The 285,109-nt window shown below is 42.1% G+C and overlaps 9 protein-coding genes across 23 annotated transcripts; 6 read left to right on the top strand and 3 right to left on the bottom strand.

Moving 5' to 3' along the window:
* The first annotated feature begins 25,343 nt into the window (after positions 1-25,343).
* Positions 25,344-35,735, top strand: STX16 (syntaxin 16). Of its 2 annotated transcripts, none has more exons than XM_090152109.1 (8): positions 25,344-25,600; positions 28,794-28,901; positions 30,056-30,196; positions 30,700-30,862; positions 31,801-31,892; positions 32,119-32,262; positions 32,777-32,857; positions 33,721-35,735. In XM_090152109.1, exons 1-8 carry the CDS (start codon positions 25,520-25,522, stop codon positions 33,823-33,825), a joined length of 915 nt encoding a protein of 304 aa, XP_090008235.1. In that variant the 5' UTR covers positions 25,344-25,519; the 3' UTR covers positions 33,826-35,735. The 2 variants fall into 2 exon arrangements, with proteins under 2 accessions (XP_090008235.1, XP_031443538.2); XM_031587678.2 differs by lacking the exon at positions 25,344-25,600 and adding an exon at positions 27,698-27,943.
* A 2,348-nt stretch (positions 35,736-38,083) lies between these two features.
* On the top strand, positions 38,084-51,779 carry NPEPL1 (aminopeptidase like 1). Its single transcript, XM_031587698.2, has 12 exons — positions 38,084-38,275; positions 39,328-39,513; positions 40,638-40,808; positions 43,036-43,125; positions 43,777-43,858; positions 44,054-44,196; positions 44,713-44,790; positions 47,055-47,155; positions 47,527-47,650; positions 49,140-49,316; positions 49,972-50,082; positions 50,867-51,779. Exons 1-12 carry the CDS (start codon positions 38,126-38,128, stop codon positions 51,023-51,025), a joined length of 1,572 nt encoding a protein of 523 aa, XP_031443558.2. The 5' UTR covers positions 38,084-38,125; the 3' UTR covers positions 51,026-51,779.
* A 16,464-nt stretch (positions 51,780-68,243) lies between these two features.
* On the top strand, positions 68,244-199,950 carry GNAS (GNAS complex locus). Of its 4 annotated transcripts, none has more exons than XM_031587715.2 (12): positions 68,244-68,560; positions 119,087-119,159; positions 151,927-151,981; positions 152,063-152,182; positions 165,485-165,582; positions 190,882-190,936; positions 193,853-193,926; positions 194,306-194,364; positions 195,459-195,579; positions 196,082-196,212; positions 197,264-197,331; positions 198,193-199,950. In XM_031587715.2, exons 1-12 carry the CDS (start codon positions 68,311-68,313, stop codon positions 198,337-198,339), a joined length of 1,251 nt encoding a protein of 416 aa, XP_031443575.2. In that variant the 5' UTR covers positions 68,244-68,310; the 3' UTR covers positions 198,340-199,950. The 4 variants fall into 4 exon arrangements, with proteins under 4 accessions (XP_031443575.2, XP_090008324.1, XP_090008325.1 ...); XM_090152198.1 differs by lacking the exon at positions 68,244-68,560 and adding an exon at positions 114,607-115,734; XM_090152199.1 differs by lacking the exon at positions 68,244-68,560 and adding an exon at positions 115,765-115,953.
* Positions 199,951-206,242: 6,292 nt separating this feature from the next.
* NELFCD (negative elongation factor complex member C/D) lies at positions 206,243-215,685 on the top strand. The gene is made up of 15 exons (XM_031587725.2): positions 206,243-206,389; positions 206,654-206,769; positions 206,882-206,991; positions 207,551-207,660; positions 207,963-208,070; positions 209,064-209,216; positions 210,443-210,573; positions 211,008-211,173; positions 211,819-211,953; positions 212,319-212,458; positions 213,100-213,214; positions 213,483-213,578; positions 213,812-213,952; positions 214,282-214,411; positions 214,775-215,685. Exons 1-15 carry the CDS (start codon positions 206,324-206,326, stop codon positions 214,807-214,809), a joined length of 1,752 nt encoding a protein of 583 aa, XP_031443585.1. The 5' UTR covers positions 206,243-206,323; the 3' UTR covers positions 214,810-215,685.
* A 1,619-nt stretch (positions 215,686-217,304) lies between these two features.
* Positions 217,305-222,263, bottom strand: CTSZ (cathepsin Z). The gene is made up of 6 exons (XM_031591497.2): positions 222,054-222,263; positions 221,473-221,636; positions 219,959-220,138; positions 219,202-219,352; positions 218,748-218,910; positions 217,305-218,211 (listed from the first exon to the last, which is right to left on the bottom strand). The coding sequence occupies exons 1-6, from the start codon at positions 222,188-222,190 to the stop codon at positions 218,098-218,100; spliced, it is 909 nt and encodes a 302-aa protein (XP_031447357.2). The 5' UTR covers positions 222,191-222,263; the 3' UTR covers positions 217,305-218,097.
* Positions 222,264-222,318: 55 nt separating this feature from the next.
* Positions 222,319-229,606, top strand: TUBB1 (tubulin beta 1 class VI). 2 transcript variants are annotated; one of them, XM_031587745.2, is made up of 4 exons: positions 222,319-222,724; positions 226,916-227,024; positions 227,196-227,306; positions 227,427-229,606. In XM_031587745.2, exons 3-4 carry the CDS (start codon positions 227,246-227,248, stop codon positions 228,488-228,490), a joined length of 1,125 nt encoding a protein of 374 aa, XP_031443605.1. In that variant the 5' UTR covers positions 222,319-222,724; positions 226,916-227,024; positions 227,196-227,245; the 3' UTR covers positions 228,491-229,606. The 2 variants fall into 2 exon arrangements, with proteins under 2 accessions (XP_031443605.1, XP_031443598.1); XM_031587738.2 differs by lacking the exon at positions 222,319-222,724 and adding an exon at positions 223,555-225,289.
* Positions 229,607-230,269: 663 nt separating this feature from the next.
* ATP5F1E (ATP synthase F1 subunit epsilon) lies at positions 230,270-231,568 on the bottom strand. Its single transcript, XM_031587770.2, has 3 exons — positions 231,537-231,568; positions 231,316-231,453; positions 230,270-230,407 (listed from the first exon to the last, which is right to left on the bottom strand). The coding sequence occupies exons 1-2, from the start codon at positions 231,566-231,568 to the stop codon at positions 231,330-231,332; spliced, it is 156 nt and encodes a 51-aa protein (XP_031443630.1). The 3' UTR covers positions 230,270-230,407; positions 231,316-231,329.
* Positions 231,569-231,584: 16 nt separating this feature from the next.
* Positions 231,585-280,822, top strand: ZNF831 (zinc finger protein 831). 10 transcript variants are annotated; one of them, XM_090152425.1, is made up of 12 exons: positions 233,306-234,574; positions 235,023-235,127; positions 235,609-235,697; positions 236,800-236,876; positions 255,770-256,032; positions 258,090-258,159; positions 265,023-265,072; positions 269,084-273,341; positions 274,180-274,322; positions 275,951-276,120; positions 276,836-276,987; positions 278,088-280,822. In XM_090152425.1, exons 8-12 carry the CDS (start codon positions 269,115-269,117, stop codon positions 278,934-278,936), a joined length of 5,541 nt encoding a protein of 1,846 aa, XP_090008551.1. In that variant the 5' UTR covers positions 233,306-234,574; positions 235,023-235,127; positions 235,609-235,697; positions 236,800-236,876; positions 255,770-256,032; positions 258,090-258,159; positions 265,023-265,072; positions 269,084-269,114; the 3' UTR covers positions 278,937-280,822. The 10 variants fall into 10 exon arrangements, 5 of the variants coding, with proteins under 5 accessions (XP_090008551.1, XP_090008555.1, XP_090008552.1 ...); XR_016472037.1 differs by lacking the exons at positions 233,306-234,574; positions 265,023-265,072; positions 269,084-273,341; ... (2 more) ...; positions 276,836-276,987; positions 278,088-280,822 and adding exons at positions 231,585-232,058; positions 264,933-264,947; XM_090152426.1 differs by lacking the exons at positions 233,306-234,574; positions 235,023-235,127; positions 235,609-235,697; ... (2 more) ...; positions 258,090-258,159; positions 265,023-265,072 and adding exons at positions 261,380-261,663; positions 267,843-267,932.
* Positions 241,698-245,517, bottom strand: PRELID3B (PRELI domain containing 3B). The gene is made up of 6 exons (XM_031587758.2): positions 245,359-245,517; positions 244,580-244,748; positions 244,138-244,227; positions 243,404-243,474; positions 242,530-242,632; positions 241,698-241,921 (listed from the first exon to the last, which is right to left on the bottom strand). Exons 1-6 carry the CDS (start codon positions 245,388-245,390, stop codon positions 241,802-241,804), a joined length of 585 nt encoding a protein of 194 aa, XP_031443618.1. The 5' UTR covers positions 245,391-245,517; the 3' UTR covers positions 241,698-241,801.
* Positions 280,823-285,109: the final 4,287 nt, after the last annotated feature.

The following is a 285,109-nucleotide window of genomic DNA, read 5'->3' as shown; positions in this document are numbered from 1 at the left end:
TCCAAGGCATTTATGAAAATGCTTATGATGAAAGTAGTTTCCCAGCAAGATCTGTTAATGTGAGTAACAGATCACCAATCAAAGAAGAGCTGTGCAAAGAGAGATGTGCTCTGGCTTGTGTGTCACCAGGCAGCGCACGCAAATGGCAATGAGCAAATTCAGAGTCCAGGGCTGAACAGGTGGCTTCAGAGAAACACGGGTAAAAGCTTTTCTAAACAAAAAATAAATAGAAAGCACAGACAGGCTACCGCATTTAATATTTTCCATATGCAGCTGCAGAATCACAAAATCCAGAGATTAATAAGGGGGAAATTATTCCATGTCAACACCAGTGAAAGTTTTAGAGCTCAAAATACTCTTGAGTCTGAGTTCAGCCATGAGGATATTCCCTCAGTGAAGAGCCATGATTCTCAGGTAATAAAATAATGGGAAGAATAATGCCTTGCACTTACACAGTCCTGCACGGGAAGTGGCAAATAAGGACAGTGGCTGCATCTGTGTAGGAATAAACCCCAGGCCAGGCTCAAAGCCAGCTCTGCTGTTCTTCTGTTGCTGCAGCAGCCTGAGCCAGCTCTGGGGTGAGCCGCCTGGCACGTCACAAAGGGGAGAACTTGGTGTGCTCTCTACACTTTTCAGCACTCCTACAGCATATGTGGGGCCCAGAGCTCTTTCTGCAAAACTCTGTGCTTCCTTCTGCCCCATCTGCCTGTGGGATGGTGCTGTGCAATTGATGCTGGCCAGACAAGATTGGCAGAGGTCTTTTCTAGAAGGTGACAGCATCATCTGCATCCCAGGGCAGATGGGATTTCTCTTTGTCTCAGGCTGAATTTAATCCGCATGCAACAAAATGAATGTAAGGTTTGGGGAATCAGGAGACATCCCAACCTTCAAGACTAGCCCAGGACAAACAGACAAATTCTGTGGTAGCCACAGGGACCCCTTCTATCTATATTTATAGGCAGGCCTCTACTCTGGACAGGTTCTGTCATTCAGCAGTGCAAAGGAAGGGAGCAGTTGACATGAGGGGCTGCACATCACTATTCCCAAACACATCATGCTGGCAGTAAGCTCTGCTGGGACACACTGAGAAGAAGTGGTGGTCAGAGGGAGGCTCTACTGGCCACATCTTTCTTCTAGCTGAGTAGTGACACCCCTGAGGTGGCTCAGTCACGCTACAGGTCAAACAGTGATAAAGGCAATCAAGGATAGCTGCTTAGTGCTTCCCCTCCTCTCTACACTGTGCTGAGCAAACGTTTGGACTGATAGAGAATGTTTGATCTAAGAAGGAGAAGTGTCTTTTTTTTGTTTGTGGCATTTTTTTCTTTCAAGTCCCATTAATGAGATTTCACATGCCTTTAGATGGTGTTTCATTATGATTTTTAAATGTTTGATACCGTTGTTAATCACTATATATGCATGGATCTGATATGATTAATTCCTATCTTTGCTTCAGTCAATTTTATTAATTTTAGTTAGCATAAAATTAGATTTTAAAAAGTCATCATTAAATTTCTGAAACAGTCCTCAGAGAGTCACACTGTGAATGCAACCAGCTTCGAGCCCTTTTATCCCTTTATAAGGAGTGCTGTAAGGTCTTTTGTTTTATTCATGAAATGTCACGTTGTCTAATATCGCAGCACTCCATCACGTAACACATTCAGTTCTGTAGTAGTAAATCCCTTTATGTTTCTACATTGTATTCCAATTTGCTATATTAACGCTGTAAGTAACATACTGTGACAACTGAAACTTTCAGAAGAACATACAGGTTCCATTCCAGACACCCACTGTCATTTCCAGTAATGGGTATCCAGTCTGAATGTATGTTTCTAACAGACTGTAACAGTATGACTGTTAAAGTACCAGCGGTACTTGTGAAACCACAAATACGCAGGTAATCTTCTGTGAACAGTAAAACAATCCAAGAACTTTGACTTTTCCTCTTCAGATCTTAATTTCTTGCTATTCTCTAAAAAGGCATAACCATAACAACAATAATCTTAACGATATAATAATAAGCCCATGTCAGAGTAGCTGTTAAATGTCTTCCAGTCATACAGTGCGGCACGACTGGATTTCTGAACGTGGCAGAACAACTCATCGTGCCAGCATTGTCTGGAAAGACCCAAGAATTTGATGACTAAGCCATATCATCAACAGGCAACTTTGGGTTGCCTCAAAGATCTCAGAGGTCCTCACTTCTGGCAGCACACAGCTGCCACCAGGTCCACAGGGCTTCACTTACACTGCCATGAGCCACTTCCATCAATTTCCTTTGGGCATTGATGTTTCCAGCACTTAATGATCTGTTTAGGTGTGCTGGGGCAGATGGCAGTATGGTATGCAGGGCTTGCAGTTCTCAGCTGCATTGCAGTAGTGTAAGGCCATGAGGGTGCCCAAGGTAAATGATCAGAGGTTACGTCCCAGCGATCAGCGTTTACACATTTCTTTTGCATCAGAATGGTGTTCCTAGCAAGCCAGCACTCACAGATGAAGAACAACCACCTCCACAGAACCCAGCTTAGCCCTTAGCTTCGCCATGCTGTACATTTGGCTTGTTTCCCTGAAGCTGGGCTGAAAGAGTTTCCAGCATGACTTACGACTGCCTTGAGGCTGGCACAGCAGAGCCCTGCTGCAACCAGCTGTTGGCCTGGCTGCTGACTGTGGCAGTGCCCATTTGTGACAGTGGGGATAGGCAGAGCCATCCAGGCCAGCACTGCTCCACTCTGCCTGCACAGGAGAGGACAGTTCTCAGTGGCTCTGCCTCAGTTGCTTTCTGCTGCCTCAGCAGAGAAAGAAACCTACTAGCTGGACCAAAGTCCAAGGATTTAGCCTATAAATCTCAGGGCTTTGATTAATTCCTTTCCTTTTTCTTCTTCTTCTTCTTTTTTTTTTTTTTTTTTTTCCTTTGCAGATGTTAACATTTTCCAAGCAGTTATATGCTATGTTGGTGAAGTGCAAAGAAAATAGAAACCACGTCTGAAATTATACGAAGGATAAAGTAGAATAGCATGCATTAGAGTAGTGCAGCAGCCAAGATTAGATAAGGGGCATATGCCCGGTGCTGGATCTGAGAAATGAGCAGGAATGCAAATGACATTTTTAGCATGTGTTTCTGACATTGCGTCTCTTTGACTCAGAGGGGAAATATGTTGTGTTTTAATACTGACATTTTATTCCCCGATCCATCAAGTGAAAACGTATTGGAAGAGGCAGGATAATGCCATTTTACCAACTGTACAATTTTCTTCTTGCTGGCAATAGATTTATTTTGTCTTCTCCATCAAAACTGATAGCATCCAGTACACACCCACCTACCTCTCACTGCTTCTATCATCTGACATCTCTGTATAAACAGACAATGATTTGAGAAATGAAATCACTTTGCATTATAGTGGATGCTAAGCTTTGAGGCTGTTCCTTGGGACAGGTATAGCACAGAAATACACCAGGCATCTGAAACCTGCTTCTTTTCTTTTTAAAACTTAACAACTCAGGAATACAATGATAACGGTGATGATGGAATGACATATTAAATGTGCTTAAGTTATTTGCTCAGAAAAGTTTCATTGTGAGGTGCTAAATATAGTTTGAGAACTTGTTCATCAGAGGTTTTTCTTGTTGTTTGTAAGCTGGAATGTGTCAGTACAGCTCAGAGAAAGGTGGAGTCCATACCGAGACCTGGGATTCCCAGCCCCAATTGCATTTGAATGAGCCATTTCACTGTAAATGTTATGGACCTGTCAGTCAAACTCAGCACATCAGCAGTGTCCTGAGAACATGGCAACTGTGTGAAAAGCTTCATTTCTACTCTTGAAGGGCTCTTTAGGACTGGAGGAGGCACGCTGTAGGTGCCAGCTCCATTCCTTTGAGTCACCCCACGGAGGAGCCCATCCATCTGTGGGAGTATGCAAGATAGACTGTCTATTTTAGGGACTCGTGTTAAAGCTCAGCAGAGAATCCTCCTATGCTTGCAGACATTTCTTGTTCAAACAACAGCTGAACCACTTGTCAATTTCTGCAATTGTTTCTGCATCGTTTCCAGACATACCACATACAGCCTCAGTTGTTTTGAAAATTCAAATGAGATGTGCAGATAAACCCATACAGATAGACATCTATTCCAGCTGTGCAATGACAGAATAACACTCTGTCAACCCTGTGGCACCATTCTTAGCCCTTTCCACTCTTTAAATACTCATTTTCACAGCTGCATTATTCATTCTGCAAGAGAAGAAATGACTGCCATGGCACAAGGAGTTCTTTAACCTTACCTGTGTGGTGCTCATCTGATGCTTTTCTGATAGCAAAATCCTTGGACTGGAGCACATGAGCTCCTCTATCTTCCCAGCAAAGGGAATCACAACACATTTTTATGAGGCTGCATGCTCCCACATACTGAGGGAAATCATGGTTCTGCTCTCGTGTGTGTCTTATAAAAGAAATTCTTTTATCAAATGAATTCCACAAATTATAGCCTAAAGCATACGAAAGATCCAGATCCCAACTCAGATTTCAATGCAAACACACTGTGTTCAAAGATCTTGGAACTAAAGATGATTATACCCTACTGCAGTGATCACTGCTTCTCTAAAAATACATCAAGCTGGTTAGAATCTTTTCACTGAAAAAATTTCCAAAGCAAAAATGAAAGTTGGATCAAATACAGCATTAGGAAAAAGTTGTTTTTTAATTATTGAAAAAATATATCAAACGTAGTTCAGATTTTTGTATTAAACATATTTTCAATTGAAGCAGAATTAACATTTACGTTTTGTTACCTTTAGAAATCTCTCAGCAAAAAGTTCAAGTGAAAAAAATGTAAGCAAAAAATGAAGCTTCTAAATTCATGACAATAGGATTCACTCCTACTTATCAAAGCACAAGTTTTAGACACCAGCCTAGCCAATACAGGCCCCAAATAATGCCACTTCTATGTTATACTGCATACAATCATTGCTGAACTGACTGGTGACACACACACTTAAAGCCTGCACACATGAGTTACATAAATGACTGCCATCACAAGCAGTGCATGTGTATTACAAATTAGGTGGATTAACCTCGAATCCACTTGTAAGCACAAAATTACTGGGATACATTTTGAAGATAATTTCAGGTTTTCATTATTTCTATGGTATTAATCCCTCTCTGCTTCTTTCATTATTACCAAATTAAGTTAAAGCAGACTCAGCTGGTAACTAATATAAATAATTTATTTCAATTCTGAGATTAATTGGTATATGACCTGAATTTTTCTAGCTCAATTTTCTTCAGGTAGAAGACACACAGAATTTCAATGTCCATTTCAGAATCCCTTTAAAAATTGAACACCAGAGATCACATTTTCCAAACCTGCCAGGCCTGCCTCTTCTAATTAATGATGGGGTGCACCAAAACAAAGATTGCTGTCTATTTTACAAAGTGTTTCTCGAAGCTTGGCTTGTATGACTGCCATTGGTTTCCACAGCTGTTGCCACAAAAACTCCAAACCATCATAAAAATCTAGATATCTGTACAACAGAATAAAGGCAGGAGCTGCAAATAACACACTGAGAAATGAACATGCCTAAGCAGGCATGCCACCACCGCTATGTACCAACGACTGCTCCTGCAGCCTGAGCTCCATCCAAGAGAAATGGCAGTTGCACGTTCCTGTGCCATTTAATCCTCAGCTTGGAGCTCAGCAGCGGAATTAGCAACAGTGCCTTTTGAATCTATTTAGCAGAGCTGAGTGCAGTGAGTCATTTTGCAGGAGAAGTCAAAAGCTGATCAGCTGAGAACAGCTTTTGATCACATTCCCTTCTGTGAACTTCTACTGGCCATGTTCCACCTGCACATCTTGGTGTCCCTGCAGGGTAGTGACCAATGGAAGCTGGTAACATCTACAAGAACAACATGCCATTGCAGATTCATTTGCTTGTGAATCTATTTGTAAATGAGTTTTGTTTAAAAATGTCCAGCTGCTGAAACTTGGCAAGAGGGCTGCTCCACAACACCAGCAGTAACTCAGCTGTCACCCTGGATACAGAGCTTTTACACAGTGTGACATTTCCACTGATGGATGATGTACCCAACCATGATGTCTATGAAATAAATGCATATGAGTGAGTAAGCACATATCATTCCCAAACAAAAATAATGCCTAGAGGACAAGAAGTCAACAAACACGTTAGGGAAGTGAAAGGTCACCAAGGAGGAGTGTTTTTTCATTAACTCTTTAAGTACTGATAAGCTTAAAAATGTAGTCACATTGTCAGTGTATGGAGAGCTAAAGGTCTTCCACAGCCTTCTTCCTTTCCACCCATAGCAGCATCTAACACCAGTGTAAGCCAGGATTTCTGATACTGCAAAATGGAATATCTCAGAAAACACTGCCCACAGTGGTCAAGATCTGAAAGATTCTTGCCTATGGGTTTCAGCATCAGTTTCTGTCACTGAGCCATCATACATAGCAGGGATGTAGCAGTGTTACACCTCTGTTAGTACATGCACAATTTGATTCAGCTAGTGTCTACTGGCTTTATGGAAATAACCCACAAAAGGCAAGTATACGCTCTACTGGCAAAGCCTTGCTCAGTGCATGCATAGCACCACTCGTGACCCTGACCTTCCCACTCATTCCTCCAAGTCCCTTAGAGTTTGTTCTACCTACACAGCACAGCTGCCCATGTGCTATCTGCTAAGCCTTCATTTGGAAGCTACTGCTGGGGAACTCTGATGTCCTTTTTAATTGGGTTACAAGGAAAAGTTTCATATATAGCCAGTGCCCATGTATTCAGCTTCAATGCCCCAGGGCCTCAAATGGTGAATTATTTCTTTTTCTTCACAGATGCCTATCTTTCTCACAGTGTTTCTTCCTGAAGATCATGTAATGAAGCCTGGCTTTCCTAAATTCCAAATCACAGCAGATCTCCTTTCCTTTCTGTTTATTCTGCATGCTATTTCAATGGTTTCTGAGGGAGTGGCAAGTTCTCTCCTTTCTCTCTGCCTTCCTCTTCCTCGTCCTGCTCGGAGAGGCAGGAAGGGAGCAGCAGGACGACAGCAAGGTGAGCACAGAGCTCCTTAAGGATAGGAGCAGTGCTTTCTGCAGTGTGCTAAGCCCCAGAAAGCTCTCTCCAGCCATCGGGTGGTCCAGGATCCAAAATCTGAGACTCACTGAAAGGGAGAAACAGGCTTTCTCTGTTCTAGTCCAACACCATTTGGTATTTTCTCTTACAGGCTGTTCTCTCCACCTCACTGCACAGAGAAAACACCCCAGAGTATCCTGTTCAGAGCCACTTCCTTACCCTACATCCCAGTGGATGCAGCTTCTGAAAGGAAGCAGAGTCGGCAAGGATGGAGTGCTTTTGGGAATCATTCCCAGCATGTGGAGACTGCAGTCTGCAGCAAGCAAGGGCAGCTCCCTCAGCAAGTGGAAAATGGGCTTCACCTCCGTGCGGTCTCCCTGTGGTTTGCTTCCCTTGCGATATTATTTTTGAATAGCAGGCAGGAGCTTGGTGTCTCTTGCTCTGTTTAGTACATCCAATAACCAAACCTGGCCCACTTCTGGGTGGTCCTCGTGAAATACCAGAAAACCACACAAAGGCCATGTGATTTAATAGTCCTAAGAAACAGAGAAATTGCTTTGACAGATACCTCAAAATCAGTTCTTCAAGAAATGGGATGTTTCAACCAATGTCCATTCCACTTGTATTTTTTCCCCTATTTCATTTTCTCTTTCTTTGCCCTTAGTTCTTCATTCTGATAAACCAGCCTGGAAAATGTAGATGACTGATGTGATGTGTTGATGCCTGATTTGGTCTTAGGATGGGGAATGTTACACAAAAAGTCTTCCAGGTTAAAGAATTCAGATCCCAGTCGCTAGGCAGAGTGGATCACTTCAGGATCAAGAAGAAGGAGGGATACGAAGAGCCAGCCATGAAAGCACAGACGTAAGCATGATTTCCTTATAGTTTCCTGTGTACTTTGTGGCTAGAGCTAGCACTGATTCCAGCGCCTGCATGTTTGTGGGCAGCTTACCTGCCCTCTCTGCCAGCAAACTGCACAGGCATCAACAGCTGCAATCCCAACTCAGAGCCCAGCTCTCACTTCCCCAGCCCGGCTCACTGCTTTTCTGTCCCAGTTCCTGCATCTTCCTGTTCTCTAGATCTGCTTTTCAGATGTATCATCCATAGAAGCTGAGCTGGTGGAGTGAGCAACACTAAAGAGAGGGAAATAACCCACGTTCTTCTGGACCAAGCAGGACATGGAACCAGGAGAAGAGGCTGCTTGCAAGTCAACTCTGCTGCTCTGCTCCTCAGTCCCTGGCAGAAGCAGGGCACCAGCACGCTCATTCCCTAACCACGCTGAAATCAGAAGGAAAATAATTTTATCTCAATCCCCAACACAGTCCTTGCCAGCCTTTCGTGATGTGAACTTAACTAACATTTCTCCATTCAAAACTTTTTTCAATTCTATTGCAGATATACACAGTAATTTCTGGAGAGGATAGGAACCCAAGTCTCTTCAGAAGGAAAGAACAGACTGGCCAGAGACACTGTAATAAATTCCTGTTCTACTAGCAATCAAATTAATAACCATTTGGAGTTTAAAAGCTCTTCTTTCCTAAGGGTCTGATCCAAATCATGTTACATCAGATGGACTCTTCTTTGTCCCAGTTGCTTGTAATTGAGCATCTTTGCTCTTATTTGTCACTCCTCTGATGTAATTAATTGCTGTCAGATTAAAAATACTGGTTTGATTCACACTGACATTAATATTAATCATTCTTGTCTCTTTTCATAAACAAAGGCCCTAACTCAGTTTTTCACAGCAAACACAGCCAAAAACGCGATAAAGGAGAATTTCATGATCAGAAGTTGGCTGATACAGGAACAAAGCATGGCAACACAACCCAAACAGACGGTGTGATTGATTTCCCCCTCCTTCACTTCCAACTGCTGCAATTCATGTGAAATCTGTCTTGAGACAATGGGATCCCATGAAGGGACAGGAAGGAGGCAGTGCTGAAGGGGACTGGCATCCTCCTTTTCCTCCAGGCATGGATACACGTGTGGATGTTGCACTCCCTGGATGCCGTGCCATTTCCTTATGATATGGTAACCCACTTCCTAAGCTGCACTTGCAAAGGTGCTCGGTTTAAACAAGTGCACCCTGACCCTCCTGAAGCCTCCAACCCAGTGTGACCTGGCAGGTCGTGATCCTGCTGGCCTTCCTTTGCTATGTTACTTTCTCACAGAACTGCCTCTGCTCTTCCAGAAATTAAATAATGTGAAAAAGACTGCTCTCTTTGTGTTCAACTAATGAGGGAAGTGGACCAGGTGGGGACTCAGGAGATCTGAGTTCTGTTCCCCACGCTGCCACAGGCTTCCTGTGTGACTGTAGCTTCCCACACAGCCTTTCAACATTCACCCAAACAGAAAGGAGAAAAGAGAGCAAGCATGATTTCAAACAGCAAGCCCATGGTGCCAGAACACTGGTCATCAAAGGAGCTGGCCCCCAGCTGCTGGATGAGAGCATCAGTGACACCAGCAGGCTGCTGCCTGCGTGTGGCTATGTGTAATCGGGGTCACAGCCTGACCAGAGCTCGGTGTCACGCCGTCCCTACTTCCTTCCAGCTGGAAAACTCCACTGCAGTATTCCTTCAATGGTTTAGTGTCTGTTCCCTCACACTGCACAGGACAGAGCCTGTTGGGGCACGGGGAAGCCAAGGACAAGCAGCAACTGAGGGGGCATCACCATGAAGACAGAGAGAGGTTTGTGTAGCTGCAAAGGCAAAAGGTCAGATTCTTTATTTAAAAAGTCTGTAAACAATTTAAGTAGGCCACGAACGCAGGAGGTATGAGCGCAGCCATTAATATTTAGGGGAGTGGAGGAAGGAAGACAGAGAGATGAAAGCTGAACACCTTTTTGAACCTCAGCCAAAGCTTTATCAACCATATAACTAGGAGAACATATCCTGCACAGCGAGACACGTATTCACCCTGTTTCGTTACATTCTGTTCTGTCCTCAGTCATGATGGATCCTGCTGAGACTCATGTTTAACAGATCCTTCCTGGAGCGGCTCGAGCAACAACAAGAAAAAAAATATTGTGAAAGTCACACCCCATTGAAACTGCATCCTAAAGGGACCTGGCGAGTGCAGCAATTACCAGAATGCCTCTGAAAACCAGGGTCACACTTGGCTCAGAGAGGGCTGTGCATATTAAAATGTAAAAGGACTCTAAGCAGACACAAGAAAAGTGGAAATTAGGGAACAAAGTGTAGGCACAAGAGCTATTCATCATTCCTGATAAGGAGCCATTAGACTGCATTTCGATGGGAGCAGAACCCAGGGAAACCTGCCTTTCTAAGCTTACAAATGCGGTGTAATCCCCAACTGTTTCAGATAATGGAAAACCGCATTAACTCAGTAACGCTTTCCTCCTGGCTCTCCTATGCTGACGCTATTCCAAGCCTCTCTGCTACTTTATTTGCACCCTCTTGGGTCTCCAGATCCCAATTCCCATCCTCTGGAGCCAATGCAGAATGCCTCCATACACAAAATCAGAATCCAGCCCCTTGTTATTTCAGCCAGAACAAGATTTCTGGCTTGTTTTAGCCATTTGGATGGCCTTGACGTGCTTTGACTTGCCTGCATCAAAAATGTAAACAGCAGTGCTGAGTATAACAATTAACATTGTGTCTCTGCAGATGTTTGTTTCCCTTGAAGGAACTTGGAATTTGAGTGGGGAAAAGCAGGGTAGGCAGCGAAGTGAGGCTAATGCAGTCTGGGGCAAACTTCCCAAGTGCAGTTTTATAAACAGCTCAAGCTGCTCCCCTTCCTATCAGTGATGTCACTCCTAACCCTACAGTGGACTGCAGCATTGCTATCCATCATCTGCCAGCTGCTATTCTTTCTCTGCTGTGTAGCAGGAGGCACATGGTGCGTGAAGGCGGCTGGAGTCTTGAAGTGCTTCAGCTTCATGTGAATGGAAGCCAATAAGCTTCAGATTTCCTGGGTTTTTCATGCAAGTTATCTCACCCAAGTCTCCACATAATGCCATCCAACAGTTGTAGGTTATAATTTCCAAACAGTAAGATAACCTTCATTGTCAAGTAAAGGAAAAAATGCCATTAGCAGACAGAGAGGTGATTTAACTCAATCTAGCCATTTGCTCACAAGTCTGAATTTATGTCATCAGCTGTGATGAAATGAGTGTTTTCTTCGATAGATATGGACAACTAACACAGTGCAGAACTCAGCAATCTTCAAAGGGCTTTGAGTTCTAAATTCTCTGGCTAAAGTCAAACATTTGTCTTTCTTATCACTTGCACTCAAAGGATGTGTTTTTGCAGTACTACACAGGGTTCATTTGCCAGCAGAAGAGGCCAAAAGGTGAGGTCCGAGAGCTGAGTGCTGCTTCACTTACACGACAGTGACCCATCTGCTGCCCTGGAGTTCCTCTGGGTTTCCAGTGAAGGACTTGACAGCGGGCCATCACACCCTGCTAGCACAGTTCTTGTATCGCTATTGCAAGCACTCTGCAGATCTGGCACTTTCCAGCTGAGACATTTCAGAGAGCTCTAAGCTAAGGTAATCAAACAGCTCGCAAAGAGGCCACTGAACAATGAGTAGCAGCAGGATACTTACTCTGATTGTCCTGTCTAAAAATGTGTTAAGTTCAAGTAATACAAAATGCAGAGTTGTTCTGGGTCTGAACCTATTTTCTCTGCAAATTACACACCTTTGGAACAGGAGAGTGGTAGGCTTTGGGAACAAGATATGTTCTGTAACAGGTCATCTGCCTTTTCTCATTCTCTTCTCAAATGACAGCACGTTGGGTGCTCTTGTATTCTTCTTTAAACTGTTTCTGGGCCAACTCTGTGTGATTCTTTAGAGTGCTGCTCTCATCTCTCAACAGGCCATGAAAATCAAAGAAAATTGCAATTGCTTTGGAAGCAGATGTCTTGTGAAAAATCCTCTGCCTGTTTAGCAGCGTGGCAGATTCGTTCCTCTAGAAGTCAAAAGGTTTTAACTTAGTGGGGTCACACAGTCAGAAATTGTCTAATTGAATACTCACCTAAGGGTCTCTGCATAAGTCTGATGTGATTCTATAGAACAGAAAAGTACCTTCAGGCAGAATAGGAGGGTATCTCTCATCATTTGAAGATAGTGGTTTCACTGCTGTTAAGATTATGTACAGCAAATATTTCTGCATCAGTTTTCCATTCCTGCAGCCTCCCCTGGGGCTCACAGAGAAAGCACAAGAAGAATGATCGTGGACACCAAGCTGTTCCAGGCACAGGAAAGGCTGAAGGTGACTGACTGATTTGTGCAATGCACAACTACAAATCCTGAGCTAGTGGTGTGCCACTTTTCTACAGAGATAAACAAAACATGCTTCTGCTCTGTAATTTTCCACAATGCCCTGAACTGTGCAGGTGACAGCCTGGTCAACGGAACAGAGCCAGCTCTGTGTACACACACTGATGAGAATTTAATACACAATTGTGACAGATGAGGAGATTTTTCAAAGCTATCTGTGTACTGGAGCATTTGAAATGTTTCTTACCTGAGGCAACCTGATGATAATTACTCCTATTCTTCGCAGCTGCAAACACCTTCAGAATGAAGGCAAAGTTCCAGCTGAGCCTGATGTACAAACACCAGCTCCACCGCTAAGGAATGCAAAGAATTCAATGAACCTACTCATGCGTCTTGTTGAACAAAGATGAGTTATTTGTCATGTACACAGCTTTGGACAATTGTGCCATATTTTTTTCAATACCTGGCCAAAGACCCACCTAAGCCAGTAAGCTTCACCAGGTTAGCATGGTTAGGCCATACCAGTGTCTGGGCAGTCTGGACAATAAAAACAGCAACACATTTTGTGTCACAAGCTTTCCCTTGGTGGCTCACACGACTTGCGAGCTGGCTTGAAATGCATGGATCAGCTGAGAACACTCAAGCAAGGCTGACTAGAAGGATTCAGCCCAGAAGAAGCTGAAGAAAAACACCTCTCGCACAGCATGTTTAGCCATCAGCAACACTTATCAAGTGCATGATTTGAAAGAAAATTAAAAGTAGCTGTAATTCCAGTCTCTGCACTCCCTGTCTTCAAAGAGCTTCCAAAGGCAGCTTGAATTCTTTACCCTTTTGTTAGCATGCTCTGAGTGACATCAGACGCCATTTTTGGCACTGTCTGTTATCATCACATCCTGTAACAGCAGCCCACAGCCAGCCGCATGTTGGAGGCAGCAGTGGAAGGCAGCTGCAGCACGATCTGACACACACCAGGGGAGTTTGCACAGCTCCAGTCGCAGCTCCACTGCACAGCGGATGTCAGCCCTACACACTAACTATAGACTTGCTGAAACATTATCATACATGAAGGACTAATTAGGTGTGCTGGGCCATTAGCCATCTCTGAACATTTGACTGATGAAAAACATAATTAATGGCAGCTTTCATAAACAGAATCCAGAATGTAGAATTAAATTAAAAGGAAAACAGCTGTTGCTAATGGAAATAAGGACCATTTCTTGATTAAAATATCTGCCTGTCTTTTTGTGGGAGTTTTTCCAGAACGGTGGGATGGAGAAGCGTAAGGAGATCTGGGAGCAGAGAATCTACAAAGCTTCCTGCTGAACAAAACACGGCTTCTATAGCTAATGAGTCACAATGTTTTCTTTTTGGAGTTTTGGGTATGAAAAGGAGGTTTACAATTGCCTTGTTCATCTCACTGCCAGTCTGAATAGCATTATAAACCTTGGAGATCAACCCTGACATAAAAGAATCCAGTTCAGCTTTAACATGGGGTTGTATTTCATATTACATGAACCCATAGATCTAGGAGGGTCTTGATTTCAAAAGGCATTTGCTAGGGCCCTAAGTACCAGTACTGAGCTCTGAGTGCAGAACACAACACCTGCACAAATCTCACTTAGGCACATGTATTGATTCTGACACCAAGCTGCAGTAATGGATGCACAGCTGAGAGCATCTATCAGAGGAGATTTCCACCCTGAGAGAGCCACTACAGACTCAGTAGAGGTTTTCTGACATAAATGAAGGGGCTGAAGGATGTAAAAATGTCAGATTCAAGATTTTTCAGGTCATGAGACCGTTCCTTCATGCTGGGCTGACTCTGATTCTCCCTGACAATCAGTACAGCAGGACGAACCTACAGCGCAGAAGAGAACACTCAGATTTTAATATTTCTTAAGAACAGCAAGTCCTGTGACTGTGATTTGCTCTGTTCTGTGTCTGACTCCTAACCATGGGTGAGCTGTGAGATATGTGATATTTTTCATTTCATAAAAACTTGCTTTCCCCTTGTTCATCTATTTCCCTCCCTGGTGACCCCCTCCAGCCCCTCGCTGGCAGGACAGTACAAGAAGCTGAAATACTGAAACGTCCTTGGCTCTGTGCAGCACTGCTCAGCAACAGCTAAAACATGGGTGTGTTATCAGTGCTGCTTTTCTCCTAAAGCCAAAACATAGCATCATACCCAACACTATGAAGAAAGTCATAGCCTGCTGACAAGGAAATGCATGCTCCATGCCACCTGTGCCTTGAGGAAAGAAGGCGTATGAAAGGCTACGTTCAGGCTGTGTTATCAGATCCAAAGTGGAAACTAGAGAGGAAGGTCTGAAAGATGAGCCAGCCAGGAATGCCTGTTGCTTTCACCTTTGATCCATGTGGCACTTTGATGTGGTATTTCAACCCTTCAGACAAGGTAACTTCTCCAGATCTGCAGCTTACAGTGAGGCAATGGATTTAAATGAGGTGCACAGCTCTCACTGTGGCACTGCCAGCCAGCAGCAGAACCCAGCCCCAGCTCCCTTCCATCCCCAGGTTTTTCTCTGTCTGCAGAGTCTGGAAGGAAATTCCCTCAAGCAAACACAAAAGCACTTGATGTACATTTAATGGCATTTCAGGGAAAGGAAGCATGAAACCACACAAGTTATCCATCTCCATAAAACTGTTATATCAGTGGCCCAGAGTACAATTCCATAGCCTGAGGAGGTCTGATCTTCCTTGGGAGATATAAATGCATGACCTTATGTGCAGAATGGGTACTGTTTAAGAGCCTAGATAGAGAGAGAGCATTTGGGAAAGATCAGCATGAAATATTTATTTTTAATGATGTGCACACTGTTGCTCCTTTGAAGAAGGATAATATGTGCACCGAATGCTGCAGCAGATTCTTCAGGTGATCTGAAGGCCTTGATCAACTGGTGAGGTGCAGGTTCAAGATGTTATGCCTATCACGGATTCGCCAAAGGCTTTTCTTATTTCTTCTTGGGATTGTCTTACCTCCTTGTGCTATGGTTTACCCACCTGCAAAATGGAAACTTAGTTCACATCAGTAGGCATCATCTGGGCAATGGGCAGGGTTGGAGCCCTGGCTCTGAGCTCCCTCATGTTTGCCCCTCTCTACAGTAAACAGTAGTGCAGGGTTTATTGCTCTCCCATAAGATTATCCCTACCTCTTCCTACACTCTTTTTAGCCATTTACACCCAGCCTATCATTGTCAGTGTGGCAACAGGGAGAAGTTCAGGAAAAGCATCATTCTATTGAATCACAGCCTTCCCAAAGGGCTGCTGTCAACACATGCTGATTGGGAAGCAACATGGAAACACAGCCTTTCTTTTGGAGACTCAGGTGAAGGGGCCCTGCAGAGTGGAAAAGGTGGTGGCACCAGGGCTGATCCCTGATCATCCCCGGGAGCTTCTGTCACAGCTCGGCAGCTATTGCAGAAATCACAACTCACAGGCATGCGGCTGTGTTCATCACACTAAATTAAATCACCAGCACAAGGCAATACAGCCTGCTGGGAATTACAGAGGTCGAGGAACCGGCAGACATTTGTGCCTCCCTCCCTTTCTGCTATGAACACAGAGGCTTACACCTTCTCCACCCCAGAGAGATTTGGCAGTTTGTCCATCCGCATCCTAAACAGCTCACTCGAGGTCATGCAGGAGATATGTGCTGGAACAGATCGTCGTGCAGCTGCTGAGTTTGGCCAGGCGGACACTCTCCATGAAACCAACCATCCCCTCTGGGAAGGGGCTGGCCCTGAGCGTGAGCCACAGACCCCTCAGTGCCCCTTGAGGGCAGGCACCCATCAGGGCACCATGCGAGCAGCTGCCAACTGCCTTACTAGAGCACTATTGTGTTGCTGCCTTTGTAAAGCACCAATGAAAAATCTGTCAGAAAGAATAGAAAGAAAGATATCAGTCTAAACAAGTGCCCGTGAAGGAAACTGTGGAAAGGAAGCAGAGCTGGAGCTATTCTTACTTGCTGTCTCACGTGCAGGCTTTAATTGCACATTGTTCATTAATCCTCTCTTGGATTGCTCTTCAGAGCAAACAGATCTGTTTCAAAGCACTTGTGTTACATAAACAAGCAAAAACCCTCCTAGATGCATATGTGTACACTCAATGGAATATTGTAGATTTGTCTGAAAATCTTATTTCCCTGTTCAAGTCCTGTGCTAGAACAGGCAGAAATTAGTATTAAATATATGCTTTTGTTGGGCTTTTTTTTTAAACTGTTTTTATAAAATCTGTGTGGAAACCCAAAGAAAATTGCCTAATTCCTGGTAAGTTAGAAATAGAGATACTCACATATGTAGCATTGGGGAGGAAAGCATGCTTGCATAACTGCTCTGAGATACATGAGACATCATGCCAAGGTGTTGGTCACCACAGTCCCTGCAGGAGGAACATTATTCCATACACTCAGTAGTCATTTCAATGCTGTGCTACCCTATGTGCCTGTTCAACTGTTGGCTATGTGAAGGTTGGATATGTAATTATGGGTGTAAATTTATTAATGCTCACTGCACTGATATGATTTCACAGTTTCTTTATAGGCAGCATCATTCTAGCACTGGGGCCACGAAGTTGGGAAGAAACCATGAGCAGAGCTGCAGGAGAGGGCAAACCCTCATTGCCCTGGGTGTTGGACTTGGTAACACTGCTGTTGTCTGATTAATTAGAGAAAAGTCATCTGGAAACAGAAATGAAGCAAAGGTAGGCAGGTCCATACAGAAAGATTCCTGGGCCACACGTTCAGAAGAACACATGCCAGCTCCATCCTTGTTCAACAAGAAAGCAGGCAGGCCGTGGTCCTGGGGGAGGAAGAAGGGATGCAGGGCAGTCCCTGCTGTGGGGAGGCATTTCACACTGGGTCTGGAGCCAGACTGACTATTGGCCAAAGTCGACACTGATACAGCATTGCCAAGAGCAGCTCAGCATTCTTCACTTCCCTTGAGCTTCACCAGGGGCCGAGCTGGCCGTGCTGTGCTCAGCCCAGCTCTCCAGCTGTGATAGGGCCCAATGGCAGCAGACAGAACAGTCTCGAGGGCACTTGCCAACCTGACATGTTTGAGTTCAAGAACTGCAGATGATTCTGGCCTGCATGCTACATTTTCCCATTTCCCCAAACCCAAGCAAAGCAAGTCAAGCGTGCCTCACCACAGAGCCTGGGAGACCGCGGGCAGGAAAGGATCAAATTTTCCAGCTTTGCTTCAAGCGTGTCACCACATCAGCAGACAACTCCTGTGCCTAATGCCAGTGTATTGGGTGTCACCTCATATTTCACGTGATACAACGCAGCTCAGTGATGTCAGTCTCCTCTCCTGCCGGCTGACCGGTATTTATGGAGATAGCAGTTACCAGGAAGTCAGGATTTGGGGCACGCAAGGGCTGGTGGTGGCACAGAGCCCTCACTACTGGTGGGTGGGATTCCTTTATATCCTCCTGAACCCCTGCCAGGCCACTCAGCACATCTCCAGCCACAAGAAGTTTGCAGCTGTTTTGGTTCAAAGCACCAGAGGAGGGGAAGAGGTGGGGGAGACCCTATCAGCTCTTCCCAGAGAATGTAGTTCAGCTCCTCACACCTCATCTCTGGTCAGGAAACCGAGATGCGGATAGGCAAAGCTGCTGAGCCTTCTTAGACTGAATACCTCAAGAAAACACATGGAGCCAAATTACATCCTGTTAACTTCACCCAGACCACCATCATCCATAGCTAGGCTCCAGGGAAAGCAGGTCAGCAGTTGGACCATCACCTCAGTTCTGTAACTGATGTTAAGATGTCTCTAACACGCTTCCATCCACAGTGATGGGGAAAGACAGTGCTGTTAGCTGGGAAACAGAAGCACTAAGAATTACCCAGATTCAGGCACCCTAAATCCTACTGCAGTCTTTGCACTGTATTTCCTGGTGACTGAATCTTTCCAATAGGGAAGCACGAAGGGGGATGCATTAGCAAGATGATGGAATGGACACCCCCACGTTAGGAAAAGGAGGTGGCTGTGTCAGGATAACCATTGGCTGGACTGGCACAGGCTGCATCCAAACTCTTAGAACAACTCAGATATGGGTCTGTCTTTTCTCCACGGACACAACAACAACAACAGATGTTCCCAAAGCTAGAGAAGATGTGGCCACCTTTCTAAAACACAGCCAAGAGGCACTGGACTGCCTTTCCAGAGGTGTAATCAGGACAGCAGTGGACAGAGCCAGGCCATGCAGCCTGCAGATAACAAAGCCTCCCAACCCAGCCAGTGCATGGCAGCACCAAGGAGGGAGATCAAAATAGCCCCCAACCAAACTGACCACCGCTGTCACCATTCACAATGGCTGGACGATCCTTTCCCAGTAATGGGGGTGAGTGAGGAGCTCAGGGCACAGACAGTGCTCACTGCCTCTGCAGTTGGAGCCTGCAAGCAGCAGCTCAAGGCTCCTGGCCTAAAGCCAAACACTGGGAATTGCTGGGCAGGACATCACTGAGAGATAAGGGAGCTATCTGGGCTGAGTGAGTTATCCAAGGTCAGACATCCATGTCTTCAGAGGGATCAGGCAAGGATGGACTGGAGAAAAACTTACTTTCAAAGGAGCATCACACTGCCGTGCCTCAGTTTCTTCATTTATAGACTCAAAACATGCTTACTCATGAGGCTTCAATTCACGGAGTGGAAATTCACAGATTTGGAGGTAATGCATTCTAGAGACACAGACACACTAATTCTTTTATGTGAGCAACAGGAAGAGAAGAGAAACAAATTGAACCATTTTGTCATGGAGCTGCTGTTCTGCTGTTTCTCGCAATCCATTTGTTTTGATTTCAGATGTATGGCTTGCCCTTCTTTTTTACTACGATGCTATTTAAGTCAGAAAGGGGATTTCATCATCTCCCCATAGCCATTCTCAGCTGCAGTTCTGACCTCCCCCCTGACCTTGCTCCACTTGGTCAAATAAACCTCTTTTTTTTCTTCTTTTGCTTGGTCTAGTTTCCTTCCTTGCACTCTTACATCATCTTGGTACTTATCTCAAATTCTAGCATTTCCCAGTTTTAAGTACCTCTGAGAATAGCAATAAACACCATGTAAGGCAGTATCTTGGCATAATACGTCAGCTGCAGGCAGCAATCCGAGGTCAGAAACCAGCGTGGAAATCTAGGATTCCTTCATTAGAGGATATCCATTTGCTCGCCAAAGGTATTTACAGTTCCTGATTCTACAGGAAGATCCAGGCCAAAAAAAAAAGTGAAGACTGGTTAAGTAGGAAACTGCTCTTATGTACCCTCTGCTGCTCCCAAATGGCACTGAAATTAGTAGGGTCATTCCTTCCCCTCTTGTTTGAGAATGATTTATGGTTAAATGCTACCCATCACAAGCGGAGTCAGACTACTTCTGTGCAAGATAATACTCATTATACAGGCTTTCTGACTAGATTATTTTCTGATTATTTTTATATTTTAATGTGCAAAACCTATTCATGTCTTTATTAGCCTGACTTGTTTCCTACGTTTATGAAGAAGATCTTTCTTTGATAACTGTTGTTATTGCTGGAATGAAAGTCAGATCATGATCTACTGTAATATATCTTTCTGAATTGCCTTCTCTAATTTTATTAGTTGGGAAAAAAAAATTACCCAACTTAAAGAGATAAAAACTTCTGGAAGTGGAACATTGCCACTAATTAGGATAACAAGAACATAGGTATGAGTTGCTGGCAATGCTGGAGTCTAAGCTTCTTTTTCTAACACAAACACAGATGTTCTTTTCTGGAACAGTCTCCCTTTTTCTGAAATTCTGCTGCTCATTGACACTTACCTCCTTATCAGTGATTCCCTTGGGAAAACTGCTGACCAGGGCACAGTAGCTCCAGATTCAGGTCCTGGGTTTCCTACAAATAATCTGTGAAGCTTTGTGCAAGCCAGCATTGCCCTCTGACTTGGTGTTTCCATCTGTAAAATGGTAGTAGTGATAAATCCTGAGTTTTGTTGCCAGTTCTTACATTATAGCATGTCTGTAGGGGACCTGCTCATTGTATCCCTTTATGGCTTGGTTCCTCACCTCTAAAATATGAATAGTAATACTTCCCTTGCTACTTATTTTGATTGTAATTTATTTATGTATGCACATGTTTGAAGCACAATGGGCTTCTGCCACAACATGGAAACAATACATTTCCCTCTTCTCTTACTCCAGACATGGCACTGTTAGAATCTCAAAGCTGGAGTTGCAGTCTGGCTCAAGCAAACCACCTTCAGCACCTCTGCTTCTCCAGGCAAGCTGATACAGCAGTGAGTAAAGCCACTGACTTGCACTAATGCCCATGGGAAGCACTGGCAGAACGTATGTACCACCCAAATTGCTGTGGTCAATAGCAAACAGCTAGGGGACAGAAACCTCTCACCTCCGTGCTGCTGTCTCTATCTCTAACCACTGCTATATATCCAACCCCAAAACTTTTGCTCAGCTAAACCATTCTCCCAGTACACCTAGGAGTGCCACCTTGATTGAAAATGTTTGGATATATATCTTACAAGAAAGAGACAGTGATAAATTTTGTCATTTGGTACATCAGTTTAAACACATTATATTCACGTGACTCCTGGAGAGATGATTAGGATAATCAAAAATACAGATGCCTATAAAGAGTAATCCTTTATCTTTGTTACAGAGGTAGCCTGACACTGTAGTGACACAGAATATTTAATACAGTGCCCAACCAAGGAAAGGAATTTTGCACAATATTAGATGACAGAGTTGTTCCATTATATAAGTACCACAGGCATTATTGGCCTGTCACAAGACTGGGGTAGCAGCTTGTAGGCTGTAACTCTCACACCTGCCTTTGAACAAGGTTCCCTGTATTATTACATATGGGATATTGCTGCCTGCAAGCAGTAATTTTTGCTGCTGAATTTTGAAGACAAATTTCCTCCAAACAGACACAGCAATCTGACTACCCAGACTGAATCAGACCCCACCTGGACTGATTACTTTTAGTAGCAGGGGTTTAGTTCTGGTACCTCTGCAGAATCCTTTCTACCATTTTTGCATGTGCAGATGAGCAGCTGAACTCGAGGAAACATTTCAGTGTATGGCAAAGGACAGAACTCACTTAGAGACATAAATTTCCTTCCCCTTATAATTAAACATTCATTACTTAAGGTCTCTGAATGGCCCCCCTAGTTACTCTTTTTCAGATCCTCTCCAATTCCTTATATCCTTCTTTCTATTGTTAAATTTTCAAGTCAAGTTAGATCAATGTGAAAAGACAGTTTGTTCAACTGTACATTTCCAGGAGGAGTACAAAATGTGAACAGCCTGAATGTGGAGAAAATAGCAGTTCTCCTCTGTTGTATTTCTACTGGGTGCATTTAGATTATAGGACAGCAAAATAAAGAAATTATAGGAAACTATGTCTGATTTTCTTTAGGAAAGTTCAACTAGCAGGAGCTGGTAAGAAACCAAGGGACCGAAATTTAAAAATATCTCAAACAGTTCTTTCATCTCACTGCCTTGTAGCACCACCTACAGAGAGGCCGTCAGAATCACATCCTTTGCCAAAACTCAGGGACTCCCAACTCACCGGCAAAACAAATCTTGTTGCTGTGACACTCTAGAAACTGCGAGTTTGACAGCTTTGAAACCTGCAAATATTCTGCTACAGGATAGAGGCAATAATGTTGTCCATTTTGCCAGGAGTTCCTCAATTCCCGTGCAGAAAAAGCATCTCTAGCGATGACAGAGCTAACCCAGCTGCTTTGCCAATTTGTAATATAGAAACTTTCCTGTAGAAATTTTCTGGCAGCCAAGTGTCCCAGCTGTACAAGGATGGTGGGATTTGCCATGGCAAAATACATTTAATGGTCCATTAATCCTACCTTTGGCACAAGCCTATTGTTCAGGCTTCCAAGGACTGCAGTATTTCACCTCCTCCATGTATCTACTCAATTACACAAGATAAAATGTCGTGGGGGTTGACCTTCATCTGACCAATGAAGCACAGGGCCTGTTTGCCCTTGATTTAGTCTCAGTAGCTGAAGAGTGGGAATACAGAGATCCTTCTGCCGGGAACTGGATGGAGAGGAAGGAGTTTGTAATCATAGTTCAAAAGCTGCCTTTTGAAATATGGCTCTGATTATCTTCCCATTAAAAAGAAATGCTTAGTTATCCACTCCAAAATAGAACTTTGAAATCTGGAGTATTTCTGCCTTCCTTTGGAAGCTTGATCCAAATGCTACGGTAGCAAACAGAAAGTTCCCACCATTTTGGATTAGGCCCTGGATGTGGGAGGCAGTGGGTGCAGGAATGTGTGCATGCATGCAGCATTGCTATCTCATTGCTCATTAAGAACTGCAGAACAGAACAGGCATTAAAAAAGCAGTTCAGAGGTCAAAGAAAGAGGCAGCACTCCGGACAGCAGTAAATGTATGGCAGTGAATTCTAGCACTAAGAAGCAACAAACCGAAATATTAGTAATTTATGCTTGGAAAGATATATTTAGAGATAGGTGCTGTCTTAGGAAGAGAAAATACGATCAGTTTTATGAATGGTTTGAGTACAACTTTATAATGCAGTGGTTTGCCCTTGCCTTGAATGCAGGAAAGATGTAGAGTGACCTCAGTCCTCTGATGGTTAAATATCTTCTAATTTCTAGTCTACATTTATTCATCATCAGAGAGGTTAGACCTACCAGCTTTTCTCTGTCTAGAAAACTAATTATAGAGCCAATCAGGTTAGTCTGACACTACCCAGCTTCAGTAAATGCATCTCATATTTCAACTCTTTTCTATCTGTCATCATGTCTTGTATTATTCTTTCCTGCTAACTTTATCCCAAAGTCCTGTATGTTTGTGGGATCAGGCTTGAATCATTTTTCCCCTATTTAAATTCTGGAACAATTTTTCCTGCTCTCACATTGTGTTCCGCTGCTCCTGCAGTGATGCTGTTATGTAGCCAGATATATTCTTGACAGGCGAGTCCTGTTAGGTGTCTGGGTCAGAAATTATCGTCCCATTATGATCTTTATGTTTTGTTCCACTTGCATGAGATAATTCCTATCTCCATGCATTCATTTCCTCTGTGTACATTTCCACTATATATTATATATTCATCTGTGTCCTGCCTCTCCCTCTGTCATCACCTCTGTTTCTTCTCTACTTCAATTCCTGGTCTGTATGCCTGAAGAACATTTTGCTATTTGTTTTAATTTCCTTTGCGAGGTTTAACTCGGCTTTGCTTCTGGCAGATTTCCCTTTATGCCTACACTTCCTAGCTTCTAAGATGTAGTTTTCTTTGGTTAATCCTTTTTTTCCATTCCTTCCAGTCCCTTTGCTTTTTCCTAATGTACACTTTGAAGTGGTTATTCACTGAGTTAGCTCTGGACTGCTTCCTTACAGAGTTTTATCCCACTGTGTATCAGTCCCAAATGCTTTTTATATCTTTTGCTTCAGTTCACAGCCTGCCCAACATTCAAAGCTCAGAAAGCTGTCAGAAAACAACTAAAAGATGTAAATGGCCACTGTGACTCGACTTCCAGCCCATTAGGGGCAGAAGGCTTCCCATGGGGTTCACATTGCCATCCCTCCAAGTGAGAGATCCCAACCAGCTTTCTCTGTGTACGCATCTAGAACTAAGAGATCTCTGGGTGCATGTGAAATTCCACTCCACTTACAGCCACGGCAGCAATGCCAAGAGAGGGCTGGAGGATCGTTAACTGAAACTGTTCTCAGAATAAAAAATTGTTACAGTAGATTAAAAATTAGCATGAAGAAATGAAGCGTATACATGTATTTTTAAAGCCTCTGTAAGGCAGCCAAAGTGAAAACACATTTCACCAGACCACGAAAAATGAAATGCGTGTGGTGATCCTCATAAGGCTGGAGCTTATTTCCTTGCTAAGTTCCAAGTTTTGGGTCTCTCCCGCTGAGCAGAAGGTCTGCTTGAGAAAACTCCCCAGACTCCTTATGGCAGCAAAGAGATCCCTCCTACTGTTTCTCACTGCACAAGTCTGCCCAAGTGGCTCAATAAAATGGGGCAACATTTCCAGAAAATGGGGTTGTAATTACAGCCTCTGCTCCTTCCATATGTGGAAATAGTAATTCTTGTTTTATTTGGGTGAAAATTGAAGCTGTTGGTCACCATCCCTGGAGACGTTCAAATACTGCGGAGACGTGGAACTGAGGGACGTGGTCAGGGCATGGCGGGGTGTGCTGGTGGTTGAATGCAACGTCCTTTATGGACTTTTCCAACCTTAATGATTCTATGATTCCAACATGCAGCCGTGGAGCTGATAGCACTGAGGAGCAAAAAGCAGTGGGAAAAAAATTAAATAAAATAAATCATTTTGGTCAGCCTTGTCGGAAAGCGTTTTCAGAAAGTCAGACCCAAAGCTGTCCTTGAAAATGGGCTGTCCATCTGGGGGGATGTTCTGATTTTTGGATGGTCGGAGTTGACAGAAAGACTTGTGTAAGATGGGGTGTTTTGTAGTTGCTTTTTTAGTGGAAAATTAACTGAAAGCAAAGCAAATTTTGGGCAGTGGTGGGGATTCAGAGAAGAAAAATGAGAAAAGAGAAGCAGTGAAATCAAAATGGTCATTCTACAGTGTTTTATTTTGAACCCAAACCGTGCCTGCTTAGGGTACTTCACAGCAGTGAGAAACAAAAGCACAGAAGAAATTAACGGGGAAGAGTGCTGTTGGCGTTTCTATCAGCGCGGCCGTCGGGGCGGGGCAGGGCCGGGCAGGTTGGTGCCCTGAATCCGGCATGGGGCCCGCAGGCCGCCACGCCCGCCCTCGGTCACAGCAGCGGCAGCCACCACAGAGCTCCGCAGCCTCCCCACCGCCTCCTCAGGGCCGGGAGCCGCGGGTCGCTCCGCCCTGAGGGCCTTTGGCAGCCGCCCGCGCTGCTCGCGGCGCTCTCTGCCACCCCGCCCCCAGCCACGGGCCCGGCGGAGGGGCGGAACGTTGGTGCGCGGCTGCGGGCCCGGGCGGGGCGGCGGAAGGACGGAGCGATGCACCACGCGGAAGTGAGCCGGGCCGCGGCCGGGGCCGCCGACGGATCCGGGGGGATGCAGGGGGCCGGGGGCCGGCCGGCGCCGGGGGGCTCTGCCCGCGCTCTCTGAGCGGGCCTCTGCCCGCAGGCCCCGGGCTCAGCTAGGGCCCCGCGCCCGGCGGACTGGCGCTGAGCGGCCCCGGGGCGGGGGTCCCCCGGGCGGGCGGCCATGGCCACCCGGCGTCTAACCGACGCGTTCTTGTTGTTGCGGAACAACGCGGTGCAGAGCCGGCAGCTGCTGGCCGAGCAAGTGAGTAGTTACGGCTCCTCCAGCCCTCTGAATTCACGTAGCATGGCTGCTGCGGTGAGTCTCCTCCCTTCATCCTATGTACCTTGCTGCGCCGAGGGCTGCCCGCGGCCGCGCCGTGCCCGCTGCGCCGCGCCCCCCCGCCCGCCCTTCCCCGCGCGTAGGGCGAACAGAAGAGCTCCGTGCCGATCCCTGCGGGTCCCTCCGCGAGCGCTGCGCCCAAAGCGCCGTTGGCCTTCACGGGAGGTCACTGCCCACTGATTCTCTTATGCTTCCCCTGTAACAAAAGCTGAACTTATTCCGTAGAGAGGAACTCTTCTATTCGCCTCCGTGTGGGCGCTGTTAAATGCAGTGCTGTGGGTTATTCGGTGTGTCCGTAGTGTCTCCTCACTCCCGACACCTTTCCCCTCGATGTAAGGAAAGCTGTGAGGCCGTGTGTGTGGTGGCCGGGAGGTGCTGGTGCGATGCCTTCAAAAAGCCATCGCTCTGTGGCCCTTCCTGTGGTTTTTTGCATGTTTTGAACTGGTCATGATGCAGTGGGAGACTTAAACATGGAAGACTAGAATTTTCAGAATAACTCTTCCCCAAACAGGCATCTACCAAAGCAGTTTCCTGGGGGAAATTTGAATGGTGCTTAAAACTTTTGATTATAGCACTGATGCTGCTGGACAGCTCGGCTTTCCGAGGTCTTAAGCTGCTTCTTCAAATATATCATTTGTTTGGAACAGCTTCCAGTAAATATCTGCCAGCAGTCTCATCTCCTTGACTTGCTTTGCATTCATGCATTTTTGGTTAGGGGAAAAGCAATGCTTCGTGCATTCATTTCAGCTGATGAGTTGGCATTGAGCAGTCTTCGTTCACTGTCCATTTAATTACACCTGTATCTATACAAGGTGTGTATTGAATTTATTTACAGACCAGGCAGCGTCAATAACGATGAGTATTGCGGTGTTTAATTTGACACTGCATTTGATTCTTGTTAACAATTATTTTGCCAATATCAATAGCATCTTTGATCATTGGAGTTTTATAAATGTTAATAGAAAACGAGAGCTGCACTGCATGCAGGCTGCTGAGCAGTGGAACTGCAGTGAGCACAGTAAGCATTTGCATGAAATGTTTATTTCTCGTGTTTGTTAACATGAACCAAAGCATTTTGTGATGCTTGTTCCAATGCTCCCAAAGCCAAGTGGCTGGGGATTGGTCCTGGCTTGAGCAGCTGGTGGGGTTGATCAGTGGCTCAACTGTGCGCACTTCCAAGTTCCATAGTTGCTGCTTCCTGTAAACATGGTGAGCAGGGTGAAGATGTCAGTGTGAGCTCTTCACTTTCGTGTTTCTGAGGTGCTTATCACTATAGCTAATACCTAATTACTTTTTCTTTTGGGCGCTGTCCCCAGAGCAGGATTGCTGCACGCCAGCAGGGCCGTGTTGCAGTCTGTAGCTCATAGTGCTTGGACTGATCTTAGTTTGCACTCCAAGCTTCTCCTGAAGAAATACTTCATTATGAGGGCACTGTGTCAGAAGCAGCTTTCTGTCACACTGACAGTCAACCGCTCCTTAAGCAAAGCTAACTGAAGTAGCATCCCTAACTGTACAGCTGTACTTGAGAAGCTGAGTGCGGGGTAACAGAGATCATTAATTGAAGCTCGCTGCTTAAGCAAACCTCAAGTATGCTGTCCTTGTCTTAGATCTCACGTGCTAACACATCCCAGCAGCACAAGGAGTGATGATCTGCAGAGCTGCAGATGTGTTGCAGATGCCAACCAAGGGGTTTCACACACATATGTATACTGATGCTACCTGAAATTGAAGTGTTTGCACGTGGGAGCATATGCTGCACTTGCTTTTGCTTTTCGCCATTTGCTGTCTGTTTTATCCTGCAGTAACTGAGGTGCTTATCAATAAATGTCTTAGAAAGTTTGTATGGTTTGTAAACTTTGTTTGAAGAACTGTAATTCTCCAATTAGTAAAGCCTTTAACTCACCTATAGATGTTAAACACTGCAGTAAAATTGCTCTCACTGTCATGTTTGAATATATTTCAGTGTTTTCACTCAGAAATTTTTGCAAACCAGTTTTTAACCTGAAAAGCTTGTGTTCCAGGCAAAAGGCTGTCTCAAATATATCATGATGTTGTACTTGTTATTGAATAGTGTTGTTTTAAAAGTCCATTTGTTTTATTTGTTGTAAACAATTATGTATTTAAAACAATGATACCAAGCTACTAGTATTTTCCCAACTGACCATACCCTGTGTGTGTCCTCTGTCTTTTTTCCCTTTTACCTTTTGCTGTCTCTAACTGGACGGGGCTGATGGGATCCACAAATCACTTCAGGAGCTGGATGAGGTATTGTTTATCACATCTTATTTTGTCACACTGCATCAAGCACACATCACTGAGCAAAAATGTTCCTTTCTTTACAATGCTAGCTTATTCCATTTCATTCCTTAGGAGGAGATGTACTTGTGTACAGTCTGAGAAGGCTGCCAAAAGGAGACAGGCATTTTGTGAAATTACAGTACCACATTTATGTGTATATACATATCATCTAGTTTTACTTTTTGTATCCATGGGGGGATACAGTGAAGCTATTCACAATATTTTATGCTATGCATGAATTATATAAACTCTGGTCAGGAAACAATGTCGGAGATAAAGAACAGGCTTTCAGGAAACAATTGTTCAGGAAGGAGGAAGGATTGGTTTATAAAGGAGGTGGAGAGCCACAAAGATTTCTGGGCCTGATGGAAGAAAATAAGAAATGTGGAAGAATGGGCAGTGCAGTAATTAGATATGTTCTAAGTAGTATCATTTGTTGCCACTTTTTTCTGTCTGTAGTAGATGAAGTTATCTTACCTTTGGAATTACAAAGCTGGCTTCAACTGACAAACTGAAAAAACTGATACTGCCTCCCAGTTTCATTCATAACCTTTTAATACTTCAACCTACAAAATGGATTCTTATCCCCAAAATAGTCTCCAAGTACAGCATACCCTCTGCAACTGCTACAGTGCTGCTGTACAGTGGTGTGCCTGTCTTCAATAATTTATACCTGCATCACATGCAAACACATGCTTGAAGTTCCTTTTTATGGGAGAAGGCGGCACACAAGCACTTTTCCTCAAGAATTGACATCTAATTTGAGTAATGCTGATTTGCTATCTCCTTCTAAGAATATTTCTTTTATCTTCTGCAGCTTGCTGATGATCGTATGGCCCTGGTGTCAGGAATAAGTTTAGATCCCGAAGCAGCAATTGGTGTAACAAAACGCTTACCTCCCAAGTGGGTTGATGGAGCAGATGAAGTAAGTTGTATGCAAACCCAGCACTGAGTTTTTTTCATGTAGAAATGTATTCCTGTTGTTAGTTATGTTGCCAATGCCATAAGTTTTATGATAGAAGTAGTATTAGAAGATTTGTGTTTTTTCTAACTTCTGCCACCCCTGTTCAGAGAAAATATCAGGCAAGATGTCATTTATTTCCTTGAACAATGTATTGCAAGTGCAATGAAGGAGATTGTCTTGGAGCAGAAATTCCTGGAAATTGAACTGATATCATCGTTGAGAACCCCATGCTTATACTACACTTGAACCACTAGGATAGATAATGTATCACTGACCATTTTGACTTGAGGCTGCGGGAAGAGTCCTAAAACTCTCAGCACAGCAAAATTCTTCTCAGGTGGAGACTTTGAAGGGAGAGGACAAAAGATGGAATGCTTTCTATAGGCTTTGTTTGAACCCATTGAGGGATCCAGTTGAATAGCAGCTTACTACTTTGAAAGAAGAAGCTTTAGTGTCTTCTAGCAGAAACTCTCCCACTTGTGAGGTACAGATGAGCTGCAAATTCTTTAACTATTTGGACAAATGTGAGGGAATTGTTCTGGAGACATCCAATTAAAATCTTCTCCAGTATTTGGAGTGCGAAGTTCCTACTTTACTTATGGAAAGCCCATTTAAATTGTCCTCTCAGAACATGATTTCATTGGTTTTTGTGTGCAGAAAGGTGATCAGTTTTACTAGGACAGTAATCATTCTTACAGATCTATTTTCATGGCTAGTTTCAGAGCATGTCATTTAGCTTTACTAAGTTCAGTCTGTGGCATATTTGACAGAGTTTGAAGGTGTGACCTGAATTTTTATTTACATTTTCAGAAGTTGGCTAAACTTTTCTTACTATATTATATAGTGATAATATAGTATTGCAACTCAGTAAAGCTTATTTGAGAAGAGCAGTCTTGTTTTATCTTAATAAGTGGAGGTTTAAAAATGATGAATTCAGATAAGTTTTCAGTCAATAAGAAATGATCTTTTTGTGGGTTTTTGTTTTTTTCTGATGATCTTTGGTCTGTTTTTTGTTATGAGATTACTTTCTATATTTTTGCCTAGCATTTGTCAGAAGCTTTTCCTCTGAAACATTACTCACTTTCCTTTCCCTGCTGTTGTGTTTGCTGTTTTAGATTCAGTATGATATTGCCAGGGTGAAACAGAAGATGAAAGAATTAGCCAGTCTTCATGATAAACATCTGAACAGACCAACACTAGATGACAGCAGTGAAGAAGAACGTGCAATAGAAATAACAACCCAAGAGATCACACAGGTACAAAGTACTTTCAATTCTGAACCTACAGATCGATGTGTCTGTGACAGATATCATGGTGAGGCAGTGGTTTCCTTGGAGTAAAACATTTCTACTCCAAGTCAGTGAGCCAGAAGTCCTGGGCTCTTAGCTTGGTTCTGTGCTGACCATCTCAGTGAGCTCTGAGTGAGTGACTTAACACTCCCACCCCCGCAGTTTTTACTTACCTGTTTCCTTTTCTATCTTGGAATGGATGGGAGATTTAATTAAATCATGTTTACAGCTACCTCACAGAAACACACAAAGACATTTGATGGCTTTCAGTCCAAGCAGTTACAAGGAAGCAAATGTCTTTGATCAGAAGTACCTGTGTTACTGTGCTAGATTACTGTTAGATTTATGTTTCTCATCTGTATTCTGTATTTCTGTGTCCTTTTAAACATAGCACTGGGCAATAATAAATTCAATTGATATTTAAAGCGTGAGTTGCTGTATGTTTTTAACTAACTGAATTGTTTTCTCAGTTATTTCACAGATGTCAGAGAGCAGTCCAGGTCTTGCAGAGCAGGTCACGAACTTGTACAGAACAAGAAGCACGTGTTCTCAGGAATGTAGTGTCTTCCTTAGCGCAGTCCCTTCAGGAGCTATCCACCAACTTCAGGCATGCACAGTCTGACTATCTCAAACGTAAGCATCAAAGATACAGTAATGAATGCATGGGCTCTGTTTGTGGAGAGCACTAATTAAGGTGTGCTTATTTTCCTGTTTAGGGAAGTATAGAGAAGTTAAGTGATATTCCCAGGACCACAAAAGGTATAATAGAGTGGAGATCAGAATTCAGCAATTTCTGCTTCACAGCCTCTCTATTTCATATTGCTAAAGCAAAAATACCAGTTAGATTTATCAATGAAAGGAGTGCATTTCAGCCATTTACACTCAACACATTATTACTTCTCAAATTGTGATCTGCCCAGCTACTTCTGTTGTGCTGGTGGGGCAGCTGTTGTTTTTCAGAATGATACCTGCTTATTTAGTAGTTGATCAGTAGTTTGTGATAGATGAAACTTTAGAAGGATCTGTGATAAAGTTCCGCAACCTTAAACAGCTTGGAAATTGATTATTCTTATATTCAGTCTAATATTCAGTTGTTTTTTGGCAAAGTAATTTCAACTTCATACGTAATAACTGATCTTCAGATGTAGTACTGCAGTTTCTTCTTGTGATATAAATGGTAGAGGTGGAATGAGGGTCAGAAGGTTCTGTTCACACAGAATACAGAGTAATCGTACCTTAAGACTCTCAGCTTACTTAACTCTTTAACTTCATGGAACATAATGACTTAAAATCACTGTGTTAATCTGTCTTGTAAGCATGGTTGCATTTGTTACACTCTAAGCAGTAAGCTTATGTGACAGTTATGATTTAGACACTGTCATTTATCAGAGATTTTCTTATGCTTTCCTACCTATTGCTTCAGACCTCATTCTTTCTCTCTCATATGTGTCACGTTTCCTCCAAAAGCTGTTGGAACATACTCTCCTACCTACAGCTTTTGAAAGGTGATAGAAAATCTGAGTGACTTCAGTGTGAGTCCATTGTGCTCCAACATAGTTTGTCTTTCACAGGCATGAAGAGTAGAGAAGAAAGATCCAAACACTTCTTTGACACCTCAGTCCCACTGATGGATGATGGGGAGGATGATACACTTTATGACAGAGTAAGTTGTTAAATTCAATTTAAAGAAGCTTCTTAAGTTACCAAGTTATTTTAGTGACCCTAAAATTCTGTTTATATGTACAGTAAGATTTTTCTTGAGTAGTTTTCTACTCAAGGAACTTTCTACTAAGGAACCTTATGTTGTGAAATCTTACAATTGCTATAATTATTGCTAACGTTTTTACTCTAGAACACATAAACAGCAATTAAATCTTTTATTTCAACAGTGTTTTACAGATGACCAGCTAGCATTGGTGGAGCAAAACACATTGCTGGTGGAAGAGCGGGAACGAGAAATCCGTCAGATTGTACAGTCAATCTCTGATCTCAATGAAATATTTAGGGACCTGGGAGCAATGATAGTAGAACAGGTACATCAGCATCACAGTGTCAGTGATATGAGAGACTGCATGTAGCGTTAAGGTTTACAGACTCCTCATGTTGTATTACAGTGTTTTCATGTTGTAATATCATGTTTTTACTTTGCTAAACTAATTGGTTCAGGCTAAGGTATCCTCTGCTTGTAATCTGCAAGAAGATGAACTAATGAAAGAAAATAACCCTTCATGGGTATTAAACTAGAAAAAAAATGTAGAATTCCAGATTCCGTTGATTATTTCTCCCAGAAAGTTTAGGTTTAATATGTCAGCCAAAAGTACCTGACCTGGGTCATAGCAGTTACTAAAGGCTGTGAGATAAGGCTGTGAGATGAGATAGTGACAGAGCTGCCAGTTAGGCAATAAGCCAAGAAGGTCATTTCAAGATAGTCCAACTAGATCTTCTAATGAGCTGTTTACTGTAAACATTATTACTCTGTTGCTCATAACCACAGTCTTTTCTAAGTTTATTTAGGTTCAGTTTGATCCTTCTCTCTGTTTCATTTAGGGAACAGTTCTAGATAGAATTGACTACAATGTGGAACAATCGTGTATTAAAACTGAAGAGGGTTTAAAACAACTACACAAGGTAAGCTGGTAAAATATAGGCTGTTTGCATATCTAGTTATCTCAATGATAAAAAAAAAAAATGATTATTCAGAGACTATAAAAGAGAAGAATTAATATTTTTCCTTTTAAAAAATTCAGTGCTTATGAATTTCAAAAGAACTAAATGCAAGTTTTGTTTAGTTTAGTTTTTGTTAGAGTTTCATTTGGCTTTTGGATAGTTTTCTCTACATTTTTATTCCCTGGGAAAAAGAGGGGAGGGATGAGAAAAGGGGATTAGAGGAAAGAAGGAGTGAACCAAAACAAAATGAAAGCTTTCAGTTCTAATTGAAAGTAAAATGCACAGCTGAATCAGGTACAATAAAAATGCCTATTAAAAAATGAACTTTGTGTGAATTTTAGTGTCATGCAAATATGATACAGAAATGCTATTTCAGCACAATGAGTTAAAAATATCTTACCAACTTTTTCCATTTGGACTTCCACACACCCAGTGCCTTGATTTTTATTTCCACCATCCACATAGCTCAATTCCACTTCAGATCAATTGTTGTTCTATACAGCTCATGTCCTGTGCAGGCATCATGCCTTCTCAAGGACTGCAGAAAAGTCACAGTAAGGTTGCATAACCAACAGGAGGATGCATTCTTTTCTGTAGTGTTTCATATTTAATGTGGATAAATATGACTTCAGTCTGCGCTTTCTTTCACTGCAGTCTTTGGTGCAGGCTGGAGTTATTTTGTGGGAATTGCTTGCAATATTCAGTGTACGAAAAGCCAAGTTAGCAAAGAGAAATCGAGGTACATGTCTTCAGTATACTGAAGAGTCCGTACTTGCATCTTTGCACAGATTAAGGCATTAACTCTTTCTTTTCTGTTTCTACAGGCAGAGCAATATCAAAAGAAGAATCGGAAGATGCTTGTTATTCTAATTTTGTTTGTTATAGTAATTGTCCTCATTGTTGTTCTTATTGGTGTAAAGTCACACTAGGTTTCACTTAATTTTCTTATTTTTGGAGTTTACGTGAACTTTTTTCCCCAATGTGAATGGATGGACCTGCACTCAAGAAAGCTGCCTTTGAATGTATACGCCCTCGTGGTACAAAGTCTGTGCAATGCTTCTGTAGGATTCCTCAAAGTTCAAGTTTGGTGATTGGTGAGGTGTTGATAAAGAGTAGACGGAGAACATCAGGAAATTTGATGCTCTCAAATCATTTGGTTCCTTGTCCAGCGGTGTTTGGAAACACGTTGCTTAAATAACTACAGAACTGTAATTTATTAGTGAGTTCTGTAATTAGTTTGTTACAGTGAGAAAGAATATGTTGTCTTCTGTACTGCCACAGTTTTTAAGGCTTCAAATTTAAACCATGTTCCTGAGTCATAAGACTAGAGCTGAGGCACAAGGCACGAAAATGTCTGACTTCATTTCTTCAGACTCAAAAATTCAGAGGAAATGGAGATGAATAAGATAGCTTTTAACAGGCAGAGCCTAATTCCATCCCTGTGATCTTAATTTAGATATTGCATCATTACTAAGAATCAAAATAGTATATGATCCTGTAACTAACAAGATTTAATCACTGGTGTAATTTAACACATTTAACTAATTAAATTTTTTTTGAGCTTGAGCAATCATGAGAACATTTTTTTTTCTTTTTACCAGAAAGATCATGCATATTTATGTCCTTAAAAAAAAAAAGTACTGCCAGTACATCAAAGCGGTGATGAAGTTAAATCTGAAAAATATTTCCCTTTTGGCTTTCTACACAGTGTGACCTGCTGTGGGGGCTCTTGGCTCTTAGCTGTTTTCTAAGCTGTTTGTTTTACAGTGCTTCTGTCCACATGTGGTCTTATCTATGTAACTTTACTGCAATATGTATTAGATCCATTTTCCCATAGCTATTTTTTTCAAATGCCTGCCTAGGAAAGGGTGCGTTTTGGTTCTCCAACTGACCATGATGCCATGCAAGTGATGCGTCCTAGAAGGCCTTCAGTGGAAAATTACCTGTTTATTTTTTAAAAAAAATTCTTGCAATGGAAAACTTTGCTGTAGGCCATAAGAGATGAATTAGAGAAACATCTATGTAATAGAGGATTCATATTTCAATCCAGGTCTGAAGTAGTGTGCAATTGTAGAGGCCTTGCCTTAATATTTTTAATATGGCTCTTCTGTATGGACTTTTCCCCCAAAGACTGTAACTTAATTTCCTCCATTTCTGACTGATGCAATGCTCCCCATAAACTTGCAGAGGTGTTCTGCTCAAATGCCCTGAAGTGCAGTTTTGTAATATGTGCTATGATTTTAATGTTGCACCTGCTCTGAACTTGTGTTTACAATGTACTGAGGAGGTCCTAAGATGTGGGTTTAAACAGACTCGATGCAGGAACAGACCTGAAAGAAAAGACTACAAAAACATGTCAGCTGTGGCTTATTGCGGAGAGATTTGTACCACTGTGTTACCTCCAGACAAACGGGATGTTGAACTTCCAAAGCTGCCAGTTCAAGCCCTTGTTGAAATTCACACAGTAGATCAGTGAAAGTATGCTTTTAGTTGGGTGTGCAGTCCCCCTGTTCTGGTAATAGATCTTTTCAATGATCGTGAGTAAAACTACTGTCTCCCTAGTGTGCTGGCTACATCAGTTGGTGTGAAGCAGCATATTGCTATAATTTAATATACTGTATTTGCAACTTTCTAACATGAGAACGTGTTATTTATTCCTGTCTTGACTGGTGCTTTTGACATTTTATCACAGCTAAAGGATTCAAAGAAGTAATAAAACACTTCCAACCTAATTGGTCAGTTCCTTTTTCTTAAAATAGTGTAAGCTGAAGCAAATACTTGTGATGTTAATGTCTCCATATATTCTTCAGAATTAAATAAAAGCAGCAGTGACATGAAATATCTGATTTTTTTTTTTCTCACTTTCTGCAGCACAATTGCATTGTCAAATGATTTTCATCCCATGTAGCCCCCATTGAAATGCCAATAGCTTAGCTAAGGTAAATGACTACTTATTTGCAATCTAAATTCTGTTAAAGGAAATGCACTTTGTTAATATGCACTGCATCAGAGATTGAATTGCAATGTGAATTATCCTGTGTGACTTGAGTTAGTTTGACTTGAGGGTGAATTTATTAAAAAAAAATAAAATCTAGGCTTCTAAATCACTTCAGATGTCTAGTTTGCTGCAATTCAGTCTAAATTATTTGTAGCTAAACATAAACCCTTATGCAGTGCTTTGTAAGAATAATCTCTATGTGGAGTGGTATAGAATGGAAAGCATCAGTTCCTAAAGAAGCCACTGCACCTGAGAAGTAGCTTGGCTGTCTGCTACCTGCTCAGGTATTACAGGAGCAACAGCTGCCTGAACCTACTGACTGCTTCTGACCAGCCCTGTAACCATCTCTGCATGGTGCTGCACAGAGAGATGGCACATGGTTCTGCAGGTTGGGGCTTCTTCATGGTTGCTGGATTCTCTTCCCAGGTTTTACTGAACCTCTGATAGCTTACAGCTTACAAAATGCAATTGGAAACTGTGAGTCCAACAGAGCAATGTTGCTAGAGCATCTCCCAAGAATCCATGGCTCCCCACCTGGTGTGAATGACCTATAGAGCTGTTGGCTTGTACAGAATTGTTCCATTAAAATGCTTGCAAGCATAGAAAAATAAACTCCTTGTTAACAGAAGTTAATTCTGTTAATATTTGGAAATGACAGTATTACAAACACTGTAACAGTGAATTCTACTCCAAAACTGTAGAAACACTGAAAAGAAAATAGAACAATTGCTTTGTTTTTTTTTCCAAATAAGTTAGATAATATTCATTGAAACGGAATGCATAATGCTTTTACATACTAAGTATGGTGGAATATGCAAGGCTGCTTGAATGGTGTAATTCTATAAATACCTGCAATTTCTGGAGGATTAATAACTGCTGTGCCCAAGGAAGGCTGGTCTGTGGCTCACTGTTTGCAGCTGCTCTTAGTAGAAAGCAAGTCAAACTTCTTTACTATAGATAGAATGACAGGGAAAATCAGTTCTATTGCTTTGATTAGGACTCTGCTGCCCTTAATGAGGGCAGGTTTAGATGGCAACTGCCTACTGCTTTGTTCCTTCAAGGTACAACACATTTGGGGACAGAAGTGTATTATTAACCTTGCAGCAGGAGAATAACAGAATGTACTGCATGACAAAGGCTTTACTTGGTAGAATCCTTTCAATGTCTCAATCCTGAAATAATTGTTATTTTCTTTCGTATTTCCCACACTGTCCATATGAACTGAGACAATAACCCCAAACAGCTCATGTTCTTTGGCTCAGCAAAGAGGCTCGTAAAAGTTGGCTTATATATCTCTATATGAAGTGTTACTGAGTGCTGGAGTTTGAACTTGTTTATGGGCTTATCCCATCCACAATTGACCTCTGCAACTGATCTTGTTAGACCTTTAATTCAGGCTACTTTAAAATGTATTGGACAATAAAGTTTCCACAATGTCCCCTCGGGGCCCCAGTAAAACTAAGTCTTTTTTCCTTTTTTTTTTTTTTTTTTTTTGTTCTGGAACCCAGCCTAATACAGTCTTTCTTCTTAGACGTGCTTCCATTATTTGCATCTGCATTTACTTCTGCGGTGTCAATGAAGCACAGCCAGCCCCTTTGTGAAGCTCAGACTCTCCACACAGCTGCAGATCCTTGACTGGGATTCCCTGCCGACACAGCGCTAATGGGAGGCGCTCGTCAAGCACGACAACGTGAGGATGAATATCACATTGAACACATACACGTTCAGCATTAAAGCTGGAGCCTGGAAAGCGTTGCTTCCCTTATGTGACTCCTCATGCTACAGCTCTGAGTGCATTTTGGCTGCTTCCTCTGCTCTCGCTGTCTGCAGAAGCACGTTCCGTCTGACGTTTAGCTCTTCCATCGGGATCCGTCTCTAGTTTTACATCATTTACACCCCTGAGTGGGACGACTAAAGGGAAATAGAGCTTTCCAGCGCATCCCGGCGGTCCGGGAGCTCCGTGGCAGCAGCAGCACTGCCGCTGAGAGGCAGCGGGACAGCGACGCCCAGCAGCGCCCCTCACAGCGCGCCCGTTCCCGCCACGTTCCCGCCCACCGCTCGGCGCTGCCCCGCACACATCCGGGCCCTGCAGCGCCGCCCGCCCGCCTGCCGTGCCCGCTGCGACCGCCGGGGGGCCGCCGTGCCGCTCCGCCCCGCCCCGCCCCGCCCCTCGCAGCCGGCGCTGGAGGCGGGGCGGAGCCGTGCAGGCGGGCCGGGCCGCGGGCAGGAAGATGGCGAACGTGCAGCTGGAGTTCCAGGCGAACGCCGGCGAGGCGGACCCGCAGAGCCGCCCGCTGCTCGTCCTGGGCCAGCTCCACAACCTGCACCGCCTGCCCTGGGCCCAGCTGCGGGGCAAGCTGCAGCCGCGGGTCAGCGAGGAGGTGAGGCCGGAACGCCGGAGCCCCGCGGGCCGCGGTTCCTCCCGGGGCCGCGGATCACCCGGCCCGGCGCCGCGCGGCCTCGGGGTGGCACGGAGTCGGGTCCGGAGGGTTCGGAGCCGCCCGGGGCCGGGAGCGGCCGGGGAGGGAAGGGGCCTGCACGGGAAACCCGCCCTGGGCAGCGGGAAGGGCCGCGGCGTTACGTCTCGAGCTTCTGAGAAATCAGAAGCAAAAGGCGCGGTGTCCGCTGGAGCGGCAGGGCCGCCACGGGCCGCCGGAGCCCGCTGGGGGCCGGCAGTCGCGGGCGGAGCGCTGCGCCTCAAACCCGGCGCTCCGCTTCCCTTCAGACGCTCTGACGGCGGAAAGCGCTGCTCCGCGATGACAGCGCGGTGGCTGCAATTAACGCAATGATGAAACGCGCGTTATGTGGCAAGCTGGAGGCTGAGCTGCGAGGGCTGAGAGCTGCGTCGTCTGTTTCCCCCTCCCAGCCTTCAGCTCTTGCTCTGGAATTTGTGGACCTGTTTTGATGTAGAGGGTTTTGATGGATTGCGGTGAAACGAGGAATATTTTGCATCACAGCCTTTAGGATGCTCGATGCTTGGCGGTTTCATTTGTTGGGCTCCTGAGCGTTTTATGGCAATATTTAGCCTTCTTGTTGTTGTTGTTGTTGTTTTCAATTAAGTTTCTGTGTGAAAGAATGACTTGGGATTAGTAAATCAGTCCCTCTGTTTATTGCTAATGAGATGGCCTCAACTTAAGAGCCTCTGGAGCAGCCTTAGCACTTAGTGCTGCGTTTTTAAATTGTAGTTCATTTTGCTTAGAAGAGATCCATGTAACGGAAGGCACATACAGCTTTCTAATAAATAAAGGTCCACCATATTTCCCATCTCTTCGCTCTAGAGGCTTTTGCATTTAAAAGGGCTTGCCTAAAGTCTTTGTTTCCAACACCCGAAGTCCTACCATCCAAGATTGCCTAAATGGAGTCAGAATGAGACTGGAGTCAGAAAGAAAATTCTGTTACGGTTCTTGGTTTCAATTTCTTCTTTTCTCCTCAGCTCTGGCAGTCTGCGTTAGGCACCCTGAACCCAAACCCCACTGACAGCTGCCCGCTCTACCTGAACTACGCCACCGTGGCTGCGCTGCCATCCCGGGTCAGCCGGCACAACAGCCCGTCTGCAGCTCAGTTCATCACCCGCCTGGTTAGGAACTGCCTCCCAGGAGGTGTCAACAGATGCATTGTGGTAAGTGGCAGCTTGCGGGTGCTGCTGGTGACGTGACTGGTAAACTGTTTTGTCAGCTTCTCAGGATTTTAGCTGTATCCGAGGAGACTGGAGGTGGGCGAGTTTTATCTCTGTAATTATACCAGCATTTATAAATGGTTTTGCATTGGGACATAAACTAGACCTAAGTGTAATAGCTTCTGCGTGCTCACGCAGTTGAAAGGAATTAAAGTTGAAAACGTGTGGAATGTTTTCAACCAGTAATGTTCATGCAAAGGGAAGCAGTAGTAGATTTTTCCAAACTAGGATTTAAGACATTAGCACATGGTGTGTATTGTGCTTTAGAAAGTTAACATGAGCGCCGCAGCGAGTGCAGAGTGTCTGCATCACATAACCCATTTAAGGGGCTGAGGTTTAAAAGTCTCAATGCATGCTAATGCTTCAGCACAAGTCGTGTGCAGGAAAAGTTCTTGCACTGTTCTGGTCCAATGAATTTGTTATTTTTTTCTAATTTTTCCAGATCCAGAGTTCCAGCTTAATAGAGAAAGCTCATGTAGTCAGTGTCAGTAACAAATCTAATTTTAAACTCCATTTATTTTCAGGATTTATAACTCTGCCTATATTTTTCCCTTATGGTTAAATTCAGAGATACTTAACTAAAGCTGCTTTCCACTGGTAATCTCTGTAATGAACTTCAGAAAAACATTCTATGTTAGAAAGCTTTGGGTTAATATTAACTGCATTTTCATATAATCACTCACTTCGTTTCAAACGCACGCTGATAGTTCCCTTGTTTTTTTGTAGGCTGACTTGTGTTAATTAGACAAGTATAATTAAGACAGTCCAGATCCATTAGAAGGACTGCTAATTCTTGCACAGTCATGTCCAGTATTGTGATTGTTTTCCATCTGGGAAATGAACTGAACCAGTTATTTCAGTGTGCTGCTGTTTGCACTGCTGCCCATCCATGCAGGGTGTGACGTAAGAGCATGTCTCTGTTCATACATCAGTTCTTCTGCTTTTTGCCAGTAGTGCATTATCTTATGCTATAATACTAACCAACAAAGGTAATGAATCTTTTTAAATGCATTCTCCCAACGTCCCTGCTGTTACCTGACTTGTTTGTTTTCTGGCTGATGTTTCAGATGGTCTGTGAGCGGTCTGAAGTTTTTGCTTCTGCTTGTGCATTGGCCAGGGCTTTCCCGTTGTTCACACATCGCTCCAGCGCATCGAGACGCACAGAGAAGAAAACTGTAACAGTAGAATTTTTCTTGGTTGGACAAAACAACGGACCTATAGAAGTGGCAACGCTTAAAGTAAGCTTTTGTGTTGTGGGTTTTTCTCCCCATTATCAGGTTCTTTTCATTATTCTCTGAAGTTTTTATTTTCTTTTGATTAGCTGCATGCACAAGAAAGTGTGCCTCGGGCTATATATGGAATAGGTGTCTTACTTCAGATACAACATGATCTTAGATCAAAGTTACCTGTTCAGTTCAAAGCACATGTGAGTAGAAGTATTGAATATATTAATGTAGCAAGGGCTGAAGATGTTATTGCAAAACTTAGATTTCAGGGATGGAAAATACCAAACAAGTAGCACAAGGTTCTCTTTTCTCATGTTTCTCATAGAAGCAAATATTAAGTTTTTAACATGTAATACTACTTTACCTTCAGTATGTGGATATCCTTCTTTTATTTAGGCAAAATCTGTCTGAGGGCATCCATCACACTGACATAATTAAATGCTTTTTATTCTCGTGTATGGCTTCTGATATTTATGCACGATGTACTTCTTTGGATGAGTTTTTGTAGCAAAACCCCTAAGAAGTGGTTCAGCCTGGGAATAAGCTGTACATAGCACTTCGATATTTGCTTAAGCCATCTTTCAGTAGTAGATAATCAAAGATTGTTTCCCGAACACCTGACTGTTAAAGAGAGCAAACTCCGTATCAGGTAACCTATAATGTTCTAGGCCATTTGTCTTCAAGAAATAGGTGAAATAAACAAATAAAGTACCTGTTGTCCAAAAGTAATTCCTTCAGATGGGTAGCTTCCAAACCTCTTGGGCTATTCATAACTGAAATCCAAAATGATTTCTTCCTCCCATTCTTCCCTTGAAGTCAATGCCAAAACTACTACTGGCTTCTTCCATGCTAAGCTTTCACTCCTTAAATTCAGCCAGCACCAGACAGCTAATGTAGAGTGTGAAAGATGCATGTGATAGCATTTTTTTCCTCTCCCGTTTTAAACCTCTCCTAGGCGTGTTGCCATATTCTGCGCCTACTGCATTGTCCTTAGTATTATGTGGTAAGGACTGGAAGGGATTATCACAGTTTCATAGGATAATTGTTGAAGACTGCTGTTATTCAGGTTCTTCTGAGTCCCCAGGAAGCCAAACCCAGGCACAGCATATTTCTGAGTAAGCAGTAGTGATTTCCTCAGACCTGGCATTGGAGTTAAAGTGCCTCTTTTTATGGTGATGAATACGAGTGATGAATCAGCCCAAACCTAGCCTGGCTCCTGAGGAGGTTCTTATCCTTTAGGGGAACTAAAGCAATCAAAACTAGTAGTAGAGAATCAGGCACCACTTCAGAAAAAGCCGCAGTTTATAAGTGGGCTGGGGTATAGAATATACAGAGTCCTTAGGCCAGCCTGGCCAAGCCAAACTTCAGATTCCTCAGCACAAGCTAGCCAACATGTCAGATTCCTTTGAAATCTCTCTTGACTCACACTTCTACTGTGTGATCTTCAGTGTAGTGTGGCTACTGCAAAACTTGAAAAAAATTTCCTTCCATCTGGTCTTTTTTTCCTCAAGTTACTGATTCTCAGGAGCTAAAAGTTAAAAGCCTCTGGTGCCTTCATTGTCCTTTTTAACAGGAGGGTGCTCAGCCTCATGGTGCTCGCTGTGGGCTGTTTTGATTCAATCCACTCCTGCTTAGATATGTTTTCACTCAGTCTGGGTAAAGGGCAGTCAGTTAATACCACAGGAGGAAGGCAATGTGTGTATGCTTTGCACAGATATTTCACATTTCAAATTTCCTATGGATCCACCATATTGCCATATAGAATGTCTTACGATACTTAACCATTCTGTCTGCTATACATTAAATGTAGCATCCCATGTTGTACACTACTCTATGTAATCTCTTGGGCAGATTCTCCAGCCCAAGTGTCCTGCAAATTCATTCTGACTTTCTGAATTTGTTTCATCTTATCTTTCCTGCTCTCTGCCTTGCACTACATTCTTGATCTTGCTGTGGTAGTGGAGAGGATTACGAATTTTGCAGTATCAGTTCACTGCGGAAAGGAATGCCTAGAAATTTGCACAGAGGAGAAAATATCTTCTGCATAACACTTAGGAAAAGTAGCAATTAGTTTGGTTGACGTTAATTAGTATTGTACAGCTACCTGTAATCAGTTGCAGTCAGACATAGATTCCAGAGGAACCTAATATCCAGTGTAATCTGTGTAGAACTAGATAGAAAGTTATGTGGAAAGCAAGCTGAACCAAGGCCAGCTCTCAGGTGTTCTCACTTTTCATAGTGTCTGGCAAGTGCTGCAGAAGGAATCAGGCTGGCTGCTCGAATTGTGGACACCCCATGCAATGAGATGAATACAGATAACTTCCTTGAGGTGAGTAATACACATGATGAATAAGAGTTACTTACTGGAAGTCCTTATTACAGTAATCAAGAATGAGTGTTTCCAACCTTTTGTCAGTGGTAGAGGACATATGAAAGAACATGTCCTGGGATGTTTAAGCTATTTCTTTAGTCATTAATACTTGGTAGAACTTAACAAAGTGGGAAGGAGGTGCAGGGTAAAGCTTGGTGTAAGGAATCAGCAGTGAGAAGAGGCAAATTCTTCTTTCGGTCACAGTACTGGCTCCTTTGCTAATGATTTCTTAAACCCTGTGCTGACAAGTTTCTTCAGAGAGAAACTGAACAGAAGCTGACATGTTTACAAGTGAATTTATTGTAAAGATCTGTAAAGTTGTTGAGAGTGAAAATACTCCTGCCTTATTTCATAGTAGTCCAACAGAGTGAACAACTGGCATTTACCTCTGACCTGGTAGAGCTGAAGGATCAGATTTGCATTTCTTGCAGTAGTAAATAATCAGGGATGTCTCAGAGAAGTTAGGTGATAGGAAACCAGTGCCATTCCCAAAATAGTGAATGTTTGTATGTATATACTTGCAAAAATCACATAAAACCCATATGGGAGTGCATCTCTGCTGTGTCCTTCTGATCACTTACTGATGTCCTTTTTCTTTTAATGATGAAGGAAATAAAAAAAGTTGGCAAGGATCTTGGGATTACTCCTACCATTATTCGAGATGAGGAGCTGAAAGAGAGAGGCTTTGGAGGTATGTCTTGCTTAAAATCCATCTTTTTTTTTTTTTGTAGTGGTTAATTGTAATATCATGTCATCTTCATTGTAAAGTTTAATTTATGCATTTTTGAAAGAGCTTTATTGCTCACAATATTCCAACATACTTCACAGAAAATAGATTACTTTCCACAGTCTTACCCACAAGTGACTTAATTCTCTTGTTTTCCAGGTATCTATGGAGTAGGTAAGGCTGCTCTGCATCCTCCAGCCCTAGCAGTTCTCAGTCACACTCCAGATGGTGCTACGCAGACCATTGCATGGGTGGGGAAAGGTATTGTATATGACACTGGAGGACTCAGCATTAAGGGAAAGGTACATCAGTGCTTCTCTTGTTTTTGCTTACTATGTAATTTCCTAATGGAAATAATTTGATTAATGTTGATGGAAACCAAAGCATATTTGTTTGAGTAAATGCTTGATCTGCCATCATCCATGCAGACACAAACTGCCATATAGAATGTAGAGACATTTTGTTTGCCTTTAAGTATTGCTTATGCTAGTAGAAATTTAGGAACAAAGATGTTTCCTTTCTGATATTGGAGACAGATCCAAAGCCCATCTGAGTTGATCTCAGTGCCTATCTTATAATCAACTTTTCTGTTTTTTCTTTTTAAACAAACGAGCAGCAGAATTTTAGTGCTTTCACTGTTTTAAGGCAAGATCTACCAAAAAGTAGATATGAATGTGTGTTGTGTGTTAGTAATGGCTAAGCACTGTCAGGACCAGAGATAGAGAAGCAGCAGCAATACTGGCTTTATCAGGCAGTACGGCAAAACTGTTTTTTAATTTTTTTTTTGCTTTAAAAGTCTCTTATTTCTGTTTAAATAGACTACTATGCCAGGAATGAAGCGAGACTGTGGTGGAGCAGCTGCTATTTTGGGTGCCTTCAAAGCCACTGTAAAGCAAGTAAGTAAAATGTGTTAATTGATCTCATGTAGCCTACCAGTGCCAGGCTGACTTTTGGATGTACTTGCAGATTTGAAGGCCAGCCTGATCCTCAGGTTTTGACCTGCCTTTGCCATTAGAGTTCTTGGGCCACTCTACTCTTTCAGCTGTTTCACAAAAGTATTTCAAGTGTTTACTATGGATATTGAGAATGGTGAGAAATTGCTTGAGGGCTAACCTTATTCTAAGAGTCTTTTTTGAGCTTCAGGTCTGTTTTGAGGACTGAGTTGATTGTAGTTCCTTGAATTCAGTGCTGATCTTGTTTAAGCTGTGGGATTTGAGGCAGCTGTTGTCCCCTTAGCAATGAAGGGGACGTAAAGCTCTGCAGTATGAAGTCTATCTATGTTCCAAATCATTCTCCAGTTCTAATATTAACCTGCTAGGGAAATGACAGTCTCATCAGGAGCTGCTTGTTGGCTTGTTCCTGCGGTCTGAAAGTAGTCACAGAGTCAAGAAGAAGCCAAATGTTGAAATATGGAGAATTCTTAAGAAATATTATTCTTAAGAATTGTGCTTTAACAGAGTGAACTGGGGAAACAGAGTGGCTGCTGCCAATTTAGTTCTGTCCTCCCCACAAGTTCAGTCACTGAGTCTCGCTGACAGAGCAGTTCCTGCCTCCAGATAGTATCCAAAGTTCAAAGACCTTGTACTGTTGCAGATGAACACGCAGATCTGATGGAAGCTTTGTCCAGGAGATGATCATTGCCAAATTCCCATTTCTCAACAGTTTAACTCTGTGCCTTGGCATTAGCAGCATATTTGATGTGGGAGGAATTGTAAACTTCACAGTTATCTGCAGAGACTTAAAATTGAAACCACGTTTCTGAACAGCATTATAGGGAGCCACTACCTTCCCATAACAAAGTCCTGCAGAAAGTTGGATCATGCATTTGCGAGGGATGAACTTTGCAGTGCTTTGGGAGAGCCTGGGATATGTGTGGTGTGTTCTTTCAGTGATTCAGTCAATCCTCGTGTTAGAAGTATGTGTGTGTGTAATTATCTGCACTGACAAATTACATTCACAGTCATAGTAGGTGTGAATGTAAGTTATCAGTTACTTCATATGCAATTATTGTAACTATGTACTAACTGGTAGTAATACATTTGGACTAACTGAACCTGAAGAAATGGTCAGACCTCGTGAGAAATCTGTGCCATTGTATATAAAAACAAAAGAATGATATCACTGCTTAATATTACAATCCTGTGCAAGACTTGGTGAATTAACATCCCTGCAGAAAATGTATTCAGATAGGCAGCAAAAGTAATTTGTCCTTGTTACTGTGTCAAGGCTTTTTTTTTTCAATGCTTAAACTTCTGTTGAATAGAAAGCTGAGTGGGAAGAGGGGCAGAGGTTATTACCCGCCTTCTGAAAATATCAGCTGCCTGCATGCTGTTGGACAGTTCTACAATGTGATTTTTAAAGTCAGTGGATAGCAAACTGAAGCAATTGATGTATTTTTTTTTTCCTTCGAACGTGTTTGATCCATTGTGAGCTTTCCAACACAAAAGAGAAGATAAAAATATTCACTTAAATTTTTGTCATTCTTCTCATCTTCTGCATGTTTACACAGGGAGTCCTGCAGTTACAGAAGGGATGAATTTCAGTGAAATCTCATAGTGGGAGCAGCTTTCTTCTTTTTGACAGTAAATTAACCACATCTTCCACTTGGTGAATTATATCAAATTTTCCTTCTCCAAGAGATTCTTAATAGAGTTTTTTGTTGCATAGACCGTTTTGAAAGAGGAAAGCATCAGAGATGGAAGAGCATCTCTTCTGTTTTCTCATTGGCTGGAGTAGCAGCTGCAAAGTTCCTTTATGGCTTCTAGAGGCTGCCCATTATTTTGGAAAGGTTTTAATTGATGCATTTGCCCTTTGGACTTCAGAACATGATCTGACTCAGGAAGTCTAGATTTCTTCAGCTACAGAACTTTCATTCACAGTAAAGCTTAGTCTGGTTTTCCTAGGAATGTGATGTTTTTAAGGCTATTCCAGTTGAGAAGGAACTATGCTTTTATTCATTAATTGCTGCTTATCTACATTTCTGTTTATAGAATCTCCCCACACAGTGTAGTAATTGTACAAACAATCACCATTCATTTATCAGATTTCTCATGTAATTAGTGGCATTTCTGCCAAGAAATCATAATCTCACTTCGATTTCAGTCTGAATAAATGAATTTGGTGTTAATTAAAACTGATTCCTCTCCTATTGTTATTACAGGGTTTTAAAGACAATCTTCATGCTGTGTTTTGTTTGGCTGAGAATGCAGTTGGACCACGTGCAACAAGACCTGATGACATTCACGTTCTTTACTCTGGAAAGTAAGATTGTACCTATCTCCTTCCCAGAAACATCGAGAGGAAACGATCTTTGATTCTGTTTATTGCAGGACTGTACAGATTGTGAACATCATCGGCTTCCCTAAATATTGATAATAGGATTTCAGACAGCTATAGCAGTGAATTTTCTGCGTGCTTAGAGAGTCGTGGTGTGGAAGTGCACGTCAGAGTACTTATCATGACCTGAAGTTTGCTTAAAGTTTCCTTGCAATTGTGGAATAAACAGCAGTACAGACTTTCAGAGTCAAGTTTGAAAGCAGATTCAATGTACTTTTCTAACTCTGTATTAGTCAGGATAGATGAGTCTTGCAGGCTGAAGCAGTGTTGTATTAAATGTCTTCTCTTCTTCCTAGAACTGTGGAAATCAATAATACTGATGCAGAAGGTCGGCTGATACTGGCTGATGGAGTTGCTTATGCATGCAAAGATCTTGGAGCTGATATCATTCTTGATATGGCCACTCTTACTGGAGCTCAGGTACTGATTCAGACCAGCTAGTGAATAGGGGGTGTATACAGTCATTTGAGTTGGAAGGGACCTTTGAAGGCCATCTAGTCCAACTCTCCTACAACAAACTGGGTCATCTATAGCTTGATCAGGCACTCTGAGCCCTGTCCAGCCTCACCTTGAATGTCTCCAGAGGGGCATCATCCACTGTCTCTCTGGGAAATCTGTTCCTGTGCTTTACCACCTTTATTGGAGAAAAAAAAAAAAAAAGAAAGAAAAAATCATCTTTATCCTTATATCCAGTGTAACCTTTTTCTCTTTTAGCTTGAAACCATTTCCCCTTGTATTATCTCAACAAGCCCTGCCAAAGAACTTGTTCCATTCCTTCTTATGGCCCCATTAGACACTGAAAGGCCACTCAGGTCTTCCTAGAGCTTAACTGCTCCAGCTTTCTCAGCCTGCCCTCACAGGGGAGGTGTTCAGCTCTTGGGTCTTTTTTGTGGCCCTCCTCTGGATGCACTCCAGCAGGTTCATGTCTCTCTCATACTGATGGCTCCACATCTGGACATGGTGCTCCAGGTGAGGTCTTATCAGCACAGCTGAGGGGCAGGACCAGGTTGGGTGGAGTCCTGGGTGGCTTGATTTAGAGCGTGGCAACCTTGCCCATGGCAAGGGTTTGGAAACTGATAATCTGTAAGGTCCCTTCCAACCCATTCTATGATTCTACACACGTAAAGAAAAAATGCTATTATTTTAATGACATTAGCAGCTGATGCAAGTGATCCAGTACTCAATGCTTGCAATTCGGTAGCCTTACAGTTAGCAGAACTATTTCAGTAATCAGCAATTTTCTTGTCCATAAGTAGTAACTTTTGTAGTTTAATTTTCTAGGAAATGAATTAATCTTCATATAAGGAGGATAAATGGTAGCAAATTTTAGAAGTGTGAATGTTGCATGCATTGGAGCAAACATTAATCTTCAGAAAGCTTCCTGTCATTGTCCTGCTAAAATGCTGATGTGATGATGGCCTCTGGGTTTTGTAGAACTGAAAGGAAATGTAACCATGTAACCATTCTGATGAATGAGAATGCTACAGTCCGAATATTTGTGTGGTTGATACAGATTGCCAGGATATTGTGTGTGTGTGTGTGTTTTAGATGTTTGTAATCAATTGCTGATAAAGAATAAATAGGACAAATAACTGACAAATGATAAAGTTTGCTTCCTCAGTCACTCCTCAATGAATAAATACCTGGGACAGTGATTTGAATAGTCCAGGTAAATGCAGATTACTTTACATACGATAATGGATTTTGAGAAATTCTAAAAGATTCATCAGTAGCTACAATGTCTCTGTCTACATTTTTAACACTGCCTTCTTTTGTCAAGTACTTCTGAGATGTTTTATCTTGGTTCTGTTAGTGGGAAAGCAGCTGGAAAGAAGTAGTGCAGAATGGTTCTGTGCAGTACTGTAGCACTGATATGAATCATTCCTGATTTTGTCGTGTATCTCACTAGGGAATTGCTACAGGAAAGTACCATGCTGCTGTCCTTACCAATAATGAAGAGTGGGAAAAGGCTTGTGTTAAGGCTGGCAGGAACTGTGGAGACTTGGTCCATCCTCTTGTGTACTGCCCTGAGCTCCACTTCAGTGAATTTACCTCTGCTGTAGCTGATATGAAGAACTCTGTGGCAGTAAGATTTTTTTTTTTTCATTTCATTACATAAAAATGTGTTCCTGTATGTATTCTCACTGTGTTGACCTGTAACTGTATGAAAGTTCTTCCTGTGGGCTGTAATATTCTAGAAATGGAAGATATAAGGAACTCAAAGACCACTTAATTGGGGATTTTGGAGGCTAAATGCCACTACTGTGATATTTAGCATCACTGTAAACAGGGTAGCTTGCTGCAAAGTTATCTGTGGGCTGCTTGCCTTTTAAACATAACTCTAAGATGGATTCTGAATTCCTGGTTGGAGACCTTTTAAGTAAATTCAGGTATTTCTCAGATGGTACTTAACCATCAGAGACAGTTACTGGGAATGCAGAAGCCAGGAAATTGAGGATAATTTTCTGCAGCTGCTTTTGCAGCATTTGAGAGTTGCAGTATGTAATAAGTTCCAAGAATGCTGCAGAAAGGAGTTTGGACCAGGGAATAAAAGAGCAGGGCCAGGTTCCTACCAAGGATTAACTCGGCATTTATGGTATTCTTGACTAGCAAGACTGGGTTTTAAAGCCACTCATTAGCCATTGAATTAAAGTTGCACAACTGTCTTTTCTGTAGTTAAGAAGAGAATATTATTGTTCTCTTTTCTTGCAAGACCAACCGTATTCTTATTGCTCCTGCAGGACCGAGACAATACTCCAAGCTCCTGTGCTGGGCTCTTCATTGCTTCTCACATTGGCTTTGACTGGCCTGGAGTCTGGGTTCACATTGACATTGCTGCCCCTGTCCATGCGGTACGTGTGTGTCACTTGGTTTGTTTTGCCCTGCTTGCAAAGGAAGGGAGGTGCAGATGCTGTGGATTTTATGGCATCAGATACGAAGAACGGATTCTTCTCCATCTAATTCTTTTGGAAAGCTCTTCATCTCTGCTGGGAGCTTCTTTGTTTTGGTAGCTTCATCTGTTCATATTCTTTATTTAGATTTTAAAATATTCTAAAGATCATTTTAATCTGCTACATTAGATTTTGACAACTTGCCTGCCTTCTCTTTAAAGGAATAATCCTAGCCTTGTTTTCACCCATAGTGTTTTAAGGTGATTGACTAGAGCTAATTTTCCTGCTGACCTTCAGTAGGGAAAGCGTTTATTTGCTTGTGGGATTCCTCCTCTCTTGAATGGAATGTATGTACTTCTTTTTTCCTTGAAAAGCAAGGCAATTTACTCCTTACTCCCTCCATTTTTTTTTTTTCATAAACCCAACTTAATCAACTCCTGCTCCAAAATCTGTGTTCATGTTGGATAGAAACTTCTCTGCTCTGAGGAATGGTAGCGTAAGGCTGTCCTCCATTCAGCATGAGTTCTATTGCTGTGAATCAATGGATGTGTTGGTTTAATCCAACAGGGAAAGATTACAGTAGCAATAAGAATAAAGAAGAGTAAGTTGGGGAGGCTTGGCAGGGACACTGAGTGTTTGCAGTGGCCATGCTGTGTCACTGCTCCAGCTTGAGTGGGTTTGTAAATTAAAACTAGCCCAGACAACACAATCTGCAATATGAATTGTTCTTGTGGTTTTTTTCCAGGGTGAACGAGCTACTGGCTACGGTGTGGCTTTGTTGCTGTCCCTATTTGGAGGGGCATCTGAAGACCCTTTGCTAAACATGGTGTCCCCCCTAGGCTGCAATGGAGACTTTCCCCCTGATGATATGGAGAGGGATTCCAAAAGGCGGCGCCTGATTTGATGCGCCCGGCCCTCTGTGACGGGGTGCATGTGTTACCTCACTTTGCACTGATTCATTCTCAAGCAATGAAAATGTCACACATCAGAAATGGCCATTTTATTTTATTTTTTTTACTATCATGATAAGATTTATTACTTATTTCTGATAAAAAAAAAACAGCCTGATTTTTTTTTTTAAATTATTGGTGCGAACAGTTGCTGAACAATGTCAGTGGTGCAGACTTCAGACTCAGCTGGCTGTACCAGGAGGGCACGTCCTCCTCCGAGCACCTCACAAAACAGTTACTAAGTGCATTAATGCATGAGAAGCTCTCCCTATTCTGAAGCAGCAACCGCAATTTTTGCTTACAAAGCCTTCTGAATTACTTATTTTACATGAGGTTTTATCAGACGTTTCTGCAGGCTCTACTGCATCTCCAAACACAGGACAAGGAAAAACAACCTCTGGGCTTGGTATCTTCAGTGACAATTTAGCTTAGTAGCAAAGGAGATGTCATGAGAAAAGGCCTTTAGTTTTAATAAGGTGCTGTTTCCGCATGTTTAATGTTTTTCTGACCAGTAAAATCAGTGAGCTTTTCAGAACGTATCTCTACTTAAATCTTTCATGTTCAAATTACAGAATGTATTCATGTTAAATAAGGAAAAAAAAAAAAAAAAACAGGGGGATTGTGATTGAGTAAAATCGGTTTACAAAGCAGAGTGGCTTCCTGCCACTTAATAAATTTATTATTATTATTAAAGCAGCTTACATATCCCATGTGGTGTTTTGTAGTGTTATTTACATTTCTGAGAACATGGTGCTCCAGACATCTGTGTACGACTTCATTACTCTGTTTGGGTTCCCTTTCCTGGCAGTTATACATCTGAAAACAGGCTTTCACACAATAACAGCACATCTGATTCCGTGCAGTTCTGAAGAATTTCCACTTACTTCATTTGTTTGATTCAACGGCGATCAGGAATGAATACTATTAGTTTTTGTATAAGCTCATCACAGGGAGCTCAGAACAATGGTTTGGTTTGGCATCCAATGGAAATGATGCATCCCAGTTTGTATGGCAGCAGCACTGCAGTTTGTGCCTTAGGAATCCTGCTGGCCCCTGGGAGCTACTCTGTCCCCTGGGAATCCTTCTGTCCCCTAGGAGCCCTGCTGTGCAGCAGCTTCAGGCACTGAAGGGGCAACAACAGTTCTCACAAACAGCAATGTGGGGATTTATTTTCTCTTTCATGTTTTCTTTCAAACACTTCGCTGACACAAAACCCACAGAGAGAGTTCGGGGCAGTGTCTGCCCATATGAAAACAGACATTTTTCCATATCTTTTTATAGATTTGATAATATTTAACTCAACATGTACGAAAAAATGTATGGAGTACATAGAATTCACTATAAATGTCACCAAATGGGCCAATGGCTTTTTAACATCCCTGCCACAAGGCTGCATTTTAACCTATTTCCTGTCTGGATCCATTCCAGTGGCAATTCCAGGAGGGGAATATATTTAGTCTGTATTTACTCAGCCTGTTTAACTTTCTGTTAGTGTCTTTGGCTCATCCCGCGGCCGTGCTATTTTGGGATGATTTATACAATATTTACATTAAATTCTGCTAATATTTCCTTGCCTCTTGAAGTCGGATTACACTATTTACATCTCAGAGGCCTGAGCCGGAGGAATAAGCAGCTGTTTCAGTACCAGAGAGAACTGAGCAGAGGGGAAGCTGCCAGCAATGAGCCCGTGTGTCTGAGATCCTTATGGGGGGGTTATGTAGAATGGAAGTAGTCCTTTCCAAAGGAAAGAGAGGCAGCAAGGTTGGTGCAGAGGGGTCAGGCAATCGCATTCACTGAGTTCTCATTTCCTGTAAATAATTTCTGATGTGCTTTCCATAAATGGCAGTGTCCTGAGCTATACCATGGCAGGGCTGTACTGCTGCTCCTTTCTGGATGGAACAGCGCTGGCAGTCCTCACACTGCTGCAGGAGCTGCCACAGCCATACTTAGCAATGAGATAAAGAAGGGTCAATGCAACCACAGCTGTGTGTGATCATGGCCCAGGGCACAGCTGGGCCAGCTATGCTTGGTCTGATGGTCTGACAGACCCAAACCAATGCAGTTTGGAAGCTGACCTCCTTACTCTGGCAACCAAATCCTGAAAGATCATCTCTCCCATCATGGAGGTCCCCTGCATGAGCCCTGATCGTGATGGAATTAGGATGACTTCTCTTAAGGACCCATCCAGGGCTTTCTAATTCATCTCTATTTCCCACATCTTACCTCCACACTAAGGAGATCTGCTCCTGTCCTGTGTAGGACTCTTCTACTGTTTGCCCAGAAAAGGAAAATACTTTGGGAAAACCTCAATGCACAAGGTTTGCTTTTCTTGGGAAGTACCAACACCTCATTTTCATGGTCTTCTCTGGTGCCTTCCGTTTTCCTGGTATAATAATTAGATGCTGTGATACTCATCTGAGCTGTCACATTTCAATGGCTGGATGAAAAGGTAAGCAAAGAAAGAAAGAACAGCTGTAGATCACAGGAAATTCTGATCACATCCTTTGTAGAACAGCAGAAGTCAGCTAAAGGGAATAAAATGCACGTCTCATTCGAGCTGCTGAATATAGACTCCCTGCCTCCTTGGTTGCCCCAGGCCACCCAAAGTTCTCTTCATCCCTGGCTTCACAAGCCAGGCCTCAGCGAGGCTGCTGAGAGTATGATGGCTCCCAAGAATCAAATAATTTTTGTCTCCAGCCTATGGAATAAAATTAACTCTGTGGATCTGGGCTTGGGATAAGCGAAGTTAATGATAATGAAGTTGACCAATTGAAAGCATCAGAGCACAAACATCACACATGAGGCCGCATGGAAGAACCGTGTGATGCGTTGGGAGACTCAGAGGGCTCTAGGGGCTCAAACCAGTTCATAAATTCACCTTCAAACCAAAGTTTGGTTTCTGAGAAAAAACCGAAAAGGTCAATCTGCAGTTTATAACAAAACAAAGACAATATCCAGTGGCACTTGGTTCAGCTGCAAAAAGGCATCAGAGTTATAAAACAAAACAATGAAACCACTCGTATTCTCTCCTTATATAGGAGCGTTTACCTTTAGGAGTGGCCTGGGAGGAAGGAGATGAGCAGCTGGATGGGACTGAGGCACAGCCTGCCTTCCTCTCCAACTGCAGTGTTTGGCAGAACGAACGGTTCTTCTGCACTGATGGCACAATACAGTGTAATGGTCCAGGGAAATAGTCCAAACTGTGAAAATATTTGACAGCTGCTATTACCTAGAAAGGGAGAAAAAAGAAAGAGCCCTGATTAGCTGCAAGGCTCCAACTCTTGTAGTGTGAGCATTCCCAGAGGATCCTGCAGGTCTTCGTGTAGAGGGGGTGGTTCCAACAGATCTTCATGGTTTGAAACTCTGGAGGAAAAAGCACAGCCCTGAAAGACAGCAAAACTTGTGGTGGATAAATGTATTTTCCTTTTACTCAATTCAGTTCATGCTTTAAGTCAAGGAATCGTTACAGTTCATGAAGAAAAGCTTTTTAAGTCTTACAGCCTTCCTAACCCAGACAGGTCGTGATCTGGAGGGGCATTCATTGTACTTTAAAAGCATCTTGTTTGCAGAGTTGCTCACCTCAATACTCAGAAAACTTTTAGCAGTAGTAAGAAAAGTGAACCTGTGTATAAATAATAACTGTCATCCAGTGGGATTGCGTTGGCCTTGGAACAGATAACATAACCCAGAAGAAAAAAAAATGTGAAACTGAACAGAACCAAAGTGAGGGCTGGAGCAGAAGCTGTGGTCCTGACCACAAAACAGCAAAGCACCTCCTGCCTTGGCCACGAGCACAGCACGAAGCAGAGCCCAGCTCAAAGCACAGCGCTGGCACTGATGGAAGTCCCCTGGCCCTTCCTTCTCATTGCCATGAAATATCCAACAGTAAAAAAATCAGCAAATGAATCAATTTTATTTTCTAAGAAACAGGGCGTGGGGCTGCTCTGACATGTTTCTAACCCAGACAGTTAAATAAATCAGTCTGGGGGATGGCATAATGGAACCTCTGAAGAACTGCAGGTGTGAGGCTGTATCAGCTCATCGGCAGCCCCCACACCACGGCCTGAGCTGGTCGGGCACTGATAATCCCACCCCAGGATCCTAGGGCTGATTTTGAGGTACTGAAAAGATACAAATTAAACTGTCTCAATTGCACCTGCTTTGTAATCCCTCCTAAATTACAAGGGTGTGTTTAAATTTACATCAAACAAGGCTCTAAACTGCTGCCAAATTACTCTGTCAAACGTTCTTTTTTTTTTTTTTTTAAAGGCCATAAACACAATGCAGAGTGTGAACACGAGCATCAGTTCCTGCATGTGGTGCTGCTGATAACAGTGGCAGAGGCTGTGATCCCAGGGCAGGCACGCGCCTCTGGAAACTATTCAGAGCAGTTGTATTTTTTGTAAGCTTTTCGTTTGTTTGTTTGTTTGCAGTGCATATAAGTATGGTAACAGGTGGGTTACAGCTCCCTGCCTTCCTTTGCTCCCGTGCCAGGCTCCAAAAGCACCCATGCAGGAATGCAAGCAGCAGAGAGTTGGGATTTTGATACCCAAATGTGGTACATAAGAGCAGAACCACGCCATTTTTCCTCCCATCTGAACCACTAAAACAAATTAAAAGGAGATGGGGTTCAGGGATATGTATGGGATTGAGAGACGTGGTTATCCCCCAGCACCCAAAGGAACTGTGCCTGTGAGCCATGTGTGGCTGCTGGAAATTCTGGTGCAAGTGTTTAAATAGTAAGAAAACTCAGATTTGATTTGGAAATTACTTACATGAGAAATGTTCAGTTTTTATCCTGAAACATCAGGCTTTTGTTTTTTTCACAGCTACTCAAACACTTTTATTTTCTCTATTTTATTTTACAGCATTTTTAATTTCCCATCAAGCTAGCTCCAATGAATAAACCTGGATAGCAAACCTGGAAGTACTTTTTCCCAAAGACTAAAAGTAAAGCCAAGGAGACACTAATTATAGGTGTTGTGCTTAAAATACCACTCACTTGTATATTATGGGTATTCCCATTCACACATGTGGCTTTCTTCCCCATTCATCCATCACACTCCTCACACACAGCTGTGTCCCACCAGTGTGCTTCTCTCTGAACATCACTCCATGAGCAGTTCCATTATGTGAGCTCCTTCTTGTCCCCATCTAAGTGACTGCCAGGGCAGCAATGAGCACCCTATTTGTCTTCAGCAGGCTTAGCAATGGACAAGCTCACAAGCTTAACCCAAAGCCCACTGTGTACATATGAGAAGGGATGGGTCTTAAGTGCTTATTTTTTTTAACATTGCTTTGACATGTAAAATACAAGGTCTGTGAGAGTAACACAGATCTTCACATCTGTAGCCAGCAGTGTGTTAGTGTACACCTTTTAAAACTGCCCCCCTTCTATGAACACGTGGAAGCTTGCAAGCCAGGAAATAATAAAGAAGCAATTATTCATCTGAATATTTGTACTTCTTCTGATATTATTCTCTGTATTTTTACTGAGCACAGCTGACTTTGGCCTGCCCAGTATTTGGAAGCTCTCCATCCTGAGATCTGATATCCAAAACAGGAAGCAGCTTTGACAGGCATCAGCAATACTATAGGCAAACTCAAAACATTGTAAACGTTTGGCTTTGGACCAGCTTTGTATGCAGTGGTAAAACATTTGGTATTCTGCTCAAGATGTCTGCAAGGAAACATCTGTGAGATTCTGCCGCAGATAACACCAAGTGTTTGAGCCGTCTTTGTACATCCAGAAAGCTTCATTCACTCAGGCCTGGCTGTGCACTGGAAACGAGTGTCGTTGTTCCAGCATGGGAAGCCCAAGTGCTGCTTCTGTGTGCTCTGCCAAGAGGCAGTGACGCAGCAGCCAGGCTGACAAACAAGGACATGGGCAGCCCTGTGCCAGCCCTGCAGGTCATCGTCTGCACATCTCCATCCAACACTCCTCATCCCCTTCTTCCGGGGCAACGCTGGTACTTTGTCTTCTCTTCATCTGCAAGGAGGCAGGTGGTGAGCTGATGGTTGGGCTAGATGATCTCAGTGGTCTTTTCCAACCTTAATGATTCTGTGAGACATCTTCAGGGAAGAACTCTAATCAGCTCTGTTTCTCACAAGGCTTTCACAGTGGTGCATCTACACAGCACAGTGTCTGTGCCTGGTTTGCACATTTCTGCTCACTGTTTGCACCAGTCCAATTGCACTATGAACTAAAGCCTTATTGCACAGAGGCCCCCCCACCCCACCGTGCCCAGGTCTGATCACAGAGCCCTTCAGCCTGTATTGGACAACTGTGAGAGGTCACATCCCATCAGATGGCATGGGCAGGTGCCTCGTGGCTGAACGTCCCATGCTGAGCACAGACAGCAGCTGCAAAGTATATTTTGGTTATTTCCAAACGGTAGAAGACACAGTACCCTAATGGATTTCTATTGCACTCTTAATATTTGGATTGCTGTCTGCAGGAAAAGTTTGACAGCACTGGGTTCCTTTATAATTTAAAGCAAATTAGATGTTAGAGCAAACTGTCAGGAGAAATGGGAGAGTCTGCTGACTTCTTCAATGACTTCATGTTGAAGATACAGCTTTATGAAGCATAAGGTAATGGCTCAAGTAAACTGCAGTCAGTTCTTCAATTTTCTATACAGTGAGAAAGCCAGGAGAAACACTTTAGTGCAGCAGGCATTGCCAAGCTAATAATGCTGCTTTCAGTGCTGGTTAGCTGTGCCAAAAAAAAGCAGTGTTCACCAATTAGGTCATATATTCTTGTTTTCCAATTGTTTCATATGGGAAATTGTACTATTACTTGCAATGTTTAGTAGATGACTGTATTCTCTAAGTGTAAAGAATAACCAAGGGTCTATTATGCAGTGTATTCTTCAAAACAAATACAGGAAACCAAGTTCATATCAGGTAATTAAAAACAGTGATTAGAATTCAAGGTAAGTTTGTGAAATGTGTGACAACTGAGCAGTGGAAAAATTGTCCATTCCAGGAGAGCTTCACCTGCTGCATTCCTCCCCCACACACGAGCGGTTAACGTTCAGTCAGGATAAATGAAGTTGTGTGTGATAGATGAACACTGCAACTGTGTTCATTTTATGAGTAAAACTGTGAGAAGAAATCCTTCATGAATAAAGAAATCCATCCACTGGTGAAGGTGAGGTAAAATGAGTGTCCCTGTGCCAAACCATGACATTTTTATGGCAATTCTGCCTTCCCAAGCATCGTTCTCTCCCACCCTCCCTCTCTTTCTCTGAAGTTATTACCTACAAAAAAACTCTTCTGAGGAAAAAACAGCTTCCAAATTTCTGACGAATAAATATATGTCAGAGTTGAGGAGCTCCTTCTCCCTGCAAATCTGCCTGGTTCTTCCATCAGACCGTGCCTCATCCTTCTGCATCCTGGGGTTGTCTTGGGCAGATGGAGCTCCTAAAAATCACATTACTAAATTTCGTTGTTTTAAACCCTCATCTCTAATCACATTTAGTTACTTCTTAAGGACATGCTGCATTTTAAACCCTGTTTCCTCTTCACTGAGCTTTGGCTGATCCCTTTAGGAAGAAGGTTAGCCCACCCTCCCCATCACCTTGCTGTGCACACATTTCTAATCATCAACCCAAATGCTGTGATTTGTTTTCTGTCCAACCATCCTCATTTTCTCTGAAATGGGAACTATTGATCTCTTATGTTCCACCTTAATACAGGCACTTTATTGCTGAATACATATTCCTAAATGCAGCGGTCAGGTCCTCTCCAAAGCATCTTTGCTTGTTTTCTAGATACAAATAAACAGAAGAGTTCTTCACATTTGAAATAAGATTTTGTTTTTTCTTTTTTTTTTTCCTTCATGTTCAGAAGTCTGATCTTTGAGTTTGAGGTGAATGCAGGCAGTGCACCACACACCAGTAGTGCTTTACCTGAGCTGGTATTCCTAGTAATTCTCAGAGCAGAATTAATTAGCAAGGCAGAACACTGTGAAGGTGATACAGTGATAGAAGTGCTGCTGCCTCACACAGCGCATCCTCTTCCTGTCATATTAATTATTTACTAAAGCCATTTACTACTTAGACTGTAAGCTTTCTTTGTCATCTTTCACTAATGATTTTGTAGTAGTTGGCCCAACGGAGGATATATGGTGGGGCTGTGAATTCTGGCTGCCAAATTAATCAGTGTGGCTCCAGAAGCACGTCTTTATAACATAACAGAAAACAAATCCTGTTGTGTTAAGTAAACAAGGGGATGATTAAGGCCATAGGAATATGCTTTAACTCAAAACACAAATATTTGCCCTTTCCTATATAGCATTTTTGATAAGGTAGCAGAAACGAATGGGTCGTTCTGACCTGCTGTCACTGCAGCACATGGCAGCCCGTGTTTTTGCACATAAGGTTTGTTACAAAGGCATTGCTCTGCCAGTCCTGCTGGGGTGAATTGAAGAAGGAGCACAGGAGTTATCATGAGCCCTCCCAGTGTCGTGACAAAGAGTTTTCCATCTCTGGAAACAGATTCAAGGTCTCAAGGAGGTTAAAAGCAAAGGCTGCAGTGATGGATGGGTTGATTTTTATGGCTACGTGGAAGGGGAAAGCAGGGAACTGGAAGGAAGGTGCAACCTCTGAACTTCAAGTTGCATAAATTCTCAGCGAGGCGTTGTCTCTGTGCATCGTGGGCATGTTCTGTGCCACCAATTGCTGCAGTGACATTTGGAACAAACTGGCTAAGAAACACGTGGACTCCTGTAGCAAATTTGAGGGTATTGTTTCTCTCTGACAAAATCTGACTGGAGAAAATGGCAAACTGTAACAATCTGATTTTGGAGTTTCCTGACTAACTCCACAAGAAGTGGCCCAACTCCTAACACAGACTCAGGCTTGGCAGTAATAATCTTCTTGGCATTGAACACTGAGATTCTGGCTTGCAGCTCAGAGCGAGGATCTGTTGGCTTCCACATCCAGAGAATGACAGGGTTTGGAGCTCTCCTCTCACAGCCTCTGCACCCACTGCTTACACCATGGTGCACTACAGCCTTTGAAGTGTTGGTTTGCCAAATGAAACTGTTTTGTGACATGAAAAGAGCTAAAGAGCTCACCATCTTCATTATGCCATTCACTTTTTTTTTTTTTTTTTCCCCCAATAGCGATAACAAGGAGGAGAAGCAGGAATACCTCACAGCTGCGGGAAGGCTTTGTGCAGGAGGCTGGAAGCCTTCCTCCTCCTCCACTGCCTGGAGCCTTCCCTCGGGGCTCAGCAGGAGTGCTCCAGCAAACACACAGCTCCCACCCAGCTCCGGCCCAGAGGGAAGTTGAAAAATAGAATGGTGACTGAGATAGCAGCAGAATACATCTTGAGATGGAGCATGGTATTTTTCCAATTTGTTGACTGTTGTTTTAGAGCATGGAAGGCTGTGTGTGACAAGCATCCTCTCGCACCCGCAGCCCAAGTGCAGCAGCATTCTGGCACCGGGCAGCACGCAGTCTGACTGAGGCACCGGAGGTGGGAAAGCGAGACGGGAAGTGCCAGCCTAAGCAGTGAGAAACAAACGAAGAGCTTTTGTTCTTCTTTTTTTTTCTTTTAACGAGGCTGGCATTCGCACCGAGGCCTCAGTAGCAACCCGAGGATGCCTCCAGGCTGCCCATCGCCGCGGGCACGGCGCTGCGGGCTGAGCGTGGCGCTGGGGACACCTAGAGGACGGGCTGTGCCTCGCTGTGCCTCGCTGTGCCTCGCTGTGCCTCGCTGTGCCTCGCTGTGCCTCGCTGTGCACTGCGCACAGGGCGCTGCGGCTGCCAGCTCCGCCGATTTCTCAGTGATGTAACGGGAGGGAACGCTGAAAAAGCACTGTGTGTGCACTGAGAACTGTCCCCTGAGGCAACCCGGGGCTCTCATCATCCTGCAGCCCTCGCTGCGGTTTCAGACGTCGTTAACTAATAGAGCAAGCTATACTGATGTCATTAACTAATAGCATAAGCTATACTGCTGCAAGCAGAGGGTTAAAGAGTGAAATCTGCTACTTAGCACAGTGATGGACTTTCCAGAAGGCTGCATCTGGGGAGCCTGACCCTGTTCCCAGAGTGCCAGGTGCAGCGTGGAGCAAATACTGCTGTTGTGCTGGGGGAGCATTCCCTGCCCTCCCTCTGGCCGCTGGCAGCACCAGGCCCTGGAAGCAGTGAACAAACAATCAGAATTAGGACTACAGCTGCAGCTACGGTGAATGGATGCCTGCTGTCTGCAGCCCTACTGAGAGGCGAGATGCAGGCGTTAAGGAGAGCACACAGAGAAGGTGTGAGGAGAAGCTCAGAGCCCTGGCTTCAGTCAGCCTCACGGTCCTGGCAGCTCCAGCTCCTCTCCTTGGCTCCTGCACGTCTTGGCAGGAACCAGATGCTCAAAGGCAGAGCTGCCCTCGGGCTTTTCCACCGCGTTACCCCCCACTGTGCCATGCGGCCATGAGTGCTTTCATGTTCACTGCTTTTCTTCCCCCCTAAGAAAGTAGAGCCGATGTTTCTCTGTGATTTTCCCCTTTGAAATGGCCAGGCAGCAACAAAGTCTAGCAGGCAGAGTCAGCCTGGCGCAATGCTTCCATGGGAAATAGTAAACTGCAGAGCTCAGAGAAATTATGAAATCTTTACTGGTAGGATTAACAGCCTACTTACTCTGGAGCCAACCAGCAGAGATTTATAATGCTGTAAAATAACCTAATTCTATTTTAAATGACTTTGAAACCTAAATGCCACAAACTGTCTTTAAACCCAAAGGGCTGATCTGACTTTTTAAGAAGAGATTATACTTTGTAAGGCCAAAATTAAATGCTGTTGACTCAAGCATTTAACAAATATTTGTGAAGAATAGCAAGGAGAAGGATTCCTGGAATTGTTTCCACTGGAAAGGGAAATTGATGATAGTCTCCATCTCCTCGCTGCAGCCTGGGTTGGGTACAAGGGATGTGCATATAACAGGTACAAACAGCTGTTGGGCATCTTCTGCAGCAACCCAAGTGATCTCCCCTCCGTGCCCCAGTACCTCTGTACTATTTGTTGTCTCTTTCTTTCACTCAAAGAGCGCTGAGGCCAAATCAGTGCCTGGACCAGGAGTGCTCCCAGTGGGCTTCCCAGTGAAACTCAGTGCTTGCTGCACTTCTGGCCGCAGTCATTAAAAAGAGGCTGGTAATTTCTCCATCACTGAGCCTGACAGAAGTGGGTAGCACTGTTGCTTTGATGAAGCGTTCTATGAATTCCGTGAATAAGAATTCTGACATTTAAATACAGTATTAGCAGGACGGAACTTTTAACCAAACATGCTGGCTGAACTGCAGGACATGCAGTTGTTCTTTGCTTACTGCACTGAACAACTAAAGATGGATTATCAAAGTCGTGCATCTAAGACTGCACTGGTTCAAGTGAAATGTGCTCAGTTCTTTCTTTTTCTGTTCTGAAAGGATGTGTGATCTTTTCAGATGCTGATTCAGAAATGAGTGTGTGTGTCCTCTGGTTTAATTAGTCACATGGACTGATCAGCTCGCCGGGGGAACACGGCTGCAGGTGGGCTGCAGCCTCAGCCCAGAACTGTGGGGTTGAGGATGAGCTGTAGGAGCAGCACAGAACTGGAGGGACGGTCACTGGGAATGAGGTGCTTCATGAAGTGTGGGACACATTGCCAGCTGGATGGGAGGCCCTCAGCTTCCGAAACCTATATGACCAGCCGTCTATGGATTGCTCATTGCTCCCGGACACAAGGCAGCGTTATCACAAGGTTACTCATCCAGCTATTTGTTTCTGCCTGCAGGCGCTATCTCAGTGTATGGAACCGAGTGGCTTTGTTTTTTTTCTACTTCTGTTGATAAGAGCCAACAGATGTCAGTGCAGCCCGACTAACAAGGGCTTCTGCTGCTGGGGCTGCATTGTGCAGGAGCATCCCTGAGTGCGGGGGGGTGCGGGGAGAGCGTTGCTGAGAACAGTGTTGGTGTGTTAGGGGAAGCTGGAGAGGCTCTCACTGCTAAAAATATCCAGCCGAGTATTTTTAAAAACACATTCGAGGGTTCTTATAAACACACGGGCTTTTGTTGACAGAACAAGGCTGCTCATTTATGTTGTGTATTATCCTTGAAAACCCGCACTGTTTGTGTAGGGAGTCCCAAGACAACCCTTGCTCGCTGGAGGTGTCACAGTGATCCCAACAACAAACGGGACAGAGGGGAACCAGGGCATGTCAGTAAGATTAAGAAATGGAAACAAACTGCTTAATCAGAATATTGATTGGCTGTTTTCATGTGGCTTTGTAGCCCAGCTCAGGGCACCCCACACACAGCAGGTGACCCCAGAGGTGTGAATGAAGCCAGTGAGAGCAGCAGGGGGGTAATTCATCAGGTGTTTGTGAATGGAAGGAATTTTACAACGTGCTCTATTCTTTTGCCTCTTGAAATGATAAATATTTTTTCAGGTGACATCTCTAAGACTCAAAAAGCCACTTCTAGGGAACAGCACACATGGTAAAAAAAAAAAAAAGAAAAGGGGAATATGCTTTGGTATGCCTGAAGCAAAAGCAATGCATGATGCTGAAAACAACTAAACATCCAAAAACATAGACAAGTGGAAAGGTAGCAAGTTTTATTGTATTCAGTGAAGTGAAAAGCTTGTACTTTGGAGTTTGGATGGTGACACTGGCTGGTTCTGTGCCCAGTGAACCCTACCTGTCCGTGAGCATTCCACCCCCCGAGCACAGGCTGTTGTCACTGCAGAAGGACAGCTAAAATGAGAGCCTTCTGAAGCCTGGCAAGGGGAACGGAGCCAGGAGCAAAGAGTCACACTTTAATTTATACCCACTATGTCAGATTGAGCTCATAGTGCAGCACTCTCAGATACACATATCCATGTCCCACTGCCATCCCTGAATGCCATTCTTTGAGCCACAACCCATCTTTTGTCCTGACTGTGGAGAAGACAAACGATGAATGAGGTGATGAAGGATCTTGTGGCAATTGCTTTGGAATAGCTAACATCTGCACAAAATTAGACAGGATATTAATAAGCTGGCAGTTCACCAACTCAGCTGCACTAAAACTATGCAGAGCCCAGGACTTCGCCCTGTGTGTTCAGGGAGGTGGACTGGAGGGTGTCAGGGCTGGCATTGAGAGCGGGCATCACAGCCCGTAGCCATACCCCTATGCTCTGGGCTCTGTGTAGAGACTTTGCATTCATCACACACTGAATGGACTTGAATACTTTCCTAGATGAAGGGGGTTTTGCTCATCCAATATTCTCATGAGCCCAGGAAGCTAGAAGCCTGCTGTGCTGCAACAGCAATACAGATTTGCTGTCCATGTCTTGAGAACACTGTCCTCTGACTGAAAGCTCAACATGACATTTGCCATTTTATGTTAGAAATACAACTCAAATGTAACTAATTCTAACCTTCATCTCTTATCTGAATGTCATAATCCTTAATTTGCAGATAGACTGGCTTTTAAATTAACAGATATGGCAAAGCCAATGATGGTAACTTTGTAGTTATGGATATTAGGAACTCTTGGCTCTCAAAGTTCCTGGAAGAAGACAAGAAGTTAACAGTTCAGCTCAATATATAAACAGAGATAAATGGAATCCAAGACAGAAATAAGATGCTTGCTCACTTTTAAATCTTTAGAAATAGGGGAACAACAACATCTACTTATCGACCTGAAGTGAAAAACCAAAAGAAGAGACCAGACAGAGCTTGCTTCAGCTAAAATTAATGTCAAATGCTCACAGTTTGTAGTGATCATACAGACCTTGCACAAACTTCACAAACCTCACTTCGTCCAGTTATGCCTTAAGGGCCCTGTTTTGCCATTGGGTGCCAAGAGGCATTGTTGGGGGTGCTCAGCAGCTCGTGTTGCTGCAGCTGCAGCAAGCAGCTCACTGCTCTGCTTGATGCCTTCCACAGAGGTGCCAGGCCACAGCCTTCTGCATTGGTAAAGCTGAGTGCAAACCAGTGCACTGGAGAGAGAATGAGTTGTGGAAGAGGAGCAGCAGGATGCTCATGAGCAGCTCTGACACATCGGTGTTTTGCAACAAGAAATGAACACTGCATGTTTAGGCCACTTACAGTAATGGGAGTGGGAGTTCTGTGAGGATATCTTGAGTTCAATCAATTAGTTTCCCTCCCAAGGCACAAATAAATGCAAATTTTACTCATTTACATTTCTCCTGCTGACATATTTCCTGGTGGTAATCCAAGTTCTTTTGCTTATGTGCCCATGTTTCTTCTTTTAATGTCGCAGTCCTGTAGTTACTGTCTCTCTTTCTCTCTTCCCCTGTATTTTTTGCACTCCCAGATGGCCTGGTTTGTTTTTTCACCTCTCCACTTTTTCCACCCCCTGTTGCAGACAGTAAAAGCAACAGAATAAAAAACTAAAAGGATCCACAGCCCAGCACTTGGGGAAGACAAATGTCTGTCCCTTGAGGCTGACAGAAGCTGAACGCACTGACAGGAGCTATGCAGGCTACCCTGCATAGCTGGGGTGGGACAGATACACAGTATGTGTCCATGGCCCATATTCTTTAAATGCATTTTGTGCAACAAACTTAAGCTGTGCCTTTTAAGCCTGAATCTGTCCCCAGCATAATCCTACGTGGATGAAGAGGGCACATAAATGACAGAAGATGGTTTGACCTTAGAGGTGATTTCCTCTGCTACCTCTGAGACTGTGTGATTTCAGAAAACTGTCAATGTGTCACCCACTCTATCAAGATGAAATAAATGGCCTTACCCTTGCTGTCACTGAAGTCACATACAATTTGTGATTTCCTGAAAGGAGCAAACCACAAGTTTTATGAGTTATTCTAAGGATTCTGAAATGCAATAGGAAGAGGGGAAGCCTGTCTTCCACTTTGGCTCTACTTCCAACTCAGATTTCTCCTTTAGATCACTCTAAGGAGAGGATGAACACTGAAGCAAAGATAAGTTGGTGTGCTGCATAGGACTGAACCAGAAATGGTTTCGAAGTGGTGAAACTGAAACAGTGACTGTAAACATGCCCTGCTCCAAACTGCACAAGAAGAAAACAGAAAATATCTGTCCACTTGCAGAGCCAAGGAAACAAGCCTGTAGGCTGACTGCTTCTTTCTAGCTTCTCCCTTTACCTTTTCATTTTGGTTAGATACCTCTTGTCTCCACAACTCCCCTTTCCTCGTGCAGCAGCACACAGATCCCCATCACAGAGCACGCAGCTGCCAAGTGTGACCCTACTCTTGTTCATGTACCTCTCCAAAACGCACAGGAAGAAGAAAACTGCTATTAATAATCTTCTAGTCTGACCTTTACATTTTCTTGGTATATTACATTCTCAGGGTGTGTTCATCAGAAGAACGAACTCTCTGTCACAGGAGAAGAGACATTACAGTGGTGGAGACAGAAAGTGAGTCATGTGGGCATCTTCAGCTCAATGTGAGATTGATTAATTTTTGCAACACACAACTGCTCCTGAAACTTGGGTTCACAGTCATGTTAAAAGTGAACTTATCCGCCGGGTAATGATTTAATTTGTACACTCATTAACTATTGTAATGGCCAGGCAGCAGGGTATTGATTAGGTGCAATGTATGCTGCATAGGCAACACAATTAATAGAAAGAAGTAGATGTTCTCACCCTGTGCTCCAGGAACAGACCCAGTGACCTCCCTGAGCACAACGTGCAGGACCAGAGAATAAAGGATCTGACCATGAGGTCCTAGCCTGGCTTAGGTGAAACAGAAATAAACTCATTGCAATATCTGGCATCCTTCTTAATGGACACAGGCACGCAGTGTCTTCTGATGGAATGGGTGCCGATCTCTCTGGGGCTGCTCCTGCTGTGAAGCATTTGTTCGTGACCCTGCTTGAGCCCAGACTCACAGATCGTTTAAACACGTTTCCTGAACTCGGTTCTGGCATCCCAGCTTGCCATCGCTGACTGTTCCTGGAAGCACACAGGGTGCAGGGTGCCAGCGAGGTGCTTGGCAGAGCAGCTGTGGGATGGGGCTGAGAGCTGTGAGCTGCTCGGTGCTGCCTCCCTGCAGAGCCCATGCCCATCAGACAGGTTGGGCTAAATCCCAAGACTGGCAAAAACCTCACTGGTGGCAAGATACAAACAGATGCTGGAGCTGGCTGGCAGACCCGGCTAGCAGTGTCCTGCAGCTGCCATGGCTGATGCAGCAATCCCCTTGCTAGGGATGCAGGCTTGTGCTGCAGTATGTGACCTGCTCAGCCTTGAGCGTTGCAGGAACAAGGAAGTGAGCAGCTCGTAATGGGTGTGTTCTGCTCACAGGGACTCTCAGCTTTGCAAAGAGAGATTTCCATCAAGATGTCCAACTTAGGAGAAAGAACTGAAAATGAGATTTCGGCAATAAGCATGCAGGCTGTTAAGCAGGGGCATTCTGCAGCACCGAGAGCTGCTTGGAGAGGTCTGACTCCGGCATGCAGGATGTGTGGCCGGGCCCCAGAGAGCATTAGTCATGTTGTAAGGGAATGCTGAGAGCCAGCCGGAGATGAGTGTGAAGTGCAGCATGACAGAGTTGGCAGTGCCGTGCACTGAGGGTGCTGCCAGGGAAGGGGTCGGTGCTACAGCCACAGTTACAGCTCCGGCCAGGTACATCGGTTGCAGCATAGGGGAGGTAAATTTGAAGTTTGCTTGTGAAAAAAGAAACAGATGTGGTGCCTACAGAGGGGAGGGGCAGAGCAGGAGAGCAAAGAGTCACCATTAACGTCCCCACCGATGATGGAGCTGATAGAAAACACAAGAAGCCGTTCCCACAGACCTGTATGACAGGGAGAGAAGAGAATCTGGGGCAGAGAAATGGGGCCGTCGCATCCCCATCTCCAGCGAGTCGGAACCTCACAGCAGCGCACCTCGGGCCGGCAGCGCGGGACTCTCGCATGTCGCGACACGCCCAAAGCAAGGATGTCGCCTGTCGGCTTCGCGGCTCGCGGGGGGGGGAAACGTGACGGCGGCGGGCGCCGGGGCTGCGGGCAGCGGGGCGAGACGGGGTGGGGGCACCCCGACAGCGCGGGGAGGGGGCGGGCGGGGGCCGCTTTCCAGAGAATACGGTAAACATGTCCGCATCACGTGTGGCCGCCTCCCGCCGGCCGCGGCGCGGGGACCCAGCGAGGGAGGGGCGGGACCGCGCTCCGCAGCCCGCCGGAGGGAGCGGGGCCACTTTAAGAGGCCGCCGGGCGCCGCCGCCTCGCCCTGCCCGGCGCGGAGCATGCGGTAGGGCGGGCAGCGGGCGGCTCCGGCACCATGGGGCTGTGCTACAGCCTGCGCTCCCGCCTGGCCGCCGCGCACCCCTCCGTGCCCTACGGCGGCCGCGGCGAGGCGGACCCGGCGGCGGAGCAGCAGCAGCAGTGCGGAGACCCGCAGGTGCGGCACCGGCTGCGGCAGGACCTGGTGGCCAAGGAGCGGGCGGATAAGAAGCGGAGCAAGAGCATCGATAAGACGCTGAAGGCGGAGAAGAGGGAGTACAAGCAGACGCACCGGCTGCTGCTGCTCGGTGAGCGGGGAGCGGGAGGAGGCGGCGAGCCGGCGGCTCCCGGCAGGTGCGGCCCGGTCCGGCGTCGCGGTCAGCGGCGGATGCCGCTCCTCGGCCCCGGGCCGGGCGGTGGCTGCCGGGGGCCGGGCCGGGCCCCGCTCACGTGGCGGCAGCGCCTCAGCGCCTCGAGGCTCCGCGCGGGGCGGGCGGGGCGCTGCGGGGCCGGGGCTGCGGGCGGGGCGCGGGGGTCGCGCACGCCGTGGGGCTGCCGGCGGAGCTGCCGTTGTGTCCCTTCTCCCGCGTTAGTTGGCACCGCGAGGAAGGGCGCCGCGTTACGCCGCTGCGAGCTTTCTTGCGCGGAGACGGCGCGAGGTGTTCTGCGCGCCTTCCTCTCCGAGCATCGCCGCTGCTGCCTCTCGAAATAGCGGCGCCGGGATGTGAGGCTCGCTCGGCTCGCGGCCGCCCCGCAGCACCTGCACGCAGCCCGGCGGGAGGTGCGGTCGCTTCCCGAGGAGACCCCGAGCCGCTGCGCTGAGCGGCCCCAGGCGGGTGCCGGCCTTCAGCTGTCAGCACGCGTCGCTCGGAGCTCTGCTGTCAAAGGCAAACGGGCTGCAGTGCTGTAAGCCGTTCGGAATAGAGATGGTGTAGAAGTTTGGCGAGTGGTTCAGGAGCTTCCCGGCTGCTGAAGTGCGCGTGGGGCTGCGTGTGCGCAGCGGCGGGGGTTGTGCCAGTCTTCGTGCTGAAAGTTTTGGTTCCGGAAACTCTGCCTTGTCTCACATGGTTGTAAGTGGGCTGAGGGGTGTCTGAAAAGGTGCGTTTCCATCTGATGGGAGGGGGTAAGAGTGCTTGTGTAAGGAAGGCAGTGAGGTCTGCCTGCTGCAAGCGTGTGGGTGTGGAAATCACACCTTCACCCAGCAGGGCAGGCTGTGCTGGAGGCGTTGTGCTCTGTAGCTTCTTAACAGTCTGTAAGTCTGTTCTTTAGTGAAGCACTTGAAAAACAAGCTATGAATATTCTTTTTTTTTTTCTATATTAAATTGGGAAGAAAAAAACCAATAAACTAATGTTGATATCGATCTGCTTGTCTTTATGGCCTAAATGTTGTCCAGAAGACACGTGTGTTCTCCTCAGGTAACGTTTCACTTGGCTTTTTTCTCATATCGATGCTGGCAGGCTGTGCACACCATTGGATTTTGCAGAAATGGCATTCAACTTGGAGTGGGTTAAACAACAAATCTGAGTAGTTTGAAGTTATCTATGCTGAAGCCAACAGAGAGTGCATTCTTTGTCAAAGTACTGATTTATAAATCTGATGGATATGAGTCAGTGTTATGCTGGCAGTGGTTTATTATATTTCAGCCTGGACTTGAATAGCAGGAAGTCACTTTTTGGCCCTCTTGTAAATCTCGGGATGCCTAAGAGACCCATTTCCCCGCTCCTTGCGCAGATGGACAGTTTTCCCATTGGCTTCCTTCCCTTGCTCAGTCTCCCTGTTCCCTACTCTTACAGCTGCTTGGAGTTTTCTCTTTCTAAGCTGGAGCAAGAAGTTTGGAGTGCCTTTGGTTGTACTTCATGCGCATCTGCAGGTACTGCTGTGATAGTAGCAAGGTGTAGCCCAGATGCATAGGGGTTACATCTGCAAGTTGTGCAAGACATAATACTGCCCTGCAGCTGGCTGAGGAAGCAGGAGCATCCAGCTCAGACTTAAAGCAGCAGCTGAGCCTTCTTCTAATGAATGGAGGTCAGGGTGGGTAAGAAAGCTGAAGAAATGTGGACCAGGGATTTTTCCCCTCTTGGTTTGATGGCAAAAGCTTCAAAAGGTACTCATGGCTTCCTGCTTGTGCTCCAAGCTCTGATGTGCTCCTGCACATCCTTCAGTTCTGTAGCCTCGTTAACTGTAAGGAGAACCTATCTGGTCTTTAGGCATGCTTGCAGTCTGTGCTTTTCACTTTCCAGGTCCTCTCAGGCTGAACTCTCACCCATGTGAGAAGTACTTTGAGTTTATTTCCGCAATGGAGAAGGGAACTTGGCTATCTTTATATGCCACCATAGATAGATGCACTTGTCATCCAGGGTACTTAACTGCAATATATTAAACTACAGTATAGTGAGTAAGTGCTGTTCTGAATCTTACATAAAAATGTTTGTAACAGAAATACTTTGCAGGCAGTGCAAATCTGAAGTTTTTGTAGGAGGAATATATTGCACAGGAAAAAAAAAAATACTTAAAGCTAGAAAATATCCTTGTGAGTACTAACCACAGTGCCCCTTTCTGTGTGTATGCTGCTTGGTAAGCCCCTGGATGCCATATAATTAAAGACTGCCTTGTATGGTTTACATTGTTTTTTTTTTTTTCCACAGGCTTGTACTCCATTCAGTGCACAAGATGGATGTAGTGCAGTGAATGAGCAGCTATTCAATATTCTTATCCTCCTCATACAATGTGTCACCCCGTGCCCTATTTACAGCTCACCATCCGTACCCCGTACTGAATAACGAACTGTTGAACTCGTGGGCTTTTGTGCAGCCCTGATCATTGCAAGGGCTCAATGCTCCATGTCAGTGACTGTGTCTGCGTGGTGCTACTGTGAGATGAGGGGGCATCATCCTCCTTTTATGGATGCTGGAGAGGGAAATGCCACTGTGGAAAGGCCAAGGTGAAAGCTGTCTGAAGCTACCATAAACTTTGTATGTCCCATCTTTGTCTAATGCTAATTTTTCTTGATAGTATTCAGGTTCTTTTGTAGTATTTCATATGTTTGGGGCATGTATCTCATGGCTGTGGAGGCTCAGTAGGTCAAGTTTTGGATGCTTTAACAGTAATCCAGGAGGTGTGAGGTGTGGGTTGGTGCCAGCAGCACGCATTGCTTGTTCTGCTGCAGTTCTGCTCAGCACCAGAACAAAGCTGGTTCTACAGGATATGTTTAATGGTATCACCCACAATCGTCCTTCATGTCATGATTTCCTACCTTGCTGTCAGCATCCTAGCACTGCTTTGCCTCCTGCAAGGGCCAGGCAGGCAAGACTGAAGAAGATATTCTTTTATAAAAAATAAATGTGGGTTTAGGTGCTTGAGGAGATTCCATCTCATGTGAGCTTGTCCCTGTAGACAATAGTGTCATCATTCACTTACATCTCCCCTTGTTTCTTGTGCACCATGTTTTATGAGCTAAAGGGAGGGTAAGCCCTAGTAAAATAAATATATGATCCTTATTGGAAGATGTGGAAAAGACATGGGGGAAAAAAAAATAGACTAAAACCATAAAGGAAATCTGTATTTTGGTATTTTCAAATTCCTGAGAACGGGATTATTGAAACTTAACTTCTTATACCAGTTGGCATTTTTGTTCAAGAAAAAAAGGAATAGGAGGAAAAAAAGAAAAAATCTGGGTTCAATCCTATGGGCTGCTTGAGATACAAGTGCCTTGTAACAGGCTGCCCTGCTGCTCGACTTGGCATCCTGCACACACACAGGCTCAGAGGTGGCAGGACACTGCTCCAAATGGGCTGTCATTAGTGGTGAAGTAGTTATAATTTTTTCCAACGGGGCTCCCAGTAATTACCAGATACTACAAAAACACTTGGATATGGGAATCTGCGGTTTCCATCTGTTGGGTACTTTCCATTGCAGGCATGATGATCCTGCAGCAGACACCAGGAGGTGGTATGCTAATTATGGGTGTCTTCATGATGAAGACAAGTCCTACTCTGTTCCCACTGCTGTGTACAGAATGCACTCTATGGCACAGAGTGTTGTCTCTTAAGCAGAGATCCTCTGGATGTGGAGCGTATTCACCCTGAAGGAAAATACCTGGAAAGCTTTCCAAGTTTAAACAAGGCTTTACCCAATATACAAGCAGTGCTAGCTCCAGGAGCTGTGATGCAGTTTGGTGATTGTTCTCTAGAACAAAGTGATGTCTTCAGCAGTAGCACCTCTGTGCTTTAGGTCACTTGTTACAGTAGTTCTTCTGCTGTTCACTATTTAGAATTTCATACAAAGGAGTCAGACAAGCAGCTCGTCGTTCTTTGCCTTTTTTTTTCTCTCTTTTGATGCTGCTGACCCTAACTTTTTCTCTGTAGCATCTTCACATAAGCAAAACAAAATCATTGATGTCAGGCAGACGCGTGGCATGGAGAGCTTCAGCTGGCGTATTTGAAATCTGGCAGAGTTAGAGCTTCAAATGGGGTCTGTCAATGGGAGGTGTCAAGAAACCTGCAGCAGCACTGCTATAGAAGTGTCACAATGGAGGACTGCTGTGGGTGGCATGCTATTGTTGCTGGGTTGGTCCCAGCTAGAACTGCCAAATAATTACTTTTACAGTTGCATCTAGTGCTAATGGGGTTGTTCATGTAAGAATGGATTGCTGTGGGGAAGGGCTGAGAGGTCTGGGGAATTCCCTGATCCCTAGTGACAGCTGCAGCCATAGAGCCACAGTGTGGCTGTAGGCATACATCTCTTCTTCTCCATCACATAGGCATTGTCTGTGTTAGTGGTAACCTGTATTTTTACTCATTACATGCCTGATGGGGTAGAGGTCATAATATGTTACTGAAGAAAGGCCATATTCATGTATAGTCAGGGATCTAATTTCATGATTTTATCAGACTTTTTTTTTTTTGAACTGAGACTACCCCCAGCGTGTGCTGGTTTTGGTTGTTGATTCTGGTTTTTTGTTCCGTTTATTCTGAAGGAAAGCAGCAGTGTTTATTTTTCTCCTGTAGAGGAAGGATGGCTGCTGTATCTCCTGGTAGCTGGTTATACCTGAGTGAAACCACCGTGTTTCTTTCCTGCAAGAAATTAAGGCTTACTCAGCATGCATGCTGGCTGGAGTCCAAAATGTGTTGTTAGAGCAGGTGACTCCCATAAAGTTTTTTTTCTTCCCACTTTAGAAGTGGGAAGAACTTTATCACTTGCATTCTTTCCAGAGAAGACAACAATTTCTTGATTGCTCCCGTGCAGCTGTTACCTCCTTCTGCACTGAAGCATCTTAAATTGATGTTCTCTGTGCTAGGGTTTCTGTAGGCTGGCAGTGCCATGGCTGGGAGTAGCTCACAGGGAGCACCAGCAGTGAGGAGATGAGAGGAGGACTGAACCCAACCTGATGTCTCTTAAAAGAAAATGTACTTTGAAAATAAATTGAAAAAGGGAACAGGAGAAGAAGAGAGAGAGTACCAAGTGCCTTCATGTTATTTATAGTTCAAATTTATACTGCTGCAATAAAGTAGAAGCAAAGTCCTTTTGTCTGATATGTGACATGCTTGTGAAGTTTCTGGAGCTGCCTATAGAAATGTGGTTCAGACTCTCCTCAGTTTTCCGGCATTTACTTTTAATGTGTTGGAGCTGTGCTTGTGTTGAAGGGGCATCTTTGGTGGGCCATGCAGGCCTGGCATGTACCTGGAGGTAAAGTAACTGGTCTGGAGAAATTATTTGGTTTTGTCCCTTGAGACGGGTGAAAATGTTCCAGTGCTGGAGGGACGTAGCTGTAGGTACAGCTGTGACAGCTCTGGGCTTTTTTCCCCCATACTCGATGTCTACCCATTTTCATTTGTTAGAATAATAATTTCTTGTTCTTACAAATTCCTTGGGATGGAGAAATGAGAGACTCAAAATGTCATCCCACCTTGACTCCAGATAGATACTACACCCTCATGGTCATGCATGTTATTCCTGCAGGTGGGAGAACAAGTTTCTTGGGTAACTTCCTTTCTGTTTTTCAACAGAAATGTGAACAGATTTTGTTCCTTCTGTTGATGTGCTGTTGATACCTGCACATCTTGATAAGGTGTGTTCACATTCATGAAAGAGAAGCCATGAAGAGCACAGTTACCTTTAACTGTGTGTATTTCTGCCCTGTCACCTTTAAATTTGGGAGTGTACTTATTCACAAATATGCATGATTTCACGGAATATCCTTCAAATTAGTATAAATTTAAAAAGGCAAGGAAAAAACTGGCCAATTCCCTGAAGTAAGAACAAATCCAGATACTTGTTATAAGAATACCCAGCTGCCAGCTGTGTTAACCCATAATGTTCTAGATATTTGGACCTGAGGGATATTTCTCAAGAAGAGAATGTAACTCCATAACTCATTCTTCCCTGATCAAACAAGACACTGTAAGCTTTATAAATAGCACAGCTGAAGTTTTCTTCATTTCCACTGATATGTTCCCTTAGCAAAGAAAATTCACCAAATCTGTGAATGAGCAGCACTTCTAAGATTTGTATGTCACAAAAAAACCAACCTTTGAGTATTCTCTGCATTGAGAAACGTGGGTGGGCAGGGTGGTTAAACAGACATCAGAAAGTTGCTACTAGTTACTTTCCAAGTGAAAGAGGGATATGCTGAGGGGGATGTATTGATTCCTAATAAAGAGAAAAATGCAGTTTTACGATCTAGTCCTGCTCTGCTTAGCCACTTCTCCTGTCTCTTTTGTAGTGTATTGGAAGTGGGGGAAGTGCTGAAATCCCTGGGAAAACCCAATTAATTTCTGTTTGCAAGCTGGAGGAAGAATTTGAGAATTTTTCCTCCTACTAAAGGATTGTTGTTTTCCTACATCCTAAGCACAGCTAACCATTCTTGCAAGGAAGGATTTTCACAAAAGTTAGCAAATGCACCAAATAAACCAGTGCCTCCAATCTCCTGATCTGCCCACCCTTGAAGCTGAGCATGGCACAGGGTTGTCCCGGTGTCCAGCGCTATATTAAAGAGCTGAATCCACACACTTCTGCCTGTGCACAGGTTCACAGGCTTGTTTGCACGTTGCAGTGTTGCCTCAGCTTCGTGACTTTGACCTCCAGGAAGTCTATCAGGTTCAGTGGAAAAACAAATGGAGAGAGGGCCCAGCCCCTCGCCATCCCGCATGTGGACGTGCTGCGTGGGGATGGTACTTACTGTGATCCCAGTGGGAGAGAGCTGCAAGAGCTTCTTGTGGCCACAGCCACAAAAAGGTGATTTATTTGTAGGGCAGAAGTGAATGTAATGTGAATGGGAAAAGTATTTTTATGTGGATTTTTATAGAAGATTTCATATAAAGTAGCTTCAGGTGTGAACCAAGCCCTGCATGAGGCTGCATTCCACCCCTTCCCCGCCTTGGGGGCAGTTCTCCCATCTGTACCTACTAGGAGCACTATGCCAAACTAAATTGCTTTCAAAATCTAGGACTGACTTTGGGAACGTTCCTTTGATTACCGAAATTGAGTCATACCTCAACCAAGCATATTACTGGCTACTGAGTGGCAGGTGGCAATCGATGAAGGAGATTCTAAAGCGTGGAACACGAGCTGCTGAGCATTTACTGTATGCCAGCATGTGCAGCAACCCAAGGTAAGTGAGGGGAGTTCTACTGTATTTGGCCCTGCAGTTTACAGGAAGTTTGTGAAGCTTTTTGTTCCACAGCAGTTGGCACATGCTTGTGGAGAACCCAGCTCTGTTTTCTCATCAGCATGAACAAAAATAACTTCAGAGCTACATTTTTACTGTAAGTATCGTGTTTTTCTGTCAAGCTAAAACCAGCAGAATTCCCTAGGGACCAGGCTGTCGTTTTATTCCCCACTGAGCCTGAAGGGGCTCCATTTTCACCTCCTCCATCCTGTGCTGGGTGACAAGAGGAGCTGCGAGGCTGTGCAGCCTCTGGGCTCTGATTGCAGCATGAGGTTCAGGCTGATGGGAGTAAGGCATCTGCTCTCACATGGGGAGTGTGGTTTCCATCTCTGGTACAAACTTACTATTTTGAACTTCTAGTAATGCCTTGTGCTGTTGGAGACCAGTTTCAGGCATCAAAGCGAGGCAACCACTTTACATTAGTTCTTTCTGACTCTTTGCTTACGGTAGTTTGACTGGGACACTGAGAGCCTTGCAGGCCTGTTGTTTCCTCCCTTGGATTCTATCAGCTCTGCAGGTTTCTTGACAGAGCTCGTTTCAGCCACCAGTGTTGCTGGCACGTCTCTGTGCTGACACAGGCCATGATGTGCTGTGACCATCCCAGGCTGATTGGGCATGGTGGACGCTGTGCAGGGCACGGCCAGGCCCCTTGTGGACCTTGTGCTGTGCCTGGGCCTGGCACCGTGGCCCCTTCCACTGCCTCTCCTGCCCACCCTCAGCACCGTTTGTCAGTCATAGGCTGTGTTTGTTTCGTTTTGTGTTTTTCCTGATGGCTTTCGTGCTGAAATCTCAGTGTTGCTGATTAGCTGGGGGGAAGGGGAATGTACTGGAACATTGGGGAATTTGTGGAGATTTGGCTTTAAAGGGGGAGGAAAGAGACACTGAGGAAGAAGGGCATGCTGTTGGGAGCTGACAGTCTGCATCTAGACTGTTTTTCTATAAGTACCAGATAAAACTCTCCACGTGGAAGAAAAATACCGCATAATATAGTCCCATGATGTTTTCCCTGCCTTCTTCCCACACAGGAAAATCATGATTTGATAGTCCCAGTTTTTCTCTGGCGATTAGAAATGTAAAACAACTACCTTTTAGATGAAAGCTCAGAAATACTTTCTGCTCTAAACCCGACTCCTTAATGCCACTAGTGTTCTCACTTCTCTCATTCCTTTCAGCTTCTGGGAAAGTTTTTCACTTGTCTGTAGCATTTCATGCTGCACCACCTGAAAAGGCGGTGAGTGATGTGGGTCTTGATTCCCAGATATTTCAGAAGAATGTGTATTTGTTTTAAAATACTTCAGATATTCATAAAGAAAACTTTCTAGTCTTGCATATCCCTTGGTATCTGTGGTAATTTCCTACATGTGTAAATTGTTGTATCCAAAAGCTTATTCCTATTGAACAGTTGAAAGCAATTTGGAAAGGCCTGTGTGATGATCAAATTGATGAAATGGAGAAATTCCATTCCTGGGCTTTGGATCAAATCAACAGTTTGTGTTGCAAACCTGAAGCAGTCCCAGTGGTTTTGGTATAGGAGCAAGAGCTCTCACCTGTGTGTCTCTGTTCCCCAGCCAACACACTGACAGATCACAAAATCATTCTTAATCCTCCAGTTCTTAAGCCACCCAGTTCAGCTTGAGTACCACTATCTGTCCCAAACTGTAGATTTACTGTGCAGAGGAGTTAAGACCCCATGGTATGTGAAACTTTCTCTACTATCAAACAATTCTCTATTGGAAAGCTTGAGAATCTGTTGCTTCTAGTTAAGGTTTAAGTAAAACCTGAACACTGCAAAGACATTTACAATTCAGGCTTATTTTGGGAGGGGGTGAGGAAAGTCTTGATAAGTTATGCACTTGACCACATGTAGTTAAAAATATTATTTGGAATATAAACTTCCTTGTCTGAAGACCAGCTTTATGCACTAAGTCAAGGAGCACAAAAAGCAGTTCTCCTCCCGGCCTCCATAAGTATACCTTAATGCTGCTGAATCCTGGAAATTATGCAGGGCATGCTTTTTAAATGTTGATTTTGACTTCTTGCCTGGGACCAAGTGTAAAGTCTTTCCAAGGAAATACTTAGAAGACTTGCAGTGAAACCCAAAAGCTGCTGCCAAGCCTTAGTTTTTAGAAGGGGAGTAGGGGCAATCTAGACTGTTAAAAACTTCCAGTTGTTTGTAATTAAATCCACTTCTTCTGTGCACAATAAACATATACTTAGAAAAAGATCATTTTACATAATACTTATGTGGTTTACTTCTGTTCTTCAGCTGCTAAAAATCAAGCAGTAGGTCTGCTATTTCAGTCTGGAAGGTTACTGGAAGCTGGGAAACCAGGAGCGATGCAGCTGTGCCGCCACAGTGGCATGTACCCTCTTCATCCTGCGGTGACATGCAGGTTGAGTTGGGGAATCCTTGTCTCATCGTGAACCATCCTTCCCACTTAGCTAGCTGAAACTTGTTTGGGATTGACAGGGATGAGAACAAAGAGGAGATAAAAATATCCCATCCACACGTTGCTCCTTGCCAGCAGCAGAACCACTCCATGGCCTTGGTGAAAGCTGTGGGACGGCAGGAACGTCTTGTCGTATTGCTTGCTTCCAGGAGGGCTGGCAGGAGACAGGACCACTAAATCCTCGTGTCTCTCCCCACCCTGATTTGGTCTGCCAGTGTTCCTTCAAGTTTGCTTCAAGTCTGCTGTTGTCTTTCATTGAGAGAAGTAGAAGCACAGGGTGGGAACACTAGCAGCTATTGGGACAGCAGGTCAGGAGATGCCCTGGGGCTGAAGCTGCTGCCAGGCCTGTCAGGAAGCTCTGTGCAGATAGTGCCAACTGGGTAGAGAAAGAGGCCACAGCTTCCCCTGTGTAGGGGAGGAAGGCTACCAGGCTGAGGCAGTGTGATTGATTTGTGGTGCCTTTGCTCGTGTCCCGGAGGAAGGAGTTGCTCCAGGTTCTGAAGCAGTTTGTATTTTGTTTTTTGTCGTTACTGAAGTCACCTCCAGTCTGGTTGTTGGTTAATGGCAGACCTGAAAATTTTGCTTGTTCATATACATATGTTATGGGTGCAAAAGTCCCACCACATCTTTTAGTGTAGGCACGTATTTCACCAAGCAAAGTGCAAAAACTCTCTGATTTTCACTGTGAATGAAGTTGTGTGTAAAGTTCGGTCTTCTCACCTTGCTCTTAGTATTCTGTTCATTACATGCAGCCCAGACCAGGAGTGCAGACATGAGGCTGCTCCCACTAGGGGCGGACAGAAACCTCTAGGGTGTCTGACTTACACCTCTTGCAGGTGGTGGTGCCAGCTGGGGAGGGAGCAGGAGGTGGCTTTGTAGTTTTTGAGGGCTATTGGTATTTAAAAAGAAAAAAAAAAAGCCAACATAATGTTTTGATTTAACTGTTGTTGCTCTGCTAGTATCACTGGGATTCCTACTCTTTTGGTAAAGGGAATGTGCAGCAGAATGCATTCAAACCTGAATGTGTGTTTATCCAGGAGGTAAATTTTGCATTTACCTTTGTCAAGAAAGGGAATTTTTCCTAGGACAGTGTGAAGAAATTGTCACTTAGCAAGTGAGTTACAGGTGATGTGAAAGAGTAGACAGGATGTATGAAAAGAGTAGAGAAGAATAACTGAGCGGTATTGCCTAATAAAAGATGCAAGGACAACCACAAAGCCCTACAGAGCAGATTTGTTAGGATTTGAGATGAAAACCCCTGTTGGTTGCTGAGATTATCACCCAGCATATGGCAGGGAGTGTTACAGAGAGGTAGAATTAGCTGCTAATGATGTAGACACCACTTGTAAACAGATGTCTGCAGTAGTCACAACTGTGTGTTTAATTCAGCTGAAATCTGGATTACTTAACAGGCTCAGCATGGTGCTCAAATACTTGGTATCTTCTTTTCCCACTGTTCTCACTTGGTAGAGACCACCAGCTGAACTATAGATCTCCTGAATCTCACTTGGCTGTTTTTTAGTCATCGAGGCTACTGAATTCATTGGTACCTGTCTTGCTTCCTTGGAGTTTTCCTGGTTGCTGTGTCTGCCACACCTGGCAGTACTGCACAGCCTAAGCCAGCTGTGGAAACTGTCTGCTTCATTACATATTTCCATGTAGATGGCTTCTGCTGTTATTTATGAATTTGTATTTAAAATTTATTTCTAAATACCTGATATAAGTGACCTAAATTGAATTTCTATTTGGTAATTTTTATGATGATGAAATTGTGGCTTTGACTTCTGGAAAGCTCCTGCGTAGTTTTCAGAATGTCAGTTTCTAAGTAGTTGGACTTCAGAATTCCTCTGGAATAAATTAAGTGCTGAACGATTATTCCAATAATACCATTGGCACAGGCAACAGCTAGCTATTCGACTTGAACCCGTGTTGCTTCAAAGTCTTTGGAGACTGTGGGATCCATCTGCTGCTTGTAAGACTAAGTTTGCATTTTAAACCCATATTCTCCTGACTCATGATCTCTGTCTGCCCTGGCACATCTGTTCTAAACTTCAGTGCATTCAGGCAATTCTCCTGATAGGATTGTTTTGTATACCAAAACCAAAAGGGTTGTTCCAGGTTGTTTGTTTTTCTTTACAGTTTCATCAGGCGGAAAGCCCTGAACAGCTTTGAGCCGTGCCTTGCAGCATCCCAGTGTCTGCTTTCTAGGATGGGCAGCTATTGCCCAATCTGTGATTCACACTCTGAGTTTTGATGAATAACCTCATTCAGGGTGGTGTGCACCAGCTCAAAAACGTCACAGTTAGAGAAACTGTTAAAATTGGGTATGTACTGTTAGTTATACCTTTTTTTTTAAAAAAAAGCTTATTTCTTATTCCTAACTAATCACAGAACACTACAGAAGGATTCATTGCAGACAGAGGTACTATTCTCAGTTACTTTATACCCTACTTCTGTTTGCCTATCTTTTGTTGACAAACGTGGATTTATAGGGCAGCTTTCTTTGATTGCTTCCCTTTCAACTTTGCCTGTGCCTTTTTATAATTGCAGATGATTTTTGACATATAAACAGCACTTACATGAGTGCATTTTTGTAGGACAGATGGTGTAGTTGTCTAAGCTTTGGCAGGCTAGTCTGTGTGCTTTAGGCTGTGTTGTTAAGTACACCTTCCTTGTTATGTTTCTGCTCTCTTAAAATTATTAACTGACGTACTTTCTAAAACGCTGACAAGGATGTTTTTAAACATTCTGAAGGACACTGACTACTGTTGAATAAAGAGATGGGGAAGTACAGTGCTGCAGGAACAGGAAAAATAAAAGGCTATGAAATTTCTTAGTCTTCAGTGCTTCCTTACATTCTTTTTCTGTTAAGCAGTCAGTATTAATGAGAAATGTATCCTGTCTTCCTCCTTGAGAAAACCATATGATACTTTAAAATACTGCAATGAAAAATACTGAGTTTATTGGCCAAAACTGAGGAAGAGTAAAACATGGAAGTTGTTATTAAAAACAAGGATGTTATCAAATGCAGCATAATATTGGCAGAAGTTCTGAACAGAACGATTTTTTTCAGGCTGACAGACTGTAACTTAAGTCAAGAGACATTTATCCCTGTTTCACAGGGGAGCAGGGGAAGAAAACTCCCTAGGGAACAAGTTTCATGAAGTCAGAGAAATTGAAACATTACTGCAACCCATGGAGAATGTATGTGTCTGTGATGTTCTGGGGGTAAATTCATAGAGCTGGATCCTGGATCTGACACTGAGCATCCCAGGCTCTGTGCTTGGCATCCTACAGGACTTGGCCACTGCAAGAAGGAAGATGGGAAGGATGCAGTAGGATGTGGGTGTTTGTGATGACCAGAGGATGCTATTAAGGCCGGGGGAAACAGTGAAAAGGCAGTGCTGCTGCCCTGCCCTTAAAGGGATGCAGCAACTTGTCTTCTCCTTGAAGCAAAGTGGTGCTTGCATCTTCGTTCCCAGTTTCTTTAGTTTCCTGAACAGATGCATTCTCCCACTTTCTACACTTCACCCAGAGCAAATGCATTACATGGAGGAAAAAAATAATTCTGAAACAGTTTAACTGTTTTCTTGTCCCTTTAGCCCTTTTTATCACTTTGTGTGAATATTTGGAAGGATAACTATGTGCTAACCTTGAATGCTTAATGTTGGGACTAACTTTTGCTTGCTGTTTACCAGAATAGCAGGGTCACTGTGTAACAGCAAAAGTGTAAGCAAATGTCAACATGGGTCACTGATATTTTAACAGAAGACTCTGATTAATAATAAAACGAGGTGGTGCATTTTAGGGTGGGTTAAATTTATTGCAGGAGCGCCCTCAAGTGCTGGTACAATTTAAAGGTCTGATGTTCTCTCTCACAGGACACCACTGGGGGTTCATTAGCTGGTGCTTGATGCTTTGGCATGTTTAGCTCTGTAAGAGCATATACATTATTATGGTGTAATGTTTAGTGCTTGCCAGAAACTGTGAGATTATTTTAAGTAAATAGCAGCATGAAACAAAGTGTGCTGGTTTGGGGTTTTTTCTTAAATTGCTGTGTGGTAAGGAAGCTTAGGTTAGGTTGTGCATGTGATGGAGAGGAGTTGTCTCTGGTCCGACTCGTTGCCTTAGCAAAGGATTTTGCTGGGTGTAGATGTGGTGTTCACTCACTAGGTACTGGCATAACCACAGCTGTTAGGTAGTGGACTTCTAACTAATACGCTATTTGTAGTGGTGGAAGACTGACTATAACTCGTGGCAGTACAGAGCACCTGTGTTCTGCTAGGGGTGCTGGACCATCACAACAAACTGGTCTTACTGTGGTTGAGTGGGGAGCCTGGAGCTTTTATTACCATTCTGCAGCTTTGTGAGCCGAGTTCCCGTTCTCCTGGATGTGGCTGCAGCAGGGAGCCTTGGTGACAAGCTCGCTCTGCAGCTTCTCAGCAGTAAAGCTACAGTTGTATCCAAAATTGCAGCATCTGTTTCAGCTGGCTGACAGCACTGGCTGTGTGATTTCCGTTGTTCTCCAGAATCCCTTTCAGTTGAGCTTCTACCTCTTGTCTCCCAGCACGTCTGATCAAAGCAGGTCAAGTCAGAAGCAAAGGCAGAATTGCTGAGTGATACTGGGTTGTCTGGAGTAGTGAATTTAGCCTGAGAACGATTCCACAGGGGTAATGCAATCATAGCTCCTAATAATTACCTAGATCTGCAAAATGAACATTTGAGGCATTACTGAGAGAAGGCATCCTTTATAATCCTCCCATTGTATTAAAAAAAAAAACAAAACCAACCCCTTTCCTCTCAATTCCTAAGGGGCATTTTTGTAAAGACACTTCAAAGTCTCTATTTTATATTCCTTGCATGTACTATTCAAATGTGTATTCCATGGCATCCTTTTGTGTGGGTTTCTCCAGATCCAGAGAGAATAGCAATTGTGATAGTGATAGCAATCTGTGGAATGAAGAATTGCAACATTTCGGCCATATCCACTCTTTAAATGTTTGAGTCTAGAATCAAACAGGAAGAAAGTGAGAGGTCAGAAGGAAGAGAATTTAGAAATCAATCATTTGATATGAGAAAAATAGTGGCACATCTTTAAAATAAACAAATCTAAATGTCAGTGGCTCTGTGGGGATCCAGTAGCCCAGGATCACTTCAAGGTTTTAGAGCTTTCAGGCCCAAGTGCTGCTCCCAGCTATGTGTGTACAGTTGTGCACCACTCTGTTGTTAGGTGACCTTGTGCTGGCTTTGATTTGCTCGAAGGAAAATGACTGCTTTTGTTTCCCTGGAGGCTTTACCACTCTGAAGCAGTGCTGGGAAGAGTTGGGTTCTGTGGTCCAGTCCCTGTTATGGCTGGCTTGGTGCTGGCTGCTACAGGCTGGAGGAAGATGCTCCTAATTATTATGGGTAGAGCTCTGGATGAGACACCCAGCAGTCTCCTTATGATACAAAGGTAGTATATGAAGTACTTCATGTAGTGTTTCTGAATGCAGATGTTAAAGATGCTAAATGCTGTGTTCATGGGAAAGCTGTTGTATTTGTTTCTTTTTCCCTAGCATAATTTATTTTTCAGCATAGTATACTTTTATTTACATATTCAACTTTAGTTTTGTCTTACTACATTGTAAACTATTTGAGGAACAACATAATTCTTTCTGGAACAGTGTTATCCCAGAATAAATATGACCTCATGCAAAGGAGGCCTTTCACTGCCATCACACCCTGTTGGTGTTGTGGATACCAGCCTACCTGTTCGTCTGCGAGCCCTGCACAGCTCTGGGGTTGCTCTCTCTGGATGTCTCCCACCATTTGGATTCAGGCATGCAGTTAAATACGCTGCTGAAGTAACAGTTCTATGCACACAGTCCTTCATTCTGCCCTATAGTTCTCCATGTTCACAACAGGAGATGCTAGATGTTGATCTTTTTCTGAAGGTGAAATATCAAGTCTTATCTTAGCTGGAGACATTAGGATGTGCCAAAGCAAATTTAAGGGGGTATTCCAGAGCAGGAATGGTCTCCAGGAACATCTCCCAGTGTGAATAGGTGCTGTTAAGAACCAGAGTGTATTTTCACAGAGGATACGTCTGTTCCCTTTTCTCCTTATTCCTTTTTCTGAGTTAAAATCGGATACTGGGCAGACATTGATTGAGGAGATCTCTGCACCTCAGCTCTCTAACTCTGAGCCAGGTGCTCCAGAAATGGCTGAGCCCTGTGTTGAAGCCAGCTCTGCAGAAGAGATATACACCAACAAGCATCACACACTGTGTCACAGGGATTGCCAGCATTATTTTTCTGTTCTGTTTATACCTGTTCTGCTATGCCCTTTCCTGCACTGCCCTTCCCTCACCTCTAAAAATAAGACATTTCTACTTGTTCAGCAACCCAAAATCAAGAATAATAGAAAAACAACAATAGGGCCATAAAGAATAAGTATAAGTTGTGATGTTGCCAGCTGTTACTGTCAGTTGTTCTCAGGGACCCGTCATAATTATTTTTCCTCAGAGCTGCAATTTATGGCACAGTGACACTGAACCTTTGCTGTCATTCCAAACGAACTGCGTTTTGTAGCTCCTGGAAGCATTGAGAAGTGTTTCAAATACCTGAGAAACTTATAACTGGAAGGTATATTTGCCTATAAAGTTCCGTAACTCTGGGAGAACTCTGTTTTTTAACGTCTGGGATTTGCACCTTTGTGGTAAATGGCACTGAGATGCTGTTCCATGGCACTGCAGCTCGCTGTACTTTGTTACAGCTCTCCCTGATGTGTAACCTGTCACCCCGCTGTGGAACTGGGGCTGGTTTTGCAACAGGAGAGTAAAAGCAGGAACCTTGTGCTCCAGAGAGGAAATCTGCAGGTGTTGGGGCTTGTTGGTAGTGGGTGGGAAGCAGCATTAGCGTGGCACCCGAGTTCCCTGATGGAAGATGCTGCTTCTGCTGAAGCGGGTGCTGCGCCCGGCCCTCGTGGTGTTACCTGTAATCCCAAAGCTGTTTATGCTACGTGTGCAGTCTGTGAATCCTTCCCAGGTGCTAATGGAAATTTTTAACATCAGATTTAGAAGATGTTAATAACAGAGCAAAAATCCCACAACTTTAGAATCTCCTTGGTAGATAATCACAGCAAATAGAACCATGTACTTCTGCCTCTGGCGGTTGTGGTGCTGCTGGTCGTCTCCCACCTGACTTTGGAGCTGCTGTCACCCCTGTGTCCCAGGCTGCCCCATTTGAGGCAGGAGCCAGGGCTGCTCCTGGGGCCAGCTCCCAGCCGCCACCTCTGGGTGCCTTTGCAACAACCCCAGTGCTGTCTGAGGCCAAGTCTGCTGTTGTCCCACAACTTCATCAGGTGAATTCCAGAGGAACTCCTTGGTCCCACACTGACCAGGCCCTGAGCTGCCTCTGGAGCCCCTCTGCTGTGTGCTGGGTACATTCCAGCCCAGCATTCCCATCTCTCACTGCCTCTGCTGGGCTGCTCCCTCCCTGACTGTTTTTCCAAGCATGAGGGCACGGGGCAGTCTGTATGGCTTAGTGTCTTTTTTAATTTTATTTCTCTCCCTTATCCTGATCTCCCCTGGAAGCAGCAGTCACCTCAATGCATGCTTTGTGGAAACAGAGCTGTCTGAGCCCTTTAAGTGCAAGATGAGCTCAGGTAGAAGGAACGCAAAGAGCTCCTTTCATCAGCCAGGGCCCCGCCAGCGGCTTCGGGGCATGTCCGGCCAGTTATAAATGGATCATGTGTTGCTATTTTTAGCCAAGAGAGGATTGTAAATATAAAAGGGTATAAAGTGCAAAACTTAGCAACAGTGGCGTTTGTTTGCTTTTCTTTTTTCTTTTTTTTTTTTTTTCCCCTCCCCGTTGGCAGGAATGTGTTTGGAGGGGAATGAAGTTAAAGCAGGAGTGGGTGACGGCGTTTGGATTTTGCACAGCACACAACTTTTAAAAATATATAATATCCATACCGTAGGAGGGGCAGCGGGAGGGGAGCGCAGGCTTTTCTGATATTGTTGAAAGAGATCCCAAAGTGCTGCACACAATGAAATGCAAGCGGGGAGGGAGGAGGGCGGCTGCGTGCGTGCAGGGGGAGCGGGGGCCGTGCGGAGGGGCTGGGAGGAAGCTGGGGGCAGGAGGAGGGGGTGCGGATGGTGGGATGGGGTGCGGGGATGGTGGGACGGACGTGGGTAGTGGGATGGGGAGTGAGGGTGGTGGGCAAAGGGTTGCGTGGGGAGGAGCGGAGCGCTGGCTAAGTGGGGACAGAGTTCAGCAAATGGAAAACACTGACATTTGTAAAAATAGCAACTGCTGGGTTAAAAATAGCAGCTGGTGAAATAAACGTGCAGTAACTTCTGAAACCCCCATGGGAACTTTTCCCTTCTGATCCATTCCTGCCCTGTTCCCTATGCCTTCTCTGGCTAGAAATCCCAAGGCAAATCCCTCTGCAGATCAAAAATATTAAAGAAGCACTTCGTGCACTTCAGAGAATGAGATTTGGGTACTTTTGGAATTTTTATGGATTTTTTTTGTTTGTTTGTATGTGCTGAAGCTTTGTGCCAGATGTGGGGGACAACAAATTCCTCTTTCGCCGAGCTTCCTGCACAGTCTTGGGACAGACCAGTTAGAAGGTTTGGGGGCTGCTTTTCACTTTTCTTCCTCATCTATTTTTTTTTTTTTTTTTTTAATTTTTTGGCATGTGGTTTCCTTTGGTGCTTTTTTGTTCCTTTTGCTCTGGTGTTCAAGACCCTCTGTCGCCTCTGGGAGTGCAGATCTCAGCGCTGTCATCCCATTCCGGCCCCTCGGCTCTGGCAGCAGCAGCAAGCAGACAGATGGATTATAAATCCTGCGCAGAGCTGCGGCTCAAGGGCAGCAGGCAGCCGGGGCCCCAAGCCTGCCGGGGCACTGGGCTCCCTGCAGCTGGGAAGGTGCGGGCTTGTCTCCAGGGGACTGCATGTTGGCCAAGGAAGGAAGCAGCAAGCTGTGTGATAGGGAAGGGCAAGAAGACATTGAGTGGCTTTTCTTTGGGCTAGGAGGCTGAATGATCCCATTTCTTAATGGGGCTGACAACGTGCTGGGGAGCAGGAGGGGGTGGTGGTTGGGCTGCACGGAGATGCTCAGCTCTCCGCAGGGCTTGCAGGAGACTCACTGGAAATCTCTTGCAGCTCTGGCTATGAACTTGACTTGTTTTGACTGGACAAGATAACTGAGGCAGAAACAACTGTTGTAATAGACAGCCAGGCTGGTTTCCTGAAGCTGCCTCAGCCACAGGGTAGTGATAGGTAGAAGGGTCCTTAAGTTAGAAGCAGCTACGATTTTAATACTCTTTTTTTTTTTAAACTAGAGATCTCAATCTTGCTGCCTGGCAGTCTGTCAGCCAGGCTCAGAGCACTGCAGGAGTTCTGTGCTGACAGCCCTGATCACTGCCAGCAGGGTCTGCAGCTCATCCCTGCCCCGCGTCCATTGCCCTGCCGTGCACCTTGTGCCCATGCTCTGGGGCTGATTATCACAGGAAACACGCTTAAGGAGAGAGATTGCTCTAGATTCTTTGCTGATGTGTTACCGATACATCTGGAAATGATAGCCTTTAAACTGCAGACGGATGCCTTTGTCCTGGCGTGTGCTCCCAGGTGCGGTCCAGGTGCTTCTGCTGCAGCAGGAGGCGGCCGGGTGAGGACATCCCATCTGGCAAAGAGAGAAGGGGGGAGGAGGATGGCTGTAATTGTATTTAGTAAGCTAAGCCCTCAGCATTAATTCGTGTTTTTTTTTAAAGGATTGGACATTCCACAGCTTGTTTCTCTGGATCACTCTAAATTAGTTTTGATGTTTAAATATAATTCATATGAAGCCTGTCTAAATCTTTTAACCAGTGTATTTCTGACAGCCCAAATATGCTTTCATTTGATAGAGTAGCAAAAAAAAAAAAAAAAAAAAACTGCTTGTATTTGAGCAAAGCTGTTTTGTTTTTAAGTTGGGTTGTTCAGATCCTTCTAATTTGATCATTTCATATTCAATTCAGCTCATAAAAAGTACGCAGCAACTCCTATTATAAATCTAAACTGAACATTCATTTTCTTATCAAAATATTATTATAGAAAAATATTAGTCATTCTCCTTGGCATAGTAAGCAAAGAAACATGTGGATGTGTTAATTTATTCCAGACCCAGCGAGGAAGGATAGTTTATATAAGTAAAGCAAATAATTCTTGCCTATTTAATAATTAGATCACTTTAACGATAGTTGACTAATGGTCAGATGTCTGAAACACATCTTGGCCATTTCTGTTCTTCAGGGAATTTAACATTTAAAGAGCATTTTTTCCAGGAATTGTCATTTTTAAATGGTTACCTTTTCACATACTTAATAGCTGTTGCCCTTCATAATTTATGAAGTCTGAACTGGACAAAAGCAGCTCAGATGTAACTGAGATTGGTCCCTTGGGAGTCTGCGAAGAAATTAAACTGAGATGATAAATCCTGTGTATATCTACCTTACAGTCCTTAAAAGTATTTCACTGCCTATTGTGAGTAAAAAGATTTTGACTCTCAGAAACGATGAAGTATTGGTTAGTCACATTGTTTTCAGTGGTGTTAATGGACTCGTGAATTTATATATCTAATTCCAAATTAGCTTGGTGGTACAGCTGTGGAAAGTCTCATTACTGTACTCTAAATGTGGCTCTATGTGGTATACAGAATTCCTGTATTTCCATGTAACGAGTTGTTAGATATTAAATTCTTAGCATTGTCTTCTGAGTTATTCTTCTGTTTAAAACTGCTTTAATGTTGCGTCCTTTTCCCAACTTTGGGGACGCAGTGTGTCTTTTCATGTGGGTAATTGATACCAGTGAGGTAAGATTAACTCCTAGGATTACATTATTTCATGACAAAATTCTGCAATCATATAGTTTCATTTGCCTGAGCTTTAAAGAAATCAATGCAGTGATTGTGTTACTTGTAGGTAATAAAATTAAGCTCCTTCCAATGGTGCGATGGTGAGGATATTCTTTATAGAGCATGAACATACACAGTAAGCACTTAAACATTCTTGGGTATATTAACTACCCTCTAAAATAATAATAAAAAAATATATATATATATCAGAGTCAGGAGTACAGTAATAGTTTAGTATATTATTTGAAAGGGACAACATATGTTATTAATATGTCAGATAAACTGTATTTGTTATGTAGAGAATATGTAAAGAGAGCTTTGAGAGCACATGCAGTACCGGCTTCTGACAGCACAGATACTCTGCTTCGGAGCAGTCACGGTTGTGGTTGTGCTTTCCTTGTTTGTTCAGAATGATTTTTGCAGAAGCAGAATTTTTGGCTGCATGATGGGCATTCCATACTGTTCTTTAGAATAATGACACTTCCTTATTAAAAAAAAAAAACAACAAAAAACAAACAAATGAACAAAAAAACCCCAACATAATTGCAAAGCAAAAAATCTCTCAGATGATTTCTGTTTTTCCTGGTAAGCTTTTCCTGCCGCATGATATCAGTGAGGACATAAATGAGGGGGCAGTTTGAGCCAACCTTTGCAATGCTTGCCCTTCTGCTTGGAAACATCCCTCTCTCTTTTAAAGTAATACTGAATTTATCAAATTCAAGATGAGATAAATTTATTTAAGCTATTGGATAGATATTGGATGCTTTTCATTATTGCAATTAATTTATACATAGCAATACATGAGCTCAGTATTTTAGGTTTTAATAATAATATGGATATAGTTAATATTTCTCATAACTTAGATGTAGGATATTCTTAATGATTTACAGCTGGTCAGATTTTTTTATATAAGTTGCATTACATGATTATCAGATTAGTAAACTTTCTTCTGTTGGTGTTAATATGCTTCATGCTGAAAGCCACGGGCTTGCATGGGGCTGCTGTGCATGTATCTGAAGATCTCTGTGTGCAGTTATGCTGGCCGAGCGCTGGGAAGCCAACTTCATCCTGAGTGTGAGCTGTTCTGTAGTGCTTCAGCTGCAACAAGCATGTTTAAGGGAGAAGTGGGGAATGTGATAGCAGCAACCACTAATGGGAATTCAGTACTCTTAAATGCTGGGAGAAAGTAATACCTGATAATTTTGGCTTAGAACTCTAAAAAGTTAAACTAAAATTCCTACATCTGAGTAAAAATTAATTTATAGCATTTTTCTAAATTCTAAAAAATAATCATATCTGAAAAATTAATAAGCTGAGAAGCTGTTGCAAGGAATTTCTAAATAAACAAAGGAATGCAGTTTGATTAGTTGATGCTAATTATGTCATTTGTTACCAATCCTTAGTATTGCATACTCCTCCCCCAGCAGGAAAGTTAATTAAAGTGAAGAAAATGCTGGGGAAGGGGGGATTCTTTTGAAGATCATAAACCCAATTTATTATTAACATGATACAAGTGATACAAACATGGTACAAGTGATACAAATAATTAAAACCCCCAAATCCTGTCTCAAACCAGAAGACTCTCTGGGCAAGAGGTCTGATGCTGCTTCCTCAGTGCTGCTCTGCACTTTCCTGTGTGCAATAAGAGGAGCAGACATTGAAATTACTTCTTATTAAAAGGGAGTACGTATCATCAGAAAGCCATGCTGGACAAGGAAATATATGACTAGTTTGCAGTGATTTTTGATTATCTATAACTATTTGCTGTACTGGACCTGCAGAGCTCCAGTCCCTTTCTGTTTCTATGAAAGTAGTTTTAATCTTTTTTTTTTTTTTTTTTTTTAAGCGAGCAGTGTAGGGAAAAAGCAGTTTGGCGAAAAAAAAACAAAACAAAAACAAAACCCAACTGAGTATTGACTTGGTGTTTGCATATTTGGGAAGGATTCCCTCTGAAATATTCCTAAGGCATTAGAGAACTGGAAAGGAAAGAGAAACTCACTGCAGTGAAAACCACTGATGCAATTAACATTTGCTGAAGTGAGGCAAGGCTTTCAGATGTAGGAGCTGCTGAAAGAGCTTGCTTGCTCCCGAGTTTGTGCTCAAACTGGGGGAGATCAGCAACTTGCTATTTCAGTTTCTCCCATCAGATTGTGCTGCTTCTCCTGTGACCTGGTGGCCCTGGCTGAAAAGTGAGCTTTCATTGTTGAGCTCCTCATTTATCCCCCACACCTCACGCTTTCTCCCATCCTTCTGCAGATCTCCCTGAGTCAAAAACCAGTGCACAGCCAGGTACCAAGTGTGCATACTGCTGGTATCTTAAATATCTCCTCTCAGATGTCTCCCTTGGGCAGTGTATAGCTGCCAAAACAGACTCCTGCCGACCATCAAAGGGCATTCCCTGCGAAGAAATGAAGTTTCTCTCAGCATTTCTGACAGAGGAGCTGTCTGGCTTAACCAGAACTGCAGCCTGAGAGCCCTGATCCCATTTATCCTGCTTTTTTTTCTTTTTTTTTTCTTTTTTTTTTTTGCATGGAGTTTATATATATGTGCTTCTGCTCGTGCAGTTACAGTGCCGTGAGCAGACAGGCTGTAGGACTGGGATTGCTAAATGCACTGTGCTTTACCACAGCTGTGGCAGATGCTGTGCCCAGTCATGGGGAAGCCTTCCAGCTGTGGCTGTGTCTTCTTTGCCCTCCTGCCCTGGCACGCATTTCGTCCAGTTTACAAAACTCCGTAATATTCCCCAAATCCATCCCCAGCTGTTGCCAGAGGTCTGGGCAGAGCCCTGGGGCCTTGCGCAGCCTGAGGGAGGGGCCGGTCAGCGCTTCTCTCACGCCTTCCCCCTCCCAGCCTCCGCTCCACAGATGTGCTGGATGAGCCCACAGAAGATGTGAGTGCTCGGATATGAGCTCTGCTTTGCTGTAAGAGTTGTAATTCAGAAATACAAGTGGCAAAGTGAATCCAGCACCTCACCAGTCGGTGTGGCTGCCGCAGCCCCAGGCAGCAGTCGTGCTCACTGCCAGCAGGACGGCAGCACTGGGGGCTGTGAGGGCCCAGAGGGAGTGAATGAACTGCCTGCACATGAGAAAATCATGGGTTGCTGTGGCTGTGCTGAATATGAGAGTTTTCTAAGGGAAGCTGAGTGCTTGTTGTGCTTGCTTGTGCCACAGCAGGGCACACGTGCAGCCCTCACACAGGCAGGGATCTGGGCATCTCTCACCTGTTTAGTGTTTTCTAACAAAAAGCATGAGCCAGGGGTGTGGTATGGGGAAGGTGTGATGCTGAGGTGCTGTAGGTAAAGCAAATGAGTTTAGTGCTCTCTAGACATCTTACAGTGCAAGTTTGGTAAAATAGTGGAAGGTAAGGATAAGCACTGCAATAGTAACTATGTTGGTTCAGAGACATTGTGCATCAGTACACATTGTTTTGGAATTATTTGGACTTACACTGAGCTCATCCCTGTACTAATCTGAATGCTTTGCTCTTATCCAAGCTATTCCAGGCTGCCCATACGCTGAGTAGACAACCAGCCCATCATTTCTGTAATTCTCATAATCTAATTACTGCCTGCCAGAGCAGCAAGTAACTTCAACTAAAATCCATGATGTACTGACTTGATGCAGATGTCTGTCCTGGAGTGAAGATTAGCTAAAAATGTACTGAGGGCTCTTGTGTGCATCAAAAGGCTGAGGTGCTCCTGGGACTGTGACCATGCTTCAGGTTTTTCTCTTATTGCCCACCTATGTGACAGGGGGGGTTGGAGATTCATGATCCTTGAGGTCCCTTCCAACCCTGGCCATTCTGTGCGTGATTCTGTGATGTGTGTGTGCTTCAGAGAGTGTGACAGTTGACTGCCACAATTTCAAGGCTGAGAAAAATGCTATGAAGGGAATAACCGTATCTTCCTTCAGGAACAAGGTAACTGCTTTGTTCCATGGCAATTGGTTGTAAGAAAAGCCTCCATCCCTAGCAGCCTGGATGGACAGACCTCCCCTCCCAGCACTGCGGAGAGTTTTGGCTGCTCACAATTCACTCATTCAGGTTTTTTGTTTGTTTTTAAGGAAAAAAAAAAAAAAGAACATTAATTATTATTTGTAAAGGGTTAGTGCGTCACTACAGAGCAGCCCAAGTAATGTAATTTTACTATAGTTACCTAGCTTAAAATATACAATTTGTTTAGTTTGCTGTTGTTGCCCTGCTGGCCGCTGCTTTTGAGCCAGAAGTGCCCAGTGGTGGTGTTTGTGGCTCCATTGATTTGGAGTGGCAGTGAAAACTCTCCTTTGATGCAGACCTCACTAGTCTAGCACTGTAGTGCCAGCAGAAACATCATGTGAATCTTGAATTTGTTTTATGAACTTGTTTAAAACCAGCCATTTTGCAGTCCTTCCAAAACTTCCAGAAACAAAAGTGCCCACCCTGACAATTCCCTGCATGGTCCAGATGGCCGTTTGCTGTTCCCAAAAAGCACGCTGTTTTAGAGGCAGCACCTGTGAGAAAGTACTGTTTTCTCTGTAGCTATAGAGGAAAACATTACAGGTACTTGCTGGCTGGAAACGAAAGATGCAGCAAGCAGCAGCTAGTTGCAAAATAGCTGCTTTAAAGCAGAAGCTGCTTGGCTCCGCCAGAGCTAAAGGGCCAGCCCCAGAATGGAATGCTTATAAAAATAAGATGGTAACCATGCAGCAGAGAAGGAGTAGAGACCAGGAAGTTTCAGTGTTACATACAACACGATACTCTGCTTGGAAAAATATTGTCACAATTATAGAGATACAGGCATGAGTCCATAGTTAAAAGGCATAACTGAGTATCTATCATTAGGGCGATTTTAATCTCTCATTTCCAATTTTGCCTGTGGAGGGAACTCCTTTTGGCTTGAAAATTCTCATATGAAATGTTCAGCCAAAGTAGATGTGTCTCATTTGGGGAAAAGTTTGTAGTAATTGGTTAAGGCTGCTTTGGAATTATAGAAGAGGAAAAACTTGTCTTATGCTTTTTCAAAACTTAACAGTATGTAGAGTTACTTAAAGAGTAACAGGATGATGGATTTCTTTTAGTTTAACTGTGTTGACGTTTTTTATTGTTTTTTCCTCAAAATGAGATAAAATGCTGCTTTTCTTGTAACCTAATGATGAAGTGACATCAAGAGAGCAACCTATGAAAGCAGGAATGCTGCAAATCCTCAGTTATTATGAGTAACAGTAGCATATATCATTTTTTATACTTAAGAAATCGTGTGGTTTGTATGAGAATTTTATCTCCTTTTTATGTTTTTTAGTAAAGGAAGCTGATCTCAGTCCTCATGGTTTAAAAGACAGACTGCTCCTTGAGCTCTGATTATATCCAGAGAGACAAGTTTTGGTAGGGGCTGCGGATAGACAAGAAGTAGCAAAAGCTCTCTGACTTCACCCTTCTTCAGAAGCCTGAGGTGCTCCAGTAAGGCAGCATGGGCCAGTGCAGAAGGGGCGAATCTGATCGCAGTGAGGCTGACACTTTTCCTCTTCTTTCTGTCAGCTGGGGAGATGCTAAATTCGAACACCACTCTGAGTTTAAGAATTATTAAAGAATTTATAGGCAAATGATAGAGAGAAACCAGAATTCCTGCTAGCCTAACATCTTATGTATTTGGGTAAAAATGGTAAAGCAGTTTTTAGATAATCTGCCTTGCTGTTTCTTTCTTTTTTCTTCTCTTTCTCTCTCTCGTGATACATCAGGATGGCAGCACAGAAACTGATTTATTTATTTTTAATCTTTCTCCATTAAGAGTATGTCAACAAAAAATAACCTCCTGTCTTTATAAAAAGAAGCTGCTGCTGAAGAGTGACTTGATGAGTCTTCTGAGCAGTTTGCTTACAGGCAAACCGTGCCTTCCTGTGACATCCTATAAAAAAATGAATACCTTATGGACACTTAACCATTCTTCTCATTACAAATTTGTAGCAGCAATTAGCAAAATGTGGTAATAACTTTGTAAAAAAATATAGCCTATGGAACAATATTTCAACAATTTATTTACTTTCCTTGCTTTCTTGAATTTATTTTACTACAAGGGGGGCAGAATGGTTCATCTCTTGGGTGTTTAGTGGCAGAAAGACAACTTGTTTGTAGGTGGGTGATACTCTGCTTGCCTTTTCCTGCATTTTGTGCACTGTCTTGAAATTCCAACCTGCTTAGAATGATCTTCAACAAGGCATGTGTTCCCGAAGTGGTATCGCCCTATGGGCCGGCTCTTTGGTTAATCGTGTTATGGCCAGCTCTGTCTCTAGAAAACATCCTTCCAGCTGTATCTGGGGTATTGTGTCCGTTCTGCTCGAGGTTTTGTACATGACACGGGCATGGAAGACACTGAGTGCACCCGTGCCTGATGTACTGCTTTTGGGGCCAGCCTGTGCTGCAGCCCTGCTGTTCATACGCGTCCTGGCTGATACCTGATGTCCTGTCCTCAGCACAGTGCTGGTAGGACATGATGCAGTGTGTCCCTCGTTGTGTGAGCCCTGTTTGGAGGCTCAGTCCCTGTAGGTGTGTAGGGGTATGGATGTGTCCATTGCCATTGCACAGCTGCTGGCAAAACAGGAGCTACCTGAGAAATGGGGTTGTGTTTGGTGTAACTGTGGCATTGACGAGCTAGATCACTTGTCTACGTGGCTTTCCCTTAAAGGAAATTTATTTTTTCTCATCAAAGGCAAAGATTCTCTCCAAAGGCAGTTGGAAAGGAAAATTAAAAAAACGAAAACAAATAATCCATTTTCCTTCTGAAAGAAAAGTGGCACTGGGAGGGCAGGGAGGCTTGTGGTTGCAGGAGGACAGCAGTGGAGGAGCTGTGCTGCAGGTGTCTGTGCTCGCTGAGAAGCCCAGGGTTCAGCAAGTCTGTATTTTTACACGCTTGGAAAAGATAAATGTTCTGTGTAGCTTTCTGTATTACTAGTGTTGTTTCAAAAACCTTCAATAGAAAATGTTTGAAAGCATTTTATTTATTAGAAAGACCTGGGCTGACGTGATTCACCTCAGCAAGCACTGAGCATACACATACATATCATCTTTGTGAGGTCTACCCAGATACTGTGTGCTCTCAGAGGCGCTGCTTCTGCCAGAGATGTTGGTGTTTACTTAGCAAGCAAGGCAAAATTCTTCAGAACCAGCAAAAAAACGAGGTCTAACAAAAATAGTTTAAGTAAACAAAGATGTTTCTCTTTTGGGAGAAGGTAGCATGTGCCTGTGTAAGGACACGATCCCTACAGTCTGCCCCACCATGGTTTATAAATAAAATAAAAAAATCCACAGTGGGAGAGTTTTTCAAAAAAAAAAAAAAAATAAAAGCTTAGTTGCTCTTCGTTTCCAAGTGCTCACACAGACTGCTGTTGTTTTCTGCCCACTTTTTAGACTACAGCTTTCCTATGCGGTGTTTGGGATTTATCACAAGTGCTGGTGGCGGCTGGGGGCATGGCAGCAATGTTGGGGGCTGAGCCAGCAGGCAGCCATTCCTTGAGGTGCGGGTGGCACCTGCCAGGCCACAGCCCTGCTCTGTCACCTTGTCACCCAACAGATAATCTCTGTGGGGTGCGACAAGAGAAGTGTGAAGGCAGAAAGTGGTCGCTCACTGCAGCAGCACTGATCCCACGCTTTGTGCTTGAGGTTGCAGTAACGGCTTGAGCACTGGCTGCTGGGGTAGTGCCATTTCCAAAAGCAGCAGTCAGTTTATTTTTACTTATTTTTCAATCTTTTGCCCTTTAATTTAGTGAAAGTAAACGGGCCCAGTGCTTGTGAGTGGGTAGTTCAATGTTTTCTGATCATTTTAAAAGAGCAAGTAGTTGGTGATGCCGTGTTACTGTATGGAGGAGTATCTTGCCGTTAGGGCAGGGCGGATCAGTGGAGGCTGCTGCAGGCCGATGCTGCTTCCACAGAACCACTTTCCTTACTGCATGCCGTGAAAAACCAATTCCTTTTCTACACATTCGATGAAAGAACTTCGTTTTTCAACAGAGATTAGTTTCTGTCTCGGCAAGTTCATTGGCAGTAAAGCTCGGCACGGCACAGACCTGGGGTGTCAGGCGCGTGCTGCCTGTGGTGTGCCCTCCTTGAGAGCCAGGCTTTCGTGTTACATTGGGTCTGAAAAGGAAAAACACCAGTTTGAGGACATTGTGGACCTCCATCAGGGTGACTGAGCTGTGCTGTAAATCCTGTGTGGGCTGGGTGCACGTGTAACTTCACTGTAAAGCAGCCTAACCAGCCCACTCTCCAGCCCTCAGTAAATCTGCACCTCAGTAAATCTCAGCCTGGCTGGGGATGGAGCTGAAGGCGGTGACCTTTGCTATCCACCAGCTTTACTGTCCTCTGTTCCACCTCAGTTGTCATTTGCATTTCCAGGAAATGCACGAAATGAGCAGGACATATTTTGTCTTTATGGGCATCCTGTGAAGCTTCTTGCCTTGGGAAAGGGTTTGTTTCTTGCTAGGAAACTTCTAGCTCTGTTTAAACTTTTTGTAGCTGATGAATGAAAACAGAAGGAAGGTGCACGCATCTAGGCTTCAGCCTATCACATAGCTAGTTTTATATTGCTTGAAAACAGGTTGTTTCACCTGCAAAGGAATAGAACTTAAAATATGGCATAAGATGGTCTGGTCCCTTCTAAACCTGTCATAACTGATAAGCTAGAGACTTTTCATGAAGCATTTCAGCATAAACAGTGGAGAAGGCTGGTACTTTAATTCCGGTAGATTACTATCACTTGTCTAGGCAGAAAATTTAATTCATTTCTGCATCAAGCTGTATTTCTGGCTTAAGCTTGGATGCCTTTAAAAAGACCAGTCTTTAAATAAAGACTTTGGGTGCAACATCAATACTTGGAAATGCAGAGAGCAACGTTCTGTTATTTAAAATGCAGCAATAGAAAAATGTAGTATCTGTGGTAGTATCAGCACGCTCAGGATCATATCCTACCAGCTGACGCTTCTTGGGACATTTTCCTACAACCCTGTTAGATCAGACCCTGCGTGGATCAACTTCTGCACATTTGTTCAAGCCAGTGGGATTGCAAACAAAGATGTAGAGACTGCAAAGTAGTAAAATTGCAAAGGGAAGACACTGGAATTGGAGGAAAGGGACTTTAATATTTAGTTTCTTTTTCTTGGCATTATTTAGGCTCCCAAATGACAACGTTTCTAGTTTTCTAGCACAAAAGAGGCCTCACAGTGTTCAGGATCTGCTGTAAAGTCCTTGTACAGATCATTCTGTTTCCCAAACAGTTTATCTCGTTCAATGATATTTTTATTTCGCAGCTACAGTTTATACACCCTAATGTGTGGTATTTTTGGAAACCTCCCATTTATCTAACAATGAAAGCCAGGATAGAATATCAGCTTCCATTTAGATTTTCCTGAATTTTCTACCATTAAACCAGTAATTTCTTTTAGAATTAAATTTTCTTTTAAGGAGAAAGGAGGAAATAAAGGATAATTAAAGCACTATTTAAAACAAACAGGATAAAAAAGAAAAACAGCATCAATTTCAAACAACTCAAATAGTCTAGGTGGTCTTTACTGCAGCGTGTATATCACTATAAAATGCATTCTGAATCACAGGGATGTAACTGTTCTGCAGCACGCAGTGTGAGTGCTGTAAGTAAACGTGTGCTGACCGTCATAACGTTCAGTTTGTGCACATCAGTGCTGTGGCTTAAATACAAGCTGTGGGGAGAAACCGTGAGAGTGGGGAGAGGGAATCGAATCACAAAACTTTTGCACAGATTGACTTCTAGAAAATCAAAAAGGAGGTGGTGTATTTTTTCTTTCATTTGACCCAAGCACCTGAAGGGAGCTCTGTGCGTGCAGTCGGTCACAGTAGCACTTTCATTTCTGTCACAGAGGTCTAAATAAATGAATTGGCCATCTGCAATTAATTCGCATTGTACAAATAGTTTGAAGACTGAGTAGTCTGTCTTCTGAACAGAGCAATCTATTTTTAGCTTTTCAAGCAAGCCTGTTTTGTGCTCTTTGTAGAGTCAGCGACATTCTTTCAATTTTTCAGCTTAATTAACACAAAAGAAATTGTAATCTGAGAAGGCTGCAGAAACAAGAAGCCCCTGAAAAGCATGAATTTGCAAGAAAGCAGATGATGGCAGCTTTGCAAAAGATAGGCAGCCAGCAGAAAGGAAGGAAAAGTTCAGAGCAGTTTGGGGGATTCTAGCTGGGTGCTGGGAGGGCTGATTTGATTTGCAGCGAATGCTCACGGGTCACGGTAATGAATGGGGGATCCTTTAGTCTGAAAATAAGAACTACAGAAAGAAAAAAAAAAATCACAGCCTTCTGAAAGAGATGATAGCTACTTGTAGATACTTGTAGATAAAGCAGATTTTGATGGAATTACATACAGCTGTTTAACCCGGGTGTGAACGTTGCTGTCTGCTCCCTGGGTGCTCAGGGAGTGCTGGATCCCCTCTGGATGGACTGTTTGCTGTTATGGGTAAATCCATGCACGTTTATTAGAATCATGCTCTAGCAAATGCAAATCTACATGCCTCAGATGTTGCATTCTGAAGTACATTTGTTGGAAGATTTGTAGTGATCGTTTAAGGGAGAGAAGGCATAGCTTATTGTGCAGAGGGATTTTAATTAAAGTGTGAGTTCTAGAAAAAGGAAGTAAAAAAAACCCGAATAAACAACAGACCACCAATTGCAATCATGTTAAGAAATAGTACTTTGAAATGACAACAACATTTCTGTGCCTGCTGGCAGGTGCTTTTTTTTCCTGTTTAGGTTTATTAAATGGAGAGCATTAGCATTTCCGTGCATGAATACTGTGTTCTTGTAGCATGTAAACTTCCCAATGAAGTATCTTCCCAAGTATCTGTTAGTGGGTGCATGTTTAAAATGTGCAAACAGTGAAAGGAGAAGTCATAAACCTTCCTTCTTCAGATCTGTGCAGAGAAGCCCCACGTACAGCACTGCAAAGCACTGCGGGGACGCAGGCAGCCTGGTGCTATGATTGCCACTGCGCTGTGGGAGCACAAACGGATTCCTGCAACAACCACTGCTCCCATTGCTATTGTGATCCTAAATCACCTGTCCTGTCTTATGAAAGATAAAGTGTACGTTCTGAGCTGTATAGCGAGCAGTGTGTGTTTTAGAGGCGTTTAGTTGCATAAAAGTACAGTGACGTTTCTAATGGGATTCTTTTGTGAGTGTTGTGGTAGGTCAATCAAAGAAATCCATCACATAGATCCACCTGGGACTGCAGATACCAAAATACCTCTAAATATCTATTTCTCCCCTTCAGATGCTGTTGAATTTCTTTCCCCTTTGAATCTCAAGTTAATCTGGTTCCTTCCCAATATTTTTATGAAGCCCTGTTGCTCATAACAGAAGAGATGTGCAGAAAAAGAGTTCGTTTAACAAGCTGAATTTAGTTCTTGAAACTCCAAGCACTTTCAAATGTATCAAACTGAAATGGAATCCACGAGTGATGTCTGATTAAAATTCTTCCATTTCATAAATGTTCTCCAGTAGAATGCCATTGGCCTGTCCATTCTAACCAGCTTTGCAATACAAGAGCCTGATCTCGTAAAGCAGACAGGAGGGCTCACAGTCCTCGCTTTTCCTCACTGTAGAAACAGCGAATTTCTTTACTATAGAAGCAGCAAATGAAAGCTGCAGCTGGAGGAAGAAGTTCTTCTTCAGGAACAATAAGAAATGCACACAGCTGTAGGAGAGCCCACATGAAGGGTTAAGGAGGTACGTAACTGGCACCTGGGGATAACTGACAAACAGTGCTGAAAGCAGAGGGGGACTGTGAGCAATGTTGGGAAAGTTCTTTGCTCACTTGCAAATTCTGGAAACCAAAGTCAGGTCATAGCTAACAGTTTCTTTAAAAGCATTCCTTGCCATCTCAAGCTTCCCTCAGTACCAGATCTGGTGCACGCCTGTGGGTGTAACCACCACTAGTGTGAAAGCTGCTGGTCAGAGCTGAGTGCTGGTGATCCAAAGTCAGTCGGTGTGCTTCTACTTCAATTTGCTCCACTGCTCGCAGTCACTGCCAACAAGGAGGTAGAAGAAAATGAATGTTAATAACGTTCAGTATGTAAACAAGGAGACAAATGTAATGGGCACAACGAATCAATGGACTGGGATTTACTTATTACCTGAGTTCTACTTGCAGAAGTTTTCCATCCTGAGATATGTGCAGCTGTGCCTTTTATGTCTAAGGACTAAAGATACCCATAATACTAATAGGTTAATGTGTTCACTATTTTTTCTTATAGAAGTTAGTGAGTATTCATTAAACAATTTCAATGTATTAAAATCTTCAAGGTGGGTTTCTGTGATCTTCTCCATATTCTTGAGGATCTTTGTTTAAGGAAAAGTAAATTTAATTCTTTATAATGAAGTGCAGTAAGAAAACAGGAAACATTTTTTTTAAGCCCCGTGAGAAAGTCTATTTAAGGATTCTTCTGTAGGAAGTAAATTCTAAAATACCTATTTAGTGTAACAGTTGTAACATAGGTAAGGTACTCAGTCGTGCCATTGGCTTTTATACTCAGCCAGTTTACTTGCCAATATAAACAAAGACTTAAAGGCTTATTTTTTATTAGAATTTATTTCCATACGCAGTTCAGACAGAATCCAATGTGAACCTTTGAGTTCATTCATAGTGCACTAAACATTTCTGAAATGGTTCTGAAAGTGGCCATCCAACATTGTCACTTCTAAAGACAGCAAGAAGGGGTCTTCTCCTTCATTCTTCTCACGTGCTTCTCTCTTAAAAATGGTACTAAAAGGCATAAAATATTTCCCTTTTTAAAATGCCATGCTACTCATTGTCTTTTCTGAGTTGTAAGTGTGCACTGGTTAAATCTGTAGACCACCACAGCATTAAACAATGGTAAATATTCTTTGCTGCTGATTCATCCATGGGAAGGATAGATTTAGCACCCAGCCTGTAGGCACTGAGTGCTCCAACAAGCAGAGAGACAAAGAACTCCATTCCCTTAGGAGTTCAAGGGCACTGTTTAGGTCATTGGGTGCCCACAGTCCCTCTCCTTACTCCTGGCCCTGAAAAAGTCCTTCTCAGCAGAAGTGAAGAGAGATAGCCACAAAGTGGTCAACTTTGGCATCAGATGGAAACTAACCTTACTGCACAAGAGTTCTGCAGCAGGCTGCTTCCCAGAGACAGAGGGCTCAATGAAAGTATCAAGAGCCACATCACGGGCAAGCTGCAGGCAATCTTCAGAAAACTCCCAGCCCTCTTTCTGTGAGGAATGGCCAGAAATCCAGGCTTTTGCACGCTTTAGTCCCTCCCTCTTCAAGGAGTCTCATGTAAGTCCTCTGCCTCTTTGTTTTACATTCAGGAGGCAAAAAAGCCCTTCAAGAATATGCAGGCTGCTTCTAATTGCAACTTAAAGCTAATCTGCGTTGCAAAAAGGAGTGGAAAACATCCGTGTTGTTTGTGAAAAGGAATCACCACTGAAGAGCCACCAAATTTTCTGCTGTTCCTCCTCCTCTCCCCACCTTACAGATGCACTGCCAGTGTAAAACACGAAGATACGTTTTTCATGCCAGCTGAGGAGTGAGGAGCCATGTCAAGCAAAAGCTGCAGGTCTAAGCACAGCACTAATCTGTGGGTCAGAAGTTGGAACGCAGCCTCCTGTTCTCTTGACTAGGACTTGTTCAGTCTAAAAACCACAATTTAAAGGGCCTGATCTTTTAAAAGGGTGATGAACTTGTGGCTTACCTTGATTTTGATGGGTGTTGAGGCTGCTTGGCAGTTCCAAAGTATTTTATCCTAGCATCGTGACTCCCTCATTTCAGATTGGAGATTTGCTGGAGGTGAAGATAGCTTGTCTGTAATACATGGAGTTCTGGATGTCTAGAAACTTGATTTTTGAAGTATGCATCTTCATAAATGTAACAGAGCCACTTTTAACACTAGAGTAAAAAATGGACCTTGCTGTCAAGAAGAAATTGCAGTTTCTTTACGCTATTGCTGCAAAGCGAATCAGACAGTAGAGGGAGCACAAGTTAACAGACACTTTCCCCTGTGCCATGGGCTGGTCACGTTAATTGTATGCAAAACAGCTAACAGAAATGGAAGAATGAAAAGGGGCAAAGCCATGTTGGTTAGTAGCATGCTGGATGTGGATGAAAGGCTGGAGGTAGCAGGTTAAAAGCCTGACTATTAGGGAGGAGAAGCTAAATATGGCATCTTAATACAGCACGTGGCAAAGGGCCAGATCTGTTAGTTCATAGATCTTAAGCTGTTTCCAATATTTGGGTTTGAGTAGGATTAAAAACCAGAAGAGGAGATTTTTCTGGGTCTGGTTTCAACAGAGATGGAATCTCTGAAGAGCAATTTCAGTGCTATGGAATCTAAACCCAAATTCCAGTCTTATATGACCTTAGCATCCAAGCCGCAACCCAACATCATTTCTCTGTCTGTCTGTACCAAACATTTGATAACTATGCTATACAAAATCACTTGCATGCGACTAAAAAATGTACTTAGGTGATTGTGGCTCTGGAAATAAAACCTAGCTCTCTGACAGTTGATACTTAGAACAAGAATGGTGTGTAAATGTAGCTGCTACCTCTGGTTTGAAGAAAACGTAGCCTCTCTGAGGTAAGATATTCCTGTGCTGTGTGTTAGATGTGTTTACGTTATGCACTACCAGAGCGAGGACTGGTTGCTAAAATATAAGATTTCTGAGGAATTAATGACTTTGTTATAAGTGAGGATATAAATGAAAGTTACATTTATATAACAGACTTTCCAGTATAAAAGCCAAATTTTGCTGGCTATAAACACTCAGAAAGCTTTACCATGAAAAATTACAACAATCAGGGCTTAGACGTTACATTTAGAGAAAATGCAGGGCAAGGCACATGAATCTACTGCTTTTTTATCATATTTTTCCAAGTGGAATGACTTGAGCTAAAGTTAACTTTTTACTACTTAAGAAGATTATGTGGTTCATAGAAAAATAATTCAAACTGCTTAATTTTTAAAGCTTTTTTAATAAGAAACCTTCAAAGAGGTTCATTGTAGAGTAGTATTCAAGCAATGTAGGTAAGGTAGTTAAGTATTCCCTCACTGAAATGTAGTTTGAACAACAGACTTTCATGGCACCTATACAAGTATTTCTATAGATTCTTATCTGTAAGAATAGCAGCATATTTCTTTTTTTTTTTAATTAAAGATCATTATAATTGCTAATGTATGATTGTTTGGGGGCATATGTGAGTCAAAGTGTGGTTTAGCGAACACAGTTTTTGAGAACACCTTAACGTTCACTGAATCCATCCTGTGCTGTAACCTCTGTGCTGAATTAACACACGGGCCCACGTGCGAGGTGCCCCGTGTCCTTGGCAAGGAGAGGAGCACCTCCAGGAGGATGGATAAAAAAGCTGGGAATCAACCAAGGAGCAGAGTTTTGTAAGACAGCGACCTTTTTGCAAAGACGTTGATGAGTGGTTTGGGAAAGGAACAAAACAAAGAACCATTGAAACCAAAGCAAAGGGGCAGAAGAGGATTCAAATTATGAAGGGGAGAGATGCTCTCTCGCAGCGAAGCAAAATGTTCTAGCGAGGGCAGAGGCAGACTCATGGCTGCTAGGAAAGGTGATGTCAGGACAAGAGGTGAATTCAAGCCTGTTTGGGTTTTTTTCTGTGTTGGTTTTTTTCCTTGCTTATGATTTTGTTGACTTTTTTGTTCTTGTTTGAGAGGAGGTTGGGTTTTTTGCTTTTAAATTTAGTTATTTATGATTAAGAGGTTCCTTTGTTAAACAATATTACTTTATTTTGTAATCCTTTAAGGATGCTACTGGAAAACCAGAGTTTCTCACAGCCAGTATACCCTGGGGCAGTGTACCTAAAGAGCTGTCTCCAGAAAATTGGGCCATAAGTGTTGATGTGCCCAGATATGTGGCTTACATGATGGGCTGCGCTTCGGCTCGGGTCTTCAAAGCTAGTTGGTGATGATTCATTTGTGATGCGTATCTGTCCAGGCATGAGAACTTGATGCAATAAAAAGATTTCTTACTCAGGTATTAAGAGACCATAACAATTACATAATTGTTACTAGGGCAGGAGGTCTCAAGTCATGTTAGATTATTACTGTCACGTCTTGCCCCATCTTCCTGTCTGCGTGCAGACCAGTTTGGTATGTTGGGATCCAGCCAGTGAATGTGTGCACTTCTACCACCTCTCACTGAGTCACTGCAGGTTTCAAATTGATGTTTCTATACAGAAAGACACTCTTGGACAGTGAGATCCTGGACCTGCAGTCCATTCTCTTAGATAGTGGGAGTAGTGCTTCAACACTTTGCATTCTTCATTTCATAATACAATAATTCCTTTACCAGAGAGCCGAAACTGAGGGAGTTCTTTTGTTCATCTCAGGCAAGCAAGGCTCAGACAAGGGAATTCGTAGCCGTTGTCACTTTGTACGCTGAAATCTGTTTAAGGGTACAGTTTCCAGAAATGATAGCATTCTTTCATGTCTTTACTGCACAGTTTGATTCTGTAGCTTGTGTATTCCAGATTGAGCCAGCATGGCTATGCCTTCCCAGCTTTTGCTTTGTCCAGTGTGGGTTGGTGCAGTCACTTCATAGAGTCTGAATTCCATCCGTGGTGGTGTTTTTTTTTTTGGGGGGGGGGGGAGGAGGGAGGGGTTGGTTGGTTTTTTTCCTTTTTTTTTTTTCTTCAAGACAGTTTTTAGGATGAAGAAGAAATTATTCTTATTTCTAGGCTGAAAGTGGGGAACCAGTCTGTATTGGTAGAGCATGGTAGTTCTGTTTCTGCTTTGTGGCTGTCATTGACTGTCTCCCCAGCAGAGCTGATGCTTTAGTCCACCGTAAAGAGTATGCTATAAAACAAACACAATCCAATCCTATTGCCAAAACGCTGTTCACAACATAAAACGGAGTCCTCGTTTTGATGGGCTGTGTTTTCAGTGTGTCACAGTTGCTGTTATCCCTTTTGCCCGTCAGAGCTGTGACTTATGAACTCCCTATGCAGTTCCTTGCTCAAGGAAAGCGAAAACAGGAAGCTGGGACTCCATTTTTCTTTCAAATGAATATTAATGGGAACTGTTCTGGGCTACTGCTCAGCTCCATGATAATACACATGTCCATTCATGAAATGGTGCAGACAGAAGAGAGGATTAGGAATGCAGAATTTAAGACTGAATTTTGAAAAGGCAGCACAGGAACTTCAGGCCCCAAAATATCCTCGTACGCTTTGGCTTTACTTCACGCTATCAGCCAGGATTCTCCTTACAGCACTGCAATATTCATAATGAAGAAATAAATTAAATCCACCCCTTCCTGTGTGCCTCACGACACGCAGCGCTGTGTGTGCTCAGCACATGTGTAGTTTTGATAAAGAGACGTTATCGAGACTGAAATCATTTTAAACAAAACAAATAATGTGGCTGCCCAGCGCTTCCTCTGGAAGTGTTTCCTTGGACAAAATCTTCCTTAACGCTCTCATGTATGGAGTTAGTATATCCCTCAGTAACGCCTGTTCACAGAAAGAATGTTTCAGGATAAACGTCTGGCTGTGTGTTTTATATGTAGGGTGTGAAGTTCAGCCATGCGGGGGGCAGGCCTTGCTGTGCTCGGTGTGCAGCCCGGGTGCCATCCCATGGGTTGGGGCTCTCTGTGGGCATGGGGCAGCCACCGAGGGCCTCGATGTGGGACAGTGGTGCTGCAGAGCCCTGGGTCCCCTGCCCCATGGGGTGGATGCTCAGCTGGCTCCTTGGCTGATTTGAGGGCAGGGTGAGCGTCCATCAGAGAGCTGTGGGGCTGCGGGTGTCCGTGCGAAATGCAGGCTGTGCTCACAGAGCCCAATGGCCGTTCGGTGGGGCTGCTGTGGGCTGCTGGCTGCCAGCAGCTCAGCTGTGTGCTGTTTGCTCAGCAGAGACGAAACTGTGAAGAGCCGATTGCTCGAGGAGCAGATCGGGCGCTCAGACAGGAGAGTGTGCATGGGGTGTTGGAAAAACAAATTGGTTATTTTAACACCAAAGAGCATAAAGCAAACCTGGAGGTGATCTGCGAGAGAGCACACCGCTGGGTTTCTGCCCTGTTTGGTACTTTGTGGCGTACAAAGGAAGATTGAGAAGTGTGGAGGCTTTTTTTTTTTTTTCCTTAAGTTTCAAAATAAAAAGTATCTTTGTCTGATACTTTGCAGCAAGCATGCTGGTTCTGGCTTCCCCTGATCTTGCTGCAGGGCCTGTGGGAGAGGGGCTGAAAGAATACCAGCAGCTTTCTCAGTGTTTTCATTAAGAAAAGCAGTGTCTTAAGAGAGGCCGCTTGTTCATTTAATGTTCTTGAGAATGTCTGAGTTAAAATAGGTGTTAATAAAAAGAAGACAGTCTATTAAAATCGCTTCCTTTTTGAATAATCTCTGTACGATGAAACGTATAACTGAAGGGCTTAAAGGTCAAAAGTGAGACCAGGGCCCCTTGGTTCTCGATTCTGTGCAGACATGTCGGAAGCAAACAGCTTACAACCTATGTGACAGAGGCAGATAAAAGAGAGTTGGGAAAAGAGGCACAGGAGGGGGAAGTGGCTCTGCAGGGTCACGCACGGAGCGATGGCTGTGCTGGATCAAACGGCCCACGCCAGGTCAGCCCTTCTGGATCTCGTCCTTCTGTTTAATCCCCGAGCTCACCTCCTTCCCTTGGACGGTTTTGTTGGCTAGTGTGAGCATTTGAGCAGGCCTGTGAGCAGGGTTAATTCAGATGTTGCATTTGAGCAGAAGGGATGCTGAGGATATGCCCTGCGCTGGGTCTGTACAGGAGCAGAGCCCTGCACCACTGCTTGTTTTAATGTAGCAGAGTCAGTGTGTTGGGACCGGGGCTCCTGGGGCTGGGTCCAGAGCCTGGGCTGCTGCCTGGTTACTGCAGCCCTAGCCGGTGTCTGAGCTGCAGCAACAAGAAGAGTCTTCCCTCGCACACCTAAAGGCTGACAGACAGTTGCTTGTTTTATATGCCTTGCTGAAATCTAGATAAAACCACCGGAAAGACTTAGCGGGAGCATTGGAAAAGGGTCTAAATTCTGCAACCGCCCTAGGGGATGTGGGGCACCCTAATTTAACATCAAGGCACTTAAGAAGTACTGATGCTGTTAGTTTGCCAGACAGCCAGATTCTTCCAGGAAAAATAGGGTACAAGAGACCCCTATTCTATAATTGTATACTTGTAATCTATGTGTAATTTTAGAACCTAGGCTTAAAAGTTTTCTATGTAAAGAAAAAGATGGGGGAAAATACCCTTTTTGAAAGAGGATGCTTTCAGGCCTTTTGCAGTGCAGGGAAGGAGGAATGAAATCACAGTTCTGTTGCTCCTTGCAGACCATCTCTGCTAATGGCTTCTGGTATAAAGAATGCTGTGGTTTACAAGGACTAAAATGTAAAGTCATTCTGAGTGTGAAAACCTGATCATTCTATTAAAAGAAAAAAGAAAACAAAAAAAAAAAGGAGAGGAATGTTTACAACGCATTAAAACCTGTGTGACAACTTAACAAAAACTATTTTAACAATCCTCTTATTCCCCTTCCTGCTGTCTCCATAACATGCAGTGCACGTTGCTGGTTCCATGCACACGGTGCTGTCGGAGCCATGCTGGGCACTGCGGGCTGCTGGCACCGCCCTGAGATCCAGGAGGCTCCTGCCCCGCTCACCTCGGGCTGGAGGGAAGCCTGGGGCTGCTTGCTGCCTCACAGAGCTATCTGGAACCTGGGATTTAGCAGATATCAGCCTCTACTACTGCTGCTTCTGTGGGCTTTGTGACCTGAGCGTAGCAAGATTTAGAACAGAATAATTCTTTCCTAAAGAAGTAGGTCTGGCATGAATGTTGACAAATATTGAAACTAAATCTGAGAAACAAGATGTTCCATTTTTATTTTTATTTTTGAATCAGCATTCCATATGTGTTATGCACAGAGCTCGGATGTGCTTGTACTTTTGTAACATAAGAGCTGTTCGTTTTTTTTTGTGAAGTACGGTGCAGAATGCACGAGCAGTGAGAAGGAGTATCATGAAAAAAAAACTGCAAGAAAACGAGGAACGCAAGTAGTTGAAAAGCTGTTACTCAGTATTTTGTTTCCATAATCCCATGAGTTCCTTAAAGTCCCTTTTAATGTTTCTGAGAAAAAGCTTCGAAGTGAAAGGAGGGAGGCACGATTTTTTTTTCCTCTGGTATAAAGGAAGGACTCGGTTAATTCTATTAGTAGACTTTGGGCTTGTTTTTATTTAAAAACAAAACAAAAACCCCTCTTAAGTTTAGAATTTCTGTATGGAAACATTCTTCTCCTTTGCCAGAGAGGGAAGTATCTTGTTTTCATTCTGTTTGTGTTGGAGTATCTGTACTTAAATGTTTTGTGTTTGTTCTTTATTGAATACATTAGTGGTGCATTAATTTCTTCCTGACAATGCTCGTTTTATTGCACTCGGATAGGCTCGCTCTTTCCCATACGACAGACAAACTTGTCGTTCTGCTTGGTGACCCTGCTTTGCCCTCCCAGGCTTTAATTGATAACGGCTTAATTTCTAACCTTCTTTACCTTTTAGTGCTTTTTAAAGTGATTTCTGTCCTGGTCACTGCAGGAGAAACAACAACAAAAAACACCCCACATTGGATTCTTACTCCAACTCCAACCTATTTGCTTTGTTTTTCCTTTTTAGATTATTGTTTGGCTTTAATTTGCTCGCTTCTCCTTTAAACAGGCTTGGGATTACTCAAGGGTTCCTTGTTCAGCAGGCCAAAGGGTAATTTGGAGACTTTGAAACTGTCTCCCTTTTTATCACCAAGTTTTGTTCTTCCAAGAGTCCAAAGGATTTTGCGGGCTGATAGCTTGAGGAGATGCCTCCTTCTAAGGAAGGCGTAAGCTGCCGCCCGGATCCATTGCACGGCGCCGCTGCCGGGCCTCAGACAGATGGGAAAAAATGGATCCAAGTCTGAACCAGAGCCTTAATTAATCCTCATATAACACTAATGAAAAGACTGAGTTTATTGGGGATTAAATGCACTGAGATCACTAGATGGGACGTTCAGCAAAGGCCCGCAGCTCTGCTTTCCCAAAGCTAGAAACACTGAGAGACTTCAGAGCAGAGAATTAACCAACACACAGCGTGCGCTGCTACAAACTGTCCTTTAACTGAAGAAGTCCATCTGTCCCAGAGATAACCGCTACGTTTGGAAGAAGGAGCTCTGTCAGGGCTGCCAGCCCGGCGTCAGGAGCTTCCAAGACAGCAGAACAATGCCTGGAGTGGTGTGGGCTGCGTGAAAAACATCACAGCTATTTCTGCAAAAGGCTGTAATCCTCAGAGGTGCTTTTTCAGCACCTTCCTAATATGAATTCACTCACTGCTTACTTATTTTTTTTTCCCAATACTTTAAATCCTTGGAAAAGAAATATTAATTAAAAAACAAAAAACAAAACAAAACAAACAAACAAAAAAAACACTAAAACCAAACCAACCAGCCCTAGCAAACAAAGAAAAAACCCACTCTCTAAAATCTTAATTTTTTACAGGGCAGTGCAAAGATTTCAAATGAGTCACACAGTGGAGAAGAACAGATATTTTAAATAAAAAGGCAAGATAGAAACATAGTTCTGCAACAGCAGATGCTTGGTTGTGGGGCACAGATGCTCAGAGAGCAACGGATGAAGCTCCGTTCCCCTCGGGACGGCACCTTGCTGTGGTCAGCAGCTCTGCCCTGCACTCCTCGGAGGGGAGCAGGCTCACAGTGTGAGCAGTGGGTGCAGGAGGTGCCTCAGTGCACGGCTGCAGCTGCATCAGAGTAGCAGGGAATTACTGTGTGTTTGCTGTACATTGTTCCCCACATCTGACAGCTTTAAGTAGGAGAGTATTTCTTCTGTGTTTTGTTTTTTTACCATGCACACCTGGCTCTTTGTAGGTGCACCCTGGTAGCACAGAGAAGGAGGTTACCAACTGCAGCCTGGATTTTTAAGTGGAAAATGTCTACAGTAAATTAGAGATAAAAGGGTTGCTGTAAGAACCATTTGTTTCTTGTGTTCTCCAGGTTAACTGGGCTCCCTATCCTTCCATTAGAAAGCCTTGCTGAAAATAAGCTGTTTCCTATAAACAGAAACAAAGGAAATCGTACGGTTAGATCACCACTGTTGCTTTTACTTTCTGAGCTGAAAATGTTGTCCTCTCTGCAGCAGTGGGAGCTGCAGTGGATGCCGTTCCAATACAGGACAGGCTGACAGCCTCCCCAGAGCTGCGGTGCCATTTGACTCTGGTTGCTAAGGGATGCTCAAGCGTGATGTAGTCTCTGTCTTCCCTTCCAAATGAACACACTGGTTTGGTCACAACTCCACCCCCACAGCTCACAGCCAAAAGTTTGTGAGGTCGTGTTCGCTCTGGACAGCATGGTCCCATAAGCAGCTGTTTAGCTGTGAAAAGTAATTAGCTGATTGGCTTTTCTGTAGGCTGGGGCATCCAAAGTGCTCAGTACTTTTAACTTCCCAACAAATGTGGATTGTTTGCAATAGGAAACAGGGGTATTTGTCACCCTGGAGGGTTTAGGAGGCATTGTGTTATAAGATGAACGTCCTGATCACATTTCCTGTAAATGCAAAGGGTAACTAATGAACCCAAATTAAATAAAGAATGGAGAGGCACTAAATGTCATGTGTCAGAATATCAAAATCTAAACTTACAAACAGCTCCAAGAACAACTGCTGCATATGCATCGTCCAGCCTGAGTTTGTGAATTCCCTCTCTCCTGCTCAGGTTCCTCGTGCTGTGCAGGAAGGCAGACTGCCACAAGGAGAATGTGTTACAATGGCTGTGTGCAACAGTCTGTAGAATATAAAGTATTAAAATAGGAAAAAGAATTGAGGATTTTCATCCTTAGAATGTAGAAGTTAGGCCAGCTGGGCTAAAAATTAAGTAAAGTTACCAAGTAGAATGAAGTGGGTTACAGGTGTGTGAAACCTTCCCGTGCACATCCTCCACCAGCGTCCCATTAAGATGTTCATAACTTTAAGCAGTTCTGCTGTCTCTCTCTGCAGTCTGAGCCAGCAGACTTAAGCCTTCTAATGGATGTCTCTTTCACCCACTTCCACATTCACGTTATCTTGCATTTTTGGAAAATATTTCTGCCTGCCATGCAGCAGTGTCCTTTGCCACACTCTTTAGAGTACTGTCAGTCCTCAGATAGATTTGATCATTCAGGCTCTGCACTTTACCAGCGCAGGGAGTTAGGGGTCAGGCTTTGCATGCGCTTCCCCTTCTGAAGGCAGTAGTCTTGTAAATAACCAAGAACCTCAGTTTCAGGAGGTGGAAGCTAATGCCACTTGTTCCATGGTTTACTCTGAAGACACATCATCAGCATTATGTCATTTAAATATGCAAAAAGTATGAGGACAATTAGTGTTTTGGTATGCCTGCTATTCAAATGGTGCTTTCTTAAATAATAAAAAAAAACAACATGGCAATTACTGTCTTGGAAAGATCGATCAGTGCTTTATGTCTTCTGTCGTACATTTCAGAAGTCTGTAACTGTCAGAAGGTTGAAGAGTTCGGGAGCGAGGGGTTGTTGGTTTACATCTTACAGACCTCTTCATATTTGGTAACATTTGAAATACGGCGATCTAATTCTTCACCCATCATAAGCAAACAGGAGTTTTGTAAGTGAGCTGTGTGCGTTCCTCCTGCAGCTGCCTCACGCTCTGCTCAGCCTCAAAGCACAGCAGTACAGAGCCAGACCGGCCGTGTGCTCAGACATGCGCTCCGCTGGCACCTATGCAGCAGGACTCGGTCAATTCTACAGCGTATTTCCTGCTCCCCTTTCCCTGCTCTAGCTCTGCTTGCTGCTCGTGAAGATTTGAGCCCTTTGTGCACCTCCAGCAATGTTTTTTTATCTTGTTTGTGGATTCCTTTGTGAACTGCTGGAGGCCCGAGAGCTGCTCCCTTCCCCCTTTCGCGCTGGGGTTGGGGCAGATTCTCCCCTCTGCCCGAGGTGGCAGGTACTGGCAGTGCTGCATTCCCTTCATACCTGCTGCCATCAGAAAGCAGGGAGGTTTTATGGTTTTCAGTCTGAATTCTGCAGTATTGATTCTTTTATGTCTTGTAAATGTCACAGTTAAAATACAGTTTAATAATAACTGCATGGAAACAATACAAGTAAATACAAAAACCGTAACAGATACAAGGAATTATTATAATCTTTATTTCAAGTTAACGGGCAATTGTGAGCCAAGTTTCTCCGAGTCCTCTGGAAATTGCTTTGCCGTAAAACACTCAAAGAAGGCAATTGGAGTCTCCAAATCTCTTAGGCCCTGCGTTCCCCAAAGCTGTAGCATTTAAAATCACAGGGAAAGTCCCAGTAAATCCTCCGAGGCCAAGGCTTGGCCGTGGGAGTCCCTGCTTCCCTGGAGGCCCACTCCTCTCCCAGCTCCGAAGCAGACGCATCTGCTGACACTGAACGTGACCTTCTGGTTGTTTGCTCTCTTCACATAATTATTTTACTGTAGGTGGCTCTAAATATAGTAACCGGGTGACGTAAGAAGGTGTGTGCATGGGAATAGCGTTGGGGATAATTGAAATGTTGCAAGTGGGGATAAATAATTTATGTAAGGGACATGTCACTAATCTCAGGTGTAGAGGAAAAACATCTGTGTGTTTTAGGGAGCCAGGAAAAGCACAAATCTTTGTTTTTTGAGCATAGCTCATAAGCCTCTGCATGAAAACTACTGTGCAGCTTATAGGATGAAGTTTCCAAAACTGTTAGAAAATAAAACGGAGGCGGGTGGCTGGTGAGATGGTGGGTGGAAGCGCTGTGCGCACCGAGCTGTGCTGTGCCCAGCCCGTCTGCTTCGCCCAACCCAACTCGGCTGTAACTCGGCTCTGTAAGTCGGCTCCGTGTCCCGGGGCAGCCCCGTGTGGGTGAGGGCAGCCCGGCGCCGGGCTCAGCAGCACCCACATAGGGGAGCATCGCCCCACTGTCTGCACGGTGGTTCTGTAGGGAACTGGGCGAACGTTCCGAAGTTCATCAGAGGTGGAAATATAAGGACAGATAAATGTTTAGCGCAGGGAGATCTGCGGGAATTACTCTGAAGCGTACTATAAAGTGCCCTCGGGCACCGCCCCGTTAAAATCGATTCCAAACGTTACGACTTTTACCCTTTCCCCCCACCCCAGCCAAACCCCTGCAAATCTTTTTGGGGCCGCTCTGATCCGCGGCTCGTTCCAGGGACGCTCAGCTCAGCCGGCTGCGGCGCAGCTCCACGCTCGGCCCCGGCCCGGCTCTGCGCGGACCCCCGGCCCGGTTCGAAGAGGGCGCCGGCGGCGGCGCGGGCTGACGCGGCCGTCATGTGAGCGGTTCCGCTCCCAGCGTTCAGCGAGGGCCGCTCGCCCCACCCCGCCGCTCTGCCTCCTCTGCGCGGCTCAATAGGGGGAAGAAAAAAAAAAAAAGAGAGACAGCCAGGAGAAATGCGAGAGAGAGCAGGAAAATAAGACAGGAGAAAATCCTCCCGTGAGGGGACAGCGTTTGCTCGGGGGAGAAGCGAAAGGGGCTTTAAAAAAAAAAAAATATTCCCCCTTCTCCTCCCGCCGTGTTTTCTGGAGAAGCCAAGAGGATTCAGCTGCCTGGAAACCTAATGTGAAAAAAAAAAAGCAAAAAGGAGGAAAAAAAAAAAAGCGGGGGGGGTTTGGATCGGACCCCCCCGGCCCCGCAGGGAGGAAAGGAGCGGCGGAGCGGCGCGGAGGCTCCGACGAGGGACGGGGAGCGGCGGAGCCGCGCGGGGACAGGCGAGGAAGAGACGTTTCCCGATCCTCCCCGCCGCGGCTTCGGGGAGGTTTCCGCGCCTGCAGCCCGTGCCTTGGATCTAAAGAGGATTAATTTTTTTTTTTTTTTGGGGGGGGGGGGTGGTGGCACAGAAGCTGGATTTTTTCCCGTGCGTGCGGCGCGGGGGGCGCGATTTCTGTTCCGCCTGAAGGAGCCGCGGCCCGGCCCGGCCATCACCGAGCGCTCCGCAGCGCGCTCCGTCGCGGCCCCCCCCGGGGAAAGGTGCGCTGAGGGGATCGGCGCGGGGCCGAGCGGGGGGGGCGGGGAGGAGAAGCAGCTGCAGCTGCCGGGGAGGAGGCCCCGGCGGAGCGGCAGCAAAGTCATCGCCATCGGCCCCCCCTTGGCTGGCTCCGGGCTCGGCTCTCTCCATGTCTCTGGCTCTGGGCAGCGGCCGCCACAGCAGCGAGTAGGGGGGGAGGAGGAGGAGGAGGAGGAAGAAGAAGGCAGCCCGGGAGAGTGCCTCCCTCCCTCCCTCCCTCCCCCCGGCAGCCCCGGCCGCCTCCCGTCCCCGCGCCCCGCGTCCCCTGCCTCCCCCTCCCCAAGATGGGCTGCTTAGGGAACAGCAAGACGGAGGATCAGCGCAACGAGGAGAAGGCGCAGCGGGAGGCCAACAAGAAAATCGAGAAGCAGCTGCAGAAGGACAAGCAGGTCTATAGGGCCACGCACCGGCTCCTGCTGCTGGGTAAGGGGCCGCGGGCCGCGTCCTCCGCGGCGGGCGGAGGGGAGGGCAGGAAGCAGGGCGGCGGGGCCGCGCGCGGTCCCTCTGCCCCCTGCCCGGGCGCGGGGAGGCCGGCGGGAGAGGTGGGGCCCGGGGAAGCGGATCCGCGGGGCCCACCCGTTCCGCGGGGCCGGGGGCGGCCTGCAGCCCCGCCGGGCCCGAGCGCTCGGCCGAGCCGGGGAGGTGGGCGCGGAGCCGGAGGGAGGGGGGGGGGGCTCCGGGCACCGCCCGGGGGGGCTCGGGCGGGCAACGCGGGTACGGGAGCCGTTCCGCGCCGGGCGGGAGGGACGCGGGGCCGGGGCGGAGAGCGCAGCCTCGGCGGGAGGAGGGCGGCGGGGATGCCGGGCGGCGGGGAGCGCCGTGCCCGAGGGAGCCGGGGAGCTGAACGGGGCAGGGCGCCGCGGGGGAAGGCCGGCACGGCGCGGGGCTCGGCAGGCCCGGGGCGCTGCCCGCTGCCCTCGGGGGCTGAGGGAGAGGAGGAAGAGGAAAGGAGGAAGTCGGGGAATTGCTGGGGGGGGACGCGGAGAGGATGTTGATCCCGGAGGGAAGAGCGGCGGCCGCGCTCGGGGCTGAGCGTGCGGGGCGGCGCGGGGCCGGGCTGCGGGCCGGGATCCGGGAGGCGGCGGCGGCGGTCCGACCCGGCTGCGTGCGGTACGGAACCGCCGCTCCGGACCGCGGGTGGGGGTGACGGGAAAGAAAGGGCCGGAACGGTTATCGGAGAGCGAACGCTCCCGCACCTACGGCCTCGAAGTGTCTGGGGGGTATTTTAACGTGAGGCGCGATGAGGGCATCGCGGAGCTCAGCGAGCGGCAGAGGCCAGGCCGCACCGAGCGGGGAGCGGGCTGCGCTGTGCGCCCCGGCCGGCGGCAGCCTTTAACCGCCCATTTAAAGAGGGAGGTGTAACGTGCTGGAGCTGCGGCGGCACCCGTGGAGCTGAGAAGTCGATCGGCGTTGAGCAGAAATCTTCCAGCGGCGCGGTGTGGAGCTCGGCTCGCAGGGAGCAGCAGCCCGGCCTGCCGCGCTGGGGCTGAGCGCTGCGTGCACGGAGCCGTTCCTCGCCAGCTGTGACACGCAGGGGCTTACTTGGATTTTTGTCTTTGTTTTCTTCAGTTCGGGTGACTGAAAAATTGTTTGGACGTTTGCAAATAAAACGCCGCAGGTGCGTAGCGGTGGCCGTAGGTCCTCTGTGCGTGTGGCTGTGCTGGCTCAGCTGCTGGCAGCCTCGCCCGCTGTGGGCAATCTGCAGCAGAAACTTACTGTGCAAGTAGTGAGGCTCACGTCTCCGTGGTGTTACTTTTGCTTTGTGAGATGCGTTACATGGAACCACCGAATGCTCTGAAAGTGCAGGGCAGTTTCAGTCTTTTCACATCACGTTCAAATAATGCCACAGAATTGCAGCTTGGTGAGCATGCAGCCCATCCTGCTGCACGCAGGCCCTGCTCCGTCCGCAGGCAGAAATTCATGGAACTATCCTTGGTGGTGAAGTTAAAACGTGTGCATCGTTGTTTGCAAGAACAGAGCCGTAACGAGCTGCCAGTTACGGAAATAGGCTTATTCAGAAATGTAACTGTAACACTTAATTTTGGTTCACTGCTGCTGTATCCGATCCAGAGAAGCCAGGTATGTCAATGCCAAGCTGTATGCATTTGCAGCAACAGCAATCTCCATTTTTGGACTTAGCAACATCAAGATCTTGGCTGAAAGTGCTTTTGATTAGCAGACATAATTTAAAGTCGCATCTGAAATTTTGTTAGTAATGGAAGTAGGAGTTTAGCATGTGTTACTGCTCCTGAGCAATTTGCTGTTGTGAAGAGGACCCCATCTGTGCCCCCTGGACCCCATGTGCCTGCCGTGATGGAGGAGCAGGGTGTGTGTCTGAGGGGTGCAGCCGGGGCACAGCCTGAGGGGTGCAGCCGGGGCACAGCGCATCCGTCGCAGCCGTGGTTCAGGAGATGTGCTGCTTGCACAGAGCACTGCAGCAATCCCTGCTCCCTGCATCTTGCCAACCGGTCAGCAAGGCAAGGGGAAAGGAGCAGGGCTCTGGTATTGTGGCAAAACGTGCGGACTGGTTTTATGGGGAGAAGAGCAGGGCTGTTAGGAATTTGTGAGGGGAAAGGGAAGGGAAGGAAAGGAGAAAGTGGAAAGGAGTGCATCTGTCAGAAAATGAACTTTGAAGTGTAGCTGCTAAAATACAGTTTTGAACATGAGGCTCAAAATGGAGGCTTGTGCTGTCAGTGTGTGCTACGGAGGCCTGGCATCCTGGAGCACAGGCTGTGCCTCGCTGCCCGTTCTGCCACATGCCTTCCTGGTGCTGAGACAGAGGGCGAGGAGAGGAATAAACAAGCAGCAGGAGATGCAGGAGAGAATCTTGCTAAATTTTACCAGGTTGTGATACTACTCTTAGAAAAACATGCTTGCTTTATATAGAAAGCTGATCTGGCAGCGTGGAGCAGCTCAGTTAAATGCTGCTGTTTGAGTCTTCTCCGTGTGCATGGGAAAATGGGTGCTATGGGCAGATGGGCTGCCTCGTGCACTGGCATCCGTGCAGCACAGCAGAAATAGAATACGACTACTTATGGAAATAAGAGGAAGTGGAGTATTTATTTATTTATTTATTTGTACTTCAGGTATATGAGGGAATTGAGAGGAGAGCAATGGGGGCCTGTTTGGAACATGCAGCCACGAGAGGTGTCCTTAATGTCTCGCTGGGTGTGGGATCGGTTTGGAGCACACAGAGGGGGTTGAGGCTGCTTCCAAGGCACGGATTACAGAAAGGAGACTTCTGTAGCTTTCTGGGTGGAGGCTTAAGGGGTTGCCTTTCTTTTTCAGATGCGAGTATCCATATATCTTATTTCTTGTGATTTAAGTTACAGTCTTTTGATTGGGTGACGACAACTGCAGTCAAACAATATATTTTAAGGGTCTAACAAAAACACTTCTCTTTAAGCTGGACTACACTCAGTCTTTCCCTTCTCTGGATAGTGTTGACGAGACGAGCAGATTTTGACGTTCTCTGACTTGTCCTCTGTAAAGCATTGAAGTTGTCCTTTTTCCTTCCAGACCTCGCAGTCTGCTTTTAACATTGACACTGGAAAAATGGACAGTGAAATGATCCAAGATTCAGATCTGACACATGACTTGAGCTGGGCTTTTATTTTTAGCTACAACTGAAGTTTCCAGTGGCAATTACTTCTTTTTCTTTCACTTTTCACTCTTGCGCTGAGAAAACCAACTTTCTTGATTTTACCGTGAAGAAGAAATGATGTCCCTTATCACTCATGCTTCCTTCTCAATTTGATTTACTTTCATTTTCTAGGTGCTGGTGAATCTGGTAAAAGCACAATAGTCAAACAGATGAGGATTTTGCATGTGAATGGATTTAATGCTGAGTAAGTACTTTTTTTTTTTCTCTTTACACTTTACCTTATGTCTGCGTTCCACACGGTAGATGGTTTTGTTTTATAACTTAAAATGTTTCCTTCTTTCTGCCTTTTCATGTTCTATAGAATCTGGGCATGTATTTTTAGATGAGATTGAGAGACATTAACTTGGAAGTCAGGCACCAGGAAGAAGCAGGAGCTAATGGTGTAGAATGGTCTGTATCCAGGCTCAATGTAGCTGATTTGATCAAGGCTCAAGTTTTGTGTTTTGATTTTTTTTAATTTTTATTTTTCTCACTACGGTTTCTTTCACAACATGGCTGACATTAACTTACCTCTGCTACAACGCATTGATTTATACTGCTGTAAATGCACCTTCTGTTAGTGTACAAAATGAATGCAATTTTCTTTATTTAGAGCAAGCAGGGTTTCTCTGTCTTCACAAAATAAGATTGGGAATGTATTTCTGGGACAGCAGGTCAGATTTTGTTCTCTTCTTTTGCTTTTGCTTGTCCAGATGTTTGTGATTTATGTTTCTAAAGGATTTTCTTTCTGTGCTTGAAATCTATACAGTTATTTGATCATAGTGAGGAGGGGAACAGCATTTTAAGATATGAAAAATGGAAATCTCTTCTTTGTTAGAAAACAAATCTTCCTCAGACTTTTCACCTAACCATAGTAGGGAGATAGAAGAGATCTTGATATTAGTTGGTGTGGCAAGCATCTATGTGTGTGTATGTAGCAAAACCTGCTCAATCAATTCTAATTGAATTAAGGTGTTAGAATTTTAGACCTTATTCCTTTTATGTAAAATTTTTAGATGATATTACTGTTTTTGCCTTTTTGTTTTCAAACAGTATTTTGTATTAGCACCTCCTACCTTGTAGTCAGTTTAATTTATGCTGTGTGTCCTATTGTTTTGGGCAGATTAAGTTTTCACTAGTCTTGCAGTATTAATTCTTTAGTAAGAATGTCTGAGCTAAATGTTTAGCTAAGGAGCCTTGACAATACTTTTTCCTAATCCCCAAATGCTGATTTAGGATAAGGTACACAGTCTTTTGAAAGAAACTTCAGGCTGATTCATAATAAGTTGCGTTCTCTGGTTTTAGCTCCTCTTTGTAAGGAGTGTTTTCTTAACTCAGGACAACTCTTCCTCCTAAGTTCCTGGTCCTACATCTGACTTCTGCGGAGTGGTTTTCATTGTTTGGCTGCTCTTTTCAGTAAAGACCTCCTAAAATACTTGCATAACTTAAAAGATTTGCATGAGTTGACTTTGATGTAGCAGCTCTCAAAATCTGCTGCTTCAATATAACTTTCATCATTAAAATGGGCATCCTTGATACCTTTAAAATTGTCAGTGCATTTAACCAACAAAGTTCTACATTTACTAAGCATACAGATGCTGTTAAAGAGATGATGTTGGTGTGTAGTTAATGATACACTGCACTGGTGGATAACAGTCCGAAGCCTGTGAGCTGCATCTCAGGGACCCGTTACACAAAGCCTGCAGAGTTGTCGAGGGACTGGAACACTGAGATTGGCAGCAGCATTGCTTTCTTAAGTATCTCACTTCTGTGTTGTAGGCTTGGGCTAAGCTGAACATGCCGCTGGATTCCAGGGCAACGTGGCAAATTTGGCCTCAGCAGCTTCTGCTGGCTTCTGTCTTCACCTAGCAAAGGACTGGGATTACCTTGCAGCCCCTATGCCAGCGCAGCCCTGCTGCCAATCACGTAGCATATATGTGATGCATAACAGCAGAGAGGTTGTGAAGACTTGTATGCTGGAGATGAAGACAGTCTTCAGTGTCAGAGTCCATGTGCACAGATGTAGTTTTGAATTATTCCTCTTGATGCGGCTTATTCATGTGGCTTGAAAGAAGTCTAGTTTGAAGTCCTATCTAAAACTTGTTTGCCTTTGATTTGGTTACCCTCTGATAATTGACCTTTGAAGCAGAAAGAGGATACCTGTTGTCATGTGTGATGTGCTATAAAAACAAGGGAATCAAAAGTTTTGCTTTGGTGTTTTCAAAAACTCTTAGTTTCTGGTGGCGATGCAGGGCATGCAGTGCTAAATGCACTGGCTTCCTTTGAGTATGTGGGGACTTTTGTTTTCAAGACTTTTGTTTTCTGCTCGTAAACAGATGAAGGTTGTCCTACACCCGTGTGTAAATTGCCCTCATGTAGAGGTGTAGCATTAGCAAGCTGAAACCTGTGCAGTTCTACAGAACCAGAAGAATTTCCTTTGGGATTTCAATCCTTGATCGTTTTAGCTAATTAGTTATCTGAGGAACTATATGGAATCAAGTGTTCTAGGTAATTAAAGTGCTTAATAGTTAACAGTGCTAAGGTGAATTTGAAGGTGGTTAAAGTTTTAGCTAAGTTAACTACAGTAAAGCCTGTTTAAAAAAAAAAAATCAGTGAACTTTTATAATCTGTAATTGAGTTAGAGACAGAAGTACTTCTCTTGTTCCTGCTGTGAAGGTGGCACGTGGCACACAGCAGCACTGCAGCGCTCGTAAGCGGAGTGGAGCACTGGAGTAGCAAGGCCCAGTCACTGCCTGCCTTCTGGACGGGGTTTGGAAGGGCTTTGCCTCCGCCAGCTCTTGCAGAGCGGCTTCAGTTGGTATTGTGTCAACTGCTGCATTCCTGCAGCAATTTCATAAATAACAGGAGTTTGCTTTCCCGTGGTATTCTTCCTTTAGCATGAAAGAACTGCCTTGTAAGTGTGATGATGATATGGTATCAACCAAGTTTTCTCCTCTTTGAGTTATTGCCAGCAGTAAGGCGCTTTGTGATGTAGGAAGGTTTAAAGTTGTCTTGTAGTAGCAGGAAGCCTGGGACTTTGCTTCCTTTCTTTCCCTCCTTCTTTAACACTTTAACTGTCTACTCGTGAGGCTATTCCAGAGGAGTAGGCTGGCTGTCACATAGTGCCTTTTGTCAGCATCCTGATAAGGTGGAGCTGAAATCTTTTCTGTTTGACTGTGCAGAAATTTATACAACCAGTTCATGAGAACCAGAAAGGATTAATCATTGACGGGGTAAGTGGGAGGAGTAAGGAATTTGCTGGAGGAATTAATGGCAATACGTAGTGCAGGTTGAAGAGGGGGAAAAAAAATCATTCTTTTATGTTATCTTGGGGCCAGGGTGCGTGGCTTCTGAGATGATGGCCTTTCACTGACTTCTTTCCAGTCATCTTTCCCCTCTGTGATCAATGTGGGTTTGGCTGACAGACTCTAAAGATAGAGGGTCATTGTCATGTGTCATTTTAGAAAGTGGGAAATTGGCAGAGGGAAATAGGCAATTTTCAAGTGTCATGGGAAAAACTGGGACAGGCAGAAATATTTAGATAGAAATAAATGGTTGAAATGTAACTTACGAAATCCACTACAGAGATCGACAAATAAGGGGAATATGCCTTTGTGATTGGTAAGTTTGAATAGTATTTTTGATTCAGGAAGTCTTGAGGTTGTAGGGAACTTCAGATAACTGTTCTCAGCCTTAGTTGCCCAAACAGTGTTGTATAATGATGACCTTATTTCATAAACTGATATTTTTAAGCATTGAATACAAGTCTATGTATTTATGAAATCCGCTGATGGTAATGGCAGAAGCAGAACTGAATAGCTTTTATTTTCAGGATTTGGATGACAACTTTATTTGCTTTTCTCATGTACTTTGAAAATTTACTTTCTCTTAGTAGTGAATTTAAGTAAGCCAAGTCAACCCTTGAAGCCTTGGCACTCTTTTCTTCCTCTTTCCTCAGCTAGATTCAGTAGTTTTGTGAGGAAGGAATTGTAGTCATGGATGCTTTCAGATATTTTCTTTATATGTCTGATCCAGTAAAAAGGAACCTCAGATCGACTGTCATTTCATGCAAACCAGTACTTTGTGCTGACTGGAAGACTGGCTTTGTCAGTCTCTTTTGTGACTGAGATGATTCCTATCTTCTGCTATCCGATTCCATGTTTTATTTTCTAAGGTTAGTCTTCTTTTGTGTGTGAATTTAAAGAAGGGAATTAATATTACTATTCATGGGGGAAAGTATGATATTTATAACTAAGTATTTTAAAGTAATGAATTCCCTCCCAGTGGCTATCATTAGTTTGTATACACAGTTATTATTGCTCTGTTTTGACAGTTCGTGTTGATTTGTGTACCAGTACCATGGTGGGTTGTTTTGTTTTGTTTGTAGGAAAAAAGCTAAGAAACAAACTGATTTTATCATATTTTACCCTCCTGGCATCAAAACCATTTTTTTTCTGGTGTTCGGGCAACCCTGAAAAACTGGAGGGAGGCTCAGTGTGTGTTTCTGCATCGCAGGGTGTGTCAGGAGCTCCTGGAGGTTGGAGGCTGACAGTTTTCTTCTCAGTGCCCATTCCAGGGCATGGAGGGATGTCACTGTGCTGGCGATGTGCTGGGTGCTCATTGGGAATGCTGGGGATGCTTCTGGTCCAGCTGAAGAAGCAGTTATTGGTTTTCAGAGAGGTTTGTGCCACAGAACATGAAGTCAGGATTCGGGTGGGGAGTGGAGAAAGGTGCATTTTGCAGGCTGGTTTGGGTCCTGTCCTAGCAGCTGGCACAGCTGTGTCATTGAGTTTTGTCACAGGGCAAGGCTACACCAACACTGAGTAAGTGCTGTAATTAAGAACTGAATACTGCATGTAGCTTGTGATAGTTACATCAAATATTTACGTAAATGAAAGAAAACTGTCTTCCATCAATTTGAAAGGAATTGGAAGTCGTATCTGGTGGTGTCGAACAACTTAAGGGAAAACAAAAGAACCCTTAATCGTCAGAAACTTCAGTGTGGTGTTGATGTGATTGAAGTTATCTTTCTTGGGGAAAAAAATATTCTGTGAAAAAATCAGCCTGAACTCAATGAAGCAGTACTAATACTTAGTTATGCTATACAAGAAAAATGAGATGAAAAAAAAATGTCCAGTTTTTGAATTTCTCATGTTTATTGTAGTCCTTTTCCTAGGATAGAAGACGTTCCCTTCTGAGGACGTGAGCAAATACTTTACATTTAGATCTCTGCTGAGGTGTGTGTGTGAGTACCTGAGGGTGAGCTTTCAGAAGGCTCCCATCGTTTATAATGGCAGCAGTGCATTGCCTGGCAGAGCGTTGATGTCCGCAGCCCTGAATATTCCAATAGGTGGAGGAATAAGCCAGGTGCCCTGCTTGGTTTTTCAGTGTATAAAACAATGTGATGTTGTTTCCTGAAACTAATACAGAAGAGCAGTGCATGAAGGAACCTGAAAGTTTAAAGAAATGGGTTTGTTCTGGCTGTTTTTAGATGCTCGTGGTAGGCTTGGGCTGACCATAAGTGCAGACATGAGAACACACAGACTGTCATTTTTACATGCTGCTTTATTTTCAAGCAACTGTTTTGTGTGTTTGTGCTTTTTCAAGAAACTCATATTTACGTGACAGAAGGAAAGTGAGAACTGAACATCAGCTTTTTTTTTTTTTTTTAATAATTAGATGCAAAAAAGGTGTTGTTTATAGCACAGCGTGCATCTTATCTGTGCTGATGAGGGGAAGCATTGCATTCTCCTAGCAAAGCAGTGGCATTTCAGCTGCCACCAACAGCTCTCTGCCCCGGAGTTACTGTGCTGGCATTGCAACTCAATGTTTGTGCTTTCACTTAAGTAGTTCAGTTTTCTGATTTTAAATAAATCCAGAACAGTAGTAAATTCTCCCTTACAGTGAGCTGACGTGTGTTGCAGACATGACTTGGCGTGTAAAGGAACTGGCCAAAAATACAGCAGTGGTTATATTTGAGGTTTAAATTCAAGAAAAGCTTTTAAAATGTGCAGAGGCAGCTATGAGCGTGATGTAGGAGGCTTCAGAGTGGTTCTAGAGAGCGTGGAGGGCATTGTCCAGAGCGGGGAATAGGCATGGGTGATGTACTGTGAGGAGCAGCAGAGGAAGGCAGCTGAGACCTTAGGATGTAACTACGTGTGAAATGCGATCGGATCCCGGTGGGTTGTGATTTCTGGTGGTTGTTGTGGGATTTTGCCCAGTAGTTCTGGTTTAAAAAATAAAGCAACCTCTCTGTTGATCTTTACAGAACTTGTGATTTTTCTTCTGCCTTCTCAAACAGAAAATAAACCATTATGTGGGTTCAGAGCTAAGTCTGACTCCTGTAACTTGTTCTGTGTCTCCCGGATCTTTTCTGCAGTAGTCCCAGCCTGCAGTTCTCCATATAGTGCCTGGAGCTCTCAAAGTATCTCATGCTTCCTCTGACTGGTACAGACCTTGTTCTCATCTGTGTCTTCAGTGTTCACTTCAACACTGCTGGTCCTTAAATAGTCTCATGTCATCCTGTTCTTTATCTTCCTTTTTTTTTTTTTTTTCTCCCTATTTTCCTGCTACCTGGACAGAAGTTGGTATGTGCTGTGACTGGTGGAGCTCTGCATGCACTCCTCCTGCCTTTCCTCGTTAGAGCTCTAAATTTGGTCTCCTCTATCCAGCCTTTAATTTTCTCTATGGGAAATTATTCTCTGCCACAGCATAAAGGCTGGTTTAAGTTGGACAACTGTTTAACAGAAAGGGTCTGAGAGAGAACAGCTAAAAAGAACTTCTCCTCTATTTGCCCCGAGTTTTTGAAATGTTTGTACTCTGTGTCCACAGGTCAAAGTGGAAATGGTGTATTTTTCTCTATTTTCTGATTGGAGGCAAGTATCTACTAATACAAACCAGTGCAGCATAATCATTCTATTTTACCTGTTACTTGATAAACAACAACTGTATGAAATGCCCACCATAAAACTTCAGATAGCTTCCTAGAGGCAGCTCTGTTCAGAATCTACAAAGTACACATCTGTATTCTGTATTCTGGTGTTCTTTCTGAAGAAAAAAAAAAAAGTTGAGTGCATCAGGTTTTCCTCAGCTCTTCTCAACCTTACTGTGCAGTGATTACATTTCTCTGGCTGCTGTACAGGAGCAGTAGCACTGCGTGAAGAGTTTTCTATGCTGGTATCTCACTGAATTTCTTTAGTTCCGTGCAGTTTGGATGGGCAGTACTCTGATTTTCCCAGTAAAAATGGTTTTATTATCCAGGTGAGTGGTTGTGTTTCATTATAAATAAACAGAATACTTTTTGTTGTCTTAAACTCATGGAATGTTACATTTTTGTATTAAAACTGTGCCTTCACGTTATTGAGATCCCTTGAGATTCCCCTTATTCACTCCAGAGCTATATTTTATCAGTTCCCAGCCACCTCCCTTTAGTAACATTTTTTTTTTCCTGTTTCATTATGTTAAATGCTAGCATTTTTGCCCCGCGTTCTCATTTATTATTAATTAATACTCAGCTCCTTCTAGCAATCTAGATATGAGTGTTACTTCTTGTTCCTGCTTCTTGGGTTGCTTGGCTTCCTGCATTGCTGTTACTCTGTGGGACGGCTCAGGAACAGCAGAGATGTGCTGTGTCATTTCTTTTCTCCCAGAGGATTTTTTTATTACTATTATTTTTAATAGTGAAAAACACTTCACTGCTTCCAGTTTTGTCAGCATCCTTTCAGAGCCTCTTCTAGGTTGAGGCAGACGTAGCTGATGCTTTGAAGTATAATCCAGCAGGCAAATTTATCTGTACCTTTATTTTTAGATACATTATGCATTTGTGTATTAGAGTTGCCCGTGTCCTGTCTCTGATGAAGAGCTGAGATGGATGACACTGAACATTTCCACTGATGAGGGATTTTTTTATGTAACTTTAATCCTTACATATCAAAAATGATCTGCCCTCTGTCTTACTTTGACAATCGAATCTTGAATTCTTAGTGCATATGAGAGCATTTAGGATATAGTGCCACTGTAGCCACACCTGCTTTAAAACATAACTGTACTCCAGTATAAACATACAATTAATTAGAATTAGTTGTTTGCAGCTGAGCTTGCTTACACAGGAACAGCAATACATCAAGGCATGCTTGGGACAGCTGACGGAGCAAATAACTGCTTTTGGAGGAATGCAGCGGTGGAGTGTCTTGAAGATATGTTTAAGATGTTTGTTCCTGTGGAGGTAGGGATGGCTTGTGACCGTATTTATTAGCTTCTTGGTGCTGACTGCATTCTCCAAAGGGCTGTTTAATAAGCATTATGTTCGCTTGCCTTTTTAGTTAAGGCTCCAGAAAACAATCATCTCTCCCAGCTGCACCCTCCTGCCCCCCAGGGCTGAGCTGCTGGAGCAGCAGAGGTGTGGAGGTTTCCATCCTGGGCTCGGTGTGGTCCCAGCAGGTGTTACATTCAGCCTCCAATGGCAACTTAACTGCTGGCTGAGGGATTTCTGTTTGCCTTCCTAATCTCTAAATACCCCAACCTGGTCTGCATGGCTGTGCACACACGTAGGGCTTTGTTCCTTCAAAGTGAAGTCATCTCATTTCTGCTATTCTAATACATTTATATAGTGTAAATATTTGTGTGCATTAGAGAATGCCAGAGGGAAACCAGGCTTAGTGAAGTGAGCTTCTTCCTCACGTTTGCAGTAAGAAGGGCTGCCTTGCTCCTCTCTTCCTTGATTTTTTTAAAATTGCTTTTTAACAGTTAAAATTGTGTGAAAGGACACTGAGGTGCAGCAAGTTCAGTGAGCTGTGTCTGTTTTTAACCTTGATAACTTAAATAGCTTAAAAATAAAGCTGCTAGCTAAATTTGATTCACAGCATCATTAATGAGAAATATTTAACCAATTAATTGCATGAATTTTAATTCAATTGCAGAAGGGATTGGTGTGGCTTCAGATATTTTATGTTGCTTTTATGGTTTAAGACCATTGAAGATAAAGATAAAAACTTAGGTGTTGTTTTTTTTTAAATTTATTTATTAATCAGCAAAAGTTCATTGTCACAAGGACACAACAGTCATTTGTTGAAATGATTTTGGTTGTCTGAACAGAGAGTCTGCGAAACGCAGCCTGGTATTTTTCATGGAGAAAACAAAACCAAAAAAAGTACACAGTGCAAAGCTGAGGAGATGTTCTTCTCATGGAAACAGATGAGAAAACAGAAGAGAGGCTCAGAGGGGTACTTGGGGTGCTCAGGAGGGGCAGCGATACCCTGAGCCGGGCTGCCACGCTGTGCAGGGCGAGCAGCTCCGCGTCCTGACCTGACTGCAGCTCCCAGCGTTTGGAAGCAGAGCTGCAGAGGTCAGTGCCAGTAAGGGTTCTGTATTGAATGTTTTTGATGTTTTCAGTGTATTTTATGAAAGTATGTTATGCAACTTTCTGGAAGATTTGCTCTATGGGATTTTGTTGTTGTTGTTAAATTTCTATGGAGTAGGAAGTTGTTGGGTTTTCTGTAGTTGTTTTGAAGCCTGCTGCAATATATGCCTGCAAATTAGATGCAACTTGTCACTTTTGGCTTGTAAAAATGGTTAATATTGTTTCAAAATAGTTACTCAAAGGAACACAATCTGCTTATACCAAACATTTGTAGATAACCATAAGATTTATAGCTAGAGCTGCACAATTTTACACATCCATGAAAATTGCAAATGTAACTATTTTGTCTTTTGGTTTTGTATTTTATTTGAATGTGAGAGTGAGCTGTGTCACTGGGCCATAGTTTCAGTAAACCCTTGGGAATTGGGGATGCCCCGTGTTGCCTCTGTATTCTGCCTTCACCTAATTGGACAGTCCTCATTTTATGTAATTGTACCTTATGCAATAGTATGTTTACTTTCCTTATGTTTATCACTGAAGAACTTCATAGTGTTCTGTGACCTCGGTGTCTTTTTGCCCCTGTTGGAAGGTGAAGTGCTAGAAGAAAATACAAAAGACTGAGTTTGGTAAAGCATTTCTGATTCTTTTGCACAGTCTAAGACCTCATAAGAAAGCATATACTTTTTTCATATTTTACTTTTAATGATCTTGTTTGAGTGCAGATTTATTACTGAATATAGAAAGTAAAATAATACATTGTTATTTAGAGAAAGCAACAATATTCTATAAGTATTTTATTCCTTATGAAGAAGAGGAGAATGCATCCATCCTATGCAACGCTGCACAAAGAAGAGGGAAGCTTAGAATCTGTGACAAAGATGGGTATTAGGAGCATCTGTTAGAATGGGCAGGTTTTTGAAATGAGAAGTGAGAGATTGCCCAGATTGCCAGGTTTCTCCTTTTTTTTAAGTTATGGTTTCTCACAACCAGGCTGTATAGGAGGAACGTTACAGTCAGCGTAGCTTCACATCTAGTGGGATGTTCTTGAGTCAACTTACGCCTCTTTGGGGAGATGATAGATCTGATTGATAACATCAGCTGGCTTGATAACAGTGCGTTTCTTCTCCAGTGTGATGTATTCACATTATATTTTGATTTTTAAAACTGAATTATGTGGAATTAACAGCGTGTGTATTGTGGCACTGTAAAAGCTGCCTTATGGATAGATCTCAGTGCAGTGGATAATAAAGGCAACGAGTGGGACCACTTCTTGGAAAGCTCCCAGGGAACTACTGGCTAAGTATATAAAGTCATTCTTTAGACTGCTGGTCTGCTTCAGACCCAGAGCCCTCTTTGCACACTGGCTGAGTGGTAAATGCTGAGGAGGTCAGGTTACTCTTTACAGGGAGATCTGAATAACATGCTTAAAAGTTGTACTTCATAAATTTGTTTTAATATAGCTGAATGCAAGGCAGTCTCATGGGAGTCAGAATGTAGATTGTATCTGTAAAATTGGAAAAGAACTGGAAAGTCAGTTAATTAATTATGGCAGTGTGTTCTATTGTGGCAAAAAGACAAATGTAGCTTGGATGTATAAAAAAGGGAAAGTGAAGTGTAAGTAATAAAGTGGACTTCAACACTGATAAGGGAGTTATTAAAATAGTCTGTCCTATTCCAGTGTCTTCAGATCGTGAGAAATGTGGAAGTGTTGGGAAGGATTTAAAGGAAAGGCCCCAGGAATTGCAGGAGGTCCATAAGTAGGATGCCTGAGTGGGATTTCGTTAACACATAGAGGTGCTGGGTGAGAAGGATACCAAAAATGTGAAGGCGTGAGTGAGCTTTAGTTCCTTAGCAGTAGAGATACTGGGATAACTTGTTGAGATGGTGAAACTTCATTTGAGCTCTCAGAGATAAGGGCAAGTTTATTTTTAAAGAGGTTTTCAGTGCAGCTTCTGGAGATGCAGCTTTCCTGACACAAGTGTACCTGCTCCTGGTGGTCCTGTTGGTGCTGGCAGGTGCAAAGCCTGCTTTGTGCACCACAGATCACCTGCTTCCTTTGCAGCAGCAGGGAATCATGTTTGGCTTATGATCCTGGGCATCATTGCTGTAGATGCAATTCTGCTTTGGTTTTGGAAGCTTCAGAACCTTCAGAGTGCTGTGGTTGCCTGCAGGTGCCAGAGAGGGGGGGACTGACGGAGGGTTGTTTTTTGATTGTTGTATTTCCCCATCAAGATAATTAGCTACTTGTATCTTGTTACTGCTTTAACTTCCTTCTGAAGCTTCAAAGATTGGACAGGACCTGACTGTCTTTTGTGCCAGACTGGTTGATTCTTACTCACGCAATCCAGATAAAATTGATTGAGAGCGTTACTTAAGAAAGAACCTCTTTCACTAGGAATTGATAGGGATATTTCCATCTTTGCTGCATAAGGCTTTTTTGACTTTCTTGAATCGTTTGGGCGTATTTTTTTTTCTGATCACTTATTTGCTGTTGCAGAATGCTCAGTGTCATCTAATTTCTTGCCTGTTCCTTATGCATAGCACATAACAAATTGTGACCTCAGTGGAGGATGTGGGAAGCACAAAGGCCTGTAATACACTGGGAGGCAGCTGGAAGCACACAGCTTTCCTCTCTAAGCTACAAGTCTTGTGAATATTTACTGCGTGTCAGGGTTCCTTTCTGTACCAAACCACTAACCCAGGTTAAAGCCCTCCTTCTGGTCTCCTCTGTGTGGTGGACTGGCAAACTGGCTTCATGGATTCAGTGTGATTCTGTGTCTCTGTTGAAAGAAATAGCAACATTTCACCTCATTGTGGAAAATTCAAATTGTTATGGTTAGAATGTGTTAGTGTCTCTGAATGAAACCAAATATAGTTCAGTTCTATTCATTGTGGACCTTATCTGTCTTTCTGATGCATCTCACTTGTTGCCAAGCAACCTCAACAGTAGTTCTGCACATCCAGCAGCATTTAAAAAAATAAAATAAAAGTGAGTAGTTGTTGCTGAAAATAAGATGCCTTCTGATGACATGAATGAGAACAGTTACAGGAGAAGGAAATGAGGAGTGGTGCATTTGGAGCTGGCGTTCTGAAGAAGCTAATAATACTTCGTGCTTAGGTAGTGCCTTTTGTTTTCAAAGCAGGTTATTAAATCAAGAATATTTTTTTCCTTTCAGTGACTGAAGCGCAATTATGCTCATGCTTCATAGAGCAGAGGGCAAGGTTTGGTCCCAAGAGGGCAGGAGGTAGTTTGGTATTTGTATTTGTTTTTCTGGCCTGTGTGGGCTTCACGTGTCTCTAATTGGACTGCAAATTAACTGAAAGGGTTTGGAAGATTTTTGTTCGTGTGTTTGCTCATTATATTCAATAGATATCGCTATCCATTCATTTCACACTGATGCACCTACGGTGTATTGAATTTCATTAAAATATTTATCACCTAGAAGGCCTTCCAAACTAGAAGTATGATAGATAGCGTGTAGGTCCTTTACTACTGGATAATGTTGCAATGCTTATAAAGCAATAAATAGAGCTTATTTTTATATTCTGTCTCTTGTGTGAAATGCGATCTGAGCAGCAGACAAACTGCTGCAGTGGAGGATATAAAAATGAATATGAAATCTGACCTGTAGAAATGATATTTAAGTTCACACGATAGCTTCATTTCAATCCAGAAAGAAAACGATATATATTACATGTAGGTGGTCTGTAACAACGTTATTGAGGATGCAGAAAAAGTTAGGAAGTGCCTGTATTAAGATTGCCTTAATTTGAGTTCCTTTCGGTTTAGAATACCATTGCCTATAACTGCCTGTATGGAAGGGCCATTTTCAATTCTGTAACCAGCTCCTAAAAAGCAATAATGCTAACACTTTAAAGTAGATTCTAACATTGTGATTTAACTGACTTTTCCTCAGTCACAGCCTGGCTGAGTTGCGTGCCATTAGCACACAGTACAGCACATCAAGCTATCCCCTGAGTTTGGCTGGAGAGCTGTTGGTCTCAGTTACACACACCAGTGCTTTGCTTCCCACTCTTTTGTTTTCTGAAGGTGCTGATCTTAGAAACATGCTTGTTCCGCTTCTGGGTAAGAGTAGTAAAAAAGGATGTGCTGCAGATGAACCAGAAGTAGTATATAACAGGTCCCTGGTTTTATTTATACTCAAAGAGGGCTGCATTCTGAATTACACATGCAGTGTTTGTCAGAGCCATGGGTCAGACATGCTTGATACATGGTCGGGTATTTTGTGCTAAGTCTGTGTTTACGGACTGGACGTCCACTGAGGTGTTTCTGTCAAGAGACTTCCAGTGTGGCATTGTTGAGGATGAAGTGGACAAGAAGCAGCAATGTGATATGGGAGGAATTTTCTCTGTGTGACACAGAGAAATGCAACAAACAGACACTCCATGTGTGCATTCACAGCTTATCATTGCAAGGCAACTTCCTGCTATCCCGCTTCTGTCGGGGTGTGGGATGTTTCAGAGGTAGGACCACGCTTCAAAATGCTATTAGGAGGATGTGTGTATTTTGAATTACAATCTGAATTGTCTGCATCACAGAGCCTGATGGGTGTGTGCCTGAGAGGGGTTGATCTGCCCTGCAAGGTGGGCGGTACGTTGTGAGCAGACTGCAGTGGCAATGAATTGCAGTCAGCTGGGGTTTGGTTCCTTGTGGCTTGTTGTGTGTGCACTGAAAACAATACTGGATAATTATGGATTAAAGGATAAATTTAATTACTGAAGATATACAAAAGAACGACACTAGGCAATGTTTAAAGCATCATGAAAAAAAGCCATCCCAGTGTATGTAATATTTTTACTGTGTGCAACATGTAAGGTTTGTTCATGTTGGACTAAAATCTCTCTTGGTATACTGCAGGTAATAGAGGTAACTTGGAAAGGGAGAGTTCAGTGTGTGTGGTGTGTATACATAAACTGTTTGTGGCAGCAGTATTTTTACCTTAATCCTCTAAGAGGAAAAGACCAGCCCTAATTCATTGGTTTTTGGTTTTTTTTTGTTTTTAAATACATAAAAAGCGTGAATTTTGGCAGCTGTTTTTTGCCTCTAGGCTTATAAATAGGTTTGTCCCTGCAAGATGTGTGTGATTGCTGAACATACGTAATGTGTTAGCTGCTGTACCAGTATTGCCATGTAAACTCGGTTACCCTTTTGTATATGTATGTGTTGTCTGTATACCTAGTTTGTAAAGGGTAAATATTATAAACCGGTTGCTCAAGAGCAGCATGCTATAAAAAAGTAATAAGCACATCAGTAAACGTGTTGGAGCTGGTAATAAAACTGCACTATAATCTGTCTGCCAGTTTACTGAACTCTAACTGTCGTTATCTGTGGCCATTAACTGCTGCACGGTGTGTGTTAACCCTTTGTGCAGCAGCTCTACGTGGGATGGTGCAAATATGACTGCAGCAATTCAAGCTTTGTTCCAGGTAAATGTGGCATCTTGTGTGGTTGCATTCCTGGGTTTCTTGTGGCTCTTCCCTTTTTGCCCGGCTTTCATTTCAACAAAAAGGGGCACCTGGTTACTTGGAGGGGAATTTCTTCATCATCAAAATGAACGTGCTTTTGTAAAATTCAAGGAAATGCATGACTTGTTTCAGATTGGTCCTGAAGTATTTCAAAAACAATAACATGCGTAAGATGATAAGCCTTTAAATGTTGAAACCCGTTCTTGGATTAGATTTTTGTAAAATAAGCCTTTTAAGAAGCTTCACTTGAAAATATTATAACAGAGACTACAGTGGAATTGTCTCTAGAAGTCACCAAACTTCTGAACTCTCTGTTGAGGAAACTTCTGTCTGGGGCCAGGCAGCGACTTCTGGAGCTGCTGTGCGTGGTTTCCACATGGCACTCCTGTGCAGCATCGAGGTGTGGCTCTGATCCCTGCCTTGGTGGACTGATCTGTCCCTAAAGCAATTTCTGTTTGCTGAAAGCTGGTTGTGTAAGCTCAGGAGCATGGCTGTGTTGGTATTTTGGAAAGCTGGGTGGATGTATGATGATAAGTGAGGTGAAATAATAGGAGATTGCTTCTCATTAAGGAGTCCCTCTGGGTCAAAGGTTTAAATTTTCTAACCTTAGACATACGTTTCTTCCTCAGTCTTCCAAGGGATGATTGCTCACGTTCAGGAATGTGCTGCCATGTCCTCAAACTGTTGAGGCCTTGGAAGCTGTTAGTCTGCACGTTTTGATGCCTTGGCACTGAGGTGGGTTTTATACAGGCTGCTGTAACCAGTGTCCCTCCATTCCAACACAGCCTTTAGAATGGCAAGCAGTTACGTTTGAAGTTTGGATCTCGTGATTTCAGTACAGATATGAAGTGAAATATTTCAGGGTGTGGTGATACTTAATCATTAATGATTGAGACTTGGGACGTTTCCTGAATATTAATGCTGGATATGAATGCCAGTTGCTTAAGATGGAATTATTACCCAGCCCACCCAGTCACTTACTGTCACCCTCTCCTTTTTTATCAACTGTTCTTGGAGAAATGGTGAACACAGAGCTGGGTCAGGCAACAAGTATCTGACGCGTTCTCTGAAGCACAGCGTAAGGGACAAGTGATGTCACTGCCTCCATACCTCACGAGTTGCATAATGATCATTAGTCTAAAAATGGTTTCAAATGATGAGACAGAATTTGCTCTAATTGTGTAATTGCCACTAAAGGTGAACTGTCTTGATGCCACACCTTGGATGTACTTTAATATTTAATCTACTTCATAAGAAAGGTTGAGGAGTGACTAGTCAATGTCAGTAAAGTGCTTCAAAAAAACCTCGTCATAAAAATGTTTATGACTAGGTTTACATGATTTACATTTTTAGTTTAATATGTCCTTTCTTGCCAACACCAACTATTAATAACCTACCAAAATACAGAGAACACTTCATAAATGTGTTTGGAAGACACAATATATGCATATATTGGTTATGCTGTGTTCTGGAGGAAGTTTGAACTGCTGAGAAGTCTTGCTTAACTTCTGTGTGAAAGTAGTATGGAGATAGCAGTGCATATCACTGTGGTGTAGGTAGGTTGCTGCTGTTATCTGATTTCCAGGCAGCAGGTTAGTGTGGCATTTCTGCATATTGTTTGCATAGCACTTGTAACTTGTGGGAATAGACTTGGCTTCTCTTTCTGTTAAACCTGAAAAGGAGATTTCTTAATAATTACATTACAGTAAACGTTTTAGGGGAAAGCCTTGTCTTTCTGTATGCGAATGATCTTGAAAGTCGGGTATGCTCTTCCCTTTGTTTTCCCTCTCCATTACAGCAGCTCTCTAACCACGTACTTTCTGCCGTGTACATCCCCCCCTGCTCATTTTCAAAACAGAGATAGGGAGAAACAGATAAGTTTGAGAAGTGCCATCTCAGAAAGCTGATGAATGAAGATCTGTGTTGGTGAGCTTTCCAGCACTGCTCTGAGTTGCATCGACAGCCACAACAAGACAGCAGCGCACTGTGAGCTGGAATCGGTCACATCTAGGAAAGTACAAACCAAAGACAAATGTTAGGGCTCTGATATTAAGGCAGGTTGTTTCGTTTTTAAAAAGAAAGGCAAGGGACATGCTGTGTTTCCTCACTCTTTTTCCTTCTCTCTCATTCTCTTGCTTGCCCCCACCTCCCCATCTTGTGGTTTACCACTCAGCTGAGAACCACTGTTTCTTACATAAATGAAGAAGTGGGTTTTTGTAGTCTCTTATATATCTGATAAGTAATATGTTTTAGAATTCTCCAGATATTGATGATCGCTTTCAAATTCTTTTTTATTGTTTTAATCAAATTTGTACTACTGAGCAGACATTTTCTGTAACGTAGTAGCAAAAATATCTCTGTCTACAGAAATTTCCAGAAGGATTATTTCTAAGAATCTGTGCTGTGCTACGTTAGATGGATGGTTTGTGCAGGCCAATATTATAGCTCAGAAATGGCACTTTAGAGGATTAGGGAAGAAGTGTAAGGGAAAGATTGACGCTGCTTCCTACTCAAGTCTGTTGCCAGGTTCTGCCACTGGTGCTTTAGGAACTCTGGAAGCAGGCAGGATTCATAACAAGTTTTGAAGTTGTCACGTTCTGCATGGTTTTTTTCTTTTCCTTATTTTCCTTAAGAGGTTTCCTCTTTTTTTAAACTCTAATTATCTGTGAATAGAAGGATAGAAAGCAAATCTTGCACATCAGTTGTGCTGCCTGGTTGATGCCTCTGCATTATCTGGAATGCCACTGGGGCAGTTGGGTTCAGATAGGAGCAAGCGATCTCTGGTTTCTCTGTACTTCTGGTATGATTTCTTTAGCAGTCAAAGTAGCAGCTAGCTGGATCGATATTTATGTCCAAGTAATACTGTTAAAGTAATTTGCAAGGTAATAATTTCTAGCAATTTGTGCATTCTCCTGAGGTTACATTCATCAGCTGTGAATAAGTTTCTCATTTAAACAGTATTATTAATATTTAAGGGACCATATGTCGTGAAAGTAATTGGACAATCATAGCAAAGTGCTGTATATTCTGATGGGCTAAATATCAGCAAATTATTTCTCACATATCTGTTTTGTCCTACCATTCTTATTTATTATATATTGTCAGTGTGAACTGTATCTATTATTTTTTTCCCGTTTAGAAATGTCAGGTCAGGGCTGGGGCATGATAATTGTGTCATTGTCATGGTTTGATTTAAATTACAGCAGTATAACTTCCCTTTTATCAAAGGAAACGATAATAAATGTGCTTATTCAGGTATAATTAATTCCCAATTTTAAACTTAGTAAAAGGTCATTCTTCTTACAAGTTGAGTCCAAATACAGACTGATGCTGATTACAATAAAGTGAAATTTTCTTCACTGCATCCTTTGTGACTTCCAGACTTCTCAGCAAGCGTGGTTTGGAATTTTTCCAGTTAATTTGTGTTTCGTTGGAGAAAGCTAATCTGGATACAGAATGTTTGTCCAAAACACCATGGGTTAAATGAACCTTCCTAGTACGAAAGGAAGGGTTCCCTAGAAATCCGGGTTTGTGGTACATTGCTCAGGACATTTGGGCTTGGCAGCATAGAGAGTGCTGCAGGGCTTCGTGGCTTCCAAAGCGTTGAGAAGAGGATTCAGAAAAGCTCCTGAGCTGCCTGTGAGTGCTGCCCAGCTCTGGCTGCCCAGCTTTTCAGGCCGTCTGGTGGTTCGGCCTTAGACCACACGAGGCTGGCTCTGAGCCTTTTGAGTTTTAAATTTGTTTTAATATTGATATTTGAAGCTGATGTGTTAGCCTGAGCAGCTCAGGTCTTCTCTAGTTCTGTACTTCATGCATTCATCTCTCAGTTTGCACAGAAGAAACTAAGTACCTCCGTGAGAAGTGAAGACTCAGCTTCTTCGTGCTTGTTGAGAAATAATCTGCATGTGGGGAAACTCATGTGCAAAAGTGCTGTGCCAACTTCAAAAAAAAATGCTTAGGAAGTACTGCTTTGTGTGATTCAAACTCCTGGCACAGGAGTGGATTTTGTAAGGTATGTGAGGGAAGAAGGGAGAGCGTCAGTGTTTACCCATTGCTTTGGGCTGACTTACAGCTCGGAGTTTGTCCATCCGTGTGCCTCAGCGCCAGCCTGTGCTGTGTGTGCTGCAGGACGGTGTCACTTCAGCTTTTGGAACTAAAAATAGTTTACCATGACACAGTCAAGGAACTGTAAAATTGAATTGTGAAAGTATTGTTCTCTTACTACACGGTTCAAATGAATGGGTATAGTGTGAAATATAATATTTACATCAGGGGAATTTATGTCGTGTTTTCAGAGTCATTTCTACAGCTCCATTGTAATGAAGGAATTTCTTCTGTTTTGCTAAGCATATGGAAGTGGTTTACTTACCATTTCAGCAGGTAACTTGCAGTACAGTTTTAAGTAGGTTGATTTGACCAAGAGCAAAATCATTTCAGGAGCACTTGTACAGAAATTCGCACTTTTGAAAATAAATTGAATACTAACTTTTCTGTAAAAGCCACGAGTAGCTGGAAATGAAGTCCCATGTTTCTCACGTTCTTCAGTTGTCAGCATCTCCTAAAGCCAGGCAGGAAAGCAGCACTGGTAGGTGGAACTGAGAGCCTAGCAGTTCTTCCTGACACTGCCTGAAGAATTTCACTGATGGCTTTAATGTGATGATGACTGTATCTGTGCTTGGAAGGAAGTGAGGATATTTTGTTGTTGCCTGGTAATATTTGGTGTTTATTTCCAAATATTTTTCGTATATCATCTTAACTTCTGGTAGTGCAAAACTTTCAATAACTGGAAAATAAATGAATACTTTCATAGCATATTCAAGATAATTACAGATATCAGCACGGTGCTCCTGAGGCAGCTCTTGCCTGATACATGTTGAACCTTTGCTGATTTGCTTTCAGAATAACTTGCACGCAGCTGTCAGGAACTGCTTATGTATCTGACCTTCTATTCAGCATTACCTGCCAGAGTAGCTAGAAAGTAGGATGGTATCTAACAAACTCCAGCTAGAGGACCAATTTGGTCACATGTTTTTGCTTGGCTTGCTTTGCTTGGTTGATTGTATATTTGGGGGTTTGGGTTTGGGTTGCTTTTGAGTTATTTTTTGAGTCATCTTTGTTACGAGCTACAACAATTCAGTCACCTTAAGATCAAAACTCTGCCGATTTGACTAAAGCATTAGCAGCAGCTGCAGGGGCTGCACTGAGCTCTGCGCATCGCAGCTGTGTGCAGCTACGCTGGGGCTGAACTACAGGCATTTTTTTTGTCTGGTTATTTATTGAGGGGGAAAAAGAAAGTACAGCTACAAAGGAGAGGTACAGAATGTTCTGAAAGGAGGCTGCAGTTGATAAACTTTACCTGCTCCTCCTTTTCTCTGCTGTCTCTGCTATAAATAACGTAATAGCAAGGACATCCTGGCTCCCAGGTGAGGAGCAGCACTGCCCGGTGTCCCAGCACACCTGGCTGTGGGCTGCACTGCTCTCCTGCTGCCTCTGCTGCATGGAAGCCAGCAATGGTCAGTTCCGATTGGGTTCACTGCCCTTTTGGGCTTTGATTGTAATTACATAGGCAAATAAATATTGGAAAAAATGTATTGTTTTCTTAAAGCCATGGCTGTGGGAAAAGGTTTGTAAAGGCACATACGTAGCTTCTACAGATAGGAAAAAAAAATCCAGACCGTTAGAGATAAACGGTAATAAAAGAGCACAGTTTGGGCTTGTTCCTGGGGTGCTGCAGCCTCTGAGGTGAGTTCTGATGGAAGTTGTTTTTGGGTAATTTCTTTATGCACAATTCTTTGCACTTTTGCTTTGTGCTTGCTTTTATTTTCTCCACGGATGGCACTGAAATTGAGCATAGTGGGTCTCTTGTAGATGGAAACTTGATTATAATTAAACAATCTCTGTGTTTGTTTTTGAGTCACAGAGAGTAACTTAGCTTGCACGGCTGGATGTCGGTATAAACAGATCGGAGTTTTACTGAGCATCTGAAGAAAGTGTGCTAAAATTTGGTTTTGAATGAATTTGAAAATTAATTTGGATTTTCTTCTTAGTCTGTCTCTCCTAAGATCATTTCTCACTTCAGTTGCTACTTTGTGAGGGACCAAACCAGAGAAAACGTTCTAAGAAGTGAAACTGATTGTCTGAGAATGCTGGCAATTGCACCAGCAATGGAAGATTTGTCTCCTGTGCTTCTGCAGTTTCAGGAGGCACAGATGTTGCTTGTAGGATATTGTAGAATATTGGAAGTCAGGTTTTAAAGCCTACTGCTTTTTTATCAGCAGAAAATATGCTTCCTTAACTTCTTTGTTCAAGACTAACAGCCACAAGTTTTCACTGAGTTGTATAGGAGGTATGAACACTTTGGCGTTATGCATTTTACAGATGTAAAATTGACCTTTTCACTTATATTGAAGGCAGCCTTGACTACATGAGTGACTTATTTATATCTGAGCCAACTCTGTTGTACCACAGTGTGAAGTTTCTGTTTCCCTTGAGAAAAGCATCACCCAGGTAAGGGTACCTAGAGGTATTAGAACAGCTTTCCTGTCACAGCTACTGAATGCACAGGGCTGAATGTCACTGTTAGGCTTAGACCATCAGGTGTTCTGCTGGGGTTGTGCTCAGAACAACGATGGGCTCACGCTGGCCGTTCCCAGCTCGCCCTGGCCCAGCCCTGGTGCAGGCGCTCGCAGCACGCCGGCTGCAGGCAGCAGGGCTCTGTGCAACCTCACGTCTTGGCAGGCTCCTCTCAGCAAAAACGTAGTAGTAACATTAGTGATACAGGAGATGCTATATAAATAGCAAAGCAGTTGGGTTATTTGAAACTGTGTATGCAGGCGTTTTGGTTTTGTGCTATAAATGCTCTTGTAATGTAAATAAGCCCTCGTACTGAGTTCTGCTAGTTCTAATTCCCATTGTCTCGTGTAATGATGTAGCTGCTCCTTATTGTGTTGAAATGAACAAGTTATCTGGGTGCAGTGTTAACAAACCCGTGCTTTATAAACATGAGGCTGAGTGCTAGTCCATGTGCTTCAACGGGAAAATGGTTTCCAAATCATCTTTTATAAAGAAGAAAGTGCTTCCAATTTGGAACAAAAGCTGTTCCAGAAATCAGAGCCCTGGTTAATCAGTGAGTTACTGGGTGCTGTGGGAACACAGTGAAGCTCACAAGATGAGGTACAGTTTCTCATTTTGGAGACGAATGCCTTGAGAACTGGACATGTTAACCTGAGATAACAGAGAAGAGCTGTGAGTTGTGGGCGACAGTGAAGAATTCATTCAGCAGAGAGGGGTGGGCTGTTGGTTGGTTGATTTGTTTTGTTGGTTGGTTTTTTATTTGGTATCTGGAGTGTGTGAGCCTGGTGTGATGCTTTGACCTCCAGAGCAGGTTTTGTAGAAAAGTTTGTTTCTGTCACAGTTGCTCTTTGGAAACACAGTCCCTTTGCCTCTGTTCCCTTTCCTGGTGCTGGGCCTGCAGGCACTGCTGCTCTGAGAAGGCCAAATTACATTAATTTGTTACACAGAATTAGTAAGTTACAGCTGTTGAGTTTCTTATTTAAAAGCTTTTTAAGTAAGGAATTGTCAGTATTATTACTTAAATTGTTACAGTAGTAGCACTATAAAACGTGTTGATGTACCACACTGTGTCCAGTTTCAATAAGCTGAGAATTCTGGCAAAAGTTAGAGTCTCTGTAGTGATATAGATTGAAAGCATTCTTTTTTTTTTCTTTTTTTTTTTTTTTAATTGTATTTAAGGGAATTTTAATTTGCTTTAATAATTCTCTATAAATCCTGTCTAATAAGCAGTAGCATATAATTCCGTTTTCTGAGATATCTCAGAAAAAATAATCCATACAAAAGGTATTTATTTTTGTGTACTTCAGGAAAAAAAAAAAAAAATCTCAATTAGGCTTGTTGACCAATCAAGGAATGAAATAATGAAATAGCTTTGTTAATTTTAGGCTCTGTTAGGAATAGCGCAGAAGGTAAACTGTGCCAAGTTTGGGGTGATAGCAGTTAATGAAAGAAAAAGTACTTAGAATCAAGGCAGGCTTACACATTGTGGTCTTGCACTGCCTTTGTTTTCCACTTCTTTAGAGAAGAAAAAGAGTGTTGAGCCCTGCTGACACCCGTGGCTGTCGTGGAAGTTGCATGGCTGTTTTATTTTATATGTTGTAGTGTGATTATGTGATACAATGGGGGAAGGAAAGGAAATAATAATCAACTTCAGTTTTATTCCAGTTGAAACAGAACAAAAAATGTTGAGTCCTTGAAATGTTTAGCAAGAGGTTGGTGCATTGGTTTGCTGTGAGTTTGGTAGTAAGGAGATGGAAACTGGAACCTGACCTCTTAGGGGACCGGCGGGGGGCTGGGGACAGTTGGTCCCTGGGTGCAGGGATAGTTCAGTTGACTTTGACATCTCCTTCAGATATGATTTGATATTTTATTAGAAGCTGTTAAGATTCGTTTTACATTTGGGACAATATAATTACAGAAGCAAAAAATTTTGGAGCTTTTTTGACAGAAGTTATGAGCACAGGAAGAAAACTCGAGTTGTCTCGTGCCTTTTCTTTGTAGTGATTTGGCCTCCTGGAAGACATCTGTGCAGGATTTCTCAAATTGTTCCATTCTCTTCCTTTTTTAGAAAGCTGCTTTCTAAAACTTGGTAACGATTTTTGGAGCCATGTTCAACTAAGACAAGATTGAAATTTGTCTAGTGAATGCTTTAGAGTTCAAATCAGTCACCTCTATTTTACAGCAATTGTTCTGGGTAGAAATTTGCAGAGCTGACGTTTTTTAACATCCTGTGCACTGACTGTGTAACATAGTTTAAGTTTAAAGAACTCTCGTTTTTATTTAATTCATCCAAATTTGTCACATTGCATGTGTATGAAATAGGTGGATGTCAAGCTGTGAATGCAGAAAATAACTGCTGTTATGGAGGAAGTTAACAAGTGGTTTAGGCAGTGATACTGGAATTGCCACATGTGTGTCTGCATAGGCACCTTAGGTTTGAAAGGCTTTAGCACACATGTTTTCAAACTCCACCCAGTAACATCGTATTTCAGAAGGGAACTGGAAGCAGTAGCTGATACATCAGTCTTTTCTATGTCAGATTTCTGAACTGTGACCCCCTGTTTGCAAACATGGTGTGGTGGGCATAGGTGACATACAGCCCTAAGATGAAGCTGTCAAAGGAAAGAAGAGCAAACCAAAGATTCATGGGCATCTTGCATGTGAGAATTTGCATCAGTTTTATCTTCAAAGGCTGTAGAGAAACTCACGTCTCTGTATTTACATAGGGAGAACCATGCTCAACTTACGGTATATTTTGCTTCTAAAGTTTTTATATCTTAATTGTTCAGTGGAAGAATGCCATTTCTATTTCATATAACATAGGCCATGCAGCATTCTTAAAGGTTCTGAGCATTCTGGCCCCTATCCATCGCAGTACTTAAACCATGAGTAGCCCTATTAAAGTTGATAGAATTACTCATGTGCTTAAAATTAAACATGTGCTTAAGTGCTTTGATGGATTAGAGCCAAAGTTGTCAGCACCTTGCTTTGTTGCACCTGCCTGTCTGTGTGTCTGGAGCTGCAAGGGACAGATTTTCGGATCTGCTTGTTCCAATATTGAATTACCCTATATGCTAAAAATGCAGTTTACATGCACAGTCATAGTAAATTCATCTGCTGGCTGGAGCTATAAATGCACAACTGGAACTCTTAAAATCTAACAGTACTTGACAAATTTCACAATTTTTTCCCCTGGGTATTTCAGTAGGAATGTTCTACTAATGAGTTTACATGAAAACATGTAGAACTTCTGTAATGTTCTTCACAAATGTGGCTTTCTGCTGGAATCTGGATGTTAAGAAAGTGTATAATAAGAATCACTGTTCAAATATGACTTAGATTTAAAAGCTGACAGGAGAAGAGGCTGCACATCATACTGCTGAGAATGACTGTGAGCTTGGAACTTCCCAAAAACTAAGGTCAGTATGGGCGGTTCTCTGCTGAAACCCTGGGACTGCAAGTGTCTGTAATGCAGATAATTGGTTGTGAGAACAAGGTAGCACTGCTTTAAGAAACATGTGATGAACGAAACATCTACCACTAATAGCTCACTGAAATCTAAGGTCAGCTTTGGATGACGGCAGCATATTGTAATAATACACAGATCTGGGTTCCTTTCCAGGGTCTTGCTTGTTGTTCAGGTGCTGGGATCTACGTTCACTGTCATAACTGCTTTCTTTTTTGGACTGTATTCTTTGCTTATGGGCTGGCAATACTGAATCTGCAATGTTCAGAAGAAACAACAGTTTGGACCTCTGCAAATTTCATTGAATTTGGAAAAAGGAGGGAATTGTGACTAGGGAACTATGTCTGAGTGAAGCAACAGCAAAACTTTTAGGAAGATGCTTCAGGTCACTTTACTATAAATAGGAAGCCGTCTTTGTTTCATTCTTTGATTAATGTTTGGGACTTAAGTTTGAGATTTAAATTAATAGTTGAATGACTGCTTCATGGTGGAGCACACATTTTGAATTTTCCATCACAGCTGGCAGACTTGGTACCATCAGCTGGTAGGGAGTTCTGTGCTCTGCTGCTGCTCACTGTTACCCTCAGATGGCTCTGTGACACTTCCCATTTGCCTTCATCAAATGTATCTCAAGGAATTTCTGTGGTCTGATTGCTTTAAATTTGTATCCTGCTGAGCCTACTTGAATTTTGCTACAATTTTACCTGATATATAATTGGTAAGTCTCAATTTCAGAAGTATTCTTTGACCACTAAGGTGTATACCCAGAAGTAGTGATGCCAGTTAACTCTGTTAGTGAAATAGGGAAACTGTTATCGCGCTGCAAGTTCTTTGCATATTTTAGTGGTCTTTAATTATATTGAATTAATAGATTGAAAAGATGAGATGAGAATAAAAGTAGGTGATTCATGCAAAAGTGTCAGTACGTGCTTGTAGGAGCGTGTAGAAACATGTTTTATAGAGTTTACATCATTTCTGATAGAGCATGAGTTGGAGTCTTCCCCTTTTTCCTTTCCTGCTGTGCTGTTGTCCCAGCATCAACGTGTTCCTGCTGATCTGCAGGGTTTGGGGCAGAAGCCTCGGGTTCTCTCACTGCTAGAGGCAAACACCTTGCAGGTCTCCTACCTGCAGTATCACACGCCTGAAGTGTTTAAGACAATTATGGGAAACATGATCACACACACACAAAAAGATCTGTGTTCCATCTGCCCAGTTGTTGTCTTCCCTCCCACTCTGCATCTCGCTCAGGCTGATTTCTGTGTTCATGTTTGGCACCCAGTGTTCAGCCATTTTATTTTAGGGCTCCTTTCCATTTAATGTTGACGTGTAGCCAGCTGTGTACTTTTTGAGTTTGAAGTAGCAATGAAGTCATTTGCTGCTGTAGGAGCTGTTCCCCTCATACTTGTACATGAGTCCCTGGGGGGGGGGTCTGAGACTTGACTGCCTGCTTTGGAAAGTGTTGTATCCAGGACTGGCTGAAGAAATTACTGGAGTCCGGACATTTACACTTGGCAATACAGTTATGCTTCAACTCCATCTTTCAAAATGAAAACAGAAGTTCTTTGGAAGCACCTGAAAACTTGAGGCAAGAACAAGACCCCCAGCAATGCTCCATCCACTGCCTGTATGCTAAAGCAACGTCTCAGCAGTGCCAAGCGTGGAGTGATGGCAACACAGCAAATATCCCAGCCTTGACAGCAGGTGCTGTTGATCCATGTATGCTATGTTTGGTGGTCGGTACATCATTTGCTGTAAATGAAGGAGAGATGAACTGGCCCAGTCAGACAACTCCAGAGACCGCAGCAGATGGGGCTGCACCAGCAGACGGCTTGGGCACTGCAGAGCTGTCCGGACACAGCACTGTCACACGCCTAAAAGCTGCTTGTTGACCTGCATGTTGCCCCTCTTTTTCTTTTTTTCTCCCCTTTTCTTTTTTTCTCCCCTTTTCTTTTTTTCTCCCCTTTTCTTTTTTTCTCCCCTTTTCTTTTTTTCTCCCCTTTTCTTTTTTTCTCCCCTTTTCTTTTTTTCTCCCCTTTTCTTTTTTTCTCCCCTTTTCTTTTTTTCTCCCCTTTTCTTTTTTTCTCCCCTTTTCTTTTTTTCTCCCCTTTTCTTTTTTTCTCCCCTTTTCTTTTTTTCTCCCCTTTTCTTTTTTTCTCCCCTTTTCTTTTTTTCTCCTTTTTCTTTTTTTCTCCTTTTTCTTTTTTTCTCCTTTTTCTTTTTTTCTCCCTTTTTCTTTTTTTCTCCCTTTTTCTTTTTTTCTCCCTTTTTCTTTTTTTCTCCCTTTTTCTTTTTTTCTCCCTTTTTCTTTTTTTCTCCCTTTTTCTTTTTTTCTCCCTTTTTCTTTTTTTCTCCCTTTTTCTTTTTTTCTCCCTTTTTCTTTTTTTCTCCCTTTTTCTTTTTTTCTCCCTTTTTCTTTTTTTCTCCCTTTTTCTTTTTTTCTCCCTTTTTCTTTTTTTCTCCCTTTTTCTTTTTTTCTCCCTTTTTCTTTTTTTCTCCCTTTTTCTTTTTTTCTCCCTTTTTCTTTTTTTCTCCCTTTTTCTTTTTTCCATTAATAAAGACCACATTCCAGTGGGGGAGATGGGGGAAAAAAAGAAATAAATCTTCAGTGCTTCTTGACAGCAAATGGTTATCACAAAATAGCGAATTGTACAAGGCAAGATGATTCAGCAAGTTTGACTTGAATCCTCCTATTGCTTCTGGTCACCGTCCTTCAGTACCAAAAAAGAGAAGAATCACAAAGTGTACTGTGAAAATTCCATCCCTGTAAATGACTGTATCAAGTTTCTTGATACAATAAGTGAACTTTTATTCTAATAATGCTGAATTATCTGTTCTTAGAGCAAAGAAGGTAAACTGAAGTGTTATCTTGTGTATGCATGCTTGAAGAATGAGAAATCCAGTATGCAGTTCACACAGGTATTTAATTGTACAGAACAAATTAAAGGGTCTTTATCAACCTCATACATCACAGAGCTCTTTGTAAACAGTTTTATTGTCATTCCTTACCTAAACTATTGCTAGTTAATTAGCTGAGGTAAACGGAGCCATGTAAGCAGAATTATGCTTCTTAACGTTGGGTCTGTGATGGTCTCTTTGTGATACTTATAGGTGAGAAGGGACTGTGAAGCCAGTTAAACTGGTTGTATGCAGGAATTTGCAGAGCTGAAGGGAGCCCCGGAGTGGCCTGGAGCCAGAGCAGCGCTGCTGTGCCATCCCACCCTGCACACTGAGCAGGGCCCTGTGCTCACCCTGCCTGGGAGTCACCAGCTGTGCAGCCCCAAAGGTCCCTGGGCGGGCAGCCTTCCTCTCAGCTCCCGCAGGGCACTGGTGGTTGCCTTTCACCTTTACGGTGGTAGCGCAGTGGGCACGGGTGAAACAAAGCTACAGGTTGGGTTAATTAGATTTATGTTTAGAAACGCCTTTTTTGGGCTTTGTGGTGATTGTATTATGGCACTGTTCCCTTGGAAAGTAAGTGAGCCTCAGGCCTCGCACCCTAACGCTTCAGCGGGAGTTGTGCTCAGAAGCAGCACAATGTCTGCTTTGGCATTCAGACTTTTTCAGAGTGTATTTCTTGACAGTAACTTTTATTGAGACAGCTGTGATGTGTTTTTATCAGTGCTTCAGTAGTTTGTATTTCTTGCTTTGTAACTTAGAGAACGGTTCTGTTCTTCTACAAATAGACAGTGTCTGTTTGCTCTTACTTTTCATATTACGTTCCTCTGTCAATGGCCACATACTAGGAAGTGCATGTATCTCATGTAGGTAAGTATTACTATGTATTAAAACAATAAAAGCAAAGCATTGTGCTTTTCACAACATTTAAAAGAGAGAACTTAGGGAAGCCACGGCAATGTGTTGTTGCCTGTATGTGTTACATCAGGTGTTGGGAAGTGATGATACTTCAGGGAGCAATTGAGTTAAGTTCTCAGAAATAATATAGAAATGGTCACAGTTAGATCTATGCAGCATACATAATATTTAACTGTAATTTAAACTATATTTTAACATTATTACTTGATCAGTCTTCTCATTTTCACATTTTATTAAAAATATATAGCTATGTATTCTACGAGCTTTGGAAATTGTTTTAAAGCTACCATACCATGTATTTGTAGGAGGAAACTGTCACCTCATTTTGCTCTTAAAATAGTGACCAATATCTCCCTTCTGGTTCAGAACTGGGTATTCTTGGTGCTTTTGTTTTCAGTCCCCTCACAACTCTGTCTGTTCAGTCAAACTTCCAGCAGAGCACGCAGCACCTGAATCTTCCCGGACCAACAAATATTCCAAACTTCTTCTCTTCCAAAATGACATACGGGGGTTACAAGATCTCTGACTAAGTTTTCTTTTTTAACAACAGAATTCTGTGACGTCTTTTCTTCAACTGTTCATTTCAATGCCATGTTTTTTCCCCCTTTTTTACTTGCAAGGTGAATGTGGGCCTGCTAGGATGTTCTTTTTAAAGCATTATATATACTTCCCAAGTTCCCAGTTGTGGCTGTTTGTGTTATCTGGAAAGTAAATCAGAAATGAGCGTTAAATTTAAATTAGTTTGATTCTTGTTTAAAGTTAATAATCTGTTTGGCAGTGTGCTCATTGCATGTGGTTTGATCGAGTCTGACCTACACTGCTGCCACAGGTGGGATTGCTCTTCTCTGAGCATAGTTTGTTTTCAAGGAATATTGGATTTTCCTGACCTTTTATGCCATTCTAATTTCATGTTTCTTGTATTGAAATGTCATCTTTTTTTTTTTTTTTCATAGTGCCTAAAATAGACTTTATTTGTTTTCTTGAAAGCTATGTGCAGCTTTCCTTTGGCCCATTTAAATATTGAAAACAGCAGGATTTGAGATTTTTCTTTTAATCCTCAACTAATAGAGTCTAATGCTTTGTTTGGCCTACCCTACACAGCCTAAGCAAAAGTTTTAAATGAGATTAAAAATTTGACCTTATTAACCCATGGCATGTAAAGATACAGAACGGGCATTGGGAGCTCGCGAGGTGGGGAAAGCAGGCAGAGCTGCTGCGGTGCTGGCTGCTGTGTTGGTACCTGGAGCAGGGAAGAAGGAGGAATCTGTTCCAAAGGTTCAGCTTTCGTGGTTGGGGGAAATGAAGTTCGATCACTTTTGTAAATTTGAGGTGCAATCTGCCAGAGATTTCTCATAAGAATTTTGGCAGCACAGGGGATGGCTGAGGTGTGACTGACGTTCCCCTTCCTGAGCCGCAGAGTGGCATCCATTGCCCTTCTTTAAAGGGAAGTTCCAGGTGCAGGTGAGCTGTTGGATGAGTGATTGAGGAACACGTTGAGCTTCAGAAGAATTACATATCCCATTGTTGTGGAAAATTTATGCTTAGTAAACATTACCAAACACAAAATGACATGGTGCATTCATTGCTGTGTAATAAGAGTCCTTGTTTACTGGGCATGCTGTAGGGCCATGGCAACAGGCACAGAAATAGGCACTGTGAGTGTTCATTCCTGTTGTAAAGACGGTGATGCTGTCAAGCAGTTTGTTAATTGCTGGAGTCTTACATCGCTGCACGTTCGTTATCACTGTCAGTGCTGCTGCTAACTTGGGATCTGTAAATATGGAAGTTTGACAAGAACCTGTAACAAAAACACTGCATTTCTTGATCTGGTGTGGAAGAGTCAGGTAACTCTGATGCTTTGAGAAATTTAGCCACAAGAATTCTAGGGGAAAAAGAATCTTAAGTACAGTTCACATAAAAATCAGGAGACTTTGTAAGTGCCTGTTCCAAAACAAAGCAGAATGACTGAATGTGACTTTTTACATAGTCCTTTAAAAACACTGGTGCCTTGCTTCAGGCTGGGCATATCAGTTGTCCTTTTGACCTCAGTGGGGCAGTTTGGATTCTGTGTTCATTGAGTTCGTGACCTTAGCTGAAAACTAGAGGCAAAATCAAGCCAGACATTTTGCTTGCATTATCAACGAGAAACGTTTCCTGCTGTCATAGCATTATTTATGTGTTGTTTTTTTTTTTTCTTTTTTAATAATGGAACCTATAAAAAGGAAAAAAACGAAACACAGTGGCTTTTTGCAGCTGTGTGTGCAGTAACCAAGAAACACACTTACTGTAATTCTTGGTGTGTGGAATGAGCACTTTCAGTGCTGGACCGATAGGAGAGACTGAAGATGGGGAGGAAGAGCATGAAAACCCTCAGTTTCTCTTTTTTTTTCCTGTCTTTTTTCCTTTGTTCAGTGCATCTGGGCTGCCCTGGCTCATTGCCTTGCTCCCATCAGCAGTGCCAAAACCAGTATTCCTCAGGTACAACTGTGGGGCGTAAGGTGGTCTGCTGGGTGGGTCAGGAGCTCTGATGGACCCAGGAATTGACTCCTAACTACTGATCATTTCACATCCTTTCTGCATCAAACTTTGGTGCCCTTGTACTTTGAGAGCACATTTGTTACAGGCAGTGCTGAGGAGCTGATGTTTGAGGACAGCCGCGTTGTTCTGTGTTGGAGTTTTGCTGCCAATTCGTATGTGTTCAGTAGAGCCCAGGGGCGCAGAGCGAAGTGTTTGGGTGCTGCTGTTTGCTTTGTGTCTGTAGGACTTGCATTGCAGATTCCCAGTGTTAGTGTGTGTGTGGTGGGATCCTGTGAGCCTGCATCAATGAGGCAGCATGGCATGCAGCTGGCACGTGGTTGTTTTCAGTGACCGATCTTTTACAGCAGTTAAATTAATCTTCCATATGATAATCAAAATTCCCCCCACTCTTGGACTGCTGTGTCTGCCCCGTTACTCCAGCAGTGCTTCTTGTTCTGCTGTTCTGCACTCTTGGATAGTGAATATGCTTTCAGTTTCATTTTGTTGGTTGTGAATAAATACAGAAAGGATAGGAAGCATTTACAGCATGAGTAGTTAGTTACTTAGGCGAATTGAAATTTTGAAGCTGTACTCAGCAAACTGGAGGTGTGACCATTGCCTTTCAAAGAATAAAGAAGCGTAGTGTTGTAGTTTGGAGCCTTCGAGATGCTGCTCTGGAAAATGTGAGTTTTCAAAATAAGTAATATTAGAAATAAATGATGTGTATTTAGGAACACAAGTGTTTTGTAAAACATTTTGATGAAGATTAAAAGATCAGTTAGATGATTCAGGGATGTTGTCTTGTGTTCTGTTTCAGTAACTTGGCTAATTTGCTTTACCTAAAGCAGTAACGTTATATTATGTATTGTTATGTGCATAGCAAGAAATGAATAATGTACAAGCTTGATCCCAGTGCTTTATGTGAAGTTCCAATTTACGAACTCAATCCCAGTCATACCTCCAGGAGGTGAACGCCCGGCTGCACTGAATGTGTGATCAGGCATTTCTTTTGGCAGTGCTATTTAGCATTGAGAACAACTATTGTCAGAATAGCCAAAGGCATGCAATACAACTCCTTACAGGTATATTAGAGACAATAGTTTGTTTGCTTGAGCCTGTTACACGTTTTGATTTGCCTGCAGTTAATGTGAATGCTCACATACAGCATTCAGACTGGATTTCTAACCTACACTTGTGCTTGTAGTTGAAAATAATTGTATGTGTTCACTTCAGTCCTTTATTGTAGGCTTTATGCCCAAGCTGTTTGAATGTCTGTGTTAGGTTGAGATTTCTGCTCTAGCTTTTTCTGCTGGCATCATTTTCATGTTTAGTTTTTTTTGTGTGCGTGTAACTTGATGTGCTCTGCTCTCCTTTCATTTATTTTTCTTGTAGTAATTTACTCTCTTATTATAATTTCTTTCCAATTTATGTTTTCTAAACAACTTTCAGGTATTTCTGGTATTTTGTATTGAAATGAATCAAGACCAGCTAATTTTGCAGAATGTCTTGGTTCCTGTCAGGCAGCAGTAATTTTTTATTTAAGCATAATTGAATGTCCACTTTTGGAAACAAATAGATGTTCACTGTGTAAGTAGGGAAGATTTGAGATGTTTGATCAGAGTCTCTCTACAAAAATATTCAGTACTGAAGAAATTTATTCAGTATTAACAATATAGTTTTGCTAGAATATTTTTAATGTTCTATTTCAAAAAGATGCTCTGCTTTTATGGTCTATAAATTTAATAATGTATTTAATTACAGGGAAAAGAAAATGAAAATTCAGGATATTAAGAACAATATTAAAGAAGCTATAGAGGTAAGCATACAAGCTATTATTGTTAACTATTCAAAGTTAGGTGTGTAGACACATCTTGCAATGTTTTTTACTTTTCTGCAGACAATAGTGACAGCAATGGGCAACTTGGCACCTCCAGTTGAACTAGCCAATCCAGAGAACCAGTTTCGAATCGACTACATCTTAAATTTAGCTAACCAGATAGACTTCGATTTCCCACCGGTAAGTAAATAACCTTCATTGGCTGCAGTCATGCTTTTTTGCAATTGGTTTTCACTGCACTGTAGTAAATATTTACAAAAAACAGTGGACTGGTCTTTGGGAATTACTACTGTAGGTATTGTGAGTCAGTGCTAATTAAACTATAGCAACGTGGTTAGAGTATTCAGGTCTATGAACACAGAGGTCCTTGTCTCCTTCCTTATGCTCTATTGCAATCAGCAGCTACAGTTAAGAAGAGCAGTGTGGGCAGTGATGTTTGGGTATTTGCCCTGCCCAAAAAGAGGGAAGATGTGCACAGCAGTCAGTTGATAATTAGCTGGCATTTAGTGATACTGTATTTCTCTCTTCTGGAAAAATAGTAGAGTTTTCTTGCTGATTCAGATGTTTTCTGACAGCTGTGTCAGCCAGACTTTCTGCAAAGGTTCCACATAACTGTGTCCTTGCCCCAGCCCTTGCCAGTCCTAGTTAATGATTCTAAATCCCAGCAGCCCCAGAGTAAATGCAGAAAGTATAATTACTTGTTTGGTGATATAACTTTGTGCCTACTCACTGTGATTAGTTTCTATTGTATCTATCTCAACCAAGCAAGCAGCAGAAACCCACGAAAATAGTTTGCTCTCACTGAACTCTTGAATACTGAGATGTTATTAATTGCTGGGAAATAGCTTGTACTTGCAGTAATGCAGGAATGTATCACTTTCTGTGTAATGTTCCAATGAGGGTAGAAATTATAATATATCAAAATCAGGATCCATTTACAGTGCAGTTTTGTTTCCAGCAGTAGTTGGTCTCAGGTGCTCGAAAGGAAAGTGCAAGTGCAAACAGATGTGGGATAGTTAGCAGCAAAGCAAGGTTTTCGTAACCGATTTATAAACAGTATTGAACAAGATAGTCTGTGAAACCAGCAAGTTACCTTTTGCAACTGCTGCTGCTTCTGGGAATTTAGCTGCTTCAGTCAGCCTTTATTACAGGGAGGAAAACAACAACTTGGAACTTGCTTTGTGTACAAGGCAAAAGTAACGTGCTGTTAGCAATGTGAGTGTTGCGTTGTGTTAGCAATGAGCAGGCACAGAAAGATGGATGGAGAGGGGGAAGTCTGTAGCATGCAGAATGTAATATTAATATTAATCATTTTAGGGCCAGTTTATAATTCTACCATAAGAAATCTTAAATTAAGGCATGTTGAGATTTTTTCTAAGATACTCATTTGATAGTTCTCGGTGTTATTTGCAGGAATATTTTGTCAATTTATTGATGATCTTTCTGCCAGTTGGACAAAGAATTTTGTACTTTAAGGACAGTGTTAGCAGAATATTTGAGGGAAAGAGCAGCAGCTTTATACTCCACCCTGCACACTTTTGAGTTGGCCAGGTGCCTGCAGCTCTCCTGCTGCCCATTGTCTCATGATAGTTCAGTCTGCAGTCTGTAATAGTGCTGTAACAAGTTCCTGTGACCTGTCTCTTACTGCAATAGTTTTTTCCTCGTCTCCTCTATCTCAGAGAGAGTTTTTCCTTCAGTTCAGTTGGAATACAGTGATTATTTTTTTCTTTTCCCTGGAAGGGCTAGTTGTGTAGCAGTAAGGGAGCAAACCAGGCAGGTATGAGCTGGATATGTGTGTTAATTTAATTCATATCAAATATGCACTGAGGACAAATGAAGAGTTCTGACATGATTTCCTATTCAGTTTCAGTCTGAATCAGATCATGTTTTCAATTCAGTGTTGGCTGGGGCTCTTTCCATTTAGCAGAAGTATTTTTAATGTGTTTCTTCAAAGGAAAACCAAAACAAACAAATTTGCTCTCAGAATTTTTTTTAGGAACATAAAGTAATGCTTAGATACAGCTAGGGAAGTTCTCTTTTTACTCTTGAGTGCTGTTTTTAATATAAAAATAAGTAGTCAATATCTTTTATTTCCAGTAGCTGCAGAGCAGTGAGCCCTTCCAAATCAAATGAAGGCCCTCTTGTAGGTAGTATTTACTAGTAGGAAAGTGTGTGTCAATAGCCTGGTGTATCTGTTTATAGAATTGGGCTAATTTACACTAATTAGTAATAGCCTGAGGTTCTCATAAAACAAAGTTGTTGGTTTCTTTTAGCAACTGCAATGATCAGTACTATTGCGCTTGTCTGTTCTTTTACGTTTGCAATGCATTCTGAGATCCTTGGATAGGAGAGACAACAAAGTGGACTGAGGTTCAGAACGTAAGTCATCGGCTTCTGTGACTAGATGATGTCTGGTGCTTTTATGTGCTGTGTTGCTGTGTAAAGTAGTAGATATACACTTACCAGGTCTATAAATAATTTCAAGTCTACTGAGGAGTCTTTGGAAGTGTGTTGGATAACATGAAACTTGAGGAATAACTGTGCTCCAATAAAACAGGGTTTTCTTTCACTGAGCAAAGGTAATGTGTTAAATTTTTAAGCCCTGAGTCTACAAAAGTTTAGGCCCATGCTTAACTTTGACTAATGGCTAGTTTTGTAGACTTTAGGAAGGATTTCATAGGTAATTGTTTGTAGGGTTGAGGTTTTAAACATTAGCCACTAGTTTAGAAGTAGTATTGTTGGCTCCTTTTGCCTTTGATTGTATAAGTTAGCATTTATCTGATTTTTGAGATTGTCAGAATGTAGGTTATAGTTCTTTGATGCAAGAAAAACTGAACTTGGATTTTAATTATGTATATTAGATCAGCACTTTTGAAGAGGTATCATTTTCTATAAGTGGAAATAGCCTGATGTTAGTTATGTATTATATCTAAGGAAGCTTCAGCGTGGTGACTGATCTGGTAAAATCTGGAAAACCTTTTTGCTCTAGTGAGATTAGTAACTCCAGTGTAAGAAATTGCAATGCTAATCAGATCCATGTAATCTATTGTTAATATGAATAGCACTGATAAATATTGTAGGTAGTGTTCTATTGGCATCACTGGAAAATGTATCCTTGCTAAAATGACAGGACATGAAAGGACTAAGTCTTACCAAAAATGTCAAGCCTTGTTGGTTTGAATAAGCACTGAGAACAAGAGAGAGATCATGCTTTCTGTGGAGAGGTAATGAAAGCAGATCACTTTTTCTTGAAATGCTACGCTGCCAATTTTTTTAATGAAAGATTATCTTTTTACGTAGGACCATCATCATTGCCTTTATTAAACTGAGTTTTTATCATGTGATTAAATTGTCACTGGCCAGCATGATTAGTTTAAGCAAGGAAAAAAGTTAAACAGAAAAAAAAAACCTTCCAAATTTATCAAACCAATTGCTGAGATACTGGAAGGATTTAATTTTAATCACTGAGCTGACTGTAATTGTGCACTAGTTAAAGCCTTAGGAGTGAGGCAGAAATCTTTGTGTTGATGCATTCATATGAATCTGTATGCCCACATGTGATGACTGCTACTGGACATGTGTTTTAAGATTATGCTATGATAAGCAATATTTTAAAAAAGAAGAAATTTGCAGATGGCTTAGAAATTATGAAGTGATCTTTGCTCATCAGAGACTATCTAATGAAACAAATAGAAAAGATGGTTTGCTTGAGCAGTACATTTGAAGTCTTTCCCAAGTTTATGCTAGTACTGTGTTTGTACTTACCTCACGCTACCTAGGATTGGATTTTGGTTTTTCATTTTCCATGTGAGCAGAGTAACGCTTGCTGTTTCAGAGCTAAGACTGTACAAAGCAATATTTCAAGCTATTTATACGGCTGTTCTATTAGTTTAAACAGAAAATAAAAACAAAAGATGATCATACAGAAAATAAAAACAGAAGATGATCATAGATGAGGCTTAGAAATGACTTTTCTGTCACTGCTGTCACTATTTAGCTCATTCCAGATAAAATGCAATTGTGCATCTATATTTCCAATATCAAAAATCAACCTCATGAGCATTTCTGATAGTTCTGATGAGCTGTCCATCTCTTTCAAGCATAGAGTGATGCTGGATGGACTGGGTTATGGAGGTGGTATTTGTATTCCTGCTCTGCATACCAGACAGTAGCTAGGATATTTTCTCCATCCCTAGCGCCAACTGTAATAGTGGCTTTTTTCCTCATCCCTTTCTTTCTGTTATTACTTTTAGAAGAAGAAGGGAGATGCTTTTGTTCTGTGAGCACTTTTCTTTCCACGATCAACCAGTGTGAACCAAACTGCCAAACAAAACCTGTTTAGGTCTTAGTCTCTTAGTAAAGTAGTCAAAATAGGCAGCTGTAAATACTGTTCAGCTTTTCTTAATTGATGTAGAGTCAGTTGTGGAAGATGTATCTCCTGAAAATACTGTAGTAACTTCAGTTGGCAGTAGATTCAGAATATTCACTATTGCAATCTGAAATAAGTGTGGCATTGCTGTGGTGTATGCTTCTCTAGACCCAGGGAAATGGATCTGCAGAAGAGATGGGATAGTTTTTAGGGTGTTGGTGAAATTGTCTGCAGGTTTTTTGGTCCCTGTTTATTTTTTATTACACTACTCCATTGTAGTTATTTTGGATCTGCCACTGCCAGCACTGCTGAATGGTTTTATTATGGTTTCTGAGTGGTGTCTTTGAGGCCTGGTGTTACCACACGCTGGCCTCGGCCTGAAAGCTGGCCTCACATCCCACCCGCCCACAGCCAGCCCGGCCCTCTCCCCACCGCACCGCTGTGTGCCACTCTCCCTTGCACCAGAAAAACCTTCTCGGGTCCCCCAAGTAAATCAGAGCATTGAACTGCTCCGGGTTAAAAATAACCCCAGCAACCCTTACTCCTTCTCTCATCTATTCTGGGGAGGTTATTTTTACCTGGAATCAGTTTTTGAGGGCTGCTTTACTCCCGTGCACTGTTGGGTAAGAGTGAAGTGATACAAGTTGTGTAATACATTAATGTGCAGTCAGGACAGAGGAGAAGGTGGAAATGTTAATGGCAGTGTCTAAAAAAAAAAAATACAAGGAAATGCAGTTTAAGGAACGAAAGATGTGAACTGGGATCTGTTTGCTGCAGAAAGCCTCCCTTAATTATGGAGGCAAAATTGCAGATAACTTGCAGATAACCAACCCGATCCATATCATGCTAGATACCTTGTTATTCATGTTGAAATACATCATGGAAGGGGCAGAGAGCTTTTTCTGGTTTGACAGCATTACCTACCTTATGAGGTAACGACGAACACGTTCCCTCTAATGGGAGACATTTCTCTGGAGGCTCTCTGCATTCGGGCACACAGGTGAGGAAGCAGGCAAAGCACTTTCTCTGGTGGGTGTAACTGTGCTGTGCTGAGGAAGCGAGGCTGGAGCCTGTTTACCTTGGGTGTCTGCATACCATTCTGTGGAATTCTGGTAGCTACCAGCAAGCGAAGCGTCCAGACTCGTTTTATGACTTGAAGCAAGTCACCTCACTTGTCTTGTGTGCTTTTTTTAGTGTCTTGTATGTCTTGTCATTTACAAAATACTGATAATACATCCTGGACATATATTTAAGCATCCTGAGGTGCAGAAGTGTTAGAAAAGGTGGATATGCAAATATACATTGTTAATGAAAAGGATTGGAGAGTATTAGAAACAGTGTCAGCATAGTAATATGATAGGAGATCCTCAGAGGTATTCTTTACTTGCTCTTTCTGGTACTTGACTTTAACTGCAGCCTAAATGATGAGTACCTGTGTATTGAAGGAAAGGAAGAAGTGTCCCTTCTGACTTCTGTGAACAGAAATGAGATGAAATGGAAGGGTAAAGCATCTTTAATAATTAACTTTGTGGTTGGTGTCTTGGTTTGCTTGCTGCAGTTCTTCCAGCTATGCCTGATTCAGTTCTTAAATGTGGCAGCATCTGAAGAAACAACTCACTTCTCTCCTTCAGTGATCTGAACTTCATTGCCTTTAACAGCTATTTCTAATGGCAGTGAAAATGGGGATGCTTTTATTTCTTATGCTTCTGTTCGTAACACACCACAAACCAAAATGCATTTTGAGTATGGGATGAAGTTGTTACTGACTAAGAAAATTAAAGGAGCATCCATTGAATTCTGCTATGTTTTGTTTGAGGTGTTCATGTAGTTTAGTTAAAATCCAGTAAGTATTTCCTCAGTTTGGACAATCTACAATGCAGGAATTCCAGATGATGTTATTTGCAGATCTTTTCTGTAGTGTAGTCATTTTTATTGTATAGAAAATAAAAATAACAAAAAAACTTTTACTTTACTATTAATTTATTTGATTAACATTCAAAGTAAATGCTAATGCTTTCTTCTGCATTTGTATTTTGAGTCAGTTCCCACCATCCCATACTTGTAGGTTTGTAAGTTCACATTTAGAAATTCATTTGGAGAAATGATGACTTAATTTCTCTTGATACATCTTCTTTGTTTTCTTCAGAGCAGTCTTGAGGAACAAGAACAGATTAATTCAATTTATGCTGAAACAGAAGAGCTGTCAGCTGAATTAAACAGGAAATAGGCATAAATTTAATATAGAAATTCTTAAACATTTTCTGGTTTTAATCACAGTGAGACACTATCACAGAATATTGGTGTACGCATAGATGAAGTAGAATTTCACCTGTAAGCCTGCTTGGTGTTGCTGTGGCTTGACAATTACTTCTGTAATGGTCTCTATTAAGATTGGGCACCATAGTAAATGTGCACATTGCCCTGTGGATGTGATTTTTGGTCATACAACAAAACTACAGTAGCGTCTTCAGTAGAGTCCCACCTTCCAGCAAACCAGCAAGTTGTCAGGATTTTCAGCTTACCTTTGGGAGAATACAAGAAGCCTTCCAGGTTTTCTTTTCTTCCTTTTCATTCTGGTAGGATCAATAAAAGCGTCTCTGACTGAGAGTAACATTAGTTTTTTACTACTCGTGATCTAAATATTTTGTTTATTTCTGTCTTCCCAAAGGTGTTTTCTTGCGTTCAGGAAAAACGACTAAATGAAATTAATTTCAATTTATCTGTAGTATGAGATGAAGGGGGGAAATTCAGGTTGGATATAAGGAAAAATAGTAATCCTTTTAAAGCACATTCCTGAACTATCATACAGTGCAGCACTCTTGGAACGTCAGGGTTATTGAAATGATTCCAGTAGTTCTTACAGCACCCTTCTGGAAAAACGCTAAATACTGGGTGTAGCTTAAGAATTTACACAAGTTCTACTTTGTACATAGTTGCACATCGTAGTAATGCATGTGCATTTCTACTTACATGAGTTAAATGACTGTTGTCTTTGACACAAGTGAAAGCATGAACTTTTACAAAATCATGTTTCATGTGTTTGTTTTGCTTGTTTCATTGCATATCAATATATGGTAGGATCTAATAACTTTTTTAAGATATGCTTCTGTTATCCTCAGATACGTCTTCAGTGTTCACATGGACAGTATTTGGAGTCTGATACTTTCACCAACACAGGTGCTGATTCTTCAGAAAGATTGTGTGATAATTAGTGATCTTCTCTTGGGATTTGTCTTAACTTAGAATAGGAAGGAACTATCTTAACTATTTCTGTTGGTGGAAGTTTCTGCCAAAAACAGACTTTTAGTTTCCAGCCTGAGGGTGTTGCAGTGTGGTGCCATGCTCACCTTATTATGTGAAGTGTCATTGTTTCTCAGCAGATCCATAAGGTTTTAAGGCTTTTTGGTTCAACTGTTTGCTTTAAGTAAACACTTATATCCATTACATAAAAAGCAGCTAAATTATGTAGTATCAAAGACATTTCCCAGACTCTAATTTAAGGCTCAAAGGAGATGTTTCACAATTTTATTAAACCTTCCTTCCTAGCCACAGATCTGCAAAAACAGCTGGATGTTGAGTTGGATAGCCTCTGCCACAGCTCTCTGCTGCCCCAAGAGAGAGCTGAGATGGTACAGAAGACTTTCATGCTATCAGTAGGTTTAATTCATTAACAAATTGCTTTCTTTCCATGTGTAATCAAAATTACAGAGAAATCTTGACAAAATGGGGAGTTCGTATCTGCTGAGCTTCCATCTCAGTGCTCATAGCAGGAGGAGTTCTTCCTCTCTAAGAAGAGTGATGCATTTTGAGTAGGGGATTTATGAAAGAATTACATCTTAGTGGTGTTCATCACATTACACTTCTGGTGCAAGTAAAAAGGGAGTGTCAGCAGTTTGTGGCGATGCACTATTGAGGCCTTTTAATCAAAGGCACTTTGGTATAGAATGGGTATAAAACTTTGTGTTGATGCATTTCTCAAATACTGTGGCCTTTGAAACTCTTAACTGAGAGAAAAGATGAAGCTTCAAATTTGACAGGAATTTCTTAAATGAAGTTCTCTTCACATTGTCTGTTGGTTTTAGCCACATCCCGGGTTTTTTTTTTTTTTTGGTTCTGTGAGGAATGTGAAAATTACTTAAGCAAAAACCCCAAACATTTCAGCTTTATTCTTCTTTCTGAACACGAAAAACTATTGATAATAAGACTGAGTCCTTGCTGAAAATATTTCTGACTCAGTTATGGGAAGTGCTGAGTACTCTGGCCTCTCCCAAAGAGTTCTGTGTTCAGCTCTGGACATGTGCCAGTAACTGGAGAATATCTTCAACTGTTTGTAGGTATGCATTTCCTTTGTGATATCACTGGCATATTTTCCCTAAAATAGCAAGCAATAATTAACACTTGTTCACACCAGCAAGAATGCAGATGTTTCCCTATTCAAGTAAGTGGCTTATTAAACTTCCACTTTGACACATTTTTAACACACTGTAGAATCCGTGCCCAAACACAAGGAGAATGACAGGACACCATTGGCTTCCTTGGCTGAGTGGCCGTACAGTCAATTGTAATTGCTTGTTTTCAGCTATTAACAATGAAAAACAAATCAGTTTGTTATGTATTTATCTATCCTGGAAGGAGAAAATCAACCTGTTCAGTTTGTAGTGGAATGCAGCACGTTGCTGTGCTGTCCTGTGACCTTGTGTTGCTTTAATACAGTTTGTTAGGGAATGGAGAACAACCCAACTGCCCTAAAAGTAAAGCAAACGTCCAAGATACAGTTTTACATTTAGAAGCTGATTTAGTTTGACCTTTAATCATAAGGTTTTAAGTGGATGACATATTTAAAACTCTTATTATGAAATGAGTAACTTCATGGGACACTGAACTTTGCCCAGGAACTGAATCCCAGTTTTAACCACAACATTGTGTAATGGTTGCACACACCTTTTAGTAGGTAGGGTTTTTTCACTGGCATTGATTTTACTGAAGTCAGTAAATAAGCTGTTCTGCTGACAGATCCACCCTGTATTTTACAAAGGAAAGGTAGTGTTGTATATCCATGCTAAGGTTCCTGTGGACATGGTGTCACAGTTGCAATTACTGTGCCAATGCTTTTCCCTGCCAACATCCTAATGCCTATAAAACATTGCTTCATAAACATTTTTTAAAAGTCTCTTGAGCATTTATATGTTCAGAGGGAACGAAACCATGTAGTCAGTATGTCCAGTTTTTCTCTTTCATTTTCTGCTAATATTTTATCCTTTTAGAATATCTCTCAAAAATGAATCTTGGTTCCTTATTTTTTCCCAGGCCTGGAGTTTATCTCTTGAGGATTATTTTTTTTTAACAACCCCAAATACTTACAATGTTTGAGTTCTTTAACGCTTTCTCTGGTTGACTTTTAAAAACCACTCATTACCTGCTGCCATTTATTTAATTCATTGAAGTTTTCTAACACAAGGAGGATTTTAACTTAGTCAGGCTGTGCATCGCCCTTTTTCTACATCAGGACTGTGTTAGTACGATCTTTCTGGAGCAAAGTGCTGTTTTCCAAGCATCTGTTTTACAAGACAATTTCCACTGATTTTTTTCCCTCCAAGGTCTGATTGCATTCCTGTAAATGAATGTGGGCAGTTCACAAACGTTACCTTTTGTTTCACTGTATAGGGAAACTTTCAGAAGGTGGAGAGGGTGTCCTCTACTAAATAAAACATTAACACTTAAACACATTTCTTTTCACGTACAAATGTTGAAGCTTTATGGTGTTATTTAAGCTGTAGTGAGATACAAGGTTTCCTACAATCAGCAAATCATCATCCTTCATGCTTCAGTCGAGTCAGAGCAGGGAAGGTTTCCCAGACTGTTTTTTGTACCTGGTAGTCAGGGCTTGTGCCCAGAATTCAAACTGTGCCCCTGCCTGGTTTGAATACATTCGATCTCAAGCCCTGCTTGTGCTGTTCAGATTTGTGTTATGTTAGCATAACTTTCCCCAAGTGTTCTATACAAGACCTTTCCCTCTTTAGGGTGATATTAGCACTTCAAAGAGTGTAAAGTCTTTGCAAGAATTCACTTCTCGCTTTGGTTGGTGATGCCATGCTGTCTGTCGTTGGTTGTGTTGACTCTTGTTGCTTTACACAGCTTCAGCTATAGTTTAAACAGGATCTTGGGTGTGTATTATGTAACTACAGCATTTTTTAAATGGCAAATAACATAACTTGAATGGGGGTTTTTTGTTGTTGTTTTAAATACATGTAGGGCAAGAATGGATAATAGGACCATACTTGTCAAATACTGTGGATTGTTTTCAACCTAATGTTTAAATCCTGTTTATTGTGGAATATTGTCTCAAACCAGAATGTTATTTAGTATTACTTGTTTATTTTAGCTGTTTTATTAGGAGTTCCATTATTAGTGCAAAAGAAACCTGTGTTGATGTTGCTGTAGAGTCTGTATTAGAACGTGCCAGCAAATGAATCAGTGTTGAGGAAACAAGAAGCAGACATGTAAGGACTAGTTTTCTGGCTATTTCTTTTCAGGAAATTTGCCTGCAATTTTTGCTTAATTTGTTTCCTAACTCATTATTTTTAGAGAACTCGTACAAATTAGACCTCCTTAACTCAAAAAAAAAAAAAAACCCAAAACCTTGTTACTCAGTTGATTTTTCTGATGGCCTCTGAAGCCCTTTTTCCACCTAAATACTTAACAAATCCTGTGGTTTTGCTCATCTTCCCTGAGAGTACCCCTAGGCAACATTCCATGACTCAGTTGGGATGTTGAGGGTTTCTTATGTTATTCTTTTTCTTAAATATTATTTCAGAATTGTGGTTAGTGTAGGTGTACTTTTCTTTTTGAGGGAGAGTGAAGGAGGGGGGCAGGGAATCTGGTTTGGGTCTTTTTTGTTTGGTTGGGTTTTTTGTTTTGTTTTTGTGACTAGCTAGTGTGTCCTAGTTCCAAAAACACTCATCCTATACAACAAGTATAAAGCAAGAACTTTTATATAACAAGTACAACATTGAACTCTGTATGTCTGGTTCCAGCTTTTCATTGGTGACTTTTCTCGTCTACAGATGTGTAAGTTAGGTCAGCAGCAGTCCCTAATTATGTGAAGATATTTTTGGTGTGGCCTAAAGACAAAAAGATGCTTAACAAGGCATCTCTTACTTGGCTGTCACAAGTCATGTACTTCAGTTAGAAATAAAATAATAATAATACTTCTTCTTGGTATAATCTGTTGCCTGTTACTTTCTGTAGGTCTTGGTTTTGAAATGCCAATATAAAGTTCAAAGAATGTGGACTTGAATTCTTTCCCCAGCCTGCCTGGACAGTTAACAGCCATATTCAGAGGACTGCCTGAGAGCTGCTGGTTGTAGCTCAGATTAGCAGGACAGACATAAAGGCAGTACTGAAGATTTTATTACTGATGTGGCCTAACAAGGCAGAAACACTGATTATTGTAATCCACTTTTTTTTGGGAAGTTCAAAGCTGTCCTTACAGCACAAGGAGGACCTTGTGGAACTGTATAACAGTTCTGTTAAACTAAATCCCTGACTTCTTATTATCAATGTGTTTATGGTAGGACCAGGAACTGGATTTACTTTTCATCCCACTTAAGAGTCTGATTGCAAAAACTACTCCAAATATTTTTTTTCATGAGTTATGACAGAGTTGATAAGCTGTTTGGAATAATTGCTTTATTCTAGTTCTCTTCTGGATTATCATAGCTGTAGTGAAAAACGGAAGAAAATAAGGACTTCTGAGCCTCATTTTTGTGGCAGTTCAAGGGCTGAGTATCCTATGGATTGTTGGGTCATTAAAATTGAGTGATTGTCAGATGTTTCAGCTCTCCAATCTAAGATCTGAACATTTTTGTGTTGTGTGTGTGCCTGTTTTGTGATGTCAACCTCAGCAGTAATGCTCAGAGTGGCTGCTGGTCTTGGCCGTTGGTAAAGGATGTGTAAGAACGAGCCTGGAATACAGATGATTCTGGGCTCAAATTGGCTTTGGCTTAAATACGTGAGATTCCAAACAATTCCCTCTCCCTTACTTTCTCTTCCTACTGATCTTTACTTAGGAAAGGTATTTCCCTCATTTTACTGTGATACAGCCAAAGATTGAAGGCCTCCCAAACTACCAAAAAATAGGAAACTTTCAAAGCATCCAATAAATGTAATTTTAGAAGTGGGAGAACTGAGGACAGGAATTAATATTTCAATTTCTCGTTTAACAGCACATATTTTTACAGTCTCTTGATACTTGAAATCAAGTAAAAATGTATGCACATATGAAAGAAATTTAGCTGATCTTTTTGTTCTTGAGCAGTTCATAAAAGCATGGAACAAACCAAAAAGATCCACGTAATTCTATATATGAATTTTCTCCTGTCTTTTAAAGAAACTGAAGAAAAGATTACTGTGGAGATTCTTTTTTTAATAATAGCGTGCACTTACTATTGTTTGTGTGCATTCAGTAGCAATGAAGGTGTGATCAAATCTATAGTTTGCTTGTAATTTTTAAGTTTATGATCAGTAAGGTTAGTGCCATCAAAATACAGCTCTGTATCCATGTGTTTTTTTCTGGAGCTTGTTTCTGCAGTTGCGCTGCGAAGGAGCAAATCTTCTGATAGACTCAAGTGTCTGTGTGCTCCCCAGAGAACCCCACTAACTTGGAAAACAGAAAATAGTGTAAAACCTAACGATCATTTGCTGCATGCATGTTAGAATTACTGAGACACAGTGTTTCACTGAAGAAGAAAGCAGTGTTGACAGCCAAAGAAACATAATATCCAATGGAGCCAGGAGCTAAAGAGCAACTGTTACCAAATGATATGGATTACTAAAAATGCCAAGAGTTGTCATTATTGAAAAGCTAACCCTTCTTCCAAGGCTTCAAAATACAGTTGGACTTAGTCAGCATGATTGATAGGCAGTTTTTTAAATCTAAGAAAGCCAATGGAACTTGCAGTCATCTACAAGGCGTTTAATGCTTTTTTATGTGTGTGTTAGAATGCTACCAGTTCCCATTTTTAAGTAAAGATAAAGGTAAAGATATGTTACCATTGCTGATTCTCCTCACGTATAACCTTTTTTTTCCTGATAATATTTTTTTTCTCCTTCAGGAGTTTTATGAACACACAAAAACACTTTGGCAAGACGACGGTGTGAAAGCCTGCTATGAGAGATCTAATGAGTATCAGCTGATTGATTGTGCACAGTAGTAAGTATTGTTCTGTTCTGCTATATGTTGACTGTGAGATACAGTTGGTTTTAAAGTCCTTTGGGCTACCTGATGCTTACTTTTCCATACTTTGGAAAATAAGGATTGGGTGCCATGGAGTGAATTCCTGCTAGTCAGCTATTCAGAGATCTGTTTCCATTTCCAGAGATCTGTCTAGCTGGTGTTCACTTCAGCAGTAATGTCTACATTGAATACCTTGCCAGTACTTTGACATGGGCTGACGCCAGATTTCCCATTTACACCACGTGACAGTCAACTTCAGATCCTACAGCAAATTTTAATGACTTGGAAAGTACATGTAGCTTTTGATTTTGATGCAGTTTCTTTATCTGAAAACAAAAATGGCAGCAACATTCATAGGCAGCAGCCTGTGATCAGTCACCAAGACTTCTGCTTGTGTACCTTGGTGCACATATCTGAGAATGTTATTTCCACCACTGTGGTAATTAATATTGTCCTGAGAGAGACTGCTACATGTTTGCCAGTATTTACTGCATACAGCAGGACAGTATGGTTCAGGTTTGTTTTTTAATTGCAATATGTTTGTGATAATTGTGACAATTCCTGATATTTTCACGATGTAACTCAAGAATTGCAGGAGTTAAATTTAGAAAATTAATTGTTAAGACTGCTCTGTATTAGCTTACACTTTGTTTCTTTTGGAGATATGGAAATAAGTTGTAATGGTCAAGGAAATAGAAGCTTCCTCATTTCTCGTGATGAAGGAGGACTGTGGTTTGTCTGCTACCGACTCTCATAAGGAACACTTGGTGAAATAAAATTTGTAAGGTTCATTTTTTGTTTGGGTAGGTAGCCTTAGAGGTAAATCAACAATTAGCTCTGTTTGAAGATACCAGGAAGATAATTTTTCTATGACTTGCTCAGCTCCAGGTCTTTCAAAGGCCCTTTGAAGTTTTGCCATTGTTTCTAGTGTGAATTTGTTTGATGTGTAGCAATGTCTTTTCCATTAGGTGACTAATGTTTGATCATTTGGCATGGATCTCCTTGCAAGCTCATTTGCTACTAAATGAAAAAATATTACAAGATCTTTGTTTTCTGTCAACTATCCACTAAATTTTGTCTTTATAATGTGAAGCTGACAGAAATAGGAAACAGATCGCTTTGTTTCTGTCAGTGTTTGGTTATCTCTTAGTGTTTCTGGCTAGTGTTTTTTTCACAGTCATCTTCTGGCACTGGAAGAGAAGTATTGCTAAGCACCAAGGTTTTGTTTTGTTGCTCTATTTTTAGAAGATCAGATTTTGGTCTTCCCTGACTGTACTGAAGAAAACTGAAGTTGCTGCCATTTTTGATTGCTGGACACTGACTTTTTCATGGGTCAGCGAGGGGAATGGCCTTTAGGATGGTTTTACCATCCTGCTCCATCTAGTGGAACATTGGATGTTACATTGTGGTCCATAGAACCAAAATTAAATGCTGTTCATTGCTGACAATACTTTTTTTTTTTTTTTTTTTTTCCCCTAAGATACCATTGCTGCCATCTTCTAAATAACTGTCATGATCCTAGTATTTATTCAGTTTGGTTGGAAACTGTATGGCATTGCTTCCTTGGAAGGAAGCAGAAGGACCTGGTGTAGGGAACCTGCTTTGGCAGGGGGGCTGGACTCGATGATCTCTGGAGGTCTCTTCCAACCCCTACAATTCTGTGATTCTGTGACCTTTCTTTTCTGTTTTTACTGGTAGTTTGTGCCCTTTCTGGCACTTTTGGTCTTGCACTGGTGGTGTTCTTAATTTGCATGTTCTGTTATGAACAGTGTTGTAATGGCAAAATGCTTGGAGGTGAAATGCTTTGAAATTCTGTGCTTGTTTTCGTCGTATTAAATTTTCAAGAGACCTGACAAAAATTGCTTCCAGTAAAATCCGGTGTGATTGATACTTTGAAATGAACCTAGGGAGCACATTCTAAAAAAATGCAGCGGAGGCAAAATATGAAATGTTGCTGAGATTTATGAGTGCAGGCTTTTAATTTGAATGTGCAAACTGCCGTCATTAGAGCTAATAGGAGTTAAGAGAGAAAGTGGAGTGTTGGAGTTTGTCACCTCCTTCAGAGTCCTTTGTCCTTAGCGTTTTCCACTTATGAAGGTGCCTGTTTAAAACAAGCAAAGCATGGAAAACAGAAAAATATCTCTTTCAAAATCAGTCAACTTCCAAAAAATCCTTCCTTGCTCTTAAAAGTTGATTAAATATTTAAGCATTAAGGGATTCTTAGTCCGGAGAACCATTTTAAAATTCTAAACAATGTTTCTTTTTATTGCTCTTTGTAGTTTTATCTATTTATTTCTTTTGTTTAATTTTGAAGTGTGATTTCTCAGTGCAAAGCCTGTCTTGTTGTGGAGTCATTTAACACAGGGAACAAGTTGATTAAATCAGGAATTCTCTTAGATGAAAGCAGGGGAAAAATGTCACTTCTGGCTGCTTGTCCTTCAGCAGAGAAGTGGAAATGAAGATAATCCCAACGTAATGTGTTCTGTCTCCGTAACACTGATGTAATTATTTTAGCAGTGGTATTTTTTACTTGTTCTTCAGCAGTAACTACAGTTCTTCATGATGCCCCACTACAGCTTTTCAGTGTTTCCTCACAAGAAGTCAGCAGTAGCATTGTCTGCACCTTCTGTTACTCCCTCAAGCTCCTACCTGAAGTGGCTCACACTGAAAACTGTAGGACAGCCACAGATACCAGCCTGGCTGTTTGATTGCAGCAGTGATCATCACGGGTGTAAAGTTGGGAGACCTGAGCAGTAGCCCCGTCTGTTGGAGAGCCCTTGTGGTGTCCCACCCTTTATCCTCAAGTTTACTGACTTAGTGAAAACGTCACTCCTGAGGAACTTTATTCGTTTTGAAGAAGAGCTGCCTCTGCTCGTCATGAGCTTTACTGTACTTCCTGCCTGGGCATTTTGTACAGTCTCGAGCGAAAGGAAAGGAGGCTGTTTCCCTTTTCTTAGCTCAACTTACTAAGTAATTAGTTTCAATTCTGCTTTTAGAGCAGCGTGCTCTTGGAGGCTGTCACCAATTTCTGTCTGTGGGGAATATATATTAACTGTGAGGAGGGAGCAACATCTAAGAGGAGATTTCGTTGCTCTTGCATGTTTTAGGGATGTGTATAGAAGAGAACAAATGTTTTTACTGAAGCTGCCATGTGATACTCCTCTTAACTAATAATAAACAGAAGAACACAGAAGTGTCTAGACTGCAGAAAACTCCAAATGGTAATAAGTGATGTACTGTCCTTCCTATTTCTTTTCTGCAGGTGCAGGATTTCATTTTATTCAGAATAAATTACTTAATATTAAGAATCTAAGAGTCATTTCCACTGGAGTGTGCCAAAACCTGCATGTCAGATCTATGCCTTCTGTCAAGTATAAACAAACATGAACATTCTGAAGTGCTGTCGTTGCTATATTTCAACCTCAGTTTTCATTTGAGGATCTTTATTAAAGCCTCACAAATACTCCACAGAAGCTACAGTTGGAATAAGCAGGATCTCTCCCATACCAATGGGCTGTTGGTGGTATGGGGGCTTGAAGGATGCCAGCACAGTCCTGTGGGGCCTGGTGCAACATCTGTGGATGTCCTGAAGAAGACTGCTTTGATGTCAGTAGCCTTTTGATTAGCACTGCTTGCAGTGAACTGCAAGCAAAGATTGGATACATAAAGCCTCTAAGGGCTCCTTTCTAGTCTTCATGCTATTAGGCTGTATCCAAAAAACCTTGATTTTTTTGCTTTATCTAGCCTTGGCTTAGCGTGCTTCATTGGCCCCCAGTTTGATTTTTTGCTTCGTTTTACACTGCTTTCACTTCGTATCTCCCAGCTGACGCTTCCTGGTTTTGGCCAGAGTGGAAAAGGAAATAATGTGAGAGACAGCGTTTGCAACCCGTTTCACACCCTGCACTATCAGGAAGGGCTGGAAGTAGCAGTTGGGAGCCTATTCTCACGCTATTTCCTGCTGGAAAGCCTCGCCGTGCTTTCTCCTGCCGTCTGCCATTTCATGGACAGAGGAAACGCGGGCAGGCTGCTGGTAGAAGTGCAGGGAGTTGTATTTCTTGAACTTCAGCGCCAGCAGAGCCACTCTGATAGCTTGAAACTGTGCCAGGCTGCTCCAGAAGAGCTTTATGAGAAGTATTTTTTAAGATGTTTGTTTTTAAAATACTTATCAAAGAAAGGGGGAGAGCGCAGCTATTAGCTGACTGCTGTGCAGCGCTCCTAAAGGATCAGCAGATGTGGACGTCCTGTTTTCTTAATATCTGATTTGATAGGGGTTGTAAATTTTTTATGTTTTTATTAAGATTTATGGTGTGTTTTGCTTCTGGATTTGCTGACTTGTAAGAGCAATTAAGAGCCCCGATCTGAGTACTTAATGATTTTCTTCCACACTGATTTCACTTCACAACAAAGTTCCTTTCAGAGAACGTGCAGTAAAATGTGTTTGCTGAAAGTCTCACCTTTTTAAGTAGTGGCTGATTTATCTGTGGTACTGTTAGTCTGGGTTCTTATTCCTATTTATTACTTATTTTTTCTTTTTACTTTCTTTCCACTCAGTGTGCTTTTGGCAGAGCCTTTCCCCTCATCTTCAGCTCTGAGGGCTGTGTCTGAGTACTTCTGTTCAACAGGACAGTGATTTCCCTGGCCTGTATTTCTGGCACATATGAGCTTCCTATGGACATCAACAGTTACACTTTTAAACGTTTTTTTTTTTCATGAAGAATAATATCCATGTCCCCTCTCGCTGGTCTAAAGCTGATGAGCTTGCCTCCCACTACGTGAATTCTTTTGCAAGCCAACAAATAGACCCTAATTCCTCATTCTTGCTCTTACTTGTAAAAAAACTGTTCCAGAACACTGACTGGTCATTGAAGTAGGGTCTCTGTTTAAACAAAGTTAAGTTCAGGTAGAAGAAGACACAGCTCAGGTTATACTTTCTCCACAGTCCACTGGAATATTGGGTGCAGTGATTGCTGTGGATGATGGGAAGCACAGTAACTCCTGAGTTTGTGGGGCTTGAGCAAAGTCAGTACCAAGAAAAGGAGTCTGAATGTTTAAGTTGATTTATACCTAACTACTCCAAGCACCTGCCCGTTCTTGCTGACTGTTTGTAGCAGGAATGTGTCTGCTGGCAAGTGCACTGAAGACAGGATTACCTAAATTTAGCCAATAAATGGATTATGAATCCAACACATTCCCACTGTTGTCACAGCTAATCATAAATTCACAATTTCAACCTACACTCAACCCCAAATAAACTTCTCTGTCTCTGAAACAAATTACATTGCAGTATGAAGCCAGATAAGACAAAAGGTGTCGTGGAGTAGCTTGATAGAATTAGGAACACTAATAATGCAAATGTTGAAATTAATGATCTGTAATGGCAGAAAGCTTTAACAGCCCCAAATGTGAGTGATTTAAGAAGTCACGTCACAGGCTTTTGAGGTGTGTGTGAAGCCCACCACATTGTTCTCAATTACTCTGAACACGTTTAACTCTGCTCCAAGAGTCTGATTTCTGCCTCCGTTTTCACTCCACCACTTTTAGCCCCTCGCACCCAGCCCACTCATGCACCTGCCACTTCTCTTTCTCTATTGTCCTACACCTCTGTTGGTGCATCGATCCCTTTCTGAAGATAACAGCTTCCTTTCCATGTCTGGCATGGGACAGCCAGCCTAGAACTTGTCCGCACCTTCTTGACCCAGTCCTGCATCCAGATAGTCCTGCTTTGCTCTTTAAATGTATCTCTTACTAATTTCTGCAGGAGTTCAGGATTAATCTTACTTCACCTGTTCTTAGGTACCTGAGTTTGAGAAATGAGCTTCCATTTCCACTGTGTTCTGCATTGGCTTTCACCTACAAATGGAATGCTTGCCCACACAACGGCTGTTTCTGTTTTTCAGTGACGGAGTTTACTCAGATGGGGCACGCTTTCGCTTTGGTGTATTTCTAAAACTTCTTCAACGTGAATTTTAATATTGTATTTGAATAAAAGTTGTCAGCAATATAGTAAGTTTCTTCTATGATCATGGGTAGAAAGCAGAGTTTAAGCAAAGAAAGCAAAATCTTGGGCTTTTTGGAAGCAAACATGAGGGGATACAGCAGTCAGTGTTGATGTTAGAATGAATTACTTAGGGTAAGAAGTCATGATGAGAGGAAGAGTTATGTATCTGTGAACTCTGTAAGGCAGTTGTGAATTCAGGAGTGTTATGTTTTTGTATCTCCTGAAGTTTTAATCTTTAATTTTGAAAATGGTCGTTTATTGAGTAGCTATATTAAAAAACAGAGCAAGCAACATCTTGAATTGCCACCTTTATTCTATTGGGAGTCATACAGGATTGCTGTAGTGGTGCAAAAAACGCAGCAGCCACTCTAAGTGAGTTCTAAAACTGTCATTATTACTTCTTGAGGACCCCCTCACCCCATGCTTTCACTGCCCACCTTTGTGCAGAGCAGGGGCCTGGAAGGAGACTCTCCCAGGGCTGTGGCTGCCGGGCAGTGAGGGGATGGCTGCGGTGGGCTGGAGCGGCAGGAGCTTGGGCTGTGTTGCTGCAGAAAAGGAATACTTCAAGATCAGAAGAGAATACTGCTATTAGATTAACCTAAAAAGATATTGTAAGACCTGATTTAAGACTTGCTTAGGAAAAAAAGAAATTAAAAGCAACAGTGTTCCTAGAGATAGGAGGCAGGAGAAAATTTGTGCTACAAGTTTGAAATTAGGCCAGTACTTGTGTTGGTCCAATGTGTAAACGCCAGGTTTGATTCTCCATTTTTCCATGGGCTTAAACACTGCAGATATGTCCCTGTGGCACCAGTGAGGGGGTGCTCAGTGCTGCTGACTAACACGGTCTCTGCTTCCCTTTCATCGAGCACGGGAGTTCTCATAACATGCTGAAGCTGTTCCTTCACTGAGGTTTTTAATTTAAACTTCTTTTGTCTGAGTGCCTGCCTGCATTTGCAGGTGTTACTGAATTTATTATCTTTGATAGACCCCAGACAACGGTGCCTGCGTTGCATTGGGTAGAAGTGTAGCAGTGGGCTGAGAAGTTTATTGAGGCCGTGTGCTTGCATGCAGAGAATGTGGTTGTAAAGCCTTTACTGCAAAAGGGGCTGTCGGAGAGTGAGAACGTGAATTAAGCTCGTGTTAGGTGAATGAGTTTATCAAACTGAAGCTGAATTTTAAAAACCACAGTGTTATTTGTTATAGTGCTGATTATTGCACTGCCTGTGCTGCAAACTAAATCAAATTTCTTCTAAGTTTTATGAAGTATTTCTTACAGTATGTGACTGAGTCCTAAATGAACTCCAAGAAATCGCTGACTGATTTCAAGTGTGACTAAGAGCAATTTTGTAGGCAGGCTCTCACTGATAGGTGTTGAGATTTAATACGCTGCTTTTGAACTGATTACCCTGCTACATGCTATACACTGATTTTTGTATCTGAAACATTAAAGTCAGTTATACTTAAATATAGTTAACAAAGAATGATATTTGTGTTGTAATACACCAACAAAGTTTTCAAGAAGCTTATCTGCAGATGAGGCTAAATTACAGTGCACTCATTATGCAAGTGAGGGGTTTTCAGTATCTGGACAGTAATTTACACTTGAAACGTATTGGCTGCCCAGTAAATTTTCTGTCAAGGCTGTTAAGTGCCTTGGATACTCCACAGGGTTCCCCTTCCCTCAGAGTATGTTCATAAACTATAGCTCCAGTACAACTAGCAGCAGGGGCTGCAGCTGGGGCAGGAGGGGGCATGGCTTTGTGTGGGCCTGAGGGAGAGATTTCTGCCTTTGTAATAAAAACAACAAAACCTGCTTAGGCCCATGTGATTTTTTATAAATAAATGGAAATAGAGATTTACATGTGAATAGTGTTCACTGCTTTGTTAATATATTGCCAATGCAGGTAATGCTTGAAAAGTTGCTAAAGACCATGTCTGGATTGCACTGTCCACCACATCTGCTATTATGGCATCTCAGCTGAGTTATGCTTATTTATGTTCCAAGATCAGTGACTGTCAGAAGGAGTTAGGCTCCTTGTAAGCCTCATGTCTGGGAGGTGAACTTTCCTCTTTGTAAAGAGCTTGGATGTTTGTCTTTGGTATTTGTTCCTCACACAGAGCCTCAACAGTGAGCTGAGCTTTATCCTGTTGAGTCTGCTGACTGTTGTGGTATTGTGATCTTTTCATTTGCTCTGCCTGTCACAATGTGCACCAGTAAGCACAGATGTTGCAGTTAAGGCGTTAAGTCTCAGCTTTGCCCTTAATGGCCTCTGCCCACCACAGCTACTGGAACACTTCACCACTCACCTCTTCCTCTGAGTCCAGCTAATTTAGCATCCATGTGCTCTGTTACCAGAGAGCAGACTTAATGCAGCTTAATTTCCCCATTTGTTAATTGGTGCAGCTTTTCTTCTTGAGGAAGAGTATAGAAGCTCCTATCAGTGAATCCTTGGATGATTTTGGAGAGTGTGAAGTATTAAATGAAATCAAATGAGTGAAGGATGTTATTGTTCAGGCTGTTATGATAATGATGAAGTATTGTGGTATCATCAAGAGTCTTTGGTACGGTTAAATGGTTTTGCTGAAGGTGTGAGAAGACAAACCTGGAGATCTTTCCTCCTGTCTTAGCAGCGTGGATGATACGTTCCCCAAATGGGCTGACACTAGGATCCTGCTAAATGAGAGTTTGCTTTGAAACTAAAATGTGCTGGATGGATGGAGTGGGGGGTGGTCTTGTGTCTTACACGACATTACGGGTATATTGTGTTTGTTGTTACCACAGTGTTTTATGAAGGGATCCAGTATTTAAAATGTGCTGTTCAGAGACCTATTTAGAGAGTTTTGGAGAAGACATGTCAGATAAGAGAATGTGTCAGGTTGTAACTCATTTTATTGTGATTTATGTGAATCATTCTGTAAATTTACAAATATCCATATGCTCCGTGTTGTGGAAAGCCCTCTGAGAGGGAATCCTAGGCGAGATCCTTGGCCATTGCGTCTGGAGTGCTTCACTGTCTGCCTGTGTTCCATGGAGCTGAGCTACTCTCGGATCCATTCATTTTGTTAGCAAAGAGCATTTTTCATTTTCCCAAGCTCTCTTCAGCTACCACGAGCTCCGTGTTTTCCTCCCAGCTTTCTCCTGTTGTGTGTGGGATGCTAAGTGCGGCTGCGAGGAGTGTCCAGTGTCCCTTTTCTGTAAGGAGGGTGACTGGGGGCAGGCAAGGAAGAACAGGGCACAGCAGGGCTGGATGGGTCAGAACAGAATGGCTTTCATTAAAATAAGTAAATAAATATATAAAAATCCACCCTAAAAATAGAATCCTGGCCCTCAACCAGTTCATAGGATCAGAAAGGTGTTGAACCATTTCCCAGTTTCAGTCTGATTGGAGCCAAGCCTTAACAGATTCTTGTGAAGCTGTAGCTCCACTACTGCTTAATTGTTTCTTGTTTTGAAAGATAATTAGAAACTTTATTTTAAAATAGTAACTTTAGCATTCAGTCCATTAAATTTGTCACCAAGATATTTTTATTAGACTTCCAGCTGTTTTCTTATTGGAATTGTGAACTAAAAATAGGTAGGATTTCTGCGGTTGTGAGCAGGGGCTGGTACTGTACTTCCATTTCAGCTCCTAATGATGTGAAATGTGTTTGTTTCCCTCAGAGCTTTTTTCTGGGCTGTTTAAGAAGGTCCTGCTAATTATCCCAAACCTGTGCACTCTGGTTTTCTGATAAAGTCAGAACAACCAAGTGTGTTGGTAAAGAGTATGAGACTGATTTCCCTCAAGACAAATGAAAGATTTGTGCTGCACCCAGTACATTTTTATTCTCTTGTCAGACTGCAAGAGTTGTTTGTAAAAATTCAACAAATACCTTTAAAAACAAACAGTAGCAAACAGGATTGTGACTGTTATTATGAGGGGTGCAGTTTACCCTCTTCATTTGGTTCTCATGAGTAGTTCCTTTGTTGTATGTAATTAAAATCACAGTGTAGATTGTGAGATAAAGTGACAATTACTATGTTTATGTTGTATGAAACTTTGTTTTTTTTGAAACAGAACTCTGTAATTATCCAAATCTATACAAGCACTTGCTGGTTTTATACATACATGGATTACAGGGCAAATAAGGTTCTAGTATCCTTATTTAAATAGTGTATGTTCTAAAATCTGAATTGTTTCACGTGTGTTCCTAACATCCATGGTGTAATGTTGGATGTGCAGAAAACTAAAATGGTTTTGAGTTGGATACAGATATGTCTGTACTTACACATTTTCCCTCAACAGTCTCTTCCTGGAAATCAACCATGCATTAGAAAAATGTCATTCTTCTGTCATCATGTCACCCGCTGATTTTTTTTTCTTCCTTGGGATGCTCTTTGACTGTAACTCCACTAAATGTGTGTAACTTGCACTTAGAAAAAGTAAGGTAGGTAACAAGAGGGAGCTGTGCTGCAGAGCACTTTGGGGTTAGGATGGTTGTTTTTCTCTTGTTTATAAAGGCTTGGTGTTTGGAGCCACAATCAAGAAAGTTAGTGACCCCAGTGTCAATTATATCAACCTTCCCTCTTCCCCCCCATTCTATTGTCTTTAAACAGAGAAGTAGAAAATCTTAAGATGTGTTAATAAAACATAGGTCTCTCTAATTGAAGTAGACTCAATCAAAGGAGGGAATCTTTTTAAGTGCATGAGATGCTTGTCTGCTGAAGTACTCCAGATGTGTTCCCTTAGCAGATGTATTTAGATGCACTGTAAATTCTAGCGTGACTTATCAGTGTCACAATCTTTTTACATTTTCTCATCTGCTTGTTGGCATCCTGCTCCTTGGCCTTCCTGTGATTCATACGAAGACTGTAGTTTTACAGGCTGAAGCTGTAGAGGTGGCACGGGGTAGGGGAGAAGTGTTGAGAGCTCTGCACCTGCCACAGGGCAGCCAGTGTTCAAGACATGGCAAAAATGTCTTGCTGAAAAATGTAGAAGAAAGAAGAGGAAATGGCTATTTTTAGTAGTTGCATGTTATTAGCTATTGTATAACGTATCAGTTGCAGCACTTAGGTACCCTTTCTTGTGGTGTATCTAGTAATTCGCTGCTGGGTAGAGGAAGTGGAGTTATAATGCTACAGTGTGATAAAAGCTGCATTTCACACAGACACAGTCTCTAAACATTATGACCATGTGTAGGCAGGTGATACAGTGTAAGTCATGTAAGAACACATGTATTTTTCTCCAGAAACAGTGAGCTTTCTCTCTAGACTTTCTCCCATTCTGCCCCACCTGATTTCAGTCTCTTCCACCTCCCAGTCCTTGCTGCTGTTCTTAGTGTAAGCCGTGAGCCGGAACTCTAATTATAGTAATGCAGAACAAATGGAAATCCTGCAATTGTCTTCTGCGTTTCAAGTTGCATAGCATCTAGTTACAGGTAGCAGAGCTGTAGGTGAGCCAGCACAGCCTGTAGCTGTGTCGTGATCATTTCAGTACCACTGTTATGTGCCTGTGCTTCCTAGCAGTTTTGAATTGTATATTTATTGCCTGATTTGCAGGTTGTAAGTGTAAGATGCCCTCTAAGCTTTGGGCAGATATTTGAGCCAAGACTGCAAAGTCTTTTAGTACTTCCTTGCAATAAGACATTATAAGAGGATTCTTGTTTGAATGTCTTTTATGCAAAATAATAGAGTCGATTATTGTGCACAGCCGAAGCCCCAGCTGGGTTCACAGCCCCTCATGTATGTTGATGTGGGAGCACACACTCCATGTGGGGAAGAGAAATACCTTTTTAGTCCCTTCTCATCCTTCCCACTGCAACAATTTAGCCCATGGTTTTTAGCATCTGCTTTTGTTCACTTCTTCCCCTGAGAAATGTTCCTTTCATGTAGAAGAGAAAATTTTTAATCTGGTAATAAATAATTCAGGTTTAAGATTTCAGCCATTTAAAATGCAAACATGAGACACTGCCCTCTGCAGACAAAGTGATTGCCAAGGTACGTGCGTGTTCTCTACTGAGATGGCTCTAAGCTGTCCTGTGGGATCAGGGATGAGCAGTTGCTTGGAACGTGGATGCCCAGCGTGGGCCTGCAGCTTGGCCTTCCTCTCCCCAGGTTGCTGCTGCCTGCGGTGCAGGGCTGAGGTGGGGAGGGGCGACTGCCCAGCCGTGGTGCTGAAGCGAGTTGTTACTCAGAGCTTTGTGAGGCTTTCTTTCCAGTGTAATAAAGTAGTTAATGATGTCAGCATGCGCAGCATCAGTGGAGTTTCAGAATTAATGCTCGCTGAGATGAAATTATTTTCCACCTCTTCAATGTGTTTGTTTCACACTACGTGCATAGGTAGGTTTCACAGCACTGTTTTGTATTGATTCACGACCAGAGTGGCTCAAATCCTCCCCCTCCCCATTGATCCCACTTCCTGAGAAAAGAGTGGCTAATGCTGGGAGATTGGCAGTAATTTAGCAGAATTTTGTATGGTATACCACAGAGCATGGGAGGATGAATTTTGTTCCTGCACTGCCTGAATTTGCAGAGAACAACTTCAGATGAGGATGTAAAAACTCAGAGCCTGGTCCTTTCTCCTTGGGCCCCTCTGAAGCCTGTCCAAGAGGATTCCATTTGGGTGCTGAGGCTGCAGCTGCAGTTCACAGGTGTCACCAAACCAGCACCTTTAGCACCTGCTCAGCCTTCCATGTTCTCCTCACTTTAAGGTTCTGTTTCAAGATAAAGGTAATCGTTCTGCCATTGATGGTTTTTAGAGTTGTAATGCTTAAATAGTTATGTTCTATGAGTAATGTGTTTAGTAATCATTTAGGTAATTAAAGCAGCTTTATATAGCTTCAATAACTAGATTCAATAAAGCTAGTTTAAAAGAACAAACTTTACCTGAAGCAACTATATTATCAATTCCTCATTATAACATTGTCTTAAGTTAGGTGGAAAAGAAGGTATTTTTTCAGTCCATCCAGATTTTCCCTTCACCTCCTTTTCCCTGAGCACTCAGCAGCTTTTTTTGCACGTGTGCACCCCCCATCTCTGCACTCTTACTCCAGTCCTGTCTTTGTTCCGCTTTTTGCAGCTCCTGATACATGAGCAGTCAGTAAACTACAATAGAAATCTCTCAGTGCCAAAACCAGCAGACATAGCTTTTGGCTAAGGGAGAAAATAGGCTGAGGTTGTGCCATATCAGGGCTTTTAGTTTTCCTGCACACACTTCAGTTCTACATTCTCTGCTACTTTAGTCTGAAAAGCACATGGCCTGGAGAAGTTCACATAAAAAATGTTTGAAAGTGTTAAAATACATCTTATAAAATAAGGAATATTCTACTTTGTGCTTTACAGACATCTTAATGGGTAGAGCTTTTAATACCATTTGTACAGCCTTGTAGTTATCCTGTGGTTTGGGGAGATGAGATTTGAAGGAGTTCATATTTTTTTAATTACAATTCTGCTTTAGGATAAGTTAAGTAAAGTTAGCAGGTCTGTGGGGAAGAGAAGGGGGAAGGGCCACAACATTTTATTTAGATCATTCTCTAGTGGCATATCGTGTCAGGCAGTTCCTGAGCCTTTTTAAAGCCAGGATATTCTGTGAGATGTCCACTTAATTTTAAGCTTAAGAACAATAAATATTTAAATGTAGTTTGGGGAAATATTCCATAATCAATGTCTGTGTGCTGATGTTACCACAAGCAACGTATCAGTGAGTGAAACTGAAGTGTCTGTATTTGGGTTTTCTTTTACAAGTAGTGAAAAAGGATTCTGAACATCTAAGCAGAATGGAATTATGAAACAGGATGGCTGAGGGTTCTTTTTGTTTGATGTGTTAAATTTATATGAAAATAAATATGAGCTGGAGTTCTTCAGAAATGTGGTCATTGCCTGTGAACGGCTTTCCCACAGAAGTGGTATCTTCGTAGTTATTGTTTTTCTTTAAATTTGGCTTCCAGTTTGATTTCTTGTTCCTTTTATCTGCCTGAACGCAATGTGTACCAGTGAGAGAGAACCACTCAAATCTGACTTCTTCATTTTATTGTGTGGCCAAAGAATGCAGGAACAAAAATACTTGGGGGGAATGATTTTCACGGTAGCCTGTAGTCTTCAAAGTTAAAAGTATGAAATTGCTGTTGCAGTTCTGTATCAGTTGCTCATTTTAAAATGAATTTTTAAACGTATGTGTGGTATTAAATTCCATGATCGAGTGTTTTCAGGAGAAAAGAAGAGTAACTTTATATTCCAGCTCCCTTTGCTACTGAGAGGTGTGCTCTTTACAGACGCTGTAATGCTTGATGCCAGTTTGTCTGCCTCCTTTTACAGAGGCCTCAAGTTGTTTTTCCCAAGTTTGAAAAAGAAGAATGTATTAAAAAAAAAAAAAAAAAAAAAGACTTGCCCTGAGAAAAAGGAAAAACTGAAATGTGAGCTGCTGTGAATTGCTTAAACTGTCAGCTCAGAGCAGGTATTGACAGGTAGCTCTGTGAAGAAGCTGCCTGCCATACCAGCCAGGAGTGCCTGGAGCAACCGTCACGTGTGATGCTGGCATCAAAGAGATGAAAGAGTTGAGCTTTCAATGAGCAAGATAACTGTCAAAATTACTGCATTTTTGCATAAGAACCTAAAATATAGAGCAAAAATCTCTCAGTTGTGATGGTGCTTAAATAGGCAGAATTTTTGGATTTATATTCTCGTACATTAAATATAAGTGAACTATTTCTCTGAAGACTTTTGTACAAGTGTATTTGAGTAAGGCAATAAAGTCGTCCCTCTCACCACACTCAAAGCAGAGCAGTTGCTGGCCCTCCTATTGTTCTGGGCTCATCTGGGGCCCATATTCATCCTCTGCCTTACAACTGCTTCCCTGGTTCCTGCGGAAACTCGATCCTGGGAGCAGAATTCCTTTTCTGTCATGTAAGATCAAATCATCTCCCTCTACCTCCTTTTCTAAAATTTCTGTTAAAAATGGTGATGCCTATTTTTAGAAACCAGTTGGGGAAGTGCCTGGTTCTGCATTTTCAGTGCTTAGACTGAGTAGTATAGCTATAGTGTTACACTAAGCATACACACAAGCAAAAAAACGTGGGTACTGTCTGATTTGATTTCTCTTTTTGTATCTCCATTTCTTCAAATGGGAAAACCAGCATGGAGTATTAGTGTATTAGATCTTGCAGCATCTGAATCATATATGCCTGTATCTCATACTGTGAAGTCACTTCACATACTGTGAAGCTTTCCCACTTTTTTGAATTTTGAATGTTTTATGGTCCCTTACAACCTTACAAATCTGTGATTCTCTGAAGAATCCAAACGATTCAAGCTTCATATTTTGTGTAAAATAAATTTGTTACCAAAAAATTCCTGTAATTTTTTTGTTTTGTTCAATAATATTTGCTGAAAATCCCGATGTCACTAATTTTGTCATAATAATTCAATTTTTAAATTATGTGTATGTGATGGTCTTTAGCAGCTGAATGCAGTTCTACTGATTCGATGGCCCTGGAGGGAGCTAAAGACCATAAGGACAAGGTTCATATAAATAATTTGTTGAAACACAGTGAAAGGATATCCCATTGGGTTCACCTGTCTTAATTGCTTAGAGCAGCCTTCAGTGGGGCAGAGAACTACAGTTCGTAGTTTTTGTCAAATTAAAAATAAAATCTGAAATTGAAGCAACTCAGTGATTGGGGGGCTTTCAAAGAAATTATTTTCACTAGAGGCACTCTGTAATTATGTTCAGAAATATTCATACTGATTTTTGTCTAAATGATTTGCCTAAACAGTCGTCTTAGTCTAAGTTTGCATAAACTCTTTTCAAACCTGAAATGAGCGATCTGTTCTGTACCATACCGGGCTGTTTTTTTGTTTTGTTTTTTTAAATTAATTATTAAATTCAAGGTTTCCCTCCAAGTTCAGTCACAGGGGTAATGCAGCATGTGGTACTGTTGTGTTGGCATCTTCTGCTGTATGCGGACTTGGTCTGTGATCTTAGTCTAGAGTTCAAAACATTTGACATCAGAAAATCATCGACCTTGTTTGTAACCTTGTTTTTCTACCTTTCAGAAAGCAGGTATAACAAAAATATATTTAGATTGTGGACGTTTCACGTGGAAGAGGTCTAGGAGGTTTAGTAACGATCAGCCATGTTGGAGTTCTCATTATTCCAGCTTGCTGGCTTTAGTTATAGTAAAGACTATGGAAACAGAATTTGTTACTTTCTTATCATTGGATATAACCTTTTTCACTTCTTATATAAAATAAGAAATTGTAGTCTTTGTTCATGGCTCCTACTGAAATAACTGTAAAAGATACAGAACTTGATAGAGTGCTTAGGAGTTCGATTCTTTAAGGTGACAGTCTCTGAGAGTCATGCATGGCTAAAACTATCTTAAACATCAGGAAAGACAGAAATTTCTTCAGGTAAGTCACAGAAGCAGCTTTGTAGCATTGGGAGCCGGGAAGCACAGATTGCCTCAGCAGTTCTCACATCTACCACTCCTGATAACCCTAATACTGTGGGGTTTGGTTTTCCCTGGCTGAACATGCCACTTACCTTCATTCTGCTTCCAGTAATACACAAATTATTCAGAAATGTCTGATATTTGACTTCTGATTAACTCAGTTCTTGTTTTATTTTAAACACTAATTCACAAGTAGAGTTAAGTATGACAAGCAAACAAATTTGTTTTGAATTGTAGAGAAGAGATCGTGTACCCATATCTGAAGCAATAGATTAGTAGTGTTTTGCAACAAACAGGATCATTAGTCAGCTCTGAATCTCTCACTGCTTTGGCCCGCAAAAATTTGGGAAGAGAAGTTAGGGAGAGAAGGAGTAGAAAGGGAAGCAAGCTAAGAAATATAGTTGCGTGAATGTTTAATTGCTGCTGCTTTTCCCATGTCATTTTTGTCATCTTTTAATAAGGATTGCACCACGTTCCTCCCTACTCCCTAGCACAGTGTTCCCGCCACAGGCTTGCCCTGGAATCAAATCAGAGCACAGTGATCTCATTCATACCGTTACCTTTCATTTCTGGACCCAACCTTAGCCTTAGATCAGCTTAAGTTTCCTCCTGGCACGGTTTCTGGGGTGGGGTGAGGGGCTGTTCTGGAGTTATTTAACATATACAGGCTTGTATTGTGGGGTGTGCCTTGGAGGCATATGGTAGGAAGTTGTTTTTAATCAGCCTGGTTTTGGTGGTTGTGAGGGTGCGAAAGTACCTTTTTACAAGTGAAGGCAGCTGGAAAAACCTGGAGTGTTGGGCCTTGTTTTTGTGCATCGGTAGGAGAAGCCTGGGGAGAGGATTTCTGTTGAAAACCGGTGATCAGCGGTGTTTGGGTTAAAACATGCCCTCGGTCGGGGGAGCGTAAAGCAGCAGCAAATGGGGACGGCATCCTTCCAAAGCCGCTGCCGAGGGGAGGCCGAGCCCAGGAGCTGAGGCCCTCCTGGTGTTGTGCAAGTCAGGTCTTGTATTTATGTGTGACTTTGCTTTCTGAAGCAAGGAATATGTGCTTGTAAGGGTTTTTTATATTATTTAAATAAAACCTTTCTGTTGATTATAGGCTCTTAAATGATCTTGAAGTACCTTCATTAAAAACAATACATTCAGAATTGCATTACACCGCATGATATAAAGTGCCCTTTCCAAAAATATTTCTGTGAAAACTGCTTTTTTCTGAAGAATACGTTGTTCAGATGGCGAGTGAGCGAGCTGGAAGTGGTGAAAGGAGGAGGGGAGGGAAGTTTACATCCAGATTTAAGCCTGGATGGGAGCTACTCTACAATTTTTGGTAATGAAAATAGCTGTGGAGGGACCTAAAGAATCCTGAGGGCTGATGGTGCAGTTTGTGTTGAAGGTGTGCTCTGGGGTCTTTATGGCATACGGAAGGTATTTCGTCGTGGCTTTAGTGCTTGTTATAGCTGCAGTATTTTGATTGCCATCTGTAGTCTCTATTGCCTTTTGATAGAGCAGCTAAGAATGTATGTTTGGAGAGTCACGTTTGCTGTGTTATATCACACGGACTGCTATTTCCCATATCTGAAGGCAAAGCCGTACTTCAGTCTTACTCCTGAACTGTTGCTTTCATATGCTGCAGAAAATATTGAGTCTCCTGATTATACAAATGTCTACTGTTGGGTAATATTGACAAATACACTGAATAACATTTTTGACATAACATTCTGTTCCCACACAGATAATTTGGATGTAATTGAATGGGTTGATGAAGAGTCTGTGCTAAAAATACAACATTTTCTCACCCACTGAGGGAAAGAAAATGCCTGTTGAAAAGGCAGTTTTGTCGAGCAGAGCCGTGGAGCAGCAGGCTTTGTGCTGTGCCTCGCTGATCCAGGCAAGGCTCAGGTCTGACCTGGGTGCAGGCACGGTCTGAGAGCAGCCCAGCTGTGGTGGTGCTGGTGCTGAGGTGCAGGTTGGTGCAGGGTGGAAGCTGGGGCACCCGCTGGAGCTGAGCGAGGCCTCGGCCATCCACAGCCGGGCTCTGTCGCACTCACATAAATGCTTAAATATGCAAAGCTAAAAAACTACGGCGATAGTTAGCGGGGAGACTTTTGTAGTTCTCTTTTTCCTTCTGTTTTTCCTTATTTTAACGGTCTTGTGGGCAAAATGCTTCATTGTTACGGTTTCAAAAGTGGTATGGCTTTGCTGCAGGCTAGGGGAAAAGGAGGAGAACTAGATGTTAGGGAAAGGCTGACAGTTTAGTGTGCAATAAAGTAACTTTTATACTTCTCTAAATCAGCCATCAAATAAACCCTGTGCTAACAAGCAGTCGGGCTCGCTCCCTGCCCCAGCGAGGTGCATTGTACCTTTCCAGCCTTTGAAAGTGCCTGTGCCTATTTTTATTTGCAGAGCTGGGGCCGGGCTGGCCCCCTTCCAGATGTGTCTCACAAGATTTGGTGCTGCCGAGCTATTTATAGAGCTGTGGTTCCATTGTCATGGCAACCATGCTGGAGGCCAAGGCGGCTGGGAGCTATTTCTGGCCTCGTGCTGTAATGTAAAACTGATTGGGAAAGTTAGTGCATCCTCTGAGCCAGACTAACTTTAGACAGGCAGGGAGAAAAAAGAGACAACCACCATTTCTTTAAATAGATTTTCCTTTTCTCCTGCCTTTTCCCCATTTGTGCTTTTCAGTCACTAGCGATTTTTGAAAGGCGGGTTTGCATCCAGCCCCGCTTACCCAAAATCCATTCATGCCTCACGGCCTCGGGAGTGCTGCGTGCTTCTAATTAAGCAGCTTGGGAAGCAGGGAGCACAACCAGCAAGGTTTGTGTTTCGTGGCAGCACAGAAATACGGGGCTCTGCGGGTTGGTTGGTTGGGTATGTTCAGGGTTTTTGCATCAGTTGCACTTCTTTATACTCCATAGTTTTAATATTCTATTTTTTAATGCGCGCTTCATGTTCTCCACGCCATATAAGGAACTGTAACCTTGATTACCACAAGATGATTCCAAATATATGGAGTCATACTTTTCAGCTTTCTCATTATTTGCTACAAAACGAGAGCCACGGTGCCCCTCCGCCTCCAAGCGGCTGGAACGCGGCACGGCCAGCCACGTGCACACGGGCAGGCCTCAGCCTCACCCGCTCGGCCTCCGCCGCTGCCAGGAGGTCACAGCGAGTGGTTGGCTTCCAGCTGGAGATAAAAACAGATCTGCAGCTTTGGGGGAAAATTTTCATGACAAGTTGCCTTTGGGTTTATTGCTGTTTGAGTCTTGTACTGTGTATCCAAGTTGGTGCGTGATATAAGCGCGGCTTTGGGTGATGTCCTCGCGTCTGAGAACTGACAGACAGAATTTTAGTAGAAGAACAGTGTGTCTGAGGGTTTGGACATGTGGTACAGAGCTCTTGTAGTTCTACCAGTCCTATTTGTTACAGTGCTGTCCGAATGTGCTTCTCTCAAATTATTTCTTAACTCTGGGGGGAAGTAGTTGAAGTAACCCAAGGGTTTTGATACGCTTTTTTCTTTTATTTCCATATCTAGTTTTGTTTAGGGGAAAAGGAGTAGTGCCTTTCTGAACGTTTTAAATGACCCAGGAGCATGTCTGTGACGTGTCTTCTGTGATTGCATTAGCAGTAGAACTTCCAGCTTTGCAAGTAATAGAAAACACCAATGTAGCCTTAAAAACGAAACAAAAGTCTACTCGTGCCTCAGTTTTAATTTTAACTGCACTTTGAGAGAGAATGTGGCAGGTTTGGTTCCATAGACAGTCCGTGTTTGCAGGATACCGTAAATACCAGCAGACCAAATGTTTGCTTATTTTATTTATGTCGTGCCTGAAACTTTGCCTGCTTTTCTGCATCTCTTACAAAATAAACCATCTGAAATGTTACAGGAATCTTTATCATTGATTTAAGAAGGACTTTTCCCCCTCTAATCTCCTGCTTGCTCCCAAGAACAGCGGGAGCAGAAAGAGCTGAGGGCAGTCGATGTGGATGTGCACGCTTGCAACGGAAAGCAGACGCTGTGCCCTGGATTTGCTGTCAGTGCGTTGGCCCGATGGGCAGCCGTGGTTTCACACTGTAACAGAGCTGACTTTCCAGGGTTTGGAAAACCCCTCTGTGTTTTATTTTTTATTTTTAACTGTGTTAAAGTTACAGTACGTAGAGGATATATTTCTGAGCCTGAATACCCATTTTAAAGAGTGCATTGCATCTTTGTGCTGATCCTGTGACTGGCTTCTGCACAGACAAAAAGCTGAAGGAAGGCTTTATCAGGCAGTTAGCTGTTTAGCTTTTAGAAAGCCATTCTTTAGTTACATAATGGAGTATGGCAAAGACTAATAAGGGAGCATAGTAGAACTAAGCATGATCTATTCTGAGAAATTAAAAATGTGCCTTTGTTTTATAAACACTATTAATATTGAGTTAAACTTCAGCTTTAAGAGAGCTTGGAATCAGTTCTGGAGCCCCTGATAGAGTGTAGATAAATAATAAAAACCTGCCCCTCATTTGTACAGTTGGTTCTTGAGGAAGATCAGCAAAGAACTATTAATTTATTTGCAGAAGTAGAAGCTTGAAATGTGAAGGCTGCGTTAAAGGTGATCAGGGTAGATCTGAGTGGGTAATTCTTAGTAATATCTTGATAGAAATACATGACTCAGAGGAAATGAAAATTCCATTTCCACTGAGTTGAGGGACTCCAGGCAACCAACAGACTCCACGTGTGCCTCCATTTTTTTTTTCCCCATCCCTTTCCTCTATCTGTAAGATAAGATGAATCTAAGATGTGCAATGGTAGAGGCAGAAAATGCAGTGGGAATTAAGGCTGGCAGGACTTGCGAAAGTGATTTACTGTCTGTAAAGTATCTCAAGGCTGTCGGAGACAAGAAACTTCACAAATACAGCATTCCATACTGCTGCTGGGGGAAGTAACTTACAAACAAATGCTCTGTTTAGTCGGCTTTGAAATTTTGAATTTATCTGCAGCATCTACCAGCACTAAAGATGGGATGTTAGTATGTTAGATAAGACACGTTTTGTATACAAATTCAGATTCTGTTGACAGAAAAGAAAGAAGCTGATGGAAGTGCAGCTTTTCAAATATAGGTGTGTGGTCAGTTTGAAGAGACATTTATGGTGTTACTGTAGACTGAAAACAAAACCTCATCCTGACAGAGCAAATTTTGGTTTTGCCCATCAACCATTTCATCGAATCACGGAGACTGGAATGTCAGGTTATTGTGTATTGAGAAGACTGTCAGGAAATGCACGAGGAAAGGTGCTCTGATTTCCCCCTCCCCATTCTTCCCCAAGTGGTGAAGTTTGCTGTTTCCAGAGGCTGAGGTTTTAATGTGTTACGTGCTTTTCCAGCACACGCTGCAGTTCTTGGTCTTGCAGCAGCATTGGTTGTTCAGGAAGCTCCCCCCAAAGAGGAATAAAGCAAAACCAGGGCAATTGTTCCTATATGAGAAAAGCTCCGTAATTAATCTGAAATTTGCATACATATTGAAGGGAAAATTGGGACACAGTTTTGGCGTTACAAACTTGCTAAAAATTTGAAATAATTGGTGGTATGCGAATGGCTTAATTACATTGAGAGGGAGCTAAAGAAAGCTTCTGTGTGTCTGTGTGAGTCCTGCTTTCGGAGCACATCCCGTATAATTAACAAAACTGGATTCTTACAAAGATGTGTGTCCAACGTTTCATATGGCTGTTTTTCTCCCTGAGCTGAGGAAAAGGATCCAAAAATAAAATGTGGTTTTAATTTCAGATTGTTTACGTTTTTTATTAATACCTTGCATTTCAATATCCCAGGGACGCATCTGCTGCTGTCCTAGCAATGCTTCATCACCAGTGTTGCTGGCCACGAATGACCTAGAATCTCTTTTATTAACAATCTCTTAGCAGCACAGCAGTAATTTTATTTTCTTTTAATAAGTAGTACAGACAGAAGCACCTATACTGAGTTTTGCAGGGCAGTAATTGTTATTTAGTCACGTTCAGAATCTGGCCCTAAGTGAGAATTGGCAGCAACGTTGAATGAATGATTTGAGTTCTAGAAAACAGCTTTCCCATAGAATTTCTGGAAAAAAATTCACAGAAGAAAAATCTGACTTTGTATCTTGGTGCAAAACTTACTCTCAATATAAAATTTGGTTTCATGGTGTGACGGTTTTGTTTGAGTTATTTCACCAAGGTCACTTACGTTTCTCACTGTGAAATTCATTGCTGACACAGTAGATGGGCATTTCTCCAACGGGCTTAGCACAGTCTGACAGCAGTGAACTCAGCACACAAGGTAGTACTTCTGTTTTGGGTAGAGCATAATAAGAGCTAAAAATAAAAATTAATGATGCCGAATTTGTTTTCATTTTGAATTAAGCTTTTGTTCTCATCTCACTTGATTATTAGTTTCATTTACTGGACAAGTTATTTGGTCTTGACTAACAATGAATAGACATCTCTGAACAGAGTGTATTGAACTTTTCTGAACTCCTGTGCTCCACTACTGCTGCTTATTTTAGACCACATTTATTGTTCCAGTTGCTCAATTGAGAGAATGATGCTTCTTTTCAATGTTTGTGCAAAAAAAAAAAAAAAAATCAACTTTTTAATGTCTTTAGCCCATTCTAAAGTTGATAGAGCAGATTTTTTTTTTTTTTTGACAAAAAGGGATACGTACAGGAGGAAATGTTCATTTAGCATTATTGCTTTGCTTGGTTTCCTTCAAATGCCACTTAGGAGCCGTGTAGGTTCTCTGGTAACTATCACACAAAGAAAGACTTTCTTTTTGAACTTGTATTGTTATAAGCATCAGATGTTACTGAGTGTTAGAGCTCGTTTCTGGGGGGAAGAAGATATATTTATTCCATTCCAATCTGTTTTACCTGGCATGGACGTTGCTGTTGGATTTCATCTCCAGTACAGTACTGCTTCTCCTGCGTGGCTGATGTTTTTCAAGGAAATCATTGGCCTAAAAATAGTCTGCATAAACAACAGTAAGAGGTTTGTACTTTCAGTTCCAGGTTGTAGCAATATCGTGTTGTTATTTTCTGTTAGTTTCCAAAATCCATTAAGCTGATTAGCAGCGTGTTTAAAAACAGAAGAAAAACCCACCTTTTGTGGAACCTTTCCTGAAGTGTTACACGTAGCTGAGTTCAGTACAAGGAGTCTGGAAGCTGCAGTGATCAGCTTTACATGTTTATGAATGTGATGTGTTCTGAGCATTTTTCAGGCATCATCCAGCTTCTGAAATCTCCACGTGATTCTGAAACTGGTGTTAAAAAAGTACTTTGTAAGATGAAAGCATTTGTGCTAGTTGGGCTTCATGACTGTCAACCGTATTTAACGTCCCCTGTGTGCCAAACAAAAAGCTTTACTTTTCCCTTGGGGTAAAAAGGAAAAGGTATTATTTATCAGCTTGGAAGAGAGAAGGAAAAACTCCAGCTTGCAAGTGGTGCAGTACACACTTGGTCATCAGTTTTATCTTTGTTCGTCTCTATGTCTCCTTTCAGAAAAGAAATTGAACTCTATTCTTTCTTACTTTTTTAATAGCATGTTTGCTGCAGTACATTTTGATATGTTATAAATTCTGTAATTCAGGCTAATCAAAAATTGCTTTTCCTTGGTCGTTGAAACAAGAAGGTGATGTAGTTGCTGGCATAAATGCCTTTGCTCTGAAGCTGCTGTTAAAACATGCAATCATTTTTCCTCCTTCCCTTGCACTGCGTCTTGTGTGTCAGAAAGCCAGCTGGGCAGCAGGGCCTGAAACTGAGGGCTGAAAACCCTGATTGATTTTCATGGTGTTTTGGTTTCTGATGTGTGAATCTGGGACTCAGTCACCTTTTTCCCCCTTTAAATTGTTGCTCACAACTGTAGTTAGTGCATGTTCAGCATCACTCTCTGTGTATAGAGATCAGAAGGGAAAACTCATCTTTTGCTGTCATTTCTGCTTCATAAGGGCAAAATGAATGCACAGGAATTTTAAAGAAAACTAAAGAATATTGGTTTGAAGACTGATTAATGTTATCAGTGAAGTTAACTGTGAAAGCATTTCCAGCTAATCTCCTATTTATATGAAAATGAAAGGTGTCTGGGGCCTGTATCAAACTGCTGCATACTTGACATGGGGAAGGTGGTGAAGGTGCCTGGAAGCATCAAGGCTGTGTTCTGAAGCTTGGTCCGTGGTGTCTGAGTCTTATGTCAACACCACAGTCAAACTTCACCCATGGGTTCCTTGAGATTTTTACTCTGAATTAAGGTGGAAGATAACTGGGAGGTTGCAGTTTGTTTGTTAAAAAATAAAAAAGACTCGATAGCTTCTTTTCTTCAAATTCTAAGAAATTGGAAGAAAATGAATCTTTCTATATCTACTATAGGTAAATATCTGTATCTATTAGTACTGCTGCTCCAGAAAGTAAACTGAGAAACTTTTCCCTACAGTTGACAGCAAAAGCAGTGTTCTCCCACACTTAGCTGAACTTGTAATGAAATCAGTTTAGGGATTTCATATTTACTAAATGACTTAGTGATAGTATACATATAAATATTATTTTCAGGATTATTAAATGCAGGTAATTTTTTGCAGTCGTTGTGTTATGCCAGCAGGACAGCTTACATTGCTCAGGTGATGGGACAGAGTTTCCCAAAGGCAGCAGTGCTGGGTGCTGCTGTGGCTGCAGCCCTCTGCTGGCTGCTGCAGGGCTGTGTGCTCCCAGTGCTGCCTTGGGAGTGCTGAGTGTTTTCCTTGTATTCAGCACCTGAATGCATTAAAACTTACCTACTGATATATGGGAACTCCCATATCTATCTGAATTTCCTGAGTATTAAAAAATATATTTTTTTCTTTTTTTCTCCAGTTTTCTAGACAAGATTGATATAGTCAAACAAAATGAGTATACACCATCTGACCAGGTAAGGAAAGTTTCATTAAGGGATTACACAATGTATCTTCACCCTCTGTCTTTTAGGATATAACTCTCATTAATTCTCCAATTGCTCTTTCTGGCACTAACGTAGTTGTTCCCATGTAGTGTACATATTCAGTATTCCAGTAAAAATTACTTTGTTGTTTGATTCTCGTACTAAGTACATTTCTTATTATTTACTTGGAGTAATTACTTATGGGTAAGTATGTAAGTACTGCATTGGTAAGTAACAGTGAGGGCAACTATTTATGGCCCTTCTTTGGGACAGCTGACAGCATCCAAACTCCATGCAAGCTTATAGTAAAACAGGGCCATGTGCATTTTCCTCTGGGACATTACGTGTTTGTTCTAATAACTACTGAGTGCAGTTAATAATTAAATTGCTTTCTTACATTTTCTTTCTTGAGGTAGGCAGTGATTTTTGTTTGGCTGTTTCCCTATCACACTTGTTTTGATTTCTAGTGGTGCAGAACTCCAGAGAATGCACTTTTCCAAACTTGTTTCCGTGTCTTACGGCATTAGAATTTTCAAACTATTTGAAACCCAGGGATCAAGCTAGAACAATATTTAAATACGTGTATTTCAATACGAGTATTAAAATAGCCAGACAACATAATTTACTACTGATGTTAAAATGTAGCCACTTTGTTTAATGATTTAACAGTGTTGTATAACCTTTGGATTTTGTGTGGTTTTGACTTTGACTAACCAGTTTGATCCCTGCATGGTAAGAACAGAGCTTGTATTGTGCACATACATTTTTTTACAATATGTTCGTGATCTTGTCTACATACTCCAAATGTTACAGTTTGGCTGCTATTTGGATCTGCTGTGAAGAACACTAAACTTTAAGTCCTAAGTTATAAAACCTTTAAGTGAATTCAGAGTGGTGTTTTGTAGTAAGTTACAGTTGGACTGTGTCTGCTTATGCAAAATAGGTTCATCAATGTTAATTACCTGCTAGGCACTGCATTATGGCTGTCACTGCTTTTCAGTGCACACAAATAAAACAAAACAGTATATTTTTATTTTTTTAAAGAGTGCTGCTCTGAAAGTAATGCCTCGTGTTTTTTGATGTTTTCCCACAACATCAGAGGCAGATGTTGGTGCTATGGCAGTTTGAACTTTCTCACCAATATTGTTACATCTCTGGCAGCAGAGAGGCAATTGGACAGAATGTTGTCTGACATGGAAGTGAGTATGGAGCAATTGTGAAGTTTAATTCCCCTGTGCAGAAGAAATGGCACCCATTGATATTCATTGATGCTTTCTGAACATTTATGGAGACCAACCATTGCATGTGAGCACAGTGAGATGGTGGGTGGTACATCTCAGCAGTGGCAACAGCAGCATGAAAGGCAAGCCATGTCCTGGATGGCCATACACAGTTGTCACACCATGAAATGAAGAGTGTTTTAATCAGCTCATCCAGGCAGATAATAATCAGGGAGCTGTTTACAGAGTTGAATATCAACTTAAGTGCATTGGAAACAGTAGGACCAGGTGAGCCCTACACCTGCTCACATGGGCAGAAGGAACACCATATGCAAGTTTGCCAAGATCTGTTGAGCCAACACGAGGCTGAAGGTGGCAATTTTCGGGATCATCATTACCAACGATGAGATGTGTTGCCACGAGATGAAGTCAAAATGGCAGTCTGTGGAGTGATTACAAGTGAATTCTCCTTCAAAGAAAATGTTCGAGATGCAGTCGTCAGGGGGCAAAGTGATGTGCACTGTCTTTTGGGGTAGGAGAGGGGTGATCCTTTGGATTTCCTGGAACCCAGACAAACCAGCAACTCTGACCACTGCAGTGTAGCACTGACTTAAGCTGAAGACTCATACTTCATTGACAGCCAGAGAAGAAGACAGCCTTTATTTTACAACACAATAATGCCAGGCTTCATACCAGTCTGAGGACCATGGAGCGTGCTGTCAGTCTTGGCTGGACTGTCCTACCACACCCACCATATAGTTTGGATTTGGCACTGTCTGACTTCCATCCATTCAGATTGATGAAAGATGGACTATGTGGGCAATGTTTTCCTAGCAACAATGCCAGCATAGCACCTGTGAAACAGTGCTCACCTCCACTGGTGCAGATTTATACAGGCATAGCATGCTTGCTATTTTTTATCGCTGGCAAATACGCCTAGCTGATGGTGATGACTAGGTTAAAAACATAGTGTTTTGTAGCTGAGAATTTATCAAATAATGTTACTTTGCTCTTTGTATCCCCTGTAGTTTCCCTGGAAATAAAGAGAGGCATTACTTTCAGAGCAACCTACATGATAGGATTTTGCAGCAATTATAGTCATTTCAATCTTTGATAGCTCTCAAATTATTGTTCTTGTTTTTATTTCTTCAGGAAATTTTAAATTTTATCTTCAAAAAGTCCAGTTCTTGTAAGATTTAGGTGGTTGAGTTGCTGATTCTTTTAAGGAAAAAAACGATGGAAAATTTGGAGGCCTGGGCACTTCTTTTAAAAGCCAAACACCGAGTAGCTGGGGGGAGAGATCCGTCTTTTGAGGTTGGGAATGGGTTGGTAGTTGCTTAAAGATCCTGTTGTGCACTGCAGTCCCACTGAAATCAGTGATATGGATCTCCAGTGATGATTGTGCCACTGATCTGAATTTTCACATTTACTGTAAGTGACCTGTAAGTGTTCTCTTCTCTTCCACGCTAGGCACCGGCTTCCTGATTGTGAAACTGTGTGTGCTTTTGAAGTTGAGCACAGGGATATTTGTGTAGGCATTTTCGAGATCAGAGTGCAGCTTTGTAATGCTCTATTCTCTGTTTGTAGCACACTGTGAGCACTAAGTAAAAGGTTTTCTTTCTCTTGCTGGATATATGAAGAATTATAAAGTATATGTTGAATCAGTTACTTTCCCTTTATGCTCTAGGATCTTCTCAGATGCAGAGTTTTGACATCAGGAATTTTTGAAACCAAGTTTCAAGTGGACAAAGTAAATTTTCAGTAAGTGTTCTCTCTTTTGCTTTTCTTTTTTTTTTTTTTCCCATTCTTTAATACAGTGCAGAAGAACTGAGATAAATTGGAGGAAGTAATACTTTCAAATGACTTGTTGCAGGGCCTCTTTCAGTGTTGTCTTTGTAAGGATGAAAATGAACCTGCAGCATGCGTACACCAGAACTTCTTACTCTTTATTTGTAGGCATTAGTGAGAGCAGACAGTTCCATTTTGTGATGAAAGCCCTGCTTGCATATATCAACCTGTTTTGGTTCTCATAATGCTTGATTTCTTTTAGTTTCTGTGATATGGAAATCCAAAAATTTCTTAGATGTGCTGTTTTCATCTGCCTGAGAAGTACTGTGACTCGGTTTGTTTTTTTTCCTAGTATGTTTGATGTTGGAGGGCAACGAGATGAACGCCGAAAATGGATCCAGTGTTTTAATGGTATGATTAGAATTTGTTTTTATAAAATAGTCACCCATGTCATTTTAGTGTTGGTCTTATATTCTTACCTTGTGAAAGCCATCTTCTTTTCCAGGTAGCTTGCTAAGGAATTCTCTGACCAATCATACAGGATGGATTTTTTTTTTTTTTTTTTTTTTTTTGTCATGTAAGCTTTTGTAACTCCAATCTGGGAGATGCAGGAAGAGGAGAATATAGGAGGGAAGGAATTAAAGTTTGATAACTTAACGTAGCCCGTTCATCTTCTTCAGCTTTCCTCTCTTCATTTAATAGGGTTAATTGGCTTTTTTTTCCAGGCATTCTGTGAGCTCTGGAATCTTAACACTGATAGTCCAGCTTATTGTAGGAGACTCTATTCCTAACATCCATACAGTTAAAATGAGGTAGTTATGTATCCTGAAGTGTTGCACACACCTTCACTAAAGCTGTTTATTTCACCTCTGTATCTCTATTAAGATGTGAAACCTTTCTCCGCACAAGTTTTCTTAAAGCTAATGTTGATGAAAATATCTTTTTCTTTTTCTTTGTTCTTTGGACAAAACATTTATGAAGATGTCAGACATTATGCAGATGTCTGTCTCTTTTTAGACAAGTTATAGTGAGATCCTACAGAAGAGATGAGGTAGAATGCAGTTTAGAACTCTCTTCACTGCAGTTACTGTCACGGGAGTATCAGCTGAATACTGTTGATATATGTGAGACTACTGTGCAGTATTTTCTTCTGTGCTATTTATAACAGATCTGTTTGGTTTTTACCTCTGCTCCTTCCTCTTCCTGTTACCTCATGATCTGACTCATCTCTTCTGCTGTTGATGTCTGAGGCAGATGATCTTAGAAGTCAGTGTAGAGGCATGGAGCAGCACAGCCACACAGAAACACAGAAATCTGAATTCTGTAATCTTACGAATATCTCCGACCTTTTTAGATTTCTGGTACATATTACTTAACGTAAATAGTAGCATTCTGGCCTTATCTCCTAATGAAGCTGAAACTTTGGCAGCTTTCTTGTGAATTCTTAAATTCTTGGATGTTTCTTCTTAAAGTTGGTATTAACTGATGAGTATTTCTTGATTTAGATGTGACTGCTATCATATTTGTGGTGGCCAGCAGTAGCTACAACATGGTTATACGAGAGGACAATCAGACCAATCGGCTTCAAGAAGCACTAAATCTCTTCAAGAGTATTTGGAACAACAGGTCTGTGAGTTGAAGTTTCACTGTTAATATCGAATAAACTAGTAATTCTATGAAGACTTGTTAGAGAGTAACCTATATTATTTGCTTCTCTTGGCCCTGTTTAAGCCAGCCTTTGCTCACAGCTGCCTTCTTGTTACATTAACGTCTCATGCATTCAGGTTCTTGAAGAATGCTTTGGAGAGTTACAAACTGGTAGTTGCTGTATTGAGGGTTAAGTAATTAAAGCAGTGATAACCACTTCTTAATTTACTACTGTAAGCTCACTTATTTGTTGTGTTTGGAGTCAGAGGGTAAATTTCATTGCCTGCATGGAACCACATAAACCAAACCTCAGAGTATGTGCAGTCTGAACTGCACTGCTGAATTCACGTGTTAAAATCACGTTTCACAGTTATTGTATTGGTTCATAATGACGTGTTGTCTTCAGAAGTAGATTATGTTTCTTTTTACTAAATGATCCTCGCTATGCCATCTCAAGTTATCCAGCTTCAATTTCTTATAGGTGGCTACGGACCATTTCAGTAATTCTTTTCCTGAATAAACAAGATTTGCTAGCAGAGAAAGTTTTGGCAGGGAAATCTAAAATTGAAGACTACTTTCCAGAATTTGCTCGCTACACTACACCAGATGATGGTAAGATTCTTAAGTTTTATCAGCAATTTATAATTTTGTTATTAATCTCATTTGCTGTGTTTTTATTAATTTTGGGTAAAATTTGAAAATCACAAGAATAAATAATTCTTTTTTTTTTCTCAGCCAAGCAGTAACATTAGAATTAGAACACAAGGGAACAGCACAAAGTGATAGAGGAGGTTACAGCTGAACATTGGGGAAAATTTCTTTAGCATGAGAGTGATTGAACACCTAAGCAGGTCTCCTAAAGAGGTGGCTGATGCCCCATGCCTGTCTGGAGTCAGAGGCATTTGGATAATGCTCTAACATGCTTTAACTTTGGCTTAGCTTTGAAGGGGTTAGGTAGTTGGAGTAGATAGATGATCTTTGTAGGTCCCTTCCAAATGAACTATTCTATTCTATTTTAGGTTTTTATAATGTGACAGTCCTATCTTTTATTTGTTTGGCGTATTGTTTTGTCATGCCAAAATCCTGTTACTTTGCTGGTAGAGTAGAGTGCAGCTTATACCAATAGTGCTGGAGAGAGAGATGCTGCAGCAATCTCTGACACATACCTAAAGGACCAACTTTGACCCTGCTGTCTGAAATGGTTGCCACAAGTCAGCAGACTGAACCTTTTTTTAATAGGAAACCTATAATGAAAGGCCATCCTCACAGAACTGTGCAAATATATACCTCTGTACACAAATAGTAAAAGAAATATATACAGTTAGCATTACAATTTATCTGTAACCTCATTAGTACTGTTCCCAAGCTACCGCTATTGGTGTGAGACCCAATAGTAGCAAGAGTGCATTCCTTTCAGTCACATTTGCAGTCATTGTTCTAGTCTGCCAAATATCTGGTATTAGAGACACTTTAACAGTACTTTGTTCTAAAAATTTTAATATCTTGCTGTTTAGAACATTATGTTTTGTTTTATTTCTTAGTCAGGTTTGCAAATACAAATGTTTCTATCACAAGTGAACAGAAAACAGGACAAGTTCTGATTTTTAGGAGCTATCAGCAAAAAAATGTGTTTTAATGAGATGCTTATTTTGTTATTTATCAGCAACACCAGAGCCTGGTGAGGATCCCAGAGTTACAAGGGCCAAGTATTTTATTAGAGACGAGTTTCTTGTAAGTATTTTCTTTCATTCAATATGACTTATGTGATTCTTCTTAAATTCAGGCTTTAGGCACTTCTTAGTACTGAAAAATGCTGCCACTTCTTGTGTAGCTTATATTTGATGTCTGCACTGCACAAAACAGACACATTTTACAGCTCAGCACTTTGTTAGTTGCTCTTGCAGGTGTGTTTGTTGATGCAGACTAATTAAACAGTGAAAGCATTGGTGAGAAATAAGAAACCTCAAATGGAGAATAATGAGTGAAATGTACTGCTGTTAGTGGGGCCAGGCTTTCATTGCTTCTAAAGACAAAGACTAATGAAAAGATGCACCATCTGCAAAATATTAATGATATATTTTCATGTGCTTTTTTTCCATTACTAGTCAGCTAAAGCTATACTAACCATAGGGGTTTTAAATATTATTAAATTCAGTTGTAATGGTGAGTATGGCAGTCAAGTTGTGAACTCATTTTATATTGGAACAAAATAAAATTTTGAGGGAGGCTTTTTTGAGTGTAAAATGGAGCTAAAGAGGTACTATGAGGCACGTTCCCACTTTCTACGTGCAGTGATTTGCTAGGAGTTGTGTGGCTAAATTCACTGTACATACATAAAATAGCACTTCTTGAGTTGTCTTTCAACTGTAGAATCCCCTGGTACGTGGTGACCTCTCACCATATAATTACAGTCATTTTAAATGTCATGTTCTAGGTGAGAGAGTGAGAAATTGTGGACGTTTTGCCTCTTAGCTACACCCTTTGAAAACACAGCTCACACACACTTACTTTAACCTTCATTCACCTGAGGTCTGAAACTGTTCTTTGTTTTCTCCAGTTTTATCGTAACCTGGTATTGCTCTCTTTTAACAGAGAATCAGCACAGCAAGTGGAGATGGAAGGCACTATTGCTATCCTCACTTCACATGTGCAGTGGATACAGAGAACATCCGGAGGGTTTTCAATGACTGTCGGGACATTATTCAACGCATGCACCTTCGCCAATACGAGTTGTTGTGATGGACAGCACTTTTTTCTGTGTTTTGGACTCCTTATTCCTTATTAGAAAAGAAAAAAAAACACCCTTGCCCACAAGAGATGGAAGAGAACTGTTTGAATCTCCCATTGATTTGCACCCCTCAACTTTTTCTCCTTGCTGGACAATAGCAGCACTTCTAAGCTTGCTTCTTTACCCCTCGGACAGTTTGAGATGGCCCCTAACACTTAAAGGCCATTTCCATGAGGACCCCCTAACACTGTTATTAACAAACAAAAAAACAAAAAAAAAACAAAAAAAAAAAACAAAAAAGAGAGAGAGAGAGAAAAGAAAAAAAAAAAAAAAGAAAGAAAGAAACTAATTAATTGAAAGCCCTGAATGTGGAGCACCTGAAAGAATTGGGGGTTGAAATTTAAAGCATAAAACAAAAATTGGGGAGAGAATACTTTAGGTAATTCAGCACTGTTGTGGGCATAATCATATAACCCGTGATCTCCACTTTGTACCTTTCACTGCATCAGACTAAAGAAGGTGCCAAGTCACAGACCAACTTTGAAGACAGACACTTGAGTTTGGTTCTCTGACTGTAATGTGGCTTTGAACGGAAATACTGACAATTCTACAACAGACCTAGACAGTGCAAAAACCAACTGCTACCTTTCAGAAGGGTATTTTTAAAACCAGTCTTGGTGGTCTTAAGACAACCATGGACATCTATGAATTGAACTGCATATGGCCTGTGATCGCAGAAAGAGTTAACCACACACTGTTTTCAGTTTGTCCACTGATGATCCCGTCTGCTATAAAAATCATTATCTGGACTGTAGTCCTCACAGTCTTTCCCTTCTTCTTCTTCTTCCCTCCCCTCATTTTTTATTTTACTGCTGGATTATTATTCTTGTACAGACTGTAAAATGTATTATTTTGTACAACTTTATTGAAAAAAAAATAACTTGTAGAAGATCTTTGTGCCTTGATTATGGCTGTACCTGTACAATGAGCTAAGATGTAAGTATGTTTGATTGCGCTGTACAGCTTTGTCAACCCTATCTGCAGCATTAGCTCAAGGTAGGGAAAATTTATCTGTAGTTTAGTTTTTCTGGTTTATAAAAGAAGGAAAAATGCTGTTTAGTAAAAAAAAAAAGAAAAAAAAAGAAAAAAAAGATAAAAAGGAAAAAAAAAGAAAAAAGTATAAATTGTGCAAACTTAACCACTTTAAAAGTGAGGTCTTCAACAAGTGACCAGATGTTGCAGCATCATGCTTTTTAATTTTAGCTTTAATTCATTTAAATCTCTATCCAAATGCAAAACATGGCTTGTTTCTACATAAACCAAATTTTGCTACAAATTATAAATGTTAGTCTTTGGTCATTCATAGTCCTTTTTGCTAAAGACAAAAACAGAACAATAACAAACACGTAGGGCATCATGCAGGTCTGGTGACCATCTCTAGACTGGGCCAAATACCCCACCAACCTCCACTTACACTGCGTGGGCATAATACTACCAGAATGACAAGGTGTGCACTGCCCTTGGATTTGGCCACTGAATTCCAGTTTCAAATGACATTTTTATTTCTCTTTTAATAAAGAGATACTTTAGAACCTTTTTGTTTTATATTAACTATATAAGTAGCTTAAAGTGAAGATGTGTGGATTTTTCTTAAACTTGAATAATTTATGCAAATTATATGCTTAGAACAACATGTGGTACAGTAAAAAGAAAAAGAGCAAAAATCACTGTAGCAATAAGAGAGCATGTAATTTTAGTAACTACTACACTGCTTTATATTTTATACCTAGGTGTTTTATGTCTCTGTGAGTGTGTTACTTTTTCATGTGTCTAAACCTACGTGTACAATTTGTACAGAGTCAGAAATTACAACTGTAATAACACATCTAGAACAGTGTTAGCTTATATTACTCAAACACCCCTATTCCCTTTCATTTACACCCCTAAACTGATCTGGATCTTAATGCAGTGACTTTAAAAGGAAAACAGAAGGAAAACGAACACTTGCCTCTTTGCCTTTCACACTAGTTTCCCTTTATCTGAGATCCTGTGATTCTTTTTTGGGAAAAGGTCCAGTTTAAATTAAAACGAGAGTGTGGTCAGTGATGTCTGTGCAGCTAGTTTTGCTTCAGGTATCAGATGCCTTCAGTACTCAGACTGCAGCTGTTCAGGATTGCGAGTTTGCATTGCTTTTGTGGCTGAACTTGTCAATGAAAATTAATCGCCTGGTCCATTTTCATGTATGTGACAAGCTGGGATTTGATGGAGTTCATATCCCAGTCACTCCAAATAATTCAGAATTGCTATTGATTTTTCAGAAGACACTAAATCGTCGAAAAATATTAGCTGCAGTTGATCTTTGTTTCTGAAAAATTCTCTTTCCTGTTCATGCATTTAGGAAGTTGTCACCTGAACCTGACTGAAACGTAGGAGAACGTGACTCAAAATGGCCCTCAGTCACTTCAGAATGTATCCAGTGCCTGTTGGTTAAGGGAGGTAAAAATGGGACACACACAGTGAAAAGGAAATCCATTGTGAGCCTTAATTTTAGTTACAGGAGCCAAAATGTTTATTTTAGTGCCAACCCTTAATCTTCTTAAGCCTGCGAGGAGTTGGTGTAAACAGCAAATTTATAAAAGGGGAGAACCTGCTGTGGGGTAAGGAATGTAATCTCTCACCTGAGAGAAGCAGAGCCCCTCCATTTAAACCAGCCAACAAATAAACCAACTTCTTCTGATAATGAGAAGGGTACATCATAACAGTGAGCTGTATAAGACAGTAACAGTTTAAGAAACCTTCCTGTAAAGCTTTATATGAACAGAATTGGTTAGGGGATGCTTTTTTTTTTTTAAGTGAGGAGAAAGGCAATTGTTTTGAATAGAGTTGAGTTGCACAAGTATGGAGTGTGTATGTGTCTTAATGTCTCAGTATTGCCTTTGTTAGTTTCTTTATTAGTCCATGCAGTTTGGTGGCCTGGTAAATGCAAGTCTTATTTTTAACAGCTTTTTTTTTTTTTTTTTTTTTTTAAATACAAAACCATAAAGCTTTAATGCTTGCTATTTAATAAGTTACTGTGTTTTCTTCTGTCTCTCTAATTTAGTGGCCATAATTTGCAGTTAATTGAACCATTCCAACCTAATGCTTACCCATATTTCCTAGTTTTGTTTTATTTATTTATTTGAACTTCTTGTTTTTATGATTGAGGACTTTCACTTCTGTCTCATTCATCTGTTTGGAAACTTCTGACCTTACAGCCAAAATTTTACTCATTCTACTCAGTATTCGTTGTGATGCTGAAGTGTAAGATACCTGCAAATGTAAACACTACCACTTTTATTAATAAAAGCAAATACAGTGTTTTAGGGCACATTTGCATCACTATAGTTGAGGTTGTGTCAGTATTTCCATTATAAAGGGTCTATATCTTGGCACTAAATTGCCCTAAGCTAAATCTTTGCCATACAAGGCTACTGCTCTAGCATGATTTGGTGGGTTGGTTTTTAAACAGTTTCCAAAACAAACTCTTGTTTCTGTTTTAAGTTATACAACTGTTCCGTTGGATGGGGGTTGGTTAAAAAAAAAATAATAATAATACTGGTTCAAGATTGTTTTTGGCACTTCTGTAACTCAGAAATGGTTTTGATTTAAAAACATAACCTTTGGCAAGCCAGTAACCTACAATATGGTCTGATCACTTTGGGTATTTTGTAAAAAATAATAATAAATTGTAGAGATGTTGTGGTTTCAAAATCAGCTACTGTGCATTTGCAGTAACTTATTTCAATGCAAGAACTTTTAGCAATTGGTACATCAGTACACACTCAGCAGCCAATGTGATGCATCAGATTAGTGATATCTCCTGAAGGTTTTTAATAATGTGGAGAGAGAAATTGACTGTAGACTTATAAAGCAAACAAAAAACATTCAGCAGCTTCTGAAAGCATCAAGAAAACTGCTCTGTTAGAGGCTCAAACTGGAGCTCTGTAAGTTGTTGGAAGCAGGCTTTGATGCAAAGGCACGACGGCGCACTGGGTCAGCTGCCAGATAGGAGCCCTGAGGGCGTAGCTTCGTTTGTCTGAGAAGTATTTTGAATCACAGCATTGAGGATAGGATTTAACCTAGAGTATGTCATTAGCTTTGGAGGAACTGAAGCTAGTTATGTTTCAGTGTGTTGTACATAATTGATACCTGCAGCATAATTTGCTTTTCCCAGTAAATCTATGCACAGAAATATTAACGACCATGCTTCAAAGTCTGAGCACCTTGTAATCAGTTGTGGCACAGTGCTCCTGTAAATGATTGGGATGTTTTGTATTGGTCAAAAATGATGTACCAGGAAAAAAACAAAAGTTATAAATACGATTGCAGAGGAAATTGACCGCAGATGAGGAGATAGAACCTGTGCTGTCAGAGTACCAGTCCAGTGCCTTAGTGATCCCAGTACAGCCTGGGACTGGTGCTGCACAAATGTCAGGTGAATAATGACGATGTTGCAAGATGTACAGTGGTGTAACGTGTCCTGGAAGAGAGCAAATTCTCTTCTTTCCCCTAAGCCAATCTGATGGGCTGTGCGTGTTTCGAACAGTGCCAGCACTTACAACACCTCTTCTGTGGAACTCAGTAATAAAATTCCCATTAACTGCAAGCAACAGCATCAGGGCCACAGACTGCTGTCAGTGGAAACCTGAGCAGATCCTCATACCTAAAAAAAAACAGGATAGTTTGTGTAACAATGAAAGTACTTATGAGCAAACATCTGTTTGCAGTCCAAGAACAGAAGTGAGCCCTTCTTCTGCAGCTTGATAATTTTGAAAATTTGTCCACTGGGAAAAAGTCTTTCTGATGAACTTTGAAGTATCTTTGGAAATAAAATAAGCTGCACAGGGGGTTCTGAAGCTCTGCTGATGAAAGCCTTTCACTGAGAAATCTGCTGACTGATGGAACAGATTCCAAGAGGGAACGTGTTCTAATCCCAGTCATAACCAGTGAGCTCAGTACTGTGAGCGGATGTGTTTTGGTGACTGGGTAGAAGTGATGCAGGTATTTCTGTATTGCAGTGATAGCTGAAATTCCAGCCCTTACTACTGCCCTTTAATTGTTTACAGTTCTGATTTTTCATGTTATCAGAAGTTAAAGCTGTTTTTTACCCTGCCAACTTCTACTGCACTGAGCTGAGCAAAGTGGGAGCAGTTTAATGCACGTTTCTGCTGGGGAGAGCAGTGTGGTGAGGCACTGTGGTCTTTTCTGACTGCAGTAAACACACAAAGATGACAAGGTCTTTTAAAAATAAATTCTGAATTCTATGAATCTGGCATGGTTCTGAGCAGAAATAGGGAGCTCTTCTCTAGGTTAACAACAAACAAGTGCGTATGGATACCTGTGCAACAAGGATAACAGGCCAAATACCTAACTTTTACATTACATAAAATGTTAAAGTAGGAACAACAGCTTTTTTCTTTTTTTTTTTTTTTTTTTTTTTTTTTTTTTTTCCTCTTAGGAATTCTGCCTCAAAAGCCTTTCAATGACAAGAAAAAATAAAGGCTTTAGGCATGGTCCTCAGCCCAGAGGGAACGGTAGAACTTGGAGGGAGAGGATGGATGCCAGCTCCAGGATTTTTTTGTGTAACATAACGTGCTGCCCATGGTTGAGGTCCCAGTAAACAAATGGGAATGAATTAAAATGTGAATGTTTCTCTTCACTTTAATTCACCCAGTTGTGATATTAAATCAGAGGGCAATGCTTTTGTTCACAATCAATTACTACTCCAGTTTGGATGAAGAACAGGCTTAGTCCAGAGGTAGTAATGTTGGGAGTTCCCTCCATGCTGCTGTTCTGGTGTGCAAACTAGGAAACGTTTTTAAGTTGTGAATTTTATACGTTATTAGCAGTGAAGAATAGTGTTTCTGTTTGTAGTTTTCAGGTGTTTGATGTGAATTTAGAATGTTATCATTCTTACAAACAAAATACTGGAGTGCCAGCAGAGATCATGCAGAGAAAAGAACTGCTGTGTGAGGGTTCTGGATCCCCTCATCAGGTGTGTGAATGGAAGGCTGCTTGGAGAGGGGCTCCATTCCACTTAACGTCTGGTATTTTATTGGTATTCTCATGGCAGTATCAGAAGAGCTTCCATCGAAAGGCAAATGCAGAGGAGTACTGTGTTAAAACCAAATATGCGTTCATGTAAAACTCGGAGGTATTAATGAAAGATGTTTTGTATTGACCTAGAACCAAAGGAGGCCGCGTGTCTTTCCTGCAGTGTGTGTGACGATTCATACGTATCTCAGTAGTTTTAATTTCTGCTCACTTTTTGCTTGAAGGCACAACATCTAAAACGAAGGTTTGGATGCTAACCTTGAGTTCTGTTTCCCACAGCTTTGCCAGCTGTGCTGGGCTACAAAGGTCCATCTGAAGGCCCGGTGCTGCTGCAGGCAGTGGCTGTTGTAACCTATCTGTGATTTAAAACTGGGGAGCCTGCAACCAATGGTCTGCAATCAGAACCACGGCCCAAAGTCTGCTCCTTTGGATGCAGGATCTCCCCAAGCAAGGAATGACAGAATGTGCACTTAGGGAACAGGGAGGTGCTTCAGTGGGTGTAGTTTAACGTGTCCATTCATCAGTATGCAAGCGAACTGTGGATCATGCTTTTGAAACAAGAAAACACTTCCACTGTTGGCTTATCTTGAAAAGTACTCAGAGCATTGTAAAACTGCTCTCAAGCAGTCCATGGGATACAAACAGAGCTCTAACTTTCAAGATGAAATTTGAAGGGTATTAGAATGATGTTATGTCTTGTCTTCAACTTAGCTACCGTGTTCTGTCTCTGGATACTTCTCTCTTAGAGAAAAATTTTGTACTGTTCAGTTCCTGGAATAGCCAGGAACCAGTGAGCCTCAAGGTCATGCTTGAAGTGTCGTGCTGCAGACAAAACTCATTGGCCTGACTTCATGCTGCTCCGCTTTCCTCCTCAATGGGAAAGTTATTGCTTTATCTCACGTTAAATGTATTGCCTGATTTGCAAAGGGCTAATGCAAAATGCAAGTTCTTTTAGCATCAATTTGTAGGGGGCAAGGAGCAGAGAGAATGAGCGTACAGAGAATTCCTGGGAGGATATTTTTTAAAATTGTGGCTATAAGACAAACATTTTTGTTGGAGATCAGCCCTTCAGTTTGGGATCTCTCTCTTGTTCCAGGCAGGAAACCAAATGAAATTTGGTGATTTCATCACCGGTACCACATTAAGCACTTCAGGTAAGAAATCTCAAAGCCGTTCAGCAATTTGCTCAAAAGACCAGTAACAAAATTCGATAAACGGGCGGGTTCTAAACATCGGCACTCAGAGGAGCCATCCCTCCCCACCCCCAAAGAAAGGATTTCCCCCATTCCTTCGCCCACGTCTCCCCCCAGTTCCCTCTAAGGCCGCAGTGCCGCACTGGGCGCTTATCCGGCTCAGACATCGGGCCCTCGCTCCTCGGGAACCGCAGCCGAAGGATATTTCACACAGCACCACCGTCAGATGCGCGCTGGGTGGGAAACGTGCTGCGTTTATGTGCAGGACGACAAAAGCCGCCGTGGACACCTGGGTAAGCCTAAGCGCTTTTCCTTCTTTGTACGCCGTGGTGAACAGAAACGAGAGAAACACAGCTGGGAGCGCACAGTCAAAACCAAAGGCCATCCGACGTCGTTCCTGTGAAGCCGTTACGCTGATTTTCATGATGCTCCGAAGCCGCTCTCTCCGCTCCCGCCCCGCCCGCTGCCCCCCGGCCCGCTGCACTCCGCTGCTCTCCCGCTCGTGTGGCGCTGCGCTCCCGCGGCCCCGCTCTCCGGCCGTCCTGCGGCCCCGACGCCTCCACCTCCGCCCCGCAACGAGCCGCTCCCAGCCCCGGTGCCGCCCCTCAGCCCCGCCCCGCAGCCCGGCCCGCCATTCCGCGTCGCTCCGCCCAGGGGCCGGCCGCGGCCTGGTTCCGGCCGTCGCCGCGGTTCTTTCGGCCGCGGAGCCATGGAGGACGCGGATTACTTCGAGGGCGGCGCGGCGGAGTGGGGCAACGAAGCGGACGGAGGGGCGGTGAGCGCTGAGGGCTGCGGGGCAGCCCGGCGTCGGGCGGGCGGATCCTTCCCGGTGCGGGGCGGGGGGCGCGGAGGGGCGTCGAGAGGCAGCGAGGTGGGGCGGTGTCGGTGCCCGCCGTGTTAAATCCTGCGTTTCTGGGGAACGGGTCGGTGCTGAAGTGCTGCGTGTGAGCCCCTGTGGGCAAAAACGGCCCGCCTATGGAAATAGAGGGGGTGCGCCAGAAGTAGCGGAGGTGGCTGACGTGGTTGTGTCTGCAACTAGCAAGATGATGAGGATGGGGAGGGAGAAGATGATGCTGAAGTCCAGCAGGAGTGCCTGAAGAAGTTTTCAACCCCTGACTACATCATGGAGCCGTCGATATTTAACACGCTGAAAAGGTGAGCGCAGCTCCCCATGCAGTGCTGCTGCTTTGTATGGAAATGTCAGAATTTTGCCTTTTTTTTTTTTTAACAGAATTTTCTAGTAGCTCTTCCCTGATCTTTCCATCAGGTATTTCCAAGCAGGAGGTTCTCCGGAGAATGTTATCCAACTTCTGTCAGAAAACTACACTGCAGTGGCACAGACGGTGAACCTGCTGGCAGAGTGGCTCATTCAGACAGGTACAGTGGGTGCTGCTGTGTAACCTGGGTCTGCAGGCTGGCTTGCACCAAAAGTATGTGAACTGGTGGTAAACCCGAGCCTGGATCGTATTCCAGTTGTTGTCCTGTAGGTGTACATCACTAAATCCTTTATAATGTGAAAAATGTCTTCAGGATGAGTATTACCATTTCTTCCCATCCTTGTGTAACTTCACAGTGCTGCACCAGTCCTGGTAGTTCCTTTTGTGTTTAGGATATTTTGGTGTAACACCCAGTAACGACTGGGTTGTTATGCTGTTATCCTGATCGCCAAAGGAAGTGGGAGAAGATGGATGGTGTAACCTGCTTGTGTTCCTTAGTGTATTTAGGGAAAATGAATGAGAATTTCTGAATCTGGACATGTGTGTAACTGTGTGGCTAGGTAGTAGAGCTGATGGCTCTTTTCCCATCTTCTGCCTAATGATACATTACTATTAAATTGTTGAGTGCTTCCCATTGTCGTAACAGAATGTTATTGGAAAATGTAAGAAGCTTGATCAGATTGCATCGACCAAGCTTTTTCTTTCCCCCTTCTCTACAGGTGTTGAGCCAGTGCAAGTTCAGGAGACTGTAGAAAACCATTTAAAGAGCTTACTTATCAAGCATTTTGACCCTCGGAAAGCAGATTCCATCTTTACAGAGGAAGGAGAGGTATGTATGAAATCTATGTTGTCATCTTTACACGAGTGTCCACTTGTGCCCAGACAGATGCCTTTGTGTGACAAACCAGGGGGTGATGGGTAAAGGTGTCTTCCAAGCTCTTCAGTTAAGAAATAACCGCGTTTGGCAAACCATCTATATTTCACTGGACTCCTGAGAGGTTTTGATAATTTAGGACAGTGATATGGATGTGATAAAGTCCTTTATAGCAACTCATTGGATTCTTCAGAACTAAAATGCTTACTTTAACGATCTTCAGCTTATGGTTGCTTCTGTTGCTTTGATCTTTTCAGACTCCAGCTTGGCTTGAGCAAATGATAGCACATACAACATGGAGAGATCTCTTCTACAAGTTGGCAGAAGCCCATCCAGACTGTTTAATGCTTAATTTTACTGTGAAGGTAATACACTGAAGTGCAATATATAAGAATATCCTTAACAGGTTTATTATTCTGGCATCAGATGTTGGCTGTAGTGTTATCTGTAACTCATATGTGTTCCTGTTGATGCTGCTTATTAAAATGTCACAACAGTCTGAGTATGTATTGGTGGGAGAAATTACCAAAGAGAAATAGACATTGTGAATGTCATTTTCCAATTTGATGTTCTGCTTTTGGAGGTTTTTTTTGCTCTGACTTGGGTTTGAAAATTCTGCATCACCTGTTTTCTAAGCGACATTTTTATATTTATTGGGTTGTAAATTTGCTTTCAGGTAAACTTTTGTTCTAACTTAACAGTGAAACTTTAATATGCTGCTTAAGAGGAAAAACAGCAAGGCTGTCTATTTCTCTTATTTTCCTTGCTTTTGTGCCATAACAACAGATTTATTTTGTATGTACTGGGAAATACTTGTTGGCAGGTTTTTTTTTTTTTTTTCCTACCTCTCCTGGACTTTTGCAGATGGCTGTGTGTGTGTGCATAAAAGCCTGTTAGTGGTTATTGTATTTATTATATATGTACAGATCTGTATTTATATATATGAGTACAAAATATGCCAATTCTTGTCTTCTTATTTCACATTATGGATGTTGTTGGCACACACAAAGTAAAAGCACAAAATCTCATGTCAGAAGATAGTCTTACCTTATATGGAAGGTGTAATTCCTGTAGTTTCCTATGCAAACCACAAATTTCTATCAATTTGTGCTTTAATGGAACACTTCAGTTTCTTATGTCTCTGAGATAGGGAAAGGAAATGTTAGAATGTATCTATTTCAGAACAGAGCATTATGGTTTACTTTCCTTTTGTGTGGTCTAACTAATGCACATGAAGTGCAATAAATGTATGCAGGTGAAAATCTCATATTCTGTGTGTTCCAGATCTGCTAGAATATCTGAAATATTAAGTAATGCATTTCTTCTGTGACTTTTTATTGTTGTTATTTTTGTTACAGCTTATATCTGATGCTGGTTATCAAGGAGAAATAACCAGTGTTTCAACAGCTTGTCAGCAACTGGAGGTGTTTTCCAGAGTTCTGCGTACATCTCTGGCAACAATTTTAGATGGAGGAGAAGAGAACCTTGAAAAAAACCTCCCAGAGTTTGCAGTAAGTCCTTTATGTTTCAAAAAGTACCTTTTGTTCCTTTCCAGTTAGGATGTACAGATCATTGTGGGATTGTAGGGCGTCTTGGCATCTCGTGAAGTCATACAGAATCTTACAAAGAAAAGTTATATGTGAGTTCAAAAACAGAAATTGGTTTGTTCTGTTGCCAGGAACGTTTTGGGCTGTGTGTGTGACATTTCCTATGTTTATCAAATAGATTGTGTAAAGTATGTAGATCACTCTGAAAGTAACTCCTCTTATTTATTTCCATGGAAACTACTACAGGTACAAAAAGCACAACAGCCCATTTGTTAGTGCAAATTCTCAGCCACAGAACACCAGTTTTCAGCTCAGCTACCACCTTTAGCTGTGCGTTTTTGCCAGCAGTGACCCAGAGCTGCATGCTGTGCTCCTACAAAGCTGCACCAGCAGAGGTGGCCGCTGTCACTGCCAGCACTGCTGAAACACACCACCACCACATCACTGTGCTCACAGCCACTGTGTGGTCTCCATAAGCATTCAGCAAGCATTGATGAACGTCAGTAGTTGCAGATTTTCCCACATGGGGAGCTCAGTGGCACACCTTTGCTCCATACTCACTCCCATGTCAGATGCTGTTCTGTCAGTCTGTCCCTCTGCTGCTGTCCATCACACAGCAACAACATATAACAGGACATTGGTGGTTCAACCTCACTGCCGTAGCACCAGCATCTGTCCCTGAGGTGGTGGGCCAACATCATAAAATAGGGGGCATTACTTTTGGAGCAGCCCTCATAAAAAGCAATACTGTCTTCTTTTACATTAATGCAGGATCTCGAGGTCAGCCTAATCAGTTCCTTGGCTAATCAAAAGAATTGTTTTATCGTCCATGCCAGTGTGAAAGTTTCTAACTAAATTAACGTGGCATGTGTTCTTTATTGTGAAATGGTGTGATGACTTAGATGGCTTTGTGTTTGGCTTACTTTTTAAATAGTACTGAAGGTTAGCAGGCTAGAATTTCCTCTCTAGCATCCAACAAATACAAGTTTTCAGTGTAGCCATTTCTTCTTGTGTAGCTTCAGTGCACAGCAGTAGGCGGCTTTTCTGCACTTCCTTCTTGACCACTGATTGCTTCCCCTTCTTCCTTTTCATATTAGTAGGTTTCAGTGAAAGCTTTGCTGTTAAGGCAGCGTAATCATAGAGACGTATTTCTTGTTGTCTGATAACGTTTTTGATGTGTGTGTTCACAGAAGATGGTGTGCCATGGAGAGCACACGTACCTTTTTGCTCAGTCTATGATGTCTATATTGGCTCAAGAAGAGCAAGGAGGGTCTGCTGTCCGGCGCATCGCTCAGGAGGTTCAGCGATACGCTCATGAGAAGTAAGTGCCTGTTGTGTCTGTCAGTCAAATGTGAGTCACCGTGGTTTGTGGAACTGCTTCTTTCAGTCCTTCACACTTAGACCAGCACAAGGAGAATTCTTAGCTTTTTATTAACACCGTGGTAGAGTGAAACCACTTGGAATAGAGCACTTTTTTCAGTAGACTTAAAATGCATAGAATGAGATCCGTCTCATGTCAAGTACTGGGAGACCTGAAAAGGAATCACCAGCTCTTGGTGTCCTGTTAAAAATAATCATTTTTGTTATTTGATGCACGTTTTAGAATCAAACATGGGAAATACAGGCCTGTTTCTGTAATTAGCCATGGTAAAGGATGCATTGTGTCTGATGTGCCCTGTTGTTGAAGCGGGGCTACAGCCAAGATGTCTAAATGAAAAAAATAAGCTGCTTTGTATGTTTGTGTTGCTCACCTAGAGGCCACGATGCCAGTCAGATCACTTTAGCACTGGGTACTGCAGCCTCCTACCCTCGTGCCTGTCAGGCTCTCGGTGCAATGCTGTCCAAAGGAGCTCTGAATCCAGCAGATATTACTGTCTTGTTCAAAATGTTTACCAGCATGGACCCGCCTCCAGTAGAACTGGTCAGTAGCTGTCTCTTCATAACATCTGTAAACTTCTTCTATTTCAGTAGCACTCAAAATTCTGAGGTCTTGTTGTGCTAAATGTATCAGCACAGAACAGAAGTTAACACTCTGGCTCATCCCTCTATCATTTTAAGTGATGTCAAAACGTGGGACTACTATTTATATTGTATTTTGCATTGGCTTCTTGCATGGTTGTTGTTTTTATTATTTCAAGTTGTCTTTTTACATAGAATAAATTAATTTTTAAAACTTCCTAATGGGTAGGAGGTAAGGAATTAAATTCCTTCCTTAAAACAAACAAACAAGAAAATCAGTTGTGCAATTAGTTATGAACATGTTAATAGCATGTTTCAGGTTTCTCGCTGCCTTGTTCTCACATGAGTTCTGGTAATAAATGCTGGCATTTGGATACTTGAATAATACTGCTTTCTGCACTATTTGTAATTTTCTGCTCTTTTGTTTGTTTGTTGTTTTTTTTTTTTTGAGTGTGGTTGTCAAAACTTCAGATCTCTTCAGAAAACCATCTAACTTCCCCTTGAGGTGGAATTTTTTTATGTCTCGTTCTCTGGAAGGCATATCAGATAAAAAATGTACTTTTTTTTCACAATTCTCAGACTCTAATGAACTGTTCATTTTCTTCAGATCCGAGTACCTGCCTTTCTGGACCTCTTCATGCAGTCATTGTTTAAACCAGGTGCTAAGATCAACCAGGACCACAAGCATAAATACATTCACATACTGGCATATGCAGCTAGTGTAGTGGAGATGTGGAAAAAGGTAAAGTTCAGTCCTGGTCATAATGTGTTCTTTTCACCCTACAGTCTAACTGTGCTGATTGAATGCATGGTCATTAGCTTGGTCACTTTAAAATGGCTTGGTTTATTTATTTTGATGAGAAATGTTTCAGGATGCATAGGCAAGTTTTTACAAGAAAAATTATCAGTGACCTAGGAATTAAATAAATCAAATATCCTTTTATTTCAGCTCATTGATACTTTCTTCTTCTAAAGCTTGCTTAAGAATCTAACTTTTGAGAAATACAAAGTAATCTTAGGGTTATGGCAAACTACAATTCTGTGCTTAAATAACCAGAAACTCCCTGTATGTTTGTGGGCTTTGCATTCAAACTTTGCATTTTTCAGAACAAGAGAGTGAGCATAAACAAGGATGAGCTGAAATCAACTTCAAAAGCCATTGAAACTGTTCACAATCTGTGTTGCAATGAGAACAAAGGAGCATCAGAGTTGGTTGCAGAGCTGAGCACTCTTTATCAGTGCATCAGGTGAGCAGAGGAACCAATCCTAACTTCTCTTTGTTGGAAGGAAAGTACCATTTATGAGTAATGCTCAGGGAAATGCCTTTGTGGGCAGCTCTGTGAGAACATCTTTACTTCAGAACAAGTGAGATGTGGTCTGAAAGCAGCTTTCGAAATTATACATTTGACTTCTTGAAATTCTTCCTTCATGAAGACATAAATTCTGGCTGACATTGACAAATTGCCCCTCTCACATTGCAGAGCATGTTTGGCTCTGCCATTGGAAAAGGATGACAGATTGTTTTGTCTTCCTAATGAAGCCTTCTTAGCAGTAGATACGTCTTCTTTTCTTAACACTGCGAAATAGCAGATATTGAACAAACTGGAACAAACTTTGAGTGTATATTAATTATGTTGACTGCTTTTAGCATTTTGTGCTGCGTAGGAAGTATCAATAGAAAGAATTTTTCTCCAGCCTATTTTTTTTTTCCTTCTGTTTCGATAGGACTCGTCTTGATGTGATGACAACTTTTCAATCAAAGCTTTTCAAGTGTTATTAGTTCTGGCCTAAGCTAAACTATGAAATTCTAGCTATCATTAGAATATACTGGAAGATGGTGGTTAGTTGTTTGGATGGTCCTCTTCCAAAGTGATCTCTTCCTCTGCAGGTTTCCAGTGGTGGCAATGGGTGTATTAAAGTGGGTGGATTGGACAGTGTCAGAGCCCCGATACTTCCAGCTGCAGACTGATCACACTCCTGTTCATCTGGCATTATTGGATGAGGTAAAAATGTACAAATAAGTCCTGTTGAGAGCAAAAGCAATTTTTGTCTGTATAACTAGAATTATATCCAATTCACGGTCAGTAAACATACAAAGATGGATCTGTTTCTATTCAGTTATTTGGATTTGTCAGCTCCGTGTAGTGGAATAACTTTTTATAAAAGAATTTACCTCTGACAATGAATATGAGTGCAAACTTTTCTACTAGGACCAGCACATTGGTGTTTAAGTGGAGTTTTGATGAGCATACTTTCTCATCTTGCTTGCAGATCAGTACGTGCCATCAGCTGCTTCATCCACAAGTTTTACAACTTCTTGTCAAGCTCTTTGAAACAGAACATTCGCAGCTTGACGTAATGGAGCAGGTGATTCTCAGAGGATTCCTTTTTTATGTTCCTTCATATTATATATGCTTGCTTAGAACAACAGTTGTTATCACAGCAGCTGTAAGAGTTTAATTTAGGAATATGATCACGGTTAGCAAGCATCAGAGTAGATATTGAATCCATGAAAAAAAGCAATGAAAATAGTACTGTTTTAAGAGTAAGTCCTGACTTGTTGGTTTTCTTCCCACCTCCAACCCTTCCCTTCTTATCAGCTGGAACTGAAGAAGACTCTCTTGGATAGAATGGTGCACTTACTTAGTCGAGGATACGTCCTGCCTGTTGTCAGCTATATCCGCAAATGCCTGGAGAAGTTGGACACAGATATCTCTCTCATCAGATACTTTGTTACAGAGGTCAGCAGCAAAAATTGTTTGTTAACGTATAGAAATAAGCTTTAATATTTGATGTGTATGTTTGGATAGTAAGTCAGCTTGCCTCAAATTCAAAAATTCTTGATGGTAAGAAAGTAGATTCTGGGCAATATATGTCTACTGAATTTTGATTTCTGAAAATACTGAAGTAATGGGTAGAGTACCACAAGAATGTGTAGTTGATAAATTGTATGGAGAAAAAAAGGTCTTAAGTGTAACTACTTGAATGCCTTTGAGAAGATTGTGAATTAAATACTGCCTCTACCACTTGTGTATCTGGAAGAATGATCCCGTTTTGTCTGCCATTTCAGGTGCTGGATGTGATTGCTCCTCCATATACCTCAGACTTCGTACAGCTTTTTCTTCCAATCTTGGAGAATGAAAGTATTGCAGGTACTATTAAAACAGAAGGTGAACATGATCCTGTCACTGAGTTTATAGGTAAGTCATGCTTCTTTGTGTATTTGTTACCATTTGTAAACAACGCTTAGGAGGAGGATTGCTAAACTAGGAATGCCTGCCAGACATTTTAACAGATCATTTCATTTTTATGGACCTATATTTAGCGATTTTCCTTTCATTAGGAATCTGAGTAGTAGTGAGAAACTTAAAGACAAATGCTGTTTCTAAAGAGGTACTTAGAGAAAGTAAAGGAAGGAAGTAGTCTTTCATAGTACAGCCATTTCCTGGACTAAAGTGATCTGGTTCTTAAAATCCTGATAAATAACATAATAGAGAAATCCACATGCAAGCAAGTAAATTGGAGTAATGTGCTGAACACTTTATTTCATTTCTTCTTTTAAGCTCACTGCAAATCTAACTTTATCGTGATGAACTAAGCAGTGGAAAAGTCAAGAATGCAGAGCACACAGTCACTGCTCTGACAGATTCTCCACCAGTGAGGTTCTGTAACTGGGCAATCCAGCAACAAAAAAAAAAAGAAGAAAGAGCTGAAAGGCATTTGATTGACTTGCGTGGTGACCTTAAGCCTTCTGTCAGAGGATTGTTAATGCAGTTTGGAAGGTGAAATAATACTGAAGGATTTTCTAATGTTAAATAGTATAAACAGTATAAATCTGAATATTCTGAAGAGGGCAGCAGGAGGCAGACTTGTCTCAAAGAATGTTCTTTTCAGCTGCTTGCAGAACTTGTCTCCGACTCTATGTGTAATATATGTAAAAACCTGAAGAACAGGGCAGGTGGTTCCCACTAAAAACATTTTTCAGATAGTTCTCTGATTAAATCTTGAATGCTGTCGGCTTTCATCTTGTGAGGCTGAAAAAGGAAAAAATCTGTGTACTTGGTTCTGTGCTGCAGAGAATCCATAACGCCTCTCCCTCACTTTTGTATTATATTAGAATTCTAAATATCCTACACACATATTGCTATGAGAAAAACCCACATCTTATGTAGTACAGATGGAGTTGTAACAATCAAGGTTAGTTTTGTATTAACACATGAATCTGATGTGAGTGTGGTATCCTTCAGAATCTATTTTTTGTTAAATAGATGCATTAAATGTTACTGGTAAGTTTCATTACCACATCAGAATTCTATTGCTGTCTGAAAAATAAGCGTGCAGAAACTTTGTTACTGTGATGTGGCTTGGTTTTTTAATATTTCTCTCTACTCTGTCCTGCTTGATATTAAACAGAGGGGGATTACCCCCAAGGTTTTAATGTATCTTTAAATAAAGATCTGTTCTTTTCCAGAGACTTCTTACAAAGTATCAGTCCACTCTTTGTTTCTGTTCATCAACCTGGATTTCTCCATGTACTGTAAAGTATTTAAAAGGGGCACAAAGAAGCCTGGGCATGTCTTACAAGCACATCTGCTTCCTGAAAAACCTGTTTTCTAAAAACCAAAGGTGAAAATTTTAGGTCCAACTGCTTTATAAATTTAAAAACTAAATCATTTTGCTCTTTTCTGCTGTCAGCGATTTATGAATAGAAACTCCAGGCTGCCAAGACAGCTTGAGACAGAAGCTGGTTGTGCAGATTCTTCACTCCTTTCTAAAAGGAGTGCATCTTTCCTTTCTTCAGCCCTTCCCTCACATTACTGCAGGTTTTCTAGGCACGGCTTCAAACCTTCCTTTCTGTGCACGTCTCTGAGTAGATATCTAAGTGCTTAAACTTGCATGAGATTTTTTCTTCATAATATTCACGTAGAATCATCATACATATCTGGTTCCTGACTTCCTCTCTTAGTTGAATTAACAGCTGCAGAAACTATTTGCCCTACAGATCTTCATTTTAGATTGTAGCCCTGCCTCATACATCATCTTAGTGATAATCAAGAGCAGTTTGTTCCTGCTTCCATTGCAGATTTGCCAGCTGTTCAAACAAATCATACTTCTTCACATTTCTCAGTGTTCAAGCTTATTATCACTTCCTCTAAGCACTTGACTTCTGCATTCACCTAAGTGATATTTGATCAGTTAAGATTTAACAGTGCTATTGTCAGTACTGTTACACTCCCTTATTCTGCCGAATGAGACTTAACTTACAGTGGGCACTGCAGTTTGGCAGAATTAGTCCTTAGTGGCACTGTGAAGTCACTTTACTAAGGTAAAGCAAAGAGGCACATGGAACTAACCAACACACTTTGTGAAATTCTTGGTTTTTTGTCTAGAGTTAAGATATCTATTCCAGATCTTCTTTAATGCTGAAGAGGTGAATGGTGGGTGATCAACACCTGTTGATTAGAGTACGATTCTTATGTGTAGGAAAAAGACAGGCTTTGAAGTATCCCAGTCTGCTGAAATGTGGCCTAACTAGTCTAAAACATTCTTAGATATCCATCTCAATTTCACCCTTGACTCAAGTAGCCTTATTCATTTGTGGTCTTCACCACTCTGCAGCCCTAACTTACCTTCTGATGATGAGCAGACTCTTACTCTGACAGATAAAACCAAGGTAAGTTGCAAAAATTACCCACTGAGAGGTAACAGATGATGGAAACTGTTTTGCTTCTTGTCTACACCAGTAAAAAAGCTTTAACTTACCTGTAGGTTTGAGTGAGGCATAATTCACAGGTTAGTTTGATTTACAGTAGTCTTTGGAGATTGATTACTAAGTTGTATTGTACACCATAGGAATGTTTCTTTGTTCCCTGGTACCCCTCAACAGTTTCCTCATAAGTTGTAGCTCAGGCTCCAGTTTGTGTAATGGAACTTCACTTGAGATAGCTGCTACATACTGTGGCATTGAGCAGCCCTCTCACAAGTTCAATTAAAGCAGTACTACCTCAGCTAACTAGCCTGCCATGTAAGACTTCTTGAAAGGTACAGCAGTAAGCAAGTATTAATAAACTCTTAAAATTACATACAATCATGTAAGATAATGTTGTCAGTTTATTAAATACAATTAACAATGCCAGTTAGTGACACTTGATGTAGCACTGATTGCCACTTAGTAATTGACTCAGTTTAAGGAAGAGAATTTTGCAGCCTTCCCTCATATTAGTGAGCAGGAGAGCTCTGGCTTGTAGCAATTTATACTTTGCCTTTCTAGAAGCAAAATATCAAAGCCAGTCATAAAATTAAAGCAAGGAATTAGAACAAATGAAAGATTTAAATCCTATTATCACTTCGGTTGGATAAAAGCAAAGAGACTTACAGCAACATTTTTTAACCAGGAGGCCAAGGAGGATTTAGTTTTTGAGTATATCATGTCCAGACTTAAGTTTGTTTTTAAATCTGCATAAAGTATTACGCAAATATCATACAATTATTTGCTACTTCAGTATAAGCTCTAGATCCAAATACTGTGTGTATTTTTTCTGTCTTAGTACAATATGTCATTTGTATTTATAAAAAAGTACATATACAAACACAAGGATTTACATACAGCTTCTGGAAGACAGTATGATTAAAGTACTGTGCAACAAGGCAGACAACCGTTTTCATAGGTAAATTACTTCTTTAATTTTAAATTCTAAATTATTATCTGAAGGCAGCTTTGCATTTATTTTACCTTGAAGACTCAGTGTTGCATTATCTGGGCTAGTTTTGCACAACAGCATGATAGAGTTGTGCTGTGAAAGTTTTAGGCTATTCTTTAAACAGAACAAGGTTGTGCTGGGAAGATTCCAAAGTTACTAAAAAAAAAAAGATGCACAGTGTAGAATCAAGGAAGGATAACATCTCCATATGCACAGTCCTCTTCAACAGCAAGGTTGTACTCTGCTCCTCTTCCACCTTTATATGCACTTGTCACAATTCTGAGCCACCCTCTTTCACCCTGCAGAGAATTAATTTGCATCAGTATAAGCAGAGAGATTGTGACTTTGAAAACATAATTATGCTGTGTAATTATGCTATTGAATCTGTTCTGTTTTCTAAATGGGAATGATCTAGAAGTGAATCTAGGAATTCACTGAAGAAGCACTGCACTAGGTTCACAGGACAATCTTGCTTGAAGGGGCAATTTGCCATGGTGAATTTACATCCCCTTTAGATAAATATCCTACATTCAAGACTTGATTTTTGCACACAACCAACCCATTTGCAGCTGTCTAACAAAAGGTGTATGCCCAACAAAGGGCAGCATCTGAGATTGAGTAGATGTTAGCTAAGTGACTTTGGCCAAGTATCTCAGTCCTCAGCTTAGGTAGTTCCCATTTTTAATCAACTGAAAATCTAGTTCAAATAAAGTTTTGTTTTCCCTAGCTGCAATCTACTTTTGCAAGTAGAAAAACTACCTCGCTGCAAGTGGAGAGAACTCCACTATTCCTCTAAAGTAATTCTGTAAGCATCTTTCTTCCCGTGCTTCCTTACCCAGGGTTCACCCCATGAGTTGCGAACAATCCAGTATTCTGTTCCATTTTCTACTCCCCAGCCAGCCACAGATACAATGTGATTCACTGTGGGTGAGGGGTTGTACTCAGTATAGAGTCCTCCAGTGTAAGCATCCAGCTTCTCAGTAGCCATTATACCACAGCTGTAATGAAACAGAGCAAGCATCTTTATACACAGGAATCATGTTGGAGGCCTGGCTAAAAAGGAAAAAAAGAGAAAAAACACCCTTTTTTTTTTTTTTGACTTCAGGGCTCAGTTTATCTACAAACAAGCTGAAATGTGCATTAGTGCAGAGCTGCTAACATCTGCTAGAGCACAGAAATTCACTTCAGTCATTAGACTGAGTTCCAGATATTTCAGTTCAAGTATTACTGGTACACAAACGTTTTCCTTTTTTCTACCTTTTAGTTTTTATATATATGTATTTATTTACCTAATTGGTCCATTAGCATAGATTTCTGCCATCATTTTTTCCCTTCCGCTGACAGCACCATAGTCAGCAACTTTCCAGAGGGTGTAGTTCTTAATCACATGGCATTCTCCAAAAGTGACACACGTTCCACACTGGTTAAACTTTTTGCACTCTGCAAAGTAGAAGAAATTATCACCACAAGAGAATGCTTTTCTTCAAGTGAATTAATGATACCATTCTGTGATTCTGTAAATCTGTGATTCTGTGATACTATTTCTTTTTTACTTAATTTGAGGAAGATCCTGTAAGGAATAATTACTGATACATATCTCTGATGAATTAATCATTTTTCTGGAAATTATACTTGGAGCTTCTATCATCACTAGTTACTGCTCTTTTTGGAATAGGCACAAGTGCTTTGATGATGAACTGTGCTTCTCTACAAAAACAGAAACCATTCCAGTAATACTAGAACAAACACTTCATTTCTTCCTTTTTTAGGTTGAAGAGATACTCTTAAGTATTTTGGTACATTAGAGATTATGTATCACTGATTTAAGAGATTAAATTTAGACAAGTTAGGTGGTTTAGCTTGTTTGGACACGATTCGTGTTATGCTGTCTTAACTAGATTGGAAGACACACAGAAACCTGTTCTGTTAGTCAGGCAGCAGGTACTACACTGAAAAGCAGGAACGAGTAAATGGGAAACCCAGGAAACGATCAAGATCTTCTACGTTTGGACTGAAACCCTACTGCAAAGCAAACAGGCATCATACTTTGGTTCTTAGCTTGGTAGTTGTTACAGGTCTCGTCTGGAATCCCGTGGTCGTGGGCGTACATCCAAACACCTGTGTGGTCTCCACCCTCACAGGATCCTGCATTAGCACAATCAATCACATTCTGCACGGAGAGATAGGCAGAAGGCCATGCACCTTTCCTCTTTATGTTGATTCGATCTGCAATATAAAAAAATAAAAGTATAGGCAGTAAGTAGTTGTTACTGGAGCGTGTGGGCTGTTAAACACTGCATTCAGTGTTAAAACAGTCTCCTTCATTGAACCTGTAACTACTTGTAAGCAACAGTGTTTGTGGTTGGAAAAGCCTCTATTGCAGCAAGGCTCATAGCACGAGGCAGGCTGAGTAGCTGTGGGTTTTCATTACAAGCCTTTTCCATTAAAAGCTCAGCAAAAAGATGCAGATAATAAGATCTGCTTAAACCCTTGAAGGGCCCTGGAGCTCTTAATTCAAATCAAAATACAAATCATGAAACCAGCATGCTAGTCATAAGCCCATGCAGCCCAGCTGTCTGGCTCCAGGTAACAGCAGTCACCTGCTTAAAGTAGTTAAAAAAACTTTCAGAAGTATATCCGTGCTGCTGTGAAAACATCTCACCATCTGCTCTCAGATGGGTATTGCCATCCTGCTGCCTTATTTTGTCTGAAATAGCCGCTTACCTGGCAGAAGGACTTCCTAATCAATATGTTACAAGGGCTTCTCACAGGGCATTAACAATCTTAACCGACACAACTGTTTTTCTAACCCTATTAGACACGCGATGTTCAGCTACACTTTGACAGAGCTTTGTCTGTATACTGTGGTAGTCAGTTCATTTGAACAACAGGGCCCTTCCCATAAATGGAAACTTTCATTTCCTCATGTCTCAGAGCAGCACAGCAGGGCCCTTTGCTGCCTTAGCAGGGGGTGCAGCAGGCCGAGCTACCAAGGAAGGGATGGGGACACATTGACTGCTTTTGTATCGCTTTCTACCCTCACTGCCCCTCTGAGAAGAATAATAGAACGGGTTGGGATGGAAGGGATTTTAAAGCCCATCCAATTCCAACCCCTGCCATGGGGAAGCTGCTCCCACCAGATCAGCCTGGCCCTGGGAACCTCCAGGGATGGGGCACCCACAGCTCTGGGCAGCACTGCCACAGCCTCACCGCCCCGAGTGAAAATTCTTCCCCTAACATCTAACCTGAATCTCCCCTCTTCTAGTTTAAAACCATTCCCCTCATCCTATCGCTACAGGCCACATAAAAAAATCAGTCTCCCTCCTGCTTATGAGCTCCCTTCAACAGAAGGCTGAATTCCTGCTCTAGGTAGCAGCCTGGCAGGCACTGCAGATACAATCCTTATGCAAACAGCTTTTTAACCACCCCAGTATTCCCCCCCTCACGTGATCTTTGGCTGCTCTTGTATCAGCTACTTTCTAAGCTTAAACTGAACACCCTTTGCTCAGCACAGAGCTACAGATCACTGAGGGCAAGAGGCTGAACACAGCTCTCAGTACCTGCCAGGGCGCTGGTGCTGCCGTGGGCCCAGCAGGACCCGCAGTACTGAGGGATGTGCTGGTTGCGGGTGGTGCTGGCGTAGTTGACGCCATTGACGTTCCTCCAGTCCCAGCTCTGCGGGAGCTTGGCGACGTCCAGGAGCTCGTGAGGCCGGGGGTAGGTTCTGTACGGAGACAAAAAAAAAAAAAAAAAAGAGCTCTGGATGTCTGTATCTTCAGGCAAAGTAGGGGAATTTTCATGGAAATTAAAGGAATTTAAAGACAAAAGGAAAAAAAGAAGAAGAAATCACAACACAGGATTTTCCAGCATTTCGTAACGCGCCCGGCCCGGAGCGCGGGTCACGTGACGGCGGAGCGGTGCCGACCTTTCCCCTCAGCCCCGTGACGGCCGCACATCGGGCAGCGGATCCCGGAGCCGCGGGTTCGGGACTGCCCGCAGCCGCTCCCCAGCCGCGCCCGGACGATGCCCGCCTCGCCAAGCTGCCGGGCGTCCCGGCCGCGGCACGACGGCGGCGAGGGGACCGGGGCAGCTCGGACAGCCCGCAGCCGGGCGGCGGCCCGCGAGAGACGGGAGAACTCACCTCAGCCCCGGCGCCCTGCGCGGGGCCGGCTTGTAGCAGTGCTGCCCTTCCCTGACGTACAGACCGGCCCGGCAGGGGCAGAGGCAGCCGCACAGCAGCAGCAGGAGGGCCGCGAGGCGCCGCGCCGGACCGGCCATGCCGAGCACCGCAGCTCCACTCCGCACCGCGCGGCCGCAGCGCCGGCGTTGAAGGGCGGGGCGGAGACCCCAGCCGTGGGGGTGGGACGAGGCGGGGCGGCTCCGCTCGGCGCTGCGGGCGCTCTGTGGCCGTGTGGGGGGTGCGAGGCACGGCGGGCTGTGGGGCTGCTGAGCTGCGCCGGGCTGGAGAGCAGAGCTCCCTCCGGGCTGGTTGGGGAGGTTCCTCCGGATCAGCCGCTCCGCTCTGTAAGCAGGTTTAGCAGCCCGCAGGCAGCTCCTCCTCAGCTCCCAGCGCGCTTTGTAGGAAGCACGAGGACGGCGCCTTTAATGGTCAGAGAAACGGAGGCGCTGAGGAGGAAGGGAACAAAACCGCACGGCGAGAGCTGAGCACCTGGTCCTGAGCTGACCAGGACAGCCGGGTCCCTGAAAGCCTGGTGTGTGTCAGACTGAGCGGGAACTGCCTGCCCCTCAGCTGTGCAGAGCCAGGGCTGAAAGAGCCCCGGGAAAGAACGGAGTGGCTGGGACAGGGATGAGGTGAGTCACAGCACTGAGGACGTTGTTCGTGGCTCTTCGTTTCACATTTAAAGTATATTCTCTGCTACTGTGGAAAAACTGGTTCCTTTTAAGCTAAAACTACGTTTAAAAAAAAAGAAAAAAGCATCCCAGAATGCCTCCTTGCATGTGTGTGTATTTGTTGCTAATGTGTACTGGAGTGGTGAAAAGTGAAAAAAAATAAGGAAAAAACAAAAACAAACAAACAAAAAACCAACCAACCAACCCAATAACCGCACATGCAGGTTGCTTGTGGTCCTTCCTTACAGCCATCACCAGGCTTTGGTATCTCAGCCCCACTCTGATGGCAGTGGAAGCAGCAGTCAGGCTGATAACAGGAGCTGTGGGACAGGCTGGTAACAGCTGGGCTCGGTGCCAGGCTGCCCCTAATCTCTGCTGTGCCAAAAGTTGCTCAGAGCCAACCCTTCCACCACGTCCTCCTCTCTCCCTTGTGACACATGCTGCTAATCTGCAGCAGCAAATGGCTGTCCCTGGGAAGTGTACTTGTGTAGCTAACAGGCTTGAGGTTTCTCAGCAGTGAAGCATGACAGACCTGCAAACAAACAGAACCTACAGAAAAATGCTTTTCATACAGGTTTGGAATGAAGGGAGGGCCAGAAAAGAGGCACAAAATCACTTCCACAAAGCACTGGGGTTCCTTGTGTCACGTGCAATAGTAATAAAGACTGCATTAGGAATTGCTTTGGAGGAGGCATATGACTCTCAGGAGCTATTTTTAGCAAGAGACAAAAACAATGTTTCGTGATTGTATATTGCATGTTTCCTTCACTTCCTTTTTTTTTTTTTTCCTTCCCTACTTGTGAAATGCCCTCGGTGAGTGCTGCTGAAATTATGTTGCCTAACATTTTGGGCGAAGAATTGGGATCTTTGGCTTCTTCAGAACTTGTGGCTATTGTAAATTAACACATCGGATATGTTAAGTAACATTTATTTGCTGTTAGTTACTGCCTGACACCTTGTGCCCTTGCAGCCTCCAATCAACCCAGCAGAAGGGCTGTGGAGGTCAGGCTGCATGTTGGGAAAAGGCTCTGCACCGAAGGGTGGTGGGCACAGCCTTGACCTGCTGGAGTTCTTTACCTCAATTATAGATCTTGCTTTTAATGACAGTTTATAGCTTGGCAGGAGTGACAGAGCATTTCCTAGCTCCTTTCTGTGTTGCTGCTGTGTTGCTAAACTTTGTCTTGGAAGCAGTTATCTGCTCCTGCATTGGCTGGTGGGAAAAGTGGAAGTCATCTGTGGTGGGGAAGTCTGGAATAAGCTGATTTTTCTCTTGTAACAAAATGAAAGCTCATAGATTCCTTATCATTAGTAACCCATAATGTGGTAAAAGTTACATTCAAAAAGCCAACCTTCCAGTGCCATCTTTTCATGCAAAATAACCAAAAGTGCTTTCCTAATTATAGTTCTTCCTCCTATCCTCAGAAATAACACTTGCAAAGCAGTGTCAGTCATCTGACGTAAACAAAGTACTCTTTTCCCAGAAGACAGTCCATCCTGGGCTTCTGTTGCTCAATGATATTGGCCCTGTTTATCAGCAGGCAACCTGTCACGTTTCACTCAGGCTTGCATTATTTCCTTAAGTGCAGTGAAGCATTTCACTCTATGGGCATTATAGCTAATTGCACTGGATTTCACTCTAGCATTTTCCTGGAAAATTCCGATGCTATGCCTCAGATAGAAGAAAATAAGAAAAATAATATAAGAAATTCTGTCTTTTTTAGTGGTGGGAGAGAGAAGTGTGGATAGAGAGGGCAAGTTTAGTCACTGGTTGACCCAGTTCTCAGATTGGCTGAAAATTATGGATTCTTCTTATATGTTTGAGTAGCATGCAGGGAGCTGGGAGTGCACTGTTATGTTCAGGTCTTACAAAGTATTTTTTCTTGCTGGCTGTGTCCCTCTCCTTCCTGCAGTTGTACACTGCAAATGATGCTTAATAATGAACTGCAAGTTTGCCAGGCAGCATGCAAATGTTGTCATTATAGGGAATTAATGCTCAGAAGCTGTTATTGTTTTTATTATGGAGGTTGCAGTGTGTGACTTTCATTATGTGTACAATTTATGTGGTAGAAGCAGAGGTACTTAGTGCTGTTCATTGTTGGCCTACTCTTTCTACATGAGTATGTGTTTCTACATATGACATACATAAAGTAATTAAGCACAAATACAGTGTGCACAGTCTTGAATCACACTGCTGCACAAAGAACTGGAATGAAGTGTTGTATGTGACAGTTGTCTCTTCCAAACGGTGAGTAGATGCTTCGCCTCCTCGTGAAACATCTGATGAGCCACTTGTGAGGAGTCAGCTACTCCCCTTGCTGGCAGAGTGACAGTCCCAGCAGTATAAAAGGGCCCTGAGGGGCAGACTGTGCTGGGTGTAGCTGATACAGCAGCAGAACGAGGGCTTCTCCTAGGGACTGCAGCTGGAAAAGCTGTGCTAGGTTGTAGCTACCAACACTTGAGCTACACAAAATGCGTGAGATCGTGCACCTTCAGATTGGCCAGTGTGGAAACCAAATTGGAGCTAAGGTATGGTCTTTCAATATTACTTATTAGGAATAAGTGCTGTCATTGCTACGAGTCAAACAATGTTAACAGATGGGGATTTTGAAGGAGGGACAATTATTTTGTTGACTTTGGGGTAGGATGAAGAAAATGCTAGCCATGAAGATGAGTATATTGATGAGAACACGATCAGATGAACCTGCTCTTCATGCAAAGGTTGAAACTCAAAGAGTGAAACATCTGCAATAACTGTAGTACAGTATTTGTAAGTGCTCCAGACTGTGCTGGCACTGTGTTCCCAGGGGCATTAATCCAGTCTACAAATTACCATGACAAGTGAAGGAGCCAGTGACTTCAGGACTGCAAATTTGCCATGGCAGTACTTTAGTTCAGGTGGACGGCACTAACTGCCACGTTATGATCATTGGTATGGGATTGGATTATTCTGCAGAACGCCCTGTGCTATCAGTGAACAATTAGGCTTTCCTAAATTAAGGACTCCTGCCTACTTAGCCTCCTGTGAGAGACAGCTGTGTTATTTGGAGTGCATTTTGTAGGTTAAACAGTGGTTTAGAGAGGTCAGTCACTGCTGACTTCATGTACCAGGAGGAAAAAAACCCTAAACATTGCTTTTAGCTGTGTGATGTCTAAAACATCTTTTTTTGTTCACTAGTAGGAAGTAGTACCATAAAATAAAAATAAAAACTAGTGACTGCGGGTGTCTTTGAAGAAGCATGGTAGTTGAAGTGTTGTTCCATTGTGTTCTTCCTCCGTTTCTTGCTCTCACAAATCTCACCTTGTTGTTTTTTTTTTTTGACACGTGAAGCTATGGATGGCCAGGAAATGTAATGCTAGACACAGTTTAAGTGTCCAGCCATTCTGAACGTTGAAAGGTTAATCATTTTTCTATTGTATTTGCACTGGGAGCCACTTAAGTCTAACAAGACCTATATAAAAGCACACATACATAAACATACCATGCACATGTTGGCAGTGTTGTGTTTGTACAGTTAAAATGAGACTGGATGTTAAACCAAAAGACCTTTAAAGTTAGAATAGCTGGGTCATCACAGTAGCTGGGTGGGTCTACATTGCCACTATGGCAGCTCCAAGATAAGAGCCCCAGCACAGGACAGCCATATGAATGTCAAGATAAAACGTACTTAGCTGAGACAGCTTTGCCATGCCTCAGCCCCACTTGTCCATGACAGACACCCCTCCCTGCCCCAACACTGGCTTTCTGTTACATTCATACCAAATACTGGTGTTATTTAAACTAATTCTGTGTTGCTTAAACTTACAATAGTTCATTGCGAAGGTAACAAACTGAGGCCTCCATCCTAAAAGTGCCTGGGCAATAATCCAACCAGCATAAATGGGCTACTAAGCATTTCTCATGAACTTATAAGGTGCAGGGGGATGATGAGGATCCCTGCTGTGATGGGTACTATTGCATTTCATTCATTTTTTGTACTCAGATTGTTCTTCCACCCTCTACAGCCTAATTAACAAATGGCAAAGCCTTCCTTGCTTCAGGCACAGTTCCCTCCTTGTGTGTAGCCACCATAACAAGAGCAGCAGAGCTCATGCTGTACACATTGCACTGAAAAAATAAATTAATTATGACTTTGAACCTCTTTCTTTTTTCAGTTCTGGGAAGTGATAAGTGATGAACATGGAATTGATATTGCTGGAAACTACCATGGGAATGCATCGCTGCAGCTTGAGCGCATTAACGTGTACTTCAACGAGGCTTATTGTAAGTGCACAGCATGCAGGGCATCATGCAAGGCTGACAGGAAGGTTAAGAGAATTGATAGAATTAAAGAAATCCCCTCCCCAAAATCTGTAGGGGGGTTGGATTTTTTTGAATAGATTATAAGCCTGTCTCTTCTTTCTAACAGTAGTCGTTCATTTTCTTTTGTTCTAGCCCATAAATATGTGCCCCGTTCTATCTTGGTGGACCTGGAGCCTGGTACAATGGACAGTGTACGATCTAGCAAAATTGGCCCACTATTTCGACCTGACAATTTTATTCATGGTATGTACAGCATGCTGTTAGCAAACCAGCCAAAGTTAACAGTCCAAACTTGCCTTTCCCTCTCTTAAAAAAACCCCACTCTTGTTAACGCGGTTGTTCTTTCTGTAATTCCACTTACAGGTAATTCAGGTGCTGGAAACAACTGGGCTAAGGGCCATTACACAGAAGGAGCTGAACTGATTGAAAATGTTATGGATGTGGTCAGGAACGAGTGTGAGAGCTGTGACTGCCTGCAGGGATTCCAGCTCATCCATTCTCTTGGTGGTGGTACAGGCTCAGGTATGGGCACGCTCCTCATCAACAAAATCAGAGAAGAATATCCCGACAGAATTATGAACACTTTCAGTGTTGTTCCTTCACCCAAAGTATCTGACACAGTTGTAGAGCCCTATAATGCCATCCTCTCCATCCATCAACTAATAGAGAATACAGATGAAACCTTCTGCATTGACAATGAAGCACTATATGATATATGTTTTAGAACTTTAAAGCTCACCAATCCCACCTATGGTGACCTCAATCACTTAGTGTCCCTAACAATGAGTGGTGTTACAACCTCACTCCGTTTTCCTGGTCAGCTGAATGCAGATCTGAGGAAGCTGGCTGTTAACATGGTGCCCTTCCCTCGCCTGCATTTCTTTATGCCAGGCTTTGCTCCTCTAACAGCACGAGGTAGCCAGCAGTACAGAGCCCTCTCAGTGCCAGAGCTTACTCAACAGATGTTTGATGCACGCAACATGATGGCAGCCTGCGACCCCCGTCGGGGGCGTTATTTGACTGTGGCATGCATCTTCAGAGGCCGAATGTCTACCAGAGAAGTGGATGAACAGTTACTGTCTGTCCAGACCAAGAACAGCTCCTACTTTGTGGAGTGGATCCCTAATAATGTCAAAGTGGCTGTGTGTGACATACCACCGCGAGGACTGAAGATGGCAGCTACCTTTATTGGCAATAACACGGCCATTCAGGAGCTCTTCATCAGGGTTTCTGAACAGTTTTCAGCTATGTTCAGAAGAAAAGCGTTTCTCCATTGGTACACTGGTGAAGGCATGGATGAGATGGAGTTTTCTGAAGCAGAGGGAAACACCAATGACCTTGTTTCTGAGTACCAGCAGTACCAAGATGCCACTGCAGATGTTGAGGAATACGAAGAAGTGGAAGCTAGCCCAGAAAAGGAAACATAAAAACAATGGCAGTATAAAACATTCTCCAAGTAAGCCTGTTGTCATTCACTAAAGGAAAAGCATTAGCCACAAGCCGCATACCAAAAATAATATCTTTAAGATTATTTTCCTCTCCAAAATTACAGTACAACACTTTTGAAATTAACAGCAGGTATGCTCTACTTTCCTGTCTACACTAAATCACTCCCAGAAAAGATCCACTATGAAGACAGGTTCCCTCATAACAGTCTTGTAAATGTATTCCCTTCTGGAATTTTGTTGCTACATATACAATATACAGCCCGTGTGTGTGCATTAGGATCACAAGCATTTGCAAAAGATGTTATAAACTTATCAAATTTACTTATTTTCAGGTAATCACAGTCTATATTTTGCTTGTGAACTTGCTACTGTGTTGGGAACACGCACTTGTAGGGCCTATAAAGGCAGTATGTCATCATGCACTCTAGAGATGGATCCTGCTGACCTGCTGACAATTTCAGTTCCTTTAGCAGCAGAATGAAGGGGAAAAACAAGACTACATATTCACTTTTTTTTTTTTTTGTTAAGAGGATATATTTTAATAGTCCTGTCACATTGCTGGTTTGTATTATTGCAGAGCTTGTACTCATTTTGTGGTTTATTTCAGTTTCAAACTATAGCTTCAGTTATACTAGCATACCAAATTGTAAACAGTTTAACAGTTTTGGCGTGGTGTTTTGGTTTTTGTTTCCCTCCTTCTATGTAGTAACTATTGTAATTTTTCTTCCCATCACTCAGCACAGCAACAGATGGAATGGTTTGCAGTTAAATAAGAGATGTAAGTTCAATGGCAATCACTAAATAAGAAAAATATCTTGAGGAAGAAAATTGTGCCTTTCACAGCCATCTATTTAACACTGCATTTATAATATTAGTTGAAATAAAAATATACAGCATTCTGTAAAATACTTCAACGCTTGAAAAATTTAGTAGGCAAAAACCATAGTTTATAATGACCAACATGCACTTAAAAATTCTTCCTTGAAAAAAAAAAAAAAAAAGCTTGTTTTACTGTTCTCTCAGAAGATATTGTTTTGTATTCTGAAGAAAGCCATGCCTCATGTTTCAGTCTTTTGTATTACAGTCAGCAGTAGAAGCATCGTACATTATATTCCTTCCTATGCACAGGGACAATATTATACTTGCTGTTGAGATACACAGCAGCTGAAACATACTCCATCATCTTCACTTGGTTAGGGGAAATGACTGCGTCCCCCTCCATTCCTACTGCTTCCTAGTGAATCCATGCCTGCTCCCTCATAGGGAAAGTGATCAAGTGCTAATAGGAACAGTAATACAGTCCAGAGCACAGTCCTGAGCCTTCTGCACTTCCCACCCCATACAGGGAGCCACCTCCAACTCCTGATTGTGGTTCAGATAGTCTTGGAGATGGATCACATGCAGCATCTCCATGGAGAAGTATTCTACTTTGTTTTGCCTTAAATCCAAGTGGCATCAAAATGACTTTGGCTGAGAAAGTTTATTCTGAGCACAAAAGTTCATTCATTCATTATGGAAATGAAGCAGGCAAAAAAATTTAAACAGCAGTTACATCTCTCTCTTATTAATAATAGTTATTAATAGACTCTCTTATTAATATCAGCATGAAAGCCACGAAGAGATCTGCCTTGACAATAAACATCTGTTGCCAACAAATGGTAGAGTGTGATAAAAAGTCATCCATTCTAACACATATGAAAGGTCTCTCTGCAAAAGGGAGTACTTTGTTTCCAAAGAACAATAGTTGCCACACATTCATTTGTTTATTCAGCAATTAAATTTATTAGCTGATTTATGTACATGGGCAAATTTTACAGTTAACGTGTTGATGTTATACTGCAGTCTTGAACTTGCCTACAGCTTGCAGTTTGCTGTTCAGCATTCACAGGGCAGTTCCTACGAGAGATTTAAAATACAAATTACTCAATTCAAGAGAACACATGCAGGTAGACTTCAAGCAGTGCAATGCTTATTCTCAGATCAAGAATAGATCTGTCCAACATTTATGTTATCACCACTAATTTTTTTCTGGATGTGTAACACAGTCAATCACTCCTGATCATACTTACAACAACTTTTACAAAACCAAGCGTGGCTCCTGCCAGCCTTGTGAGCTGCAGGCCTTGATACAGAGATGTATTTTATGGACAGTCTTGTCAGTTACAAGCATCTTACAGAAAGACATTTCAGCAACAATACTCTCTGCTAGCACAACTACAGTAACGTTAAGGTACACACACTGACTTTATGGGGACAGAGAGAGTGGTGATGTACTAGAACAGGCTGCCCAGAGAGGTTGTGGATGCCCCATCCCTGGAGGTGTTCAAGGCCAGATTGGATGGGGCCTGGTCTAGCATTAGGTGGGATGGTTGGTGGCCCTGTATGTGGCAGGGGGGTTGGAGATTCATGATCCTTGAGGTCCCTTCCAACCCTGGCAATTCTGTGATCCTGTGGGACAGGCTGTTGTCCCATCAGTGTAACAGTCCTAGTCACAAAACTGCCCTTGCTAATTACATGTTATGTAGTGCTTCAGGCAGAGCCCAGAAGAGACCTGAACTGCTGGCTGCACGTGCAGTGTCACACACAGAGATACAAGCAGCGTGTCTCTTCCAGAGCCATCAAACAGCCTTTGCACAGATAAGACAACTCCGAACAAAACCCAAACCTTTCAACGCAGAGCGTGAAGGGGCGCACAGCCCCGCCGTCAGAGCGCAGCGATCCCCGCAATGCCCGCAGCTCAGCCCAACAGTGCAGCCCCCGGCCCCGCCCCGCTCCTCCACACGCACACGACACGCCGTGCTTACACCTATTAGCCCCGCTATTCCTTCTTGGCCTTCACAGTCTTCACGGTCGCCGTCGCCGCCCTCTCCGCCTCAGCTTTGTACTGAGGCTTCATCGCCGCTCTGACAACCTGAGCGCAGATCTGGGAGTACCGGATGTAGCTGAAGACAGAAGGAGAAAGGGAAGGAAAATAAAGTTGGGAATCTAACGGCACCGACCCGCCCTCAGACACCGCTGGCGTCACCTGAGCCCAGCCTGCCGCCAGTACGCCACCATGGCTGCGGATGAACGGACGCTCCGCTGCCGACAAGGTCAGCGCCCACCGGAAGGGGAAGAACCGCCCCGCTGCTTCCTAGCCAATCAGCAACCAAGACTGATCTTTCTTCCAATCAGAATTCGAGTTACCTTAGGGGAACTGACCAATGGTAACCTTCCTGTTACACTAGTCCCAGTTACCGCTCTCTGGTAGCGTCCAATCAGCAGGTTGAACGGGGCGCGCGACTCTCGCCATTTCTTCTCGAGGAATATCGCGAGAGGGAACCGCCTCACCGCGGCGGTTGCGCTGGGCGCTCAGCGTGGCTCCGCCCCAGCGGTTCGCTGCGTTTTACCCGGGGCGGGGCGTGGAGCGGCGCGGCCTCGGCTCCAGCTCCAGCTCCAGACTCGGCCGGTTTGGCCCTGCTTCATGGATCCAGAAAAGGGTCTGTGCGTGGCCTGCAGTGGTTCAGAGCCGGTAACGTGCCAGGAACGCATTACACGTGGCCATAAAGTACGTATGTTGGTTACGAGTTAACTGTTCGCTAAGAAGCTCTCGTGTAATCTAAAATTCAGGCAAGGGTTAAAGGCGTTTTGGGTTTTCCTTTTCCCCCAAGCTCTGTCAGTTGTCTTTCCCTCTCCTTTTTGCTATCACTTCCCAGCATTTTCAGTTTAAGAGTGTGAGGATGAAAACGACCTGTAAACCTGTGCAGCCACTGACTGCTGCAGTGCAGGCTGCCTTTGTTTGGAGCTTAAGCTGTGCCTGTCCTGATCCGCGCCCTCAGTGTGGGATTCCTTTGGCTGTAAGGTGCGTTTGCTGCACGCGCCTGAAGTGCTGTGAAACACTTTATCCAAACAGATTAACAACAGAAAATACAGCAAACTCGAGGCTGTGATCCATTTATCAGTAAATGATGGGACAACAGATAATTTCCCATATGTAGTATGCAAGTGTTGAAGTAATTAGGGCTAAGGAGATCTTGGATTGTTTATTTTATTAAATCATTGCATTTAAGTATTCATACTTCTTCCCTGTGTCTTCTTTCCAAAACCAAACCGCCTCACACAGCCTGTGGGACGCCCTGAGGAGCCATGCAGGTCCTGGGCTGACTTTGGTTCTCTTTGCTCACCTTTTTGGGACCATGGAGTGCTGTCATGTCAATGTGCAGTGATGATTTAACTGATGATAGCAAAGTTTTAAAGCACAGAATAACGTTCTTTATTATAGATGTCAGCCCAGAGCCACTGCAATTAACAATCTGTACAGTAATGATGACAGGATAGATTTACAGGAAGAAAACCCAAAACAGTTTTCCACCAGGTACATTGTCATCTGTCTCCAGGATATCATAAGCCAGTACGAGAAGATGATTACTTTATTAGTGTAATTAATAGGAACAGCAACCAGGAAGGGAGAGTGGGAAGGCAGAATTTCCTGTCTTTATTTGCCAACTGATGTCTCTGCTGAGATCACACTGCAGTTGTGCTGACGTTCTGAAAGCAGGGTTTCCTACAGTAGTTCCTTCTGTCTGGACCAACAGTGTAAGCCTTGTGAGCTGCCCAGGCCATAAACATGGCTCAGCAGAACAAAAGTTCTTGTAGCTGAAATGGACACCTTAGTTCCTGCTGTGTGTCCCTCTGTTCCCTCTCCCCACCTGGCTGTCTCTCACCTGTTCCTCTTTTTAATCAGCTGTTTTTTCCCCCCATCACATCCTCTCTCTCTGTATCTCCATGTGAAATGCCTCTGCAGTTCTGTGCAATGCATTCAGATTTCAGTCTGTTTTGGAGATGCGTGATGTGGGTGCAATTATTTGCACATTTAGCTCTATTTACTATTTGTAGGTTTTGAAAGACAAATTGTCTGAATGAATTAGAAGTTAAATCTTTGGGAGAGGTACCATGCTGAGACAGAATGGAAATTACACTAATGACTGAAATTGAGCTCTACAAAAATTACAGAGTATATATTGATATTTATAAAGCTGTCAACAAGGCACCATTATAGAGTTGTACAAACTGTTTTCAAGCCCTGTTCAAGTTGTTTAAATGCTAGAATGTATTTGTAAAGCCTGAATCTCCCTTCAGATAAAATCTTTTAGAGGCGTAGGAAACATAACTTAAAAAGGAGCACATGAAGGAGGGAGGCTTAGAAAGGTACAGTGAGTTGGCAGAAAGAAGAAAGGATATATTAGAAGAGTTAAATACAGAGATCAAGAGAAGCTGAAGAGGTGCAATTAGCAACATCTAGAAATGTGAGAGTGGATACATCAGTGGGAACTAAAGTTGTGAGGTTAGAAATGTCTGAAGGATTTGAGGAAGTGAGGGAAGAAGAATCCTGAAAGGAAATGCTGGAGACATCTGTGAAGGGTGCAGAGATGAGGTTAGAAACATCCTCAGCAGTCGATGAGGGAAACTCAGAGGAGCCCTGAAACATGAAGTAGTTAAAATCAGTGAGATCCAGTGATTCTGAAGAGGTTGAGGTTTGCTCTGAGATGTATGTTGGGGTCGGAGGGATTTCGCAGGAATCATCTAAGGAAGCTGAAGAGGTGTGACTGGAGGCATCTAGGGAGGGTGAAGAAGTGAGACTGGAGAGGTCTAAAGAGGATGAAGAAGTTGGACTGGAGAAGTCTGGAGAAGGTATCGAGGTGAGACTTGAGAGATCTAAGGAGATTGAGGAACTGTTGCCGGAGAGATTCAGGGAGCCTGAGGAGGTGAGACTTGATAAGTCCAGTGAAATGGATGAGGTGAAACTGGAGTGTTCCCAGGAATCTGAAGAGGTGATACTGGAGAGCTCTAAGGAGACTGAAGAGGATGTACTGGAGAAGTCTGAAGAGGTTGAAGATGTGAGACTGGAAAGGTCCAGAGAAGATGAAGAAGTGAGACTGGAAAATTCCACAGAGGATGAAGAGCTCAGGCTGGAGAGATCCAAAGAATCTGAAAAGGGGATTTTTTTTAAGAGTTCCAAGGAAGCTGAAGTCTTTACACTGGAGGGGTCCAGGGAGGCCGAAAAGTGAGACCAGGAAGGTCCAGGTGAGAGACGAAACTGAAAAGCCAAGTAAATTCATAACGTGACTGATTTTAAATCAGAAGTATTTTTAACTGAAGATCTCTAATAACATCAGAACAACTTTAAAAGATATAATGAAACTCAAAAAGTATCAGTTTTGAAAATAACTAGACATACAATTCTAGTCCTTACCTCTCTTGATGTTGCTGAGTTTGTGCAGGAAAGTTGAGTAGTAAGAGCTCTCAGAATTATGTAGAATATTGCTCCTTCACAGGGGAGCAGTACAGAAGTCCACATCCAGAAGAGTATCTACAGTAGAAGCCATTTCTGTGTCTTGGCATGGCTCTCCCTGTTCAGTGAGATTTTAACATCTATGACAGCCTGACAAAGAGTACCCTCTGAAGGTCTGAAATAAAACAGTGGCAATGCAATGTAATGGAAATGAAAATGTTTCTGTTTCTCTTTTTTCAGATACCAGAGGATATTCAGACACCGGGCTTATGTACAGAGATGAAAATAAAAAGTGCACAGATGAACATGGCAGCTTCGAGTCAAACCCAGCCTCTCACTGTAAAGGTGTGACTGATTCCTTCCTTCTGATTTGTAATGTCTGACTCAAAACTGCGGATCTTCCTGATGATGCTAACAAAATAGCAAAGAAATAACTAATTTTTCTCCACAGCAAGTACAGGATTTATTTTTGAAAGCCAGCAGTATGCTAAACTGATGGTGGGGTAAAGAAATATGCAGTGATATCAGTTCTGCTTGGTTTTAGGTAGTGTGAGGTCTTATTTTAATATTTTCATTTTGTACCTCTGGGCATAAAACTTGAACTGTAACAACAGTAATTTTTAGGTTGTGGTAAGCTTGAATTGACAAATAACACTACAGAGATAGAATGGAGGCATTAATTAAAAAGGAAATGGAACAGCTTATATTTTAGTTCAAAAAGGTGCACCTAATTATAGTACGAGTGGATCAAGAGGCTGATCTGCAGCTGCTGCCTTTTCATCTCAAGACTGTGTTGTAAAACAGCAGTTGAATCCTGTTTTTCCAGTCATAGGCAGAAGATGGCACAGAGTTCTTCAGAAATATTTTATGGAGCAAGGAAGTTGGATGTACCAACAGGAGACTGCCTTTTCTCAGGTGAATACATCCAGGCTTTGCTGTGATTACACAGCTGATGCATGTATAATGGATTTAGCATAATCACCAGGCATAGCTCTCCCACTGAGGTCACCTTTTAACAGCAGGTGTCTGCTGAACACAGACTGAAGGTGACAGGAATAATGTTTTACTGTGTAAATATTAAAAGTGGAGATTTAACGCAAGACAAAAATTAACAGTTGAAAAAAAAAAAAAAAAGAGCTGGTATGTGCCAATGATGAGATCTGAAATAGTTCATGAATGCACCTGAATATTCATAATGTATCTTTAGAGCTCATGCAGCATGGTTGTAACTTTGTCAAAAGTTCATTATTTGTAGATGAGAAGGCAGAGCAGACAAATCTTTCTTGATGCATCTTTATGATGCTGTCCTCTACTCACAGCAAGAAAATAAAACTAAGTAATTCCTTTAAAAAAAAAGCCCTTGTTATTTAACAACTGCATCACTTTGTGACTGATTTTATCTCTAATCTTACAAAGTTTCTCAAGTACATTGCACAGGAAAGAAAAAATAATTGCACAGAAGGAAAATTACAGTAGAAAGAAAAGCCAGTATCAACGTGATTTCCAGCAGATTATGAGAGCCATTACCCCTTCACTGCATTCTTTATGCCTTTAACTCCATAACGTTATTGCCTATTTTCCTATGAAATAACACTGTCAAGAAACATGGAATTATAGTTACTATTGTATAAAATATACAGATCAGTAGTCATACTTCCTACCTTTGATAGCTGTGGATTTATCTCCTTTCTCTGCTTGTGTAAGCCGTATTGGGCTATGCTGCTAATGCTCTGCTGTTCTCTCTGCTGATGACCCTAATCTGCTCCACAGCTACTGGAAATCATGGCATGCTGATGACAATAAAGGTCATCTCCTATTAAATCTCCTCTTTGTCTAAGCACAGTGCTAAGCAGAGAGCACCAGCAGAAAACATGCTCCAAAATTAGCTCTAATTTTAAAATAAAGTTGCACTTCTGTGTTGTTTTCTATTACATTTTGAAGGTTATTTAATGAAGCAGATGAGGAAACTTATTTTTAACTTTTGGACACCTGGATTCAAGTAGAAAATATTTTGCAGGGTCTGCCAAGTCTTAGCTGCCCATCTGCAAGTAAATAGTCTCTGGAGGAGCCCAGGATCTGCAGAGAAGAATTCAGGTACATTCAAGGTCTAAGAATGTTGTGCATGATTTTGGACATGTTTTGATGTGTTTAATAGCTTTTTCTTAAATGATAAAATAGCATGATAACCTAAATCTTTCTGTCCACAGTCTGTTATAATGTTGAACAAAACTTTTAAAAGCATCGAGGTGGCAGCAAGGGCTGGGGCACTTTTTCAGAAGTTTTAAGTCTTACAGGTGCTTGTGTTTATTTGAAAGATAAGGTTGACTTAGGATCCTGCTGTAAGGGACCTGGACTCTATGATCTCTGGTGGTTCCTTTCAGCCCCTATGATTTTGTGATCCTAGTTAAATAAACACTATTATTGCACTTCACTTTACAGACTAGGAAATAACATCATCTGTGCAATACCACCCAACTCCTTTCCCCTCCCCCCGCCCAGAAGAAATAAGGGGAAGTCATGTAGCTTGCTGAATGTCTCTCAAAACTGAGGATTAAAAAGAGAGAAAATAAAACTGGATGGAATATCAGGCTAAGAAAGTTAAATGCTTTTACTACTTCAGCTAGATAATTCAGAATAGAAGGTGACTATACGATATGACTAAGTCCCAAGTACAGGTTCTGGCACACAGTTTCTATAGAGAAATGCTCAGTCAGGGCTTGAAGCAGTGATGGAGCACTGGTGGGAAGGTGGGGCCAACCCAGGGGAGCTCAGGTATAAGCAATGCAACTGAATGATGGAAGGGCTGGAGCCAGGATCCACCCCTTCCTGCCCTCACGTAAGGGCTGGCAGTGGAAGTGAGGGGATCTTGCTGGAGATACTTGTATATCCAAGGCCTTGTAAAAGTAAGCAAACTTTCTTCCTTTGTTCACGCGTCCATAGTTGTTGCATTTGGGCTCGTTCTCATTTGCTGCAGCTACAGACTTTGCTGCCCTGCTATTATTGCTATATTTTCCATCATATTATAGCACTACAGTTTCCTTTGTCTTAGTTTCACAACATATCTACTAGATTTTGCTACAAGTCCTGCACAAGTGCAAGAACAAACTTCACACCCTGAAGAACATGGGCGTTCTAAAATGACTCAGAGCTTTCAGACAAACTTGCATTGTCAGCATTCTTTGGTTCATCTGTTCACTTTTGAAACTCAACAGGATGCTGATTTTTTCCTTTGAACCAATGCAAAGGGTGTGCAGACAGTGGGCGTTTAGCTTTACCTTACTGGAAAGAAACTCAGCTATGTGCTCTAACAGACCACAACAGACAAAACAGCAATGTTGTAGGCAGTTGTGGTTAATTCTGCACTCCCTCCCCCAATAAGCTGTAAATCAGTTGCTAACTGTGATGTGAACAAACAGGTGCTGTCACCCATTGTTAGCAAGAAGAAATATTGTTGGATAAACAAAGCCTTTTGTTTTCTTAGACTTCAGTCATTAACAGAAAAGTCTATTACATTTAGTGTACGCACAGACACAAGTCATTGCAGTAAATTTAGGAATTTTCCCACTTCTGTGGCACCAGTTTGTTATTCCAGATAGCGAATAGTGGCACCTTTCAGAACACTGAAATGTTAGGCTGTCAGCAAGATTGACAGAGCACAAACACAAGTCTTCAACAAAATCTTACAGTGCAGATGGAGTGCATGGAAGCTGGACAGCTGCACAGCACTGAGAAGTTACAAACCTGACAGATCTTCTTAAAACACCTTGCAAGTAACATGAAACAAGTTGCTGGGGATGGCTAAAGTTGCATGTGTGAATCAAGAAGTGAACAAGTTCGGTGTAATTTACACTAACAAATCCTTAGGACCAGAAAAGTGCAATTCCCACTACTAAGTTACACCAAAATTCCACTACCAGTATCACCAATTCTCATATCATATGCAAGCAAAAATCTTTTACACATTATTTTTTCAAAACATTTAAAACAATGAATAGCAACAATAGCTAATGGTTTCTGACTTAGTTAAAAATTCAAGTGAACAGTGTAATAAGTCATCATCTTCTCCAGGCCATGAGCTTTGGATTAAAGCTTACTCACTTCTGTTTCTTAGAAAAATTATTCAGTTAGTTTGAAGTTTGTCCAGTTTAACAGCCTACATCCACAGGTGAGGTGAAGAATGAATCCACATAGGTAAGCTGAAAGAAGTAAGGATCCACCAAACCTCACTGCTGATTAGTTCACATCATATTCCTCTATCCCTCCCCCCACCCACTTTCTTTCTTTCTAGTCCTTAAGTTTTGTTCCTCCAATTGTAATTCCATTTTCTTTCCCACCTGCCTCATTAGTTCTGACCAGCAGAATGCACAGCTGCTCCGCACAAGCTTACATCACATTCACTGCAGCATCAAAGCATTCAGCCATAGCACCCTGCATTCACCCAAGCATTGCCAGCCATGACACAGCTACACAGGCAGCTAGCAAAGAAACCATCTGAGCATGCATGCATACAGATAGCAGTGCAGACACTTCCTTCTCTGATGGAACACACAGTTTGTAGTTGCTGCACAGCCCACCACACCAAATCAAACAAAGCTTCTTTAAGTGAAGTTTTCTCTTATGACCACTGTGGGTAAACAACCAAACTGTTCTGTGACTGTACAGACTCAAACAGAACCCTTCTGCTCTTAACAACAGTGAGTATTAGGTTCCATGCAGGGGGACATACTCCTTGACAGTTAAAGTGTAGTATACAGATCTCACTCTAAGTAGAGCAAAAAAAAAGATCTAGCAAACTGAAGTCTGGTCACATTTGTGGAAAAAAGTGGTTAGTTACAAAAGAGCAAGAAAAACCACAGCAGCTGCAAATAGGTTTGATTTATTGTCACTTACAAATGTACACTGTAAGATAGACATCTGAATAAAATAAGCTATTAACTCTGGACTATTCCTTCAGCTCCAAGCCCCACCCAGATTCCTACCCTAGCAATTAAAAGAAATGACTAGAACAGAGGTTGAGGAACTAGGCAGAACGCAGGTAACGTTTTATTTAAAACAAAAAACCAAGCACATGCAGAAAGCAATATCCCTTGGAATAAAGAGTACAGGCATATAAATAAAATAGAACAAAGATAATCACTATCTTCCAAGAAGTTGTTGAATGCTTGCAAAAATTAAACAGCCTGAACTTTTTTTCAGTGCAAGGACAACCTGAATTCGTACTGTGTAGGCCCTTAGTGCACAAGAACTAGGAAAAGATAAAACTGACTTCAAAATGGCAAGTGATGCTGAAGGCTGAACAAATATTTGCAGTCACTTTCAAGCACTGCATTTTTTAATCCGGTTACAGTACATTTTTGCAGAAGTTTCAAATACTTAAGCTGAAATGCTGTTTCAGCTGCAATAGCTGTAAAAGCACAACAAACCACAATTATTTCAGTTTATAAAGGTATTTTCAAATCATTTATTTTAGAAAAATATTTAGAATAGTTAAACTTTTAAAAGGTGTATACATACATACCTCTTTTTTTTCCCCCAAACTCATTGTTTTCCCCCTCTAAATTTCCCACTTAAAATAAGCTGTTTACATAGCAGATACTATTCAATGGGCAGTTCCATATAACAGAAATGGCATGCAACATAAAATATGCTGGAACAGGTGACACTACAGTTCTTAAAGGCTAAGAGAGTCTTGAGATTACTTGTAAGCTTAGAATCAAAATTGCAGGAAGTATCTCTGGCACCAGAATGAAACACCAGCTGACTTGGGGCTGTATTTTCCCATTTCTTCACATTGAAGGAGTTAGATGGGACAGGCAGCCTATACTGAAGCCAGTAGGACTACCAGCAAACTGGTGTATTATTTAAGTACAAATGTCAGGGTCTGAGCTTGAAGTTCCCACAGCTAATCACTGAGGTCAGTACCAAGAATCTGTAGTAAGTACCAGGAAAGAAAAGTGTAGAAAACTCGAGGTTTTCACTAAAAGAGCCTTATTTTGTGAGCAAGTAAGCCTAAAATGTAAAGGACCTTCTGGAACTCAGAACACTGTTTAATTTAAAGGACAACAAATCAAACTTAAAGAACAAGTTACTTCCAGAGCATGATCAAGTTAATGAGTATATTGTTAGTGTTCTTAATATTACTTCCTTTTATGCTCAGGTATCTCTATCCAGCTTCAACAACACTGTTTAGTCCTTTACATGATACTTTGAAATTCTGGAGTGAACAGCTACTATTCTCAGAAGTGCCATCAGCTTATGAAATTTTTAAGGCTATGTGCATATTGTACCCCTTTATTTTATGGGCTCTTAGAAATGGAGTTATTCCATAAGTTTAAGATAAAGTTTTATCTCAGATTTCTGTGTGTCAAACTTAGGAACAAGAATTTAGGTGTTAGCAGATAAGAGACACTTCTGAATGTTTTACCTATACTGACTGAAAAATAATAGAGTACCAGGTTAGCTCAACTAGTCAAACTAGTTAAAAACCATATAAAAAATATTTTCTATATTCTTTTGTTTTTCAAGCTTCAAGTAATAAACTTTCTGTTAAACCGAGTTGCATCATACAACTGTCAATGCTTAACAAATAGGACAATGCTGGAACAAAGCTTCTGCTTAATTTTGGGCTTGGTCCCAAGAGGTAGTCCATAAGTCACACAAAAACAAAAGTTCCACAGAAGTCAACCAAACATGCCAGTCTCCTCCAACATATACAGCCTTACCTCTGAACGAGGCCATTTCATGTCTGAAGTATTATAAGTTAGTGTTCATGTAAATACAGGAACTACACTTGAAAGTTATTTCTTCATCTGCAACTGAAGTTCGGTCCAGCTGAACCAGTATATTAATTAAGCTTTGCCAATCAGCCTCATTAGTAAGAACTTAGCTTCTCTCCAAATTAAACTAGAAACATACCTAATACATAGGTATGCCCTTAAATAATAAAGAATATATATATTTATGTTTGGAGAGAAGCTTTGGATTGCTAAACCTTGTTATGAACACAAATACATTTACTATCATTTCTCTACAAATGCTGCTGCTGCCATTGAATTCCTCATTGTTCCTCTTGCTGAAGCTGTGAACTCCTCAATTTCAGCATTGAGTCTATTTATTACCCATTCCAGTGCTTCGCGACCCTACAGGTTAGAAAAAATATGTTTTAATGTATGAATCCTAGCAATGATCCAGGCAAAGGTACAGAAATAGACAGCTTTGTGACATTCTTTACTTCAGAAACCTGATTAACACAGAAAGATGTGCGGGCTCACAGACCAAGATTCCTTCTGTCAGCAGTGCTGTGTTACGAAGCACGAAGTGGCTTTTTATTCAGTTTGCGTTTCATCATTCTTGAGGCTGAACTTAAAGGGGAAACTCTCAAAAGATTGACAAAGAACAATCCTTCAAACACCACTTCATTACTCCAAATCACTGCTTCAGATGAGTTTTGATGTGTACCTTGTCAATAGCAAACCTAACGGGTGGCATCAAGAGGGCAGCCAAGGAGTGACAGACTTAAGTGAATGGAAATGCTTTTCCAATGAAGATTCAGAGATTCAATAGGATTTATTACCCACATTTCCAAAGGGAAAAAAAAGAGCGAGTTCAAAAAGCTAAGCATTCAGAAACCTACAGTACAGACAGTAGAACTACTTGTATCCTAAGACTGCCGACAAAGCCAAAAAGTAATACAGAGATTTGTACTGCCATTTAGCCAGTAGTCATGTTACACAGAGATCATACTTACTTTATTAGCATTGGAGGAAATCGTGTTTGCCATTAATCCCTCTAGGTAACTACTGAGACTGACACCTTTCACAGATATTATTGCTTCTTGTGTCAAAACGGTTCTGTAATAGAACAGAAAGTAAATTGTGCAGAGTAGTTTAAAACAGTGCATTGCTAAAGGCTTCCTGCGCCCCAACAAGGACATTGTCATTGCCTTTGCTGGTAACACAACAACCCACTGTCTCAGTTGCTTAACTGCACACACTTCTACCCATGAAACAAAAGCCAAGAGTCCCCATTAAGTCCAGGTGACCCTTTGTGGCACTCAGCTATTGCCAACATCAGCAGCCTACAATTAGAGCACACAGAGCAAATGGGAAGATATACTGGAAAAACAGTACTAACACATCTCCTATAACAGTGGGTTTTAGCCTTTCCCATGGCCATAGGCAAAAAATCTTCACTGGTTCCAGGAGTACAGATTCAGCACTCTTTGAAGTTGCCTTAAATAAATAAATAATGTTCTCCAAAATGATAAAATAGAGGCAGATAAATGTGCAGCGTGCAGTTTTGTGCTTGAGCTGATAAAGGGATCAAAACTTAGATCAAAACTGAAGACATACAGATATGTTCAGCTACATGCAGGACACAGCAGAACTCCCTGAAAAACTGATCTGAACTGGGCTGCACTGTGCCATGACATTCACATTCCCAGTAGTGCTCTGGGGAAGCAATGTAGCTACAGTGACAGTATATTATCTCTTTTCAGCCAAGACAGCACAACAGAAGTCACACAAACCCCACTGCATCGTCCTCTATAAGGAAGACCAGGGCAATTTACAGAGCCAAAGTCTGCTCTCCCTCAGGCAGTCTCAGAAGGAAGAGGTACTCACTTGTCTGGTTCATGAGGGTGTGGTTTATAGACAAGCCTCTCATCTACTGACACGAGGTTTGTAAATGAAATCTGCAGAATAAAAGACAAGATTACCTCTCAGTAAAAGTATTACAGAAATACTATGTAAAATTGCAGATAGAAAACTAACATAGATCTGATTTAAACAAGGTTTTTCTTGCAAGTATTAGCATTAAGGTTGTAGAACTTGATAAATAAATCTCCAAATTCAGCACTTGCTGATCTCACTGTCTTTTCATGGATTGTTTGAATTATTTACCATGCACAAATGCCACGTTCATATCATGGAATCAGAAAGGTGTGGCAGTACGTAAAGCAGATGTTAAACCATCAGGAAATGGGGACACTGTGCACCAAAGGGCTTGGAAAAAAAACATTCCAGAAGAGCAAACAAAACCAAGAAGTGGAAATCTGTTCATCATTGCGTTCTGTATGCCTTGTGGTTGGACTTGATGACCTTCAAGGTCTTTTCCAACCTGAGTGATTCTATAATTCTACAATTCAGATGCTTCACAGCTGAGCAGTACCAAAAACACAGCAGCTCCTTTCTGAGAAAAAGAACTGGTCAGCTCTAAACACATCACTTGAAGGTGTAACACACTGCTCTAATGCAGCTTGCAAATCATTTGTAAGGTGCCTTTTGTCTTCAAATTTCTAAGGCAGGACGATGAGCTGCAATCTACTTGAACTGCAAACCAGAAGCAGAGTACTCACGTTACTGGATTTCAGCTCCATTGTTTTTTTCAGTGGGTCAACGACGGAGTGCTCCTGGACGTACGTCTTCGTTCTGCATGTGCCAATGAGCTGGGAGATGGGCACGGATACACACCATTAATTATGCTGAACAACTACTATTATTTTTAGTGCTTTTAAATGCACAGGCAGCGGTTACTGTATTGAACAGACACTGATGACTGAGGTTTAGTTAAAAATAAAACTACTCAGTGAGACAGATCTCATTTGTACAAGCGGAAGCAACCTAAGAGCTTGCCAATTTTTGGCTGTCTGGAATTCAGTACATGCAGCACTGTTAAAAACTTCCTCGTGCAGAACTGCTTGGACTCGTTACAAGCTCACACACCTCTATTACAACATCCTCACAAACTTCCCCCCCCCCCCCCGCGGTCCCTTCCCAGCCGTGCCGCAGCACACGCACCGATTTCACAATGCCTGGGATTCCCCACTCCGTGCTGAGCAGCCTGTGGCTGTGCAGCTTCCCGCTGCTGTCAATGTGTCTGTCCAGGACGTCCACTCCGACCACGCTGGGGTTCATCGGGTTTGGGTACTTCTGCATAGCAGCTGTTGTTACAGTTTCCCAGGGATGACTGCCAAAACACAACCAAAGCACGAAGCCGGACGCCGCAGCTTTGTAACAGGAGTTCTATTCAAGCTGAACCAGGTTGTGCTTTTAAAGCGGTTCAATTTACGTTTCTTAACTGCAAACGCCCTTCCCCAGCAGGAAGCAGCCGTACTGCGGCGGGGCAGCGGCAGGCGGTGCGAACTGAGCGCTGAGCTCCCGGCTAACAGGGGCTCCTGAGGCCCGTTGCCTCCTGGTTTTAACGTGATACGAACGCATTCGCCGTGACATAACGCCGAAAGACTTAAACTTCTCGGGCCGTTACTTTCCCCAGGAAACGCGCTCAGCTGCCGCCACCCGCAGCGGTTTTTAAGCCCCCGGATCTCCCGGGAGCGGCCCCAGCACAGCCCGCGAGCGGCGGCCCGGAGCGGAACGGCCCCAAAGGCAACGGGAGGAGAGGCTGAGCAGCGCAAGGTCACGGGGGAGCGGAGCCGCGGCCGTCCCGTCCGGGCCGGGACCGGCACCGAGCCGGCCGGGGAGGCGGGGAAGCTCCCCCAGGCCCCGACCCGACGGAATACGAGGAAGAGGAGGAAGAAGCCGCCGCCCCGCTCCCTCAGCCACCCCCGCCCGGCACTCACTCGAACACGTGCTCCGAGGTCCAGATCTTCATGGCGGCGGGCGCGGGACAGAACCGCCGCGGCTCTCCGGGAGCGGAGCCCCTCGGTCACCCCGCGGTGCCGGGCCGGGCCGCCGGCGGCAGCAGCGCCTGCGCAGCGTGGCGGGTCGCGGCGGCGCCCAATCCCCGCGCGGCGCAGCGGTGACGCGGAGGTCGCGGAGCCCTTGGAGTCGCGCGGAGGGCGTCGGGCGCCGCCCCGCGTCCCGCTCAGCGCGCATGCGCGTGACCCGGCCGCTCTCGAGCCGCGCCCAGCGAGCGCCGCCGGCATCACGTGGCACCGCGGGGCGCCCCGGGCGTCGCCCTGCCGGCGGCTTCGCGGCTTTGAAGTGACTTTTCCCGTCTCGCAGACCGCAGCGGGCAGGGCGGCAGCTGCCGCGTTTCTTGAGCCGTTTCCCGCGGCGATCGGCGGCGTGGCTCAAGAGTACAACGCGGTATCGCTCGTTAACCGAGAACTGATTCTGGATGCGTCTTAAAGCGTTTCAGATTGTGTCGTTGCAGCTCGCTACAACGCGCGTTTCACAACACGCTGCCGCTTTGGCCCGGCCGGAATTCAGCAGCTGGGGGCGGCCCCGCCCCGCTCTCGGTGCCGCCGCCAGGGGGCGCAGCGGAGCCGCGCGGCAGCGCTGTTAGGTAACGGCGCTCCGTTTTGTAAGCGCGCGTGCCGCCCCAGAGCGATTTCGTAACGGCCGGTACGAAACTGCGGCCGCTCTTCGCCCCGTCGCGAAGCACCTCCGCACTGCTGCCCTGCGCTGCTTCTCCACGCATCCTTGAAGCAAGCTGAAGTGATGGAGGCCCCATCTGGAAAACTGCGTCCAAGTGTGGAGCCCCCAGTACAAAAAAGACAGGGAACTGTTGGAGAGGGTCCAGAGGAGCCACCAAGATGAGCAGGGGACTGGAGCACCTCCCCTGTGAGGACAGGCCGAGGGAGCTGGGCTTGTTCAGCATGGAGAAAAGAAGGCTGCGGGGTGACCTCATTGCAGCCTTCAGTACCTAAAGGGAGCCTACAAAGAGGAGGGGAATCAACTCTTTGAAAGGGTAGATAACTGCAGGACGAGGGGAAATGGTTTGAAGTTGAGGGAGGGGAGATTTAGGTTGGACATCAGGGGGAAATTCTTTACAGAGAGAGTGGTGAGGTGCTGGAACAGCTGCCCAGAGGCTGTGGATGCCCCGTCCATCCCTGGAGGAGTTCAAGGCCAGGTTGGATTGGGCCCTGGGCAGCCTGGTCTAGCATTAAATGAGGAGGCTGGTGGCCCTGCATGTTGCAGGGGGGTTGGAGATTCATCATCCTTGAGGTCCCTTCCAACCCTGGCCATTCTGTGAATAAACAAGCCACGTAATCCGTCATGGCAACAAACGCGTGGAGCTTCATCAGCGATGTCCTGCAAGGTGCCTACAGCAGTGCTGGAAGCGCCCGGACCAGTGCAGAAACAGCGCGGTTCTTCAGACACGGCGAGCAGAGCCCAGGGGTGCTGACGGGTGGCTGTGGCACAGAGCTGCACCCTGTCTCGCCCGGCCCTGGCAGGTGCAGATTGCTGGTGTTTTATTTTCCTGTCACATTCTGAAATATAGCTAACACTACAATAGTGCTGCATCACTTCTCAATCTGAAAGCAAAAGATTTGATGTGTTTGAGATGCTGACATTCATACACAGCATTAATGAAAACCATGCAGAGGTCCTGCCCTTTTCTGGAGCTAGATTCAGAGGGACCTTGACAGGCTGGAAAGCTGGGCTCGGGTGAACCTAATGAGGTTCAATAAGGCAAAGTGCAAGGTTTTGCACTTGGGCCGGAAGAACCCCAGGCACCTGTACAGGCTGGGGGGAGTTGTCCTTGAGAGCAGCTCGGCAGAGAAAGACCTAGGGGTCCTGATAGATGAGAAACTTAACATGAGCCAGCAGTGCGCTCTGGCAGCCCGGAAAGCAAATGGGATCCTGGGCTCCATCAGGAGAGGGGTGGTCAGCAGGGATAGGGAGGTGATTGTCCCTCTCTACTCTGCTCTTGTGAGGCCCCATCTGGAGTACTGTGTTCAGGTGTGGAGCCCTCAGTACAAAAAAGACATGGAGATTTTGGAAAGGGTCCAGAGGAGGGCCACGAAGATGATCAGGGGGCTGGAGCACCTCCCCTATGAGGACAGGCTGAGGGAGTTGGGTTTGTTCAGCCTGGAGAAGAGAAGGTTGCGGGGCGACCTCATTGCAGCCTTTCAATATCTGAAGGGAACTTACTCCCAGGAGGGGAGTAAACTCTTCATAAGGGCTGATAATAGCAGGACACGGGGAAATGGTTTTAAGTTAAAAGAGGGAAGATTTAGGTTGGATGTTAGGGGGAAGTTTTTTACTAGGAGGGTGGTTAGGTCCTGGAACAGGCTGCCCAGGGATGTTGTGGATGCCCCGTCCTTGGAGGTGTTCAAGACCAGGTTGGACGAGGCTCTGGGCAACCTGATCTAGTAAAGGTGTATGTTCGGTGGCCCTGCTAGGCAGGGGGGTTGGAACTACATGATCCTTGAGGTCCCCTCCAACCCAGGTCATTCTGTGATTCTGTGATTCTGTGATAGGCAACTTCCCACTGTTTGTCAGCCTGGCAGGAAACCTGCATCAGCAATGTTTTCTTTTCCACACGTACTTCTTAAATTATTTTCATTATACAACTCTTAATGAATGCCCTACCTATAAACTGTCTTTCACCATCAGCACTGAATTCAGCATCAGACTGTGACCATTTGGCAGAGTTTTCCTACATGTGCTTCTAAAAAAACCCTGTTGGTTAGCAAAGATTTCTTTTCAGTGCTTTATGAATCAGCTCCTCAATGCCTTCCAAGTCATTGCTACATCTCTGTCTGGATTCTTGTAAGTCCCAGTCTTTTCAGAAAGGAAGCACGGCAGCATCTTAGTGCAGGTTGGAACCAATTCCTCTGAGTTCTATTCAAGTTGTTTTGATCATTCTGGATTTCTGATTGGGATTAAAAAGAGACAGGAATGGGGAAATGCCACCACTCCACAATGCGTAATGCTCTGCAAACGTTGTTGCAAATGAGGACACATTTGCCAGGTTAGAACTGAGCTCTGAGTACACCACAGATGAACATTCAGGTGATTCAGTGGTAAGCAGCCACCTCTTCTTCTCTTCAGAGAAACTATGGGATAATGGTTTGTTTTTTAACCTGACATTCCACAGTATTCCAGTGACATTTGTTCTTCCTCCGCTGGCACTGACTCAGTATCTGTTAATATCATGCAACTCAGTTCAGCCCAAAATAAAACGCAGACCACTGTAAGACAACCAGGTGTCTGCATTTGTTTCCATATTTTCTCAGTTAACCTGGAGAGTCTTTTTTTTCACCCTGTAGAATATTCTCTATGCTCTTTTTCTCTCATGTGAAGAAAAATTGGACAATAGAAATAGCCAACAAATCCCTTTCCTCTCACTCCCCACATTCTGGTAAAGATGGTGCCATGCTGCCTATAAAATGCAAATCAGAATTTTTACAGGTTATCATTTTACACATTTTCATTATGCTGAGATTAATCACCACCTACGACGAGATGGAACAGCAGTAAACATGCCAGCTGTCAGGGAAAATAAACAGGAATATATATTATTATTCAGAAGAAAGGTTGACCTGATTTGTACATTCTGTATGGAAAATCCACAAGAGGGGGCTCAATTTCCATAAGGTTCTCCACAAGACTTCATCAGAGGAAAGGATTCACCTCCTCACAAGCAAACTCACCTCCGTGTGCCTGCATCTCTAAGCACTGCCCTGAGGAAGGGGCAGATCTCTGATTCTCATCCCAAGCACTCTCAGAAGGCTCCCCAGCCTCAAATCCGAAGAATGATTTTCTGCAGAAACAAACAGTTCCCCTGCTTCCATCTTAAAATGGGATGTAACAGAAATTCCTTGCCGGTAACAAAACAGAAAGATACATTCAGTGCTTTTTCAGTACTTCAAAATTCTGAGTGAAAACATAACAGCAATAAAACATCCCCAGATAATAATAAGACAGATTCCTTTTATATCGTCTAGATAAAGCCTGGTCCATTTGGCAGAAAGTTAAACCTACAAAGAAGAGCTAACTTTCTGCAGAAGCAGTTTGCTGATATTGCTGGTTACAGCAGCGTAACTGATAGAAGCCAAGAAATGGAGGAGACAGACACATGTCAACACGTGGCTGACAGCAGAATGATCTTATGCTGGTTTAAATCATTTCGGAAGGTACAGCCCAAGAGGCCCTGCAGTTGTCCAGCAGGGTTTTACACCACAGAAACCTGCTGCCCCTCCAACACTGGAGTTCTGTGCTGCCAGTGAAAGGATGGAAGGATGGTAATGGGCAATCTGATTTCTGACACAGGAGACATGAAAGAGCAGTAAACACACGTGTCCAGATCTCCACTGTGTCATCAGTACTCTAACAAGAGAAAGAAACATGTTTTCAGATAGCATGTATATAAATAATGATCTTCCAGCATCTTTGTGTATTCACCCTCAGTATTTTCCCTGACCACGACGACAAGCAGAGATATGAGACAGGCTGCAGGAATCCTGTCAGACTCCCAAGATTCAGAACCTCTTGTTGCCTGGCCAGAAAGTTTCCAAAGCACCTTTTTATGCCAGGAATTTCAATCACGTGTAAACCTATTCAATGGAAAGAAAGGGCAGAAAAGTGAACTGCTCACTCAGCAGCATCAAACCCAGATGCGTGCAATGTCATTCTCTGTGCTCTGTGTATGGAGACATGTATATGTATTTTTGCAGAAATGAAATGCACTGAAGCACAAACCACAGCACACAAGTGTGTCTCACACAGCTTTTCTTGTCTTTTGGGGAAATAAAAGATGACACAACAGGAAGAGTGTCTATAACATAAAAAAGGGAGAAAGAAACTTTGCTCTTGTGACTGAAACCAACAAGGAACAGAGTTCCACAGATTCATATGCAGATCCAGAAATTGTTTTCCAACAGGGACTGTATTACAAAGGTTCTTTCTGGTGTTTCTTAACGTGAATTATTTCTCTGTAACATCAAGCTTTGTATGACTGTAGTAAAATGGTGGCCCTGTTCTGAAGTGTGGTGATACAGGCAGGGTCAGAAAGAGGGGTGCAGTTTCTTAACAATACTATTGTACATTTATTTCCTGTTTCAAAATGGCCTTCATTTCCTTCTCAGACACATTTAGTCTGGTTTCAAAAATCATCTGTAGGCTCTAAAATAACATAAGATTTTGTGAAAGCCATCTGAGATTTATTTGTGGGAAGGAGGGAGTTTGGATCTGGACTGCCTCCATACTGATGTTTCCATTTACTCAAGAAAACAGTCAACTTACTAACACATCAAGATTATTTACTAGATTACGTAAATTACTTCAACACGTTTTGCAGAGAGTCATTTAATCCCTCTGTATGAGTGACATCAAAGGAGCAGAACAGCAGCACATCCTCTCACAAGGCAGCAGATCTCTGTCAATTGTTCATCACTTACAATGATTCTCAGTATTTTGAATAGGTGCCTGGCCTGCAGAACAGCCAGGCTTAGCAGTAAGTCACACTGCTTCCTCTGCTCACTTTTTACACACTAACAAACACTTCTGCTCTGGTTACCTCCTACACAAACACAACTCACAGCACTGCTGCCTGTGGCAGTAAGTTTATATCAGGAAACCTAGAAAGGCTAAAAATGATACTTCACTAACACCAAATTTTTATCCCCCAAAAATTTAGGTGCCAGGAACATAGTATGAGAAATATATAACACATACCTATGAAACAACAGCTTCTTTGACTTGCACAGATCTAAGAGTTTGTTTCTGGCTATAGAAACAGTTGCATCCTGTCCGTACCATCAGCGGGTGCAGCAGCTGCCACCAGGTGTTTGACTGAAGCGCAGATCCGCAGCAGTGCACAGTCTGTGGATGTACCACAACTCTTCTGTTGTCTAGGAAACAGTCTCTTGGAATCTGTGTAATATGACAATTACCAGCTAGACAATGTTTCTTCTTGCAAGCATCACAAATGTGCATGTGATCAAGTAGGCAGATGATAATCACGTTATCACCCACAACTCATGAGCAAGCACAATAACAGCACAATTAAAGATAAAACATGTTTTAAAGTACTTTAAAACTTCAGATCGTTTGGTGTTGTTTGGAAATAATTGTGCCTCTTCCCTATATCTGATCCTTGTTTAATTCTACAGACCACAACATCTCTTATAAAAGCACACCAGGCTATTAAACATGTGATGAATGCAAATGTCCAGTGTAAAACCTCAAAGAACCAGTAGTGGTCATGACATATTACATGTTAATCACAAATATGGAACTAAATATGTACTCATGGCCTTCAGACCATGCTCTTTTATCCAAAATGCATCTAAAACTCTTTGTCTCAGACATCTTGTACTCTATCAGGTTTAAAGAAACTGCAACCTGGAAATAAAAGCTGAGAATTCTTCGTACGCTTTCGGTTATACTGACATTAAGCTGTCCAGGAAGCTGACTGCAACTTGGTGCTTCAGCAAAGGCAACAATTCAAGGAATAAATAAGAAATGTAAATGAAACAAAAAGTTAAATCCAAAGCACAAAGCAGGAAACTTATTATTGTGTGAATGAGCCAACTTCAATTGATGCCATTCGCCTCCCAGGAATGTTCTCTGTTATCTGCAGTGAGTCCAAGACATAACAACCACAAAGGGAAAAATATAAAGAAGTTGTGTAAATATTTGTACAAAGTAGGCTTAGCAATGACTAGTATTCTCACAGATAATCATTTAAATTTTGTTCAGATCCAGTTCTTGCATTGTATACATTGATATATTTTCTTACTCGCCGCCTCAATTTATTATTTCCCTCTAAATTTAAGATTCTATTCAGAAATCTTTTACATTGCTGCACAAATAAATAATACCTACGTCAGTTCTACAGCACTAAGTCATTAGGAAATACATCATTGTCAGCAAGATGGTGACAGGTAAGATGGCAAAACTGGAGTTCTTGGTTAATGTCAGTGTGTGGTTTTAATGCTCAGAAAGAAGAATTGCTCTATTATATATTCTGTGGCTAACTGAGGGGATACAGTACTCTGCAACACATTAAATGCTATAAATCAATAATTACTAGGAATTGAAGTCTATAAAAAGGTAAAATGAAGCAAGCAGGAGCTACAGCTGCTTTTCTTTTTAATCAAGATATGAATACCATGTGCCTTCTAAATAAGGGACTCCCAAATGTGTGATGGTATGGGTACCATAGGAACAGAAAAAACAAATACTGCCTGCACAGCTGAATGCTTCCCTGTGCACATGGACTCAGACAGGTTCTGGTGCTGCCAGATACATCAGCGATGGAATCAGCAGGCGTAGTGAGGTCTAAGTAAAAAATGATATTAGTAAGAAAAGCCCCAAAGCTTCAGTAAACACAGAACCTCGAGACATGCTAAGATAAAGAGGTAAAGAAAAAAAAACACCAACATAATTCAGTTATTTCCAAATCAGTGTTTGTTAGTGTTATAGACATGTATTTCAGTGTACCGTACATGTCTGACTCCCTGCTGAAATGCTCAGAATTAAAGGAGTACTTTCAAAAGGATAAGAACACACATATAAGGGATCTGAACAGATTTAAACACAAATAAGATAACTACAACTGCCTGGAAGAGAGCCCCTTCTCCAAAAGTGATGGTGAGTATTCTTTTCAGTTCAATAATTACTCCCATGATTATTTAAATAATCATGAGGAACGCAGACATGAAAAATGTTCACAATTAGGCAAACCTCAGCTGCTGGATCCCTTCATTTTTCAGAGCCAGGCAGGAATTCCTACCTCACTAGCTGCAGGCTTCAGTAGGGCTTTCTGGAACACTTTCACATCTCCCAGGAGGGGATGTTATCAGCACATGAAACTGGAGCAAAGACAAGCACTCCACATTTGCTTCTTTTTGTACTGCATTTAGTGTTCAGTCGGTGCATTGCTACTGGTGGGACCTGGGTGGTGGCATCCTCCCATCAGGCTCTTCCCACGTGCTGAGACAAGGGTTGCTTTGCCCTCACCTGTAAGTCCTTGATAAGGGATCAGGATTTATATCTCCTGTGGAAAATGATGTTCTGAGCCAGGACCATCAACCAGCTCTACACAGGGCTGAAGCCTATGGAGATCACTGCAGCCACTGCACGTCTCAGAGATGGGAGTGACCAGCTGTCTTGTCCCACTCAGCACGGTATAACATGAAGGTCTTGGTCTTGTAGTTGCAACAGAAGTTGTAACATTCATTAAATAAATTACAAGACTTTTTTTAGTTAATCAGAATATGTAATATGGAGACCTCTGAGGTCACTTTGTTTTTTGTGGTAAGCAAAGAGATTTAATAAGGAGCAGTTTTTGCAAGATATTGTAGCCCTGAAAGTGCAACATGTATATATGAATATCTTTTTTTTTTTCTTTAATTTTTTATGTTTTTACCATTTGCAATGTTATGGACAGTATTGAGTGAAACAGTTGTTTTTTTTTTTTTTTTTGGGGGGGGGGGGAGATGAATACAAGAAATGAACTCACAGTTCCAGTTTGAAAGCCTTTTTTGGGGGAGCTTTGATGGACTGTTTTAACGTTTTGGTTTTTCTTTAAGCTGAATTGAAGAATGCCATCTTCAGTAGTTTGGTTTAGGGAAGAAAAAGTGTGTAAGGAGTCAAACTGATGCTAAATTAGAAGTGCTTCATAAACCATTGCTCCATTTAAATGATACGAATATTGTTAAGGCATCATTGCATCATTGGCCTTATGAAGAAAATCAGACGAATTTCAAAACTGGCATTTTCCACATTGTTTTTCTGTTTCCCTTGAAACTCAGCAGAGGCACCTGAATTTCACCAAAGAATTCATTCTGTTTGGCTGTTTTCATGAAACACGAACAAATCCTATCTGTAGTTGACATCTTTTCAGTTTTTCAGTGTTAGGAAATATTCCCATTACAAGCTGTAATAACTGCAAGGAAAAGAGGCAGCATATCACCTTCCTGGTACAGATAATTATGATTAAAAACAGATAAAAGATAAAGAGATGAAAGATGAAGCTAAAGAAGGGCAACTTAGGCTTCTTGAATTACAGTAATTAAAAAGTATAATTAATATAATTGTCCAGGAAGCTATTTACAACTGACAAGTTAAATGATGAATGACCACAAACTCAAGTAAAAACTTATAATTGTGTCACAGATTTTTAAATGGTTTTATTCCAAAAATTAAGAAATAATGATGCTTGCAGAACACTAGTGAAATAAGTAGTATATTGTATGTATATATATGAAGTATAAGTCAGATGTTATGAATACAGAAAGATTGAGGAGATTTTCTCAAAGCCCTGAGGACTCAATGCCCAGGAATAAGCCCAAGATCAGGATCTAAGATCCCAAGACAAAAGGATGGTTCAGCAGGAATTAACATTTCAGAATCGATGGTTCCCAATTCAGCCAACTAAGTCCCATTTCCTCACTGAATTTTCTGCCTTTCATTTCCATGCACACGTGCAGGAAGGATGTCCTGCACACATCATATAGGTTAAGAACCTGCTTTCCCGAAGTAGTTTTACAAGTGACTGGAAGGTTGGACAGTCCGTCTTAGTGCAATGTTTTGCAGTAAGATCTGGGCAGGTCGGTTACTGCTGCAAGGCACTTTTACCATACATTTTGTTTTAATGCTGTTTTTAACACGGGGCAACCTTGAGGTGTTCAGTAAATTGCTGAACACTTCAGAGAATTAGTTGTTACTAAAATTAATCCTGAAATTATAGTTTAATAACATTTCTTTACAAACACAATAATTGAAACGTATAACGTGTGGACAGCAGTTAAGATGTCTGTTTCCATAACAGCACACAGCACCAGAAAGGCCTGCAATGACACAGGATGCTGTTTCTATGGTAATACTGTTTCTTTGCCTCAAGGATGCAAGAAAATCCATGATGAAAAGCAGGAACTAGTATTTAGGTTAATGGGAATTCCTTGTTTATAGTGATCAGCATCTAGCTCCTTTCTGTCACGTCTTTCTTATATTAGCTTGTAACTACGTTTAGGTTGGAGACCCTCTTTAGCTTGTTTTCTTAAAAAAAAAAAAAAAAGATTCAGGAACATGGGAAAAGCACACAGAATTGAGAGTCCCAGCACAGCTAAGAACTGGTATTACTTAAAGGGCATAACTCACTTTTTCTGAAGACTGAAACTCCTAGATAGTCTGCCTGTCTCTGCCTGCGTGTACATTCCTACCACGCTGTAATTGTTACCATGCCACCTTCTCACACTTTTTATTTATTTGTTATGCTCTACCTACTTATCTGAAGTGGCTACAATACACCGTAAATGCATACTCTGTACCTTTGCCTTTCTTACTTTCCAGTATCAAGTTCCTCCCATCCTCAGCCTCAGTGCATCTTGTCCTGCATCCCCTGACCAGGAGGATCCCCACTGGCTGGCTGGGCATCAGGCCGAACAGGAATCCACTGAATCCATCACACACAGCTCCAGCCAGCAGTGCCACCGCTCTGGGTTTCTGCACTCTCAGATCACCTCCCTCGACCTGCTGGCCACTCTTTTTAATGAGCCCCGATGGCCTTTTTAGCCACAAGGACACACTGCTGGCTCATGCTGCAGGTATCCCAGGTATGTTACATATTTGCCTGTAAAAATTTTCCCAGATTATTCTTCTGGTGGTCAAATTTACAGAAGTTCAGAAATACGTGAAATGCTGGGGTTAACACCTTGAAAATTCACAATAGAACTTCTATCAGAAGGTTCCTATCAGAAATCAGAGCAATTGAAAAGACTGTTTTCAGTAATTTCGTATTTGTGCCAAACAGGTGTTTGGAAATTCAGCCAGTGCCAGATAGATGGTCATTAGACGTGATCAGGGAAACTTCAATTAAATTATAATGGTTGCATTTCAATATAGTTATGGAGCAACTAGTAAAAATGAAGAAATAAGCAAGATCTCCACAGTTTTGCATATACCTTATTAGTATATGTAGAAAAGTACGTTTAAATACAACAAGAGATTGCCCAAACTGTTGAGAACTCAATGACTGAAACTGCAGTACCATGTGCAGAGCCTGAGGTTGGGTGCTGAAGAGTTTTCTCAGCACGTATCCAGTATTTCAGGACAAGGGGACGCTCAGCATTAGTAGCTGAAAAACTGCTGATACAGTTTTGGTGTCTGCTGCTGAAAATTGGAGCCATTAATGGTGCCAACAAATTAAAAAAATTAAGGTAATCCAATTACCGCTATTTTAAAACACTAAGGTTCTTTTGTAGCTATGGAAACAAAAAATGCAGACATTAATGAGCAAGGGGGGAAAAAACTGGTGTTTCCTTGACAACAGAAGAAAAGCACAGCTCCATGAAACCCAAATGACAGGAATACCTTTAACCATGATCCACAACCGAAAGGCACGTCCACTGCAACGACACACGCCGCTGGGAAAGTGAAAGCACTTTGCCAGGAAGACACAACTAAGAAAGAACTGCTCGGACAGTGCTCATGCCATGTCAGCAGTAAGTGCCAAACTTGAGACAAGTGCTTTGCAGTGTGGATGTGACTACTGCCCCTAGAGAAAGCTAGCCCTGGGCTGAGCAGACACTGATTCAATTTGTGTGCTGAAGAACTTGGAGATCCTTGGAGTGCATCCTACGTTCTGTGTGTATGTAGTACCTCCAATCCCAACAAAAAGGCATATAAAAATTATAAAGAAAGGTAAGTTTATGACACAGGAAGGGATGTAAGTAGTGTACAACCTTATTATCACTGAAAATTTAGCTGGCAGCCTCCCACATTTTTGTTAGGGGAACACAGAATTGCTCAAAGACAACAAAATACAAGAGGAATTGTGACAGAGGCAAATAAGAGGTCAAGTTAATTGGCAAACCCCGATATTTTGGTAGAAACAAATCTTTAAGAAGAGGTCTTTCTCTGAACCTATCAAAGTTATATTATAGAAGAGTCACTTCATACTGGAAAGTACATCAATCAATCCAAAATCCTAAATTGTTCTGTGTTTATAGCAATAAAGAGCTGGATACTGAGCTACAAGAATGCAGGGCTTCCCTGACAACACGCTGAGAAAAAACACAACTACATAAAAGCTTATGGAGAAAATAAGAAAAAATATAGTTGAGTTGGCTGAATGGTTGGAACATGGATTTAGCCATGTGAGTGGTACTGGGCTGGAATCAATGATGTCCTTCTACAGTTCTGGTTACTGATGTTTTCCTTTATTGTTTCTGACAGTGATTTGAAAGTTGATTTTAGTGATGAATGACCCTGTCAAATTCCAGTCTCATTTTCTGAGAAGTACATTTAAGTTAACATAGCTGTTGGTTTTTAGAACATTTCTGAATATCATCAGCAGTTCTGAAGTTATCTGTTTGCTATGACAAACAAGAAACAGATGGAGGAATTGGTATGAGTAGTCTGTGCATATGTAAAAAAAAAGCTAACCTTCCTGACTTTCTGAGTTGAAGCAACTGTTCCTCTGAAAGCTACACTGCCTTTATGCGCATCATAATTGTAATTAATCATTTTTATGATGTGATATGCCTGAAAATACTATAGCTCATTACTCCAGCAATCTGAAAAACCTGGAAAGATTCTTCATACTCCTCCTGCAAGACATTTATTTTGTAGAAGACGCAGCATTAACATCCTCCACTTTTTACCCTTTCAGCTCTCGGCAAAAGAATGACTTGAGCACAGAGGAGTAAAAGAAGCTCTCTTCATTCCCACCCTACCTCCAGGTACGTTGGGACCAATTCTCAACTCACTGACCTGTTGTTCCTCTCAGTTTTAAGTTTTGTTTTGGGGTTGTGGAATATCCTTATGAATTAATGCACAAATCAATCATTTGCCAGAACTGCTCATGCTAAATTAATACTAAAAATATATAAACCAAGTGGAGCCCCAAGTCAACCCTGTGTGATGATTCAGCACTTACAACCTTACCTAAAGCACATTAAATATAATTTTATACAAAATAAGATCTGTAACTTTTAATGGGAGATGGCTCAAGGCTACAACTAGCCTATATATATATATATGCACCTTTCCTCAGGTGAGTTTCTACATGCACAGCCCTGCTATTGAGGTATGGAAAACATATGAACCTTTAAAGCAGAGATTCAATAGTGAAACACTTTGGCTGCAGGAATAACCAGCTACACTTTGGTCCTGATTGCCTCAGCGTTTTCTCAGCAGCCCTTGACTCTCTTCCCTATGGGATCTATTACTTATGCTTTGTGTTTTAGTTCTTTTCCCTGTACTGGCATTTCTTTGGCAAGTAGAACCACGTTTGCTTCTAATGAAAGTGTCTCTCCCTTTTGCTGTTCAAGCACATTTTTGTCTATAAGTTCTTTTCCCCTGGACTTCTGTTTTTTCTTGGCCTGACATATGTGGGGGTAACACTCATGTGTAGGGTGGCAGTTCTTGCTGTCCAGCAAAAACATACAAAAGTGCCACATGAGCATCAGTAGCCATTATTCATTACTGATATTAGAGTCATAATTAGCTCTCCAATTTACTGGAATGCCCTGACTAATCCTGCTTTCAATTTTTTTGTTATGATCAAATGTTTCCAAAGTTTTAATACTTGCTTCAAGAGATTCTATCAATTTATAGCGCTGTGTTCTATGGGGCAATATATCACATTAAATATCTAAGTGTACTCTAAGTGTACCTTTGGTCCAATGGAAGCTATGTAGGCAATCATGTTCTGTACGTTCAAACTTAAGAGTTCACACGTATAAACACTGCTAGATGTGATAACTGATAGAATTATTATATAATAATTGTTCATGTGGGTTAGGCCCCAGAGGAGGACGAGGTGCATTCAGACATTTCAGATGTCACTTTATCTGCAGCACAGTGGCTGATAATGGCAGAAATGATGAATGCCACAGTGGCATGGGAATAGAAGTACTACAGCTGACAGTGTCCATGACATACAAAGTGAGCAGTGTACCTGTCAGAGATACTGCTTCAAGCACTGCATTTTGTTACTGTTCTTTCAAACTGCCGTGAAAGTTGCAGTCAATGTTCTTTTTTTATTCTAAAAAAGCAGGATTTAAAGGACTTATGAATAATGCACACTGTGTGTCTGACCGCAAGTGTTTTCATGGAGCATGCAGTGCACATAATTAACTTACAGTTTAGAGGAAGTCACAAAAAATGAAGGAGATAAAAACCTGTCTTTTACTTATTTACACACAAAAAATCACAGTGCTAGGAAAATTACCAGTTTTACTGAATTGATTCAAGCAATTTCAATCAGCATTCTACATCATGTTGTACAGTTGTATTCAGAGTCTGCATGACTATAACACTGCTAGGAGCCATATTTCTATTTCCCCCAACTATGTGCTTTTTGAGGCCACAGACATTTCTCTAGCAAAATTTACTAGAGCTGACCTCAGCCTGCAGTTTATACATGAAGAAAAGACTCAAGCTCCTACTATGGCTAGTGTCCAGACCCCACTTAATACCCCATCAGCCTGTACTTCTGTGGATTAGCAGTAACATCTCTCTGACAGTTTTACCAGATAGATTTAGAAACGAAGATCTTTCTTCATTCACTGTAGTGTGATTCATTGTTTAACTACCTTCTATTTGTTAAAGGCTGGAATTAGTAGCCTGAAGTGCTCGAGTTCAGTCTTGCTGCCTCTATTCACACACTGAATTCTGCTGATTTGGTATTCAGCTCTGGATGCTCTGTGGCCAGGATGGGGTGGAGAACTGACACTAAGCTCTATATGGCACTGTGGGTCCCCCCTCCTCGCCATCCTGCCTTGCCTAGGTGTCTGGTTGTCTTGTTCTTTAATGGCAACAAAATACCAAATGCACCCATTTGATTTGGGGCTCATTTGAATATTAAAAGACTACACATCTAAAACACTGCACTAATGAATGCATGTGTTCTGGGTACAAGCACACAGTTTTCAGTCTAGATGCCTTCTCCCATACATACATGAAGAAATGCATTTAACAAGTTCTAATCTCTTACTGCCATGGAGCAGATGAGTCACAGAGGTTCCTTGAAATTTTCAAACTCCTTTCTAGAACTGTTTTGTTTCTGTTTCTTTTTTGGGGGGTCAACAATACTCCTGTAAATTGCTCTGACTCGTCTCACAGAACATTTCCCCATCCTTCCCAACAATGATTTGTCCATATCCACTTATATTCATTCCCACTGGTGCCAGCAATTGTGTTTTAGCTTAAATAGCATTTTCCTCTACTTCCCCATGGTATTATAGAGAACAATCCCTTTGTCTCCTTGCTGTTGGCCTCCTTTTTGTTCAGCACTTACACCAAACATTCAAATTGTTTTCTGTCTGATTTGGATTTGGATCAGCAAGCCTGACACATTGCAAGAGTACTGAACAAAAATGGGTTGCCAGAACATCCCTTCTTGTCTTGGCTGTGTTTTGTGGAACATTCAAGGCAACAATCATGGTTTAAAACACCCTGCCTTTCTGGCTGTGGGGCAGCTGCTGTGTCTGTAGCCCCATTCTGCCTGGTGCTACCAGCATTCAGCAGAGGCAGAAATACAGATGCATTGGAGATCTTTACCGTGGGACCTTGGACACCTTTGGGAATATGGACTTTTGGTTAATCAAGGTTCAGCAGCAAAAGTGATAACAAAATGCTCACAGTACCTCAAACAAAAGAACCTTCTTTAAATCCTTAATTTACCTTTCTTAATTTACCTTTTTTATTTTAAAGGTCGAGGAAAAAAACCTGACTGGGTTAAATCTATTCAGTTAAAAAAAAAAAAAAAAAAAAACAGCAAAAAAAAACAACAAACCAACACAAAACGCAATAACCCCAACTCAGAAAAAGATAAAAAGAAATAAAGTAACCATTTTTCATTTGTGCCTGATGGGTTTGTGCGTGTTTTTTTTTTTTTTTTTTTTTTTTAACTGTTTGCAAATCTTCAGTGTAATGGTTTGAAACCCAGTCGTGTCATTTCTTTACGCCCACACACAGAGCTGCAGTAGTGCAGACACTGTAGCAGGCAAACCATATTACCAGCATCGGCCATTAAAACTCTTCCCACCCCAGGCGTGGGCTGCCTTCGCCCCCTCCCCAACACCCACCCTTCAATTTTCAAATGCTTAAAAAAAAAAAAAAAAAAAAAAAAAAGAGAAGAGAAAGACACTGAAAAAAGGAAACAGGATGCTGCTTTTGTTCCAACGCTATTCCAGGGAGACCTGAACCTCTCCACCTGCCTGTGAATTGGCCACCTAAAGGTTAGCAAGTGTTTTGTTCTCATTCTGTATCGACAGAGATTAATTAAGTTCTGGGTGTTATGAGGTATATTTTTAAGTTATCAATGTAATGGTTCTTTCACTTAGGAACGAGGAGGATTTTTTACTAAAACAGAAAGCCTTTCATTTTAGTCCTGGCCCCACTTCTGTTTTTAAGGGGATTTAATCAGTATCTTTTTATCATTTAGTCCAACCTTCTAAACTTTAAAAGATGGATAGGGGTTATTATTTTTCTGTTAGAACAACCTGTTGATTACAGACTGCTGGCTGGAGGTTAACTCTTTATTCACCAGAGAAATGCACAGGAGCAAATGTGATAAAAGGATGAAAGAATGGAAATCCTCTGAGGTTTATAGGTTTTTTTTTTAAGCACTAACAATCTTTTTTTTTTTTTTTTTTTTTTTCCTCATTGTGAAGTCACTAACAGTGTTACAAAACCAACAGATGGTTTAGATTTGATTGTTTTATTTTTATGCAAGCAGTGGTACAGATTTGAAATAAAGACATAACAAACTGGAAAGCATTTCTTATTACTGGAGCTGGGAAGAGTAGAAACATGAGAAGTAGAACAGGAAATATTCACTGATACTGACTGTATGGAGAGCTCAAAAGGGCCAAAATAACATCTACTTTTACATTAAAATTTTAGCTGACAGTGTTATTATCAATGTCAGCCTTTTGAAATATAGAACACCATATATTTAATACTGATCAGAACAGTCGGTGCTATTTCAGAATGAAGAAAAGGTGCTGCAGATCACATTCTTCTTAAAAGGCTTTAACACCATATTCTGTGCTTAACAAAACACATACAAAGCTGATTCCACATAGTGGAGTAAAGGATCAAAAATGTTTGTCCACAAGAAATAGCACCAGACCTTCAGAGTCCGATGAGTGAGTTCTCTGGGTGCTTTGTACTCTTACAGCAGGCAAAGCAGGGCAAAACTTCAGGAATAATTATTTCTTAATGAGCAGCAAGATTTCCAAAAGTCAGAATTTGAGCAAGAAATGATTTAAAATTATGGCAGTTTCAGAAGATCAGGAAATTGCACATTTTCATCCTAGTTCTGCACTGAGGCTCTCTACTTTGTCAGTAAAGTTATACACAGCTTGCATGCTGCTGGTACAGCTTGCAGTGCTGTGAGATCAGAGACGTCCCTTAAAAACAAGTGAAAAGGTGAAGTCACAACTACTGTTATGAGACATTTTGAGGTATGAAGTCAAACTGAGAAAAGAATGAAGGCAGGAAGCAGTTTTCAAGTGAACCAAACAGGATTTCATTTCTGTGCTAATCAGAAAAGGTATCAGTTCCATTTGCAAATTTGAATTGAGATCTAGAAAGCTCCAGCACGAGGGTGAACTCATAAACATTTATTTTCCATTAAAGTAGCAGTGTTTGATACACCTGCATGAAGTTTATTTCTGGCTCTATAGTTCACTATTACTTCGTTATATTGGTATTTAAATAGTTTGTCTAGTCAACTAAGAGAGCTCTTCATCAACACTGACATCTCTGACATGAAGCTTGAAGTGAGTCTGTAAGCACCACATATACCCTGCCCTGTCCCTGACAGCAGGGTTATGCTTATTCATAGCTGAACTAGCTGCTTTGCTGTATATAGGCAATTGAAATTAACTGGGTCTCCTTGAGCAGGATAATGGGTTGAACTTAAATGATCAGAAGTGATCTTGCACAGAGATTCTGAGTTACACCTACAGAGAGTGGCTGAAAACAGAAAACAAAAATAACTAGTTTCACATTAATTTCAAATAGAATTAATGTCGTATGATACCAGTTGTCAGTAAGCATTCAGTTGACACTGGTTGTAGCCATCAGAGCAGTCTGTTCACTCACATACATGGGGATCATCACACTGGTGGCATCAGTCTGATTCCAGGCTCAGTTGTGTAAGGGTTAGGAATATCAGACCAAGCTTCAAAAGTCTCTGCTAAGCCCTGAAACCATATGATAGGTGCTGAGTTCAGTCAGCCACTTGCTTTAGTTGTAACTTGCTATATTTCACTATTTCTTTTTGGACTCAGGATAACCAGTTTTCAAATTTACCAGTTAGAATTTGGTACTCTACTGAGTGTGCAAAATAATTCATTTTAAGAGCTTTTATGTTTCAGAGTCCTTACAAGTTCCAGCATATTGCTGGAATTATTAGTGCTGTCTGAAATAAGCTTCCTTAAGTTCACCTCAGCTTAACATCGTCAGACTCACAGTGGAACAAAACACGACTGGCTCCATACGTGCGATAAAACTGAAGTGATGGTACTTTATAAAAATTGATCAATTATTATCCAGGAGCCCTGGATTCCTGCCAGGGTTCTTTTGTAAGAAGTGCAGTGGTTTTGACTGATGGTTTGTTGGCTGTCGCAGGCAGTAACCCTTCTGTGTGAGAATCCATTGCCCCTTTATCCGTATGGAGTGTGGGTTTGTTGTAAAGCAGTGCACAATGTCAAGTAGTTTTCTAGAGTCACTGATTTTAAGCATTTACCTTACCATTACTAGGAGCATTTCAGTGTATGATGGAAACAAGTAGCATCTTAAGCAACAATACTAGGCCCTGCTAACCACATAACTAAAAGCCAGGCAAGAAAGATAGGAAGGATAAGACAGACATATTTCTCTGCCATCAGTGTTGGAGGTCTGTTAAAATAGAATCCAGAAAAGAACCAAAAATACCCAAACAACAGGCAAAACTCCCTGAGATCAATAGAGCTGCGTAGTGTGAAGATGGTTGGACGAGATGATCTTGTGCCTTGTGATTCTATGATTCTGTGAATTAAAATCCATTTACATCTTCAGCATTGGCCTATTAACCAAATTACTAAAAGAAAGAGCTTCTATAGTAGATGTTGGACAAACAATGATAAATACAATGGTTTCACCCCTGTCCAATCCACACCAGCAGGCTGCAGCTATTTGGATTTGGTGCATGCTTACCAAGTTATAAACAGATTAAACACATCTTCCAAAACGCAGAGCTCCTAATGAAATCTTACAGGTCAGATATGCTAATGTTGTAAAATTATTGGGCACGAATCTTGCCCATTCTAGGCTGGGATTTGCTCAGTGTAACAGCAGCAGAAGCAGTTCTCCCTTTGTACCAGCGTATTTCACTGAGTGCTGCCACTGAAAGCTGTGTACCAAATGCCTGTATTCAGAGGCTTTGTGAATAAAGGGTAAGAGCAGATTGAAAAGCTACTTCATTTTCTTTTACTTCATCTCTTCCTGTTTTCTGAAGGTTGTTTCTGTGACACCGATGTAAAAAAAATACTTCCTACTTCTAATCTGTTTCAAGTCTTTGTCCTTGTTTCTCTCTGCTCATCTGAAGTATTGACAGACGTGAGACTTCTTTTGCTGAAATGTGAGCCTCAGTAACAGGTATGTAAGCTAGAATTGTTTACAAACTAAAGAGGATTCCTCTTCTGTATGCTTATGATATTATATTTAAAGTAGGGTTCAGCAGAAGCTTTAAACAATGCAAAGATTCCTAGGATAGTGCAGTACATTACGTTTGTTCAGGGTGTTGAAAAGCTACATCTGTATGGTAAAAAAATAACCTGTTACATCTACAGACTGTACCTGTAGACTGAGCCTGGGAAGTAACACTGCATCTGGACTTAATGCTCCTCTTAATGGGATACCAAGAAGTGACATAAGATACAGGAGATAAGCAGTTACGAGTTCATTTCATGTTACTGATCTGACAGACAACTGACAGTGCATGTGTGCCATGCAGATAAGAAACATCACTTGGTTGCACAATCCAAGATTATTGTAATACTGCTGATAAAAAGAAACAAGTTTTATAAACTGTATTTGGAATTAGGAAAAAAAAAAAAAAAAACTCTACAGAAATGTACAGAAATTTATTTAGTCTTTTTTTTCTACCAGTTAACAGAATAAAACAGCTTCTGTTATGCTGACCTGTCATATGAAAATGCTCCAGTTTTTGACGTTGTAGTGTTCCAGGCCTTCCTACAGTGCATACCTGAGGGTATAGTTCAAACTAGGGACAAAATAATTGCATTTAACTGAGTTTTCTTGACAAGTTTTGATAGCTTAAGAAATTAATGTTTTCAATTTTGGGCATACCAAATCCTGCACTTAGTTTTGCTTATTGGAAACGTTTATTTATCTGAGGATGATGAGGATTTGATGCTGGTAGCTCCATGCTACAAGCCACAAACGGAGCTCAGATGGTTGTGTAGGAGCTGCTCAGTAACAGTCTGGAGGATAATCAGCAAAGGAAGTTCTCCTCCTTTAAGCAAGGACTGTCTAGAATGAGTGCTGGGGTAGCATTAAGTTGAGATAAGCTATTTTTATCAGTGTACAAAGAAATGCAGTACCTTCTGCATATAAACAACGGATGTGAAAAGCACCATTTTTCAGAATATAGATTACTACAGAGAATATGTCTGTGCAGAGCACAAGCCACAGAAGTATATTTTGTTTGCTGTAGACTGTAGCAAACTTCCATAGCTGGTTGAAATGTAATATAAAACTCTTAAGACTATTCTGCAAGCACTTGGGTATTTTCCTCATAGAATATTACAGAACAGTGAAAACATTTATGAGATTATACTGTTTTTTGGAGCCTGAGAAAACTTAACAGTTTGAGTGAAATTACACAGATTCTGGCACTTGGAACTAGAGGATAAATATTAAAAACATCTTTCCATTACAAGTCCTACTGATTTCCAGTCTGGCCTCACAGTGACCATCAGCTGTGCACGCACAGGAGGATGTTCAAAGAGGGATAAGTTTGTGACTCTGGAGGAGGCTTAATGGGGTGAAAATATGAATTCCACATTTTCACTCTTCTCCAGGGGAGGGTGGGGAGCTCAGACACTATGAGCTGTTTTGTCTGATGTGGTTTATTTGTTAGATCTTCTAGCTATACATTACTCACTTTTCTTCGAGTCCTGTCTATATAGCATCCTTGGCAGAACTACTGCAGGCCTAGTTCATGAATGCCAATGACTCATGTTGTATTACTTACTGCTGTCGTTGTTAAGTACAGTTGCAATTTATCTGCACTGAGCAGATAAATCCTGCATGCTATTATACATTTTGCAGCAAATATTAGACTTTATTTCTATACAATACCTGGTATTTCATGGGTTGTGCCATCACACTCCTACCAATCAGTCAAATTTACAGTATGTAAGTGCCTACATATGAAAGCAGCTTAGGAACCTAGAAGGGATGTGAAATGTCTACGGCCTCATTTTGCAAATTAGAGCAATCTATCGTGTAGGGTGAACCACAGTGCAGAGTATGGATAATAAATTAATTCCACTAATAAGCCATAATCTTGTAACATCCTTATGAATACAGTCAACAACTTTATTATAAAGCAGCTATGTGGACAAGAATATTATTTATTATGCTTTATTATAAAGCAGCAGGGAGTGGACAAGAAAACTCCAGACTTGATATGTTGAGTTTGATTCACAAAATTCATGAGAAAGAAGAAAAGATTGTTTCCAGAAGGAAAGCCAGAAAACACATCCCAGGGACTGCATTGCTGTCTTTTCTTTCACTTTCCCAATTCTTGCAGTAAGCAAAGCATATTGACAAGAAATAGGAAGAAGCTCTGGCAGTGAAGCAAGGGTTGCCAGTCAGCGAGGACTCTCCAGATGTGGTGTAGAATTAGAAGAGTGCAGTATTAGACACCAGGTACATTGGATTTTCAAGACAAGTACTTACAGCTGCATTGTGAGCCACACACAGGGATGACATAATCAAAGGGATGAAAGGTAATTTCCTACAACACGAAACTTTCACATTTGCAAAGGATTGCTGAGAGCGTTGCTTTATCGTCCTGTTTCAATGGTGCATGTATTTCATATGCAAAGTACCTGAATTCCTGGTCTATTTATTAAGGTGCTAGATAGATTTATCACTGAGCATATAACCCATTGACCTTTATCTATTCCACTTGATAATTAATAGAAGGTTATTTTCCTATTATTTCATGTGGTGTGAGGTGCTACCGTTTTCAGCTATGAAGTAGCAGGACTTGGATTTTCATCCAGCTATCACTTTACCATTACTCTCTATCAAGAGATCGAACAGTAAAAGAGGAACACTTGAAAACAACTGTACTGAGTTTTCCATTTCTACTGTATATGAATCATTTGGAAAGTTCCCAGTAACTGCATGCAACGGAGATTTTGTTTTGAATAATGCTGACATACTGTGCGCCGCATGGCACTAATCAAAGGACATTTTGGGGGTAAGCATTTATTGCTCTTTCCCAGTAATAGTTAACTATTAAAACTATGTAAGGAGGGCACTGCAACGCTGCTACAGACTGCAGACAACACTGCCAGTAAGGCAACAAATTGCGTATTTCACATTTAGCCACTGATGTTACTTTAAGAGTTTATTTTTGTGACTGTTTGCACAAGAGCAGTTATATTCATCACAAGCAATAAATAAGTAGTTGTGGATATGGCAGAATAATTTGAATAAGCATTCAAAGATCACTTTCTAATTGTTACCCAAATTAGAATGAGATGATGCTGATGTCTGTTATGTTTTCCAAAAATAATTGTCAGCTAGCTTGTTTCAAACAGTTTATTTCTAAGAGGGAAAAAAAAGGCAAGAAAATTTTTTGTTTAGGAAAAAAATTAGTCTGGACCAGTACCAACCCTGAATATGTTTAGGCAGATTTTCGTAAGAATGGCTTTAGTTCATCCAAAAACTTTGTCTATAAAATGTTTTCAGCTGGAATTGAAAACATCTAAAAATAAACAGTGTACCATCCTATTCCCTTTAATTAGTCAAACTGAATGTGGGCTGCACAAACAGCAGCTTTAATTTACCCTGCTATTTCACTGGGATACCATCTTTTCTACTTTGTACACATTTATGTAAATCTCATTGGTGTAAAAAAATTGGCCCAATTTTAGCCATATCTGGTTAAACTCAGATGATACAGCCATGTTTAATGTCCTGTGTTTGGAACGAGTTGCCCAAAGATGTTTTACCCTCCGTGGTTTTCCAATCCAGCCTCGCTAACACATGGAGTGACCTCAGTGCACCTCAGAACTCACCTGGCTTTGCTGAGTTTGGGCTAGAGCTTGCAGATCTGATACTCAGATTTATTTCTAATGCTTGGTGCACCTTCTGTAGGTATTAAATGCATTCTTCGTTTTTCTTTACACTATGCAGAACTCTTTAATTTCTAGCTTAGCCATGAAAGATGAATCAATTTAACTGGAAAATATAGTAATTGTAGTCTGATAACGCCTATATATGATTTGTTATATTATTCACCAGCATTTCAAGTCCAGTGATTGACTTACATATACTCATAAAAATATGTTTATTTTATTTAGCTATCTGAAAGCTCCTACTGGTTTTGTTTCCCCTTCCCTACAGACACGTGAGTACCTGACAGATAACCTTTGAAATGGAGGCACAGAAGCATCCTGCTCTGACAGCTGCACTAGCAGACCAGCCACTTCCAACCTCTTCTGTTCAGGCTGCACAGGGTCCTTCAGCTCTCAGCCAAAGCAGTGCGGTTCCTCCACAGGAACAAGCACTGCCTCAACCCGTGTATCTAAAAGCCCTCACCATTCCCCTGTACCAGCCTGTCCAGCCAGGATGCTTTCAGCCAAGCAGTCAGCTAGTGGCTGGCAGGAGCTGTGCAAACCTGGATGGCAGTAACATACCTCTGATCCTGAACCCACTTGTTCCTTCCGAAGGCACGGATCAGCCCCAGTCAGTGTTTCAGAAACAACTTGGGCAAACTCTAACATTGAACATAGTGAGCACTTTACCAGTTTTATCATCACCAAATTCTTCGGTCAGCGCACCTATCGGAAGCCCAGGAAAATCAAAAAATGCTGGGAAATACATCTGTAAACACTGTGGTCGAGACTGTTTGAAGCCAAGTGTCCTTGAGAAACATATCCGCTCTCACACAGGAGAGAGACCCTTCCCATGCACCACTTGTGGTATTGCATTTAAAACTCAAAGTAATTTGTACAAACACAGAAGAACTCAAACACACGTCAACAACACCAAACTACCCTCAGACTCTGACAACAGTGGTACAGCGGAGCAAAATGAGAAAGCAACAGAGAGCATCACGTCACAGCAAGGCACCAAAGGACACGGTAGCAGCTATGAAGACCGGGGGATGCAGATGAAACAGGTGACTTTGGAGACCAGTGCTGTAACAGACAGTAAGAAACTTAATGATCTTTCAGTGCCAGCAACAAGCAATTCGTCGGTAGTTTCAGAAAATCAAGAAAGAACTCATCAGTCTTTTAGTTCAAAGGCTGATCAGGAAGTCTCTGAAAAAGAACCTCCAAGTTTATCATTTCCAGTAGCCTTGCCAAACGGTCAGTGCCAGATAAAGAAGATGCAGGAGCAAAGAACTCCAGCTGCCAACAAACACATTCAGTTGCAAAGGCAGCAAGCAACCTCTTCAGAAAAACAGTGGGATTACAAGCCATTTGACTGCAAGCTAAAGAAGTGTGAGAGCACCGACTCAGGGTATCTGTCACGCTCTGATAGCACAGAACAACAGCTGGCATCCTCCAGCCCGTTGCACAGCCTCTGTGAGCACAGCACTGAACTGGAAAACGAAACTGCCTTCAGCAGCTCAAGGTGCGCGGCCGGAAGCAGTGCAAAGGCAGAGCCAGCTGAGAAAGCGGCAGCCTCGATGCTAGAGAAAAAGAGGCTGGAGGAACACATTTCAAAACTTATTTCTCACAACAAAATTGTGGTGGATGACACTCAGTTAGACAATGTTAGGCCCAGAAAAACTGTCCTTTCTAAACAGGGAAGCATAGATCTGCCAATGCCTTATACATACAAAGACTCTTTCCATTTTGACATCAGGACTTCTGACACCAACAGGAAGAAGAACCTCTCCCTTTGTTCAGCAAAATCTACCTTAGCACCCCTAGAGAAATGCAAGCCCATGTTTTTTCATTCAGTCCCCACACAGTTCTCCACAACGATAGATGCTGTGCCTGTCACACGAAGCAACTCTCTGCCATTTGTGGAAGGCACAAAAGCGGTGCATGACAACGCAGGCTGCTCAAAACCGCCGGCTCTTACTAAGCAGTCTGTACATACAGGCGCTGCTGCTCTGCTGCCTAGCAACAATCTCGTTGCAAATTCGGTGGATTTTCCCAGCAGCCATCCTCGAGCTCTAGTCAGACAGACAGCAGTGGATGATTTGCCACTAAGTAACGTGGCTGATCAGCCTCCCTCGGAGGAGCTGCAGATGAGTACCAGGCTTGGGACTGGAGAAACAGTCAGCGCTAAAAACAAGAAACACAATCAAAGGAAGCTAAAGATGTTCTCGGAAGAAAAATGGCAAATGTACGGAGATGAAACCTTTAAGAAAATCTACCAAAAAATGAAAAGCAGTCAACATGCCAGGAAAATCAAAGAAAGGGGGAATAAGACTACAGATATTACAGGCTCCACTCCTGATTCAAAGGAATCAGTCAGCAGTACTGACACTGCAGAAGAAAAAGATGTCAGGAGCTCTGCAAGTGACAGCCTTTCCTCCCTTGTGACAACAGAATCAAACTCTGTTAAATCAGAAACTGGTGCTAATGGTAACCACATTCCACACAACGCGTCCTTAGAGGAAACCACAGGCAGTTTAACCTATGTAATGGAGACATCACATTCAGTAAATGTGAGTGCACATACTGCAGTGAGCAAAGCTTCCCGAGATCCCCATGGCAGCCACACAGACAAACACACGGGTGGCAACAACACGTTACCAGCTCCAAGCAGCCGAGAGTACAGGCTGCAAAATACTCAGTGTCAACCCAACACCAACAGAATGAAGGATGACTGCTTGCCAGTACTGAGTAGCAAATGGGAAGAATCAAGTCCTGGGAAAGAATCCAGTACATTTGAATCAGATTATAAAAGCACTTCAAACAATTATGGAAACCATAACAGGAATCAGGAAACTGTCCGGCATGCCCTGATGCCCCTGTGGGTCCACTGCAGCAACAGAGAATCTTTAGGGAAATCCCAGAATTTACCATCAGAAAGAAAAAAGCTGAAAGTTGAAGTGGAGAAGAAGGAAAACATTATTTCAAAGTGCTACCCTAGTCCCTGTAGTGAAAGCAGTGCAGTAAATGAAGCAGAGGCTGCCTGTTGCACTGTCACTCCATGTCTTTCCACAGCACCAGTGAAACTCTCCAGTAAAACCGAGGAGCAAAAATCAAGCACAAGAATTAATGAATCAGCTGGAGGCACTGAGAACGTGGATTGTATAAAAACAACCAGAATCCCCACTGAAGTTGTTCATTATGGTGACATTAACCCTCTTTCACATTCAGCAGGGATCTCAAAAGCTTCATCTGTGGGATTTTTGAGGCCTGCCCTCAGGGGAAGTGATTGCGATACTTTTGCTTTGCACAACACGACAGATAAAGATGTCAAAACATGTCTTGTGAAAACAGGAGTACCACTTTTCAGTGACAACACTGCTAATGCATCTTCCAAAATCCATCATCTGCAATCTGGTCAGTTAACTCCAGACCCACTGAAAAATGCCTTTTCTCCAAAATATATCCTTAAATTGCCACAAGACCAGAGAAGCTCTGATCTGTCAATTCTGCTTCAATCCGAGCAGATCACACCTCGTACTTCTGAGACACATTCCTTAACCAACCCACCCTGCTCTTCCAGCAGCAGATCGCTCTGTTCTCATCCCAATGATGTGCTTTGGTCCCCCTTAAAATTTGAAGTGAGACAGAAAGGCAGCAAAGGAGAGCTACGATGGAACTTGCATGCAAACTGGAAAACTCCAGTATTGTGCTCACCAGTCAGTTCAGAAACAACAAATATCTTAACAACAGTAGGTGGCACCTTTTATAAGGAGGAAATTATGAGAGGGGCCTGGAAAAACAAACAGAACAAAAATAAACTCAATTATCAAAAACAAACAGAAGGGAAGTGGATGAGCATATCTACTTCATCAGCACAGACCCCAAAGAAGAAGATATGCTTTACTTCTGTGTATTCGAGTGGTTTTGTCATATCAGCTGACATCAAAGAAGAAAAAGTTTTACATCAGCTTTGCTCAGGAGGTGACTCTTTGATGACAGCATCAGGCCAAAGGGAAGCTTCTTGCAAGGATGCAGAGTCAACAGTCATGGGGTGGGACACAGGTGGAAGCCCAGGCATTCTTAAGGACATGTCACCAACATCAGAGGATATGGAGCAGACTCAGAGATCAAAAGATAGCTCCACTTATTTGTGCCATTCCTTTGGCACGTTTTATTGCCACGCTCTCACCACTCACTGCGAAGAATTGCCAGCACTACGCAGCAATAGCCTGACTTCCTACTCTGAAAGTTTTACAGTACTGAGCACCAAGAGCACCTTCCCATCACTAAATGCTGAAACTCGATTAACCTGGTGCTGTTTAACAAAAAGCCTTCCTCTGCCTGCTGAGCAGAAAGGGAACGCAGACTCTGCCTATTCCTCCATGCACATCCACAAGGAATCCAGCAATGAGTGCACACTGTCAAAATGTGACATTTCTATTTTCAAAATGAAAAACATTAGCAAGACTGTGGCCTATAGCTTAACGAACAAGAGTTTAAAAACACTGCCTTCATCCTTTTCTCAAGGACAACAGATGCAGGAGGTAAGATTAAGGATCCTGTTTCCTTTCTCAAAAGGGCGTAATCAGCTTACAAGGACAATTGTAATAGAAAAACAAGAGAATTAAGAAACAAATTAAGAAACTAATGTCCATGTTTATGGACAGGCATTTGTGGATGCAGAATTTATCAGTTATATCGTTCCAAGATAAGTCATATTTGTTTGGTGCATAAAACATGCATGATTTTGTGTATGTACCTTTCACTTGAGAATGTCAGTAGAAATGCTGGATAGTGAGAAGACCATACTTTCTGTTCCTCAGTTTTCCCCCCTGAGGTATTTCTTACATTCTTTTGTGACAGTATTTGTATTTCACAATTTTCATTTTAAATTAATATTTGAATTAGAGTAGGACTTATGAGATAGTTAAGATCAAGACTTTATTTTAGTTGGAGATATTTAGAGTCGAAGGCAGGCTATGTATTAGATGTGTCCTTATGCTAGGAGACAAACATTGATACCCTGTGAGTGTTTAAAGCCTGAAAGCTTTTTGTTTGTAATAAGTGAAGATAGACTAGTCTGCACAGATCCTAGAACAGCTCTATAAGACTCAGCTTGTTTTTATATAGGGGGAAGAATGCAAAAGAACACGCACTAAATTCTGTACAGGTCCACAAAAGCAATGGGTTGTTTAAACTTTATAAAAGCAGGTGGACAAAGTGATTAGAAAAACAAACATGAAAACTCTAGGAAAAATGTCAGAGAATATTATCAACTACTGTGCTACTCAGTGCCATGTAATGAGCACAGATTCCTACTATCTCAGGTAATGGAATTCACAATTTTTAACGTGCTTTCAATTTTTTCAATATTTTTAATAGTTATGCTCAGCAGCTCCTGGTGGTGCTTTCAAAAACATATCAGAGAAGAAGAAGAAACCATCAGTTTGCAAAAAGGAAAAACCAGCAACAAATAAACTCAAGAGGAGCCACAAACAGAAAAAAATTAAAATCCCCCCGAAATGGTAAGGAATATGGCTTTGTATGGTTTCATCTTCCCTGGATACAAACATCATTTTGCTGCCATGGGTATAAAAATGTCCACAGAAAACAGAAAACCACCCCCAAAGTTCAACCTTGTGAAAACTGGGGGAGAAAATAAATCTCATGAAAGATCTATTCCCACACTGCAGCAGTGCCACAAAGGTAAATTATCAAAATTGTCAAAAGTATCAGTGTATTATTTGCTGTCAGGAGCAAACTTTTCTAAGCAGAAGAGACATACACCAAAGAAATGATGACCAGTCAGGTGACTGTTATTGTGCTTTAGAACTGATTCTTATCTGTCAAAATTGTGAGCACTCTGTTTTGTTTGATGGGAAGCAAAATACTTCAGTTTTATTCCTGTTACAGTTAAAAGCTGCAAGACCCTTCTGTCCTCAGATCTGTATCTTTTATTCACAAGAGAATGCAGAAGAAAAAATCAAGTTTTAGCACTAAGTGAATAAAGCCAGCTGTAGTTTAAATGATCATTCAGTTTAAATATGAAGCTGAAAGCACATAAGGCTGTTGAAGGCACACTGTATCCATCAGTGCAGTTCCTCTGACTTCAGTGGCAGTTCGTATGGGTGGAAGATTTCAGGAGTGTGAGGTAGCAGAATGTCTGATGGAATGCTTCAATAAGAAACACATCTTGTGTGCATACATCCTTCTTATGTAATCTTATGACCAAAAACAGACAGAGCTTTTCCTTCAGGACACATCACTGTTGGTAACTTAATTGCCATGTCTACCTTCATAAACAGCACCTCAATTTTGAAGGATCATCAGACCACAAATAGAATACTCAGGTCTATATCACCCAAAATGTTTTGTGCCATTCTTCTACACTTTCAGGCTCTTTTTTTCCCTTCTTCGCCCCCATTTCTTTTCTGCTGGTCTCAGAATTGATTTGGCCATATCAAAAAAGTACAGAGATTCAACTGAGTACAGGGATCTGAAAGCCAACCTGTATCAGTAGCTAACTGGCCAAACTTTTAATAGTGAAATGTAATATATTTTTCTTATACACCAAACATCTAAATAAGCTGTTAGATTTACTTAGCACTGTATAACGTTTGATTCTATTGATACAGGAATGGAAACTTCCACCATAATTTTGTCCCAATCATTAAAATTAACTGAACTAGATGCAGTAGATAACAAAGTAGTCGCATTATCCAGTGTGAGTTTTCTAAATAACTGAAACATGTTGTTCAGCACTGATGATAAATAGGTTGCACATAAGAATTACAAAAAAGAAAAGCAAAATACAACAACTATGCACTCTCATGTGATTCTCGTGCATTGCAGTATTTATGAGCATGCTGTTTTAAAACTCCATATACAGAAAAATGTTTCTAGATCTGTAACTCCTGAATCCTTTTCTCCCAGCAAACCAAGGACATACTGAAATGTAACACGGAGAAGTTCAACAAAGTAATTGTTGGAGTATCTCGATTTTTGAATTAACATGAACTAACATCTCCTTCACAGAAGTAAATTCCTAAATTCCCAGGAAAAAGGCCTGATGTTGTGGTGTTATTCTTATTCTACCATGGCCAGTGTTAAATAGCACGTATTTGTTTAGCCTTTCAATGCCACTTGCATGCAGGTACGGAGGAAGGCACATACATGGATATACTCAGCTGAAAATGAACCGACTGAACAAGAGACACTGTTTTCCAAATAGAACAGTGGATGTTTTGAAAAAGGGCTATTCATCACATGGCTGTAAATTTAACCAGTATAAGAAGTGCCATTCTCCTCAGTCAAAGGTACAAGGTAAGCATTTCAAGTATTTTTGAGTGCACTGAATGTTTGGCTTTGAAAAGGTTGAACGTTAGTTAGCAGCATTTCTGATGTGTACCTGATATGAACTGCAAAAATGCTTTTGGCTTTCAGTATCTTCTGCAAGTGAAAATATAAACACATGACTTTCATACATATACTTAGATAAGTGAACTTGCAAATTATGAGTTCATTTAAAAAATAAGTGACACAAAATAACGTTCCATTAGGAGCCTGCACAGTTCAGGATCAATATTTACCATTTTCTGAAACAAGACTGTATGTTTGCTGTATGAATTGAGTCTGGTGTGTTGACTCGGTTTCAGTAACTCAGAGAAAATATTCTGCTTCCTTGATTTCAGTGAGTGGTAGTAATGGAAATGTTTGTGTTGTGACCACCTTTGAAGCAGAGACATTATCTTGTGCCTTTTTCATAGCAGATATATATAGAATAGATATAATAATAATACCTATATAATATAATATAATACCTATAGAATAGGTATCACTCTGCAAGACATCTTAATTACCATTAAAAACAGAAAGTTGAGAAAAGGTAGCTGGGAAAATGTATAAGGCTTAGGATAAAAAGTTGCAGAAAGCAATAAATGCATGAAAGTTAGATGAGTGAAACGATGAGAAATTCACTAATTCTGGGTGGGGGAACAACACTCAAAGTAAAAGTTTATTCAAACTATTTTTTCAATAGAAAATTATCTACACCAGCAAAAGGACTCATCTTGCTCTGCCTCAGACAAGCTGCTTTCCATAAGGAAGAAAGAAGGAAAAAATAACTCAGGAATATTTTCCCATATTGAAAACCTTACCCACGTTAAGCAAAATGACAAAGAGGATAAACAAGTAAGTATGGTACCTTACATGACTGTTTATTATGAGAGGAAAAAAAAAAACAAATATACTGGTAATTAAAACTTGAACTTTAAAACTGCTAAATATAATTCAAGTTGAGAGTACTTTATCACAGATTTTTATTAAAAATGTATTAAAATTATTGTGGGGCACTGCTGTTGGAGGTGCCAGCAGACGTGGCACAGAGTGCCCTGTGATGGAGACAGTTATTAGCTTATCACTGGGAAAGTGGGGAGGATGCTAAGAGATACATGCACTGGAAAGTGTGTGCATCCAACATGGCTTCAGGGCTTCTTCAGCCATCTGGGTACATCTGGGAGGCCTCAGTTTCAGTACTACCAAAAGCTGCATTAGCTAGATGGAGCCTTAGGCACATCTGTGCATGCTGCAAACAATGCTGTTGTATGCAGTGTCAGCAGAGCCTCTGGGAGAAATAGTCTATATCCTTACCCTAACTGTTTTACTTTTCCCTAGACTAGCCACAATCAAAGACAGATGCTACTGAGCCAGATTGGTTTTGTGTAGCAGGAGCACTGGTTCCTCACAGCATAAACATTTAGGAGCCTAACTCTTATGATGTGTTTTATGCGTAGGAAATAAAATTATTTCATATCTCACAATCTCAGACATCTTATTTCTTAAAGACTCATCCTAAAACTTTCCGTCAGTGATGCACTCACATCTTTGAAATATATACATTCAAATATCTTAATAAAAAGAATGCTATCCCTACACATTGCACTTGGAGCTGGAAATGTTTGGCCCCCATTACCCAAAAATTATTAGCAGGATTTGTCACCTAACCAAGAAAAAACACCTTAGGAAAAACACACATCTATTACTACACCTCACATACTGGGAGAAAGAAAAGCATTCTCATCAAACGAGGGACGAGTAACTTGGTATGCAGCAATGAGTTGTTCGAATAAAGGTTGATACTATCCTTAGCTACTGAGTTGTTGCAAGTTATTGCACAGCTAAATGCCTTCTACCAACATACTTGACAATATTATCACACTCTTTTAAAGGACAGCGTTGCTTTGGATTGAAAATTTTTAACGTAAATTTCTTCCCCTCCCTAATTTCTACAGGACATTTCTGGGACAATCAGGGAACACACAAGAACAAATTTCTCTTTTCAGAACATTGCACCTCTGGAAGTACCTATGACAGCTCATTCCTTTCCGTCCTCAGTCAGTACGGCCATGCAGGAAGTCAGCAGTGATGTGGAACTTTGCTGTTTGGTGACACAGCCACTTGTGCTTCAACGGTCAGTTCCAGAGGAGTCACAGACAAACGTTCAGACAGACTCGATGGCATCTTCTTTTTGGTCCTGTCCTTTTGGTCTTACAAATACAATCAAAGGTGACCAATCCATCAGAACAAACTCAGAGACTACTTGTCCTCTTTCCTTCGGCCTTGAGGCAAGCCAGGAAAATGTACCAAATGTAGAGTTAGAGATTGAAAGCTTTGGTACGTTAGATTCAATGGTTCAGGCCTCAGGAAGAGCAGAAGATCAAACTGAAGAAAATGCACGTTCATCTTCCAAGGAAAACTCAACTCAAAATTCCCAAGCTAGATGTTTGCATTCACTGGGATCAAAAGCAGAATCTCACCTTGAGTCAGTCTCTATGGCTAAATTATCCCACACAGAATGCACAGAGCAGGAGAACTCACAAAAAATCCTTCACCTTCATGGAGCTGCAGCCAAGAATGGAGCCCACCAGCAGACAGAGACCTATAGGAGACAGCATGAAACAGCTGCTTCTACATTTAAAAAGCCCTCAGTAACACTCAGGTCCCCTGAATTCAATAATTACTCAGCAACAGCTTCCAAGACATACAAAAAGAGAGGTTTAGAGATGATGAGGAAGCAAATCAGAGTTGAATATGACGACACGAGTAGCGATGATGAAGATAGGCTTGTTATAGAAATATAAATAGGCTGCTAGTAACACGCTTGCATGATGGCCCATTCCATAGGGAAATACCAGGTATGTTTGTATTTCTGAAGCACTTTAGGATCAGAAAAGCCATTCCTCTGTGCAACACACAGCATTCCCTTCTCAAGAGAGTTCTTTATTCCAAGGACTCAAAACTTTAAAAATAAAACTTATTTGAAGCAAAAAGGGGAAGCTTGCATCATATACTTCAATGCAAATATTAAGCTTGCATTTATGAGGGGTTTCTAGCATTGTTAACCTTATTACCAGTCTCATCTAGTGCCCAGAAGTGCTAGCTGCCAGTGGTTGTATTATTAAAAGCCTGCAGTGTATTTATGTAAATACACATACCAACAATAGCAGCAGCTAAGATTTCCTGGAAGGATATGGATGTACTCCTATATACTCTTCTTTTTGTAGTCACTGCTGGTTGTTCTGGGAGTGACAAAGTGGCATTAAGGGGAAGATACATTCCCTAAGTGTATGTGATACTGAAGGAGTCTGCAAAAACGCTGATCTTTCTCCATGTTGCACAAATGTCAATGCTTCGTTGTGACAGATGACACAAGCACGCTTTGGTTTGTGTTCTGTGCCTTTTATGCCAATATCTACTCCAATATTCTTGATTTCTAGTTGGAAAACATGGATGTTCGCTATTAGTACCTCCTTGTGGTAAAACATGACAGGCTCTTAGATGTAACTGCAGTGATGCTGTTTTATGGACAGTGAAGAAACTATAAAAAAAAGCTGTACCATAAATTGTGCTACCAACCCCAAATTTATTGGTTTCTTTGTGAATAAATAATTAGATCAAATTTGACCAGGTGTATTCACTTGATTAAACCAATCAGCATCCCTCACTTCTACACTGTAGTCAAATTATTTACTTAAACATTTACCAGTTTTAATACTGTGAATCACATATAGAGTTTTATAGATAAACCTTTGTGGAATACTTGGAATTGCTTTTACTTCAGTTATGCACAATTAAGCTTACACAGATCCTACTTACAAATACATCTAGTACACTATAGGGAAAAAAACAAATGCATATGTGAAAAAGGATGCCAAACACCCCATGGCATCAGCTAACAGAAACAAAACCAAGAGTTTGAGTCCCATGAAATTTCTGTATTTTCATATGTCTTACAAATGGGACAGTTCTTGAAAATATCCACACAGAATTTAACAGTTAGACACCATTTATGTTCATAAATGTACACCGTTACAGAAAATAAAAATAGTGACAAAACATTGCTACTTCTGATGTTAAAAAGTTAGGAAAAAATCTTATCTTTCAGAACTGAGGATGAGCCACAAAAGTCTTCTCCCCTTTAAAAAATGTTACAACACAGAATTAACACAGGATTTTCAATAGCATTACATAAATAATTGGTGACAAAACTGCAAGGAAAGGAATCTAGGAATATTAGTTTAAGGAATTATGCATTTTCAGTTTCCTCCTTTACTTCTCATTTACTGAGTGCTGAGGTTATAAAACCTCACAACTTGCAGCTCAGAAATACAGTCTGTTCTCTTGCTATACTTCATTGTAAATTTCTGTAAACCTCAGCTGTATTTCCACATGCCACACAACAAGAGGACAAGATGACATCATATCTTACCTAACTTGGTAAGTCTTAGGTTCAGAGCTCAGCAAGCATGGGTGTATATCTGAAGAATGAATGGCATTAGCAGTGGTATGGCCCTGTAAATGGTGTGTTTGTTGACTAGAGGAGCACTGCAAAATTACCATTCAATTTAGAGCGATACAGCTGAAGGAGACTGAAACAGCTCTCGATTGTTTTTATATTGTTAGAATTTTGTCTTTATACTGCTGAGTTGTTTTATCTTAATGAAAATAAAACGTGAAGATCAAAATATCACTAATACTGTGCTAGTTACTAGGGGCAATTTATAGAACCAACTGCAGAGATGGGAGCTCAAGAATGTCACTATTCTCAGTACAGACTAAGCACTATGCTATCCATGCAATTTCACAAGCACATCTTTTCTAAACTACAAACATGGACATAACTAATGAACTGCCAGTTCCTGTTTCTAATTGTTAGTAGAAACTCAGAGTAGTTTAGTAGAGAGCCTACACAAGCTTTTTTTTTCCTCCCCCCCAAAATACCATTACTACTCAAATTCAAGCATATTGAATTTTAATCATTTTTAGTCATAATTGCATTAAGTCTACAATAAAACTTAACAGGAGAACTAATGGGTTACTCTGGAAACCTCTGAGAGATGATGAGCAAGAAAGCTGTTGACAACATTGTGATTTGCCAAGTTTCACTAAGTTTGGTATTACCAGGACTGGGAAAATCAAAGAAAAACCTGAATTGTTCTTGTTCTGCTCGGTATCAGTGTTTCAGTGGGGAGTTTCTTAGGGAATCTTTGGTACAGAGAATATTGTGAGATCAAAGAAATACAGTACTGTTAATCTAAATTGAGAGAAGAGAGGAAAGAAGGGAGAAGAGGGAGAAGGAAGAGATTTCAACGTAAAGACTGCAGAAAATCTTGTGAGAATACACAAAATAGAAAAAGATGCTCAAGTACCTCATCATTAAATACCAAGGAACAGAAATGTGATTTAGAAGAAGATCCAATCACTCTGACTGACTGAAGAATGTGATAGCTGCTGCCCATAAATTAGAATAATAAGGATGTAATCCCTGTCGTCTTTATGTCAGAGAGGTTGAAATGGTCTTAAAGTAATCCAGAAAGCTTTATGTGACAACAGTAAATATAAACAGGAAAAAAATGCATGTTTACTATCCAGAAAGGTACTAACTGTACTAACTGCAAACACACAATACCTGAACTTTGAGAATACAAAAAGTCTTGTTCAGATGGAGCAAACTCGGTTCCAATATAGAGGCTGAACTGAACTACCAGGCATCCCATAAATAACACAGGGGTGACAAACCTTAATTTATCATATTTAACAGATTCTGCTTGTGACTGACAGGTTGCAATGCATACCTGAGATTCAGCTCAGCCAATATTTCTGTTTTAACTCAAACTAAAGATGAAAGGAAAACGCTCTACCTTTTATGAGGGAACAAGTGTATTTATGGCCACTCCTCACTCAAAAATGTTAAGCATCCTTACTAATGAAGCAATTTCAATTCTGAGGAGTCACACTGATGTACATATATAAATAATTTAACTCAAGAAAAGCGATTCCTTGCACTACTACACCAGATACAGTATCAAAGTGTCATGTCCTTACAGTGAAAAGTATTCTCCAAATCTGTTCCCAACCAGATTTTAGCTGCTATTTTATTGTGCTGAGGAAACTAATACCAAACCACTTGTATATTGCGTCTCTTTCCTAGAACCATTGGATAGCAGTAGTCTGATATAAATATTTATGAAGTTGCAATGAGGATGTCTACACTTCAAATAAACTGATGACAATCGAATGTTTTGCGTTAAAAAAAATCAGCTAAGGATCAAAATCTTATATCAAGACACGAGAAATCACTGACCAGTGACAGATTGATACGATAAAGAAGACATTCTATTCCAGTTAGAGCTGCTATGGCCTTACAGCCAGTTGAGCTGGAGTGTAGTAACAGTAGTTTTGAGATTTTATTCTGATGGGATCACTCAAAGTTACATCTGGGTTCTGAATCTGTAGAGAGAGCAGGAGAAGCAGAATATGCTTGCAGAAATACACAGATCATAGTGTTCTAAGGAATACTGTCAGGCAGGACGTAAAAAAGGCCATATTTCCATCTTCATTTTCAAACTTTCTCCATATCTTTGTTTATAGCATGGATGACAAGAATATGGGTGTTTTTTTTCAGTTTTTAATGACAATTTCAAGTTCTGTGCCAAAAACCTAACGAAGTAAAATTTCTAATGCTTCAGAGCTTTGCAAAGTCTCCTAAAAATGTGAAGTCTTTTAGAAAATCTCTATACTTGTTAAATCCAACCCAGATGTAAAGAAAACCTTTGACAACGACATTTAGAAAGCACAAGACAAGACAACACTTGTATCAGACCAGACCAGCAGCCTTCACGTTAGCTATATTCACCTCAAGCTTTTGCAAGAGTTCTCTCATTAAAATAATTTATGGATGTGTAATGAATTTGCTGCAGAAAGTTTTTTCTTGCATAACGGCTAAATGATGTCTTTTAAAATGGAGTTTCTCAGTCAGTAATGTTGAAACATTCTAAAGAAATTCAGAAGTGTTGTGCGAAGAAACATTTATCCTGTGTAGATTTCACAGCATTAAATATAGAAATTTCTTTGTCATATCACAGCTGTAGCTGGAACAAAAATGGGATGATTTTAAGCCAGATGAGAAAGAATATTTTAAACTATTTCTTGACAGCAGTAATCCCTGCTATGTTAAATCAGTATGAAGTTCAGCAGTTTGATCTAACATTAGAACTGAAAACTGAAGGAAAAAAAAATCATCTCTCTTTAAAAGCATTAACAGATCCGTTGTTGCATATTTAACAGCATCACAAAAGGAGGCAGTGACTCCAGCACAGTCTTTCTGGCCATGACACTCCTTGCAGGAGTAGGGTCTAAATCACATTCATCAATGTGTGAAAACTGTGAGAAATGTTCTTAAGTTACAGAAGTTGGAGTTTGCATATCCAAACCCAACTGGCCATATGGCGAACGGCATATTTTGGCCTTCTATGCAATGCTGTACTCACAGAACAAGGCTGCTGCAGGGCTATGCAGGAAAATTATTCTCTGCCATTTACACAAAAGATGTGTCATTTATGCAATGATATTTCTAATTAATTCTCGAGAAGCTGAATATCAAAGCCACATGAGGGCACCAGCACAGAGAAAAATCTGTCTCTTCATCCTCCAAAGTTAGCAGCAGTTCTGATGGATCATTACTGCGCTATGAAAACATCTGAAATTTCTTTTCATGTGAATTGATTCTCATCATAATTTTACTTCTTCTGTTGAAGAATGCAAATTAAAAGGCAAAATCTGTCACTGTTAAGATCTATATACAACACCCACTACTCAAATAGACTGTAAATGTCTGAATGTTTCAGTTTTTTACCCCTCTTAAGATGTGAGCAAACGAGTTCTCATTATTTCAAACTTTCCTATTAACCTCATCAATAACTGATATTTCATTGATCTGTCTGGAAAATCATAACTCGTACATGCAGTTCCACTAGGGTGGGTGAGAGGGGTGCAAACCAACCAGGGCAATCCCAGAGATTAAGGGATAAGAAGATATGCCTTGTATATATAACCTGTAAGAAAAGATAGCACAGGCTGGTTCAGCATCAGAAAATTAAGGATGTATGAACAAGATGGGAACACAATACCACATCCATTCTGAGAGGATAGGAAATAATGGGCTTAATCTGCAGCAAATAAACTGGATACTAAGTAAAGATCCCTGTTGAAGAGCAACTGAACAAGTTACAAATAGACCAGGGAGGTTACAGACTCTTCATTATTTGGGAACTTCAGTAACTGTTTAGATGAGTGTTCTTATTATAATATCATTTGTTAATAAATTCTTTTTTTTTTGGTCAGTAGCTTCCTCAAAATACCATGCCAAAAATATTTAGTACTTCTGTGGCTGTTTATGCACTACTTGTGTACACACATGGAACAACTGTATCTAAACACATGTGATTTGCATTACTCAGAATGTATACTGCAATGTATATCTGGTGCTGTGTCTTATTTACACAAATGTATTCCTGGTTCATGTTATAATTATCATCATGTAGTTAAGTAGCTTTGCTAAACCACTGTACATTTGGTTGGTTGTGGGTTTTTTTGTTTTTGTTTTTTTTTGTTTTTTTTTGTTTTTTAATTTTAGCAAAGCTTTTGATGTGTCTTCACAGTATCTTTCCAGGCAAAATGTCAAGGATACAGCTAGATATGTAATATGATGGGTGAAAAATAAATACCCTCATGGGTGGAGCTCAAAGGGTTACAGTAAATGAGATTACATCAGGCTAGCAACCACTCATTAGCAAGGTTCTGCAGGAGCCCATTTTAAGTTCATTTCTCTTCAATGTTATTATAAATTATGTAGATGCAAGACTTGAATGCAATACTAAGTTTGCAGATAATACTTAATTAGAAGGAGATGCTGACTCCTTGTGTATAGAAAGCCTTTTTAGAGAGACTGACAAACTGGAGGGCTGGGCAGTCA

Source organism: Phasianus colchicus, chromosome 17 (assembly GCF_987193195.1).
Source record: "Phasianus colchicus chromosome 17, bPhaCol1.hap1.1, whole genome shotgun sequence".
Lineage (NCBI taxonomy): Eukaryota > Metazoa > Chordata > Aves > Galliformes > Phasianidae > Phasianus > Phasianus colchicus.
This window is presented reverse-complemented; position numbering and strand designations above follow the sequence as displayed.

What these genes read in the sequence shown, in the direction of transcription:
- NPEPL1 (XM_031587698.2), top strand. Translation starts at nt 38,126, where the DNA reads ATGGCGAACGTGCAGCTGGAGTTCCAGGCGAACGCCGGCGAGGCGGAC. An exon ending in TAGAAGTGGCAACGCTTAAA is followed by an intron (nt 40,809 to 43,035) that starts GTAAGCTTTTGT and finishes CACTTTTCATAG; the next exon opens with TGTCTGGCAAGTGCTGCAGA. An exon ending in TTGCTGCCCCTGTCCATGCG is followed by an intron (nt 50,083 to 50,866) that starts GTACGTGTGTGT and finishes GTTTTTTTCCAG; the next exon opens with GGTGAACGAGCTACTGGCTA.
- GNAS (XM_031587715.2), top strand. Translation starts at nt 68,311, where the DNA reads ATGGGGCTGTGCTACAGCCTGCGCTCCCGCCTGGCCGCCGCGCACCCC. An exon ending in CTACACTACACCAGATGATG is followed by an intron (nt 196,213 to 197,263) that starts GTAAGATTCTTA and finishes GTTATTTATCAG; the next exon opens with CAACACCAGAGCCTGGTGAG. An exon ending in TTATTAGAGACGAGTTTCTT is followed by an intron (nt 197,332 to 198,192) that starts GTAAGTATTTTC and finishes CTCTTTTAACAG; the next exon opens with AGAATCAGCACAGCAAGTGG.
- ZNF831 (XM_090152425.1), top strand. Translation starts at nt 269,115, where the DNA reads ATGGAGGCACAGAAGCATCCTGCTCTGACAGCTGCACTAGCAGACCAG. An exon ending in AAGGACAACAGATGCAGGAG is followed by an intron (nt 273,342 to 274,179) that starts GTAAGATTAAGG and finishes TATTTTTAATAG; the next exon opens with TTATGCTCAGCAGCTCCTGG. An exon ending in ATTAAAATCCCCCCGAAATG is followed by an intron (nt 274,323 to 275,950) that starts GTAAGGAATATG and finishes ACTTGCATGCAG; the next exon opens with GTACGGAGGAAGGCACATAC.
- TUBB1 (XM_031587738.2), top strand. Translation starts at nt 225,233, where the DNA reads ATGCGTGAGATCGTGCACCTTCAGATTGGCCAGTGTGGAAACCAAATT. An exon ending in GTACTTCAACGAGGCTTATT is followed by an intron (nt 227,025 to 227,195) that starts GTAAGTGCACAG and finishes CTTTTGTTCTAG; the next exon opens with CCCATAAATATGTGCCCCGT. An exon ending in ACCTGACAATTTTATTCATG is followed by an intron (nt 227,307 to 227,426) that starts GTATGTACAGCA and finishes TTCCACTTACAG; the next exon opens with GTAATTCAGGTGCTGGAAAC.
- PRELID3B (XM_031587758.2), bottom strand. Translation starts at nt 245,390, where the DNA reads ATGAAGATCTGGACCTCGGAGCACGTGTTCGA. An exon ending in TCCCAGGCATTGTGAAATCG is followed by an intron (nt 244,228 to 244,579) that starts GTGCGTGTGCTG and finishes CCCATCTCCCAG; the next exon opens with CTCATTGGCACATGCAGAAC. An exon ending in TGGAGCTGAAATCCAGTAAC is followed by an intron (nt 243,475 to 244,137) that starts GTGAGTACTCTG and finishes TTTATTCTGCAG; the next exon opens with ATTTCATTTACAAACCTCGT.
- NELFCD (XM_031587725.2), top strand. Translation starts at nt 206,324, where the DNA reads ATGGAGGACGCGGATTACTTCGAGGGCGGCGCGGCGGAGTGGGGCAAC. An exon ending in ACGAAGCGGACGGAGGGGCG is followed by an intron (nt 206,390 to 206,653) that starts GTGAGCGCTGAG and finishes GTCTGCAACTAG; the next exon opens with CAAGATGATGAGGATGGGGA. An exon ending in ACTCTTTATCAGTGCATCAG is followed by an intron (nt 212,459 to 213,099) that starts GTGAGCAGAGGA and finishes CTTCCTCTGCAG; the next exon opens with GTTTCCAGTGGTGGCAATGG.
- ATP5F1E (XM_031587770.2), bottom strand. Translation starts at nt 231,568, where the DNA reads ATGGTGGCGTACTGGCGGCAGGCTGGGCTCAG. An exon ending in TGGCGGCAGGCTGGGCTCAG is followed by an intron (nt 231,454 to 231,536) that starts GTGACGCCAGCG and finishes TTCTGTCTTCAG; the next exon opens with CTACATCCGGTACTCCCAGA.
- STX16 (XM_090152109.1), top strand. Translation starts at nt 25,520, where the DNA reads ATGGCCACCCGGCGTCTAACCGACGCGTTCTTGTTGTTGCGGAACAAC. An exon ending in GGCAGCTGCTGGCCGAGCAA is followed by an intron (nt 25,601 to 28,793) that starts GTGAGTAGTTAC and finishes TATCTTCTGCAG; the next exon opens with CTTGCTGATGATCGTATGGC. An exon ending in GAGCAATGATAGTAGAACAG is followed by an intron (nt 32,263 to 32,776) that starts GTACATCAGCAT and finishes TGTTTCATTTAG; the next exon opens with GGAACAGTTCTAGATAGAAT.
- CTSZ (XM_031591497.2), bottom strand. Translation starts at nt 222,190, where the DNA reads ATGGCCGGTCCGGCGCGGCGCCTCGCGGCCCTCCTGCTGCTGCTGTGC. An exon ending in CAGCACCAGCGCCCTGGCAG is followed by an intron (nt 220,139 to 221,472) that starts GTACTGAGAGCT and finishes TTTATATTGCAG; the next exon opens with ATCGAATCAACATAAAGAGG. An exon ending in ACTCATGGGGTGAACCCTGG is followed by an intron (nt 218,212 to 218,747) that starts GTAAGGAAGCAC and finishes AATTCTCTGCAG; the next exon opens with GGTGAAAGAGGGTGGCTCAG.